The sequence below is a fragment of the Hyperolius riggenbachi genome, chromosome 8 (genome assembly GCF_040937935.1).
Source record: "Hyperolius riggenbachi isolate aHypRig1 chromosome 8, aHypRig1.pri, whole genome shotgun sequence".
Lineage (NCBI taxonomy): Eukaryota > Metazoa > Chordata > Amphibia > Anura > Hyperoliidae > Hyperolius > Hyperolius riggenbachi.
Genome location: NC_090653.1, coordinates 104,565,839 through 104,836,203, shown reverse-complemented (window position 1 = coordinate 104,836,203; position 270,365 = coordinate 104,565,839). Strand labels below are relative to the sequence as shown.

At 44.9% G+C, this 270,365-nt stretch overlaps 2 protein-coding genes, 1 long non-coding RNA gene and 3 other non-coding genes across 11 annotated transcripts in view; 5 read left to right on the top strand and 1 right to left on the bottom strand.

The window, feature by feature from the left end:
• The window catches only part of LOC137527386 (PPP2R1A-PPP2R2A-interacting phosphatase regulator 1-like), a 35,700-nt gene extending 19,870 nt beyond the window's left edge, over positions 1-15,830 (top strand). Inside the window, exons 5-9 of the mRNA XM_068247899.1 lie at positions 20-92; positions 2,173-2,261; positions 5,936-5,997; positions 10,797-10,890; positions 15,523-15,830. Of these exons, the coding sequence (XP_068104000.1) occupies positions 20-92; positions 2,173-2,261; positions 5,936-5,997; positions 10,797-10,890; positions 15,523-15,661 (457 nt within the window). The 3' untranslated portion in view covers positions 15,662-15,830. The remainder of the gene's footprint in view (positions 1-19; positions 93-2,172; positions 2,262-5,935; positions 5,998-10,796; positions 10,891-15,522) is intronic.
• LOC137529168 (small nucleolar RNA U109) lies at positions 6,063-6,203 on the top strand. Its single transcript, XR_011023604.1, has one exon. It is a non-coding gene; the product is annotated as a small nucleolar RNA U109 (small nucleolar RNA).
• An 18,188-nt stretch (positions 15,831-34,018) lies between the features above and the next one.
• On the top strand, positions 34,019-161,231 carry LOC137529058 (PABIR family member 2-like). Of its 5 annotated transcripts, none has more exons than XM_068250954.1 (12): positions 34,019-34,360; positions 38,680-38,758; positions 45,190-45,246; positions 47,140-47,183; positions 48,059-48,113; positions 49,142-49,243; positions 53,705-53,793; positions 54,747-54,811; positions 55,708-55,801; positions 58,063-58,200; positions 63,732-63,843; positions 160,835-161,231. In XM_068250954.1, the coding sequence occupies exons 1-11, from the start codon at positions 34,269-34,271 to the stop codon at positions 63,814-63,816; spliced, it is 900 nt and encodes a 299-aa protein (XP_068107055.1). In that variant the 5' UTR covers positions 34,019-34,268; the 3' UTR covers positions 63,817-63,843; positions 160,835-161,231. The 5 variants fall into 5 exon arrangements, with proteins under 5 accessions (XP_068107055.1, XP_068107054.1, XP_068107056.1 ...); XM_068250953.1 differs by lacking the exon at positions 160,835-161,231 and adding an exon at positions 64,651-65,212; XM_068250955.1 differs by lacking the exon at positions 160,835-161,231 and having other exon boundaries at positions 54,750-54,811; positions 63,732-65,212.
• LOC137529166 (small nucleolar RNA U109) lies at positions 48,763-48,893 on the top strand. The gene has a single exon (XR_011023602.1). It is a non-coding gene; the product is annotated as a small nucleolar RNA U109 (small nucleolar RNA).
• On the top strand, positions 52,248-52,378 carry LOC137529167 (small nucleolar RNA U109). Its single transcript, XR_011023603.1, has one exon. It is a non-coding gene; the product is annotated as a small nucleolar RNA U109 (small nucleolar RNA).
• A 99,852-nt stretch (positions 161,232-261,083) lies between the features above and the next one.
• On the bottom strand, positions 261,084-267,512 carry LOC137528283 (uncharacterized). Of its 2 annotated transcripts, none has more exons than XR_011023339.1 (3): positions 265,337-267,512; positions 264,656-264,757; positions 261,084-262,035 (listed from the first exon to the last, which is right to left on the bottom strand). It is a non-coding gene; the product is annotated as an uncharacterized lncRNA (long non-coding RNA). The 2 variants fall into 2 exon arrangements; XR_011023338.1 differs by having other exon boundaries at positions 264,656-266,030; positions 266,538-267,512.
• Between the last annotated feature and the right edge of the window lie 2,853 nt (positions 267,513-270,365).

Here is a 270,365-nt window from a genome sequence, read left to right as displayed (position 1 = left end):
GATTTTGACAAGCTGGATAAACCTTCATCCCAAAACGTGTTGACTTTGCTCCAGTGTCACCAGCTCCTTCGCCAACAAGGGGAATAGGAAAGGTAATATAACTGTAATTCTATGTTCTCTTATCACCACTGCCTTGCATGCTGGGATCTGGTTTTCATCATCTTCCTCCACCACCTCCTGCGAACAGACTTTCTCCATGTGCTATTACTAAACATAAAGATAAGGCGCTACCTGCATCCTATAGTAATAATTCAGTGCCTCTCAGAAGATCTCTGCACAGATCTCAGATACTGGCTTAGAATGTTCAAATTTGATGGAGTGGGTATACCTAACTAATATCAGATACATTAGAATGTTGGAAACTTGAAATAAAAAAGGGATTATGGATAAACATCTTTTTATGTAGTTGCAAGTTTTTGTGTGTAGATTCCATGCAGTGTGAGTGTTCTCTCTGCTACCCGACACCAAGTCTGTCTGTGCTGTTTTAGAAAAGAGCGATCAGTAAGGCAGGCGTACCATCGCCTCCAGAGATTGGCTCTTGATCTCTCCGACAACAGTTTTGAGTCAGGTGCTGCACTGAGGTGTTCTTGAAGGCTAGTGGTGCCTTCTGTTGCTACAGAGGATGAGTAGGTATGACAGTTCAGTGTATGACAGAGTGGCTTCTAGCTAGAGGGGTGAGGAGGATAATGCGCCCTCAACTACTTAACTGGGAACACAGATCTCATATAGACTCTAAAGCCTATATGCTATGCATTGCCTCTGCGCTGCCCCGCCTATCTGACTCTCCCACCGCCTATTCCCCACCTCTCAGAGCTGATTCTGGTGCGGCGTGACCCTGGAGTCGGATAGTATGCTTGTTAGTTTGGGTACAGACTTGGGTTCTCTTTAAAGTCGGCTGAGGCGGCTAACAATGCTTCAGCCGATTTGTACAGCAGCCCCCAACCGCCGCTCAACCAACAATATGCCAGGCAGATTGACTCAGCCAAATACATGTCTGTACAGTGTTGGCCCAGAGAAGCCGCCTGAGGCATCAATCCTGATCCACATTGGGCAACAGCAATCAAGAGTGTGTACAGGCCTTGATACTGTCAGCCACTATCATTGAGGACTTGCAGTGGACCTGAACTTTTGCACAAGACAGAAGGAAAACAGAAAGAAATGCACCCTGTATGTATTAGTGAGTTTAGCCTGTCTAATTCCCCTCATTTTTGTCTAATTACAAGTTCTAGTTTGATCTCTCCCCTGTGTCACCTGCCTGCCACGGCAGATAAATTCATTTGAAAGCAGAGGATGTAAAAAATGTCTGCTTCAATAAAAACCGGAAGTAGAAACAGTGCAAATTTATTGTAGGATTTGTATCAACTGTAACAAATATTTTTCTTTGAAGGTTATTATGATGTTGCTTATCTTTTAGAGCTGAGATGAAATTCTGAGTTAAGGTCCAATTTAAAGGAACACTATCAATAACCAAATGTTCCAAAATGACAATTCACAAAGGATGTCTCGCTGTGTAAACCTTTTCCTACTTTTCATATTAAATATCAGAAACCTTTAATTAGTTGTGTAGGTTGTAGCTGCATTGGAAGGATTCCAAGCGAGTCTGTGCTTTAATATTGCACAACCAGTGCTGTTCTTTGCATGTGAGACTACAGAGTTTTATGAAAAGCTGTGGTGTCAGGTTTTACACACAATTACAAATGTTTATGCTACAAAACAAGATACATTTCCTCTACTCTCAGTGCAGACAGCTCATTCAGAGACAAGAGCAGCTGCAGTTAATTTTCCCCCCTCTCATGATTTACTGGTCTGTCACCCTGGTCAACCTGTTCCCTCAGTAAATTGTACAAGGAATTTGATAACGGTAAACAAAGAGATGAGCATTGACATGCATACACCAGTAGTTAAGAGAACTTCCCAGACTCTTCACATCTCAATTTAAAAAAAGTTAATCGATGATGTTCCACTTCATTTATATGCACATATGCAATACAGTGCTTACAGAACAAGTGTGAACACTTGTACCTCCAGTGTAATGGGCGTACGTGTGCAGTAAAAGCAAACCGGTTATAAAAACTGTATAAGTAGGAACAGGTTTAACAGCCATTTGATTTGATTGTAAATAAAAGCACTTTTTTAGATTAAAGGACATAATTGTTACTTTGTCACCCACAGCAATGTTTCTCGCCTTCCCTACAAATGTGTTTGAGTAGCAATGGCTTGCCTCCAAGCCCAATCCCCAGCCCAACCAGACGCTTTACAACGTAAGTATTAAGGTTAGACACTGTATATTGTTCCTTTTTTATAGTGATGTATGAGTGTGTATATACTATATACCTATAGCAAGCAATCATATTCCTCTCCTACAGTAGCCAGTAATTTGGTTATCCCTGTGTCTTTGTAGAAAACCATTGTAAAAGTAATGGTTGCTCTATGTCTTTGTACACGTGTCCTAAAAAGTGCGTGACCATATCCACGACATGACCGATTGCACGACTTGCATTTTCCATGCATCAACCGATTTGCAAACTGTGCGCAAGAGCAGAAAGACTGACTGAATGATATATATTCGACACAAGTGCAAGTCATTCAAGCAACTTGTACACGTGGCCAATTGCATGACATCAGACAACATTTGTGTGAGTTGATCCGCTGGTTGGAACAGATAAACCGCCTATTAGTCGCTCATCTAACAGACCAAGTTTGGACGACAGTTGGGTGGAATAGCTGCACGTGTGTATGGGCCTTCAAGCAACCATTCCGCCACACTATCGTCCAAACTTGGTTTATATAATTTTAATTTTTTTTTTCTCTGAATGGGGAAGCAAATGCATGTTCTTTTTGGGACTGGCTCACACTGGGGGCGATTGCACTGAGCTTATCAATCTCTAGCATCTGAAAAGCGCTAGTGCAGTGTCACCCTATGAGGGTTTTCTCGCAGCAGCATTTTTGATTTTCAGAATCTTGCTGCATGTACTACTTTTTTTTTTTTTTTTTTCCCCCGGAGCAATTCAGTTTACAGGAATGTGCAAAAATGCACTTTTTTTTTATAGCTCTGAAAATCACTGTGCAAAATCATGGCTAGTAAGCAGAAAAATATTTTTTTAAAAAACATAGTACCGGCATCACCATTTTTACCTGACAACAGTCACATGATGTACGCCGCTCTCCGCCGGCACGATCAGCGTTTTTTTTTTTTTTAACTTTTCTGAGCTTCCGATCTCCTATCAAGATGGCCGGGACACCGCACTACTTCCGGGCATTGCAGCGTGACCAGCACATGTGTACTTTCCTCTGAAACCGTGCACGAGAGGACTCCAGCAATGGGCATGCTCAGTTTGTCCTCTTATGCACTCAGAAGTTTCAGCCTGCTCCTGCGCATTCAGGATCAGAGAGCCACCTCCTGCTCGTAGCCAGGCTCGCTCCGGTGACCAAGAGCGAGCACGGAGGGAGTGGAGAAAGGGGAAAGACGCAGAAGAAAGAGGTCAGACAGAAGAGCACAGCCTCTTCCTGTCTGTTCCCCTTCGACTTCTAAGTTGGTGGATTTAACGTGAGGAATTTGGGGACTGGGAGAGCCTGCATCAGTTAACCTACACAGCGCCGAGGTATGTAAGCCTTAAAGGCACATACCTACATTTACAGTTTATTGAGAAATAAAAACATGCTTCAGTTCCGCATTAAACTGCTCTCTTCAGTATGTTTCTAGAGATGGCAGCATGGTGGTGTAGGGGCTAGTGCTCTTACCATGCAGATTTCAGCCAGGGCACTCCAGTTTCTTTCTACATTCCAGAAACTTACAGATAAGTTAACTGCAATGGTATTTCCTGGGCAGAAGTGGTACCAAATCTTCTATCACAGGAGTTTCCTAAGAACAAATTTTGGCATCATCGCCGTAATGTCTGTTTTTTATGGCAGGAAGCAGCAGCAATATCTCTTAGTGCTGTAGCCTCTGTCAATACCACACACAGAGCCACCTGGCTAAGATCTTGGGAAGTAGACATTACCTCCAAAGGTAGGCTCTGCGCCATACCCCTTGATGATATACATATGTTCACAAAGGATCTAGATACCAGTTCTTACTAGCTTTTTTGAGAAGAACTGAAGAAGGGAAACCAAAGAAAAAAAACCCAAAAACCTGCCTATATGTGTGTGGTTTTTTCAGACCAGTGATGCAAGTCATTGGAAATGCGAATTTTCGCATTCCAAGTGTGAAAATTGGCATGTGAATGTAAAGTAGATTAGACACATTCATGTAAATTAACTTCATTGATATGCATGACAAACACGGAATGCAAAAATTTGCATCAAAACCACAAACAAAAAGAGAATCTGATGCGAAAAAAATCACAAAATGCAGAATGACAAATATGAAGAAGCAAGATAATAAAGCAGGGATAAGTGTGAAGGCACCCTTAGAGGAAAAAATCAAAATGGAAATTTCTTCTGTCAGAAACCTTCTCTGCCTCCAATTGTTTATGACCACTCAGGATCTTCAGGATGCACATCTGCCTGTATCTATACATCTAGATTATTAAAGGCTTCTGTGATTTGCAGTACAATTTGACAACACATTGTCAAATCATCTTTCAGTTCAGTGCAATTCTCCCTGTAGTGGTGGTTTTTCCCTGTGTATTTACACAAGTATTAGCAGAGGTGGCTTCTTCTCTTCATTTAATTTACGCCAATGGGAAGCGGAAAACCCCAGATACTTGCCTAAGGAGAGTAAAGGCTGTGGGTCCTATAGAGCCTTTCACGGCCCCATTCTTCCAGCGCTGTCATCCCCGGTACCTCTGCTGCCGCGGGAGGCTTCGGAAGTCTTCGGGACGAGCGGCTCCCTACTGCGCCTGTGTTAGCAAGCTTTCTTGCGTGCTCATGCATGTACAGTACAGAACCGCTGTCTTTGGGATCTCTCTGGCTCCCGAAGTCTTCCAAAGCCTCCCGCAGCGGGTGATTCAAATGGAGGAGACAGCGCAGGAAGAGTGGACCATGCGAGCAACTGTAAAGGTACATACACACATGCGACAACGATCGTTCGTTGTGAACGGTGAACAAACTTTTAATTGACAAAAGAACAACCTAAGTAAAGTTAGTTTTTAAAAGTAACGATCTGATCGTTAGAACGAACGTTTCATCACGTAAAGCAACTATTGCGCTTGCGCATAAAAATGAAAAGTTCCATGGAGAAATAGCGAAATGCGCATGTCAAGCCTAGTACGAACGACCGTTTCCAACGATGTACTACTTTTGCAAACGATCGGCGTTAGAAAAAATCCGCCAAGCTAGATCTTTCGTTTTTAACGATCTAGCTCGTCCGTCGTTAGACTTAATGGTCGTTGGCTGCTTTTTTTTTTAAAACGATCGTCGTTTGAAACGATTGGGGAACGATCGTTTCAAACTACTATAGTCGCATGTGTGTACGCACCTTTAGGCTCTATAGGACCCAGAGCCTATCCTCTCTTCAGTTGAGTATCTTCATTCCCCCCCCCCCACACACACACACACACACTTTCCATTAGTTGTAAGGAGCTTAAATATGACTAATGTAGCTACAGTATTGCGGAAGTTTTTTTTTTTTTGTTTGTTTTTTTTTTGTTTTTTTTTAAGAATGAAACTTTTTTTACCTAGCAGAAATTGTGGGGATAAAAAATACCATAGCAGCAGTTAAAGTAAAAAGGGCAGGGAGGGGGAAGTCCCTCCGTTATCCAGCCTTGGAAACCCCTGAACAGTGTGTCAATATTCAATATTTACCAATCTGCCTTCCTGCGCAGGAACAGTACAGGCTTCCTCTCGGTCTCCAGCGGAAATAGCCGAGCCCGATCAGGTCCTCTCTACTGTACAGCATATATTAGCCTCCTCTTAGATTGAATTAATAATTAAAGCTTGCAGTAGTGATCTCTCTCTTCCCTGCCAGTGAATCATTGCTCTTCTCGTTTAGCAGGAGGAGCCAGAGTCCCATCAATTGTATTCGTCCAAGTGCACTTGGTCCAATAAAGAGAAAAGGTATAGTATATGCATTTATTCATCTTGACTTGTGTGAGCAGTTTTCATTGTATATACCTACTTGTGTGCATGACAGATGTTATTGCGGTTCACCATTCTATGGTCTATCCGTGTATCTAGATCATGCTAGAAAAAGCACATCAGGAGTCATCAGGGCTACCAGTTGTGAAGTACAAACTGAGTAGTAGTATATTACTCCTACATATAAAATGTGTGTGGACTCTAGGGTCTCATGGGTCATTGCTTACACAGGAGGCTCAAAGGGCTGCTTCTTATCATTCCTACTCTATAACTTTTTTGCTTTGCTTTCCAACTTACATTCTACATTTATAAGTAGACCAACACCACTTTATGAGAAAATTAACTACCTTTGAAATACTATGCAGACTGCCAGAAGATGAGACATGCATTTTCATTATTATACAATCTCTTGGAGAGCTCTGCGACTCCAATCAAAGCCAATTTGTTTGACTATGATAATAAGTGCAATGCTGCAAATGGATTGATTGGAAGAAAATTTAAATGTATTCACATCGGGGGATCTGAAAATACCCTTATTAGCCTCCTTAGTGGTAACCCTGAGCTTGACTCTGGATAGCCCCCGGGAGGTATGTGCAGAGCATTGCACGCAGCAGAGGTTTGTAACTCGCCTCCCCAGGATCCAGACACTGGCAGCTATTCTTCTGGTCCTCAGAGGCTCTCGATCCCTCTGGTGAGACAGATGCAGACAGATGCTGGAATTGCAAAACTGGCTCTTGTCTCATACCCCCGTACAAGGACTCTTTAGATATGCGTTCCTGATTTTCTTATTTGATAGCCATGATTATATTGCTGCTGTAATGTAGGAAACATGGCTGTTTTGACTTAAAAGCACAGCTTGGCTCATATTGATTTTTTTTTTTAAATAAGACTTTAGCTGCTTATTTGCAAGTTAAGATTTACAAATACTGCCCATACATATATGCCATACAATCAGTATACACTAGATCTCACTAACAATAGCTCCCTGATGGAAATATTGATTGTTTGCTAGATAAAGTGTACTAACCTACACCAGTCGCTTCCTACTGATTACTGGCAAAAATCTAAATGTCAACTTTTTCCCCTTTAAATTTGTACTGATTGTTGGACAGGTGTTGTACAGATTTACTGCAGTATGCCATACTGCCAATATGCAACATACAAGTCTGAAACTAGCTCACACACAGAGAAGAATATGGAGGCTGATATTCAGCAGTTTCTGACATTGTCAGATCTGACAAGATCAGCTGCTTGCTTGTTTCAGGTGTTACTCAGACACTACTGCAGCCAAATACATCAGCAGGGCTGCCAGGCAACCAGTATTGTTTAAGAGGAAATAAATATGGCAGCTTCCATATACTTCTCGGTTCAGTTGTTCTTTAACTTAGATCTTTAACTTGTGCACCATTCTGCAATACTCCAGCTTGCTAATTCTAGTACATAATGTTTGCCACAAGAAGCCCACAGATTTGCTCGCCCAGTCAATGACTGCATCAAGCATAGGGATAAGGTGGCCATATATCTGTAGATCTGGCAGCCAATTGACCGTCTGAATAGATAATTATCAAATTGGATAAAAATCTGTGCTGCCAAAAACGTGCCCAATCGATGATACGACCAATTTCGGCATGTATTGATCGGACAGGCTGGAAAATCTCAGAAAGACTTGCTCGGTCTAGTCCGTAGTGGTAACGGCATACGATAATCACGAATGCAACGGAAACCCCCAGGCGCGTCCCCCAAATGTAGATAGACCTCCCCTGCATCAATACTTTACCTGTCTGGGGTCCACCGCTGTGTCCACATTCCTGTCCCGGATTTGCATCCACGTTGGGTACAGATACCGGACAGGTAAAGTATTAACCACCTTATGACCGCCTAACACCGATTGGCGGCCACAAGATGGCTTCCCCAGGACCGCCTACCGCTGATTGCCGTCAAGCTCTGGGGGAGGAGTTTGCAGGGAATCGCACGCGCAGATGTGCGCGCATCTCTGCTTGAGTGACGGACCATCAACAGTTCGTCAGCGGCGATCATCGCTGGCAGACTGAAAAAAATTTGGCTGTTTTGCTTGTACACAGCAGTGCGATCTACCGCAGCGCTGTACTGGGTACAGCCGTGTCACTTGGCTGTCCCCTGGAGTGGCCCACAGAGAGATCTCTCTCATAGGCTGATGTCTGAGAGACTATCGCGGGGATTGGCTGTCGGAGGGAGGGATGAGGAAGGGATTTTAAAAGGAAATAACTTTTTTTTTTTTTTTAAATAAAAATAATTAAATTTAAAAAAAAAATACTAATGGCAGCAGCAATCAGAGTCCAACTAGAGAAAACTGTTGGTGAGTAGAAAAGGGGGGAGATCCATTTGTGTGCAAAGCTGTATGGCTCTGCAGCGAGCTGTTAAAGCTGCAAGCACTGAATCGTAAAAAAAATAGCCTGGTCACTAGGGGGGTGTAAGCCTGTGGTCCTTAAGTGGTTAATGCAGGGGCACCAGGGATGTACATCTACATTTGGGGAGGTGGCATCTCGAGGCCGACTTCATGCTGAAATTGATTGCGGTTTATGGTTGCCAACAGCTCTCTCTCTGGTCATATTCAATTAGAGAGAGATCTGTCTTCGTCGATCGGCCGCCAAAATCGCTAGCTGTATGGGTACCTTAAAGAGGAACTCCCGCCTAAACAAACATACTGTCATTAAGGGCCCTTTTCCACTAGCGCGTTTGCGCTGGCTGAATCGGAAAGTCGCAAACCGCTAGCGATTTTACAATCGCTACGGTTTGCTTTTTAACATAGGAATCGCGGTAGGTCATTTCCAATAACGCGATTCGTTTTTTACAGGAACGCGAACGTGCGGCGGAACGATTATTGCCGCGATTTTGCTATGCAGTGCATAGCATAGCAAAATCGCGACCGTAAACGTCGGGAAATCGCCGCAAATTTTTGTACTTTTGCGATTCAGCATTAGCTAGCGATCGGCGCGAACGCTAGCGACTGCAAGTGGAAAAGGGCCCCAAGTTACATTAGTTATGTTAATTAAAATAGATAGGTAAGTTGCTAGGCAACGTGAATAATATAGGAAATCCCATCATGCTCTGCACAGCATCAGGGGAAAAAAAACACCTTGTTTAACAGATTTCATCTGCATATCTGACAATCATCTGCAGATCTGAAAATCCATCCTGGTGGATCTGATCTGCAGATGATTGTCCGTTAAACAAGGTGTGTATGAGGATATGCAGGTATCATAGACTATGAATGCATTTTGCCGGAATGGATCTTTTGCAGGAACAGATCTTTTGCAGATAATGATCTTTTGAATGTGTACGGGCATATTTGTGTGCATCTTGCAAAGATTTTATCTGATGGGGAGTGCAGCTCCATAGAATAGACTGTGTAGAGTATGGCTCTCATACTACATGTAAGGGGGTAAAATTGGTCTGATATCTTTCATTTATCTTTCGTTTCAAGGGTGTTTATTAAAGCAAAAACGCAAGAACTGGAACATTTCAAAGAAAATATTTCCCCACGCAGGAGGAATAGCTACATAGAATACGATGATAGAAAACAGTGGAATTAAACATTCCATAAAAATGTATGAACTAAACACAATTTTAGATTTATAGGAAAGGGGGGAAGGGAATGGGGGGGACAAGGGAGATATAAAGACTTGAATAAAAATGGGTGACCCATGGGTGCTATGCACAACATGCCGATGGGTCTCAATGGGGGAGGAGGGGAAGGAATGGAGTGGTAGGTGGTTTCCATATAGAGGATATGCACTGGTAGGTACACATTTCGAGTTACCAATTACAGAGTATCAAGGTCCCGGTTATTCCAGTCAGTCATAAATACCAATTATGTGTCAGAGGCTTCCTGTTGTTAAAATGAATGAAGAACGTAGTTTAATCCATTGTTATCCTGCCACTCTATCCAGTCATTCCAGGTCTTGAAGAAGTTAGGCAATCTATCCTGGATTTTTGCAATGATATGTTCTGAGAGCATAGTTGAATTAAGATCCTTGAAAACACAATCGGGAGATATAGTGGATTTCCATCTGGAGGCAAGGTGTCTTTTTCCCAGAGCGAAAGTACGCTGGAATAATCTATGAGTGGGATGATTAAAATTTGATGGTTTGTTTCCCAGCAAAACAACTGATGGGTCAGTAGAATTTGAGACTCGCGAGATGAGACACAACTTGGACCAGATGGAACTCGAGAAAGATTGGGCCACTGGACAGGCCCACCATTTGTGCCAAAGATCTCCCCTTTCTTGACATCCCCGGAAGCAAAGGGCTGAGACTGACCTGTCGAAGCCGTGGATCCTAGCAGGAGTCATATATTGTCTGTGGAGTAATTTAAGCGAGGATTCAATAGAGGAGTAATAAAGGCTGTTTTTCAGAAGAGAGGTACAACAATGAGACCATCTACTAGTAGATGTGCTGATATTCATATCATTTTCCCATTTAGACTGAAATGGAAACTTGGTATCAAGGGGGGTTTGAGTTAAGGTATCTTATATTTCAGCGATCAGCCCTCTCTCAAGTGCAGAGTCTTTACATCTAACCTCAAAAGCGAGATAAGTGGTAACAGAGTTAGGTTGAGTGATCTTAAAAAGTTGAACATTTTGTAAAACTCTGATTATTTCACTAGAGGGTGGATTTCATTTATCTTTCAAGTGTGTACACACCATAAGGCTAATTTTATACTGGGTTAATAAATGCTAATGAGATGCCATTTCAAACACGCATGAATCCTCTGAAAAGCTTTGTTTGTTTGTTTTTCAGTTGAAATGGAAATAGAAACCCAACCAAAGAGGCTGTTTCAAGGAACAACACATATGCTGTCTCCAGACATGAGCTACCTATCAGATTACAGTTGGTAAGACCACATTTTACTATTCATCATTTGAAGACCTTTTATCACCCCTCTTGCAATTTGGGATTGTGCTTCATTGCAGTCTCTCGGCACTGGTGTCAGTATTCCAGAATCCTTCTTTACGGTTTTGACTAAAACAGTGCTTCTGAGTTCTTGCTATCCGTATAAAAAAATTGTTACTTAGAGAACGGAATTACATACTTTTTATTTTCAGGGTTTAATCTTTAAGACTGAATACTAAACCACAACCATGACAGTCTAATATAAGATCTGCTTTGTTGAACTGCAAAACAAACAGAAGTACCAGTAATGACCCTTTGAATGTTTTTAGCATTAACACCATGGCAGCAGTGTTTTCTCAGCCAGATAAGTGTTTTGCCTTCTATTTACTTTTCAGGAAACTGACTGAATTCGACAAGCTGTTTGACAGGCTCATTTGCAAAGATAACAACTCTAGTTTAACACTTGCTGTACTGGAAAACAGAAAGGGACATCAGGCAATTTCTTAGTAGGACTAGTACTATATGTATCTATATTTATCTCATCATGTCACATCACTTCAGGTACGCTTTAAGAATTTGACAAATCTTGTTTTTTATTCTTTGCCCAACCACCAGGCACTTCTACCTAAATTTCAGCAGTGAACCTTGGGATTGGAGTGTGTTGGGTAGTATGATCAATACCACTCACGCAACGATTGGTTGCACTGCTATTTACAGATAATCTACATGCTTCTTTTTATCCCCTATTAGTAGTAGTAGTAGTAGTAGTAGTATTTAATGTATTTGTATAGCACTGCCTAAAACTTTCTTTTGGAACTGATCTCATAGGTCACAAGATTGCCTATATAACTGTGGGAACACACAATGTGGACAGGCTGATTTATAAACTGGTTAGCACTACTCCTTTTTTGCAGTCTTGATTATTGCTTCATATGTTCGATATGATTATATACTAAAAAGGGTGCTGTAGCGGTATATAAAAACAAACAGTGTCACTTACCTGGGGCTTCTAACGGCCCCCTGCAAATATCCTGTCCCGTGCCGTCACTCAAGAATCCTCCATTCCCCGCCGCGGGTCACCTTCCAATTATTCGTCTAACTAAACGAATGTCACTGTGGCTGCACGCATCCTCGCTCGCGTCTCCGGGAGCTTACTGCGCAGGCACAGTACAAGAAAACTTCATACTGCGCAGTAAGCTCCCGAAGACGGGAGCAAGGATGCACGCGGCCATGCAGCAGCAGTGACATTCCTCTAGTTAGACGAATAATTGGAAGGTGACCCGCGGCGGGGAATGGAGGATTCTTGAGTGACGGCGTGGGACAGAATATTTGCAGGGGGCCATTAGAAGCCCCAGGTAAGTGACACTTTTTTTTGTTTTCTATATACTGCTACAGAACCTCTCTAAAGGGGCACTATTTTGAAATAATTCATTAGCAGGTAAAGTAAGTAACATAACCTGGAAGTGGTAGAAGTGTGAAAGAAAAACAAATGAGGAAGAAAAAGTTAATTACTCACATTAATCAGTCTTGTGTATTATTACACACTTCTACCACTTCAATGTTGTGTTATTTACTTTACTTGCTAACGGTTTATTTAACAATAGTGCCCCCTTTTAAAGGACCACTGTAGCATGTGCAGCTGAATTGGAAGTTGCTGATGAAGACTGATTTTGTGCAGCGGGTATTTTTCTTGAATAAATATTAGTGTTTTTTTTTAAATATTTATGCAAAATTAAAAAAAAATCCTCCACCATGCCTGTTGTGAAAACAAATAGGTATGCTAAATTTAAAGTTATAATGCCCCAGAACATTGTTTAAGTAATAACACTCATCGGAATCCATTTTCAGCTAGGTTCTGGCACATACTGGTAGCTATGCCCTTCTGCAGAAAAAGGCCTCAGCCTTTTCTATATCCAATATTACTTGCCTTTTCCAGTAAGGGGCAGAGCTACATCCTGAACTCTGGGTCAAATGGAGCTCCAGTGAGTCTTCTGTGCTGTGCACAATGTGCCAGAGCATGCCACTTTTTTTTTTTTTTTTTTTTTTGTATCAAACACTATAGCTATATATTTCTGTATACTGGTAAATAGCCCTGCCCTCCCAATGGTGTTAAGCCTAGGCCATTGATCTGCAAACTTTGCTCTCCAGCTGCCAAATTCTCCTCTCAGAGCATTCCAAAAGACCAGGTGCTATTTCTGCTGGCTTCGGATTACACAGCAAACATACATTCCACAGTGATGAACCTACCAGCAGTAAAGATGTCATCACCTGTGATAATTTACAGAATGTAAATCTGGGTGAGAAAGGATTTTACAAAATAAACATTGTATTCATTACATTAATTTTAGTACAGTTCCCCTTAAACATTTTATTCTAATCCACATGATTGCTTCAAGAATTAGTCTTATATAGGTCATATGAGGGTTCTTCAAAAAGTTTCTGCACTTTTTTTTTTAAACTAAATTCTTGTTTAGAATTTTAAAAACCAACTCTGTGCGTGTTTAGTTTTCTCATGTACAGCTGAATTTGTGCTACCGACCACTACTGCCCACAAAAAGCATATGACAGAACGCTGTACCTCTTTGCTGCAATTTATACGTTTCACAGCTGTCTTCACCACAATGTGACGACTCTCATATCAAAGAAGGGGGGGGGGGGGTGAGTAAAAAGGTCAAGAAATGATTGATATTCACCATGTAATTTTTTCCTATTTTTTGATCCACATCAGCCTGCATGTAACCATCTTTACATCTTTTATAGATATACAAACTCCTCCAACCCTTACCAATCCAATAAAAGTGCAGAAACTTTTCGTATACAGTGGAGGAAATAATTATTTGACCCCTCACTGATTTTGTAAGTTTGTCCAATGACAAAGAAATGAAAAGTCTCAGAACAGTATCATTTCAATGGTAGGTTTATTTTAACAGTGGCAGATAGCACATCAAAAGGAAAATCTAAAAAATAACCTTAAATAAAAGATAGCAACTGATTTGCATTTTATTGAGGTGAAATAAGTTTTTGAACCCCTACCAACCATTAAGAGTTCTGGCTCCCACAGAGTGGTTAGACACTTCTACTCAATTAGTCACCCTAATTAAGGACACCTGTCTTAACTAGTCACCTGTATAAAAGAGACCTGTCCACAAAATCAATCAATCAAGCAGACTCCAAACTCTCCAACATGGGAAAGACCAAAGAGCTGTCCAAGGATGTCAGAGACAAAATTGTAGACCTGCACAAGGCTGGAATGGGCTACAAAACCATTAGCAAGAAGCTGGGAGAGAAGGTGACAACTGTTGGTGCGATTGTTCAAAAATGGAAGGGGCACAAAATGACCATCAATCGACCTCGCTCTGGGGCTCCACGCAAGATCTCACCTCGTGGGGTGTCAATGGTTCTGAGAGAGGTGAAAAAGCATCCTAGAACTACACGGGAGGAGTTAGTGAATGACCTCAAATTAGCAGGGACCACAGTCACCAAGAAAACCATTGGAAACACATTACACCGCAATGGATTAAAATTCTGCAGGGCTCACAAGGTCCCCCTGCTCAAGAAGGCACATGTGCAGGCCCGTCTGAAGTTTGCCAATGAACACCTGAATGATTCTGTGAGTGACTGGGAGAAGGTGCTGTGGTCTGATGAGACCAAAATAGAGCTCTTTGGCATTAACTCAACTCGCTGTGTTTGGAGGAAGAAAAATGCTGCCTATGACCCCCAAAACACCGTCCCCACCGTCAAGCCTGGGGGTGAAAACTTTTTGCTTTGGGGGTGTTTTTCTGCTAAGGGCACAGGACAACTTAATCGCATTAGCGGGAAAATGGACGGAGCCATGTATCGTGAAATCCTGAATGACAACCTCCTTCCCTCTGCCAGGAAACTGAAAATGGGTCGTGGATGGGTGTTCCAGCACGACAATGACCCAAAACATACAGCAAAGGCAACAAAGGAGTGGCTCAAGAAGAAGCACATTAAGGTCATGGAGTGGCCTAGTCAGTCTCCGGACCTTAATCCAATAGAAAACCTATGGAGGGAGCTCAAGCTCAGAGTTGCACAGAGACAGCCTCGAAACCTTAGGGATTTAGAGATGATCTGCAAAGAGGAGTGGACCAACATTCCTCCTAAAATGTGTGCAAACTTGGTCATCAATTACAAGAAACATTTGACCTCTGTGCTTGCAAACAAGGGTTTTTCCACTAAGTATTAAGTCTTTTATTGTTAGAGGGTTCAAAAACTTATTTCACTCAATGAAATGCAAATAAGTTGCTATCGTTTATTTAAGGTTATTTTTTCGATTTTCCTTTTGATGTGCTATCTGCCACTGTAAAAATAAACCTACCATTGAAATGATACTGTTCTGAGACTTCATTTCTTTGTCATTGGACAAACTTACAAAATCAGTGAGGGGTCAAATAATTATTTCCTCCACTGTATATTCTATATAAAATCAGCAAGTCGGGCTTTGGCCACTCTGATCGCACACTTCAGAGTCATGCACACCATGACTTGTATAAAGCAGGTGCGCTGAGGCAAGATGAGGATCAGCAAGTTTTGGCAGTGCTGCGTATGGAGATATAAGCAAGTTGTTTGTGATCTTTCCCTACCTTTCCACTTACATAATTTTTTTTTTCAGCCTTTCGTCAGACCTGGACAGCAGCAGCATTGGCTCCGCTGACTCCACTGCAAAGGAGGGGTGCGTGATGGACTCCCCCGCGGCTTGTTCCAACTCCAGCTCTTCATGCATATCACTGGATGACCTCTCTCCAAAGTGAAGGCGGCCAGGCCAAACCCTACCTTATTTAAAGACTGTACGGCAGAGTCAAGAGCACCTTGAGCCTCTGCCCTCCAGCCCCTGCCCCAATGTACTTAATTTTTATTTTTAAATATGTATATAATAAATGCCCTGTCCTGTGTGATGGACTGTTACAGAAATCCCTTAAACATGAAGCAGGGGCTGTGTATTTTATGTACAGATTAGTATGTACAGTGTCTGTGTACATATTGCCTGCATCTTTCAATCTTTCAGGTATTTATGCTACCCCCCGTTTTAGTGTTTTTTGTTATTTATTTAATTAAACTGATGCAAGGTCTAATCACAAGCTAAGAATGTAGTTTAATGTCGGCTTGTTGACAGATGTGGCCAACGTTGGCAGGTGGAATGAATTGTCAACTAACATAAGTTATTTGTCCTTTATTTTTATTATATATATATATATATATGTGTATATATGTCTCAAGGCTTGAGCTTGATGAGAACACTTGTTAATATGTACTTGAAGTGAATAAATAAGATTGGTGCTGTCAGGATGGCGTTCATTACCCCTAATGTGTTTTGCATGTTCTTGGCTTTTAAGCGTCATTAAGGCTGTGCACGCAGGCTCCTGAACAGCACCCATGCACCATCTAACCCCCCTGGGAATGAGGAAGTTCCTGGAATTTCCACCTGAAGTTTATGCTGCTGATTGATGGGTGTATGCACTGCGTCTGTTGGTGAGACCATTTCAGATTGTTGTCAAACTGTCGTACTTTGAGCATGATGTACTAATATTCATCAGTAATCATAGGACACTATGGGTTCAATTCACTAAGCATTTCCGCATGCAGTAAAGCAGAAAACGGCTGTTGTGTGACAAGATGTTTGGTAAACATGAATTCACTAAGGCTGTTACATGGGAAAGTTAAATGACTAATTAGCGAGGTACATATATTTTTCAGACCAGAAGACTCTCCTGACCATAAGACGCACCTAGATTTAGAGGCCAAAAACCAGAGAAAACAATTATACTAAACGTGGTGCATCCGTGGTGCAGGGGCACCTTGTGGAGAGAGGACAAGACAGCGAACATTTATATTGTGCTTTTCTCCTGGTGGACTCAGAGTGCCAGAGCTGAAGCCACTAGGGCACGCTCTACAGGCAGTTGCAGTGTTAAGGAGTCTTGCTCAAGGTCTCCTCACTAAATAGATGCAGGCTTACTGAACAGGAAGAGCCGAAATTCAAACCCTGGTTGCCTGTGTTAGAGGAAGGGCCCTTAAAGTGAATGTTTACCTCTTTAAAAATAAAAAAAGTCAGATACTCACCTAAGGAGAGGGAAGGCTCGGTCCTAATGAACCTTCCCTCTCCTCTCCCGGTGCCCGGTCCCGCGCAGGATCCCCCGTGGCAGTATTCGACCAGTTCGGTCAAATACTGCCACTTCCGCATGCCGAAGGGAGCACTCGGGCTGCCGAAGACGGGCCGCTCCATACTACGCATGCACGAGCGCCCTCTATGACGCACTCGCGCGTGCGTAGTATGGAGCGGCCCGTCTTCGGAAGCCCGAGTGCTTCCGAAGACCTCAGAAGTCCCTGCGGCGGCGGCGGACGCGAACGGGGGAGCCAGCGCAGCACCGAGGGCACCGGGAGAGGAGAGGGAAGGCTCATTAGGACCGAGCGTTCCCTCTCCTTAGGTGAGTATCTGACTTTTTTTTATTTTTAGATTGGTAACCACTGGCTTTAACCAATGCACTATCCAGCCACTACAGTGTACACTATGCAGAAATATAGGTCAGCACACCAGATATGAGAGCTCTCCTTGAGAATATGCCAAGGTGTGCAAAGAGCAGGGACCATCCCTCTCTGTTCAAAAAAACGCATCAAATGTGGTTTACCACTGGGTCACGTGTTCATCATCCCTATCACACATGATAAGACTTGTCCATTGCAGCAGCCAGTTGGCGTACAGCTTCCCATATCACTATGGGGACGCGCAGCCAAACTGCCCTGGCCGACGACACCTCTGCAGACGGGCCATAGATGGACGTCCTCAGCCAATCCCCAATCATTAAGGGGTCATCTGACAATCAGGTGCATTTTCATAGAAGTTTCCCTGTACCCCTTTAGATGTGCACAGGGAAAGACTGATATGCTGAGAGGGCATGCATGCAGATCTAAAGGGACACTGGGGATGCCTTTTATTGGTGTATGTTGTCACAAGCAGCAACTTGCAACGGAACGGCCCGTGTTTTAGGCAGGCTCCTTGTGCCAGAAGAACATCCCTGTAGCAGAACACAACTTGCTGCTCAGACCTGCTCCTTAGCTGGTTGCACTTCTACTTTTTACCAAACAAGTCTTGGTGAACTAAAGCCATGGTTTTCAGTAAATTACTGAACTATTACTGCATGTGTAAAAAACATAGTGAATTCGGGGGGAAAAAAGTCTATAATTTCTATTGCAGTATTTTACAGACCTATATATATATTTTTTTTTTTTTTAATTTTTACTGATTAGGTCTTAGTGAGCCCCAAAAGTAAACCTGCAAACTTGGCATAGTTTCCAGCAGCCCTTCCGTGGTCTAAGATGCCTTTGCAGCACTTCTAGTGGATCTGATGTCTGTAATTCACATTCCATTTATTCACGAAACCTTTCCCGTTACTCCAGTATTCCATCTCCACTGCTATGTACATTTAGGCCTTGCTCCCAGTGAGAATGGATGGTGCCATATCGATTTGCAAGTTTCCTGCAACTTTAGGCTTTTTAGTCAGTATTATGTAAATTAGGTTACCCCTCTGGTTGTGCAGATTCCATCTGTGGATTCAGAAAGTTTCAACAAATAAACTTTTATCCGACCTTGGCTGAATTTCTGTTGAGAAAATGGCCTTTTCGGGTTATGGTACGGTTACCTTTAAGATTTTTCCTATATTGATCACAGCTACATTGGAAAGTGCCCTGTGCTCCTTTGTTTTTACATTTTGTAATTTATATGTTTAGAAGTTGCTAGCTGCAAAAGTTGTAAAATTCCTTAGACTCTCTCTCTGTAGCCAGCTGTCCAAGTTCTGCTCTGTGAAGGATGAGATCAATAGTGAAACCAGCTGTTTGCTTAACAACTCCAGTAACAAAGGTGTTCGCTTTGAAGACCATAGATGTCTGGGTTCTGCTTTAAAAGAAACAGTTTTATCTTGAACACCTTCCTAGAGCTCATTTTCAATTCAAGCTATAAATCCTTTTTTCATCAATGTTTTCAAGCCAGTCCGGTGAGAATTTAGAATCTTAAAAAATGAGCTGCAATCACTGATATGACCACTGGAATACTTTTAATTTTAATGCATTTTACAGTTCTCTTTTGAAGTCGCTGAGACAGATGCAGATTTCTGTCAGTCAGCCACATTAATAGATGGGGTTGTCATAGCAACTTCTATGCACTTAATTGTTACACTGGAGCTGCAGAGGTGGATCCAACCTCGCATACAAGCTTCTTCTATTTAAACAAAGTTTTAGATGTGGTTGTACTAATTACTTCACAGATAAAGTGTCTCTATAATGCAGTATGATGTTGGTAATGGACACAAGTGTCATAGCACGTGTTAGCTTATAACGGTGCTTTGCTGTTCGGCTACCCAAACATCGCTGCATTGTGCAGCCATAACCCTGCCACTCTGACGCATGTGAGTTGGGAGGGGAGAAAAGAATGGATGCTGCCAACCATTAGATGGGAAGATGTGAGTGCACTGGTCATCTGAAGCCGTGTTTTTTTGTTTGCTTTTGTTTTAAATTTTAAAGAGAACACAAGGCGGCAAATTTTCATCAAAATAAATTTACTACCTGATCGGTGGGGCTTGGCTGGATCTGGTAGCCACAATCCCTAAAGCTCTCTGTCGCTCCTGCGGCTAGCAATCAATCACTTTCACACTCCAAGCTCTGCTCTGTGTCTTCCATTATAGAGTAGAGGGCAGGGAGTCAGAGCTGCCCTATTAGAACCTGGGAAGTGGCGTTAGGAATGCCCCCAGAGGGCTTTTTGCCAGGGGTGCCTCTGCTGGTAGAGACGCCCCTTCACCCTGCTAGCTGCCGACAAGCTCCTTGTTGCCAGTTTTGGGTGGGCACGGGAGGAGGGGGGATTGCACATAGGGGACACAGAAGCATGTCATGGATCAGGGAACATGCCTCTGTCCTATCTGCGACACCTTGAGTACACTTTAAGCACCTAAAAGCAGTTTCCCTGGCAGACATTGTTGGATTGCCTGATCTTTATCTAATGGCAGCTTTAATTTCATGCTTTAGCTAAATTAGGAAGCAACTGAAGGAGTCCTTCAAAGTACAAATAGATAATGGTGTGCACAAATGGTACCCAACCATTTAGTGTGCAGCAAACAGTAAATGTCTGTAGGAAACCAAATGAGTGCAGATCGCTCTGTAAAAGCGGCACCTAATAATAATGTCACAACTAGCTAGCACACCTTGTATGTGTGTGGCACCTTACTGAAGGTGTAAACCTTAAAAGCGCTTGATGGCAATGCGTGGGGTTTCTGACTAAATGAAACCTTCAATAAAAATCTCATGGCCTATCCAAGTGATTGGCCCTTTTTACACTGTAAACTGTATGGCGCTGTGATGTGAACTCAACTTTCACTATTTGCACCAAGCGTGTTCGCTGCCGTGATTCACGACCAGATTGCAGCAAGTTAAAAAACCAAATGGAGGAAAAATGCAGCATGGAGCACTTCACCGATTGTCACAAAATAGAAGCGCACCGGTTCAAAAAGAGTACCGTGATAGCCATATTGTAGTACCCTTGCGATCAATAAATTGCGACGATTTGAAAAATGCTATTGGAAATGGCCCCAAAAAAAGGTCACTAACAGTTCAACTGTTTGTAGCCAGTGTTTGATTTTATAAATCTTTGTCTACAATTTTTCAATCTGTTATCAATCAGGCCCTGTTCACATTAGCAAACGTGGACGGCCGTGTGTTCGGAACGCAGCACATACGAACGCACGCCATCCTCGTTTGTATGCGTTGCATGGCTAGTCCCATTCACTGAAGTGAATGGGTCAGTTGCGTGTTTATGGAAAAAATGCGTGCAGCATGCGTTCCCGGACCGCACTGATCCGGAACACATGCAGTGTGAACATCAGACAGTGCACGCTATGCACTGTCTGATGTCATGCGTGTCGGCCGCATGCATGCGTTCCCGAAACGCGGATGGAAACCTGTGCAGTGTGAACGGGGCCTTAATCTTTCTATTTGATCACGGGGATTGCACACAGGTTGTATGTATCACCTGCCTGTACAGCCTGCAATGTATAGGTTGCACAGATCATTATCATTGTGATCAAATCTGCCAGAGATTGATGCCCCATTCATGGTTGTCCAATCATAATTTTGATTGATTTCTGGCCGTAATCCGTTAAAATAATTGGTCCAGATGGAAAGTGTTGCTTGAAAGGTGGTGGGGTGTGGTGGTATTAATTCTGCATGCCCAGGTCCCTAGAGCTTGGTGGTCCAGTGAATTGGCCTGTTAGCCAATCGGCTAACAGGGCAATTCACTGGACCTCTAAGCTCTAGGGACCCGGGCATGCAGCATTAATACCACCACACCCCACCACCTTTCAAGCAACACTTTCCATCTGGACCGGCGATCAGCAAAGCGCCGAAAAATCGCCCAGTGTGAACTAGCCCTGACTGCTTTTTAGATCTTTCTGTGAAAAGGTCTATACTGTTTACAGGGATATCTGCACTACTTATTTAGCTACTAATAATGTAAACTTTAGGAATTGCGTGCAGTGTTTATTATTTTTTTTTTATTTATATAGTGCCAACATCTTCTGGAGCGCTATACATTGTACAAAACGAATAGGGTGGAGCATAGATACATGAGAGGGTAACACACTGTACAATCAGGACATCTAGCAATACAAATGCATACAAAGGTGATCTGTGGCTTGAGACTTCACCAATACTGGTGCATGTTCATATGATAATTTACAGCAATGCAAGAAACACTAGGAGGAGGTCCCTGCCCTTGTGAGCTTGCAATCTAGTGGGTTGGAGACATTAGGCCAGTTAGTGTGTGTATGAAGAGTGAATGGTGGGTTAGAGTACATTCTGTACTTTCTGGATTACTGTGCATATATGTATGTATGTCTGTAAACTGGTATGGAGTGAATCTGCATGTTCTCTGCAACCAGTCTCTACCATTGTTTGCTTTAGAGCAGTTTACAGACCACAAAATTCACAAGTGCCAAATATGAAGAAGGAAGCACTTTTTACAATCAAGCTATGACCAGCTTTTAAAAACGCTTAACAGCTGCCATGTTTTTTTTTGTTTTGTTTTCATATGCTGTATCTAGGATGATTATTTTGTCTTTTGTAGGATATCCGGCAATGCTAATCATGTCTGCCTGATGTGATATCTGTTTGGACCACGATACACATGCAATTCTGTTGAAGTGACCCATAGCTAGCAGGAGTGCATCGAACACTGTAGTGAATAGCATCTTGATTGATGTAATGGTTCTTATCTATCCATTGGAGCAGTCAATGTCACAATCACTTGAGAAGCTCTAATACTCAAATACACTGTATTCCTAGTGAAGGGAATGACCTATGTGGGTTTTCTTTTGGGCTGTGACACCCAGGCATACCTCCCAACTTTTGGAGATAAGAAAGATGGGCACTTTAAAATGTACCAAAGGCAACATGTGACATGAAATAAACATGTACAGTATGTACAGTACAAAACATATTAATAACCAGGCTGTTTTACTTGCATTATTTTGCTGCCTGGAAGAGTTAATTTCTAGGCATGGAAGTGACAGCTTCTGTCTTGTTGGTAGCTTGTCAGGAACCTAGTAAACATCACTGATAAGCAAAGTACAGCCATAAAAGTTTTCTTGGCAGAATAAAACTTCTGAAGACGGGAGACAGGACAAGGTCAATAGTATGCATTTTCACTCTGGGGCACTTAATAAACTGCTACTGATCAAAGACAGTAAAACATTCCACCTGCTTTGTGAATGCTTAAATGTAAAAGAAAACAATTGGATACTTAAACTATTATATATATATTCTACTACTCCTAAAAAGGACTTTATCTCATCAGTTTATTTTTACCTCAGGTTCATCCTAAGACATGCCCCCTACTACACCTCATCATGGCCCTGTTACGCCCCTAATCACACCCCTGCTACACCCCTAATCGTGCCCTTAACCTGCTGAGCGGTCTGGACGAGCTCAGCTCGTCCAGTACCGCCAGAGCCTGCCGCTCAGGCCCTGCTGGGCCGATTTGGCTCAAATAAAAAGCAGCACACGCAGCCGGCACTTTGCCAGCCGAGTGTGCTACCTGATCGCCGCTGCAGCGCGGCAGCGGCGAAAGAGGGTCCCCCCAGCCGCCTGAGCCCAGCGTAGCCGGAACAAAAAGTTCCGGCCAGCGCTAAGAGCTGGATCGGAGGCGGCTGACGTCCATGATGTCACTCCGCTCGTCGCCATGGCGACAAGGTAAGCGAAACTCGGAAGGCCGCTCATTGCGGCCTTCCGTGTTACTTCTGGCCGCCGGAGGCGATCGGAAGAACGCCTCCGGAGCGCCCTCTAGTGGGCTTTCATGCAGCCAACTTTCAGTTGGCTGCATGAAATAGTTTTTTTTTTATTAAAAAAAAACCCTCCCGCAGCCTCCCTGGCAATCTTAATAGAACGCCAGGGAGGTTAACACACCCCTAGTTACACTACAAACTATAAGCAAAAGACCTTCATAGCATGAAAGTAATACAGTATGTCAATTTAAAGAATGAGAGTAAAGTTTAGAGTCAATGAAGCACATTTTTCAGTAGAATACATATATTTATATAGATCTATACCTGGCATTCAGTTTCTGCTGGATTTCTGTGCAAAAAGTGGTTCAATTCATTTTCATAACATTCTTGCCTGTAACTTACCATGTGTCAATCAAGGGTCTAGTATACATTTTTGAGTATAAGTAGTGTCAAAAACAAACTGTCAAAATACTCTACTCTTCAGCTTTTTGGCAGAAAACGAGCAGTTTTTGTGCATTAAAATTCACGTGTGTGCCTGTTTTCACATGCAGGTTTCCAGAGCATGCAAACATGACTTTTAATGAAAAACTAAACTAAATCCTGCATTAGAACTGCTGGAGGAGCCTGACTCGTCCATACAATTTTCAACTATTTTTTTTTTACCTGGATAAGTCAGGCTCATCCATACCGATAGGGTGGTTAATATTTAGGCGTTAGAAAGCACTTGGATTTGGGTCTTATTTACAAAGCTGAAAGAGAAATCTGCCATTCACAGCAATCAAATTGCATCTTATGTTTTCTAGTAAGAAATTTGTCTGCCATATGCATTAATGCATTTTAGCACAGTGTTTTTTTTATTGAAAGGACAACTGTAACAAGAGGGATATGGTGGCTGCCATATTTAAGCATGCAGCAGATCAGATGTTTCTGACATAATAGTCATTGGCTGCATGCTTCTTTCTAGTGTGATTCAGACACTACTGCCGCCAAATAGACCAGCAAGGCTGCAGGGCAACTGGTATTGTTTAAAAGGAAATAAATATGGCAGCCTCCATATCGCTCTCGTTAGTTGTCCTTTAAAAAGGGGGAGTCTTACAAGTAACTCTGTCTAGAATTTTAAATCATTAAGGGCCCTTTTCCATGAGCAGTTAATAGGCAGTGAAAAGCCTCTCAAAGTCTCAACTCCTCACTGCTGCCTGGCAACTCCTCACTGCTGCCTGGTAACTGCTTGCTGAGTACACAGTTCAACTGCACGTGGAAATGGGCCCTAAATTGTCTGTTATGGAGCAGGTGACTCCGGAGGACTTAAACCTGCACAAAATGTAGCTTGGCAGGTTAAAGCAAGATGTCAGTGGATCTTTGTAATATGTCAGTGGTCAATTGACAGATGTGGAATAAAATCCTTTGATGCAACCTGAGATCTTGCATGCCATTCTGCCAGTAGCTTAGCAGCTTTTTAAAGGGTGCACACTTTTACCATGGTAATCCAGACTATTCCTTACAGTACTTCCCTGCTCTAAGGGCTTTTTTCCACTGCCATTGCCATGTGCAGATGGGAGAGGGCATTCCATTTCCCTCTGCAACTTGCTCTGCATTTTTCTGGTTCGAAAAGTCCCGTTCAATTGCACTGAATGGCAATCGTGACTAAAATGCTGCAGGCAGTGCGTTGGGATTTAGCTAGAATCACATGGCAACGCAAGCGCAAAAAGGAGCACTGTGATTTTGCCTGATAGTCAGCAAGTGTACTTGCGCTCCCAAACTCATATCGAAGCTCCCGCAATGAAAAAAGCCTGAAGACAGGCCACTCTTTGATGGTTGGTGTGACATTTGCTGTAAATCCATAACGATTTCAGTTACATTTTGGATAACTGAAACGTCTTGAATTCAGCATTGTTGTAATGCTAGGTACACATGACATGTTTTTGCGCTCGATAACTTTCAACATGTCCGACAGTAATTTTGATCGTTTTACCGCTCTATTTCTCATAGAAGTGAATGGAAATTGATAAGAGAATTGAACGGAAAAACAAATCGAAAAATTGAATGTAAAATCAACCGAAAAAATGCATTGTGTGAACCTAGCATAAGAGCTCCTGCATCTACTAATGTCAAGTGTTGACTTTTTTTTTTCATTTCAGTATGCCGTTAAAAATGAATTATTTTTGGTAATATTGTATATTTAAGATTGTAGCTTATTGTGTTTTTTGTTTTTAATTATTTTGACACTATCATCCAAATGGCTCATTACTTTGTTTAAACAGAGCTTTCCGTAGGCTAGCCATCTATTTTGTATAGATAAAGTTTTCACAAATCCCTATATTTGTAATGTTTTATTCTTGGAATAAATGTATTCTGTACGGTGAACATGAATGAATGTCATTTTTCTATGTTTGAAGCAGAGCTGGATATACCTATTTTTACTGGCAGCACAAGTGTGGGGTTTTTTTTTCTCCCCTCTTCAGAGTAATAGTTGTGGTTGAATGTAATCACATTGTATTTGCAGTTTTTGTGGGACATTTAGTGGTGTAACTAAAGGTGGCCATACACTTATCTGTTTCTTCCGTCGATATCTGGCCGATGCAATGAGTGGCTTGATCAATTGATCATTGAATCGATTTTTGGCCAAAATCTATTGAATAGATTGATTGGACCAGATGGAAAATCTGTAGATCAGCAGCGGGTCGAGAGCAGCAGCGGATTGACAGCCCATAGCATAAGTGTATGACCATCTTAAAGGAAACCGGAGACTGCATATACTTGCCTTTCTATATATACCTGGGGCTTCCTCCAACCCCATGGGCATGGAATGCTCTCACGCCTCTGTCCTCAGCTACTTGCAGCTCTGGTTCTGGATCCTACTACTTCAGCCAGTCGTGGCCAGTCTGAGGAACCTGGTGGAAGCCCCAAGTATGTATAAAAAGGTAAGTATCTGCGGTCTCTGGTACACTTTAAAGAGGAACTCCAGTGAACATTTTAGTGTTGGCAGGTGATGTAGCTGCTGCAAGGTTTTTAGCAGTTGGAAACAGCTGTAACGGCTACTTTCCACAATGCAACAAGGTTCACAGTGCCAAAAGTATGTACTTTTCTTGTGGGAGGGGTTTCACCACAATATCAGCCATACAGTGCCCCCTGATGGTCTGTTTGTGAAAAGGAATAGATTTCTCATGTAAAAGGGGTTATCAGCTACTGATTGGGATAAAGTTCATTTTTTGGTCAGAGTTTCTCTTTAAAGCAGTAGGAACAGCCATACTATCTCAAGAAAAAAAAACACATCTGAGTAGATAAATCCTTGTACTTCCATGTTGTACTATCCATGTTTTGATTTCAGTGAATTTTATATAGCAAATAAAGAGAAACTGTTCCAGGCATTTTCCATCTTAACTGCCTGTGACTGAAGCCAATCCTGATGTCATTTCATCCCTTACTCCCTTATTTTTCCTCCTGGAAACTGCACTGTCATATCTAGCTTGCTTTGTAAACACATGTGAGCACAGCATAGATCATATTTCAGCAGCTTCTGCAGAAGGCTGGGGTGTATTTCCCGTCTCAGCATCTTGTCACAGTGAACTGCCTTCAGCCAATCCGTGAGGAGCAGGAATGTGGGAGGGGAGATAACAAGCTTCCCTCTCCCCAGCAATATACCAGAATAAAGTCAGGCTGACTGAGATATTCATTACAGCAGACACATTTATGATTATATTGTTATGCTTGCCCCATGACTTTAATGTCACAGATTTGATCCATGACTGATTAGTTGCCTGAATTCTGTACCTTTTGGCTACAGGTTTCAGCACCTGCTACAGAGCTTGCTTACTGCTCTAATTGGGAAAACTGTGTTCACTTTACAATTGGCTGAGAAAAGGTTGGCATCACTACATATCAAGAGGCTTCCTTGCAAATCTTCTGTTGGGCCCACCTCTCAGACATATAATGGGTGTCCTCTCCCACCCCGGCAGAGCTCACTCCCTAGGACCACTTGCAGATGTGTGTGGTGTGACATAAGTGTAGTGTACTCAAGAAGTGGCTCCATATTGCCCAATAACAAGGGATGCTAGAACATGTTTAGCAATGCTGGTTTTTACCCAGTTACTTTTCAACCACCTAAGTGTTTAGCCACATTGCCATATGCTGCAGTGCCCTTATCTCCTCCCCTCTCCCCCCCCCCCCCCAATATTTATCATGGTGTCCTTTCTGCCCTGATACACAGAATAACAGAACTATGTATAATATCTTGCTTTTTTGTGCCAGGTTTAGTTTAATCGTAGTTCAGTGAACTCCCTGCCACACCCAATCAGGAGCTTGCAATCCCTGAAAGCATTTAATGTGAATCTGAATCATTAAGGGGGGGGGGGGGGGGGGACATGCCTAAGGAGAGGGAGGACTCTGGGTCCTATAGGAGTACAAGTGAAATAGCTGCCTAGAGACTTGGGTGCAGGATACAGCCAATATATATGGCTTGCCCTGCTCCTGCACAAGTCCCAGCTGTGTTAATTACTGTTCCCCCTGCAGGTCCACGTAGGTGGTAGGAAATGATGTAATTCGGTTGCCAGCTGTTGCTGGCGGCTGAATTACAGTGTTTTAAAAGTAACTTCAGCTTCGTCTTCTGTTGTCTCCGAAGTTTCTCACTTTGCGCCACTATAGCCGTAATTCCTATTACAGTCTATGGTGGTGCCGGCTGCACCCAAATATCCTGTGCTGGATCCAACTTGTTCGTCCTATAGAGCCTTCCTGTTCTCCTCACGGTCTCCTCGTTCCCCCTCAGGCTTGTCAGTTCAAATCTCTCACCATGGGAGTCTTTGGAAGCCTGAGTCCTCCCGAAGACAGGCAGCGCTGCGCATGCGCAGTGCGGAGTAGCCCATCTTTGGGAGCCCAAGTGCTCCTAAAGACTTCCGAAGCCCATCGAAGTGGAAGAGAGCAGTCTCCGACCGATTGGACGGAGACTGCTAAAGGGGGGACACAGTGGGCGAAAGCGGGGACCAGAAGGGGAGAGGGAAGGCTCTATAGGAACCAGAGCCTTCCCTCTCCTTAGGTAAGTACGTTTTTCTATTTGTTCCAGACTCTTTTTAAGTCCAAACTGAAAAGCCCCCCTGTTTAGTCTGCTATTTATGAACACCTGACTATTTCCTCGATTCACCGCTATTGTCCGCCCGTGGGTATCAAACGCAGAATAGATCCGGCGGGTGATCGGGCACGTCAGATTTTATCAATCGAGCCATCAGCGGCTCAATTACACGGTACAAAACACGGTACCGTGTATTCCTAGCATAACAGAAAATTGTATGGTGTATTCCCAGCATTAAGGAGAACTGTAGTGCGAGGTATATGGAGGCTGCCATATTTATTTGCTTTTAAGCAATACCAGTTGCCTGGCAGCTCTGCTGATCTATTTGGCTGAAGAAGTGTCTGAATCATGCCAGAAACAAGCATGCAGCTGATCGTGTCATGTCTGTCAAAATTGTCAGAAAAACCTGATCTGCTGCATGTTTGTTCAGGGTCTATGGCTGAAACTATTAGAGGCAGAGGATCAGCAGGACAGCCAGGCAACTGGTATTGCTTAAATAGAAATAAATATAGCAGCTTCTATACACCTCTCTCTACAGGTCTCCTTTAAGGGCCGAGGTCCTCGCACATTTTTGGTACATTTCAAATTAACTGATGGGACTGAATCCGGAAAGGTGTGGTTCATCAAGTAGAACACATTTATCCAGCCATCCTAAACACTGGCATGGATATGGCCCTTGAGGATTGGAGTTGGACACCTCTGCCCTACAGAGACTACTAAATTGCCACCAAATGGAACCCAACAGCGATGAGAAGGTAATTGCATACTTGTGCTTTGTAATGCAGCCTTTATGGAGGTAGGGCAGTTGACAGTCAGGCAAAAAGACCAGGATGAGGGTGGGAAGTCCACATTGGTCCCATGTTTGTGCCCATCCCACAAACATGGGACTAGTCAGCTGTCATCAATGAATCTCATTCCTGCATAGCCATTGGTGGCACAAAGCGTCCACTAGCTAGTAGGCAATCTTAAAGCAGCAGGGACAGCCATAATATACCAGGAAAAAAGACATATGTAAGTAAAACAAGTAGTTATCTACTTATATATGTATTATACCGTCTACGTTTTGATTTCAGTGAACTTTATACAGTATATAAACTGTTCCTGACATTTTCCATCTTAACTCCCTATGACTGAAGCCTATCCTGATGTCATTTCCTACCTTACTTTTTTTCCTCCTAGAAACTGCACTATCGTAGCTTGCTTTGTAAACACATGTGAGCACAGCATAGATCGTATAGCAGAAGCTCACTGAACTGCCCTCAGCCATTCAGTGAGGAGTAGGATTGTGGGAGGAGTGATGACAAGCTTTCTTCTCGTCTGCAATGTACCAAATAGAGCCAGGCTGACTGAGATAAGATTTGCTACAGCAGAAACATTTCTAAATAGATTGGAGTGTTTGCAATGCAGGGTAAGGTTGCAGGCTGTAGAATTAGCACAGAGCAGTGGGTAAATGGAATTAGACTGCCTCTGGGACGTGAGCTTCACGTCTGCAGCGGCAGCTGCTATAGCCACAAGGACGAAATAATCATGTCTCTGCAGTTTGGGGCCTTTGCGGGCTGAAGCTAGTGATCGCAATGGTTGCGGCGACAGGAGGGATTGATGGCAGGGGCCAAAAGTCCCCTGAGCCAATCCGTTCTTGTCCAGCGAGAATGATCACTGCTTTTGTTCAAAAACAGTGATCATTCTTAACTAGTGCCACCACGCTGCCTACTGCTTGCTCTCTCCAGCTGCCGTTTATTCATCTCCCTTCTAGGCCACCGTGATCGCAGGCCTGAATGGATGCTTGCGTCACTTCCGAAGTAGCACTGTAGCGCATTACTACCTATTTAGCATACTTATTGTACACTTATAGAAACTTATGCACGAGGACATCTTGTGGCCAATAGTAAAATTACACCTACATACAATAGGGAATAAAAAAAAAGTTAATATGCATGTCAAGAGAGTATATTATTATTAAATTATGGGCTTTTGATTAGTGATGGATGTAAAACTGAAAAAAATGCACCTTTATTTCTAAATTAAATATTGTCACCATACATACCGTACTAGGGTTATAATTTAAATGTTGCAATAACTGGGACAAATGGACAAAATGTGTGGCTTTCCTCCACAGTTTTACGTGTTATTTTAAAACTAATGGCCGAAAACTGAGAAATGCTTTTTTTTTTTTCCATTTTTTTCTGATTATTTCCATTGAAATGCATTTAGAATAAAATAATTCTTAGCATAATGTACCACCCAAAGAAAGCCTAAGTGGTGGAAAAAAACAAGATATAGATCATTTTGTTGTGATAAGTAGTGATAAGGTTATTAGGGAATGAATGGGAAGAGCACTGAAAGGTGACAATTCTTCTCGTCAATAAGGTGAAAACCTGCGGGCTGAAATGGTTAAATACTCAGTACATGAGACAAAGAATGTTGATTGCAACACTTGCATAACATGTATACAAACGAAAAGAATTGTGAACGATCTCACCATGTGTAGGCTTTGTCTCTGCTGTTTTGTCCCGATTGGTGTGCTCCAGCTGTGGAATTGAAGAAAGGCAGAACACGTGGTACATAGCAGAATGTGGGCAACATCCAATGTAAATTGTGGGTTATTTGTGGCAATCCAACAATTAATCCAGACAGACGTGTAGTTACCGGCAGGAAAATACACCAGAATTACTGTGAAGGGGCGTAACAATAATCCCTGCAATGGATGCAGCTGCAGGTGTGCCCAGAAGCCACAGGGGGCCCATGGGGGGGGAGACATTTCTTTTCCCTGTCCTGAAAGACTGACAACGTAGGGCACAGAGAGAAAAAACTTTCTGCTCTCTGCAAAACTGTTCTAATGAATGCAGCTGCTCAGCCACTGATAAGGAATCATACAAAGTTTTTCAGACAAAGATTTGTAGACCGTGCCTATTCAGTGGGAAGCAGGCTCTTTTGTACAGCGCCCAGTCCCCAACCTCTCCACCCCTCCCCAAGCACTGTGTACTGTAGTGATGCTGGAGAAGTCTGCAGAGCCAGTTCTGCTCTATCAGAGATGGACAGAGTGAGTGTAATAAGCTGAGACTGGGAGCACACTCATCTGTCGGTTTTCTGTATGCGTTTTCTGTATGCGTTTTCTGCACACCATGGCCTCAATTCACTAAGCTTTAACAAACACTTTATCAAACGTTTGATAAGTTACCTCATGAGTAAAATCTAATTTTGAATTCACTAAGGTGTTCTATATTTATGGAATGTTTTATCGATAAAACATTCAATAAATCTATAACACCTTAGTGAATTCAAAATTAGATTTTACCCATGAGTTAACTTATTAAACGTTTCACACGACCATGTGTGCCTGTATGTATGAAAACATGCACGTTTTATCACAGAAGCTCATGTAATTGATAGAGAAAATGCGTGCAGTGCTTCACTGTTGCCTGTTTTTATCTGCATGGGGAAAACACATTCAAGCACTAGCCAATTGAATAACATTGGTTCTCAGTTTACTCATGTGGAAAGCGAGGGGGGGAGGGGGCCCCATCCAAAATTTCACAGGGGGCCCAGTGATTTCTAGTTACGCACTTGGCACTGTGCCATACACATGGGTGCTGAGGTATTTGGGGCACTGAAATTACCTGCAACGCCTGTTTCGCATCTCAGTGAACGCTTGATCAAATTCAGATCTTAAAGGGAAGGTTCAGGGAAACCTGTAAAAAAATAAAAATCCCTATCCACTTACCTGGGGCTCCCTCCAGCCCGTGGCAGGCAGGAGGTGCCCTCGCCGCCGCTCCAGAGGCTTCCGGTCGTCTTCGGTGGCCGACCCGACCTGGCCGGCTGCCAGGTCGGGCTCTTCTGCGCTCCAAGGACGGGCTCTCCTGCGTCCCACGCGGGCGCGCTGACGTCATCGGACGTCCTCCGGGCTGTACTGCGCATGCGCAAATCGACCAGTGTATGGCTACCTTTCCTCACCTAAGGAGAGAGAATGCTCTTGGTCCTAGAGCCTTCCTATTCCCCCGCAGGTCTCCTCGTTCCCTCGCAGGTTCCCCAGTTTGAATCTTCTGCTGCTGGAGACTTTGGAAGTGCAGCTGTATACTGCGCACGCAATGGTTGTAAGACTGCAAACGGGGGAGCCTGCGGGGGAACGTGGGGAATGGGAGGAGAACGGGAAGGCTTTATAGGGCCCAGAGCCTTCCCTCTTCTTAGGTGAGTATCTGTTTTTTTTATTCTCATTTCAGACTCCCTGGAGGGCTAGTTCACGCTGGGTGATTTTTTTAGCGCTTTGCTGATAGTCAGCAATCAGAAAAGCGCTGCTACTAATGTATCCCTATGGATACATTAACACAGCACCGTTTGCGATTTCGATCAGTCGCAAACGCGCTGCATGCAGCGTTCTGGAGACGATTGCGCTGTGATTCTCATTCTATTGAATGTGAATCACAAGATTTTGCCCGCAAATCGTGATCGCGGGCAAACGACGCGCCAAGCGCCTAATGTTGACAGGCCCTGAGATGCTGGAGATTTGTGTACTGGCGATTAGAGATTGTCAATTAACCATTTCTACCGCCTGGACGTGATCCTCACGTCCAGGCGGCTGCTCTGCTGCAGTGGGGCGCTCTTACGCTGTCCCCCGGTAGCCCTGGGATCAGTGAACAGGAACATGGTTCCCGATCATCGATCCGTGTCCCCAGCAGAAAAAACGAAGAAGCTTCAGTCTTTCTGCAAAAAAAGTTTCCCTGTCCTCCTTGCGCTTCCGGTGATCGAGAAGCACAAGGAGAAAAAAAAAAACTCAAGGTGGCCAAATAGTAAAACTACATCTACATATTTTTTACATTACAATTTACACATATAATAACATTAAAAATTAACTGTTTATTTCCCACACCAAAATATTACCCAAATAAAATTTTTAATGGAAAAAAACTACAATTAAAAAAACAAAACATAAATAGTTACCTAAGGGTCTGAACTTTTTAAATATGCATTTGAAGGGGGTATACTACGAACATTTTTTAAATTATAAGCTTGTAAATAGTGATGGATGCAAAACTGAAAAAATGCACCTTTATTTCCAAATAAAATATTGGCGCCATACAGTGTGATAGGGACACAATTTAAATGGTGTCATAACTGAGACAAATGGGCAAATAAAATACATAGGTTTTAATTATGGTAGCGTGGATTATTTTAAAGCTATAATGGACGAAAACTGAGAAATAACACATTTTTTCAATGGTTTTCTTATTAATCCTGTTAAAATGCATTTATAAAAAAAATAATTCTTAGCAAAATGTACCACCCAAAGAAAGCCTAATTAGTGGTGGAAAAAAACAAGATATATATCAATAAATTGTGTTAAGTAGTGATAAAATTATTAGCGAATGAATGGGAGGTGAAAATTGCTCTGATGCATTAGGTGAAAAATCCCCGCGGGCTGAAATGGTTAAATGCTCTTCATTCAAGCTTGCATAAAAAAAAAATAAAGGGCTTGGAACTGGTCCAATCAAATGCACTTCCGGTTTCGGCTGAACTCTATGCCGCTTCCAAATTACATGTAGGTCAGACTGAATTAGCATTGAATTGACCACCTCTACTGAAGACACAAGTTGGAGGGAAAGGATGTTAGCTGGAGGGTGGTTTGAGCAGTGGAGGTAAATATTGGCATGGTGCAATATGGGGCTGGGATATGGACCGGTGAGATAAGATGCTAGCTGGGGGTTTGGGTAGTGAATGATTAATTGGAGAGGTGGGAGGTGCAGCATTGAGCAGCAGGCTCATTCAGGCAGACATCCCAGCTCTCTCGCTGCGCTCAGCACTGGCGGCAGGAGTGCGCATGCGTGTTGCTAATTTTCGGTCTAGCGAGAGAGGGCTGTACTACTGCTTGTTCTGGGCCTGAGCTGTCCCGGGGCCTCCTCGGCCTCACACAGTGCGGGGGGCTGCAGCCCAGCACCGATTGTCTTCCACCTCCCGATCATGGAGCCCTGAGCTCGCAGCGCTTCCACACGGGCCTGTATCGGGGAGGACAATGAGCCGCTGAGGGGGGAGAGCATCGCTATCATCATGGCTCAAGAGAAAATGGAGCTGGACGTGGAGATCCCAAGTGATGGCAGCCTGAGGAGGTCCAATAGTGCCCCCCATATAAATGGGCTCAGGTGAGACTCGGTGCAGCATTGAATGGGGGGAGCTAGGTCGCGGGGCCCTGTGCACTGCGGGGGGCTGGGTTGCTGGAGTGGGATCTCCCTTTATAGTGCTTCAGGGGAAACAAAAAACTGGAGAACTAATTTCAGGCAAAAGCTGTAATATACTCTGTAGTAGTCTGTGTATGAACTCTGTATTACTGCCAAAATGTTTTTGTTGTTGTCTTGACCGACCTTGTAATAAGTGGAGACTAAGAAACTGTTTTTCTCTTGATGTGCTCCTAAAACTTTACTTCCAACTTTAAAATAACGTTTGTGTGATGGGCATGTGGAGTGGTCAGAGTTCCAGATCTGAGGCATATCCATGAAATCTTGGGACAGGTGGCACCTATTGTGCTAAATATTAATAGTCCAGGTAGGTGCCTGTTGCTGAATGGCAGGTTCCATGTATGGGTAGTAATAAATAACTGGGTGTTACTGAAATTATGATGCTTATAGTAAATTTGGTATATGTCCATAATCTTGGTTTTCTACTGATGATAGTGTATCACCTCACACTACAACTGACCCAGCTGGTGCAGTGCTCGATCAGTATTGTATGGATATGCTGTACCAATCCAGGAATGTGCTGTTGTCCTTAGCAGTGTGTGTGTACCATTCATTGGATGAATGGCCACACAGACTGATGACTCAAAAAAATCATACTAGTCGGGTTTTTCTGATGCGCAAACTCAACAAACTCGGTGCAAACGGACAGATGTGAACTGGCACATAGACAATCATTGGCAACTTCACATCCATTTTGAATCCACTGCCTGTTTCATCAAAATGCAGAGCAGGGGACATAAGGTGAAGTGTCACAGTTTTGAGTTTTAATACAATGGGGTGTTAATGCATCATGTTTTCTTTCTGCCTTTTTTTAGGCTATGCAAATTTTAAAGGTGCCAATACGCTAAAAGTTTTCACACAGACAGATTTGATCACTGTGAGGGCAAGGGAAGAAGGTCCCTGTCCCCCCAGAATGGAAACCTGTATTGCTTAAATTATGCAAAAAGAGCTAATGGCTGGCATTTCCTGTACTATTATCTAGTTTGTTCCTAAACATGCTGTATATACTTGAGTATAAACCCAAACCCTAATATATTCGTAGGTAAACAGGCGCCAGCAGGATAAAAACTCACTAAAATTTTAAAAAATATATGCTGTGAGGCAGTGGTGGACTTACCTCCGAAAGCAGACTAGACAACTGCCTGGCATAAATAAATACTTTTTAAAAAATTTAGTGATTGTTTTTATTTTGCTGGCGCCTCTGTTTACCTACGAGTTTATAGCGTCCACCCTTGGTGGAAGGGGGACCCATCCCTATCTTTTTCCTATCTACAGAGAGCGACAGCTTAACCCTGAGTGAGGACAGGTCTAATTTCCTCACCTGCATTTACAGTGGTTGTCTTAGCGGTAACCCACGTTTGTGATTATACTCATCTCACTTTTCATTTCACCATTTACCTCCCGCATACTACATTATATTGGGCTCTCTGTGTGTCCTTTTTTTATAAACCCTAATATAAGCTTGGCTACCAACTTTTATCTAAGAAACCGGAAAAAAGTGACCTGCGTATGGGTGAGGGGGGATGCAGCAGGTAACCACCCTGCCCAGTATAGATAGCCAGGTGTGCACTCACTATTAGAGTATCAGACACTCTGGTCACATGAAAGGGAAGCCTGGACTGATAGTGGCAAGTGCAGAACTACAAGGACAGGGAGATGTGAAAATGGCTGCCAGGAAAAGGTAAATGTAGAGGCATGCTTCTAATACATGCACTCTTTATGGCATCCTGCGCATGTGATGCGAATATAAGCTGACCCCTTGCCAGCCCACATGCACTTATGTAAAAAAAAAATTTTTTTGTCCCAAAAATGTGGCTTATGTTAAAGTATACAGGTGAAACTTGAGAAAATTAGAATATCATGCAAAAGTCCATTTTATTTCAGTATTTCCACTTAAAAAGTGAAACTAATATATGAAATAGGAACCCTTTGCAGGTGTTTTTGTATTCATTAGCTGATTTGAGTCTAGAAAATTGAATATTTTCACAATACTCTAATGGTCTGAGATCTTGGGGTTTTCATAAGCTGTAAGCCATAATCATCAAAATTATAACATGCTTGAAATATCTCACTTTGCATGTAATGTCTATTTCAGGCTTTCCCAACCAGGGTTCCTTGAGTACTTTGCAGGGGTTCCCTGGCATTTTCCTCCATCGTGGGGGAAGTATGATAGCGCACATTAAAATAAGGGGATCCTGGGAAAAAAGCACTAAATTGGGAGTCTAATAATGAGCACATCAATAAAAAGCACTAGCATAAGGAGACTGTATAATGAGGGACACTGTAATAGGTGGTAGTGAAATAAACAGCCACACCTACTTTTAAAGTCCATGCCTCCTGCAAAATAAATGCAGCGGTTCCTTGCGATCCCCCAAAAATATTTTCAGGGGTTCCTCAATGTTAAAAATGGTTGAGAAAGGCTGGTCTATTTCATATATTTTTACTTTTTTACGTTAAATTACTGAAATAAATGGACTTTTGCACCAGGGCTGTGAAGTCGGTATAAAAATTATCTGACTCCGACTCCTCAAACCACCAACTCTGACTCTGTGTACCCAAAATTGCTCCTATTCCGACTCCTTAGTCTAATACTTACCAGGGCTGTGGAGTTAGTACTAAAATCATCCAACTCCTCGGTTTATGAAACCATTGACTCCAGCTTCCTAAAAATTGCTTCCGCTCCTCAGTCCTGTTTTGCACAATATTCTAATTATTTCAAGTTTTACCTCTATACGGTATGCCCATTACAGGTTATTTGAATTTAATATAGCACCAACATCTTCTGCAGCACTTTACGGAGTACATAGTCATGTCACTAACTGTCCCCACAGGAGCTCACAATCTAATGCCTACCATAGTCATATCCATCAAAGTCTAGGGCCAATGTTTAGGGGTAAGCCAGCTATCTTATCTGTACATTTTAGGGATGTGGGAGGGAACCTATGCAGGCACGGGGAGAACATACAAACTCCATGCAGCTAGTACCCTGGCTGGGATTCGAACTGGGGACCCAGCACTGCCTCCGTATTGCCCATAGAAGTATACAACCTCTTCCATGCCCGCAGTAAATATGCAACCTGTTCTATGTCCCATGTTAAATTTTTTTGCCTACTACATCTGTGGCCTATACTACCTACAGGCCCTAAAATAACTTCCCACAAAGTTTTGCCACCACACCTCCTACATTAACAGGTACTACCACCAAGTCTTCTGTCCCAATCACCTACTGCTCTAACTTTGTCACTGACCTAGTGCAGCAATCCTTTATCACGCTGCTAGTCTTGCTGTTTGAGTGCAGGCTTGCTCTGCTGATGATGTAAATCATTTCCTCACTCCCTCTAGAGCAATGAGGCCACCACAATCCCTCAGTTTCTCCAGAACTATGGCTGGTGATGAGGCCATGATTCCTCACCCCCTCCAGAACTATGGCTGGTGATGAGGCCATGATTCCTCACTCCCTCCAGAACTATGCCAGCTTGTGAGGCCACAATACCTCACTCCCTCCAGAACTATGCCAGCTTATGAGCAGGGCTGTGGATTTTGTACAAAAGTTATCCGACTCCAACTCCTCAGTCTATGAAACCACCGACTCCAGGTACCCAAAATTGCTCTGACTCCACAGCCCTGCTTATGAAGCCACGATTCCCCACTCCCTCCAGAACTATGCTGGCTTATGAGGCCACGATTCCTCACTGTCTCCAGAACTATGGCTGGTGATGAGGCCACCATGATTCCTCACTCCCTCCAGAACTATGCCGGGTGATGAGGCTATGATTCCTCACTCCCTCCAGGACTCGGGTGAGGCTAGTTACGCACTTCTGGGTCTTCATTTTAGCTCTGGGTCTTCATTTTAGCTCTTCTGCTAATGAACTGATAAGTAGACAGTCGTCGTGCCGTTGCTGAACTCCAAACGTGATCTGATGTTGTTCGTTCATCGCTAACCATTGAGGCTCGCTCGTTTTAGTATCCACCCTGGTCAGCTTGTGTACGGAACTTTAGAGAGGTGGGGTGCCAACTGATTGAGTGGGAAGGGGAGCAACTGTGACTAGTTATTATCCAGTGTGTATGAGAAGTTCAGTTCAGGCTGAGCACCTTTTGCCAGACTCCATATCCTTTGTCATTGCAAAGTGGTATTATTGGCACTTATAATAATGTTTTGAAATGACTATGGTATAAGCTGAAACTCTGCTTTACTGTAGACTTTAATATAGATCATTTGTTTATAGCGATCACTCTCCAGTGTTCCAGCCCTTTGGATGCAGAGCTCGTAGGAACAGCACTACTGTGGTGAATCGGCAAAGTCTGGTAAGATCTGAGGAATGAAATGGTGGGTTCCCAAAACTGGAGAGCAGAAACATGTCCTGTTGCCAGTAGCAACCAGACTAAAGGTTTTCTGTCTTCTTCCAACCTGCAATAAAAAATTGTTAAAGTTCTGTGGCATAAATCCTCTTTACTGGATGAGCGACTTTACACTGATATTGCTGAGTATTATTCTGGACCCATAGTTATATAGCCTGCCCACTTGGAGAGACAGGTAGGTCTATAAGATGGTAATAATGACTTCTATAGGCATGCTGTCTTTTGTACAATGAAACTGACTTACCAAGGTATACAGAAAGCAGCGGACTTAAGCCTCATGCACACGTACGAGCACTGCTACACGCAAGCTAGTAACGTATCTGCTATGCAGCAGGGAGGAGAGATGGTGCATGAAGGAGGGGCTTCCGATGGGCAAGGTGAGTAGGAAAACTTTGTTCAGTGTCCATTTGACCCCCAACGTGCTTGTGTGGTGGATCTATAGATATTATGGTACTACTGTATTCACACTATATTATTGCCCAAGATGGTCCTTAAGGGGGGAAAAAGGCAGATCTACTTACCTGGGGCTTCCTCCAGTCCCTGGCAGCTTATGTGTCCCTCGCCGCAGCTCCACTCCAAGCTGGTCTCCCGGAGTCCCCACCGTTGCAGCCGGCGAGGGAGCGATCTGCTCAGGGGCATACTTCTGCGCCTTCGCAGATTGCTCCCGGATACGTGAGGGTGACGGCCAGCGGCATGGCCAGGCGCGGAAGCCACCAACCTTGGTCAGAAGCTGCAACGGAGGGGAGACCGGATGTGAATGAAGCTGCGGCGAGGGAGACCCATAAGCTGCCAGGGGCTGGAGGAAGCCCCAGGTAAGTAGATCTGCTTATTCTCTAAAAAATAAATAAATAAATTTAAAAAAATGCTGGTTTCCTTTAAAGGGGCACTTTTACAAATTCAGTGTTTTTTTTTTTTTCTGTTAATCTGATAAATGAGTTGTGCAAAATGAGCAACTTTTTAATATCGTTAGATTGGCTGGTTAAAACGAATCTGTACACTTGGTGGATCTTAATGTATTGAAAAAGTAGCTCCAGTATCAGCATAATTGGGTCATGTGATAATACTTACCTGGGCCTCCTTGCAACGATGTTCTGATTTTCTCCGGCCAGCAGCGGCGACCCCCACAAAGCTGGCCTGTTGCTGACTACTGTGCATGCCACGGCCCAGGAACCGCCGCCGCCGGGAGTGTGATCCGGTGAGCGTGGCTCGGGGCCATGCATGCACAGTAGCCGGCGACGGCTAGCAGTTGTGCTGCTTTCTTTTGATTTTAGTTTTACTTTAAAGCAATGAAGAGGGAAGACCCTGGATCCCATTACACCTTCCTGGTCCTCTCTCCATGCCCTCATTCTACTGATATGTAGAAGCTTTCCAGAGGCGCCAATAGAATAAAAGTCACTTAAACGAGCTTAAAACCGATGGGGCAGTGGTGGGCCTATCCCATCCATGCAGACAAAGCAAACAAAGGAAGGACTGTGGCATCAACAGTCAAACAATTTATTTATACTCCACAGTAAAAATAGGCAACGCGTTTCACGGGCTCAATCCCGCTTCATCAGGCCAATCAAAAAGGAGCATACAGCTTAACAGCATCAAAACCACACTGAGCGCCTCATTCTACTGATGTTCTCCCCACCCCCCGCCGTTCAAGTTATTTGACCTGCAAGTCGAATATGCCTTTGACCTTTCTTAGGAAGTACTCATTTCCCTGAGTACTCACCCCTATCAGCTTTCGCAAATGTGCCTCTCTTCACCCGCGATGTGCACCATCACTCCTGCGGCTCCCTGGCTCTCTGCATCTGCTTAGTCGATTAGACCAGGATGATTAAGCGGCTCAGGATAGCTGGAGTGGAGAAGATGAGTGAGCATGTATTATTCTCTCTCATCTCTGTTCTGCTGCTCTTTAACTAGGAAGTGCTCTCTTGAGCACCTCTTAGTTTTTAGTAATGTGCAGGATTGCCACAAGGTCTGGAGTACAGGAGCTCTGTTCTTCTGATTCCCACCTGTGACAAGAAAGGGTCCTTTCTGGTAACAGAAAATTGGAACGAAGGGAGAGAAGGTGGGGGGAGAGAAATGGGGGGGGGGGGAGGATTAGAGCTAGAGAAAGGACCCAGTGTGGCAGCACCAAACAGTATAACACAAGAGTATAACCTGTTCACAAGGGTGTGTATGTGGCAAACACGGACAACTCCAAAACCTATGAAATAGATCCACTTTTTCAAAACCTCTCCAACATAGTGGAAAGGGGTTGAGTATTTAGTATAACTGGGAAAATGCCTGCTTAAAGCGGACCCAAACCAAACACTTTTTTTAATTCAAAATATTTAGTTGCACCACTCTGACACATACAAAAGATAAATAAACACTCCTTCAAGCCTATGAGCATTTCAGTGCATGCTTTTCACCCTTCTCTTTTCATAACTAGGGTTATACAGGTGGCAGCCATTAGCAATTCCTCCTTTGCTGGACACCTACTCCACCAGTTTGCCGGATTCTGTCCAGGCGATATGAAAGGAAGGGAGGGCTTCCTCCAATAAATGTAAAATATTTTATATTTGTCGTCATGCAGCTGAAAAAAGGCTGCTATTTATTATTATAATTTATAAAATAGATTTTTATTTCTGAAATCTTGTATTTTTATTTTGGGTTTACTTTAAGGCCTGGTACACGCCTTCAATTTTGACTGGCCAATGATTGGCCTATTTTGTAGTTTTGGCCACCTCCTTGTAGTATGAGGGTCAACAGATGTTGAATACTATGAGTGTAGGTATACTCTTATACTACATGGAGGTAGTAAAATTGGTCAGAAATTGTCCATTGAAAGTTGAAGGTGTGTACAAGGCTTAAGAGGGCATTTCCCCACTCTTAGCTCTTCAAATACAGAGAGATTCCTAGGCACACCTTTTTTTTTTTTATTTCCTTGTGACCTTAGGAAATTGGAATACGGTTCATTCATTTAGTGCATGAATTTTAAGTGAAATCCTGAATTGTGATATGGATTTCTAGCCACCATTCTGAAGGAGATAATGGGCTCTAATTCCAGGTCCGTTCTCCTGTAAGGCCTCCTTTCCACGAACTGTTGAGCAGTGTGCTTAGCAAGCAGTTACCAGGCAGAAGTAAGCAGTTACCAGGCAGCAGTGAGCAGTGTAGAGAGATTTTTAGAGGCATTTCACTGCCTATCAACAGTTCTTGGAAAGGAGGTCTTGGGGAAGCTATTGGCTCCCACCCCATCCGATGACTCGCTGCTTCTGAGTGTCCGCAGCAGTCTGTAACTCAACCCAAACCACCACACACACACAAACACACTTGCGCTATGCAAGTGTTCATAACATTAAATTAGTGGACAGCACTCAAGTGCATAAGTCTAATAAAACAGTAATTTACACTGACAGATCTGTAACTATTGCGGTAGCAATTGAGGTGACTCAGCAGGTAACCTCATAAACCAACGGCTGTTCTCTGCTTGTGGCAAATGCACTCATTTGGTAGTCCCCACTAATTTGTAAGAAATGGGGCACTCAGCAGGAAACACTATCCACGCCACCATCTGATAGTTTTAGTAAAGTTGTGTGAGAGATAACAATGTTTTCTTTGAAATTTTAAGCTTTTGCCTGTTTGCAGCCACCTATGATGTTCTGTATCTGGCAGGGAAAATAAATAAATAAATAACTTTCCTCCTTGCAACCATTGGGATGATGTTTCCTAACAGGTTATCCCTGCCCTGCTCTTGTTAAGGGCTTTAGTGCATTTCTGAAGTGTGCAGCAGAGCCTGTTGCTTTGAATGTTGCATCCTCAGCATTTTCCATTGATCTGCTGAACTGGGAGATTTGTCTTTGCTTCAGTTGTACATCTGTAGGGATTCCGGGGGTACATTGTTTCTGTAGGTTTGGCCATACTTTGAAGAGTGTTGAGCAGGGCTGTGCAGACGGTACAAAAATCTTCTGACTCCTCAGTTTTTGAAACCTTCAACTCCTGGTACCCAAAATGACTCCGGCTCCTTAGTCTAATTTTTACCAGGGCTGTGGATTTTGTACAAAAAGCATCCAACTCCTCGGTTTATAAAATCTCCGACTCCAGGTACCCAAAATTGCTCCGACTCCACAGCCCTGGAGTTGAGAAGGGTTTGTAAGTCTAATTGCAGCAGTCATGATTTAGTTTACAGGTGAGAGTCAAGCTAGAGTAATACCAAATGTGCCAAGCTATGGAACACCTTACAATTGTTTGACATTTTTAGAGTCGTACAGGTTGCTTGATGAGTGGTGCAGGCACTAGTTGGGAGTTTTACTGAGTTGGCTGTTGGTAAATGCTGCATGACATACAAATGGTGGTCTGCAATGATGTTTGCTTAAAGAGACTCTGTAACAACATTTTCAGCCTTAGTTCTTCTATCCTATAAGTTCTTTTGCCTGTTCTAATGTGCTCTGGCTTACTGCAGCCTTTCCTAATTGCACAGTGGCTGTGTTATCTCTGTTATATGATCTAATCTGTTTCCTTCTGTCGGCTCTGTCGGGCTAAGGCTTGAATGTGTGGAATGTGCAGGGCTGCTTGTGATTGGATAGAAGCGATACACACCCTCTGCAGGCCCCCTGCAGGCTCTGTATGACTCACACACTCTGCTTATGTGAGCCTATCACAAGCTGGTTAGTTTGTTTGTAAACACTGCCTAAACCTGTTAATTACAAGCCAGGATTGCAGCAGAGAGTGGCAGAAACAGCACAGAGGGGCCCAGGAGAACATAATGAATGGAATAGTATGCTTTTTGCTGTAAAAATTTTAGAGTACAGATTCTCTTTAAAAACAATCAGTGAGATGCCAATAATCCTGGCTTGAATGCAAATTTACTGCACACTGCATGCAGTTGGGAATCGGGCCAATCAGAAAGGGCAGAAAGTGTATGTGAATGGCCGGCTCCAAGCTGCATATCATTTGCACTGAATTTGCAAATTGACTGCGGCTCTAAATTCAGCCAATCAGGTGCGCTTCAAGCCTTTCTGATTGGCCCAATTCCAAGCTACAGAAAATGTGTATGCAAGCCAGATGAATTAGCGTATGATCTCTATTTTCTGCCAACAAAATTGAAGTTTTGCTTTAATCTTCTATGCAACGCTTCTGATGTCCATGCATTTACAATGTGGCAAAATAAAAATACAATATTTTTTTTTCTTGGAAATGTGGTCCTTTTTATGTTTTGGATTGCCTTTAATAATCATTGTCCCTTTTTTTTTTTTTTTTTTTTTTGTTTCTGTTTTTTTGTCCTTGTTGTAGCTCAAGAATGAGGTGATTAGTTCACTACTTCTGTTTGCTAATCTAAAACATTAGATGGAACTGCATTTTCTCCACAATGTTATGCACAGTATCTTGTTCAAATAAAATGTGATCTAATGGTAGGGTTGTTGCCTTTTGATGTAGTATTTGAGCCTTTGGCAAGGGTTCGAATTCTGGCTCAAGTTAGTACGCAAAACAGTAAATAGTCTTTGGGCAAGGCTTGCTAATGATCCTGGTTGCCAGTAGAGCACATCTTAAAGGACAACTGTAGTGAGAGGTATATGGAGGCTGCCATAATATATTTCATTTTAAGCAGTACCAGTTGCCTGGCTGCCCAGTTGATTTATTTGACTGCAGTAGTGTATGAATCGCACCTGAAATAAGGATGCAGCTAAACTTGTCAGATCTGACAATGTCAAAAACCCCTGATCAGGGTCTATAGCTAATTGTATTTAAGGCAGAGGATCATCCGGACAGCTTATAAGGAAATATATGGCAGCCTCCATATACCTCTCACTACAGTTATCCTTTAAAGAAAACCTGAATTGAAATTTAAAAGTTAAAATAAGCATACACAAGTCATACTTACCTTCCATGTAGTCTACTCCTCAGTGTCTTTCTCCTTTCCTGCATCCTGTTTGTTCACTGTGATCAAGGGAATTTTCCGTCCTCCATTTTGAAAATGGCCATTACCCATAACAGTTTTCTGGTCAGCACACAGTTGAACTGTAACATCGCCCACTTGAGCCATAGGGAAACATGGACATTACCTGGTACATCAGTTTTCCTCTCAGCTATAACTGACAGCAACTGATATTTTACTAACAGCAACTGATATATTTCAGATCTGACAAAATATTGTCAGAACTGGAAGGTATCATTGTCAGAAGAAAATGGTGAGCTTCTGAGAGGAACTGATGGCAAGGTAGCTATGTAATGTTCATTTGAAGTTACCTCGTGTTTATTTTAAATATTTTTACTCAGTACAGGTTCTCTTTAAGTGAATGCAGATCTGGTGCTTTGAGTCTGCCAGGAAAAAAGCATGATATAAATGTTGTGTCTTGTCTAAGTAATCATATTTAGTATTAACAATGTGTACTTTATTCATTCTGCAGATGCCGTCATCCTCTCCTATCCGAATTCCAAGCAGCCGCTTGTATCAGCTGAAAAGGGTAACATAAATGTTTTATAAAACTGTCTGGCAGTGGGCGTGTTCTCGCCTCTTCCTCTATACTCTGCCCTCCAATAGAAATCATGTATATCACAGAGCCCTGCATATCTGCACAGTAAGCATTCACTAATTCAAAATGGGTGCCACTTGCCTAATGTCTGTACCCAGCTTATGTTGCACAGCCAATGAAAGCTAGCCAGAATAAAAATGCAAGGTATAAAGCAGCCCATACACTCAGCCGATTTTCTGGCCGACCGATCGATCCCGTTTGATCGATCGATCGATTGCAAATCGGTTGGCCGATCGACGGCCGATTTCGATCGATTTCGATGGATTTCCATCGAACTTGCAGGGTGGAAAATTTAGGTCGATCTGATGAGATTGCTTATCAGTTTGCATTGGCCTTAATGGAAATCTGATGGCAAAAAAATGCCATCAGATCGAATTTCAATAGATTTCAAACTGAAATCTATTGGAATTCTATCCTGGTAAAAAATGTTCTAAAAACGCATCAGATCATCAGATGCATTTCTTATCTATCTGCTGCCAATCTGACGAGTGTATGAGCACCTTTAGGCTTGGTTCACAGTGGGAGCTGTAAAAACAGGGATACAATGAAAGGGAAAAATTACACTGGGCGTTATGTAACCGTAGCGTCACATACAATAAAACATACAGTCAATGAAAGTTATTTTTCACTGCCAATGTTAATGCACGTTAAGTGGTAACTGTGTTGGTATACTGTAGTCTGTTGGAACGCATCGCACTGGATAAACTCTGAAAGTCGCATAGGCTTACTAATGCAGTGCGACTTTCTGTGTTAAGATGCCTCCATAAAGTTACAGGGCCTAAATAGTTTTGGTCAATGTTATTTGATAGTTTATCACCTAAGAGATCTAGGTCTGTCCATTCGACAACAGTGCTTGGAGCCTTAACACACTGCTGCTTTGCTGATTCAGCTACGCATCTAGCATGTGATACGTAGGGAAATTAGGCAATGCATAGACTGCACTGTTTGATGGGTACACTGATACTGTGTAGCAGTTTTCACAACACCCCTCTGCATGCATTTTGAGTGTGATGCAAAGCTCCCCCGTCTAGCATAGTTGAATGGTGCAGTGCTGCAACACAAAAGGCATGCGTCTGGGTGTAGTGGCTGGATAGTGTAATGGTTAAGGGCTCTGCCTCTGACACAGGCGACCTGGGTTCGAATCTTGGCTCTGCCTGTTCAGTAATCCAGCACCTATTCAGTGCTGAAGCTTTGCATCAAACTCAAAACGCATGGAGAGGGGGGTTGTGAAAACTGCTACACAGTGTATTGGGCAAGTCTCCCTAACACTGCTGCTGCCGCCTATAGAGCACGTCCAAGTTGGCTGCAGCTCTGTCGCGTTGAGTCCGCCAGGAGAATAGTGCGATATAAATGTTGTCTGTGTCTGTAATGCATGGCCACCTACATTGTTAAAGCAGGTTTTGAGGCTAAGTTCACACTGAATTATGTTGTGCATCCAGCAAATTGCAATGTATTAAAAAATGGGCGCTTCTGGTAACTGGGATGTGGCAATACAGTCACCATTCATTTGTAACACAGGTGGTGTCCAGTAATGCACAGCTTGGCTGAGGCTATTGGAAGTGAATTCGATGCACAGCGGTGGCAATGCGCAGGTGTGAATGTGCCCTAAAATTGACACAGCTACAAAGGCTCTCATGTCTCCGCTGTAGTAGCTCTGCATTTTCTCCAGTGTTTTTGATTGTGAGAATGGGCAGCTGGATGATGGGGGAGGCAACTAACCATATATGTGGAGAATTGCCTCCCTTATTTATACTTTTTCATTGTAGTAAGTAAGATTGTTTTTGCTGGAACCTTTGTGATTTTCTGATCTTCCTTTTGATTTAGGAGGAAGGAGTAGACTTGGTGAATCGAGAAACGGCCCGTGAGCGGTGAGTGTTATTTCTAACTGAAGAAAAAAGGTTCCACTCCAATTCAGCAGAGGGCTTACCATCTTCTGTAGCTCCAGGTTTATCAGTATTAGGAGCAGATTTTGATACAAATCTTGCAGTAAAACAGTATTATGCAGCATGTTAAACGGCGTTTCATATTTAAAGCCTTGAGTCTTGGTAGCAGTTAAGCTGCTGCTGTTCTTTTTGAAACTTACAGCTGTATTCTTTTTATTATTTGACATATGTGAATTAAGCTATAAAATAGATTTGATGAAAGGAATGTTTAATCAGCAGATACACCATTGCAAAGGTTCCTCTGCATTGAAAATCTTTACTGTATGAAAGGCAGATACGCTGATCTTGCATGACTTTAAGGTCAAAGATCTAGCATCTCCATATAGTAAGGTTGAGTGGCTACTGCAGTGTTGTACCCAGGAGCAATGTTCTCTGATTAGTGTGGTCAGTGAGACTTAAGCTTTGTACATCGACTTAACCGCAGTCGTTGAAAGCAAACAACGGGTTAGCTGAGAATAGTTTGTCCCAATGAGCGTAAAAGACAACGATTATCATCCATGTAGAGCGATCTGTTCTGGCGGATTGGTTTGGACAATAATTGCTGTTAGTAGTTGGTCGCGAACGATGATAAACAATTGCTGGACAGACTTATACATGGGACAGTCAGAAGACCGAAAAGAGCAGTAACTCATTGGAGATTGGTGGATTAGGCATCCAGTTGGCTGCTGCACTTTGCACATTGTAGTTCTGTCTGATTTGCCCTGAAAGAGTTAATTCTAGGGGTGTCTGTGTAGCTGGCATGTATTGTTGATATTAATATTCATTCTTAGTTTTTTTTTTTTTTTTCCTGTTTCATTTAGTGAAATTCAGGCTGCAATGCAGATGAGCGTTTCCTGGGAAGAGAGCTTTAGCTTGGTAAGACACTGATGGCTTTCAACTGAACATTATTAAATAGTCTAGAATGCTTTGCCATTTTTTTTTCATAGTAAATCTGCAGTAATATCATATATACTCGACCATAAGTCTAGAAAGTTAGGTCTGACTGGTGGTGTGGGCCCAACTCGTTCTCAACCTTTACAGAGCCAGCCGAAGCGGTCCGCATGCTTTTTAACCCCCCCTCCCATTGTTGCCTTTTGATTGGAAAAGCATTAATTTGTATACCTTCCTTTTGATTATAAGAAGGTTTTAGAGGCATGCATTGCATGTGTGGGCATAAAAACCGATGAGTCAAAGACTAGCCGAGTGCTCCCGAACATGGGTGGGTCCGTGCTGTGCCTGCGTGAACGCACTTTCTCGTGCATTCACGCATGCGTAGTTTGGAGTCTCCCATCTTCAGGAGCACTCGGGATCCCAGGGACTTCTGAAGCCTCCTGCAGTGGGAGATTTGAACAGCAGTGAATGTGCTGGAATGAGTGGATTGTGAGAGGAATGGGAAGGCTCTATAGGACCCAGAGCCTTCCCTATATTATCTTGATCGATAATCTTACATGTCCGATTTGCTTTCCGATCAATTTCCTATTAGAGTTAACGGAAATCGGTCGTAAAAAGCCCGGAAATCATTGAAGTGCATGTTAAACTATGATGTGTCTTTCCCTCCATAGGACACATTTAATTACACATGCAATAAAATCAGGAGTTTTCAGGGCTGCCAGCCTTAAAGTACATGCTGAGTGGCAGTATAATACTCTTACACTGACAGAACACATCAGTACAACACTTTTTTCTGCTTGTTCCCTTACAACCATTTTGCACTACGTATATTACACACAGCTTTGTCATAATTGTGTACTGTATTTGAGGCGATTCCTTAACTGCGTCTGGACTGCGGTAATTGAAATCTCTGGTTTTAGTTTTGGTAGCTAGAAGTAATTTAATGTATATATCTTGCACACAGTAGGATGGTGGTGGTTATTTCATGTTTAAGTATTTGTTTCCCTTTATAGAGCGACAATGACTTTGACAAGATGGATAAATCTTCTTCTCCAAAGCGTATTGATTTTGCACCAGTGTCACCAGCTCCCTCTCCTACCAGAGGAATAGGAAAGGTAGTATTTTCCTCCCTTCCTACCTTCCTTGTCTTTACAGCTTTGTACATTCTCCTTTTTGATTTCCAGCAGAGCTTCTGAGGTCACAGATGCAATAGTTTCTGCATGTTCTCCTGTGGGCCATCCACAAGGGGGTGCTAGGCAAAGGAGCATTGAGTAGCCCCTCCATGAAAATACCCATATAATTTGCAGTGCAGATTGCAATGTAGGAATGAATACAGCAGACGTGTCACTGAGTCCATATGGTATCTGAGAAGAGCACACAGGGAAGAGTGCCCTGCCAAATAGGCTTCATTGTCAACCCAAACTCGGCCATGCTAGGGTGGTGAAAAGCTCTGTTATAGCGTGCTGTGGGATGGTAAAGGCACACAGCTGTCCCATGTTATAGCGGACCTGAACTCAGAACTTCCTCTCTGTTCTAAAAGATAAGCAATGGCATTATTTCAAGGTCCACGTTAACTGGGAAATTTTGTTTTTTTTGTTGTTGTTTTGTTTGTTTTTTAGGCGGGTTGATTTCTATAATGTCTTGGCAGATTGACACTGATCATTCATAGCCCTCAAAAGTGACATAGATTTAATACAATTCATCTGCCTGGCGATAACTTACTTAGACTCTCGTTATAGTAAACTGATGTATTAATCCTCTGGATATAGTAAACTCAGTCATCAGGTCTCAGCAAATGTGTATAAATATACAATGTATGGCCAATTCTGATATAGTAAACTTTTACTGGTCCTCTGGAGTTTAATATAAAGAGTTTCTACTGTATTGATATATAGCAAGGTTTGCTAAAAGATGACATAATTAGCTGTTGTGTTTTTGCTTGCAGCCATACTGAGCTGTTCTGTTAATAGTTTACAAAACAGGAAATCACTGCAGGTGTCTGCAGAGAATCCGCTTCACTTAGGCCTCTTTTCTATGGACTGTTGAACTGTGTGCACAGCAAGCAGTTGCCAGGCAGCAGTGAGCAGTTACCAGGCAGCAGTGAGCAGTTGTAAGAGTTTGAGAGGCATTTCACTGCCTATCAACAGTTCATGGAAAAGAGGCCTTAGGGCTGGAACCCACAGGAGCGCTTTTGGCAGCGTTTTGGCAGCACTGCGATACGCTAGCAGTTTGCCAAAACGCTGGGCTAATGTTAATGTTCTCAGAAACGCAAACGCAGGACATGCAGCATTTTGGGAGCGTTAGCGCTTCAATGTAAAGTATTGAAACGCTAGCAGAAACGCTCAGCAAAACCTAAACTGAGCGGTTTTGCTAGCGTTTTGCGGTTAAGCACACTGTAACAAAATGAAAAATAATTCACAGGACCAATCAGGATAAAAACGCAAAACGCTAGGCACCCGCTGGGGAAAAAAATACAATGTTGCAAAACACGACCAAAAACGCGCATGAATCCGCTTGCAAACCGCTCAGACAAAACGCTAGCGGTTGCGTTTTGCATTTGCGGGTTTCAGTGGGTTCCAGGCCTTACTGTGGCCTCTAGAGCTGGTAAATGAGAAGCAAATCATTTTGAGTTGATGCAGATTTTATGTCAAATTTATTCAGCTTGGATTGGACCAATGAGATGCAAATAATTCCAGCTTTCAGGCCTAGAACCCAATAGCAATTGTTTTGTAAGTCTTTTTTGAGCTCTTTGTGATTTGAAAAGCTCTTGCTAATGGAATGCTATGGGTGTGATTCTGCTTCAGGGATGTGATTTAAAAAAAAAAAAAAAAAAAAAAAAAAATCCCCCATAGCATTACATTAGCAAGAGCTTCTCAAATCACTAGTGCTTAGAAAGTGCTGCTAGTGGGTTCCAGCCCTTATGCAGATTGTATGCAGTAGGCATGCTCTCACAAGTAAATTCGAGTGCCTAAGTACTCGAATTCGTGATTTAACTGAGCATTAATTACTGCAGGTGTGTGGCGGGGACATGAGGGGTTATTTACCCATAAATCCGCATCCTCCCTGCGCTCCAAATGGCTTGCACGTGTCCTATTGGATACATTGCAAGCCTCACCAACCTGCACTTCCTCCAAGTTGGAAGGAGGAAGTGCGGGTTGGCTAGGCTTGCAACGCGTCCAATAGGATGCATGCAAGCTATTTGTAGCGCAGGGAAGATGCAGATTTATGTGTAAATAACTCCTTATGTCCCTGCCACACACCTGCAGTAATTAAAGGGACTCCGAGCTCAGCGAAAAAAGTAAAGTTGTACTCACCAGGGTCTTTCTCCAGCCCAGTGCTGGTCGGGAGGTCCCACGCCGGCGTCCTGGCTCCTCTCCTTCACCCCGCTCCGGTATGGCTGACAGGCCGCAGCCCGGGCGACACTCGGTGGAGTGTCGGGCTGCAGCTTCCGCGTATGACGCGGATTACGTCACACGCCGGCCGCCTCGCGTCATCACGGCGGCCGGCGTGAAAGTACTGCGCATGCGCGCTTTAATCGCGCATGCGCAGTACTTTCACGCCGTGATGACGCGAGGCGGCCGGCGTGTGACGTAATCCGCGTCATACGCGGAAGCTGCAGCCCGACACTCCACCGAGTGTCGCCCGGGCTGCGGCCTGTCAGCCATACCGGAGCGGGGTGAAGGAGAGGAGCCAGGACGCCGGCGTGGGACCTCCCGACCAGCACTGGGCTGGAGAAAGACCCTGGTGAGTACAACTTTACTTTTTTCGCTGAGCTCGGAGTCCCTTTAATGCTCATTTAAATCACGAATTTGAGTCCTTAGGCACTCTAATTTACTCGTGAGAGCAACCCTTAGTATGCAGGGTTACCACTCCAGACTGACAGGGAGGGTATTCATACAATTTGCATGCAAGTTAGAAATATGTGCTCTTCTCTGACCCTCCTAGATGTATACATTTGCATTAAATTTGCATGAACTCCAAATCCTCATCTTATTGTCCGCATCCAGTCCTCTCATATGGCCCAGTGGCAGATGTCACTTGATAAATGCAGCTCCGTCATTATTGGTCATGCTGGGTACTGTCAGAGCTGCATGGATTGTTGGCGATCTGATCATTGAAGTGCATGTTAAACTATGATGTGTCTTTCCCTCCATAGGACACATTTAATCACACATGCAATAAAATCAGGAGTTTTCAGGGCTGCCAGCCTTAAAGTACATGCTGAGTGGCAGTATAATACTCTTACACTGACCGAACACATCAGTGCAACACTTTTCTTCAATGCTTGTTCCCTTACAACCATTTTGCACTACATATATTACACACAGCTTTGTCATAATTGTGTACCGTATTTGAGGCGTAAGAGAACAGAGGCGCCAGCAGGATAAAAGGTAATAACAATTTTAAAATTTGCTGGGAGGCAGTGGTGGACTTACCTCCGGAAAGCAGACTCAAAATACTGTCTGAATTAAACAAATACATTTATTATTGGTACCCCAAAAAGATGCCACGCGTTTCGCAGGCACAGCACGCTTCATCAGGCAATAAGATAGGGGACAAACAGTAGCTCGTCAGTAGCACGAATAGCGCCTCTGTCTATGTATTTGAGGCGATTCCTTAACCGCGTCTGGACTGCGGTAATTGAAATCTACACCCTGTTTGTTGCTGTTTATTCCTGCTAGGGCGTAGATTTCAATTACCGTGCCAGGTGGACCCGACACTCCCACCAATCTCTCTCGCCGCAAGCCCCGTGCTCTGCCGTTGCTATGATTGCAGAGCTCTGTGAGCCGGTCATGAACCGCTTTCATTGGATCCTCACCCCGTGATCACATTGGCTCACAATGATGACAGGATCAGGAGCCAATGAAAGTGGCTTCTGACAGCTCACAGATTTATGCCATCATAGCAATGGCAGAGCGAGGGGCATGCGGCGATACGAGAGTGGCGGGTCCGTGCGGCAAAAACCGGGGGGAAGGCCCCGTTTTTGGGGGGGGGGGGGGGGTTGGGTACCAGCAGTCCCTCTGGTCTATAAGGGGCCAGAGACTGCTGGTACAGAAAGGGTTAGGATTTCACTACTGTGCTCAGTCAAGCTAAAAGTTGATCCTGGGCTGTAGGTATAGTTCTCAGCAGGCCACACTTAAAGTGTACCTGAAAGAAGTGAAATAGAAGAATACTTACCTGGGGCTTCCTCTAGCTCCATGTACTTGGTGTGCTCCCTCACTTTCCTCCGGGGTGGCTCTGTTCGTCTTCAATCTTCTCCGACAAAAAGTCTTCAGTCACGCCGGTTGGGGTGGACTGCGCGGTGTTGCACTTCCGTTGCCAAGCGTGTTCTGCGCCTTTGCAGTACTACCTGCGCAGTGCAGCCCAGCTGGCAAGACTGAAGCCTTCCTAACGGAGAGGATTGAGCTGCCCGGGAGTCCACGGAGTACATCAGGCTGTGGGAAGCCCCCCAGGTAAGTATATAAATTCTATTTAACTTTTCTTGGGTTTCTTTTTAACTCTACTAATTATCTTCATCTAGGTGGACTTCTTCATGCAGTGAAGTAACTGTAATTTAATTTATTTCATACCTACAGCAATGTTTCTCTCCATCTCTACAAATGTTTGTGAGCAGCAATGGCTTGCCTCCGAGTCCCATACCCAGCCCAACCAGGCGCTTCACAACGTAAGTATGACTTGCTTCTATGAAGAAACACTGTAGAAGGTGCACCACAGAAATGTTATCACATTTGGGAGGGCACCAGTAATTTGAATGGCCTTTCACCTGAGGAAGGGTATGTTCACATGTAGTGTGTGTGTGTGCAGTGCCTCCTTCTACAACTACCAAGCTTGTTTGCAGGAGTGGTGTACCTGCTGTTAGACATTACACTGGCATTGGAGTGGCAACCACTGATGGGTAAGCGGCCATTTGTAAATGTGAATGGCCTATTAGTTGATGGTTTTCAGATTCTTCATCAGGTTACTCCAGTAGGTAGAAGTTCAGAGCTTCAGTGTTGTATTTTTGGTGAAGTTGTAAAATTCCCGTAGTACACCTTTCTAGTCTAAAGTCCCGTACATACGCTCAATCAAACCGCCTGATTGTTGTAGGATTTTGGTCTGTCATCAGGTGTATACACGTGGCAGGCGACTAGACGAGCGACTGATGGGTGGAGGTTTATTTGGCAGATCGACTCAAACAACTGTTGGGCTGATGTTGTGCAGTTGGTAACGTCATGTATACAACGTAACTTGAACGATGCACTTGTTTTGTGTTTTTGTATGCGGCCATATCGTGCAGTCAGTTGTTTCCCTTGCGCACGCATGAAATGAGATGGTCGTTCAGTTGGTTGGTGTGGAAAAAAACAAGTTGTGTAAATGTGGTTTGTCGTGTGTTTGTTTGTGCACTTTGATATGTGTACCTCCCTTAACAAAAGTAGTTGGCCATGTCCCAAGAACAAGATCCAGTATTGTCCTTAGAGATGTGCAAAGAAAAGTGGTGTAGATGTTAAGCAGTTGACAAGTTATGGTCCTAGTTTCACTCAGGATATGCAACTGCTCCAATTTTTTATATTATCTTTAAACTGCTTTTTGCTTGTGTGTGCTGTTCATTTTGACTCAAACATACATCGTTTTTATTAGCAGGAGGAGTCAGAGTCCCATCAACTGCATTCGTCCAAGTGTACTCGGCCCTATAAAGAGAAAAGGTATGGTGTCAAACAGGCATGGGTAACTTTGCAGAGTGATTAAAATATACTATATATACATACAGGTAGCCTGTAGTCAGCAAGGCTATAACCTATCAAATGGAAACGTTTTGCCTAGCAATGGTGTTTTATGTGTTTTTAAAGGAAACCTGAGGTAAACCATTGCATCTATCCTACTCCTAACAATGGGGTTGATTCTCTAACGTAAATGGCGTGAGTAACCTCCTGTTACTCACGCAATTCAATCAGCGCGGCTTCATTTTAAGTCCCTGCACGCTAATGGTAGTGTGCGTAAATAAGCTGTCAGAGGAGCGCGCTCTCAGCGCACGCTATGCTGTGGTAGTGCAGCATAGCGAGCGCAGGTAACTTGCACCCCTTCCTTGCCAATAACGGGCGCTCCACTCATCCTGCCCTGAGCCCCTTCGGGTCCAGTGACTTTATAGGACGTGATCACCACACTTTGACCCAATAGGCTGCCTGTCACTTGACATGGAAGCTACCATGAAAGCAGGAAATGGACACGCTGCAGATTTATTCAGGATTTGTATCCGCTGTAACAACGTGTTTTTTGCAACCGCATGAGTTCAGGTTCGCTTTAAAGCAAAAAATATGAACTATTGACCTTTTTTATCTATCCCCTGCATTCAATAAGTTGTATGGCTGTTATTCTCATGAGTGAGGGCTACGCTCCAACTGGGTCACTTGCATACCTGATTAGTTCTTTAAAGCTAATCATAACCCTGAACTCACCTGCAGTGTTTACAGGTAGTGTTGGCAGTTCTCTGGTCCATTGACATTTCTGTTTACATTTCTGCTTGCGTTTGGTGAAATATAAAGAACTGTTTGCCTTGCTGATTAATCTAAATTTCCAAAACTAAATGTATTTACTTTTTCAGGTGAAATGGAAATAGAATCCCAACCAAAGAGGCTGTTTCAAGGAACAACAAACATGCTGTCCCCAGACATGACACACCTCTCAGATTACAGCTGGTGAGTTGTTGAAGCATCTAAACAGTTAACATGTTCATAAATTCGTCACTATCACCCTTTTTTTTTTCTGATGACTGCAACTGCTAGACTGATCCTGTCAAGGTGTTCAGCCTTTGTAATTGCATGGCTGCTTAAAGCGGACCTGAACTCAGAACTTCCTCTCTGCTCTAAAAGATGAGCAAGTTAAAGCAAAAAACATTCCTCTGTTACAGCTTGCAGAACTCCTGCAATAAATAGGCAGTGTGTCTTCCTGGTGTCTTGGAAGCAGACAGTGTTATCAGCCTGTCTTAACTTATTAGCTTTGCTGGATTTCTGTGCTGACACAGCTGAGAGATCAAATTACACCTGTGATTACTTACAGATGAGGGGAAATCGGACCTGTTTTTCTCTCTCTAAAAACACACGGTGCATTTCTCTCTGTTTGTCAAGCGTTCAAGTCCACTTTAAAGAGAGCTTCAGTTTTTAAAGAAGGTAATCGACTGCCTATTCATTTTAAAGATGTTCTTGTGGCTGTCCAGCCCCTATCTGCAATGTTCTGTCCTTCTGCACTGTATGATACTATTACTCAAAACGGAAAGTTAACCCTTTGGGGACTGGCCGCCTAACCCCCTCCCTTTCACCCCTCTTAAGGACCAGGCGTTTTTTATGCTACGGGGGGGGGGGGGGGGGCGTTTAGGGTGGGTCAGGCAGCCATACATCCAGTGGGGCTTGCTGGGCACAGTGTCCCCCCTGTAGCCAGGTGTGTTTCCACCCCCGCCTCTATGGCTGCCATTACTCACCTTCCAGGCTCCAGCAATGAGCCGCAGTGGACCCCTACGCTCTGGCCGGCATCTCCGCTCCTACTGCAGCTCAGTTCCGGGACCCGGCACTGACGTCAGAGAGCAGGGATGCCGGCCAGAGCGGTGGGGAGCGCCGATCGTTGTGGGAACAGCAGGGAGATGAGTGTATTCTCTTCTCTGACACATCTAACCCCCCCCCCCCCCCCCCCTCCACTGCCACAGCTGCCAATTGTGATCACTACAATCCACCAGCGATAGCAGTGATCAGCAGCCATGCGCGGTGGCTGCCGATCAGAGGAGATATGACGGCTTAATCTTCCCTCTCGGGTGCGCATGATCACAGTGGGCGGCGTAGATCCTACACTGCATCAGGCTAGAACAGCCACAAGTGCAGTGTAGGATCTAATGGAGGCGGTTAGGAAAAAGATCAATGTATGCCCTACTTCAGGACAGTTTCCTGTTAAGGATTTTAGAGTGGCAAACAGAGGCGTATTGCTGGATGCCTGGGGAGGCTAATAGTATCAGTCTCCTGAGAATAGCACATTCACTCTCATAACTGGCATGAATACATGCGAGGTTGCACCTATTTGTGCATGCAGCTGGACACGCTGAGTAGGCGTGGCACTGAGGCCAGTGATGAGTGTGCATGCCGTTCTCAGACCACTGGGAGCGCGGCTGCAGCATAATGTGTATTCAAAGAGCACATGCACACAGCGTAAACGGCCAAACTTTGCTTGCGCAAGGATTACTGGATCCGGGTCAAAGATCCTGACCCAGCAGGGGGGCAAGGCCTAGTCAAGCCAGATTTACTAGGAAAAGGTGGCATTCAGAGCAAACAAGAGGACACCGTACTTGTCAGGATGGCTGTATGGAGGAAAGTAGGTACAACAATGTATTACATCATGTCACCTCTGATATCCTTTAAAGTGCAGTCACCCTACAGGGCTTTAATTTTTAAGGAAACCATACAACTAGCGATTCTGATTCAATTGAGTAAGTGATCGACTTTACTGGGGAATAGACTTCAGTATGGTTGATCGAAAGACTATCAACTAGTGACCCACACACTATAAGCAATATCCTATGCAATTCACTGATCGATCTGATCGATGTTGTCTTCATGCTCTGAATGCAAAAATGAATTCAGTCGATCGAATGATCCCTAACCCATAACCGATTCCTGTGCGATCGACCGATATCTGGCATCCTGCTCGATCGGCTAAGCTGGTCAACATATCAGCCACTTTTCATCGATTGGGCATACTGGAGCACGCTTGATTCGATAAAATTAGTGAATCGCACGGTCAATTGTACAGCAAAATTGCTAGATGTATGGGCACCTTAAAGGATACCTTAGTGGAAAATAAAATGACGCGTAGCCTATTTTTCATTTTCCACTAAGGTATCCTTTAAGAACACTTGTATAATTGCAATACACTGAAGACATGACTTATAATTTCATTTTATTTATTTTTTTTGCAGCCTGTCATCAGATCTTGATAGTAGCAGCCTCGGATCCTCCTCCGACTCTACACCTAAAGACAGCTGTGTGACTGACTCGCCAGCAGCCTGCTCCAACTCCTGCTCTTCATTCATATCACTAGATGACCTGTCACCAAAGTGAGGACCATTGGCACAGGGATGCGGTCCTATACTCATACACAGACTGGGCGGCAGAGTCCTTCCCCTGCACTCTGGCTCATGCTATGCTTCCCTGTATGAGATGTATTTAGTTGCTCCCTCCTGTGTGAAGTGCTGCAGCAGGACCCCTGGGGGGGGAGTGTATTGTGTACAGTAGATGTGTACAGCGCTTGTTTACATTATGCCTGCTTTTCCGGGTATTTATGCAATACATTCTGAAATATATTTTTCCTATTTATTTATATATGTAAATCATGGATTTTGGATGTAATTTGATTTATTTTTGCTTTTGGCCAAGAGTGGCGATGAAGATCACACTGCTATTAAAGCATAGTCTGTGCTGCTGATGAATGAACTTATTTAGTTATTGTGAAAGGAAAGGCTTCTGGGTCAGAAGAGGAAAGCGGAGGGACAGGTGAAGCTTGCTTAGCCACTTGTGGACCGGCAGTCTCTAGCCCCTTAAGGACCAGAGGCTTAAAGAGGTGAGTTCTAACAATGCTAATAGCACCAGAAGCTGGGTCTGCATATACTGCCCAGCCTATGTTGCTATCCCAATCCCCCCCTAAGTTCCCCCTTCGCTCTGCTATGCCCCATAAATCATCAGCGGAGCTGTGCCGGCTGTTCACTTCTGTAAGTGTCAGTCTCGGCTGCTCCCCGCCTCCTCCATAGCTCCGGTCCCCGCCTGCGTCCCTTTCCTCCAATCAGCGGGGAGGGAAGGGATGCAGGCAGGGACCAGAGCTATGGAGGAGGCGGGGAGCAGCGAGACTGACACAGAGGTAAACAGCCGGCTGTGACACGCTGTGTCGACAGGCCGGCTGATTATTTATGGGGCATAGCAGAGCGAAGGGGGAACTTAGGGGGGATTGGAATAGCAATAGAGGCTGGGCAGTATATGCAGACCCAGCCTCTGTGCTGTTAGCATTGTTAGAACTCACCTCGGGTTTCTTTAAAAAAAAAAAGAAAAAACTGTACTCTGTGATTGGCTCACAAGGTCCTGACCAGGGCAAGAAGCTCCGCTGTGACCATGACACAGAACTAACGGAATACAGCGATAAGCGCAACGGGACTGTGTGAGAGTAGCTGAAATCTAAGCTCTCCCTCGCAGGCATAACCGGTCCTAAACAGGGCCTAGATTACGCCCTCATGAGGTTAAAGGGAACTTGAAAAGGGATTTGGAGGCTGACCTATTTTTCCTTTTTAAAGCGAACCTGAGGCAATTTTCTAAAGATAATAGGACACCGAGGCATGTTCTCTGCATAATGACATGCCTCTGTGTCCTAGTGTCGCTGCCAGTCCCCCCTGAAAAATAACGACAGGCTAGTGACAATCTGATTGCCGCTAGCCTGCTGTTAACCTGCAGCCAGCCAATCATCTGCCTCCCCGCCTCCTCCAGTGCCTAGCTCCCCCCACCTGCGTCACTTGGCTACCCGCCTCCGCTGGTTTCCTCAGTCGGAAGCTAAGAAGCGACCAAGGAAGTACTTCCGGGTTTCAGGAATCTTTGATTTAATCTGCCGGTGATCAGGCCTTACATCGGCTGTGGAGGACGAACGGGTCCACATCTCATCCGGGAGGCGGCATGGAGCAGGCAGTATGTTGTTGATGGATTTTTTTTTGGGGGGGTGGTTTAGCCACCTCGGGCTCTCTTTAAACACTGGTTGCCTGGCTGTACTGCTGATCTTCTTGCCTGAAATACTTTGTCATAGACCCTGAACAAGCATACAGAAAAGATTTATAACACAAAAAATCTGACAAGATTAGCAGCGTGCTTGTTTCAGGGGTGTGATTCAGACACTACTGCAGCCAATAGATCAGCATGACTGCCAGTCAACTTGTATTGTTTAAAAGGAACTCATTATAGCAGACTCCATATCCCTCTTGCTTCAATTTTCCTTCAAGCTAAGTGCACGTGTCTCTTGCCATTACGGTAGTAAAAAATGGGATTTTATAGATGTTCTTATTAAAACATTCTCTGCTTTAGAGCATGCTTAATTTCCAAAAGTACAACATTATACATGGCAGAAATCAGCAATATTTCAGTGTTCCCATTAATCCTATTTAGATTTGAAGCCATGCTTGAGAAATGCAGGTCTAAACACAGCATAAGCACCCATGCATAGTGGTTCATACAGAAGCACCTGCCCTCTAGTCACTTGTCTGGTGCAGGGGATGTGTGCTGATATTTGCTTCCTCTCTGATATCCATCCTTGACAATAGGTTGTTATAGTTACTTGCTTTTTAAAGTGAACCTGAAGATGGACTATATGAGATAATGAACTGTGTGTGTGTGTGTGTGTGTGTAGTATGGATGCTAAACAGAATATTAGTAGCAAAGAAGTCAAATTTTTATTTTCCGCTATATAGCTTTGTTTATAACATTGTATCAGCCTGTCGCAGTTTATAATCCAAACTCTGCCTTTTAAGCAGTTAAACAAGCAGAGCTAATGACCTTTTGAACGTTCCTGCAGTAAAACCTTATCCCAAGTTTTCTGACACTGGTTCTTGTCTGTTTAAACTTTTATTTGCTCTTGAGAAAACTGGACTGACGTCAACAAGCTCAGAGATGCATTTATAACAACTAAAGGTGTATTTTTTGAGACGAGCTGTCTCAAACTTTTTCTTGGCTGTTTAGGCTTTTCAGAAAACTAAATTTTAACAAGCTCAGAGAAGCTCTTCTGCATAGCTAACTCAGTAGTAATCCTTACTGCACTGGAAAACAGAAAGGGACTTCACATCATTTAATGAGGCTAGTATCCTATGTGTAGAGGTTTATCTCTTCATGTCACTTCAGGTTCATTTTAAAACCTAATCTCCAGTTTTATCATGCTGCATTTATAAAAGCACAATTTCCCTTTTTCTCCTGGTGATCAATGCATTGATCGCTGTAATGTAATGGGATATGCAGCCCATGACTTGAAAAGCGTAATGGATCACCAATCTCTGGAATAAGAACCGCAAACACCCTATGGACATGCATTGTGGCCTGCTGCTTCTGGACATGGCAGTCTGTACCACTACAACCCATAGCGAGCTCCACCTTAAGTGGCTGGATAGTGTAATGGTTAAGGGCTCTGCCTCTGACACAGGAGACCTGGGATCGAATCTCAGCTCTTTCTGTTCAGTAAGCCGGACACCTATTCAGTGAGACCTTGGGCAAGTCTCCCTAACACTGCTACTGCCTATAGAGTCGTCCCAGTGCCTGCAGCTCTGGCGCTTTCTCACCAGGATAAAAGTGTGTTATAAATGTTGTGTCTTTAAATGTGACGAATGCTGTTTGGTGACCACCAAACTAATTGCTGCTTTATAAATAAAGTGAGCAACTGGCTAACTGAACATGTACTAAACCCATGCGATTGAGAAGTTGCAGGGAAATGCCAAATTTGTGTGAGCAGCTATAGCCCCTGTTGCTTTACTGTTTATACAAAAACTCCTAGGAAATGTGAATACAAAGATTTGGGGACAATGTATAGCAGAACAGAAGTAGCCCCCAAAATATATGCATGCTGATGTATAATTCTGGAATTTCCTGCCATGAATGCATCACATAAACAGCTCAACCTATATGGACGTGACACATTTCCATGTGGTGAGGGACGCATTTGTTAGTTATAGCATTAGTAGACCCTGAAAAGAAAAGCAACAGTGACCCCTGCAGGTAACAATCTGACATCACACAGAGGTGGAAAGCACGCTAGAAAGTTTACTTTAAATTTTCACAGAATTTATGCTCCTTTTCTTCAGACTAACATCTATATGTTAACAGAATCACATCAACATGGTTTTATTTATATATACAATGCTGTAAAATAACCAAATTATTTCCATCGTAGTAATGGAAGCAGACATCCATGTATGCCACTTTTGAGTTTATATACATATTGTAAATACCAGTACCTAAAACCTTATTTAAGAATTGAATACAAATAGTCAAATTGTCTTGTGACTCATAGCTCCAACCAGAAGTCAGCTGGAAATATTTCTGTGTAGACAAAACTAATGAAAGCTCATTTGTGGTTAGTTGCTATGAGTTCTCATTCTTTGTAGTTCTTTAATAAAATTGTACTAATAGTTTACCAAAGTGCCATTTTAATGTATGTTTGTCCTCATTGTTACTCTTGGCAGTTACAATCCATGAAATTAAAAGAAAAAAAAATGCTATCCACAGTGGCGTAGCTAAGGAGCTGTGGGCCCCGATGCAAGTTTTACAATGGGCCCCCCCAAGCACTCTATACATAACAATTTATACGGCGCACCAAAATCTGCCAATGGCAACTACAGTGTCAGAGATGCAAGAAGGGGATGGGGAACAGTTTGTTAATGATTACCACTATTCAAAGTATCTACAGAAGTCATTATTATGAGCATAGGACCAATAGAGAGCTAATTCTGTAGATAAGGGAGGGCCCTTCGGGGCCCCTCTGGCCCAAGGGCCCCGATGCGGTCGCTACCTCTGCACCCCCTATTGCTACGCCCTTGGCTATCCACTAAGTAGTGTATGACAACAGGTACTCCTGATTTCCTCAGCTAATTCTGGGCAGGTGTATAGCTCCGCCTCTGAGCTGGCCATTGATGAGCCGTGTGAGGTCTGTTTCATGCACTCCGTATTCCTGTTCATCTGGCTGTAGTACATTGCTTAGCCGCACTGCTTCTGCAAGTTTCAGTTGCTTTGGTAACCCTGTATTATGCAGCTTGCCAGTTCCTGTTCTGTATCGTTTGTTGAATATTATTTGTGTTTATACTTGTTTTATATTTATAAGGCTATTATTTTATATGTATATAGTTGTACAGAATTGCACTAACCAAATCTTGCCGAATTTGGAACGGTGTAATGTATTTTCTTGTATTGCAAATATACTTATTTGTGGACTGTTTTTTGTTTTATTACTTTTTCTTTAAGTGTTACAAGAAAAATCTCCTTCACATAAATGATAATGGGGGCTGTGTCACATTCTTCTTCTGAAGCCTCTGTGTCTGGCCTGACAGGTAGAGGAACACCAGAAGTACTTTTATGAAGCTGGGCCTTCATATTGAGGCGAAAGGGGTGGAGCTCTTCAGTCCTTGTGCGATTGGTGACTTCATGTTTCCTGTAAGGGGTTTATTTTCAAAATTAGTCCTTAAAGCAGAACGGCAGTCACCGTATGATCCCCTGCATTCCCTGTAGCATAAAATATAGTACATTGCAAAAGTAAGTGTGGTGTTTTGTTTTTTTTTTTGTTTGAGTTAAAGCTAAATTAACTCAGAATGGGTCTATTTAGGTATGCACTGGGAGGAAGCACAAGATATCGTAATTCTGCAAAAAAAATTCTGATATGTTTTTGTATATTGAAAAAGCCATTTGGATGGACATTGACTGACTAGAAGGATGCTACGCAGATTCGATGTTGTTACTTTTATCCATAGGCCTCATTTGTTATACTGTCTGGTGGTTATTATTGTCTCTGACCATCTTTCTTCAATAAAAAATTGTTTGAACTAAAAAGCTTTGCTCTCAATTTACTGTGGTCCCCTTACAGGAAGCTGCTGACTCAGGTGCATGCTGGGAGGGAACTTTCTGAGGAACCCTGGATTTCTGAGTCAGTAACTTTTCTGCTGGCATAATCCATGTGACCACAGCCCAGGGTAAAAGTAAGTCGAATTACTTCTGCGTACTGTTTTTTAGACATATTTACATGGTCACTAAAGTTCTGCTTGATTGTTTTACCATACGTTTGTGTTTAAGCGCAAAAAAACCCTAAATTACTGTTAAAGTGAACCAGAGGTGAAAGGGATATGGAGGCTGCCATAATTTTCTTTTAAACAATACCAGTTGCCTGGCAGCCATGCTGATCTATTTGGCTGCAGTAGTTTCTAATTTAACCAGAAACAAGCATGCAGCTAATCTTGTCACTTCTGACAATCATGTCAGAAGCCCCTGATCTAAATTTGCTTATTCAGGGTGTATGGCTGAAAGTATAATGCTGGGAATACACTGTGCGTTTTCGCGGCTCGATTGAGCCATTTAGATGGCTCGATTCATAACTTCCGACATGTCAGCTCACCCGCCTGATCGATTCCGCACTTGATTCCGCATGGGGGACAATGTAAAAAGATAAGGAAAACGAGCAGAAGATAGAATCGCCCGTGGAGTCGAGCGGGGAATCGATTGGGCAGCATAATCGAGCCGCGGAAACGCACCGTGTATTCCCAGCATTAGAGGCAGAGGACAGCCAGGCAATTAGTATTGCTTAAAAGGAAATAAATATGGCAGCCGCCATATCGCTCTCACCTCAGATTCGCTCTAACCAAAAACCCAATATGAAATATCTTCAGTGGGCAATGTATTTTTGAAAGCAGAATAGTGGCACTTTGCTGTTGAAATGCTTATTACTTTACCACAGCAGGAGAACCCTCACATTTGAATGACTGATTATGTAATGTTTTCCATTTCCTTAGATTTACTACACTGCATTGAAACAAAACCTGCTTTGGACGTGCAGAGCTTGCCCATTCAAACCAGCAGGCAGAGCTGTGATAAGATTTTTAATTCAATTTTTTTTAATATATTAAATAGGTTTTGGTTTGGTATCCTGGGATTTTAACATGAGTTGGAGAATGACCACTGTTTAAAGATTAGTCCAGAACAGTGTTTCTCAACATATTATTGGTATGCCCTTTCTTTAGGGCTAGTTCAGTGCTCAGTTACGTTGCAGAGTAATTCTACATGCCATATGGCTGCCAATACAATTCTATGGGCCTCTTCACAGTACTGCATTGTAACTGATTGCGTTATTCTAACTCGCTGCATGCAGGCTTTGTATTTAAAGAAAATCTGTAATGAAAAAAACTCCCCTGGGGGGTACTTACCTCGGGTGGGGGAAGCCTCCGGATCCTATTGAGGCTTTCCTGTTGTCCTCAGTCCCATGACGGCAGAGAAAATCCTCCCGGAGTGGCGGCGATTTAAATATTTACCTTTTCGGGCTCCAGCAGGGGCGCTGTTGCGGCTCTTCTGACGGAGATGGGCGAAAATAGCCAATCTCCGTCGGGCCGATCTATTGCGCAGGCACAAGTCTGCTGCGCAGTAGAACGGACCCGACGGAGATCGGCTATTTTTGCCTATCTCTTTCAGAAGAGCCGCAACAGCGCCCCCACTGGAGCCCAAAAAGGTAAATCTTGCACAGGCTGTCAGATTTGTCGCCTGTGCGTTCCGGGGGCTGCAGAGAGACCGCCGTAGGACACAGGACGACGGGGGAAGCCTCAATAGGGCCAGAGGCTTCCTCCTACTGAGGTGAGTACCCCCCAGGGGAACTTTTTTTTCAGTACAGGTTTAATTAAAAGTCTCTGTCCATTCTCCATTGCCACTCACACTCATTATAGCTCACATTATACAATGGACCACTGTAAATTTAGCCTTAAACCCCTGTGCTCACAAAGTACCCCCTGTTATGGTTAAGATTATCTGAAATACCCCTTGATACAGATCTATTCAGCAGTAATGCACTGTAACGTAATTGTTTCTAAATTTCCAAGCGTTTACTATTGCTTTTAATTACCTAGAATACAAATCTAGTATTTTTATACAGGGCTTTTTCTAAAACTACATTTGTTATACCTAATTAACTATATTAATCCCGAGTACTCCCTGGACCCATCATAAGTACACCTGGAATATGCATGGCAAATGTTGAGAACTTAGAATCTAGAATCAGTGTTCCCCAACCCTTTCCTCAAGGCCCACCAACAGTGCATGTTTTGTGGAAATCCACAGAGGTAGTTAATCAGCTCTGCTGAGACACTAATTACCTCACCTGTGCATTTTTGTGGTTTTCTGCAAAATGTACTGTACTGAGGACAGGGTTGGGGAGCTCTGAAAGATCCAACATCTGTGTTTAATGCATCAGTGGTTAGATATTTGCAGAGTTTTGACATCCTTTGTAATTTCTTTAATTATTGTTCACATATGAAGAGATGTCGGCCAGTTCCATGTCCTTTTTTTTTGGGGGGGGGGGATATTTTGATCTTGAAAAGCGCAAAAAAAAAAGTGATACCCGATGTTGCGTCACTAATCCTTTGAGCTCCTGCAGAGGTGTATATATATATAATCTCTATCTATTCAGTGGTGCCTTATGTTTAATTTTGCATACTTCTGTTTGGAACTGGTAGGCACGATATGTCTCCAGGTGCGCAAACTATTCCTTGCCATGGTTGTGTTCTTTTGCTGCTTGTTAAACCTGTTGCCTGTTAACTTTCTGCTAGTAGTGCCAAAATTAAAACAAATGCGAGTTTTTATATACAGTACATTTTTTTGTTTTCACGTAACTGATGGTTGAAAATGAATTGTGCACAATTTTTGTATGATGATTTACTTTGTCATAATGGTTTGCACCTCTGTAAATAATTGCTTATTCTGTCCTTTTATCTCTGTTTTGCTGGTCCATGGGCGGTATGGATGTCAGTGATCTATTGTAAAGTATCTTCCTGGTAGTTGTATAAAATTTGTATAGTACTGTGTTGTTGAAATAATACAGCTTTAAGGCAGTGGTACTGCTTCAATAATAAAATCTCTGCATATTTGTCACATGTATTGCTTCTTTGTCTCATTTCTGTGAAGCTGCAGCAATGATGCATGCTTGAATATTTAGTTTGTATCTTAAGGCCTCTTTCACAGTGTGACGTTAAAGTCGCACGTTAGAACATTTTATAACGCAGACTAACGCACAGCAATACAAAGTCTGTGTAACATTCACAGTGCACACGTTGCGTTGTGTGTAACGTATAGCAATATTTAGAAAATGCTGCATGCTGTGCGTTTAGCAATACATTTGCTGCGTTGTGTGTTGCACATGCTCAGAAAGGTTTTCTTGTTGTATGTAAGATGTAACGCATGCGCAGTTTTCATTCCATCACTGTGCGACAAACGGTGCACCAAACGCAGGGCTAAAGAATGTACTATAACGTCCAAGTTATAGTATTTCTTGTTAAATCTGAGTTTAACATTTTTGAGAAAAATGAACAGAGTACAAGAATAAAGTACAGTTACATGAAACTTGTTACATAATGAAAGTTACATCACGGTGGTTGGAGTAATGAAATGTGTAACAATATGAAAGATTATCAAAAATGAGTCTCAGGTATACGCTAAGTAATAACCCAACTAGAATGAGGAATTCTACACTAAGTGACAACCTTTATAAGTAAAAATTAGTAACTGGAAGTCTGAATGACCATTTTAAAGAGTATAGATAGATGGAGAAGGGAGATAAGAAAAAGAAGAGACTTAGAAAGTGGGAGGTTGACGTGCAAGGGGCAGGAGGTCCCCCAACCCGGCAACCCTCCGATTGAAAGAGTAAGGGGGAAAGTGAGGGTAGGGTAGGAGGGGAATAGTGAAGGGATAAGATAAGGAAAGTAGGAAGAGAAGGAAGAGATTGGGGGGAGAAGGATAAAGAAGAGGGAAAAGTAGCAAAGTAAGATTAGAGAAGAAGTAAGAGGAGAGGAGTGGATACTAAACAGTGAGAAAGTAATATGAAGTAGAAGAAGAAGACAACATCACCACCTAGTAGTTACTGATTCAGAGAAACTCATAGATTGATCATTATTGTGACACATATCTGAAGTGAATGGTCTGATATGTTAGGGCTAGTTTAAGTGAAGACAGCTCTTTTGAATGAAACAGAGGATTTGTGGTCAATCCATAATGCCCATGTGGCCAGAAAGGACTGATTTAGACCCATGTCAGATGAGATTAAATCTTCCATATACATAATGTCATCTATTATTTCGACCCAGGAGATCAGAGACGGAGGGGAGGATTTTTTCCATCCTCTGGCAATTACTGTTTTGGCAACGGTGAGAAAGTGTCTGAAAAGACCTTTCTTAATAGAAGCTATATGACCAGGGATCATAGATAAGAGAGCAATTTCTGGAGATGGAGGTATAGATTTCCCACAGATATCGCTGTAGATCTTAAAGACTGAGTCCCAAAAGGAGGTGAGTAATGGGCAAGTCCACCAAATGTGTCTCTGATCTCTCTATCCACATACATCCAATCGATGATACGTGATGGGATGGAAGCTTTATGGTAGAGGCTCAAATCAGGGAGGCTCAGCCCTCCCCTGTCCTTGTGGCGAATCAATGAGGAATATGATAATCTGGGTTGTTTTGAACCCCAAATAAAACGGATGAACATGGATTTTAGTGATTTCCAGTAGGAGAGAGGTATTTGAATTGGAATTGTTTGGAACAAATAGAGAAATTTTGGTAAAATGTTGATTTTGCCAAACCAAGACAGAGGGAGGCTGGACCAATCCTGAAGGTCTTTCTCAGGGCCCGTTTCCACTATAGCGTTGCGGAATCGCTGGCGAATCACCGCAGGCAAATCGCATGCGGGTGAGATTCCGCATGCGGTTTTTGCCACGATTTCGCATGCGATTTCGCATAGGTAAGGCTGTATGCGAAATTAACCATGTCACTGCCTGTGTAAATTAACATTAATACCTATGCGAAATCGCGGCAAAAAACGCATGCGATTTCCCTATTAAATACATTGCGTGCGATTCGCCTGCATTCCACACGCAGGCGAATTCTGAGGGCCCTACCCTGCAGATTTTTCCTGCACAGAAAAACGTGCGGGGAAACGCACAAGTGGAAACAGTCCCATCCACTTGTACTGACTGTGCGAATCCGCATGCGGGCAACGCATGCGGATTCGCGATAGTGGAAACGGGCCCTCAGTCCTCTCTTGAATGGGTTGATAATTAAGTGAATAGAATAAAGGGAGATCTGCAGGTATTTGTATGCCTAGGTATGAGATCGAGGTAGGTTGCCATTTGAAGGAAAAAGAGGTTCTAATTGTGGATAAGGTCTGTTTAGGTATAGATATGTTGAGACCTTCCGAATTGGAGACATTGACCTTATAATTGCTGACTTCACCGTATAGAGAGCATTCAGCTAATATGTTGGGAAGAGAGATGTGGGGGTTAGTGATGTATAGGAGGAGGTCGTCAGCATATAAGGCTAGTTTGTGGGTCAAATTATTAATTGTAATACCATGTATGGATGGGTTTGTTCGTAGGGCAATGGCGAAATGTTCCATCACTATGGCATAAAGGAGAGGGGAAAGGGGGCAACCCTGTCGAGTTCCATTAGAGATTGAAAATGAATCAGAGAGACAGCTGTTTATCCTTATACGGGCAGAGGGAATTGTATATAAAGCCATTATTTTATTAATAAAGAGGGGGCCAAGGCCAATTTGTTGGAGAGAGGCTTTTAAGAAGGGCCACCCCACTCTGTCAAAGGCTTTTTCAGCGTCTAAGGAGAGTAGGCAGAGTGGGATGGCCTACCTCTTTGCTGCGTCAATGAGATTGATTGTTCTAGTCGTGTTGTCGGGCCTTCCTACCTGGGATAAACCCGACTTGATCTCCGTTAATTAAGGAAGGGAGAAGGGGTTGTAGCCTACAAGAAAGCATCTTGGCGTATAATTTAAGGTCAAGATTAATAAGTGATATGGGCCTATAACTACCACATTGAGTGGGGTCCTTTCCTTTCTTGTGTATAAGGGAAATATGTGCTTCTAAGGCTTGTCTTGGGAAGGGGGAAGTAGGAGATATATTATATATTTTAGTTAAAAAACGTACTAATTGTGTGAAGGTTTTAAAGAATCTATCTGAGTATCCATCTGGGCCCGGGCATTTGCCAGAGGGCAAATTTTTAATTGATGTTGATAATTCAGTCTCGGTGAAGGGGGATTCAAGGGTTTGTGTTTCCTCTTTCTTTATAGTCGGTAGGGGGGTGTCTTGTATATATTTATTAATATGGGTTAAAAGATGTTCCCTAGTGGAGCTGTTAGTATTTTCCTTAATATTGTACAGTCTGCAGTAAAATCTGACAAATTCATGAGCGATATCGGAAATACGGGATGATTGGTGTCCGCCGTGTTGGGTAATAGAATGTATGTGAGTTCTGTTGGTCCTAGGATGAATTTGCCTTGCCAGAAGTCTACCACATTTACTATCATATTGATAGTAAGTTTTCCTGATCTTGTCTCTATAAATTAAATATTTCTGATCTGAGATGTAATAATTCTTGCCTATTTTTAGAAAGTTCAAGGAAGATTGTGGCGGAGGAATTGGCTTTATGAGAGGCTTCAAGGGAGGTGATCTGGGTTAGTAGTTTATTAATGGTGTGAGATCTTTCTTTAAGCGAGATCCATGTTTAATGAATATTCCTCTGAGTACACATTTCAATGTTTCCCATTGTATGGGGAGAGAAGTTATGTCTACAGAATGAATTTCCAGGAACTCATCAATGGCCTTAGATATCTCAGATTTACACAAGGGATCTTTTAAGAGATTATTATTTAGCCTCCAGGTCCAACCTGGTTTAGGGGCATTAGGTAAGCTGCATGAGAATGTAACTGGTGCATGATCTGAGCCAAAGATGAGATCGATGGAAGCTTCTGGAGACATATCTAGAAATTTCTGGGAAACTAACAGGTAGTCAATCCTGGAATAAGATGTTCTAGGAAAGGAGTAATGACTGTAGTCTTGGGTGGTGGGATGAAGTAGGCGCCAAATGTCAGAGGTGTAGGTGCCAAAGCTGTTTTTTGAGAGCGGATAGGGCTGCTGAGGAAAGTGAGGACTTACCCGAGGAAGTATCCACAGTTGGATCAAGAGGGGTGTTGAGATCTCCTCCTAGTATTGTAAGTCCTGAAGCTAATTTCTCTAGACGTCTGAGAAGAGAGATAATATAAGAGATTTGACCTTGATTAGGAACATAACAGTTACAGATGGTAAAAAGTTGATTATGAATAGATATTTTAAGAAGTATAAATCTTCCTGTCGGGTCAATATCTTTTTCTAAGATTTGAACCGGAAGAGATTTATGAAATCCAATAGATACCCCCTTTGTTTTAGATTCAGGGTTGGTAGAGTGAACCCAGTTTTGGTAATATCTGTCTCTGATCTCAGGGGTCGAAGATGATTTGAAATGTGTTTCTTGTTATAATACAATTTGAGCCTTAAGTTTATGTAGGCGGTAAAGTGTCTTAGACCTTTTGGAAGGGACATTAACCACCCTGGCGTTCTATTAAGATCGCCAGGGCGGCTGCATGAGGGTTTTTTTTAAATAAAAAAAAAACTATTTCATGCAGCCAACTGAAAGTTGGCTGCATGAAAGCCCACTAGATGGCGCTCCGGAGGCGTTCTTCTGATCGCCTCCGGCAGCCAAAAGTAACACGGAAGGCCGCAATGAGCAGCCTTCCGTGTTTGGCTTCTCCTGTCGCCATGGCGACGAGCGGAGTGACGTCATGGACGTCAGCCGACGTCCTGACGTCAGCCGCCTCCGATCCAGCCCTTAGCGCTGGCCGGAACTATTTGTTCGGGCTGCGCAGGGCTCAGGCGGCTGGGGGGACCCTCTTTCGCCGCTGCCCGCGGCGGCGATCGGGCAGCACACGCGGCTGGCAAAGTGCCGGCTGCGTGTGCTGCTCTTTATTTCATCAAAATCGGCCCAGCAGGGCCTGAGCGGCACCCTCTGGCGGTAATGGACGAGCTGAGCTCGTCCATACCGCTAAGGTGGTTAAAGCCCTGAACATTAAAGGAACAGAATTTAAGTTTCTCCATGATCACTGTAGTGTAATAAGAGTTTATATAAATAAAGGGGTGATGTTGATGGTGAGCTAGAGCGGTTAGGATCCATGATATGGGGGGATTGAAAAGAAACCAAGCGGTTGGTGGGGCCTCCATGAAAACACGATAGGCACCATAGTGGTACAGAGGGGTAAGTAGAAGCCATGAACGGGTATGGCTCCGTCACTATTCCCATACTTATGAGTGTGTATACTGAAAAAGTGCATAGTTCTAAGTAATGCAAGTTATAGTATTTCAATGCGTTGCATTAGGGGCACGTTATGCGACCTTAATGTCGCATCAAACGCAACGTCCCACTGTGAAAGAAGCCTTAAAAGGGAACTGAAGAGAGAGGTATATGGAGGCTGCCATGTTTATTTCCTTTTTAGCAATACCAGTTGCCTGGCAGCCCTGCTGATCCTCTGCCTCTAATACTATTAGCCATAGCCCCTGAACAAGCATGCAGCAGGTCAGGTGTTTCAGACTTTAAAGTCAGATCTGACAAGACTAGCTGCATGCTTGTTTCTGGTGTTATTCAGATACTACTGCAGAGAAATAGACCAGCAGGGCTGCCAGGCAACTGGTATTGATTAAAAGGAAATAAATATGGCAGCCTCCGTATACCTCTTACTTCAGTTCCCCTTTAAGGATACATTTTGAGATTTAAAAAATAAAAAAAATTTACCTGCGGTGCAGTGCCGATTGGGCACTGGTCCTGTCATCCCAGCACACAGCAAGGTTATTAGCTTGTGTGCAGGGAAGACGGGGCAGGTGTCTGATCAGTACAGTAGCATGCCTTCAAACCCAGGAACAGCACAGTACAAAGGAACAGCAAATGTTCTGCTGAGACACTTCCTGATAGAAATAGGACATCCCCTAAAAATAAGCCCTAGCACATCTTTTGGAGCAAGAAATTAGTGTCTTATTTTCAGGGAAACACGGTAGACAGTTTTTCTCACCGGACTTTTACTGTAGCCACTCTGTCATACAGTAGCAGCTGTAGTTCTTTACAATTTTGATTCAAATTTCTGTCCACATGAAAATAAGTGCAGGCTTGGCTTAGGAATAGCACTCTAACTAGACAGTAGGATCACCTACTGCGACCACTAGGGATGGTCAATGAAATGCAAATAATTCTTCATGCAGCATTATGCAAATTTCACCACGGTGGGATTCTATTAAACCCTTTTTGAACTGCATAAATTTGCATACAACATGTGCTAAACCTGAATCCACTCTGAATTATTTGCATTCCATTTGATCATCCCTAGTGACCATTAGTTACTAGTCCCATACACTTGTTGAGATGGTATCCAGATATCGATCGTTTGCCTTATGAGATCTGATGAGGATATCAAATCTATTGAAAATAATTGACCAGTTTATGATGACTTTTACAGCTTTTGTTCTGCTTAACGTCACCTTAAAGTACTCCTGTACTTAAAGTTTTAGACCTGTAAAACCAAAAAAGCACCACCGCACAACTCTGCACGATCTTGATTGACGAGTAATATGTTGTCCAGATAATGGAAGATTCTCAGGCCTTTCTGAGAAGGTTTCCTGTTTATTGCACATCTCAAGTATTTTTGAAAACTGTCTGATTGTGATGTGTAGATAAGCATCTGATAGATCTAATGTTGTCATCCAATTGTTTTCCCTTACTACCTTTTATTATAGTTTGTAATGACTCCATTCTGAAGCGACGTATCTTTATGTAGTTGTTTAGAAACTTTAGCTCTAATACTGGTCGCCACCCTCCGGATGACTTTGGGACCAAGAACAAGGGAGAATAAACTCCGGCACACTCCTTTAGCTGTGGTACCGGAACTATTGCATTGTTTTGGGCGAGAGAGACCACTTAATCTAATAGGATCTGAGTCTTCTGTTTTTTCTGAGGCAAAAGTGTTGACCTTTATCTTGGAGGGGTTCTTTTGACATTCCATGAATGGCCCTTTTGCAGAGTTTTCTGGACCCAAGCATCTTCTATTGCTTCCACCCAGACCATCCAAAAGGAGCGCAATCTCGCCCCTACTGGAACAGCCTGGGCGGTCCCACCTTCTGAAAGACTTGGTTTTAATTTGCTCCGGTATTAGGCATGGACTTACCGAACTTGAGAAAGGACGACTGCGTCCCCTTCCAGTTCTTGTTATACTGCTTGCCTGGTCTATATGTACAAGCTTACTGAAACTTAGAAGAAAATTGTCTTTTGTTTGGTTGTTGACAGAATGTTCGGGATTTATCCTGAGGTAAAAGACCTGACTTGCCTCCGGTAACCTTGGCAATAGTAGTCCATTTCTGGTCCGAACAGATGTTTACCGTCAAAGTATCTTGCACCAGTTATTCCTGGAGGATTGATCCACTGACCAAGGTTTCAACCAGAGTGCTCTTTTTCCTGTTTCATTATGGAGCATTGCCCTAAAGGAAGATCTGATAGTATCTATAGCAGCTTCTCCTATGAAGTTGCTCGCCAGCTTCAGTCCATCCAAAGCTTTCACAATATCCTGCTTGTCTGTATCAGAATTGAGTGCAATTTCAATATTGTCCACCCATACCTTTATGGCCTTTGCAAGGGAAGTCAGAGCTACTGCCAGTTTACAAGCCGCTCCTGCAGCTAGAAAAGCCTTTTTAATGTCTGTATCCACTTTTCTATCTAACGGGTTGCTGAAAGAAACGGCATCATCCATTGGTAGAGTAACATGACGTGCAAGCCTTATAATTGATGCATCTATTATAGGTGCAGAATCCATCATTTTCAAATCTTCTTCACTTAAAGCAGGGGTAGGGAACCTTTTTGGCTGAGAGCCATAAACGCAACATATTTTAAAATGAAATTCTGTGAGAGCCATACAATATGTCACCAGTAAATGCACATAAGAGACAGCTTTTCACCAGTTAATGCACATAATGACAGACAGCGTTTCCCCAGTAAATGCATGTAATGAGACAGCGTTTCACCAGTTGATGCACATAATGACAGACAGCCAGTGTCCCCAGGTAGCCAGGTGTATAGATGTCCCCAGTATAGGTAGCCAGGAGTATAGCTGTCCCCAGTATAGGTAGTCAGGCTAGTGATGGTGAGCTGGGGGCCCCAGGGCACCTCAGGACCGGCTGGTGGTGGGCTGGAGGCCTCAGGCCTGGCTGGTGGTGGGCTGGGGGCTCCCCAGGGCAGCTCAGACCTGGTTGGCGGTGGTGGGCTGGGGGCTCTGGCCTGGCTGGTGGTGGTGGGCTGGGGGCCCCAGGGCACCTCAGGCCCGGCTGGTGGTGGGCTGGAGGTCTCAGGCCTGGCTGGTGGTGGTGGTGGGCTGGGGGCCCCCCAGGGCAGCTCAGGCCTGGTTGGTGGTGGTGAGCTGAAGGCCTCAGACCTGGCTGGTGGTGGTAGGCTGGGGCCCCAGGGCAGCTCAGACCTGGCTGGTGGTGGTAGGCTGGGGCCCCAGGGCAGCTCAGGCCTGGCTGGTGGTGGTGGGCTGGGGGCTGCAGCTTAGGCCTGGCTGGTGGTGGGAAGGCTTCAGGTCTGGCTGGTGGGCTGGGACCCCCCAGGGGGGCGCTCAGAGTCAGGCCTGGTGGTTGGTGGTGGTGCCGGGCTCAGCCTGGGTGGCTGGTGCAAAAAAAAAAAAAAAAAAAATTGGGGCAGTTGGCTGGCTGGACAGTGGACACCCACCCACCTTGAGCTGCCTTGAGTCTTCCTTCCTTGGAGTTCTGATTCCTGCTGCTGCTGAGCTCTGGCTAAGTGGCTCGGCTGAGTCTGCTCCAGTCCGACTCCCGAAGTGACTCGGAGCGTCGGATGTTTCCTGTGCTGTCCACCGTGGGTGCCTGGTGTGACTAAATGCTGGAGACTGGAGTGACGCAGTCTGTCTCTTCGGCCGTCGACTTGCTGAAACTACGCGGGAGGACAGCGCGCTGCACGTGTCACAAAATTATACGCCACCATGACCAACGTACCCTTGCGGGCTGCTCTGCGTGGCTGAGCCAGCATCTATGACCCGGGCTGGGCCGGTGACTGATCGCTGGTGGGTGGGTCATACTGACACAGTCTGCGCCAGGCCCTTCTCCCAGGCTCTGCTCCTTGTGTGAAGGTCGGAACTTGGCGGGGGGGGGGGGGGGGGGCTATTAAGTCGCCAGCTGGGGCTGAAGCCTGGGCAAGCCCCAGCATGGCACCACCACTGTCTCCATGTCCGCTCTGTCACAGATGTTTTAGGGAGCCATAGAGCCATATGCAGGGGTGAAAAGAGCCATATGTGGCTCGCGAGCCATAGGTTCCCGACCCCTGACTTAAAGGATACAGTTTTGAAAATCTGTTAGATAACGAGGTATTTTGCTCCACTTTCCTCCATTCCTTAAAGGGAAGGTCCAAGCAAAATAAAAAAATGAGTTTCACTTACCTGGGGTTTCTACCAGCCCCATGCAGCCATCCTGTGCCCTCATAGTCACTCACTGCTGCTCCAGTCCCCTGCTGGCAGCTTGCCGACCTCGGAGGTCGGCGGCCCGCATTGCGTACATTTTTACGCATTCCCGCTAGTGCAGGAACATTAACACATACATTTTTACGTATTGCTGGTTCAATGCGTAAAAATTTACGCATTAAACCAGTAACGCGTAAAAATGTATTTGTTAATATTCCTGCACTAGCGGGAATGCGTAAAGATGTACGCAATGCGGCCCGCCGACCTCCGAGGTCGGCAAGCTGCCAGTGGGGGACTGGAGCAGCAGTGAGTGACTACAAGGGCACAGGATGGCTGCATGGGGCTGGTAGAAACCCCAGGTAAGTGAAACTCATTTTTTTATTTTGCTTGAAACTTCCCTTTAAAGAATATATCCTTTATGACTTTCATAAGAGAAAAGTTGTTAGGTTGCTTGTCTAAATGAGGATAGTACTTATCTGGTTCCTGGGAAACTTCTTTTTCATCTTCGCAACCTATAGCTGCTTTAATTGCTATAACAAAAGCTGGTACAAGCGCAAAATCAAATCCCATACGTGGTAAACCTGGAGTAGATGCAGCTTCTTCTGACTGAGCTTGAAGTAGAGGGTAACGGCTGATTAGCTGCCATTTTCTCAAAGGTTTCCTGCATAGCTTGTTGAATAAAGACATGACTTACTGATTTTCAGAGTCTTTGTCCCTACCTAACTCCATGAAATACCCCTCACAAACCATTTTGTCCGGAAGGGCTGGCTGACCACAGGACCAACATAAGGTCTTATCTGGTTAGGCATATCTTTGAGACTCCCTAGGTATTGGCCTAGGAGATCTACTCCTACTGTAAGAAGCATAAGATAGTCTCCTTGTTCTATAGTCGTAATAGTCATAATCTGGTGAATATCTCCTTTGAGGAGATCTTCCTCTTCCCGATCTATGCCTATGCCTTGGAGAGTGACTCCTATAAGATCTATAATGTCCGCCAGAATAATGTGGCTACGGGGATCGCCTTCTACTGGCCGAATGTCCTTTAGAAAATCTTCTTTTAGGTGACTGCTTGTCATTCTTGCGGGATTTCCCGAAATGTTTACTAGCAGACTTCCTTTTCAATGAACTTGCATCGTAAGTGGATTGGTTCCTTCCTTGACGTAATTTTATAAAAATCACCCATAGCAAGAGCTTTTTCAAATCACTAACGATTAGCAATCGCTTGTAGTGGGTTTCTGGCCTTAGTCAGGGCTGGGTCAGACTACAGTGTGACCTCACTGATAAGAAATTACAACTATAAAACACTTTCCTAGCAGAAAATTGCTTCTGAGAGCTGGAAAAAGTTAATTGGCTTCCTCCTAAATTGGCCCTAAGCTACGATACATACTGTACACTACACAATACATACATCCACATATGACTATGGTAGGAATAAGATTGTGATCCCCTCTGAGGGACAGTTAAGTGACTATTATGGCCTCAATTCACTAAGATCATGCTGGAGATAAGGCCAGAGAAAACTTACCTCCACACAGTGAGAGAGTTATCTTATCTCTTCATTCCTTACGTTACCTCTTCTGTAGTTAATTTACCTCCTCTGTAGTTATTTTCACATGCAGTTAATGAACAGCCTGTCTTTAACTCTGGAGTTATTTTAAGGATTAAAGAGTTAACTTAAAGACAGAAGAGTTAACTTTAGGTTTGCCTGAGGTAAAATGTTTCCTGAATACTACATGCCTTATCACCATGGTAACAACTCTAGAAGAGTTATTAAAGACAGGAGATAAGCTTAGTGAATTAAGGCCAATATACTGTACTCTGTACAGCGCTGCGTAAGATTTCAACACTATATAAATACAAAATAATAGACAATTAGGAAGCAGTGCAGTTGTGGCAAACAGAACATACCTGTCCTGACATGCTCAGTTTTTCCAGACAAGCAGATGCGTTGCCCATAGCCACCCATGGTACTAATGCATCCGCCTCGGACGTGATCGCGATGAAAAATGCAGTGGACACTGGACTGGTTTGGTCCGAATGGGCTGAATCGCTGTGCTGCAAATGTGAACAGAGCCTTGACCTTTTCAGTAACTGTCTAGAAAATAATAGTTTGGTTACAGAAGTTCTTATGGCATGGCTAACCTATTGGAGCAGTGGGGATATTCTGACTATAGTTCCTCTTTGTGTAACAGAGCAGTTGCTTCTCTGGCACTGAATACAAAGGGGTATCTGTCTCACAACTAAAGCCAACTGTTCTGTTGCAACTATGTTTAAAGGGCCACTACAGCAAAAAAAAGAAAAAAAGTAAGCAGTTAAAATCAGAGGGCTGTTTCCACTAAAGCGAATTCGCATTCATTTTCTGCATGCTGATTTGCATGACACTAGTCAATGGGCCCGTTTCCACTACAAACAGAATCTGCGCACACGGCTGTACAGAAAAATTCTACCCAGCAGAGCCATCAAAATTTGCACACCGCACGCATAGTGTGCGATTCGCATGTAATGTAATTTATAGGAAATTCACCTGCTTTTTCGCCATACGTTTAGCGTAAATTTTTTTATAAAAATCACAAAGGCACTTACATGGTTAAAAACGCATATTCAGAAAAATACTTGTGTTAATATGCATACATATGTGTACGAATTCGCTTGCGAATTTGTTTACGTGTTTTTCTAAATAGCATCGCACTAGGGGAAACGTAGCCTGACAGAACTGACAGGTTTAGGACTAGTCCATCTCCTCATGGGGGATTCTAAGGGTTTTCATTGTTTTCAAAAGCATTCCCTGAACAGCAGTTGCTTAGTCCAACTGTCCAATGGCCCATTCACACTACAAAGTAGCAAAACCATTTTGCACAGGTGATTTGACCGCGACTAGCGCAGTAAAGTCACTGTACACTCCCAGGTTTCCAGACTTTCGTGATCAGCGCTTAAGCACTGTACCACGATTGCTTGAGAATTGTGGCAAAATGCTGCAGGTAACATGGTGTGCAATTGCCGTTAATGGCAAACGCACATGATTGGCAGTATGCGAGGCAGTGAGGTCACTTCCATAGCGTTATAATTGTGCTAGCGCTTCGGCGATTAGCAGGAATCGCCTGCTAATTTCAGTAGTGTGAATAGCCCCTTATAATAATGTGCAAGTGGCTGGCTGGTATTTAAGACCCTTAGACTCCCCATGAGGAAATGCACTAGTCCAAAACCTGTTGGTTCTGTCAGATTTTAACTGCGTACTTTTTTCGATGTAGTGGTATAATTTGTGTGAGATCAACCTGTAGATGTCATTGTGGAGCTAGACTCAGACTGCTCTAGCTGCTAATCCACCCTGGTAACATCATAGCAATCGTTCAGAGTGGATCAGATGTTTCACTTGTATTTGCTTCGTTTGCTGACTATAATGCTTAGCGCCCATGCTGATAACATTTTATTTTTGGGGGAGGGAATTAGAGAGTCTTAACAATAACGATCCCATTCCTCGTTTGGAAAAGTTAAAGGTTTATTTTTAGGGTTTGCTTATTGTAGAGCTTTTTGTTTTGCATGTCTGAGGAGCTTGTAAAACAGCTGTGATGTGAACTAGGACAATGACCAAGGCTAGGTTCACAGTGGGAGCTGCATTGTGTTTCCTGTAAAAACAGGAATGCAACAGAGGAGATAAGTCCCATCGGGCATGATGCTTGTATCGCATACAGCGAAACACACAGGCAATGAAATTGTGTTATGCTGAAACGCACTGCATGCTCCATGTTTGGGTACCGGAGTTTGTTGGATCACATCACACTGGATGCGTTGCATAGACTTACAATTGCAGTGCTTTACTGACTCTGTTAGGCCTTGTTTACATCAAAAATCGCAATTGCTGATGCCAGCGTTTTGCGATTTTTGTGCATGATTATTTTTAGCGCTTACCTGCGCGTTGCGGTATTTTTTTGTAAAGCGCTTTCACAGATCGATTTATTTTTTCACTTCCTGATGCAAGTTTCTTGTTTTGCTAGTCATGTCCTAGACTTCTTTCACACTGTATACTTTGCATTGTGCATCTTAAAAAATAGGATTTTAACAGTGATGTAAAGTCGCAGTGCAAACTATCAGTGCAACATGCAGTCTATAGATTTTATGCTTGCACCACGTGCGGTTCACCTGGTCATGAACTGCATGTTGTGCACTATTCCATCAGAAATCGTTGCGCAGCAAAAGATCCAGTGTGAAAGCCTCAATTGAAATATAATACAATCACATTGTGATACGATGATATTGGGATATGATATCGTTAAGGGATATGATATCCCTTGCACCGTGACACAATGGACATAGTGTGAAAGGAGCCTAAATCTTCGCAGACCATGACTTAATTTGACTAACTATAAAGCGATGTAGAAGCTACCACATTTATTTCCTTTAAAGGATATCAGAGCCCTACCGGCTCTGTTAAAAAAAAAAAAAAAAAAAATATTGTGCTGGTGGGAAGGGGTTCGTGGTCACTTACCACTCCCAATGTTTTTTGCTGCATGCCTCCCCCCCCCCCCCCCCCCTAGTAAGGGCCGTTCCACCGCGACTTCCAGTAACCTTTGACCTGGACATACTGTGCCACGCATGCGCAGTATGTCCGTTCTGATCCCGTGACTGCACTCCTTCTTACTTCCGCTAGACACGCTGACTTGCTCCCGTCTTGCTGGCGTCCCGGCATCCGCGCTCCTCAGCCCTCTGCAGTTCATACTGATGAGATGCGCTGGCTGGGTGCCAAAGGCTGCTGGAGGTTGGTTTGTTTTTTTTCACACTGTGTGACAGGCAAATATAGAGTAAGCTGGAACATTTTGCTAAGAATTATTTTTTTTTCTAAATGCATTTTAACAGGAATATTAAGAAAAAAATCATTTCTCAGTTTTCGGCCATTATAGCTTTAAAATAATACATGCTACAATAATAAAAACCCACGTATTTTATTTTCCCATTTGTCCCAGTTATTACACCATTTAAATTATGTTCCTATCACAATGTATGGCGCCAATATTTTATTTGGAAATAAAGGTGCATTTTTTCAGTTTTGCATCCATCATTATTTACAAGCTTATAATTTAAAAATAATAGTAATAAAGGTCTTTCTAATGGGGACTTCAATCAATGAATGGGAACTGTGTTCCCATTCATTGATCTCTGGGTTAACGAGCGGCAGCACGGGAGCACGCGCAGCCGCGTGCAACACAGCAGCAGCAGCCTTTTGGATGCAATAGCAACGTCCAAAAGGCCAGAGTAGTTAAAGGACACCCGAGGTGAAAATAAAATAATGAAATAAACAATTGTATCTATCCCCTTCTCCTAAAAATGACTTTTTAAGATATTCCACAGTCTTATTTTACATTTAAATATACTTTTTAAGTTTTTACAGTTTTGTTTTTGCTCAATGACACATTCATTGAAGTATGCCAGAGATAAAATCTATGAACTATTGACCCTTTTTATCTCTTTCCTGCTTTCAGGAGCCATTTTCTGCTAGGAAAGTGTTTTATAGTTGTAATTATCAGTGAGGGTCACACTTTAGTCTGGCCCAGTCCTGACTCAGACTGGAACTGCCACTTACATAACTGATGTTTAACTCTTTCAGAGTTAAGAAAGAAAAAAGAAAGGAACACAGCCTAGTTATTTGTATGCTTGGCACTGTAAATACACAAGTCTATCTCATCATGTCACTTTCCACCTTGGGTATCCTTTAACCACTTGAGGACCTAGGGCTTTACCCCCCTTAAGGACCGGCCACTTTTTTTCCATTCAGACCACTGCAGCTTTCACGGTTTATTGCTCGCTCATACAACCTACCACCTAAATGAATTTTGGCTCATTTTCTTGTCACTAATAAAGCTTTCTTTTGGTGCTATTTGATTGCTCCTGCGATTTTTACTTTTTAATATATTCATCAAAAAAGACATGAATTTTGGCAAAAAAATGATTTTTTTTAACTTTCTGTGCTGACATTTTTCAAATAAAGTAAAATTTCTGTATACATGCAGCGCGAAAAATGTGGACAAACATGTTTTTGATTAAAAAAAAACCATTCAGTGTATATTTATTGGTTTGGGTAAAAGTTATAGCGTTTACAAACTATGGTGCAAAAAGTGAATTTTCCCATTTTCAAGCATCTATGACTTTTCTGACCACCTGACATGTTTCATGAGGGGCTAGAATTCCAGGATAGTATAAATACCCCCCAAATTACCCCATTTTGGAAAGAAGACATCCCAAAGTATTCACTGAGAGGCATAGTGAGTTCATAGAAGATATTAATTTTTGTCACAAGCAAGCGGAAAATGACGCTTTGTGACAAAAAAAAAAAAGTTTCCATTTCTTCTAACTTGCGACAAAAAAAAAAATGAAATCTGCCACAGACTCACCATGCCCCTCTCTGAATACCTTGAAGTGTCTACTTTCCAAAATGGGGTGATTTGTGGGGTGTGTTTACTGTCCTCGCATTTTGGGGGGTGCTAATTTGTAAGCACCCCTGTAAAGCCTAAAGGTGCTCATTGGACTTTGGGCCCCTTAGCGCAGTTAGGCTGCAAAAAAGTGCCACACATGTGGTATTGCCGTACTCAGGAGAAGTAGTATAATGTGTTTTGGGCTGTATTTTTACACATACCGATGCTGGGTGGGAGAAATATCTCTGTAAATGACAATTTTTTAATTTTTTTTACACACAATTGTCCATTTACAGAGATCTTTCTCCCACTCAGCATGGGTATGTGTACAAATACACCCCAAAACACATTATACTACTTCTCCTGAGTACGGCGATACCACATGTGTGGCACTTTTTTGCACCCTAACTGCGCTAAGGGGCCCAAAGTCCAATGAGTACCTTTAGGATTTCACAGGTCATTTGAGAAATTTCGTTTCAAGACTACTCCTCACGGTTTAGGGCCCCTAAAATGCCAGGACAGTATAGGAACCCCACAAATGACCCCATTTTAGAAAGAAGACACCCCAAGGTATTCAGTTAGTAGTACGGTGAGTTCATAGAAGATTTTATTTTTTGTCACAAGTTAGCGGAAAATGACACTTTGTGAAAAAAACCAATAAAAATCAATTTCCACTAACTTGTGACAAAAATAAAATCTTCTATGAACTAACAGAATACCTTGGGGTGTCTTCTTTCTAAAATGGAGTCATTTGTGGGGTTCCTATACTGTCCTGGCATTTTAGGGGCCCTAAACCGTGAGGAGTAGTCTTGAAACAAAATTTCTCAAAATGACCTGTGAAATCCTAAAGGTACTCATTGGACTTTGGGCCCCTTTAGCGCAGTTAGGGTGCAAAAAAGTGCCACACATGTGGTATCGCCGTACTCGGGAGAAGTAGTACAATGTGTTTTGGGGTGTATTTCTACACATACCCATGCTGGGTGGGAGAAAACTCTGTAAATGGACAATTGTGTGTAAAAAAAAATCAAGATTGTCATTTACAGAGGTATTTCTCCCACCCAGCATGGGTATGTGTAAAAATACACCTCAAACCACATTGTACTACTTCTCCCGAGTACGGCGATACCACGTGTGGCACTTTTTTGCACCCTAACTGCACTAAGGGGCCCAAAGTCCAATGAGTACCTTTAGGATTTCACAGGTCATTTTTGTTTCAAGACTACTCCTCACAGTTTAGGGCCCTTAAAATGCCAGGGCTTTATAGGAACCCCACTAATGACCCCATTTTAGAAAGAAGACACCCCAAGGTATTCCGTTAGGAGTATGGTGAGTTCATAGAAGTTTTTATTTTTTTTTGTCACAAGTTAGCGGAAATTGATTTTAATTGTTTTTTTTTCACAAAGTGTCATTTTCCGCTAACTTGTGACAAAAAATAAAATCTTCTATGAACTCACCATACTCCGTACGGAATACCTTTGGATGTCTTCTTTCTAGAATGGGGTCATTTGTGGGGTTCCTATACTGCCCTGGCATTTTAGGGGCCCTAAACCGTGAGGAGTAGTCTTGAAACCAAATGTCGCAAAATGACCTGTGAAATCCTAAAGGTACTCATTGGACTTTGGGCCCCTTAGCATACTTAGGGTGTAAAAAAGTGCCACACATGTGGTACCGCCGTAGTATAATGTGTTTTGGGGTGTATTTTTACACATACCCATGCTAAGTGGGAGAAATATCTCTGTAAATGACAATTGTTTGATTTTTTTTTTACACACAATTGTCCATTTACATAGAAATTTCTCCCACCCAGCATGGGTATGTGTATAAATACACCCCAAAACACATTATACTACTTTTCCTGAGTACGGCGGTACCACATGTGTGACACTTCTTTGCAGCCTAGGTGCGCTAAGGGGCCCAACGTCCTATTCACAGGACATTTTGAGGCATTTGTTTTCTAGACTACTCCTCGCGGTTTTAGGGCCCCTAAAATGCCAGGGCAGTATAGGAACCCCATAAGTGACCCCATTTTAGAAAGAAGACACCCCAAGGTATTCCATTAGGTGTATGGCGAGTTCATAGAAGATTTTATTTTTTTTGTCACAAGTTAGTGAAAAATGACACTTTGGGGGGGCGGAGCTAGCGATGGCTGCGTGAAGACGCTTTCTGCATGGGCTCCCTTCCCAGCCTAGCAGCTCGTTAGACGGAGGTATTCTTTCCGTGACGATCCCAAATTATGCCAGGAAGATCAAAGAAAGCTCCTACCACAGATACCCCGCGAAAAAGGAACTCTTCTACACAGCCCAAGGTGTCACAATACCTAAGAAGAAACGAGGCCACTCAAACGCCTACTAAAATGGCGGATGTCTCGCCTCCCGCAAGCAAGGCCCAGAAGAGATCCGATGCGGATGATTCCACGGCTAAATCCCTGAGTGAAATTCGGGACTATCTATATAACCTACCTACCAAGGCGGACCTAGAGGAACTTGGCACTCGCATCACCAATGCCACTCGTGCAGAAATCCAGGACATACAGGACGACATCATAAGCCATGATGGACGCATAACAGCACTAGAGGAACAAGCAACTACCATGAAAGCTGAGATCCGGGCGTTAGTAGAGCAGAATGAAAAACAAAAAGCCGCTAATACGGTCCTTCGATCAGGCCTAGAAGACTTACAGAATAGAAGCCGGCGGTGTAACATCAGGATCAGGGGCCTACCAGAGTCGGTTGTGACGCAGCAGCTTACACCAGTGATGACATCCATCTTCGATGCTCTGCTAAAACAGCCAGACGACGCCATTTTAAAATTCGATCGCATACACAGGGCGTTGAGGTCACAGCCCTCCCCGGACGATCCTCCTAGGGATGTTATTTGCCGGTTGCACCACTATACCGCCAAAGACGCCATTATGCAGGCGGCGAGAAAAGCCGGCCAGATTGAGCATGATGGACACAAGCTGCTCCTATTCCAGGACCTGGCGCCGAGTACGCTGGCACAACGGAGGGCCCTACAACCGCTCTTAAAAGTTCTACAAGATGAAGAGATAGTATATAAATGGGGGTTTCCTTTCCAATTACATATTACTAAACAGGATAAATCCTTCACCCTGCGCTCCCCGACAGACCTTCCAGATCTCTTCCGGGAACTAGATATCCTCCCAGTCGAACTACCGGAGTGGAAGCCGGATCAAGTGGTAATGGGCCTACCTCAGCGACAACGTAAACAAAGGCAAGATAGGAGACAGCAGCCTCAGCAACAACCGGAATGATACAGCTAGTCTAAAGCTCCCAGACCGTCACACCAGATAAGTACTTAAGTGGTATTTTTGCCGTTAACTGTTTATATTTTCCCCCGGCAGCCCCCCTTTGGATGCAGCAGCCCCCCCCCCTTTTTTTTCTTTTTTTTTTTTTTCTTTTTACTGCGCTCTGGGACTATGTTCTCCATCAAGAACTTTAGCTAAAGCCCTGTGAATGCGATCTAATGGAAATGACACACAGGGGACTCCTTGTCCTTTTAAGGGTTCGCATAAACTGAGACTCGAGAAGGGGTGAGCAGGGCTAATGATGATCTAGGCCTCACAACTGTATCATAATTTCGTGTTTGAAGCTCCCCTCTCGTTTATTAGTCATCCATTTTGGACTGAAAAACTTGCATCTGAACGGAAATATGCTGTACTCTTCCGGAGCTGGGCGAGAGGGGATAGTGCTCTCTCCACACCCGGTAGCTGGCTATACTCTTTCTTAATGAGTGAACCCGATGAAAACCTAGTTCAAATGGTATTTTGACTGTAATATGCTCAAGGCTGGTGATATACATGCTGTCTTGCTATGATTGAGTTGATGTAAGAAAGGAGAAACCATTGAAGAGATGCTACTGTCACGGGGGAAATGAGATGATACGGGAGGCAGGGGGGAGGGGGGGTCACAACACATAGGACTTAAAATCTAAGAGGGGAGGATTTATTATAAAGTGATGCTATACGCATAAGCATTCCTCAATCTACATACAATTCCCATAGAAATAAGCTACCTTATGCAGAGAATACGGGACAAGTACCTGTAGGCTTGATTTCAGGGGACACTTGTCACATATACTCGAGTTCTCCATGGGGGCGCGCCTGACCTATACCCATACATAAGTGCTTCCCGTCACTCGGCACCGTTTTTTTAGGCTGTGTGGGCGCGTTACCATGGAGGCCTCTTAACTTCTTCCACTATGTGGGCAACCCCCTATTTACACCCTAAGGGTGAAAACCAATCTACCAGTTATATGGTATCTACCCCCGCTTAGTCAGTCAGTCACCCCCCTCCTCCCCACACAGTGACCGCATAAGGATCACAGGACCTACACATGGCCCATACACATGTATAACATCCCCACTTTCTCCGGCCTTAGCTATCGGTCCCGCAGACCGCATCACACTTTGGTCTCTCTAAATAACTTGAGGTCCCATCCTCATGCCTCTCCATTTAAAGGAGGCTGCTGCAGATACAAATTCTTATATGAATCAGTAAAGTCGATCTTTTATATTCCACGGCTTACATGGTGTTAGGTCTATGCTTCAGTAGGGAGCTCGGCTGCTAACTTAATGCTAATGATATGTACCTTTATGAGTGCTGTTGAGGGTTGATGTCCACCATTGGTAGGTGAGATACGAAAACCTCCTGTCTAGATAAGTTTAAATCTTTGATTCCAATTAGAATGAGGCTGGGAGAGGGAAGGGATTGCCCACTCATGCGGTGGACAATAGTTTCCTGTATCCCTCATAGGATAACCCTGCGCTTGCAGGATACAATAGTGGCTATAGCCTTTTTAGTTAAAGATCTTCGTTACATCGTTACAATGTTGTTCAACAATACAAAAATACATTTAGCATTTGCTTTACAAAATTTGAAGTGGTTTTTCCTTAAATTTATAGGGGTTCCTCTGGTCACCTCCTCCACCCTAATCTGCTTTGGTTCTTATTCACAATGGATCACATGAAAATTCTAACTATTAACGCCAAGGGCCTTAATATCCCCGAAAAAAGAAACATTCTCCTGAGGGATGCGTGGGCACAAAGAGCACAAATAGTATTCGTGCAAGAGACACACTTTAAGGGGGATACTCACCCAAAGTTGCGCAATAGCCGATTCCCAACCACCTTCTATTGTAACTCTCCAAATTCCAAAACCAAGGGCACTGCTATACTAATAAGCAATGATCTGCCCTTTTCCATCATTGACACAAAATATGACCCACAAGGAAGATTCCTTCTTCTGAAGTGCCTGATTAAAGATAAAAAATTTACTCTGGGTTCTGTTTACTCACCTAATATAGACCAAGAGAAATTCATACTGAAATTTCTAACCGAACTGGAGGTGTTTGCAGAGGGCAGCGTAATTTTGGGTGGAGATCTGAATGTCGCACTTAACCCTACCATAGATACCTCTCAAGGGAGAAGTAGCATCTCGCACGCCAAAATAAACAAGATAAAAAGAGCCCTACATGACAGGCAACTTGTTGACGTTTGGAGGGTGACACCAGTGGCGGACATACGGCCGTGCAGGCCGTGCCGCCGCACGAGGGCCCCTGAAGTTCCGCTGCTTCAGGGGCCCATTAAGTATTGCAGGGTTTTTTTTTTAATTTTACCTTTTATTTTTATTTTAACCTGGGGGGCCCCTACTCCTGTCCTCCCCCCTCACATCGGCCCCCCCCCCCCTCCCCCTCATGCGATGCGGCGGGAGAGCAGAAAATACAGGAAGTCTCCGCCGGGGCTGCAGCAGACACTAGAGGCTGCTGCCGCTTGGTCTCCCGTGTCTCCAACTTTGTACACTGCTCGCTACTTCCTGGTTTAGTAGCGAGCAGTGTACAAAGTTGGAGACACGGGAGACCAAGCGGCAGCAGCCTCTAGTGTCTGCTGCAGCCCCGGCGGAGACTTCCTGGATTTTCTGCTCTCCCGCCCGCCGCCGCCGCCGCGCATACCGGGAGGGGGGCCCCGAGGTGAGGGAGGATAGGAGTCGGGCCCCCCACCCGGATAGCTACACACCCATCCACCCGGCTACCTTACCCACCCGGCTACCCACACACTCACCCGGCTACCTACCCACCCGGATACCCACACACCCACCCGGCTACCTAACCACCCACCCAGCTACCTACCCGGCTACCTAACCACCCTGCTGGCTACCTACCCACCCGGCTACCTACCCACCCGGATACCCACACACCCACCCGGCTACCTACCCGGCTACCTAACCACCCACCCGGCTACCTAACCACCCTGCCGGCTGCCGACCCACCCACCCGGCTACCTACCCGGCTACCTAACCACCCTGCCGGCTACCTACCCACCCACCCGGCTACCTACCCACTCGGCTACCTAACCACCCACCCGGCTACCTACCCACCCGGCTACCTACCCGGCTACCTAACCACCCACCCGACTACCTACCCACCCGGCTACCCACCCACCCGGCTACCTAACCACCCACACATCTACGCACTCACCCGGCTACCTACCCACCCGGCTACCTAGCCACCCACCCGGCTACCTACCCACCCAGCTACCTAACCACCCTGCCGGCTACCTACCCACCCACCCGGATACCTACCCACCCACCTGGCTACCTACCCACCCAGCTACCTACCCGGCTACCTAACCACCCACCCGGCTACCCACCCGGCTACCTAACCACCCACACATCTACCCACCCGGCTACCTAACCACCCACCCGTCTACCTACCCACCCAGCTACCTAACCACCCTGCCGGCTACCTACCCACCCGGCTACCTACCCACCCGGCTACCTACCCACCCGGCTACCTACCCACCCGGCTACCCACCCACCCGGCTACCCAACCACTCACCCGGCTACCTAACCACCCACCCGGCTACCTACTCACCCACCCGGCTACCTACCCACCCACCAGGCTACCTACCTACCTACCCACCCGGCTACCTACCAACCCACCAGGCTACCTACCTAAAGACCCACCAGGCTACCTACCCACCCACCCAGCTACCTAACCACCCACCTACCCACCCACCAGGCTACCTACCCACCAGGCTACCCACCCACCCGGCTACCCAGCCACCCACCAGGCTACTTACCCACCCGGCTAAGGGCTGCCTACCTACCTACCCACCAGGCTACCTATCCACCCAACCACCCATGGGAGCTGCGCGCTGGATGGAGGCTGGGACAGGAGGTCTGCTGCTGCAGGTGAGTAAATGGTTTTTTTTATTATTTATTTTAGCAGGTGTATGTTCTGGGCAGGTCTGCCACATGATTGCGTGTATGTTCTGGGCAGGTCTGCCACATGATTGCATGTATGTTCTGGGCAAATTTGCTACATGATTGCATGTGTTTTCTGGGCAAATCTGCCGACATGATTGCACGTATTTTCTGGGCATATCTGCCGACATGATTGCACGTATTTTCTGGGCATATCTGCCGACATGATTGCACGTATTTTCTGGGCATATCTGCCGACATGATTGCACGTATTTTCTGGGCATATCTGCCGACATGATTGCACGTATTTTCTGGGCATATCTGCCGACATGATTGCACGTATTTTCTGGGCATATCTGCCGACATGATTGCACGTATTTTCTGGGCATATCTGCCGACATGATTGCACGTATTTTCTGGGCATATCTGCCGACATGATTGCACGTATTTTCTGGGCATATCTGCCGACATGATTGCACGTATTTTCTGGGCATATCTGCCGACATGATTGCACGTATTTTCTGGGCATATCTGCCGTCATGATTGCACGTATTTTCTGGGCATATCTGCCGACATGATTGCACGTATTTTCTGGGCATATCTGCCGACATGATTGCACGTATTTTCTGGGCATATCTGCTCACATTATGTGTATTTTCATGAGAAAACCTGCACAATTATGTGAATTTTCTGGGGAAAGGGTCACCAAAACCTGGGCCCACTGTCTTTGCGTTGCACTTTTCAAGGGAACCTGAGGTGAGAATAATATTGAGGCTGCCATATTTCTCTCCTTTTAAGCAATACCAGTTGCCTGGTTGCCGTTCTGGTCCTCTGCCTCTTATTCTTTCAACCATAGACCCTGAACAAGCATGCAGCAGGTCAGGGGTTTCTGACAATATTGTCAGAACTGAGAAGATTAAGCTGCATTCTTGTTGCTGGTGTAATTCAGTTTATTACTGCAGCCAAATAGATCAGCAGGGCCGCCAGGCAACTAGTATTGTTTAAAAGGAAATAAATATGGCAGCCTCCATATCACTCTCACCCCGGGATCACTTTAAATTACAGTTAGCTCCGCCCTTATCCGGTCATTGCCACGCCCATTTTTTGCCGCGGCGCTACGCGCCGCAGGTTCTATCCACACCCATTTTTTGCTGCGGCGTGCTTCGCGCGTCGTAGGTTATAGCCACGCCCATTTTTTGCCGTGGCGCGATTCGCGCGCCGCAGGTCAGGGGGGCCCACGATTGATATTTTGCACAGGGGCCCACTGCTGCCTGTGTCCGCCACTGGGTGACACATCCAACCACCAAAGATTACACCTTCTATTCCGCCATGCACGGGGTATACTCTAGGTTAGACTACATCTTGGTCTCTCATAACCTACTTTCGGATTTTATAACCTCAGACATAGGGGTGATCACATTTTCTGATCACGCCCCAGTTCACATGTCACTCAACTGCAAAGAGAAACGTGACACTCCGTTCACCTGGCGCCTCAACTCATCACTACTTCGTGAGGAGGGTGAAGTCGGTAAGATAGAGGGTAAACTGAAAGAATACTTTGAGATCAATGACGTGGGGGATGTGTCGCCCTCCATTCTATGGGAAACACACAAATGTGTCATGAGAGGCCTACTAATAGCACGCAGCACTAGACTAAAAAGGGAAAAAGGAGAGTTAATAAAGAAATTACTGGATGAAATACGTAGCCTAGAATACACACATAAGAGGCAGCCCAGTGACCCTCTGTTAATAAAGCTTCTAGAAACTAGACGACAGCTAAATAAAATTTTACAGGACCAAGCTAAACAGGCAGCGCAGAGATGCCAACATTTATACTTCTTACATGGTAATAAACCAGGCAAACTATTGTCCCGTGCTTTGAAACAGCAACAAAGAACATATGTCCCTCACATCATTGACCGTAGTGGTAAAAAACACATTAGGAGTGAGTCTATAGCCAATGCCTTCAAAGAATTTTACCATAAGCTATACAACCTGTCTCAGAATGCAGAGGGGAACGTTAAGACTCCAGATATTACAGATATAAGGAATTACATCACCCGCTCCAACATGCCAAAATTAACTGAGGATATGAAGGATAGCATGGAAGCCCCATTCACAGAATGCGAGATTAGAAAGACTATTTCGGGTCTCAAATCAGGAAAGGCTCCAGGGCCAGACGGATTCTCTGCCGAGTACTACAAAAAATTTAGAAATATACTCTCACCCTATTTATGCAAACTTTTTAATGGTCTAGCGGACCGGGAGACAAGAATATGTTTTCCAGCACAGTCTCTTGAATCACACATTTCGGTAATAGCCAAGCCAAATAAGGACCCAGCAGCCTGCGGAAGTTATAGGCCCATATCATTACTAAATGTTGATATAAAATTTTTTGCCAAGGCCCTCGCAAACAGGCTTGTAGAGCATATGGGTTTTCTTATACACTGGGACCAGGTAGGCTTTATACCACAGAGGGAAGCCAGGGACAACACAATCAGGGCCCTTGACCTCCTCCAGCTCACCCGTCAGGGCAAAAGCTCATGTATGCTCCTATCCACAGACGCGGAGAAAGCATTTGACAGGGTGGGCTGGGGGTGGATACACATGGTTATGCAGCAAGTTAACCTGGGTGAGAGAATGCGGTCCTGCATTAGTGCGCCATATACTAACCCTTCGGCCAAGGTCAAAGTTAATGGGATTTTATCGAATTCTCTACAGATTACAAACGGTACTCGGCAGGGGTGCCCTCTTTCGCCTTTAATCTTCGCTCTCGCCCTGGAGCCTTTCCTGTGCACAGTTAGGGAGAACCCAGATATTACGGGCATACAAGTAGGTCACACTAATCACAAGGTGGCGGCTTACGCGGATGACCTTCTGTTTTTTCTAACACATCCGACAATCACACTCCCCAACTTAATATCGGAATTCGACCATTTTAGCAGATTATCTTTCTTTCAAATCAACTTCGACAAATGCGAAGCATTTAATGCGGGCCTGCCCTATGCAGAAGTCGAACACATAAAATCAAACTTTCCTTTCAAATGGAACCCCAAAGCCATCCACTACCTAGGCACGTACATTTCAGATTCCCTCAAATCGGTTTATAAACTTAATTTTCCCACAATTCTTAACACAATCCTCAGTGATCTGAAACGATGGGACCTCCCGGGCCTATCCTGGTTTGGAAGGATTTCAGTAATAAAAATGAACATTATGCCTAGATTACTGTACTTATTCCAGACCTTACCTATTAAAATTCCCTTACAATTTTTTAAACAGGCACAAACAGCCTTTAATTCATATGTGTGGAAACGTAAACCCCCACGTCTTAAACGAGAAATCTTCTACAGCCCTAAACAGACGGGTGGTGTAGCTCTCCCTAGCGTACAACGATATTACATTGCTTCTATCCTTACCAGAGTGGTGGATTGGGGTAGACATCAGGAACACAAACAATGGGTAGAACTTGAAACCTCTTTATCCTCTTATCCTCTCTCCAGATTAGCCTGGACTGAGAATAAACCCAAAACCTCATGGTGCCTGCCACCTCTCTGTCGTTCTACTCTGACTACTTTTCACAGGGTAAATAAAAGTTTAAATTTGGCGCCCTGTCCATCGCCATTGCTTCCAATCTCGGATAACCCTGCTATAGGAGATAACTGTGCAGAATTTAGAAGAAACTTTCAACATCAATCAAGAAATGTGGGTTTCTCTGAGATGTGCAGTGGAGATGGATGGGCCTCTCTGGAAGACCTAAAGAGAAGGCAAAACACACCGTCAATAAAGTGGTGGGAATACTTTCAATACAGGCACTTTCTTACACAAAATAGGTTCCAGCCAGCCCAACTGAGGCGTAAAACTGAGTTCGAAGAACTCTGCTCGACAACAGGACCCATTAGGAAAACCCTATCCATCATATATAACATGTTGTCTTCCCTTGCCACCCCGACACTGACCTTCATACAGGGTTGGGAGCAGGAATTGGGCCAGACCATCTCTCCAGCCCAGAAGACTTTGATCTGCACATATGCTCATAGGTCCTCTAGGGCTGTTAGAATACAAGAAATAAACTATAAGGTGCTCACACGCTGGTATCTCACCCCTGTTAGGCTGCATGCAATCTACCCAGAAAGATCTGACCTCTGCTGGCGATGCCATAATGAAAGAGGTACTTTGCTGCATATTATGTGGTCCTGCCCAGTCTTACTGGATTTCTGGAAGAAAACTGACCGACTCATTAAATCAGTCACAGATAGGCCAGTTCCGTTCACTCCAGAATTCTACCTCTTACATCTTAACGATTGGAGAATGAAAAACTACAAGCAATCGGTTGTCAGGCACATTTTAAATGCAGCAAAGTGCCTCCTAGTAAGACATTGGAAACAAACAACCCCCCCAGGTATTGAAGAATTAGTCAAAGAATTAGATGCTGTAGAATTGATGGAAGATCTAACTGCAGTAGCCCTGAACACTGGAGAAGCTTATAAAAAAACGTGGTCCTTCTGGAACCACTTTAGAATTTCTGAGGAACTACGGCAGATACTAAATGACCAGTAATTAGAATACCAGTGGCCAACAGGCAAAACCATATGCTGACCCTTAGGCGTGAAAAGAAGAAGTTTACGATATGATTGTGATCCAAGCTGAAGCAGTGTTTAGCAGAGGGGGACGAAGGTGACCAGAGGATGGGGGTGGGTGGGGGGGGGGGGTTTGGGGATTATGTTAAAATACTTTACAGGGAAGTCCAGACTTTTGTGCACAGATGCTCCTAAACCTGCATATTTCTCAGGTATATCACATATGCTTATGTCTTTTTATACATCCTGATATTGTGCCGTTTGTTCCGTAAGTGATCGATGTACATATAGGCATCTGCGTTGGATTGAATTACTGAGAATGTTTTGGACTTTACAAATTTCATGACTAATGGCAGTTAATCTTTTGCTACCAATTATCGTACTTTAAATCAGATGTATATTATTATTGTGCTATAATTCACAATTGTACAATGTCTTTCCCTGTGAATTGAAAATAAAGAATATAAAAAAAAAGACACTTTGTGAAAAAAAACCCAATAAAAATCAATTTCTGCTAACTTTTGACAAAAAATAAAATCTTCTATGAACTCGTCATACACCTAACAGAATACCTTGGGGTGTCTTTTTTTCTAAAATGGGGTCACTTGTGGGGTTCCTATACCGCCCTGGCATTTTACGGGCCCAAAACCGTGAGTAGTCTGGAAACCAAATGTCTCAAAATGACTGTTCAGGGGTATAAGCATCTGCAAATTTTGATGACAGGTGGTCTATGAGGGGGCGAATTTTGTGGAACCGGTCATAAGCAGGGTGGCCTTTTAAATGACAGGTTGTATTGGGCCTGATCTGATGGATAGGAGTGCTAGGGGGGTGACAGGAGGTGATTGATGGGTGTCTCAGGGGGTGGTTAGAGGGGAAAATAGATGCAATCAATGCACTGGGGAGGTGATCGGAAGGGGGTCTGAGGGGGATCTGAGGGTTTGGCCGAGTGATCAGGAGCCCACACGGGGCAAATTAGGGCCTGATCTGATGGGTAGGTGTGCTAGGGGGTGACAGGAGGTGATTGATGGGTGTCTCAAGGTGTGATTAGAGGGGGGAATAGATGCAAGCAATGCACTGGCGAGGTGATCAGGGCTGGGGTCTGAGGGCATTCTGAGGGTGTGGGCGGGTGATTGAGTGTCCTAGGGGCAGATAGGGGTCTAATCTGATAGGTAGCAGTGACAGGGGGTGATTGATGGGTAATTAGTGGGTGTTTAGGGTAGAGAACAGATGTAAACACTGCACTTGGGAGGTGATCGGACGTCGGATCTGCGGGCGATCTATTGGCGTGGGTGGGTGATCAGATTGCCCTCAAGGGGCAGGTTAGGGGCTGATTGATGGGTGGCAGTGACAGCGGGTGATTGATGGGTGGCAGTGACAGGGGGTGATTGACAGGTGATCAGTGGGTTATTACAGGGAAGGACAGATGTAAATAATGCCCTGGCGAATTGATAAGGGGGGGTCTGAGGGCAATCTGAGCGTGTAGGCGGGTGATTGGGTGCCCGCAAGGGGCAGATTAGGGTCTGATCTGATGGGTAACAGTGACAGGTGGTGATTGGGTAGTATAAGACTGAACAGAGGCGCCAAAAGTATAAAAACAGTGTTTAAAAAGTTAAAAATTGCTTTGGAGGCAGTGGTGGACTTACCTCCCTCAAGTAGACACAAGAAGCTGTGTATTTCAACAAAAAAGTAAATTTATTGGTACACTCCAGGGTATTGCTTACAACAAAATTTACTTTTTGTTGAAATACACAGCTTCTTGTGTCTGCTTGAGGGAGGTAAGTCCACCACTGCCTCCAAAGCAATTTTTAACTTTTTAAACACTGTTTTTATACTTTTGGCGCCTCTGTTCAGTCTTATACTACATTATATATCCACCCTTGGTGGAGGGGGATACCCCAGTCTTCTTCTTCACGTCTACAGAGAGCGACTTCTTAGTCCTGAGTGAGGACAGGCCAGTCTCCTCACCTGCTTATACAGTGGTTGCCTGGAGGTAACCCTGGTTTGTGAGTATATACACATTACTCTTCACTATACCATTTGTCCTGACTTACTACACTATATTGGGCTCTCGGTTCTCCCTTTCATATAGGTGGTGATAGGGGGTGATTGATGGGTAATTAGTGGGTGTTTAGAGGAGAGAATAGATGTAAACACTGCGCTTGGGTGGTGATCTGATGTCGGATCTGCGGGCGATCTATTGGTGTGGGTGGGTGATCAGATTGCCCGCAAGGGGCAGGTTAGGGGCTGATTGATGGGTGGCAGTGACAGGGGGTGATTGATAGGTGATTGATGGGTGATTGACAGGTGATCAGGGGGGATAGATGCATACAGTACATGGGGGGGGGGGGGGGGTCTGGGGAGAATCTGAGGGGTGGGGGGGGGGTGATCAGGAGGGAGCAGGGGGGGGGGGGGGATAAAAAAAAATAGCGTTGACAGGGAGTGATTGATGGGTGATTAGGGGGGTGATTGGGTGTAAACAGGGGTCTGGGGTTGGGCAGGGGGGGTCTGATGGGTGCTGTGGGCAATCTGGGGCGGGGGGGGGAATCAGTGTGCTTGGTGCAGACTAGGGTGGCTGCAGCCTGCCCTGGTGGTCCCTCGGACACTGGGACCACCAGGGCAGGAGGCAGCCTGTATAATACACTTTGTAAACATTACAAAGTGTATTATACACTTTGTATGCGGCGATTGTCGGGTTAACATCCCGCCGGCGCTTCCGTATGGCCGGCGGGATGTTGCGGCGGGTGAGCGGCGCCAGGCGGAGGATCGCGTCACTGATGACGCGATCGCTCCGTCCATGCCCCTACAAGGACCGCCGCCATTTGTCTATACTTACCAAACACACAATTGGAGAAACTCACTCCCAAACAGTTCTCTGCTGCTTTATAAAGCCTGCAGGCTGCTTATAAGCCAATGAGAAGTGCACACATAATACACCTAGCTTGCAGTGATAATCAAGCAGAAGCTGAGCAAGTCAGCCAATTAGTAGGAGAGGGCTTCAGTTGCATATAGACAATGGCTATATGACCAGCAGGGGGCACCAGCGTGCAGGATATTCCCTCTCTTCTGCCCCCCTCCTAACTAAACTGCATGGGATACTACAATAATTAAAAACAATGGTGCATGAGCCAGCCTGGGGCCCCTGGGGCCATTTGTCTATACGGCGGTCCTTGCGGGGTCCACTTCCCGGCCGCCATTTGTCAATACGGCGGTCGGAAAGTGGTTAAGCAATGGTAGATTTTCAGCCAAGACTATCACAAACAATAGTCTTGGGCAATTAAAAATAATTGGGGGGGGGGGGGGGGGAGCTGCCTGTCCACCACCTGCACAAAGTGCTCGCAAGTGCCTGGCCTGTGAACGGGAGCAGCGGACAGGCGGTATATTTACCACCTTTAGCTTCCTGTGGAGCCTCAGTCAGTATGAGCTTGCGTTATTTCTTCATTTCTCACATCCAAAGCATCACAAAGTGCAAATTCTTTCATTTATGCAATATTTACTGTATATGCCTTTACCTAATTCTAGGCATTTCCATAGTTTTAGTGCATGTCCTACTCTTTCCCCAAGACCACTGCACCATTCCCTTATTAGTATTTCACCAGCTGCCCCTCTGTGCCAGCTAACTTCCACCTCCAACTGCTGCAATCTCTCTCTTTCATTGTAACTGTTAAACTAGATACACATGGATCAGTGTTGCCCTCAAAATATCTTAAAACAAAAATCTCTTTGTAATGGATAGCGGAGATGCCGCCGCATGGGCAAGCGGCATGGCGGCTATATCCGCGTCTCAGCCGGCGGCTGTTACCGCGCAGCAGCGTGGGGCTGTCTTGCCTGATCCTTCTAGTGCACACAGATGGAGAACTACGCGCGTGCGCGCCAGGCGACAGGACCTTTATGCTGCTAGACGGGGAGTCAGCTGATCATGCCGATCAGCTGACTCCAGCTATGCTCCAGATTGGCTGGGGCGGCGCTGTTAGTATAAATAAGACTTGCGTGTCATTTGCAAGTTGTCTGCTGTTGCGAACATTTACGTGTGAGCGCTCAGACCTGAGTCAGATCCCACAGTGTGTTAGAACCAGCCGGAGCTGGGAATTCACACTGAGTCACATTCTATTGATAGCTTTAAAGTACTATTGCTTGCTACTGTTTATCTGTTAGTCTAGTTCCCAGGTGTTGAGACCAAGGACCTCACACCTAAGTCTAGGAATTGTTATATTGTTACTATCATTTGTTAGTCTAGTTCCCAGGTGTTGAGACCAAGGACCTCACACCTAAGTCTAGGAATTGTTATATTGTTACTATCATCTGTTAGATTAGTTTCCAGGTGTTGAGACCAAGGACCTCACACCTAAGATTAGGATTGAGAGATATTATTGTTATCTGTTATGACTTTTGGCTTCCTGACTACTCTCCTGTCCTCTGATTCGGTACTTCCGCCCATCTGACTATCTGTTGCCAACCTTGCCTGTACCTGGATACCGAATCAGTCTTCCGCTTCTGTACTTTGTCCGTCTGTGTGTTGCCGACCTGGCTTGTCTGACCTTCCTGGCTATCACCTAGTCCTTGGGTGAACTGCCCTACTGTACTCCTGTGACACCTGCTTTTCAGGTGGTTACCAGCTGCTATATCAGGCCTATGGTCACCAGCTCCTCTGGAGACCATCGTGCAGCACAGCTAGTGGGTCTCTGCCTCTCTAAGGTCCACTGGCTGCAGTACAGTCTGATTCCCTGCCTCTCCGGGAATCCTTGGCTGCAGTACAGTCTGATTCCCTGCTCCTCAGGGAATCTCTAGCTGCAGTCCTATCCTCACTACATTACCCCAGTCAGTGGTCCCTGCTCCTCAGGTATCCTTGGCTGCAGTAGTGTCTGTATCTCCCGCTTCGCGGGAGATAACCTCTCCTATTACTGTTGCACCAAACACTATATCACATTGGGTGTCCTGTGTCTAGCTATACCAGTATTATTGGTGATTCTGCAGATCACCACATAATCAGGTATAGCGTCTGTATTATTGGTGATACTGCAGATCACCAATAATCAGAAAAATCTGTTGCTGACACCAATCGTTACACTCTTTCAATCCATTTTGGTGCATTATTGATCAAAACCGTAGCCTGGTCTGATGACTTGTGATTTCTGTGGAGGCAGTCAGATAGTAATGTAATCAATATTAATCCAATGACCCAACCAGCTTTGTGTGAGCAGCCCATTAGCTAGAAGTGATCTGGGATGTAGTAGAGTGTGAGATTCATATTATGATAAGTCTGCAGAGACTACATTATGCAATAAGTGGGACTAACAGTGGGAAAAAATCTCAAAGGACTATCTCTACCATTTTGTGGAATTCATGCAAAGAGATGGCACTGTTTAGCCAATGAAAGTGCTCAGTTAGTGTAACTTACAGAATACTTTTACTTGAAGTGTCATGGGGTCCTTCTTGAAGAACATAGATAGTTTCAGGGTCTTACCCAGCAGTGAAGCCAAGTTCACAGGATGAGTGCCAGGATCATCTCTGAACCATGTGTTTGTGGGTGGGTGTGTGCTCGCATGTGACATGTGACACTATGAGGTTACTCTGCCAACTTCTGCTTTGGAATCAGTGAAGGGTAAACATACAACTGTAGTCACACATGAAAAACAGACTGAAATGAAATTCCAGGTCCGCTGCAGTAAGCGAACACTTGTGGAAAGTTGGCCAAGCATTTCTATTGGCAAGTTGCACATAAATAGGAGCCACGATGTGTGGAATGTCTGCCAGAGCAATATTACACGGGACTTAGCTAAACAATGAACTCTGCCTCAACTGATATTTAATGAAACTGCTTCAATTTATAGATATCTTACAGATATACAGGCTACACTTACCCTGTGTTTTCAGCTGTGGACTTGTTCTGTGGCTGCTCCTGAAGCAACCTATCCCCATCTGCTCCAGACTGTCACCATACATCAGGCGACGTGGTGGCCGATTGACTCGATTCGATTATTATAATCGGAATCTGATGAAAATCGGTGCCGCCAAGTGCATGCATGATCGACAATGCAACCAATTTTGGCCCAAAACTGGTTCATTGAATGTTTGGACATGCTGCAAGATGTAGGGCTGACTTACTCGATTGGGTGCATAGCTGTAATGGCGAGCGATATCGGGACAAGTGACGAAACCCCAACGCTGTCCCCTCTAATTTGCAATGAGAAGTGGATTGCCAGACATTGTAGTTCTATGTTAATAGTATACCGTATGCAATTAATGAACTTGTAGCATACTGAATAATTGATACACTAACTTGGAACTGCATATTGCATAATTTTTTGCATTGAATTCTTTAGTATAATTTTGCAGTGATTTTTAAAAATGATATTCTTTTTGTAATGGTGTTTTAAATCATACAATGCCAACCACTTGCCAATTTATTTATTATGAGTTTATTTATCAAATAAACAACAATTTATCTGTATATAGCGCATTGTGGTTGAATAGATATTTGGAGCTTCAGCTGGGAGCCATCGTTTACAATGTAAACTTTACATAAACACTAGAGACTTCACAAACTAGCAACACCCTGTACAAAGACTGCACTTGTCCTGGAGTATTTCAAACCCCAACCAGGTAAATTTGCAATCCAGGACCCTGATCTGCGTACGTATCATCCGGTCGCCCGGTCAGTTGATCGCAGGGTGAGTGAATGGCAGCTCACCCTGCTGCCCCTGAAATTCTGGGCGGCGTTAAATGCTATTTCCTCTTTGAACCATGGCAACTCAGAGGGAGAAGTAATTTGAAGTTTGTCTAACACTGACTGTCACGAAAGAGCCGTGAGACCAGAAAACACAATCGGTTTCCTGCACTGACTGTCATTGCGTTGCCAGATCAAGATTTTATGTCTAGGGGGTAGCAGACTGTCGAGCCTGGGGTCTTCTTTTGGAAAACTAACATTTCAGTTGTTAGCAGAACTTTCTTTTCATGAGACAAGTGGCTCTCTTAGAAGACCTGGTTGTTTAATTAACTTCATCAAAAGAAGTTCCTTCATGGGCAGTGACAACCAAGTATGAACATGCCCTTTGAAAAGGATACCATTTGGTGAGCCCCAGCAAAGCGAGCTTCCCACACAGCAGGGGTCTAGACCAGCAGAGCCGTGGAACCAGCTTAGAAATAAATGCTGTGTATGATTTTTAGCCTGTTTAAGGAATACCGCTCATATGAGAGGTATGAAAGTTATCTCATTCTGCTGGTCCAGATCTGGTGAATATTTTAATATTAAATTGAGGCTACCGACATACGCAGAACCTGAGGTATTCCGCTACTTCGTAACCGGACATGCGACAGCAACCAAGTTTGATGTCATATGAACAGTCATATTCTGAGGAATATGAATACGTGACTGTTATGTGTGTACGGGAAGTGTAAGCTGAGATATGGAAAATGTCATATTTAGTGGGCACCAGGAACCCACCCAGGAGGTTAACCGCACCTTGTCCAGCCCCTGGGCTGAACCTGAGACCCCACCCAAAAAATGTGGATCATTCAAAAGTGCTTGCCAGGGACTCCTCCTTTATTCCTCCAAATTCCATCTTGTCTGAACTTTGGCTCCTGAACTGAAACAAAGAACTGCATGTGTTTTCCCAGAAAGGACATATTTCCACATGAACTTAACTATTTGCCATTCCTGGACGTGAAACTCACGTCCAGGAAGCCATGTGCGCTCCTGCGCGTCCACGCGGCCGATCGCGCGCGTGCACGCGCGCTCCCGGCCGGCGGTTTGTTAGCCAGTGAATCAGTGAATCGGGCAACGGTGCCCGATCACTGATTCCTCTCCCCCGCAGAAAAAGCGACAGCTTCTCTCGGAAGCTACGCTTTTTCTGCTTCCTATGTCGCTCTAAGCGTACGTGGTACGCTTAGAGTGACGTCACTGTAAACAACTCATGGCTGCCATCTTGTGGCCAAAAAGTAAACTACATCTAAATGTTAAATAAAAATAAAAATACACATATATTTACAAAAAAAATACAATTTCAATCCCACCCTCCCAAAAATACCCACATAAAATGTTTAATTAAAAAAAAAAAAAAACATTACAATAAAAAAAAAAAAAAAACACAAATATTTACCTAAGGGTCTAAACTTTTTAAATATCTATGTAAAGATGAAATATTTCTTTTTTTTTTTATTATAAGCTTGTAAATAGTGATGAATGCAAAACGGAAAAAATGCACTTTTATTTCCAAATAAAATATTGTCGCCATACATTGTGATAGGGACATAATTTAAATGGTGTAATAACCAGGAGAAATGGGCATATACAATACGTGGGTTTTAATTATGGAGGCATGTATTATTTTAAAACTATAATTGCCGAAAAGTGAGAAATAATGATTTGTTTCCGTTTTCTTCTTATTCTTCCTTTTAAAATGCATTTACAGTAAAGTGGCTCTTAGTAAAATGTACCCCCCAAAGAAAGCCTAATTGGTGGCGGAAAAAACAAGATATAGATCAGTTCATTGTGATAAGTAGTAATAAAGTTATAGGCTAATGAATGGGAGGTGAACATTGTTCGGATGCATGAAGCGAAAAACGACTGAATGCGAACTGGTTAAAGAGAACCTGTACTGAGTAAAAATATTTAAAATAAACACATGAGGTAACTTCAAATGAACATTACATAGTTACCTTGCCATCAGTTCCTCTCAGAAGCTCTCCATTTTCTTCTGACAATAATCCCTTCCAGTTCTGACAATATTTTGTCAGATCTGAAATATATCAGTTGCTGTCAGTAAAATATCAGTTGCTGTCAGTTATAGCTGAGAGGAAAACTGATGTACCAGGTCATGTCCATGTTTCCCTATGGCTCAAGTGGGCGATGTTACAGTTGAACTGTGTGCTGACCAGAAAGCTGTTATGGGTAATGGCCATTTTAAAAATGGAGGACGGAAAATTCCCTTGATCACAGTGAACAAACAGGATGCGGGACAGGAGAAAGACACCGAGGAGTAGACTACATGGAAGGTAAGTATTACTTGTGTATGCTTATTTTGACTTTTAATTTTCAGTTCAGGTTTTCTTTAAAGAGGAACTGAACTCTCAATATTAAAACATACCAACTGAATCCTTGTTAACAATCATAGTAAAAAAGTGTACAATATAGGATTAAAAACATGTAAATAAGATTTAGGAGATTCATCTTTTAACAAACCCCACCCCCCTGAGAGGTCGGAGACCGCAGAGGAGGGGGGAGAAAGAAGTAGTGACAAGGAGGAGAGAGGCAAAACCTTGTTGGAGGGAAGGGAGGAGTGAGGGCAGAGTAGACTGAGTAGAGGAGAGGAACGTCAGTCAGCTTTCTGCTTCTGAGCTTCCTGCAGCTTGCAGGTGAATATTTTCTGTATAGAAGTCACTCATGCCCTGATCTCTGCAACATATCAGTCTCCCCCCTCCTGGTGCTGCTGTCTTCCTAAACAAGCTGTTGTAAGGTTTGGCAGGGAGAGGGGGGTTGGGAGGCTCCTCTGCTCCAGGTGTCCTAATGAGAGGGAGAGAATCATTCTCAGGAGCTCCCTGTACATAGATAGAAACATGCAGAAGCTGCTGCTGCAGACCATCCAGATCCTCTTTCTTACTGCTTCCCCATAGGTATGCATAGTTACCTCACAATACTACTTTTCCGACCTCCGGTTCCGGCGCCTGTATGGAAGGAGGCTAAGGAAGGAGCTCCGCAGTGACAGCCCGATAAACCAGCCACATACCCAGCAAATACGCCATCTTCACCCTAAATCGGCAAGACAAAGTGGAGGGCAAGCCACAGAGTGCCCGACGGAGACAGAAACGCATGGATCGCTACTTTCTGCGATCCGAGCAGAAGCGAGGAGAAGGCCGCGCTGATTCCAAGATGGCCGCGGGAGGTAACAAGCGAGGAAGAAACTGCCTGGACTCTCCAGAAAAGGAATCTCAGCAGACACGTGAGTGGGACAGTGAGCATATGAGAGTGATTCTGAGGCCACAATAGGTGATACTGACATTAATATGAACAAATTAGCGGACGCTGTAGTAAGAAAGTTAGCTCCTGAATTGCAGAGCATGATACAAGAAGCAGTGACGTAGTCACTGAAAAAGCTGCAAAAAGAGATTAACACTCACACTACTCGTATAAAACATGCTGAGCAGCGCATTTCTTCTATAGAAGACGAAAGAGTACTTTCAAAAGCTAAAATCAGCAAACTAGAGAAGGAAAATATCGATATGCAAAACAAACTGCAGGATCTGGAAAATAGGTCCAGATGGAATACTATTCGTATTGTTGGCCTCCCTGAGTCCCATGCAGCAGACACGCTTTACCATCTCTGCTCTACTGCTATCCCACAGCTCTTAAATCTACATAATGTCTGCAAAGTTGAAAGGACCCATAGGGTAGGTCCTCCTCGAGGAGATACAGGTAAAGCGCTCCCAAGGATCATAATGGTGAAATATTTAGACTACTCTGAGAATTCATATTATGAGAGTATATTGCCAGCTGCAGCAACCTCTCGTTTACCAAGGAACTACTGTCAGGCTGTTTAACGACTATTCCGTCGAGGTCTCAAAATTACGCCAGCAATTTAACAAAGCATGCTCTCAATGTATTGAGAGAAAATGGCGCTTCTCCCTCCAATACAGAGCGATCCTGCGCTTAACCGATGAGGAAGGCAAACTGCATATATTTAAATCATCGGCTGAAGCTGAAAAGTTCCTTTCAAAACACCCAGCCACTACTAACAATCTAGCGGAGGATACAGGCGAAAACTCTACAGACTGAACAGCTAATACACACCTACCTTGCCGAGGATTATTAACCTGCTGAGCGGTCTGGACGAGCTCAGCTCGTCCAACACCGCCAGAGGCTGCCGCTCAGGCCCTGCTGGGCCGATTTTCACCAAATAAAGTGCAGCACACGCAGCCGGCACTTTGCCAGCCGCGTGTGCTGCCTGATCGCCGCTGCAGCGCGGCGATCCGCCGCGTGCAGCGGCGAAAGAGGGTCCCCCCAGCCGCCCGAGCCCAGCGTAGCCGGAACAAACAGTTCCGGCCAGCGCTAAGGGCTGGATCGGAGGCGGCAGACGTCAGGACGTCGGCTGACGTCCATGACGTCACTCCGCTCGTCGCCATGGCGACGAGGGAAGCGAAACACGGAGGGCCGCTCATTGCGGCCTTCCGTGTTATTTCTTGCCGCCGGAGGCGATCAGAAGATCGCCTCCGGAGCGCCCTCTAGTGGGCTTTCATGCAGCCAACTTTCAGTTGGCTGCATGAAATAGTTTTTTTTTAATTAAAAAAAAACCCTCCCGCAGCCACCCTGGCGATTTAATCAGAACGCCAGGGTGGTTAATATCTCTAATGAGCTCTTGGTCCCATTATTCTTTTTTAAGAGTGATCATTATCTCTGGTCCTATCTAGTGTTGGGCGAACAGTGTTCGCCACGGTTCGGGTTCTGCAGAACATCACCCTGTTCGGGTGATGTTCGAGTTCGGCCGAACTAAGAGCGCATGGCCGAACGTTACCCGAACGTTCGGCTAGCGCTGTGATTGGCCGAACGGGTCACGTGTAGTGTTGGGCGAACATCTAGATGTTCGGGTTCGGGCCGAACATGGCCGCGATGTTCGGGTGTTCGAGCCGAACTCCGAACATAATGGAAGTCAATAGGGACCCGAACTTTCGTGCTTTGTAAAGCCTCCTTATATGCTACATACCCCAAATTTACAGGGTATATGCACCTTGGGAGTGGGTACAAGAGGAAAAAAAATTTAGCAAAAAGAGCTTTTAGTTTTTGAGGAAATCGATTTTAAAGTTTCAAAGGGAAAACTGTCTTTTAAATGCGGGAAATGTCTGTTTTCTTTGCACAGGTAACATGCTTTTTGTCGGCATGCAGTCATAAATGTAATGCATATAAGAGGTTCCAGGAAAAGGGACCGGTAACGCTAACCCAGCAGCAGCACACGTGATGGAACAGGAGGAGGGTGGCGCAGGAGGAGAAGGCCACGCTTTGAGACACAACAACCCAGGCCTTGCATGAGGACAAGAAGCGTGCGGATAGCAATTTGCGTTTTGTCGCCATGCAGTCATAAATTTAATACAGATGAGAGGTTCAATAAACAGGGACCGGAAACGCTAACCCATCACAGATGTTCATTGTTCATGTTACTTGGTTGGGGTCCGGGAGTGTTGCGTAGTCGTTTCCAATCCAGGATTGATTCATTTTAATTTGAGTCAGACGGTCTGCATTTTCTGTGGAGAGGCAGATACGCCGATCTGCGACAATGCCTCCGGCAGCACTGAAACAGCGTTCCGACATAACGCTGGCTGCCGGCCAAGCCAGCACCTCTATTGCGTACATTGCCAGTTTGTGCCAGGTGTCTAGCTTCGATACCCAATAGTTGAAGGGTGCAGATGGATTGTTCAACACAGCTATGCCATCTGACATGTAGTCCTTGACCATCTTCTCCAGGCGATCGGTGTTGGAGGTGGATCTGCACGCTTGCTGTTCTGTGTGCTGCTGCATGGGTGTCAGAAAATTTTCCCACTCCAAGGACACTGCCGATACCATTCCCTTTTGGGCACTAGCTGCGGCTTGTGTTGTTTGCTGCCCTCCTGGTCGTCCTGGGTTTGCGGAAGTCAGTCTGTCGGCGAACAACTGGCTAGAGGGGGGGGGAGGATGTCAATCTCCTCTTTAAAGTCTCCACAAGGGCCTGCTGGTATTCTTCCATTTTGACCTGTCGGACTCTTTCTTCAAGCAGTTTTGGAACATTGTGTTTGTACCGTGGATCCAGAAGGGTATAAACCCAGTAATTGGTGTTGTCCAGAATGCGCACAATGCGTGGGTCGCGTTCAATGCAGTCCTAGGCCGAAGAGGTCATAGCCTAGGGTCACAAAAACCTGTTTATTTGGGCTATTTCAATGGTAGTGATGGTGACGTACATAAATCTCAGCCATGGCCGTTAGCAACGTCTGAATTTCACGAAATGTCTCATGCAGGTAGAAGACATATTGTTAGACTTGGATTCCAAAGATGGGGTCCCTACATCTCTGCAAACCAGAGTTACAGGGGTCCAAAATTGGTAAAATCCCCCATAGGCTTTCATTGGGTCTCCTATTTACAGTTCCAAAATCTCACATCTTTTTAAAGGGCAATTGATCAGCAGTGGCAAATTTTCTAGCATTGTAGGGACCCTTAGGGGGAACATGACTGGTGAGTTTCGGGCCCCTAGGCCGAAGAGGTCATAGCCTAGGGTCACAAAAACCTGTTTATTTGGGCTATTTCAATGGTAGTGATGGTGACGTACATAAATCTCAGCCATGGCCGTTAGCAACGTCTGAATTTCACGAAATGTCTCATGCAGGTAGAAGACATATTGTTAGACTTGGATTCCAAAGATGGGGTCCCTACATCTCTGCAAACCAGAGTTACAGGGGTCCAAAATTGGTAAAATCCCCCATAGACTTTCATTGCCTCCCTATTTCACTTTCCAAAATCTCACATCTTTTCAAAGGGCAATGGCTCAGCAGTACCAAATTTTCTAGCATTGTAGGGACCCTTAGGGGGATCATGACTGGTGAGTTTTGCCACTGCTGAGCCATTGCCCTTTGAAATGGTGTGAGATTTTGGAACGGTAAATAGTAGGCCCAATGAAAGCCTATGGGGGATTTTACCAATTTTGGACCCCTGTAACTCTGGTTTGCAGAGATGTAGGGACCCCATCTTTGGAATCCAAGTCTAACAATATGTCTTCTACCTGCATGAGACATTTCGTGAAATTCAGACGTTGCTAACGGCCATAGCTGAGATTTATGTACGTCACCATCACTACCATTGAAATAGCCCAAATAAACAGGTTTTTGTGACCCTAGGCTATGACCTCTTTGGCCTAGGGGCCCGAAACTCACCAGTCATGTTCCCCCTAAGGGTCCCTACAATGCTAGAAAATTTGGTACTGCTGAGCCATTGCCCTTTGAAAAGATGTGAGATTTTGGAAAGTGAAATAGGGAGGCAATGAAAGTCTATGGGGGATTTTACCAATTTTGGACCCCTGTAACTCTAGTTTGCAGAGATGTAGGGACCCCATCTTTGGAATCCAAGTCTAACAATATGTCTTCTACCTGCATGAGACATTTCGTGAAATTCAGACGTTGCTAACGGCCATAGCTGAGATTTATGTACGTCACCATCACTACCATTGAAATAGCCCAAATAAACAGGTTTTTGTGACCCTAGGCTATGACCTCTTTGGCCTAGGGGCCCGAAACTCACCAGTCATGTTCCCCCTAAGGGTCCCTACAATGCTAGAAAATTTGGTACTGCTGAGCCATTGCCCTTTGAAAAGATGTGAGATTTTGGAAAGTGAAATAGGGAGGCAATGAAAGTCTATGGGGGATTTTACCAATTTTGGACCCCTGTAACTCTAGTTTGCAGAGATGTAGGGACCCCATCTTTGGAATCCAAGTCTAACAATATGTCTTCTACCTGCATGAGACATTTCGTGAAATTCAGACGTTGCTAACGGCCATAGCTGAGATTTATGTACGTCACCATCACTACCATTGAAATAGCCCAAATAAACAGGTTTTTGTGACCCTAGGCTATGACCTCTTTGGCCTAGGGGCCCGAAACTCACCAGTCATGTTCCCCCTAAGGGTCCCTACAATGCTAGAAAATTTGGTACTGCTGATCAATTGCCCTTTGAAAAGATGTGAGATTTTGGAACTGTAAATAGGAGGCCGAATGAAAGCCTATGGGGGATTTTACCAATTTTGGACCCCTGTAACTCTGGTTTGCAGAGATGTAGGGACCCCATCTTTGGAATCCAAGTCTAACAATATGTCTTCTACCTGCATGAGACATTTCGTGAAATTCAGACGTTGCTAACGGCCATGGCTGAGATTTATGTACGTCACCATCACTACCATTGAAATAGCCCAAATAAACAGGTTTTTGTGACCCTAGGCTATGACCTCTTTGGCCTAGGGGCCCGAAACTCACCAGTCATGTTCCCCCTAAGGGTCCCTACAATGCTAGAAAATTTGGTACTGCTGAGCCATTGCCCTTTGAAAAGATGTGAGATTTTGGAAAGTGAAATAGGGAGGCAATGAAAGTCTATGGGGGATTTTACCAATTTTGGACCCCTGTAACTCTAGTTTGCAGAGATGTAGGGACCCCATCTTTGGAATCCAAGTCTAACAATATGTCTTCTACCTGCATGAGACATTTCGTGAAATTCAGACGTTGCTAACGGCCATAGCTGAGATTTATGTACGTCACCATCACTACCATTGAAATAGCCCAAATAAACAGGTTTTTGTGACCCTAGGCTATGACCTCTTTGGCCTAGGGGCCCGAAACTCACCAGTCATGTTCCCCCTAAGGGTCCCTACAATGCTAGAAAATTTGGTACTGCTGAGCCATTGCCCTTTGAAAAGATGTGAGATTTTGGAAAGTGAAATAGGGAGGCAATGAAAGTCTATGGGGGATTTTACCAATTTTGGACCCCTGTAACTCTAGTTTGCAGAGATGTAGGGACCCCATCTTTGGAATCCAAGTCTAACAATATGTCTTCTACCTGCATGAGACATTTCGTGAAATTCAGACGTTGCTAACGGCCATAGCTGAGATTTATGTACGTCACCATCACTACCATTGAAATAGCCCAAATAAACAGGTTTTTGTGACCCTAGGCTATGACCTCTTTGGCCTAGGGGCCCGAAACTCACCAGTCATGTTCCCCCTAAGGGTCCCTACAATGCTAGAAAATTTGGTACTGCTGATCAATTGCCCTTTGAAAAGATGTGAGATTTTGGAACTGTAAATAGGAGGCCGAATGAAAGCCTATGGGGGATTTTACCAATTTTGGACCCCTGTAACTCTGGTTTGCAGAGATGTAGGGACCCCATCTTTGGAATCCAAGTCTAACAATATGTCTTCTACCTGCATGAGACATTTCGTGAAAGTCAGACGTTGCTAACGGCCATGGCTGAGATTTATGTACGTCACCATCACTACCATTGAAATAGCCCAAATAAACAGGTTTTTGTGACCCTAGCTATGACCTCTTTGGCCTAGGGGCCCGAAACTCACCAGTCATGTTCCCCCTAAGGGTCCCTACAATGCTAGAAAATTTGGTACTGCTGAGCCATTGCCCTTTGAAAAGATGTGAGATTGAACGCGACCCACGCATTGTGCGCATTCTGGACAACACCAATTACTGGGTTTATACCCTTCTGAATCCACGGTACAAACACAATGTTCCAAAACTGCTTGAAGAAAGAGTCCGACAGGTCAAAATGGAAGAATACCAGCAGGCCCTTGTGGAGACTTTAAAGAGGAGATTGACATCCTCCCCCTCCTCTAGCCAGTTGTACGCCGACAGACTGACTTCCGCAAACCCAGGACGACCAGGAGGGCAGCAAACAACACAAGCCGCAGCTAGTGCCCAAAAGGGAATGGTATCGGCAGTGTCCTTGGAGTGGGAAAATTTTCTGACACCCATGCAGCAGCACACAGAACAGCAAGCGTGCAGATCCACCTCCAACACCGATCGCCTGGAGAAGATGGTCAAGGACTACATGTCAGATGGCATAGCTGTGTTGAACAATCCATCTGCACCCTTCAACTATTGGGTATCGAAGCTAGATACCTGGCACAAACTGGCAATGTACGCAATAGAGGTGCTGGCTTGCCCGGCAGCCAGCGTTATGTCGGAACGCTGTTTTAGTGCTGCCGGAGGCATCGTCACAGATCGGCGTATCCGCCTCTCCACAGAAAATGCAGACCGTCTGACTCAAATTAAAATGAATCAATCCTGGATTGGAAACGACTACGCAACACTCCCGGACCCCAACCAAGTAACATGAACAATGAACATCTGTGATGGGTTAGCGTTTCCGGTCCCTGTTTATTGAACCTCTCATCTGTATTAAATTTATGACTGCATGGCGACAAAACGCAAATTGCTATCCGCACGCTTCTTGTCCTCATGCAAGGCCTGGGTTGTTGTGTCTCAAAGCGTGGCCTTCTCCTCCTGCGCCACCCTCCTCCTGTTCCATCACGTGTGCTGCTGCTGGGTTAGCGTTACCGGTCCCTTTTCCTGGAACCTCTTATATGTATTACATTTATGACTGCATGCCGACAAAAAGCATGTTACCTGTGCAAAGAAAACAGACATTTCCCGCATTTAAAAGACAGTTTTCCCTTTGAAACTTTAAAATTGATTTTCTCAAAAACTATAAGCTCTTTTTGCTAATTTTTTTTTCCTCTTGTACCCACTCCCAAGGTGCACATACCCTGCAAATTTGGGGTATGTAGCATGTAAGGAAGCTTTACAAAGCACGAAAGTTCGGGTCCCCATTGACTTCCATTATGTTCGGAGTACGGGTCGAACACCCGAACATCGCGGCGATGTTCGGCGAACGTTCGCGAACCCGAACATCTAGGTGTTCGCCCAACACTAGTCCTATCTGACATTAATACTTTCTAAGTTGGTTATAGATGTTACTTTCAATAATCCCCTAGCACTGGCTGGTCGGGCTTAAACTGCCGCGGATGGCGCTGGGGAGTTCGGACTTGGACTGCTACTATGCAGGAAAAAAGTGAAGTCGCGTTATATGTAAAGTTATACGTTCCTTTTTACGTGTTAAAATCAGCAGTGTGCGGAACCACCTGCTCGAGTTAGAGAAGCTGGAAGACAGCATCAATTAGTTCCAACAGAAGAAAATAGGCGCAGTTGGGTAAAATCAAACGCAAAAGAAGATAAATGGTTTAAAATAAAAAGAAAAATTAGCCCTCTCATATAAAAATGTACAATTTCATAAATATGGTAACAAAATGAGTAAGATGTTAAGCAACTTGGCCAGAGGTTCGAGAGTCGAGACTACCACATTATCTCACTGTTAAAAGATCATACAGGATCACTTACTCACGACCCTCGTTCTATAAATAACATTTTCCAAAATTTGTACTCCTCCCTCTACTCCCAGACACATATAGATCAAGAAAAAGCCAAACTAATTATAAAATAAGCCAAGCTCCCATTCTTAAATGAAAAAGGTTTAGAACTACTGAACGCCCCCATATCTCAGGAAGAGATTATGGCCACAATTACAAATCTCCATAACGGTAAAGCTCCAGGACCAGATGGTCTAAGCGCAGAATTTTACAAATTATTAAAATCTGAGATAGCACCAAACCTAACTCTAGTTTTCAACTCAATTCTGCAAACAGGACTACTCCCTTAATCTTCCAATAATGCATATATTAAAGTTCTCCCCAAACAAGGAAAAGACCCTCTACTACCAGAATCATATAGACCTATATCATTAAGGAATCAGGACATTAAACTATTAACAAAAATTATGGCCGATAGACTAGCTAATATCCTACCCCACCTTATAGGCCCACACCAAATAGGTTTTATAAAGCGCAGATCAGCAGTGGCCAACATCAGGAAAGTACTAACTTTATTAGATTATGGCAAAGAAATGAACAGCGCTACTTAAAAACAGATAAGTGCCTACCTGCAAGAGAGTGCAAGCCCCACTTATGGAATAAAATACACACTGAGCATACACATGACCTGTCTACCACTGGAGGATGTTAGTTTCCTGTAACAGCTTGCATGCAACTTGTTAAGTACTCGTCCCTCCCACTGCAAAGAAGTCATCCTCACATGGGAGGCAACCTAACACTAACTAATTGTATTAGATTATGCAAAATTATACCCTAAAACATCTAAAGACTTTGCAATTCTATCACTTGACGCCGAAAAGGCTTTTGGCAATGTAAAATGGAGTTGGTTACGGTTGGTTCTGGCTCAAATGAAATTCTCAGGACCCTTTATAAATGTAATCTTATCTCTTCAAACCACCCCGACTGCCCAAATCTATACCCGGGGTTTTTTGTCTCCACGCTTCAATTTGTATAGAGGCGCACGACAAGGATGCTCACTTTCACCTCTTCTGTTCAACATAGCAATTGAACCCCTGGCCAAAATTTAGGAAAATAGAATTATAGGCATAAAAATAGGATCCACCACTCTCACCCAGGCCTTGTTTGCAGATGATCTTTTACTGTTTATGTCAAAACTCAACTTACAACTCCAATATGTGTTTAATATACTCGAGGAACTGGGAGAACTGAGTGGCTTTAAAGTCAACATGACAAAAAGTGAGCTACTGATGTTGTCTTCTAGACCCACAATTTCCCACCAAATTTTACAGACAGGAGTAAAAATAGCCTCAAAAATCAAATATTAATATATCCATAGACTCTTCAGCTATATACACATTGAATTACCCTCCGCTTTTACAAAAGTTGAAACAGCAATTGCTAAATTGGGAACATTTACCCATCAATCTTATGGGGAGAACAGCTCTGATTCGCTCAGTAACATTTGGAAAGCTGTTTTATCCTCTCCAGACAATTCCTTTACTCTTAAAGAACTCTGATGTTAAAGACTTGGAACAAGCTATAGCACAATTCTTATGGTCCGGAAAAAAAACACGCATCGCACTGCGAAAACTAAAATTATCACACACAATCGCGGGATTAAATATACCCAATGTCAGATTATACAATTTATCTTGCCTCTTCAGGCATGTTACATAGTTACATAGTTATTTTGGTTGAAAAAAGACATGCGTCCATCGAGTTCAACCAGTACAAAGTACAACTCCAGCCCGTCCCCCACATACCCCTGTTGATCCAGAGGAAGGCGAAAAAACCCCCACCAGGCATGGTCCAATTAGCCCCAAATGGGAAAAATTCCTTCCTGACTCCAGATGGCAATCAGATAAAATCCCTGGATCAACATCATTAGGCATAACCTAGTAATTTTAGCCATGGATGTCTTTCAACGCAAGGAAAGCATCTAAGCCCCCTTTAAATGCAGGTATAGAGTTTGCCATAACGACTTCCTGTGGCAATGCATTCCACATCTTAACCACTCTTACTGTAAAGAACCCTTTCCTAAATAAATGGCTAAAACGTTTTTCCTCCATGCGCAGCTCATGTCCTCTAGTCCTTTGAGAAGGCCTAGGGACAAAAAGCTCATCCGCCAAGCTATTATATTGCCCTCTAATGTATTTATACATGTTAATTAGATCTCCTCTAAGGCGTCTTTTCTCTAGACTAAATAAACCCAGTTTATCTAACCTTTCTTGGTAAGCGAGACCTTCCATCCCACGTATCAATTTTGTAGCTCGTCTCTGCACCTGCTCTAAAACTGCAATATCTTTTTTGTAAGATTGGATCTGTGGATCACAGCAGTTTTCCAATACTCCGCTAGAACAATCATTCACAGATCCTTGGTCACTCCCAGCATTATTGCATACAGCCTATAAATCACTACCAAGTAAACTTAAAGTCAGTGGAATTTTTCGAGACACATGGGTGGCATGGAAGGAAATACGCAAATTATTTGGTCTGTCTACCCAAATTTCAAAATACATGCCCTTCTGGGGACACCCAGGGTTTTCGGCTAGTTTATCCCACAAAGGTTTTGGGGTCTGGGAAGACAAGGGCCTTATAAAATTAGGTCAATTATTTAATTTGTCCAATTGTAGATGGAAATCCTTTGAAGAGATCCGAAACGAGTACAATTTGCCTAGACATAATTATCTCTACTATGCACAAGTCCATTCATTTGTAACTACCACCTTAAAGGATTTATCTAGTGAACTCTCAATAAATTAGTTTGATTCCTTCCTAGCTCCAAACATGCATAGACTTCCCTTGTCCACCATACAAAGTAGGCTTTTGACCACGACCAGTGAAAAAGCATCGTTAGGAATATTCTCACTATGGCAAAAAGATATTACTGATGACCAAATCTCTAAAAAAAATCATTGATGGTTATCTCTTCTATAGACAACATATCAAAAATGCAAATTGGAGAGAATCTCACTACAAAACTATACATAGAGCAAAATATGCTTTCAATCTAAAATACAAGACTCCTCCTGCAAAATTATACCCTTTATTGCCCAAAGTGCAAATACCCAAGTGCTGGTCTGTTTCACTGCTTGTGGTCCTGTCCTGTTATTGCTCTCTATTGGTCAAGTTTAGTCTTTCATTAAAACCATTACAGGCAAAGATATTCCACTAGTTCCTCAAACTTTACTGTTTCATTATGTGGGCCCTCCGGAACAACAGGAATCTACAACTGACACCCTTAAAGACCACCTGTCCGCTTTTTGCCATATTACCCTAGAGGCAGCAAAAAAAGTTTTGTACAACAAGTGGATCTAGTTCAACAAGAATTTGTACATCTTTTTACTCTGGACAGGATGGACACTATGAAACATAAAGAAAAACATGCTAATTCTTTTTTTAGAAAATGGAAAGGCTTTATTGTACACACTTACAACCAAACGGAGATCAGAGAAATAATGGAACCATTTCGCTATACCACCTGGTACGCGACTAATGATCTCTCAGGTTCACTGGGTAAACTAAAATGTTGGTAATATTTGTTTTTCGCTCTTGGGCTATTACAAGTATGCAGTGGGGAGGGGCCTCTGTAGAGGGTGGGAAAAGGGGGAAAGGTTTCCTTATAGGGGGGAAAAAACAAGTTACTTGTCATGTTGTTATTACTCAGGGAAATGAGAGGACTGTCTTTGCAGTCCACCCTGAAACATGTATATGTTATATATCTCTGCTTATGACTGGTAATGATTTCAATAAAACATTATATATAAAAAAAAACAATACTACTTTTCCATACTTCCTCCTCTGCACATGGACTTTTCTTTATTTGTGGACAGCAGTGTTGTCCCGGTAAGTTTGTGTATCCATGATTTCTGTAAGCGCAGTCCTGCGCCTCAGTTGAGTCTCACTGCAGTGCCAGGCTAGGATTTGTCCCTTCCACTCCCTATCCCTTTTTTTCCCGGCGGCTGCGTCTCTAACCTCTTTTCTACCCGCCGCAGCTTGGGAGTGGATGTACAGGAGACTGCACCTGCGGTTGCAAAATCTGAGTGAAAGAAGGTGCGCATGCTCAGTTATTCAGTGCTCATGTGCTATACGGCAAGTTACAAAATGTTATAGGTGGCAATATTTTTCATCACACCACCATGCACTCACTACCCCCTTTTACTGGGAATGCTGACCAGGGAAATCACTGTTCCAAGGTGGCAACTGCGAGCTGCATGTGCATCTACTCCAGAGTCCGGGGCCGGTCTGCCTGTGTGCTGGGAGTACCATCTCTGTCTGGCTGTCAGATCCACAGGCAGCAGCGTTCTCTATAATGGCACATGAAACACGGGCTGCTCAGTGCTTACACTACAGAGCTTTGGGGGATTTGCAGCAGAAGTTGAACAATCTTACAGCCCCTGGGCTGTAAAGCTGAATACCCACCACAAGATTTTGGAAGATGGATCAGGGAAAACACAGTGACAAAAGATTTGAGGAATGATTGTTCCCTGATCCATCTTCTGCAATTCAGGAATGACGGGTGCGAACATGACTTTAAATTATTGCGGTAATTATCGTGGGGGTCGATGGGCATTGGAATAATCATCCACGATGGGATCTGTCATGATGGTTGTTCAGAATGAATAATAATCACGGGTAATCTGCCATCGTTGAACATCGTTTAAGAACTTTCTTTAAATTATGTTACATAATATTGTGCAAATGGTCGTTTGTCGATAAAGGTTTCATTGCGAAAATCTTCTGTTGGGTATGAGCCTTTAGATTGTTCAACCTCTGCTGCAAATTCTGCAAATCTGTGTAGTGTGAGCCATGAGCAGCCTGTGCTTCATGTGCTATTATAGAGAACGCTGCTGCCTGTGGATCTGATAGCCAGACTGAGGCATTTCTGTCATCAGGGAGACTGAGATTTCCCCTGTTGGTGCATGGATTGTACTCCCAGCACTTAGGCAGACTGGCCCCAGACTCTGGATGCACACACAGCTCGCCACCTCACCGAGACTCTCCACACCTCATACTGAGTTGAATTAGCTGTTTTTGTGACAGTGGTCAGACGGGTGTGGGGGGAGCAGGAGAACGCATACAAAACGCAACACATTGCGTTACCATTGACTGTCATTATGTGTGTTATTGACGCATTTTTGAAAATTATGCAACAAAACCAGCATTTTTAAAAACACGTTTCAAAACGCATATGCGTTTTTTATATATGCGTTTTTTATGCAGCCCATTGACTTGCATTAGCGGCAATAATGCTGCGTTTTCCGCAACACCAGTGTTTCTGCTAAGCGTGTTCCAAGCCTCAAAGTCTTATGTGCCACAAACCTTAAAGTACGCCTAAAGTGAGAGGAATATGGAGGATTTCCTTTTTTAAAAATACCATTTGCCTGGCTATCCTACTGATCTCTCTGGCTGCAGTAGTGTCTGAATCAGACATCTGCATCTCAAACAACCAAACATCTAATCCAGTCAGAAGACTCAGAAACGCCGGATCTGCAAGCTTGTGTAGAGTCTATGGAAGAGTATTAGAAATAGAGGCTGACCAGGACAGAAATCTCTGCAAAGAGTTACCATAACCGTTTTGATATTACTATTGTTAGTTTTGCTATCTCTAGACAGGTTGTGAATTAACCCTTCTTTCTACAGGATTTAGCTAGAGTTAGCATATTTGCACGCTTAATTGCAGATTGGTGGTAGCGACCTGGTCTCTATATCACAGATTGTATCGATTGTACCTACAATCAAAATTGGACTGTGTGGACTCACCAACCAATCCAAAAGGTTACTTTGCCTGCAGTGCTGACTGCCTTCAGGATTCCCTCAGGGTCTGAGGCTGAATGGTAAACTGCAGCAAAGGGAACAGGAATTGGAGGATGATTGCGCGTATGTCACAATTGTCGGCAGCAGTGCGACCAATCTTTAACCTCCTGGGCGATACAATAACATCGCAAAGGGGGGCGGGGCAGCACTTTTTTAAATTTTTATTTAATCAAGTAGCTAGCCTAGCGCTAGCTACATGATAGCCGCTGTGCATCGGCATCCCCCCACCCCTTCTGATCGCCTCCGGCGATCAGAGCAAACAGGAAATCCCGTTCAGAACGGGATTTTCTGTTTGGCTTCCCCATCGCCATGGCGACGATCGCGATGACATCATCGACATCGTGATGTCAAAGGGAGTCCCGATCCACCCTTCAGCGCTGCCTGCCACTGATTGGCCAGGCTGCGCACGGGGTCTCGGCAGGGGGGCCCTATAGCGCGGCAGGTAGAGGCAGATCGGCAGCGGTGAGCGGATGTTACATGCAGCTAGCAAAGTGGTAGCTGCGTGTAACAAAAAAAAAAAAATGCAAATCGGCCCAGCAGGGCCTGAGAAATCCTCCGCGGCGGTATAGCCCGAGCTGAGCTCGGGATTATCGCCCAGGAGGTTAACGTCAGTCTGCTCACCGTATTTCAAGCCATCGGATGCGACTATTATCGGATGGTAACGGTGCCAGATTAGACAGGTCTTTTAACGTCAGCTCGCTCACGGTCTTACAAGCCATCGATTATTCCCCGATGGTACTGGAGTAAGTTAGACGGGAACGCGGTTCTGGATTTCACAGTAAGCACAGAAAATATCATCAAAAGTAAGCATGAAGCTGATTCCTGCCTCCTGCTATTTTGAGCTTTCTGTGGAACAGCATGGCTGTTGATAAGGGAAGATAATTAGGAGAGAGACTTGTTCCCCACCTTTCAGCTGTTCAACTATTAGTAATTGTCTTTGTGGTGTGTACGCTACTTAGCATAAGTGGGTTTATGTCTGTGTTTTGCGTCTAATGGTAACCATACACCTAGCAATGTATGGGCAGATTCGACCAAGAGACAAATCTCTCTCTTATCGAATCTGATAAGAGATAGATCTTTCAGCTGCCCATACAATACTATACACTACCACCATAAATCACACTGACAGCAGAGCATACACAAAAGCTGAAAATGACAGGCTGGAAAACACAGGCAGACATTACATACACAAGCGCAGCCAGATGACATCACTGTAACTTTACACTATCACAAACTAATTTGCATACTGCACAATGATTGGAGAAAGGAGCTGCTTGAGGAAGGAGGGATGGAGGAAGTAGAAATCAGCTGGATGGCACTGTAAACTTGCCAACCAACATATGGCTGCACACTGCAGTGTGAATGCAGTAACAGAAATAAGGCCATCTGACAGGTATATTACAGCAAACGTACATTTTTATTTATTAAAGCAGTATTAAGCAACACATGATATATTTTTATAGTATCAAATTTTAAGGTCAGTTCCACTTTAAGTATTCATATTTTCTTCCCTTTTTATTTTTTATACTGCGCTACTAATGTCTCTATAATTGTTGATTTTAATGATTTTCTGTATATATTAATTATTTATATTGCATTTATAATAAAGACTTCTAAAAAGTCATTTATTTGTTCATCTACCCCTGCTATTCAGCCACACAAACTGAATTCTAGCTTCTGAAGAGTCGCTACTACTGTTGATAGCTAGATAAAATAGAGTGTGTTTTAACCGTTTTTATTTGCAGGTATTAGTTAGGTCTCCTACTCTTCTGTAGGAGTGGTGGCAGTTATACCCTAAAATAGTGTAATTTGTATTACCGTAACTCACAAGCTCCCTACTAGTCAGTCTGCTGCCAAAATCCCAGCGGTTTCTGCGCACCGATTGCGACCACAGATTGCATGGTCTGTGTGTTGAAACCGATTGGAAGGCATTGTGCGGTCTGGCCTCTAGGGGGCATGTGACACTGACATCCAAATTACATTTAAAGTACTGCTGTGCCACATCAACGTTTTTTCTGGGGGCCCCATGATTAGTTACGTTCCTGTTTGGGTTATCTGACTCAGAATCAGTGACAGTCAGTGTGCAAAGCCTTATAAAACACACAAATCAATTACTATCTGATGATTATAAGGCCTGGTACCCACTAGGAGCGCTTTTCTGAGCGCTAGGGGCGTAACAAGAAATCACTGGGACCATTGCAAAACTTTGGGTGGGGCCCCCTCCCCCTGCACACTGAATAGGGACTGTCTAAAAATCATTGTCTACAAAACTTTGTATGATTCATTATTAGTGGCTGAGCAGAGGCAGTCATTAGAACAATTGTGCACAGAGCAGAATTTTTTTTTCTCTACTTGCTCTTAGTTGGCAATCTCTCAGGACAGGGCCCCCTGTGGCTTCTGGGCCCCCCTGCAGCTACATCCCTTGCAGGGTCTATTGTTATGCCCCTGCTGAGCGCTTTGTGATTTGAAAAGCTCTTGCTAATGTAATGCTATGGGTGTGATCCCACTGGAGCGATGTGATTTTATAAAAATCCCCCATTAACAGTGGCGTAGCTAAGGAGCTGTGGGCCCCGATGCAAGTTTTACAATGGGGCCCCCCAAGCACTCTATACATAACAATTTATACGGCGCACCAAAACCTGCCAATGGCAACTACAGTGTCAGAGGTGCAAGAAGGGCATGGGGAACAGTTTGTTAATGATTACCACTATTCAAAGTATCTACAGAAGTCATTATTATGAGCATAGGACCAATAGAGAGCTAATTCTGTAGTTAAGGGAGGGCCCTTCGGGGCCCCTCTGGCCCACAGGCCCCGATGCGGTCGCTACCTCTGCACCCCCTATTGCTACGCCCCTGCCCCCATAGCATTGCATTAGCAAGAGCTTTTGTCAAATCACTAGCGCTCAGAAAAGGCTTCTGGTAGGTTTCAGCCCTAAAGGCATGTGCAAGCTTCCCACAGATGCATTGTCTCATGAATGGTGGCATCACTGATTGTCTTGCTTCACAGTCCAAATAGGTCAGGAAACGGTCGGGGCTGCTAGACAGGCCACATAGTTTTACTTTTTTTAGCTGAGATATTATCTTTCACACAATAACGATCAATCAGCATGTTGGGCAGGAGACAGTGTCTATTACAGTTTCTGAACATGTCTGACTCATCCAGGACAAGGCCTTGTGGAAGTTACTGGAAGTGGAAGCAATAACACAAAATGGTCCTTGTGATAACATGAACTACTTTATAGGGGTTTTTCATAGCACACATGGAATTTCAGCCAGTGGTTTGCTTTTTGGATGTCAAAAATGGCATTCCGACAGAACACCCATTACACAGACATTCCATTCTGTTTTAGGATGTGGGAAGTGTCTGTATATAAATTCCACATTCTTCACATCATTCCAGCTGCAAATATGTACATCATGTAAGTGATATCATCAAGCCCATCACTTCCATTCAAGAACCTTCCAAGGAATGCTGAAACAGTGACATCATGACTGTCTATTCACACTGCATACCATGACTTTCTAGACATAGTACTAGTCAACACACTGAAACATCGGCTTCAAGCTGGGGGAAGATATTTATAGAGCAGATGTGTCTGCGGTCTTTTTCATTCACTCTTCGTGAATAACAGGAAGTGGAGAAACTTTCCCATGTTTCACTCTATTGTTACGCTGATGTGCAATCCCGCTGATGTCCTATAGGGCAAAAGCAAATGAACAAAGGAGGGGACAACTTTTTTTTTTTGTTTTTCTCAGAAGTCTTATTTAACTCTAAGTGCTGGGACCCACTAGTGTGATTTTGGCATTGTTTTTGGATCGCTGACCATCGCCGGCGATTCGAAAAGAAAAATCTTGCCAATGTATTTAAATGGTGGGGAACCCACTAGTGCGAATGCAATTAGGGTTAATTGCAATCGCAGGACATGTAGCATTTTGGACAGGTTTACGCTCAATGCTATGTATAGAAGCGCTACAAAATCGATTTTCAAAGCAATTTTGTAGCGATTTGGGGGCCGAGCATTTTGATTTTTAAATAAGGTTAATTATACTTACGGTTGGCTTTCGCCCTTAGCCCTGCCCCCTAGCAGAGGACATCACAGTTGCTTGAGAGGGGTACGGACAGAAGCTAAACATTGGGACACCTGGTAAGTATAATGAGATTTAAAAAAAAAAAAAAAGAAGCTTAAAATCGGAGGGAAACGCAATCATAATCAGCTTAGGAATCGCCACACACCGCGCTTGCATGCTCTAAAAGCGCTGCAGCGATTCCTAGTGGGTTCTAGCCAAGGCATGGGCAAACTTGGCCCTCCAGCTGTTAAGGAACTACAAGTCCCACAATGCATTGCAGGAGTCTTGCAGCCACAGTCATGACTCAAAGGCAAATGCATGGTGGGACTTGTAGTTCCTTAACAGCCGGAGGGCCAAGTTTGCCCATGCCTGTTCTAGCCCCAACTTGCATTTTTTTAGTCTAGGTAAAACATGGTGCTGCAATTCATAAAATTAAAGAAACAAACAACTAATTTTTAGATGAAGTTGTATGTTTAAAACTGTAAATAACAAACATTAGCTTGGAGGCTAGCCATGCATGTAGTCCCATGATACATTTATCACGTCCCAACACAAAGGGACTAAAGGTGCCCATACATACGTCCAATCTTGATTGGACAATTTTAGCACTTCCATGTAGTATGAGGGTCAACAGATTTTAAATACTTTGAACAGATTGCGTAGGCAAGCTTTCATACTACATGTAAATGGTAAAATTGGCCAATGAAGATTGGATGTGTGTATGTACCTTTAGGGGCCTTTCACACAGGTGCGGTGCAATGGGTCATTTTAGCGCACCTTACCGCTATGCCAGTGAAAGCCTATGGGTGCTTTCATACAGCAAGGTGTGCGGTGTTCCGGAAGTCACCAATCTACCGCAAGCACATACCTACGGTGCTGCGTGACCTCTGTAGCGACGTGTGGCAGACCGGAAGTCATGTAAGTCTATGGCGATGCAGAGATTTTAAAAAATGATGGCGTGGCGGTGCAGTGCGCATGATGTGGTTGCAACTGCTTGCTGAGCACACAGTTCAACTGTTTGTGGAAAAGAGGCGTTAGAACTCTTTTCCATGGGCAGTTGAACTGTGTGCTCGTCAAGCAGTTGCCAGTCAGCACTGAGCAGTTACCAGGCAGCAGTGAGAGTTTGAGAGGCAATTCATTGCTACTCGTGGAAAAGAGGCCTGAGTCTGCCAGGAGAAAAGGTTAATATTCTGCGTCTTGTCTATAGAAGGGGGAAGGAGAAAGAAGTAGAGTGTTCCAACAATGTAGTGGCATTGCAATAGGGGATGCAGAGGTCGCGAACACACTGGGGCACCTTGAGTAGAGGAGCTGACTAGGGGCCTTTCTTAAACCATCTTATTAGCTTTTCATTGGTGCTATGTTGGTAATGAACACCTCTATATATGTATTGCATAGTGTTAATCCTTAACCTGCCTGGCGTTCTATTAAGATCGCCAGGGAGGCTGCGGGAGGGTTTTTTTTTAATAAAAAAAAAACTATTTCATGCAGCCAACTGAAAGTTGGCTGCATGAAAGCCCACTAGAGGGCGCTCCGGAGGCGTTCTTCCGATCGCCTCCGGCGCCCAGAATAAACAAGGAAGGCCGCAATGAGCAGCCTTCCTTGTTTCGCTTACCTCGTCGCCATAGCGACGAGCGGAGTGACGTCATGGACGTCAGCCGACGTCCTGACGTCAGCCGCCTCCGATCCAGCCCTTAGCGCTGGCCGGAACTTTTTGTTCCGGCTACGCTGGGCTCAGGCGGCTGGGGGGACCCTCTTTCGCCGCTGCTCGCGGCGGATCGCCGCAGAGCGGCGGCGATCAGGCAGCACACGCAGCTGGCAAAGTGCCGGCTGCGTGTGCTGCTCTTTATTTGAGCCAAATCGGCCCAGCAGGGCCTGAGCGGCAGGCTCCGGCGGTACTGGACGAGCTGAGCTCGTCCAGACCGCCCAGCAGGTTAACAGACTGTTTTCTTACTCTAAATCAGGGGTCTCAAACTCGCGGCCCGCGGGCCATTTGCGGCCCTCGACACAATATTTTGTGGCCCTCGCTGGCAAAAGCTTCCTTATAGTTCGCTTCAGTGCTCCCAAGTAATCCGCCGCATCCCCACCGCTAAACGAGGGCTGCAGAGCCCCCAAATCGCCCGGGGGCAATCCGCCGGCATTTCCTGGAAGGGGCAGAGCTTTGAGCTTCAGCTCTGCCCCTCCTGACGTCAATCGCCGCCTCCCCCCGCCCCTCTCTGTAAAGGAAGAGTGAGAGGGGCGGGCAGAGGCGGCGATGCGCCGCGATTGTGAAATTCCTTATGCGGCCCAGCCTCATCCTGACTTTGCCTCCTGCGGCCCCCAGGTAAATTGAGTTTGAGACCCCTGGTCTAAATACACTTTTCCGACACTGCAGCTGTCATTGGTAGGTTTTGGGGATCCACATCAATAGAGTGCTTGGGGCCCTACTTAAAACTCGCCACTACAATAAGGTCTTATGTAACACACACACACACAATTATTGTAAGGATTGCCATGCAGGCATCAATGTATGCAATCAATTTTCAGCCAGATAGTTATCTATCACCCCAACATTGATAAATAAACAATTATCCCAGCTGCTGCAAAAGTTTGACATATTGGACTAGCAAAATTAGGCCTCTTTTCCACGAACTGTTTCTAGGCAGTGAAATGCCTCTCAAACTCTCACAACTGCTCACTGCTGCCTGGTAACTGCTTGTCACTGCCTGGTAACTGCTTGCTGAGCACACAGCTCAACAGTTCATGGAAAAGAGGCCTTTTAGGCTATCATTCATGAACAGGCTGTCGGTAAACAGAATCAGTGCGGGAAAACACCGCTGGCGGATTTTTAGACTTCTGGGTGGGCATTCATAAAGATGTATCCATGTGCGGAAGCAGTGCGGAGATTCCCCGAACTAAGCTGGCGATAGGCAGGCGGTAGGCTTGCGGAGACACGGAAGCTGCCAAATTGATACATTTCTCCATTTTCCGCTCTGCTGCAGCTGCCTGGGAGGTCTGTGTGTCTCCATTCACTTACATTGTTATCACCACATCCGAGGGAGCGGAACTTCCCGACCTCACACCGCTTGCGGTGATCTTCATGAATGAACATTTTGCTACATTTGTACCGATAATCACCGCACAAGGCGGTGATTTATCACTCTGCTCGGTAGTGTCATTTTTCCATGCGGAAAGAGGCTTTATGAATGCTGACTTTGCCGAGTGGTCGGTAAAGTCAGCTGTTTTAAGCATTTCCGCATGCGGAAATGATTTATGAATGATAGCCATAGTGTGAATACTACCTAGTTTCATGTGCACAAATACAAAGTAATAAAGCCTTTTATCACTATATATTGTCCCATCATACCTAATCAATTTGCTTCCAGATGCTTTGGGTAGATAATTAATACATCTGATTGGACATGTTGGAAAGTCTGTAAGGCCTCTTTTCCACAAACTGTTTCTAGGCAGTGAAATGCCTCTCAAACTCTCACAACTGCTCGCTGCTGCCTGGTAACTGCTTGCTTTGCACACAGTTCAACAGTTCGTGGAAAACAGGCCTAAATGGGGGGGGGGGGGGGGGGGGACAAGAGTAGCGGAGGGGTCAATGGACACAGAGTACACTGCATTGTGCAGTGCAACACTTGCAGTGCAATTAATGCTTTATAGACTTCTGCTGAAATCAATATAAAAAATGGAGAATATGGGGCTCTATTCACAAAGCTTTTTCACCTGTTTTCACCTTATCTATGTTACTTTTTTAAGCTTCCAAAGAGCAAAAACAATATAATTAAGGTAAGAAAAGTAATATTGAAATGAAGTTAATCAGAAACAAATTACTTTGAGTGATTATTTTGCTTGTAAATGTGCTGAAAAGTTATTTTTATCAAATAGGTGATAAATAGGTCATGCTTGAGAAGTTTTGTGAATACAGCTCGTTGGCTATCATTCATGAAGGAGTTGTCAGTAAGGAGAATCAATGCGGGAAAGCTGAAAATTGTATACTTACCTGCCGGTAATTTTCCTTTCCAGATGTGTCCATGGCAGCACGGTTGGGTAAAGTCCCCGCCCACTTGACCCCCATAGAACCCTACCTATAAATTTCTCCCTAGACTCCCCCCCTTCAGTCTTTAAACTTGGACTCGGAATCACCGAATCTACGGGAGGGAGCCCCGTGCTGCCATGGGCACATCTGGAAAGGAAAATTACCGGCAGGTAAGTATACAATTTTCAGCTTTCCATATGTTTCCATGGCAGCACGGTTGGGAGCTAACTAGGAATGACAACAGGGAGGGATGAGGTGCAATGCTGAACAAAAATTTTATGTTACTTCACATTCAATACAGAAACACCAAAATTGAGGGATGAATTTGCAGCTGGGTCAACCTTGTAATGTTTCATAAAAGTATGTATTGTTGACCAGTTGGCCGCCTGACAAATTTTGTCCGCCGGCACTTTATTATAGGCAGCCCAAGATGCTGCTAGTCCTCTAGTCGAGTGTGCCATAATCTGTTGAGGAGGTTCGAGCCCTTTCCCCTTGTATGCACACTGAATGGTTTTAACCAGCCATTGCGCAATAGTTCTTGTAGTGGCTGGCTGACCAGACCTATAACCGGCAGGGATTATAAATAGTCTGTCAGTTTTACTTAGATCTGCTGTTTTTATCAGGTAAGTTTTAAGTGCCATTCCCACATCTAATGGATGTGGATTCTGGTTGTTCTCGTCATGAAAAGTCGGTAACGTCCACTGTTGGTTGAAGTGGTACTCAGAGGATACTTTCGGGATGAAGTGCTGCATTGGGCGTACTACCACTCTGTCCGGATAAAAGGTTAGACTTGGTTCTCCACAGCCTATTGCCTGAAGTTCCGATACTCTTCTCGCCGATGACATGGCGACTAAGAATATCGTCTTATATGTTAGCTGGAGGAGTGTACATTCGTTGGTTGGTACATAAGGAGGTTCTGACAGCATATTCAGTACCAACGGCAAGTCCCACTGAGGAAAGAATGATTTTATTGGTGGTTTCTTCTTCATCACACCTCTCAAAAACTGTACGACAAGAGGATGCAGGGCCCATCTTTGATCCGACAAAGCTGATAACGCTGAGATTTGTGTTTTCAGTGTATAGTAACTTAGGTCTTTGTCCAACCCAGACTGCAGGAACTTCAGAACGTGGATCACTGATGGTTTGGTTGGATCGAGTTTGTTTATGTCTGCGAAATCCTGTAATTTTGACCACACCCTCTGATATGCTGCCTTTGTTGATGGTTTCCTTGCGGTCATTATTGTGCTTATTACTTCCGATGAACAACCTATCTTCTCCTGTTTCCTCCTTTCAATTTCCAAGATGTGAGGTTTAACTTGCCTGGATTGGGATGAACAATTGGCCCCTGCGTCAATAAGTTCGGAACTACCGGAAGGCGTAATGGATCCTGGACTTTCAGATCCCATAGCAGGGGAAACCAGGGTCTCCTGGGCCAGAAGGGTATGACAGCTTTGAGTGTCACATCCTCCTGACACAATCTTAGCAGTAATCGGTGTATTAATGGTATTGGCGGAAAGACATACGCTATTTTGAAATTCTAGGGTGTCATCAGGGCATCCGTGGCAATTGCTGATGATGACTGGTATCTGGAGATATACCTGAGACACTTGCGGTTGATTCGCGTTGCCATCAGATCCACCTGTGGAGTCCCTAATTGCTGGCAGATTTTCTGAAATATTACTGTGTCCAGTTCCCACTCGTTGTTGTCGAGAGTTGTTCTGCTTAAGTAGTCTGCTGTCACATTGTTCTTGCCCGGTATGTAAACCGCTGAAAGACTGTTGAGGCTCCTTTCTGCTAATTGGAATATTGGGGATACCTCTTTCAACAATGTTCTCGACCGAGTGCCCCCCTGTTTCTTTACATAAGCTACGGCCGTACGATTGTCCATCTGTAATATGACATCCTTGCCTACTAAGTGATCGTGGAAGGCTGTTAATGCTTGGAATGCTGCTCTGATCTCCAACTGGTTGGCTGGTATTGATCCCTTCTGGTGTTTCCACCGACCTTGTACATGTTGTTTTTGCAGGTACGCTCCCTAGCCCTTCTGGCTGGCATCTGTGGTAACCATGATCCCTAAGGGCTTCTGGATATTTAGAGGAGTAGCTAGATTTCTTGCCCTTGTCCACCAGAGTAGGCTGTCCCTTATTTGTTGAGTGATTGAGATTGGTTGTCTCATGTTCTTCCCGTGCCACTGCGATAGGAAGCCTGTCTGCCACTGTCTGGAGTGCCACTGCGCCCACTTGACCATGGGAATGACTGAGGTCAGAGTCCCCAGGAGGCTTAGACATTGTCTGGCCGTGATTACTGGAGAGCACATCGTGTTCCTTGTTAGTTGCATTATCCTTTGTGCCTTCTCCTCTGGTAGGCTGACAGTGTTGATGCAGGTCTGGAGACGTGCCCCTAGATACACAAAGTCTCTTGAGGGTTCTAAGTGACTTTTTTTCATGTTTATCTTCCAACCAAATGCTTGTAGTTGTTCTGTTAGTAGCTGTCTGTGCGTCAAGATCTGACCCTTGTCTTGGTGCAGCAACAGCAGATCGTCCAGATAGTGGTAGAGTCTGAGGCCTCTGAGCCTCAAGAACTCTACCAGTGCCAGCACTATTTTTGTAAAAGTTCTGGGTGATGTGCAGATTCCAAAGGGGAGGGCACAAAACTGTAGGTGTAGGTCTCCAATTGCGAACCTGAGATATTTTTGATACTTCGGGTTTATTGGGATATGAAGATATGCGTCTTCCAGATCTATCGTGATGGCCCAATCTCCCTGTCTCACTACCTGTAGGATAGTCTGTAAAGTCTCCATTTTGAAACGTTGTAAATGGATGAATGAGTTCAGTCTCCTGAGATCCATGACTGGCCTCAGATCGCCGGTCTTCTTTTGGACAAAAAAGAGGGGTGAATACACCCCTAACCTCTTCTCTGTCTCCGAAACTTGGCATACTGCCTCTTTCAGAATTAATTCCTGAACATACTTTATAAGTATTTCCCTTTTCTCTTTGTTGACCGGAATGTTCGTCGTTTTGAAAATGTTCGGTGGTTGTGCTCTGAATTTCCACCGGTGACCGCAGGTGACTGTGTCTACCACCCAATGGTTCAGAATGTTCTCCGTCCAGACTTGTCCGAATTTCTGTAATCTTCCTCCCACCGGGCAGATCTGGACGGGCTGCGCATCAAAAAGACTTAGTCTGTGACGAGGGCTGAGACGTCTTCTTCTGCCTATTCATCTTTGACAATGTCGATTGTGAACTTTGCCAGTTTTTCTTAAAGTTTCTGAAGGGACGATTGGTGACTTTATTTCTATATCTATCCTGAAAATTACTTCTCTGATAGGGAGGTCTTCTAGCCGCACGGTCTTGCGGAATTATTCCCGACTTCCCTCCGGTCACCCGTTTTATTGCGGCGTCCATCTCTTCTCCGAATAGACTCTTACCATCAAACGGTATCTTACACCAATCCTGCTTAGAGGTGGCATCAGCTGACCAGTTCTTCAGCCATGAGGCCCTCTTGGCCACCACTGCATGCAGCATCGCTCTTGCTGAGGATCTGATTATGTCAACTGCTGCCTCACCCATAAAATCAGCCGTGAGCTTAATATCGTCAAGGGCTGAGATTATGGTTTCCTTATCAGCGTCCGTACTTAATGCTTGTTCTATATTGTCTATCCACACTCTTAGGGCTTCTGCTATCGATGTCAGCGCTATTGCCGGTTTGCAGGCTCCACCTGCTGATGTATAAGTTTTTTTAAATTCAGCATCAATTCTACGGTCCAGAGGATCCTTGAATGAAACTGCGTCATCTCTCGGTAATGTAACGTGTTTTGCTAAGCCTACCACTGAAGCGTCCACTTTAGGAGGTTCATCCAGAGCTGACAGTTTCTTCTCTTCCATTGGGTAAAGCTTACCCAGGCGATTAGTCAGAACTGTTTTTTTATCCATTTTCTTCCATTCGTCCTGAATGACCTGATGGATTGCTGCTATAAGTGGGAACGGTTTTGATGATTTTTTCAAATATACATAGTACTCCTTTTGATTACTGGATGTGGACTCCTGAGGTTCTTCATCCTGCCACTCTATCGCTTCACGTACTGCTGCAATAAATGGCTGGACCAGGCTAAAATTGAATCCTACGTCTGGATGCTCATTCTCTTCTGCCTGCACCTGATCCGTCTCCACAACCGGGTCCTCTGGTGTTGATGCGCGAGGAAGTGATAGTGTTGCTATGTATTGATCCATGGATTCTTTAACTGCTTCTTTAATCATTATAGCCACATCCTTGGGTTGCTCAACATCTTTAGACATGGCTTTGAAACATTCCTGGCAAACCCGCTTGCCGGGTAATACTCTTTCTCCACAGGCCCAGCATCCCTTATGTGAGGGTCGGTGATAGGAACGTTCTCTACTAGATGATCTGCTGCGTCGTCTTCTTTTTCTTGAAGACCGCCTGCGAGACCGTGATCTGCTTCTTGACCGATTCCTGGACTTTCTGCGTGATCTGCTTCTTGATCGATTCTTGGATTTTCTACGTGAGTGAGATCTCGAACTAGACCTTCCTCTAGCCGAGCCCGGTCTCTCGACTGGCATTATCCATGATGGACCGGGCTGCTCAGTCAGTAGATCTTCTGGCAGGCTGAAACATATAAAAATGTTCAGTCAGCCAACCTCTTTTTAGCTATGAAAAAGAAATACTCACCTATTTATTCACTTCCTACCTTATCACCTGTAGCTGGTCAATGTGCTGTTGCAGTTCCTGCTCCATAATACAACGCCTGCTGCAAGAAAAAGAAACCGGTTGAAGGACCCCACGTAAGAGTAATCAACCCCCCCCCCATATAGACACTAACTAGAGGGGAGGACGTGCAGGCACCCATAAATCAAAGCCAAAGCAATCATCACATATCTATAAATCAGCTGTATCAGTAAAGGACCCAGATAACAGAGACAGCTGCCACACTCCTGATTACAACCCCCAGCCAGGAGCTAGGAACACAGACCTCAAAGTTAAGGCAAACAACATTAAAGCAGTACTCTGCAATGCCAGGTCCATAAACAACAAAACAGCAGTTATTCATGATCTAATAGAGGCTTCAGATCTAGCTTTAATTACAGAGACATGGTTGGATCAGAACTCAGGACCCACTCTCGCAGCTGCGGTACCAGACAATTACTCTTTTACACTGTGAAAGGCAAAACCGCAAGGGCGGAGGATTAGCTCTGTGCTTCAAATCCAGTTTGAATATTAAACCCCTTGCTGTAGCCCCCACCCACTCTTTTGAATGTCTAGCAGCCCAGCTCTCAGCTGGAAAAAAAATAAACATACTGCTTGTCTACCGACCCCCTGACGCTGGCTCAGCTTTTCTCAAGGAAATAGCAGAACTTGTATCTTGCATAACACTGAAACACCCTAGGTGGATAATTCTTGGAGACTTTAACGCACGGGTCGATACACACTTCCCAATTTGGAACTAAGCTACTTCTCTCCATGAATGAACTGGGCTTCTCTCAAGCCGTCAACCTCCCTACCCACAAAAAAGGACACACTTTGGACCTTATTTTCCATTCAGAACTCCTAATATCCAATGTGGAAATTGATCCAGTAGTTTGGTCAGACCACCACACTGTCCACTTCTCCTTTACAGCACCGGCTACAAAACACCAAGTGAAAGAACTAATAAAATATCGTTCCTTGAAAGGTTTGACACCCCAACACCTTCAGAACAGCCTCAATCTAGGTGGACTGACAGATCACAACTTCGGCCTTGAATCCATGGTCCTTAAAGGGAAGGTCCAAGCAAAAAAAAAAAAATGAGTTTCACTTACCTGGGGCTTCTACCAGCCCTATGCAGCCATCCTGTGCCCTCATAGTCACTCACTGCTGCTCCAGTCCCCCGCTGGCAGCTTTCTGACCTCGGAGGTCAGGGCCAAATTGCGTACATTTTTACACATTCCCGCTAGTGCAGGAACATTAACACATATATTTTTACGCATTAGTGGTGAAACGCGTAAATTTTTGTTCCTGCACTAGCTGGAATGCGTAAAAATGTATGTAATGTGGCCCTGACCTCCGAGGTCAGAAAGCTGCCAGCGGGGAACTGGAGCAGCAGTGAGTGACTACAAGGGCACAGGATGGCTACATGGGGCTGGTAGAAGCCCCAGGTAAGTGAATCTCATTTTTTTTTTTTTGCTTGAACCTTCCCTTTAAATATAACCACGATGTCTCAGCCGCTTTTGACGCCATAGCTCCCTTAAAGATTAAACGTTCCGCACCATTACATCATGCTCGCTGGTTTGACAACTCTATAAAGGAACTAAAGAAACAGGGACGCAGACTGGAACGAAGGTGGCGCAAACATCAGTCTCCTGATGACAAACTTTCCCTAATTGCTCACCTGAAAAAATATCAAACGATGATTAACAAAAAGAAGTCCTTATTCCTGTCTCACGAAATTGCAAATGCAGCCAACAGACCTGCCCAACTCTTCTGCACGGTTGACAGTCTCTGCAATCCATCTTGCAGGAAATCCAGCATCAGACCTTCACAGGAACTGTGCGAGAAATTTGCCCACTTCTTCTCAGACAAAGTCTCCTCCATACGATCTGCCATTCAATTCACAGCCCCAGAAACCCATGCAGAGCCATATAACAGGTGCAAAAATAGCCTACCACCATGGTCTGATTTTAAGGTAATCACTGAAAAAGACATCTTGGATATCCTCTCAAACCTTCGCCAGACTACCTGCGATCTGGACCCTGGCCCCACTAAGTTCATGTTGAAATGCCTTGAACTATTTACACCGGCATTCCACAAAATAGTCAACGGCTCCTTACAAGAAGGGTGGTTTCCCTCTACTCTGAAAGAAGCAATCGTCAGGCCTCTACTCAAGAAACCATCCTTAGACCCAGATGCTCTAAACAGCTACAGATCTGTCTCAAACCTCCCCTTTCTGGGAAAAGTTATTGAAAAGGCTGTCTACCTCCAACTTGAAGCCAGGCTCTCCAGAAACAACATCCTTGACCCTCTTCAATCTGGTTTCAGGAAATATCACAGCTGTGAAACAGCCCTCACCCAGATTTGCAATGATCTGCTCATTGCAAGAGACAAGGGTCAATGTTCCATCCTGATTTTGCTCGACCTCTCAGCGGCTTTTGACACAGTCGATCATGAAATCTTACTCAACAGGCTACAAGAGTACTGTGGCATAGATGGCATTGTTCTCCAGTGGTTCAACTCTTCCTGGCTGGCAGAACACAAAGGGTGGCCTTAGGGCCCTTCCTCTCCAACCCTGTACCACTAAAATACGGTGTACCTCAGGGCGCAATATTATCCCCTTTACTGTTCACCGTATATGGTGCCACTTGGAGAAATCATACAAAAACATGGCCTGACATATCATTGCTATGCTGATGACACCCAGCTATATTTGTCATTCAAACCTGACGTCACAGACCCTACTCCACAAATAAACGCATGCTTAGCTGAGCTTCAGGAGTGGATGAATAGTAATTGGCTAAAACTTAATGCTGACAAAACTGAGGTTCTTGTTATCGAGGGCCAGGGCTCAACAGCAAAGCAGCTCCAGTCTCAACCAACACCGCTAAGGATAGGGAGCTCAGACCTGAACAACTCAGACTGTGTGCGCAGCCTGGGAGTACTGATTGATGGGAAATTAAGCTTCAGGAATCAAATCTCAGCTGTTGTGAAACATTCCTTCTTTCACCTAAGGAATATTGCAAGGATTAAACACCTAATTCCTTCAGAGGATCTTCCAACCCTAGTTCATGCCTTCGTCACATCAAGGTTAGACTACTGCAACGTCCTCTACACAGGCCTGCATAAGAAAGACTTACGCCGCCTGCAATTAGTACAGAATGCCGCCGCAAGGCTGTTAACGAGCCAACCCCGCCATTGCCACATAACACCAACCCTGAGCTCACTCCACTGGCTACCGATAAAATGGAGAATTCTGTTTAAGATTGGCTTACTGACATTCAAATCCTTGCACAATCTGGGCCCTGGATACCTAAAGGACTTGTTGCAACTACATCACACCCCCCACAATCTTAGATCAAAAGGACATAACACCTTGGTCACCCCCAGAGTCCACCTCAAAACCTTTGGAGACAGAGCCTTTTGTCATGCTGCCCCTACACTTTGGAACTCCCTGCCACACCCAATCAGGACAGCCCCATCCCTGGAAACCTTTAAGTCTAAACTGAAAACCTACCTTTTCAGTCTGGCAGTCATGAACATCTGACTATCTCCTCTGTAACACAACCCAACCTGAAACCCTGTATTAATCTGAGACACAGCTATGCGCTTTGAGTCCTATGGGAGAAAAGCGCTTTACAAATGTTATTGTATTATTATTAACTTACTTAATGTTATATGTATGTGTCCTAACTGAGGTCAGTATCCCTTTAAAGGGTCGAGCGATCCTCCAGCCTGACGTCCTCTCCTCCGCACGGCTAGGAGACTCTGCCGCCATAGAGAACCAGAGAGAGAGACTTAAATATCCCTCCCTCTGTCTACTGACCAATCAGCAAGTAGGGCAGGGCTCCCTTACGACCAGCCAATCGCAGAGGGAAGGAGTATGTGCAGACCGGAAGTAGCTCGCCGGAAGTTGCGTCATTTGGAACGCACGCAATGCGTACGCCCCCAACAGCCCCGGCCGGCGAGCAGAGGGTATCTAGCGGTGGAGCGCACGCCAGCGTTTCCACCCACCGCATGCTTATGAAGGAGCAGGCTGCATAAGCGGACATACCGCCACCCCAGAAAGAAACTGCTACTTGGTAGCAAGGATATTCGGAGGGTTTACCTCACTATATCCGGGGTCCATGGCCAGAAATGGAGCTGCCCACCCTGAGTCGTTTAGACCTTACCGGGGCCCATTTACAGGAGAGGATGAACCTGTAAGCACGGTAGGAAGCCTTTCCTTTCTTCTTTCATCTTGTTCGAATTGCACTGGTATGGGTCCAGAGTCGAGTGATTCAGAGGACAAAAAAAAGACTGAAGACTGAAGGGGGGGAGTCTAGGGAGAAATTTATAGGTAGGGTCCTATGGGGGTCAAGTGGGCGGGGACTTTACCCAACTGTGCTGCCATGGAAACATATGGAAAACACCGCTGCCGGTATTTTAGACTTCTGGGTGGGCATTCATAAAAATGTATCCAGGTGCGATAGCAGTGTGGAGATTCCCCGAACTAGGCTGGAGGTAGGCAGGCGGAGACACAGGAAGCAGCCGAGTTGATACATTTCTCTGTGTTCCGTTCTACTGCAGCTGCCTGGGAGGTCTGTGTCTCCATTAACTTTACATTAGTATCGCCACATGAGAGGGAGCGGTATTTCCCGTCCACATACCGCTTGCGTAATTCTTTATGAATTACCATTTTGTTACATTTGTTCCGATAATCACCGCACAAGGAGATGATTTATCACTCTGCTCGGTACTGTCAGCTTTTCATGCGGAAAGATGCTTTATGAATGCTGAACTTGCCGAGTGATCGGTAAAGTCAGCTGTTTTAAGCATTTCCGGATGCGGAAATGCTTTATGAATGATAGCCAATGGGCTCTATTCACAAAGACGACAAAACACTGAAAAATTATACCGAAAAATTTCCGCCAGCGGTAAACTCCGCATTTTTTCCACATTCACTAATATTTTCCGCATGTTTTCCTCATGCGGGAAAAAAGATGCGGTAATAGCCATTATTCATGCGGAAATCATGCGGTAAAAAGGTCACATGAAAAAGTGTTTGAAAAAAAGGTTAAAGTCCAGCAAGCACAGCCCATAAACCTCCAGACTTCATTAAAGTCAATAGGATGCGGAATATATCACCTACTACTTGTAGGTGATAAAAAAAAAAATCGGTAAATAATGACGAAATGATGCGCCTGAACAGTTTTGAGAATTGATTTTTTTTTCCAGAAAATACCGACTTTTGCGGAAATTTTTCCGCATGAATCCTCACTTTTTCCGCATGCAGAGAAAACATGCGGAAACCTTTGTGAATGTGAACTTGCCGATATTTTGGTCGCAAACTTCCCGCATGTACTTTACCGCATGCGGGAAGTCATTGAGCATAGAGCCCATTGTGTAGGAATCAAGAAGGGATGGTCAATGGATGCAAATAATTTCAAGTTGATGCAGAATTATGCAAATTATGCATTTTGAACATGAACCAATCAAATCCTGCGTAGGTAAAATTCGATTGGCCCGTTTTCAATCTGCATACATTTGCATATAATTTTTTTATAATCCTGCATCAGCTCAAAATTATTTGCATCTCATTGACCATCCCTACAATCAATCACTATCCAATCAAATTTTAATTAGATAGATTTCAGCAATAACCATAAGATTAATTATGGTTAGTGCGAATTTGTGAAAATGTATCACAATAGGTTTCTTAGAATTTTTCACTTACAATTTTTTTGCGTTTTTACTTAGATTTTTTGCATTCATGTTTCTTGAGCATGTTCAGTAGACATTTTGGTACTTATCCGTTATCCGGGCGCATCCGGCAGGTGGCGACAAAACTCCACCAGAGTTACATCTTTCCCTACTATCCATGTCGGCCTGGAGGGGGAATAGTAATTAGCGCCACCTGCCGGATGCGCCTGGCTAACGGATAAGTACCGTACCAACATTTTTCACTATTACACTAAAACGTGTACATTACATGCAGGGGTACAACTAGAGGGGAGCAGCAGAGGGCCCAAAGGTGTGTGTGGGGGGGGGGGGCAGCTACTAACTTTCCCTTCCTGTGATATTCCATATCAGATGTTTTGTGATCATGATGGCCATACTTGTTTTATGACCCTTGTATGATGGACCCCCATGTTGTGAGGGTCACCCAGGTGAGATAAGGGGTGGGCTGTGAACAGAAAGGGAGCCACATCAACATTTTGCTGGGAGGCCCTCTGATTTGTAGTTACGTCCCTGATTACACAGAAGTCATTTACCATATCTTTTCGTAAATTTCAACCAAAAATTGCAAAATTCCACATTGTGCAAAATCTGTGTGCGCATCCCTATTACTGAAGTAAAAATAAGAAATATTGCATCTGAGCAAGGAAATCTGACCTTTAAATAGTACAAGATTCACATAGGGTTTAGTTTTCCTATTTTTAGCAAACCTGTAAGCCTGAGCTATTGTGCCATACATTATATGCAGTTTATTGTTCTCTCATAGCCAGCTCCACATTTCCTGACTTTTATCCCATGAAAGCTTTTCTTGGAGACAACAACACATTTTGTTATTGAAGCATTCTGGGGCACAGGATTTGGCAATGGACTGAGAACACCATTCTGCTGGATGATCAGTAAGGCCTGGGGCACACTGAGCGGATTTGGATGCGATCCGCCGGCCGCATCCGCCTGCAGATCCGCTTGGCTAATGTATTTCAATGGGCTAGTGCACACCGGCGGTTTGAGGTTTTTAGCAAACCGCAAACGTGCCTCCTGCTGCACGTTTGCGGTTTGCTAAAAACCTCAAACCACTGGTGTGCACCACACATTGAAATACAATAGTCAAGCGTTTTCACTGGCTGATGCGGCCAGCGGATAGCATACAAAATCCACTCGGTGTGCACCCGGCCAAATATCGGCTCTCTGCTCCAAAAACCGCTAGCGTTTTGACGATCTGCTAGCGGGATTGGTGTGCACTGGGCCTAAAATGCTGTAAGCAGCTCAGCCACCCAGACAGACCAATTTTTATCTATTGACCAGTAAACATTGACAAAATAAATGACTATGCTGTCGCAGGCTATGTTTCCGTCCATGTGTCCGTTAGCGTTGGCCGGTTTTTGAAGCGTTTTTTTTTTTTCGATTTCTCTGTGTTGGACAGTTCTCTTAGCTTTTCTAAGTGCTTTTAAAGAGCGATTTCATTTTTTCACTTCCTGACATCATTTTCTTGATCTGGAAAATAATAAATACAATGTATTTATTCTTAAAAACGCGAACGCAATACAAAGCGATTTTTTCTTTTTAGCATTTCACGTTTTCCTATACCTTCCATTAAGACGGAATGGCCTCAGAAATGGCCCAAGCACCGCTTATCTGAGCGGATCGGAAACGAACCACTCAGATGTGAACTCTCTCATAGGGAATCATGGCACAAGCACTTTCAGGGCGATTTTAAAAAACACCACGCTTAAAAATTGTCAAAAACGCCCTTTCACATGAGCAGTTGATAGGCAGTGAAAAGCCTGCTGAACGCTCACAACTGCTTGCTGCTGCTTGGTAAATGCTCGCTGCTGTCTGATTACTGCTTTTTTGAACTGTGTGCTCAGCAAGCAGTTGCCATGCTGCAGTAAGCAGTTACCAGGCAGCAGCAAGCAGTTGCCATGCTGCAGTAAGCAGTTACCAGGCAGCAGCAAGCAGTTGAGAGTTTGAAAGGCATTTCACTACCTATCAACAGTCCATGGAGAAGAGGCCTAAAGGCTCATACACACATCAGACTATAGTCTTTGGAAAATGAAAGATCACAGACCAATCTTACCACCCTTCATGTAGTATGAGAGCCATACCTTCACAGTCTTTTATATGGAGCTGAACTCCCCATCAGAAAAAAATCTTTGCAAGATACTGCACACACAGATGCTGTACACATGCAACAGATCAGTATCTGCAAAAGATCTGTTCCTGCAAATTGCATTCATGGTCTATGAGATCTGCAGATTATCATACACACCTTGTTTAACTGACATTCATCTGCAGATCAGACAATCATCTGCAGATCTGAAAATCCATCCTGGTGGATCTGATCTGCAGATGAATGTCTGTTAAACAAGGTGTGTATGATGATCTGCAGATATCATAGACTATGAATGCATTTTGCAGGAACGGATCTTTTGTAGGAACGGATCTTTTGCAGATACTGATCTTTTGAATGTCTACAGCATCTTTGTGTGCAGCATCTTGCAAAGATTTCTGTCTATTGGGGAGTTCAGCTCCATAGACTAGACTGTGTAGGTATGGCTCTCATACTACATGGAAGGGGGTAAAATTGGTCCATGATCTTTCATTTTCCAAAGACTATGGTCTGATGTGTGTATGTGGCCTTAGGGCCTGTTTCCACTAGCCGACTCTGCATGCAGATTCGCATAGCCAATAATAGTAAATGGGCCTGTTTCCATTTGTCAGGAAATCTGTGCGATGGACTGTTCAGAAAAAATCTGCATAGCAGATTTGCATGTAATGTGTTAAATAGGAAATTCGTTATGCAAATTTTCTATGCAAATTCGCATACGTTTTCGTGTAAAATTAATGTAAAAGCATACAGGCACTGACATGGTTAAAACCGCATACTTACAAAAATACACGCGTTAAGATTTGCATACAAAGGTGTACAAATTTCCATCTGCATGCAAATTTGTTCACACGTTTTCTGCAACGGAATCGCACTGCACTAGTGGAAACTAATGGTGTGTACACACTTGAAAGATAAATGAAAGATATCAGACCAATTTTACCCCCTTCATGTAGTATGAGAGCCATACCTACATAGTCTATTCTATAGAGCTGAACTCCCCATCAGATAAAAATCTTTTCAAGATGCTGCACACAAAGATGCTGTACACATTCAAAAGATCATTATCTGCAAAAGATCTGTTCCTGCAAAAGATCTGTTCCTGCAAAAGATCCATTCCTGCAAAATGCATTCATAGTCTATGATATGTGCAGATCCTCATACACACCTTGTTTAACAGACTTCATCTGCAGATCTGAAAATCCATCCTGGTGGATCTGAAAATCCATCCTGGTGGATCTGATCTGCAGATGATCTGCAGATGAATGTTAAACAAGGTGTGTATGAGGATCTGCAGATATCATAGACTATGAATGCATTTTGCAGGAACTGATCTTTTGCAGGAACAGATCTTTTGCAGATAATCTATTGAATGTGTACAGCATCTTTGTGCACAGCATCTTGCAAAGATTTTCATCTGATGGGGAATTCAGCACAATAGAATAGACTGTGTAGAGTATGGCTCTCATACTACATGGAAGGGGGTAAAATTGGTCTTATATCTTTCATTTATCTTTCAAGTGTGTATGTAGCATTAAGCTGTTGTGCTATAGTTAGGCCTCTTTTCCACAAGCAGTTGATAGGCAGTGAAAAGCCTCTCACAACTGATTGCTGCTGCCTGGTAACTGCTTGCTGAGCACACATTACCACTGCCCATGGAAATGAGCCCTTATGGTTTCTGAGCATATGCACTCTAACCCTGGGAATACACTGTTAGTTTTTTAGCTGATTAGATGGTTCAATAGATAATTTCTGACATGTCCGATCTCCCTTTCGATGCTTTTGCTGCTCGATTTCTGATAGAAGTGAATGGAAAAAGATTTAAAAAAATGAGCGGAAGATAAGAGTATCGACTGCAGAATCGAGCGGCAAAAACGACCAAGAGCAGAAACGCACGGCAGAAATGAACCGTGTATTCCCAGCATTAGGCCTCTTTTCCACGGACTGTTGACAGGCAGTGAAATGCCTCTCAAACTCTCAAAACTGCTCACTGCTGCCTGGTAACTGCCTGCTGAGCTCACAGCTCAACGGTCCGTTGAAAAGAGGCCTAAAGCTTGGAATACCAATCCAATTTTGATTGGCCAATAATTGGCCAACTTTAACATTTCTATGCAGATTGAGAACTTACCTACACAATCTGTTCATAGTATTCAAAGTTTATTGGCCTTCATACTACAGGGTGATGGTGAAAATAGTCAGCGATTGGTTAACCTCCTTGCCGGTTAACCCGAGCTCAGCTCGGGGTAACCTGCGCAGGAGGATTTCTCAGGCCACGCTGGGCCGATTTGCATAATTTTTTTTATTGCACGCAGCTAGCACTTTGCTAGCTGCGTGCATACTACGATCGCCGCCGCTCGCCGCCGATTCGCCGCTACCCGCCACGCCGCCCCCCCCCTCCAGACCCCTTGCGCAGCCTGGCCAATCAGTGCCAGGCAGCGCTGAGGGGTGGATCAGGATTCCCTCTGATGTCCCGACGTCAGTGACGTCATCCCGCCCCATCGCCATGGCGACCGGGGAAGCCCAGCAGGAAATCCCGTTCTGAACGGGATTTCCTGCTTACTCTGATCGCCGGAGGCGATCGGAGTGGGTGGGGGGATGCCGCTGCTCAGCGGCTATCATGTAGCGAGCCCTGGGGAATTGGAACGGCAAGAGGGTTAATCAAAATTGCACCCTAAAGTAAACCTGAGACATTAACATAGTACCCAACTAGCTCTCACAGGCACTTTACCAGAGCTGACAGCAGCAGAACAGATGGGACCGAACATACACAGAGGGAGCCCATGGACTGCAGAGGGCTGAAAGAAGCCCCAGGTAAGTATAAATCCTTTTGATATCAGTGTCTCAGGTACACTTTAAGCCATTTCCTAGGACACCACATGATGGAGAGGTTACCATGCAACCTCACAGTGTCTACATTTTAGGGACACACAATATAAGTTCTAAACATCGCTGGTTACACTCAGGGGCGCTCCTAGTGTGAGGCAAACCAGGCAACGGCTTGGAGCGGCAAGATGGGGGGGAAGCGCCACCGCGGGGGGCAAGATTCGCCGCTAGTACAACACACACACTGTCTCTCTGTGTGTGTGTGTGACATGGAGCCCGTGGTTTGTTTATATGCTGCAGCCTGAACCACGAGCTCCGCCGCTGTGCCGCCTCTATGCTCTCCCCCAGCCAATTGGCATGACGCTAGCCAGCTCTGGTCCCACCCCCTGTCCTCCACCTCTAGCCTGGACAGCCCCCTCTTCATTGCAGCAGCTGCACAGGTTCTCTGATTCCCTTGTGCGCGGCGCCACCTTTAATTCCGCCCCCCGCAAGCGTGACTCGCCGCCGGATTGCCCTCCTGCTGAGCCCCCTGGCGCTTCTTGTCTGCGAAGTGCGCAGCATCCTCCTTGGTTCCCCTGCTGCCCTGGCCCCTCAAACACCTGTGACCCACCCACCCAGAGGCCCAGGATTCAGGCAAGCAAGCAGCCTAGTCTAGCGAGGCTGCTGTGAGAGGTAAGCCGCAATCCTTGCTAGCCATAGCCTGGCCAGACTCACTGATGGATGGCTGTCTTGGGAAGTTGCAGCTCGCCTCAGGCTCAAATCATCCTCTCTCCTGTTGCTGTCTGCTCTAAATACAAAAAGCAGCATCACAGCATAAACACTAGTTCCAGCAGGTGTGTGTGTGTGTGTGTGCGTGCGTGCGTGCGTGCGTGCGTGCGTGCGTGCGTGCGTGCGTGCGTGTGTGTGTGTGTACACGTGGTGGGGGGCAGGGATGAGGTTGGGGGCACCACGGGGTGGGGGGCTTGGGGGGCGCCACAGGTTTTCTTGCCTGGAGTGACAAAATAGCTAGAGGCGCCCCTGGTTACACTGTTCATTGAGGGCTCTTTCACACCAGGACGTTACAGGTGCACGTTAGTGCAGCCTGTAACGCAGCCCACCGCACAGCACTACAAAGTCAATGAGGCTGTTCACACTGCCCACGTTGCGTTACACAGTAACGCTGCACATTCGGGCAAAGTGCAGCGTACTGTGCGTTCTGAGCGGCTTAAGCCGCGTTAGACTGTTTGCACATGCTCAGTGGGGGGCGAGAGGAGGCGGGGAGATGCCGCTACAGTAGCCACGCACATGGCTACTTAAGATGCACTGCACTGGCGGCTACTGATTGGCCGGCGGGACCACGTGATGCGGAGTGTCTTACTCCGCATCACAAGGTTCCGCCGGCCAATCAGCGCCACTCTGGTAGACCTTATGCGGATAGAGCCGCCTAACGCGGCTCACTCTAATGTCCTCTCCCGCACCACCATGCATTGCGTTAGGGGCACGTTATGCGACCTTAACGTCCCCTCTAACGCAACGTCCTGGTGTGTAAGTAGCCTGAATATGCAGAGCTATCTGTTATAGCCCTAGTCCAGCGTTCCATTTTCAAAGAGAGACTGAAGCGAACAAAAATTGCTATTTTTACCTTCTAGTTCGCTTTAGTACTCTCATTAGATGTAAACCGCCGTATCCCTGCCGCAAAACGAGGGCTTTAGACCCCCCAAATCCCCGGGGGGCAATACGGCCGGTGTTTCCTGAAAGAGGCAGAGCTTTCCGCTGCAGCTCTGCCTCTACTGATGTCAATCGCCGCGAATTGCCACCTCTCCCTGCCCCCCTCAGTCTTCCTTTACAGAGAGGAACGGGGAGAGGCGGAGATCCGTGCGGCGATTGACATCAGGAGAGGCAGAGCTACAGCAGAAAGCTCTGCCTCTCAAGGCAGCACAATCCACGACCAAGATGGTCGTGGATGTTTGCCCTGGGATTTGGGGGGTCTAAAGCCCTCGTTTTGTGACGGGGATGCGGCGGTTTACATCTAACGAGACTACTGAAGCGAACTAGCAGGTAAAAACTGTTCCCAGCATGTCAAGCATTGAAGAATGGCATCTGATAATGCTGATGTGTGCAGCCCTGTTAGAGGGCTGGTGCACACCGGAGCGGTTGTGGAGCATTTTTGAAAATACTTGCAGGGGGAAAAACGCTAGGCTAATAAAAGTGAATGGGCTGGTGCACACCAGAGCGGTTCGTTTTTCCCCCAAATACAAACTCCTGTCCTGCAGCATTTTTTAGATTTCTGAGTCGTTTCTGCCTCAATGTTAAAGTATAGGAAAGTGGAAAGCCGCTCTGAAAAACACTAGATCAGAGCGGTTTTCCAGGCGTTTTTGTTACAGAAGCTGTTCAGTAACGGCTTTACTGTAACAATATTTGAAATGTGCTACACAAAAACGCTCCAAAAAACGCTAGGCATGTTAAGAAAACATGCCCAGAATGGATTCATCCGAAAATGGCGCCTGAGAATAATGGCGCATGGTGTTGCCGCTAATCCGTTTGCCGCTTATCGCTATTTAACGTTAAAGCCTTATTGTTATTTAGCATTAACACACAGAACCCTCTCTGTACCTATCCCTAACCCCTAAACCCCCCTGGTGGTGCCTAACCCTAAGACCCGCCTGGTGGTGCCTAACCCTAAGATCCCCCTGGTGGTGCCTAACCCTAAGACCCCCCCTGGTGGTGCCTAACCCTAAGACCCCCCCCCGGTTGGTGCATAACCCTAAGACCCCCCTGGTGGTGCCTAACCCTAACCACCCCCCTGGTGGTGCCTAATCCTAACCAACCCCTGGTGGTGCCTAACCCAAACCTTGACAGTGCTACATTAAATCCATTCACCGTTTTGCAGGTAAATAACGTCTGCAGTTTGGCTTTTGAAGGGCGCTATTGATAAATAACGTTACTGTGGGCAATAACGTCTGCTGTTTGGCAAATGAACAGCACTATTGATAAATAACGTTAGTGTGTGCCACTATTGATAAATAACGTTAGTGTGTGCCGTTTTTCATCTTTTTTCCCTGTGCGCCATTATTATGCAGTACTAACGATAAATAGCGATAAGCGTATCTTTTTAATGCGGTGCCATTGTTATGCATAGACGCTGTGCGCCATTATTCACTGATCTGCCTAGAATAGCTCTGAAATCTGCTTCAAAAACCTCTAGCGTTTTGCAGATCTGCTAGAGGTTTTTGGTGTGCACTGGCCCAGAGAGGTGGTTCGAGTCTGTCCTCCAAATAAAAGACAGTCTGTAGCCAATGCCACCAATGTCGTACAAGGTGTTGATAACTACAGTTTGGTGTTTGATCCAAAAATAGAAGAGTCACCAGCTGGGATGTTACTAAAAGGAAAAATAAAGACCTTAAATTTGTCTTTGCATCTTTGATGAAAACTCTTCTCATTTGCAGGTTTTTGAGCAACCTACTAAGATTGTGCTTGACGGCATCTTAATCAGATACATCCAGGCCTTACTACAGATTTGCTGTATAACGCCTACTTTTCATGCTTGCCTGTTCCCAAATGGGCATATATTTTTTTATATATATTTTATTTTTTTTCCCCTATCTTAATTTCAGAGTACCTACACATAATACCTAAAACCTTTTATGTTCCCAGCATTTCAAGTATTGAAGAATGGAATCTGGTAATGCTGATGTGTGCAGCCCTGTTAGAGTGGTAGTTCGAGTCTGTCCTCCGAATAAAAGAGAGTCCGTAGCCAATGCCACCAATGTCATACAAGTTGTCAATAACTACACTTTGCAATTATTTTGCAAAAAGACAATAAAGGAATTATATATGAGGTCCATTGTTTTACATCTAAGTCTGTCTTTGTTATTCGTCTATTTAGTCTTTCTCTGTTTACAATTTAATACCTGGATTAAGGCAAAATACTTGCCCGGTAAACTGAGCTGTGCTTGCTGAAGCCTTGTCCCGGCAAAATTTGCAGGGATCCAGCCAGCTAATACCCAGGGCAGGATCATCCACCAGGCAACCAGTTGTGTAGCTAAAGAGTTGTGGGCCCCGATGCAAGTTTTACAATGGGGCCCCCTAAGCATTCTATACATAGCAATTGATACGGCGCACCAAAACCTGCCAATGGCAACTACAGTGTCAGAGGTGCAAGAAGGGGATGGGGAACAGTGTGCTAATGATTACTACTATTCAAAGTATCTATAGAAGTGATTATTATGAGCACAGGACCAAAAGAGAGCTAATACTATAGTTGAGGGAGGGCCCTTCGGGGCCCCTCTGGCCCAAGGACCCCGATGCAGTGGCTACCTCTGCAACCCCTATTGCTACGCCCCTGCAGGCAACCTAAGTGCTTGAGGCCTAGTGGGTGTCAAGGGGCCCACCTGCCACCTTCTTTGTCCTCTTTTCACTTCAGCTTACCAGGAGGACCACAAGGAGACCACAAATCTACTACCTTGCCTAGAGCTCCATTACATCTTAATCCATCTCTGCTGGTACTGGATGCGAGGTTGAGGGTAAAGGAGCGCCCAGATTTGGAAGCTCATTTGCAATGCATAACCTCTTATAAGTCTCAATCGTCTTTGAAAAGATCGGCTGGTTATAATAAAACGGCTGGAGCTCTTTCTGCCAGGAACTTAAAGAGGAACTTTAACCTTGAATTGAATTTCATCCCAATCAGTAGCTGATAACCCCTTTCCCATGAGAAATCTTTTCCTTTTCTCAAATAGATCATCAGGCGGGTCTGTGTGGCTGATATTGTGGTGAAACCCCATTCCAGTAATGACATGTTGATGCATTCAGGTTCACATTGGTCAATTGCTTCTTTGCTTGACTTACAGCACATGCTGCCTCAAATGTTATTTTTAGGTTGCGTTACATGCACCTTACAACACAACGTAATGCAACACTCCAGTGTTAAACCAGCCTTAAAGCGGAACTACCCTTAACTGATGCACAGCATAGGTGAAGGAATTTTACTTGTGTCCCTAAGGCCCCTTTCACACTTGAAACATTCCGTTGCAGTGAGATTGTTCTCCCAAAAGGTCGCACCGCATGTTACCGCTGTGGTGCGACCAAACAGTAAGTAATACTTTATATTGAAAGAATGCTTCACTTCCGAGTTAAACAGAATTCTCTCCCGCAGCCTGTCCGTCATGCTCCAAGCGTGGAAATCTTGGAAAGTGTACTCTCAAAACGCATTTTTTCAGACAAGCTTATAGTTTGCTATAGGTAGAATTGGAGATTCACTACCTCATCTGTTAACCCCTGTGTCTCCTTCCCTATTGTTTCCTCCCCACTACCCTCTAGATTGTAAACTCGCAAGGGCAGGGAACACCTCCTATTTTGTTTCTTATATTGCTGTAATGTGCCATATGAACGTGTAGCAGTTTTAGTGATATCTCAGACAACACTATGTTTGTACTTTGTACTTGTTTTGCTGGATGTCACGACAGTACAGTGTTTTGAACGTCTCATGTATATACAGTATGTTCCCCAATATTTGTTTTGTACTATGTACAGCGCTATGGAAGATTATGGCGCTATATAAATAAAAAATAATAATAATAAAAGTGCAGTAGTGAGAAGTAGAAGTATAAATCTGGCCTCTTCCATATAATACATACTGTATAATACAACATACCTCCCAACTTTTTAAGATAAGAAAGAAGGGCACTTAGGCCATACCCCTGTCACATCCTTAACCACGCCCCTGACACACCCCTAGTCACGCATTCCAAAAAAATGTAATAGGAAAAATGTGTTGTTTTATCATTCAAACCACACTGGTCCTTTCTATCCTGGTTCATTTTCCTCCATATTAACATTTGAAAATAAGAAATATATCAATTTAAAGGATGGAAACAACATTTAGAGTGAATGAAACACATTTTCTCAGTAGAAAAATACATATATTTACACAGATCGGTACATCAGTCCTGAAAGCGGGACAAATCAGAAAGAAAGAGGGACATGGTTCCCAAAGAGGGACTGTCCCTCCAAAACAGGGACAGTTGGGAGCTATGAATACACTTAGAAGTGGTAACTGTCATCTCAAGTCTATGGAACTATTCGGGGGTTTATTTAATGGTGCAATAAGCACCACAGACAGCCAGGATTATTTTAGGGAACAGACTGTTGGGAAATATACTTTCTACCACTGACTGACTGACTTGTGTGTGTAACAGGTGCAGGAAGCTGAGTAAGCACTGGCATCTACACATGTGTGCTGTACTCTCGTTAGGAGTGTGACCTCACATCAGTAATGCCAAACAGACCCAACAACAGCTTTTATTGCTGTCAGGGAATCAGTTTGGCACATCTGCACATCTCAGTGCAGACAGTGAAATGTGAACCGCCACACACCTGTCTGCACAAACTATCCTTTCTCCTGTGTTTGCTTTGGCTAACCTTTGTCCAGGCACTTATTTAGGGAGAAGCTCAGAGGGATTCTGCGTCACATACAAGGGCGTCTGTTGACAGACTACATCAGGAAATTCCTTCAGGAAACACATATGTCTCTGTTTGCAAGTCATGCTTGCTGGAAAACAACAATGACTGTAAAATGAAGCATATACTTTAGTAGTATAGTGACTATGGACTTGTATTATTATTTATATGTAAGATATTGGTCAGATGTGTCATAATTTCAGAAATCCCTTATTTCTTTTAGAGAAAAAAAAGGCTGACATAGTAAGCTTGTATCCCTATAACTGAAAGGCCTCCACCTTCTATACTAGGGCTATTACCAGACACTTTGGAACTCCCTGCCACACCCAATCAGGATATTTCCATCCCTGGGAGCATTTAAAGAGGAACTGTGACCAGGGATTGAACTTCATCCAAATCAGTAACTGATAACCCCTTTTCCATGAGAAATCTTTATCTTTTTTTGAATAGAATCATCGGGGATGTCTGTATGGCTGATATTGTGGTGAAACCCCTCCCACAGTGTTATGTCAGGATCTAGGTCCTGACATCACACTATGGGAGCCTTGTTGCATTGTGGGAAATAATGGCCATTTCCAACTGCCAAGTAACCAGTATCTCCCTATGTGCAATTCACTTTTTCTCCTGAGTTTTTTCCTAGGAGATCATTTTTCAGCTTCAACTTTTCATCGCTTAGATATGGAAAAAGTACCAAAAAGTAGGTGAAAAAGTGCTATCAACACTATTTTGAGAAATTGTTTTTCTTGCTGGTGGCTTAAAATGCATTTTATTGATTACTTTAACAATATCACCTAGGAGAAAAAAGTTAATTGCATATGGGCCCAGATGTAAAAAAAAACCTAATATGCAGTGGGTAGGGGAGAAAGAGCTAATACTTACCGCTCCTTCCGTTCTGCTCAGTCAGCCGCTGTTCTCCTGTAATCCTTCCCGGTCTTCTCCGCAAGTCACCACAAGTCAGCCGACTCTCTTGACTTGTATTCCGGACATACTGCGCCACGCAAGCGCATTATGTTCTTTCTGCTCCCCGGTGGCCACGCATAATGAAGTAGCAGCCTGCTACATTATTATGCAGGGCCACGGGGGAGCAGAATGGACATACTGCGCATGAGCGGCACAATATGTCCAGATTACAAGTCAAGAGAGTCGGCTGACTTGTGGTGATTTGCAGAGAAGACCGGGAAGGATTACAGGAGAACGGCGGCTGACTGAGCAGAACGGAAGGAGCGGTAAGTATTAGCTCATACTACCCTACCCACTGCATATTATTTATTTATTTTTACACCTTTAATCCTTAAAGTCCAAATTAAAAAGCCACCAGTTTAGTCTGGCATTTATGAACACCTGACTATTTCCTCTGGATCAGGGGCGGCGCCAGGGGGGTGCAAGGGGGTGCTCGAGCACCCCCTAGAATTGTCCAAGCACCCCCAAAGCACCCCCTGGAGTGAACTGACTTCAGGCGTCTAAAAGACGGCAAGTCAGTTCACACAGCTGCAGCACGGAGCAGCAGGCAGGGCTACGGTAAGATGGCCGCCCGGAGCCCTGCTCTGCAGACTTCGAGTCTGCAGTGCATGGCTTCGGGCGGCCATTTTCCCGTAGCCCTGCTCTCTGCATGAAGGCAGGAAGTCTCGTCGTGACGTCGGGAAGGAAGAGGATCGTGGGCGCGCGGGCGCTGCGCGCCACAAGGAGGTCGGGACTCGGGACAGGAGGTCGGGAAAGAAGGTCTTCTGGCTGTAGGTGAGTAAATGGGTTTTTCTTTTCTTTTTCAGGTGATGCTGATTGTGCATATTGGGGTCATATCTGCTACGGATTGTGCATATTGGGGTCATTTCTGCTACGGATTGTGCATATTGGGGTCATATCTGCTACGGATTGTGCATATTGGGGTCATATCTGCTACGGATTGTGCATATTGGGGTCATATCTGCTACGGATTGTGCATATTGGGGTCATATCTGCTACGGATTGTGCATATTGGGGTCATATCTGCTACGGATTGTGCATATTGGGGTCATATCTGCTACGGATTGTGCATATTGGGGTCATATCTGCTACGGATTGTGCATATTGGGGTCATATCTGCTACGGATTGTGCATATTGGGGTCATATCTGCTACGGATTGTGCATATTGGGGTCATATCTGCTACGGATTGTGCATATTGGGGTCATATCTGCTACGGATTGTGCATATTGGGGTCATATCTGCTACGGATTGTGCATATTGGGGTCATTTCTGCTACCGATTGTGCATATTGGGGTCATATCTGCTACCGATTGTGCATATTGGGGTCATATCTGCTACCGATTGTGCATATTGGGGTCATATCTGCTACCGATTGTGCATATTGGGGTCATATCTGCTACCGATTGTGCATATTGGGGTCATATCTGCTACCGATTGTGCATATTGGGGTCATATCTGCTACCGATTGTGCATATTGGGGCCATATCTGATAACGATTGTGCATATTGGGACCATATCTGCCACCGATTGTGCATATTGGGACCATATCTGCCACCGATTGTGCATATTGGGACCATATCTGCCACCGATTGTGCATATTGGGACCATATCTGCCACCGATTGTGCATATTGGGACCATATCTGCCACCGATTGTGCATATTGGGACCATATCTGCCACCGATTGTGCATATTGGGACCATATCTGCCACCGATTGTGCATATTGGGACCATATCTGCCACCGATTGTGCATATTGGGACCATATCTGCTACCGATTGTGCATATTGGGACCATATCTGCTACCGATTGTGCATATTGGGACCATATCTGCTACCGATTGTGCATATTGGGGCCATATCTGCTACCGATTGTGCATATTGGGGCCATATCTGATAGCGATTGTGCATATTGGGGCCATATCTGATAGCGATTGTGCATATTGGGGTCATATCTGCTACCGATTGTGCATATTGGGGTCATATCTGCTACCGATTGTGCATATTGGGGTCATATCTGCTACCGATTGTGCATATTGGGGTCATATCTGCTACCGATTGTGCATATTGGGGTCATATCTGCTACCGATTGTGCATATTGGGGTCATATCTGCTACCGATTGTGCATATTGGAGCCATATCTGATAACGATTGTGCATATTGGGGTCATTGGACGTGTTTTTTGTTAAAATCTGCTCACATTACGTGTATTTTCTTGAGAAAACCTGCACAATTATGTGAATTTTCTGGGAAAAGGGTCACCAAAACTTGGGCCCTCTGTCTTTGCGTTGCACTTTTAAAGGGAACCCGAGGTGAGAATAATATTGAGGCTGCCATATTTATCTCCCTTTAAGCAATACCAGTTGCCTGGCTGCCGTGCTGGTCCTCTGCCTCTTATTCTTTCAACCATAGACCCTGAACAAGCATGCAGCAGGTCAGGGGTTTCTGACAATATTGTCAGAACTGACAAGATTAGCTGCATGGCTTGTTTCTGGTGTAATTCAGTTCACTACTACAGCCAAATAGATCAGCAGGGCTGCCAGGCAACTAGTATTGTTTAAAAGGAAATAAATATGGCAGCCACCATATCACTCTCACCCTGGGTTCACTTTAAATTACAGTTAGCCCCGCCCTCATCCGGTCATGACCACGCCCATTTTTTCGCCGCGCAGGTCGTCAGCTCCCCCGGAAATTGGTCCAGCACCTGCATAGCACCCCCTAAAAAAAATTCCTGGAGCCGCCACTGCTCTGGATCATTCCCACTCTGCCGGACTCAACCATTTCCAGCTCTGGTTCCGGGTCCCCTAACTTCGGCCAGGCAAGGCCATTCTCCGGCGGAAAATAATACGGCACAGGTGCAGTAGCTCCCAGCCGCTGGAGAGAGCACACTGCGCATGTTCAGACTGGCCGCGGCTGGCCAAAGTTACGGGACCCGGTACCAGAGCTGGAGAAGGCTGAGGACGGCAACGTGGGAGTGATCCGTGTAGATGGTGCTGGAGGAAGCCCCAGGTATGTATAAAACTTTTACTTTTAATCCTCTCTGGTTAACTTTAAGATGTTCTGCACGGAATACCTCAAACCTCCAGCAATACATACTGTAGCTAAATGAAGTGTTTCTGATGCTGAAACCAGAATATTTAATGTACAGGTGGGTTTCCGAATAATTAACTGCATTCTACTATGTTATAACGGCTCATCTTTAAAATTTCCTTTAGCCCATAATGGTATTCCTCTCTGCCTTCTCATCTCTCCAAGCCTATGCAGGGGTAAGACAGGAAGTATACCTCACATATTACTCATCAGGCTATAATCATGGTAACCACCGACACAGAGCTGCGTAAAATAAAGCTGAACATCTCATAAATTATGCAGTTATGTTGTGCATCTGGTTTTTGTGTAAACAGGCTGGAATTTCCCAACCATATTTATTAGCATGTCCTCTCCTCCCCACACAATGCTACCTGTGTAGAGGTACAGAGCTGACAGTGGGCCAATCTCATCCAGGTTGGTTTAAGTAAGGAAGAAAGGTCAGGCCAGTGAATATTGGAGAGGTCACTTCAAGCATATCAGATATTATGCGCTGCCATTTCTTCAGAAGCCAGCATAATTATTACATAAATCAAGCACATAAGTGGTTATTATAATCTAGCTTCTTAGTGTGCAGCAGTGTAGAATGCAGAAGAAACAGATATTAAAGGAAATCAGTAACATTGAACACCTGACCGTGCTGTAAAATAACATTTGTTTAGTGTTATTATTACTTTCCTCCCCTTTTAGCCCCCCCCCCCCCCCCCGTTCTGCTCAGCCGAAATCTCCTAATTGGGCAGAACGTCGAGAATGGGGCGGGGAGGAAGTGTCAGTACTTCCTCCTCTTTGCCTGTCATCAGTAACGCCCCCCTTGCACTCACCGCTATTAGTTCTTATGTGCACAGCGTGCTGCAGAGCTACGCTGTGTGTGGTCTTGAGGTAATTTACCTCAGAACGATAGTGTACTAATAGCTGCATTAGTACACTATCGTTCTGAGGTAAATTACCCTAAGACAGCACACAGAGCAGCTCCGCAGTGCGCTGTGCACAAAAGAACTAATAGTGGCGAGTGGAGGGGGCTTACCTGATGATGGGCAGGAAGGAGGAAGTACTGGCACTTCCTCCCAGCCCATCCTCGAGCGGCTGAGCTAAAGGGGAAGGTTTGTGCTGTGATCCTTGTGTCACAGCACAGATTAAAAATACATTGATTTCAATGTTTGTTTGTTTTTTAGGAGGTCAGGCGTACTTTAAAATAAAAATCAGATACTTACCTCGGGAGCGGGAGGGGGAAGCCTCAGGATTCTAATGAGGCTTCCCTCACCCTCCTCAGCCAGCCTGGCACCCCCAACAGTTCAATAACTATTAAAATACTAGCAGACCCAAGCCCGTTTAAAAATGGGCTCTAGGTCTGTGTTTACTCGCCACCGCCCGCTGTCTGTTACTGCGCATGCGCGCGCACTCGGCTGCCCGCTCACACGCCCGCCTAGCTCCCTGGCCCCGTTCTCCTGTCTCTGTGAGGCTGAGTCTGTGCTGCGCACATGCGCAGTAGCAAAAAGCGCGGACTGAGCTGCACAGAGACAGTGTGACGCAGGGACACAGGGGTTTTATTATAGAGGACTAGTCACCGGTGCATGCAGGAACAGCAGCGGCTTTCCCCTCAAGCACCAGTGTAAATAGTCAAGCCCGATCGGGTCCACTCTACTGCGCAGGCCACGCACCTGTGGGTCCCACCAATAGATTGCCTCTGCTGAGGAGGATAGGGAAGCCTCTTTAGGATCCAGAAGTTTCTTACTCCAGAGGTAACTACCCCTTTGGGGCACTTTTTTTCACTTCAGGTTCACTTTAAAGAGTACTTAAAGTCAAACTGAGTCTGTAATCTGTAGTGAGTCTGTAATGACAGGCTCTGTTTGAATGTGGGGGGGCACGCGGTTCAATACTCGACTGTCCTGACGTCTTCTCTTCAGACAAGTGATTGCTCCACTTCCCTTTCAGAATGGGCCCTGGCGATTTTCTTTCAAATCGCTTCCAGAGCTCTGCCCACGCCCACTTGGCTCTAGCTCGTCTCCAGTTCGGTAGCAACAGCCTGATTAGTGGCTGCCAAGCTGAGGGCAGGCCACAGACACAGAGGCGGAGGTTTTCGAAAGACTTTGGCAGTCTTCAGAAACATGACCAATGCACTGCCATGGAGGAGGGTGGAGCGTCATCTGTGCTGTGAAGATGTCAGTACAGGTACATACTAACCTCACAATCCCCCCATCAGATCTCAGTCAGATAGAGCCGGTCATTACAGGCTCTATCAATTTTAACCTCAAGTACTCTTTAATAACCATGGAAATGGCTCTCTTGGCTGTTACATCACCAAGAATACAACAACTTTATTGACAACTTACACTGCAGACACAGGATATAGAAAAACCTCTGCTACTAAAATACACACTGCACACCCTGTGGTTATAGCTGGCAATGCATCTTATTCGCATAATAGCCTGTTGTTGCTGAATACACATTTCAACAATTGGAAATCTGAATTGAACTTTAAACAGATTTGAGCATATGGGACTCCGTTATTAAGAGCATAACTAAAAACATCTGTCATCACATCTGTGGATGCTGGATTGTCTGTTGTGTCATATGTACTGAATTCTGCTTCAAGGGGTTATCGCACCAAGCATACAATTTTTATTTGAAACATTAACACACTATGGGCTGAATCTACTCAAGTTCTCCAAGACGGGAGATCATTGGAGATTGGAGAACATAAATGATTATGCAAACGTGCTTTTGATTTATAAACGAAGAATATCTTAGTTATATCAGAGTTTGAAGTTAATTTTTTAACTTCCATTTTTTCTATGTACAATTGCTGTTTCTGCCCATGAAATGTTTGTTTATTTAAAACTAGCTGCTGTTTATAGAGCACCAACATATTCCATAGCGCTGTACAACGTGCAAAATATCCAACAATGAGAAGCATAGATACATGAGCAGTTACAACATAATGTACAGTCAGGACAACCAGTGACACGAGTACACATAACACTTGATTGCCCAAAGGTGCATACACACCTTTGATGGATGTTGCTCGTCTGGAATCAGTACCTGTACCCCTTGGGCAACATCGCTGGGCCAGGCTGCACACATGTCAGCTGTGTAGCTGATGATGCGCTGTGTTTCTGAGCTATGCGCGGGGTGGGACAACGACGGAGGGCCGACGAGCTAAGGACGAAGATATACAAATACTTTTGAATTTATTCAAATGTATGTACATTTTTTTTCAAATATATGCAGTTTGAAAATGGACCAATCAAGTCCCACCCAGGTTTAAATTGATTGGTCCATCTTCAAGCTGCATATATTTGCATACAAATTTACATAAATTTGCACAAAATTGAAAGTATTTGCATCTCATTGATCATCCCTAGTGATGTCACATGGTGGGCGGCAGAGCGGCGTGAACAATGGGATCACCGTCGCTGGTGGTAGATTCGCTCTAGGTGACCGCTCTCCCAATTGCCACTTCGAGATCCCCACACTTCCTGGCTGGACCGATCATATGTTGACGCTGGTTTTTCCTATGTGTTTCATCAGCAAGTCTGAATCATCAGGGGCTGACGCCAACACGCATGAATGGTATTCATATACTCGACACACTGTGAACACAACCACGGTCCTGGAACCCCTTCAGGGAAACAAATCCTTGAACTGCCGGTGCTACGCCTCACCCAGGTCACCCACCTGAGGATAAAGTCATGCAAACAGTGAAGAGGCGGCACACAAACGGCTTTGCTATTTAAAGCGTATATTGGTGGTGGAGCAACACTACATGTTACGAACCATCGCGGTTCTTCATCAGGTGTAAAATGAAACCAAATGTAATCCACATATTTATACAAGTTCAAAGCCACACCCCTTAGCCCGGGGGCGTGGTGATCTTAACTAGACAAAGACCACACCTAGCTATCACAATTACACTCCAACTCCTCATTTCACCACTTATCAGATAGAACAATCAATCAAAAAATGTTTACAAAAAATTCACATTATTACACATTAGCATCTCTGTAATTCTACACACAGTAACACATTAGGGGAACTCCAAAATATGGCTACCCATTACACAAATATTATAACTGACCGTGATCCCAGGGCACTCCACTAGGGCTACCCGTGAACTCCGACCTAAAAAAAGAAAGGCAAAAGGCTGTAACTATAGTCACTACCACTAAAATCCATCATACATTGCACCACTAGCTTAGCTTGGTCTAATTACAAATAGCAGTAAAAAGCACCTAAGTTGCTATAAATGCTATACAAAATGCTGTAAAAATGCTGAAAAAATGCTGAAAAAAGCACCTTAGCTGCTATAAAAATGCTGAAAAAATGCTGAAAAAAGCTGAAAAAAAAAAGCTGAAAAAAAGCACTGCTGAAAAAATGCTGAAAAAAGCACCTTAGCTGCTATAAAAATGCTGAAAAAATGCTGAAAAAAGCTGAAAAAAGCACTGCTGAAAAAATGCTGAAAAAAGCACCCTAGCTGCTATAAGTGCTATACAAAATGCAGGAAAAAGGCTGGAAAAATGCTGAAAAAATGCCGCCATAATGCCATGAAACAGCTGAAAAATGCTGCAAAAATGCTGCAAAAATGCTGCAAAAATGCCGCCATAATGCCATAAAACAGCTGAAAAATGCTGTAAAAATGCTGCAAACATGCTGCCATACTGCTACTAAAAGCTGCTATATAAAGCATTTCCACTGCATATGTTCATTCATCCCTCTTGGGGACATCACATCAAGGTAGCTAATCCATCGTGCCTCTTTCTGAAGTAGGAGCTTTTCTCTGTCTCCCCCACACCGTTCTAAATCTAGGGAATCAAGCACCATCCATCTTAATTGTGAGGCCCTGTGTCTCGCTTCACAAAAATGCCTGGACACAGAGGTTTCATATATTCCTTTGCCTTCCAAGAACCCACTGATAAATCGCTTGTGTTCCTGGATTCGTACCCGCACAGCCCGTGTGGTCATGCCAACATACATCATACCACACGGGCATTTTAAACCATATACCACATGGGTACTGGCACAGGTGTATCTACCTCGGATCTGCACTTGCCTACCCGTGTGAGGGTGGGAAATGGAGTTGCCTCCCACAATTGCTGAGCACACATTACAACTGCAACAGGCAAAGGTACCATTCCTCTGTTTGTTCAACTTTTTAGTAATGGTGGCCGTGTCCACCTTCCTTACTGTATTCTGGATCGTTCTCCCTCTTTTTAGGGCAAACAACGGTTCCTCTCGGAAGAGATCTCCTACCCCCTGATCGCTACTCAAAACCGGCCAAAACTTCCTGACTACCTTTTTAACTAGGGGTGTGTTTTTCCCAAACTGCATTACAAATGGTATGCGTTTACCTCCACCCACTGTTTTCTTACTACCTCGCAGCAAATCTTCTCTCTTTAATACCCCAACTTCTTCTTGTATTCTAACTACTTGCTCCCTAGGGTATCCCTTTGTGACAAATTTATCAACCAGGTCCTGCCCAGCCAGAGCATAATCCTCTGGTGTAGAGCAGATCCTTTTAGCCCTTAAAAATTGGCCCCTGGGTATAGCTTTAGTGGTGTGGGGGTGGTGATAGCTGTCTTTCCTTAGTAGATTGTTGCGATCAGTGGGTTTTTTAAAAAGTTTAGTGCTCAAACTGTTCTCATGCTTGGAGATGGTGACGTCAAGGAAATTAACCATCTCACTTGACGTCTCCATAGTGAACCTGATGGTGCTGTGGCCTAAGTTGGCCTCATTTACCATCTCCTCCAAAAGCTCCCTAGAACCATTCCAAAGGATGAGCACGTCATCAACAAATCTAAAATATCGATAGACGTGCTCACTGTATTTAGGATTCTCAAAAAAGAATTTCCTCTCAAGGGACTGCACAAATATATTAGCCACCGAAGGGGCAACCAGACGAGTCGGGCCGTCATTGGTGCCAGCACTGACCCCACGGAGACACTGCCACCGCGAGAGGGCTACAACACGCGAAACCGGCCGAAGGTGAGCAATGTGATTAACATTTCAAACTATGCCTTATCTCCAGCTGAGGTGTCAGTGCTGGAAAAGGGACTAGGCTTTGTTCCTGTATATAGTGATCAGTTATTTGAGTGGGAAGTGGCTTTCTATAAGTTTATACGCACGTTGAAGCTGAAAGTGCACTTTAAAGACCAGCCACTAAGTACTGAACACAAGCATATGAACGTTACAAAGTATTTGAATAGATCAGATTGGATGCCGGATGTCTGTTGTCCAGCTATTGATGCGTTCGATAAGGCAGTGAAAAACGAGGTTAAAGCAAAGTGGGACAGTAAGAAGGCACACAGCAATCTTTCCATGGCAGAAAAGCAGGCACTCTGCACAATCCGAGATAATGACAGTATCATTATACTTAAAGCTGATAAGGGGGGTGCAACAGTTGTACAAGACAAGGACAGCTATGTACAGGAAGGATTGAGGCAAGTGGGTATCGATGAGCATTACGAGTTATGTGATGATGATCCAACCATCAAGGTTAAATCCAAGGTGGACTTCCTATTAACATGTGCAGTTGAAGATGGGACAATCTCACAACAAACAGCAAGGGGCCTGACCACTGACCATCCTTGTGTCCCGTTGCTATACCTTCTCCCCAAGATCCATAAGGGGTTAAAGGACCCTCCTGGCCGCCCGATTGTGGCTAGCCGGGGGAGTGTCCTGTACCCATTAGCGGGGTATTTAGATGGTTACCTGCAGGAGATAGTAAGATCTTTCACTCATTGCCTAAAGGACACTACAGATTTATTATGCAGATTGGAGTCCTTGGAGGAGGTCCCAGAGGAATTGATTTTCTGTAGTCTTGATATACAAAGCCTGTTCACTGCAATTCCACAGGATGAGGCTATTAGCTGTGTAGAAAGTAATTTGTTAGATATGAATTTGACCAATGCTGAAGTGTACTTTCTTGTGGATGTGTTGGAGTTAATCCTCAAATGCAATTATTTTAAATTCCATGGCAGGTTCTATTTCCAGAGACAGGGGGCCAGCATGGGTTCACCAGCTGCCCCTTCGGTGGCTAATATATTTGTGCAGTCCCTTGAGAGGAAATTCTTTTTTGAGAATCCTAAATACAGTGAGCACGTCTATCGATATTTTAGATTTGTTGATGACGTGCTCATCCTTTGGAATGGTTCTAGGGAGCTTTTGGAGGAGATGGTAAATGAGGCCAACTTAGGCCACAGCACCATCAGGTTCACTATGGAGACGTCAAGTGAGATGGTTAATTTCCTTGACGTCACCATCTCCAAGCATGAGAACAGTTTGAGCACTAAACTTTTTAAAAAACCCACTGATCGCAACAATCTACTAAGGAAAGACAGCTATCACCACCCCCACACCACTAAAGCTATACCCAGGGGCCAATTTTTAAGGGCTAAAAGGATCTGCTCTACACCAGAGGATTATGCTCTGGCTGGGCAGGACCTGGTTGATAAATTTGTCACAAAGGGAGGGAGCAAGTAGTTAGAATTCAAGAAGAAGTTGGGGTATTAAAGAGAGAAGATTTGCTGCGAGGTAGTAAGAAAACAGTGGGTGGAGGTAAACGCATACCATTTGTAATGCAGTTTGGGAAAAACACACCCCTAGTTAAAAAGGTAGTCAGGAAGTTTTGGCCGGTTTTGAGTAGCGATCAGGGGGTAGGAGATCTCTTCCGAGAGGAACCGTTGTTTGCCCTAAAAAGAGGGAGAACGATCCAGAATACAGTAAGGAAGGTGGACACGGCCACCATTACTAAAAAGTTGAACAAACAGAGGAATGGTACCTTTGCCTGTTGCAGTTGTAATGTGTGCTCAGCAATTGTGGGAGGCAACTCCATTTCCCACCCTCACACGGGTAGGCAAGTGCAGATCCGAGGTAGATACACCTGTGCCAGTACCCATGTGGTATATGGTTTAAAATGCCCGTGTGGTATGATGTATGTTGGCATGACCACACGGGCTGTGCGGGTACGAATCCAGGAACACAAGCGATTTATCAGTGGGTTCTTGGAAGGCAAAGGAATATATGAAACCTCTGTGTCCAGGCATTTTTGTGAAGCGAGACACAGGGCCTCACAATTAAGATGGATGGTGCTTGATTCCCTAGATTTAGAACGGTGTGGGGGAGACAGAGAAAAGCTCCTACTTCAGAAAGAGGCACGATGGATTAGCTACCTTGATGTGATGTCCCCAAGAGGGATGAATGAACATATGCAGTGGAAATGCTTTATATAGCAGCTTTTAGTAGCAGTATGGCAGCATGTTTGCAGCATTTTTACAGCATTTTTCAGCTGTTTTATGGCATTATGGCGGCATTTTTGCAGCATTTTTGCAGCATTTTTCAGCTGTTTCATGGCATTATGGCGGCATTTTTTCAGCATTTTTCCAGCCTTTTTCCTGCATTTTGTATAGCACTTATAGCAGCTAGGGTGCTTTTTTCAGCATTTTTTCAGCAGTGCTTTTTTCAGCTTTTTTCAGCATTTTTTCAGCATTTTTATAGCAGCTAAGGTGCTTTTTTCAGCATTTTTTCAGCAGTGCTTTTTTTCAGCTTTTTTTTTCAGCTTTTTTCAGCATTTTTTCAGCATTTTTATAGCAGCTAAGGTGCTTTTTTCAGCATTTTTTCAGCATTTTTACAGCATTTTGTATAGCATTTATAGCAACTTAGGTGCTTTTTACTGCTATTTGTAATTAGACCAAGCTAAGCTAGTGGTGCAATGTATGATGGATTTTAGTGGTAGTGACTATAGTTACAGCCTTTTGCCTTTCTTTTTTTAGGTCGGAGTTCACGGGTAGCCCTAGTGGAGTGCCCTGGGATCACGGTCAGTTATAATATTTGTGTAATGGGTAGCCATATTTTGGAGTTCCCCTAATGTGTTACTGTGTGTAGAATTACAGAGATGCTAATGTGTAATAATGTGAATTTTTTGTAAACATTTTTTGATTGATTGTTCTATCTGATAAGTGGTGAAATGAGGAGTTGGAGTGTAATTGTGATAGCTAGGTGTGGTCTTTGTCTAGTTAAGATCACCACGCCCCCGGGCTAAGGGGTGTGGCTTTGAACTTGTATAAATATGTGGATTACATTTGGTTTCATTTTACACCTGATGAAGAACCGCGATGGTTCGTAACATGTAGTGTTGCTCCACCACCAATATACGCTTTAAATAGCAAAGCCGTTTGTGTGCCGCCTCTTCACTGTTTGCATGACTTTATCCTCAGGTGGGTGACCTGGGTGAGGCGTAGCACCGGCAGTTCAAGGATTTGTTTCCCTGAAGGGGTTCCAGGACCGTGGTTGTGTTCACAGTGTGTCGTGTCAAAATCACCCAGCATGGCTTCTGGAACCAGTGGAGCAGATGAAACCAACATCCACACTACCACAGATAACATCAAACAACAAGCTTGTACCTTTGCCTATGACGACCAGGATATCCAGAGAATCCTAAGTGAGGTGCCTGAGATGATCGTGGAGACTGGGGGAAACGTCAAACAGGCTAAGGAGCTGTTATATGACCTAAAGAGAAAAGAGTTAAGATACAATTTGCACCGCATGTTTTTGGCCGATTATGTGAAGAATAGGAGGATACCAAGGGGATATCGTATTGGATTGAGATCCACATTGCTTAACAACGATCCTATTTTTGTACAAAGATTTTTTGAAATATTGAACAAAAGCAGCATAGATGTCATGGCACTGACTATAGAAAGATTATCAGTGCATCTGAACAAATTGAAGATTGACATTACTACTGCAGTTAACGTCTTAGAAAGCTGCACGAAGGATTGTGAATATATTGATATTATGGAAGAGCTGGACAACAGCATAGAGGATGAAAAACTGGCCATTTCTGATAAGAAAAAGAAAAAGATACAAAGAGACCTTGAGGACTATACTTTAGATCGAGTGTATACCTGGAAAAATGACAGACGCCAGATGAGAAGCCGTTTTCCCCGCTCTGAAGCTTCTGATGAGGAACTGTTACACCAGGGTCGCGTCACGTCCGGAGCGAGTGAGCGACCCGGAAGCACTAGGGAGGAGTTTCCACAGAGACGCCGCTTTGCTCAGCGGCAGGGCGGAAGAATCAGGATGGAGAGAGGCAGAGGAGGAGGCCGTGGCCAGCAGAGACACCGCGTACGCCGTGGACATGGCGGCGCGAGGGGCGCAACATACAGACAAACGGCCTCCTCAGACTCCATGACAGATGACTCTGGTGCTGAATACGAAAGAGTCACCCTAGGGAGCCAGACGAGTCGGGCCGTCATTGGTGCCAGCACTGACCCCACGGAGACACTGCCACCGCGAGAGGGCTACAACACGCGAAACCGGCCGAAGGTGAGCAATGTGATTAACATTTCAAACTATGCCTTATCTCCAGCTGAGGTGTCAGTGCTGGAAAAGGGACTAGGCTTTGTTCCTGTATATAGTGATCAGTTATTTGAGTGGGAAGTGGCTTTCTATAAGTTTATACGCACGTTGAAGCTGAAAGTGCACTTTAAAGACCAGCCACTAAGTACTGAACACAAGCATATGAACGTTACAAAGTATTTGAATAGATCAGATTGGATGCCGGATGTCTGTTGTCCAGCTATTGATGCGTTCGATAAGGCAGTGAAAAACGAGGTTAAAGCAAAGTGGGACAGTAAGAAGGCACACAGCAATCTTTCCATGGCAGAAAAGCAGGCACTCTGCACAATCCGAGATAATGACAGTATCATTATACTTAAAGCTGATAAGGGGGATGCAACAGTTGTACAAGACAAGGACAGCTATGTACAGGAAGGATTGAGGCAAGTGGGTATCGATGAGCATTACGAGTTATGTGATGATGATCCAACCATCAAGGTTAAATCCAAGGTGGACTTCCTATTAACATGTGCAGTTGAAGATGGGACAATCTCACAACAAACAGCAAGGGGCCTGACCACTGACCATCCTTGTGTCCCGTTGCTATACCTTCTCCCCAAGATCCATAAGGGGTTAAAGGACCCTCCTGGCCGCCCGATTGTGGCTAGCCGGGGGAGTGTCCTGTACCCATTAGCGGGGTATTTAGATGGTTACCTGCAGGAGATAGTAAGATCTTTCACTCATTGCCTAAAGGACACTACAGATTTATTATGCAGATTGGAGTCCTTGGAGGAGGTCCCAGAGGAATTGATTTTCTGTAGTCTTGATATACAAAGCCTGTTCACTGCAATTCCACAGGATGAGGCTATTAGCTGTGTAGAAAGTAATTTGTTAGATATGAATTTGACCAATGCTGAAGTGTACTTTCTTGTGGATGTGTTGGAGTTAATCCTCAAATGCAATTATTTTAAATTCCATGGCAGGTTCTATTTCCAGAGACAGGGGGCCAGCATGGGTTCACCAGCTGCCCCTTCGGTGGCTAATATATTTGTGCAGTCCCTTGAGAGGAAATTCTTTTTTGAGAATCCTAAATACAGTGAGCACGTCTATCGATATTTTAGATTTGTTGATGACGTGCTCATCCTTTGGAATGGTTCTAGGGAGCTTTTGGAGGAGATGGTAAATGAGGCCAACTTAGGCCACAGCACCATCAGGTTCACTATGGAGACGTCAAGTGAGATGGTTAATTTCCTTGACGTCACCATCTCCAAGCATGAGAACAGTTTGAGCACTAAACTTTTTAAAAAACCCACTGATCGCAACAATCTACTAAGGAAAGACAGCTATCACCACCCCCACACCACTAAAGCTATACCCAGGGGCCAATTTTTAAGGGCTAAAAGGATCTGCTCTACACCAGAGGATTATGCTCTGGCTGGGCAGGACTAGTGTTGGGCGAACATCTAGATGTTCGGGTTCGGGCCGAACAGGCCGAACATGGCCGCGATGTTCGGGTGTTCGACCCGAACTCCGAACATAATGGAAGTCAATGGGGACCCGAACTTTTGTGGTTTGTAAAGCCTCCTTACATGCTACATACCCCAAATTTGCAGGGTATGTGCACCTTGGGAGTGGGTACAAGAGGAAAAAAAAATTAGCAAAAAGAGCTTATAGTTTTTGAGAAAATCGATTTTAAAGTTTCAAAGGGAAAACTGTCTTTTAAATGCGGGAAATGTCTGTTTTCTTTGCACAGGTAACATGTTTTTTGTCGGCATGCAGTCATAAATGTAATACATATAAGAGGTTCCAGGAAAAGGGACCGGTAACGCTAACCCAGCAGCAGCACACGTGATGGAACAGGAGGAGGGTGGCGCAGGAGGAGAAGAAGGCCACGCTTTGTGAGACACAACAACCCCGGCCTTGCATGAGGGCAAGAAGCGTGCGGATAGCAGGCTTTGTACCGCCATGCAGTCATAAATGTAATAAAGATAAGTGGTTCAATAAACAGGGACCACGCGGCAACGCTAACCCAGCAGCAGCAGACGTGATGGAACAGGAGCAGGCGCAGGAGGAGAAGGCCACGCTTTGTGAGACACAACAACCCAGGCCTTGCATGAGGGCAAGAAGCGTGCGGATAGCAGGCTTTGTACGGCCATGCAGTCATAAATGTAATAAAGATAAGTGGTTCAATAAACAGGGACCACGCGGCAACGCTAACCCAGCAGCAGCAGACGTGATGGAACAGGAGGAGGCGCAGGAGGAGAAGGCCACGCTTTGTGAGACACAACAACCCAGGCCTTGCATGAGGGCAAGAAGCGTGCGGATAGCATGCTTTGTACCGCCATGCAGTCATAAATGTAATAAAGATAAGTGGTTCAATAAACAGGGACCACGCGGCAACGCTAACCCAGCAGCAGCAGACGTGATGGAACAGGAGCAGGCGCAGGAGGAGAAGGCCACGCTTTGTGAGACACAACAACCCAGGCCTTGCATGTGGACAAAAAGCGTGCGGATATAGCAGCAATGCTTTTTGCCGCCATGCAGTCATAAATGTAATACAGATGAGAGGTTCAATAAACAGGGCCCGGAAACGCAACACCATCCCAGATGTTCATTGGTCATGTTACTTGGTTGGGGTCCTGGAGTGTTGCGTAGTCATTTCCAATCCAGGATTGATTCATTTTAATTTGAGTCAGACGGTCTGCATTGTCTGTAGAGAGGCGGATACGCCGATCTGTGACGATGCCTCCGGCAGCACTGAAACAGCGTTCCGACATAACGCTGGCTGCCGGGCAAGCCAGCACCTCTATTGCGTACATTGCCAGTTCGTGCCAGGTGTCTAGCTTCGATACCCAATAGTTGAAGGGTGCAGATGGATGGTTCGACACAGCTACGCCATCTGACATGTAGTCCTTGACCATCTTCTCCAGGCGATCGGTGTTGGAGGTGGATCTGCACGCTTGCTGTTCAGTGGGCTGCGGCTGCATGGGTGTCAGAAAATTTTCCCACTCCAAGGACACTGCCGATACCATTCCCTTTTGGGTACTAGCTGCGGCTTGCGTTGTTTGCTGCCCTCCTGGTCGTCCTGGGTTTGCGGAAGTCAGTCTGTCTGCGTACAACTGGCTAGAGGAGGGGGAGGATGTCAATCTCCTCTCTAAAGTCTCCACAAGGGCCTGCTGGTATTCTTCCATTTTGACCTGTCTGACTCTTTCTTCAAGCAGTTTTGGAACATTGTGTTTGTACCGTGGATCCAGAAGGGTATAAACCCAGTAATTGGTGTTGTCCAGAATGCGCACAATGCGTGGGTCACGTTCAATGCAGTCTAGCATGAATTGAGCCATGTGTGCCAGAGTCCTACCAGAATCCTCATCATCCTCTTGTGAGCGTTGTGATAGTTGTTGTGATGCATCATAGTCGTCACCTTCCTCCTGGTCTGCTTCTGCTGACCATTCGCGTTGAATTGTGGAAGTCCAACGTGCACCGCTCTGGCCCTCGTCAGTGGTGGCATGAAATTCCTGCTCCAACTCCAGCTGTTCCTCCTCCTCTTCTTCGTCATAGCTGCTGGGGCCAGCGTTCCCTGAGGCGGATGGCCTGATGTTGGTACCATCACGCTGATCGTTTTCTCCTTCAGATTCCCCCAGTTGCATCATGACAGCTGTTTCCTTGATTTTTAACATCGACCTCTTCAGTAAACACAGCAGTGGTATGGTAATGCTGACTGAAGAGTTGTCACTGCTCACAAGCAACGTGGATTGCTCAAAATTTTGGAGGACTTGGCAGAGGTCCAACATGTTGGCCCAATCGGATCCACAGAAGCTTGGCAGCTGGCCGGATGCGCCTCGGTACTGCGCCGTCATGTACTGGACCACTGCACTCTTCTGCTCGCAAAAGCGGGCTAGCATGTGCAGCGTAGAATTCCAGCGCGTAGGGACATCACACAGCAAGCGATGGTGGGGGAGATTGAAGCGCTCCTGCATCTTGGCGAGTGCCCCCGAAGCAGTACTGGAATTTCTACAATGTTTGGACACTCGACGCACCTTCAACAGCAGATCGGGCACGCCTGGGTATGTCCTCAGGAACCGCTGAACTACTAGGTTCATCACGTGCGCCAGGCAAGGGATGTGTGTCAGCTTAGCCAACCTTAAAGCGCGAATGAGATTACTCCCATTATCACACACAACCATGCCCGGTTTCAGGTCCAGCGGTGCCAGCCACAAATCCGTCTGTTCCTTTATTCCCCTCCAAATTTCCTCCCCTGTGTGCTGCTTATCCCCAAGGCAGATTAGCTTCAGCAACGCTTGCTGACGCATGCCAACAGCTGTGCTGCACTGCTTCCACGATCCTACTGCTGCTGGGTTAGCGTTTCCGGATGAGGTACAGCTTTGAGATGCGTTGGAGGAGAAGGAGTCAGAGAGGTAGGTGCTGCTGTTATCCAGTGGGAGGGACGGCGGTGCAGCTGTTTGTGGCGTGGGCAACACCCGTGCCGTAGCAGGTGAGGAATCGCTGCCAGGCTCCACAAGGTTCACCCAGTGCGCGGTAAGGGAGATGTATCTACCCTGGCCGAACGCACTCGTCCAGGTGTCAGTGGTGAGGTGAACCTTGCAGGCAACGGCATTCTTCAAGCTTCGGGTTATTTTGCTGACCACGTGCTCATGCAACTCAGGCACTGCAGAGCGTGCAAAGTGGTAGCGGCTGGGAACCACGTAACGTGGGATGGCCACTGACATCATGCCCTTGAAGCTGTTTGTCTCCACCAATCGATATGGCAGCATTTCGCAGGCCAGAAGCTTGGCTATGCTGGCTGTTACTGCCACGGCCCGGGGGTCATTTGCTGGCAATTTCCTCTTGCGCTCAAACATCTCCGACACAGACAACTGAACCGTAGCGCTGCACACGGAAGGGCTGTTGGTTGTTGTGTTTGATGAACACTGGGAGACCTCAAGAGCACTACTCCGGAAAGTGACAGTGTCAGCGTCGTCTGATGTTTGTGAATGTTGTGAACCACGCAATGGCTGGGCTACTGCTGCTGCTGAGGCGGGTCTGGTGAACCCAAGGGAGGCAGTGTTGTTTCTGGTACCCTGTCCTGACGCGTTTGCCCAAAGAGTGGGATGTTTGGATAGCATGTGACGGCTCATGCTGGTGGTGGAGAGGTTGTTAATATTTTTCCCCCTGCTCAGGCGGGTCTTGCACACCTTGCAAATCGCCATGGTAACATCCTCAGTGCAGTCTTCAAAGAAAGCCCAGACTTTGGAGCACCTGCCTCCTTGCTGGCGATTTCTGTTTGCTCCTCTTTTGCCTCTCACTTGAACTTCCACGCTTGTGGTGCCTGAAATTGCGCGCCGCCTACCTTGTGGCACAAGGCGAACTCGTGCAGCAGTGTGTTCTTCAACAGACTCATCTGTGCTGCTGCTACGACGGCGATGTTCTCGTTCACAAACAAAATCTGGGTCTCTGTCCACATTGTCCATACCCTCCTCTTCCATCTCCTCAAACTCGTCATATGTCATTGTGGGCCACCGCCGTGGAGTAGAGCTCCCCACAACAACCTCTGCGCAGCACACTCCAACGTCGTCTTCCAGATCTTGTCGGCCGACCTCCTGCAATTGCAACCCCTCCTGCCCAAATTGCTCTGGGATTTGGGTTTCCGAGTCCTCTTCGGACTCGCCTCGTATTTCAGTGCGCGGTACATTTCCCACAGTTAACGGTTGTGAATCCAGGCACAACATTTCTGGCTGTTCCTCCATTGACCTTTGAAAGGTGGAAGTTTGTTGGGCTGGGAATAGCTCCTGCGAATACCCCATTGTGTCCTGAGGTAATTCATCGGACTGGTTATCTGGCAGTTGTGTGCGTGGTGTCGCTGCCGGTTGTGTCAGCTTTGTGCCCACTGGCTCCTTGTAACTGGCTGAGGACTCGGACCTCGTGCGTGATGTGCTGGTGCTGCTTAACCCACTGCTGGACGCTTGAGAGGTCATCCAAGTAATTATCTGGTCCTGTTCTTTTGGATTTGTGAGGGTTGTTGTCCTGGACAACATGGGTGGTATTGAGTGGGTTTTCTTGGGTGCTCCCCTGTGGCCTGTACGTGAACCGTCAGGGGAAACACCTCTTCCCTTGCCCCTCCCTCTTTCACCGGATTTCTTCCTCATTTCACTTATCCTTACAGTACACGCTGACTGGCAGCAGTACAGTGGCAGTACAGAAATGCTATACAGTACCACTATTCCCAGCAGCGACACAGAGCACAATGCTATACAGTGACGGGTGAGCGGTGTACCACTATTCCCAGCAGACACAGAACAGTGAACAGAATGCTATATAGTGTGGCTGAGCGAGCGGTGTACCACTATTCCCAGCAGACACAGAACAGTGAACAGAATGCTATATAGTGTGGCTGAACGAGCGGTGTACTACTGTTCCCAGCAGACACAGAACAGTACACAGAATGCTATATAGTGTGGCTGAGCGAGCGGTGTACCACTATTCCCAGCAGACACAGAACAGTGAACAGAATGCTATATAGTGTGGCTGAACGAGCGGTGTACTACTGTTCCCAGCAGACACAGAACAGTACACAGAATGCTATATAGTGTGGCTGAACGAGCGGTGTACTACTGTTCCCAGCAGACACAGAACAGTGAACAGAATGCTATATAGTGTGGCTGAGCGAGCGGTGTACCACTATTCCCAGCAGACACAGAACAGTGAACAGAATGCTATATAGTGTGGCTGAACGAGCGGTGTACTACTGTTCCCAGCAGACACAGAACAGTACACAGAATGCTATATAGTGTGGCTGAACGAGCGGTGTACTACTGTTCCCAGCAGACACAGAACAGTACACAGAATGCTATATAGTGTGGCTGAACGAGCGGTGTACCACTGTTCCCAGCAGACACAGAACAGTGAACAGAATGCTATATAGTGTGGCTGAGCGAGCGGTGTACCACTATTCCCAGCAGACACAGAACAGTGAACAGAATGCTATATAGTGTGGCTGAGCGAGCGGTGTACCACTATTCCCAGCAGACACAGAACAGTGAACAGAATGCTATATAGTGTGGATGAGCGAGCGGTGTACCACTATTCCCAGCAGACACAGAACAGTAAACAGAATGCTATATAGTGTGGCTGAGCGAGCGGTGTACCACTATTCCCAGCAGACACAGAACAGTGAACAGAATGCTATATAGTGTGGCTGAGCGAGCGGTGTACCACTATTCCCAGCAGACACAGAACAGTGAACAGAATGCTATATAGTGTGGCTGAGCGAGCGGTGTACCACTATTCCCAGCAGACACAGAACAGTGAACAGAATGCTATATAGTGTGGCTGAGCGAGCGGTGTACCACTATTCCCAGCAGACACAGAACAGTGAACAGAATGCTATATAGTGTGGCTGAGCGAGCGGTGTACCACTATTCCCAGCAGACACAGAACAGTGAACAGAATGCTATATAGTGTGGATGAGCGAGCGGTGTACCACTATTCCCAGCAGACACAGAACAGTAAACAGAATGCTATATAGTGTGGCTGAGCGAGCGGTGTACCACTATTCCCAGCAGACACAGAACAGTGAACAGAATGCTATATAGTGTGGCTGAGCGAGCGGTGTACCACTATTCCCAGCAGACACAGAACAGTGAACAGAATGCTATATAGTGTGGCTGAGCGAGCGGTGTACTACTGTTCCCAGCAGACACAGAACAGTACACAGAATGCTATATAGTGTGGCTGAACGAGCGGTGTACTACTGTTCCCAGCAGACACAGAACAGTACACAGAATGCTATATAGTGTGGCTGAACGAGCGGTGTACCACTATTCCAAGCAGACACAGAACAGTGAACAGAATGCTATATAGTGTGGCTGAGCGAGCGGTGTACCACTATTCCCAGCAGACACAGAGTGGCAGTAAACAGAATGCTATATAGTGTGGCTGAGCGAGGTACACAGAGTGGCAGTAAACAGAATGCTATATAGTGTGGCTGTGCAAGCGGTGTACTACTATTCCCAGCAGACACAGAGTGGCAGTAAACAGAATGCTATATAGTGTGGCTGAGCGAGGTACACAGAGTGGCAGTAAACAGAATGCTGAGCGAGCGGTGTACTACTATTCCCAGCAGCGACACACAATGACTGGGGGGGACCCTGGCTAGCGTGGCTGGAGCGCGAACTACCCTGCCTGCCTACCCAAAGCTAAACCCACAGACAAATGGCGGAGATATGACGTGGTTCGGGTATTTATTTACCCGAACCACGTGACAGTTCGGCCAATCAGAGCGCGTTCGGGTCCGAACCACGTGACCCGTTCGGCCAATCACAGCGCTAGCCGAACGTTCGGGGAACGTTCGGCCATGCGCTCTTAGTTCGGCCATATGGCCGAACGGTTTGGCCGAGCACCGTCAGGTGTTCGGCCGAACTCGAACATCACCCGAACAGGGTGATGTTCTGCAGAACCCGAACAGTGGCGAACACTGTTCGCCCAACACTAGGCAGGACCTGGTTGATAAATTTGTCACAAAGGGATACCCTAGGGAGCAAGTAGTTAGAATTCAAGAAGAAGTTGGGGTATTAAAGAGAGAAGATTTGCTGCGAGGTAGTAAGAAAACAGTGGGTGGAGGTAAACGCATACCATTTGTAATGCAGTTTGGGAAAAACACACCCCTAGTTAAAAAGGTAGTCAGGAAGTTTTGGCCGGTTTTGAGTAGCGATCAGGGGGTAGGAGATCTCTTCCGAGAGGAACCGTTGTTTGCCCTAAAAAGAGGGAGAACGATCCAGAATACAGTAAGGAAGGTGGACACGGCCACCATTACTAAAAAGTTGAACAAACAGAGGAATGGTACCTTTGCCTGTTGCAGTTGTAATGTGTGCTCAGCAATTGTGGGAGGCAACTCCATTTCCCACCCTCACACGGGTAGGCAAGTGCAGATCCGAGGTAGATACACCTGTGCCAGTACCCATGTGGTATATGGTTTAAAATGCCCGTGTGGTATGATGTATGTTGGCATGACCACACGGGCTGTGCGGGTACGAATCCAGGAACACAAGCGATTTATCAGTGGGTTCTTGGAAGGCAAAGGAATATATGAAACCTCTGTGTCCAGGCATTTTTGTGAAGCGAGACACAGGGCCTCACAATTAAGATGGATGGTGCTTGATTCCCTAGATTTAGAACGGTGTGGGGGAGACAGAGAAAAGCTCCTACTTCAGAAAGAGGCACGATGGATTAGCTACCTTGATGTGATGTCCCCAAGAGGGATGAATGAACATATGCAGTGGAAATGCTTTATATAGCAGCTTTTAGTAGCAGTATGGCAGCATGTTTGCAGCATTTTTACAGCATTTTTCAGCTGTTTTATGGCATTATGGCGGCATTTTTGCAGCATTTTTGCAGCATTTTTCAGCTGTTTCATGGCATTATGGCGGCATTTTTTCAGCATTTTTCCAGCCTTTTTCCTGCATTTTGTATAGCACTTATAGCAGCTAGGGTGCTTTTTTCAGCATTTTTTCAGCAGTGCTTTTTTCAGCTTTTTTCAGCATTTTTTCAGCATTTTTATAGCAGCTAAGGTGCTTTTTTCAGCATTTTTTCAGCAGTGCTTTTTTTCAGCTTTTTTTTTCAGCTTTTTTCAGCATTTTTTCAGCATTTTTATAGCAGCTAAGGTGCTTTTTTCAGCATTTTTTCAGCATTTTTACAGCATTTTGTATAGCATTTATAGCAACTTAGGTGCTTTTTACTGCTATTTGTAATTAGACCAAGCTAAGCTAGTGGTGCAATGTATGATGGATTTTAGTGGTAGTGACTATAGTTACAGCCTTTTGCCTTTCTTTTTTTAGGTCGGAGTTCACGGGTAGCCCTAGTGGAGTGCCCTGGGATCACGGTCAGTTATAATATTTGTGTAATGGGTAGCCATATTTTGGAGTTCCCCTAATGTGTTACTGTGTGTAGAATTACAGAGATGCTAATGTGTAATAATGTGAATTTTTTGTAAACATTTTTTGATTGATTGTTCTATCTGATAAGTGGTGAAATGAGGAGTTGGAGTGTAATTGTGATAGCTAGGTGTGGTCTTTGTCTAGTTAAGATCACCACGCCCCCGGGCTAAGGGGTGTGGCTTTGAACTTGTATAAATATGTGGATTACATTTGGTTTCATTTTACACCTGATGAAGAACCGCGATGGTTCGTAACATGTAGTGTTGCTCCACCACCAATATACGCTTTAAATAGCAAAGCCGTTTGTGTGCCGCCTCTTCACTGTTTGGTATTCATATACTCATACCCAACCTCCAGACCCCACCCCTTACAGCCGCGTCATAGTGCTAAGCTGCATAACAATACTTTTCATGTACACCTTAATTCATGGCCACCTCTAAGGCTCATTTTTAGCCTATATGCTCTGTATATTACTGCAGATTCTCTGTCAGCTAATATACTGAGTGGTAATATATATATATATATATATATATATATAAGCTAACATGCTTTTATAATTTCAACCTGCAAAAATAAGCTCTCAGTGTTAATGATAGAAAATGATTATATTATTATATATAAAACATTTTAGGGCTACGACCTGTTTTGACAAGTTTAGCTTCTTTTTTTCTCCACTAACCAAGAACTACAAGTCCTAATGTAACTGGAAGAAAAGGCCAGTGTTGAGGCTGCAAGAGTTGGCAGGCCTGTTTATTTGACCACGATCCCAGCATAATTAGAATCCCTATGCAGAGAATATGAGACGTTGCTGGCTGGATACACAAGCTGTTCTTTGCACTTGTTAAGTGTTGTGTCTTGTGGCTTCAACTAGTCTCTCTTTAGTGAATTGCAGCATGTTTGCACAGGTGGTGCGCTAGAATCTGTACGTCAGCTTGTCAGTGTTATTTTACTACTACAGTTCTATTAATAACGTACCAAACATAGACTGGAGAGTAAAAATCTACTTTGAGGACTAAACCTGGAAAACACACAAAATAGCATATTATAGTTTATGCTAAAATAAAGAAAGACAACTCACCACAGAGATAAATGTGGTAAATCTGAATAGTCTTACTTGTTAAAATATTAATTTTGTCTTACTTGTTCTGCAAGATAGGCAGCCTAAAAACAGACACTTGCCAACCTATTCTCTGATCTTTGATTTGCAGCATGGAAGAGCAAAGCATTAATGAAGCCCCGCCTCCAGCCCACTGACAGGACAGGATAAATCATCAAACAAAGCTAGGTACCCACGTTAAAGGGATTCTGAAGTCTGGTTAAAAAAAAGCGCCAGTTCTACTTACCTGGGGCTTCAATCGGACCTCTGCAGATGTCCTGTGCCCGCACTGGTACTCTACAATCCTCCGGTCCCCCACACGGTTCAGTTTCGTTTTTGCCACTGCGCCTGTGCGGCCTTGCCCACTTGCATACTCGTTTGCGCTTCCATCACTGGGAGCTTCCTGGGCAGGCACAGTGTCGAGGATACGTGCGGCCAGGGCCTTGCAGGTGCAATGGTTGGCAACATGCTCAGTCAGCGAAAACGAAACTAAGCCGCTTCGGGGGAACAAAGTACAGGGGGCCGGTAGAAGTCCCAGGTAACTAAAACTGGCTTTTTTTTTTTACTAGACTTCAGTATCCCTTTAAGATGGATCGGGGAAACTGTGGCAATGAACGCCGTCGAACGATCAGTTCCCAATCCATCCTTCGCAATTGCGCAACCTACCTAATACTGGGGCAACACCTGGCTATCTACACTGGGGAGGGGGATCATTCAACTGGGGACACACCTGGCTACCTATACTGGGGAGAAAGCTCATTGGGAACCTGAACTGGGAAATAAGACTAGCATTGCATTTGGCTTTTTTTGGGGGGGGGGCGGGGGCGCATCGGCTACTTACACTGGTAACTTGTACACTTACACTCTGGCCCATCTGTCAAATTTAAGAACCCTTTGAGTCAAAAGGTTTTCCCACCCCTGATCTAGGCAATAAAAGATGCCGCAACACTAAAATGTCCACTAGTTAAAGAATTAATACTTTCAGATATACTGCCACAGTGCCACTTTAACGAGAAATTTGGAATGCTGTCTAACACACTCAGCAGCACCACTAAAGCCATGTTCCTAGAGAGGAGGGCGGATTCAGAGAATCCAAGGCCCGAGAAAACATAAAGGAGGAAACACAGAAGCCAATAGTGTGATATTAAGGAGTAGGGATGATCAATGATATGCAAATACTTCAGTTTATGCAAATGTATGCACATTTTGGCACAAATATATGCAGTTTGAAAATGGACTAAGCAATTTAAACTTGGGAGGGACTTGATTGGTCCATTTTCAAGCTGCCTATATTTGCATATAAATGTACTTACATTTGCATAAACTCAGAAGTATTTACATATCATTGATAATCCCCATTCAGGAGACAGAGTATCGAGAGATAGTTAGAGTAAAGAAGTTAGTCACACTTTCCTGGTTGCAATAGAAATGTAACCACTAATAAGGCATGAGGAGGAATTCCCCCCACTGTTTGGGTTTGTAGTCACGTTCTTGGTTCTTTGATAGACCCCCAAGGGAACTAAGCTAAAAAAAAAAAACAACCTTCTTAACAGAGGTGTGGACACTGGACAATAATACTGAAGGAACCCAAAAATATAAAGCAATTAAAACTAGTTTAAAAAGTAGAGGCTTATGGTTGGCTTATCTCTCCTGAAGAAAAGTAGCCAACAGGACTTTAAAGTCGTTTGAACATTTTATTGCAAAGAAATAGGGTTAGGCTACGACAATGCATTTGCGTGCTTTACCTGCCTCCTCAGGTCAATAACACCTTTAAAAAATTGGCATGCAGCTTCTAGCAAAACTTCCCTCAGAGGCACTTGTATTGTTTCACTAGAAGCCACATGATACTTTTCTTGTGGGTGTTACTGACCTGAGGAATGCTTTGTCAAACTGTATCACTGTCCAGTAAAAATTTTGAACCACTTTAAAGTCGTATTGGCTACAATTCTTCAACAGAGGTAAGCCAATTACTGCCTCTCCTCTTCAAACTGGTTTTCATTATTTTATATATTTGGTCACCTCCACCTTTAGTATTACTAAAGCCATGTACACAAACAAGATAAAAAAATCTTCAGAAGATGAACGCTCAACATTCGACCTGCAAATAATCATAAAATAGTTTGTAAAAGACCTCCAAAGATAGAGAGAAAATATATTTGTCTCTCAATCTCTCAAATTCATGCAGGCATCCAAGCACGTTCTGCTGACAATCGTCCTTTCCACAAGACGTGTATGAGCTTGGCAGATATTTATTGGATTTCGTGTGAACAGTGCAAACACAGAGCAGAGGGGTGTCAATGGCCTACAATAGTACTTCTTGAGTCTTTTGCATGACCTGATCAGTTGCATGTGTACAACATCGTTAGGACGATTCGTCGTTGAAACCTTCCTGCCAAACAGTGGCGTAGCTACGGAGCTATGGGCTCCAATGCAAGTTTTACATTGGAGCCCCCCAAGCACTCTGTACATAACAATTGATACCGTTCACCAAAACCTGCCAATGGCAACTACAGTGTCAGAGGTTCAAGAAGGGAATGGGGAGCAGTTTGTTAATGATTACCTCTATTCAAAGTATCTATAGAAGTGATTATTATGAGCACAGGACCAATAGAGAGCTAATATTGTGGTTGATGGAGGGCCCCTTGCTACTCCACTGCTGCCAAACCTATGCAGCCGATTGACCCCTCATTTTCCAAGCCCAACTATCAAAGTTAACTAAATATCTAAATGGCATGTCGATTTCCAGTAATTACTAGGAAATAGCAATACAAAGGCTTTTTTCATCTTCATGTTTTATGTAAAAAAAAATGACATTTATGGAGAATAGTTTTCACTGTGGGCATTACTTGGAGGACTGTGTTCAGCACATCCAGCATACAGAAACAATCTTTACTGGCTGTAATACTGTGAGTAAAATATGTTCGGAATGATAGAAATATAGCTTAAAATGTGTGTAAATAGTCATCAGCTGCAGCTCTGTGTGTTCCCCTCTCTCTCTCTCTGCCTCGCAGTGTAAGGTAAACAGTTTACAGCCTGGTTACAGTTCAGCTCTACCCCCCTCCCCCCGATGCCGACACAAATTGTTACAAACAGCTGGTAAACAAGGCCTTTTTTTCACACAGGATGTGATTAGAGACCTTTGAAAAGCTTTCTGGTGTTGCTGGCTAAAAGCTCTATAGGTATGTGAGGTTTACAGAAGAACAGTTTCTTTGAAAGTTGTTCTTTGAAGATAAACTTTAGCGAAAAGGGGAAAAAAGAAATGAATACATTGCAAAGTGAGATGTTAAAAGATAGAAGAGAGATCAAGAATTTATTGATATTCGCCATGCAATTTGTTCATATTGTTTGATCCACAATCAGCCTGCACATAATCATCTTTACTACTGGCAGACATGAAAAAAACCGACAGCACCAACTGCCATTATCTATAACCACACCCCCTAACAATTCGATAGGCTGAAAGGTTGTTTTTTTTTTATAGATATAAATATACACATAGGGAGATAGTGGTTGCTTGGCAGTTGGAAACAGCAATGTAACAAGACTCCCACAGTGTGATGTCAGGACCTAGATGGGAGGGATTTCACCAGAATATCAGCCATACAGATGTGCCGAATGATCTATTCAAGAAAAAGTAAAAATTTCTCCCAGGACAGGGGGTGTCAGCTACTGATTGGGATGAAGTTCAATCCTTACCGTTCCTCTTTAAGAAACAATACATTTTTGTAGCTATAACCCTTCCCGTAACGTTCCAAGAAAGCACTGGAGGTTAATGGGCTCACCCACGCCACTGGAATAATATTTAAATGCTGCATCAGGTTGAACTTTGTAATCAGAAATATTTGAGTACAAAAATAGAAGAGCCTGTTTTCCTTGGCAAGCATCAACACGCTTTCCTCTTTTTTCTCTTCACCACATCAGATGACCGAATTGTTCTGTTTTAATCAATATGGCTAGCCTCAGATGACTAACCCTAGAGGAGGGGACCAGACTTGCTTAACATGTCTTTTCAAGCCCCAGTGAAGTTGTTATCTTTGGCCGTCTTAGCATCAAGCTGGTCAATCATTAGACACTAAGGATTCCTTGCGGAGCTCAGGCAGGCATGAAAAAGAGTTTAATAAATGAATAGGACTGGTGTTATTTTTATCCCCTCAGATGCAAGCAGTGTATAGCCTTCAGCCTGGTTAAAATAGCATGTAAACAAAGCTACTGAGTAGGTATGAGCCAGCAGTAAACATTACACAATGAGCAGTTCCCATGAACTGTCTATGATATACACAAGTTACTGGCCAAAATTATAATCTCACATTTATTTGTACAGACTTTCCTGATGTGAACCCTGATGTATTCCATACTGAACACTTACTACACACAGCAAAGAGGATGGATAAGTTGCCAGCTCATGGAGGCAGGACTATCGGCAAGGCCGGCTTTATACTTTTGGTGCCCCTAGGTCAGGGGTGTCAAACTCAAATACAAACTGGGCCGAAATTGAATACTGGGAACTAGTCGCGGGCCAACCTCTATGTCTACTGACCACCTTCCTCCCTTATAAAGTTCCTTCGTGTCTAATGGCTCCCCCCCCCAACCCCTATACAGTTCTCCCATGTCTAGTGGTCCTCCTCCCTCCCCTATACAGTTCCCTGGTGTCTAGTGGTCTCCCCCCCCTATACAGGTCTCTGGTGTCTAGTGATCTCCCCTTCCCTAAACAGTTCCCTGGTGTCTAGTGCTTTTCCCCTACCTGCCCCATATGGCTTCCCTGGTGTTGTAGGTCTTCACCTCCAGTATAGCTTCCCCGGTGGTCTAGAGTGAGCCAAACCTAATTCAAAGTGGGGAAACCACTTGGGGGCCAAATTTAATGGCTTTGAGGGCCAGATTTGGCCCCCAGGCCAGAGTTTGACATGTATGCCCTAGACAAAGTGTGTTGCCTCTCCCATTTAATGTGCAGCCACGCACCCCCATTCCGTGTGCAGCCCCTCTTCCATGTGTATTATCCATGTACTGCAGCCCCTCTCTTTCATAAACAGCTCCCTTGGGCATCAGTTTCACTTTTTCATAAGTTGCTCTTCATTTATAGCCTCCTCTTTCATATGTAGCAACCGCCCAAGGCACGGGCCTTTGTGGCCTTTCCAGAAATCCGGCCCTGGCTCTCAGCTCACTCTGTTCTTTATGTATGGTCAGCTGGATAGCGTACTGGTAATGCTGTTGCCTTTGATGTGGGATTTGAGCCTTCAACCAGGGTTTAATTCATTAAGGAGTCTTTGGGCAAGGCTTCCTAATAATTCTAATCGCCCATGTAGTGTGCCCTTCGTGGCTGCAGCCCTGAATCGCTTTGAGTCCACCAGGAGTAAAGTGCGATATAAATGTTCTGTGTCTTGTCTTTTATAGAATTTTTAAAAAAGAACTATAAAATGTATTTTTACTACAACCTAAAACAAATGAAAAAAAAAACATATTTAAAAAATGATATGACGTCACATTAAAGCAAATCTGATCATATACTTATCACTACTACTCACTGCATTTATATGTATTTCACCAAGCATTTTACTTAGTTCTCCAGAGAGTATAATCAACAGTGCACAAAACTTATCCCTTGTATACAGGCTCATTGAATGTCACTCTAAACTACATCACCCAACAGGCTACTTTACCCTTCCCACCAAGAGCCCTTTTCACAAATTGGGCTTTTTGTGGATGATAGTTGTTTTTAGTAATTACTTCATTTTCTAGGCATTTTAAAGTTAAAACAAGGAAAAAAATAAAAAATACACTATTTTTCCAATTCTATCCCTATAGTTTTAAAATAAACAATGCTACCGTATATAAAACATTTTATTTGCCCCTTTTGTCCTGTTACCGACCACCCTTTGCCTTCAAAACAGCATCAATTCTTCTAAGTACACTTGCACACAGTTTTAAAATGAACTCGGCTGGTAGCTTGTTCCAAACATATTGGATAATTAAAGTGAGTGTTTACCATTTCAAAAATAAAAAAGTCGGATACTCACCTAAGGAGAGGAAAGGCTCGGTCCTAATGAGCCTTCCCTCTCCTTTCCCGGTGCCCAGTCCCGCGCAGGATCCCCCGTGGCAGTATTCGACCAGTTCAGTCAAATACTGCCACTTCCGCATGCCGAAGGGAGCGTTCGGAAGCCTTCGGGAGCACTCGGGCTCCCGAAGACGGGCCCCTCTATACTACGCATGCGCGAGCGCCCTCTATGATGCACTCGCGCGTGCGTAGTATGGAGCGGCCCGTCTTCGAAAGCCCGAGTGCTCCCGAAAACCTCCGAAGTCCCTGCGGCGGCGGACGCGAATGGGGGAGCCAGCGCAGCACCAAGGGCACTGGGAGAGGAGAGGGAAGGCTCATTAGGACCGAGCCTTCCCTCTCCTTAGGTGAGTCACGGCCTTTTTATTTTTAGATTGGTACCCATTGGCTTTAACCACATATCTTGTAGGCTTCCTCACATCCTTCTGTCTCTTCCTGTAATCCCAGACACACTTGATAATGTTGAGATCAGGGCTCTGTGGGGACCATACCATCACTTCCAGAACTTCTTCTACTTTACGCTGAAGATAGTCCTTAATGGCTTTGGCTGTATGTTTGGGGTCGTTGTCCTGCTGCAGAAAAAAATTTGGGGCCAATTTCTCAGCATTGAGAACACCATTAATCCTGACCAAATCTCCAACTCCATTTGCAGAAATTCAGCTCCAAACGTTCAAGCAATCTTCACCATGCTTCATTGTTGCCTGCAGACACTCATCAACCTCCTTGGCGGTATGGACGATCATGCCCCGCTGGGCCGATTTTCATTTTTTTTTTTAAAACATGCAGCAAGCACTTTGCTCGCTGCGTGTTGGGGCAGATCGCTGCCGCTCCCCACCACATAACAGCCCTCCCCCCCCCCCCCCCCCCGAGACCCCTGCGCAGCCTGGCCAATCAGTGCCAGTGTATTGCAAAAAGGGTGTGTGCATCAAACACCAAGTGAACCCTTATATACCCGGCTTTGCAGATAAGGCCTAATTAGCTTATTCATTAAACGCTGCTGAAGCAAATCTGCATTCGCTTTCGCATGCCAGGATGTGCAGGGTTTTGCCAACTAACTCACCGCAAAATTTTTGCCCTGCGGGGGATTAGTTTGCGCAGCATTTAGCACTTATCCAGGATCGCCACGTGGAGGTCCCCCCAGGATCCCAGGAAAAGGGGGTCCAACGGGGCACTCCAAGCACTCTCACTGCTCAGAGACTCTGTAGCCGCCCCCCTGGGGGGAGGTTAAGAAGTGCGGGGCGCCCCCCAAAGCGCTGCCACCGCCAGGGAGTGCCGCCCACACCCACCTCCCAAAGGATAGGACCTACCTTATTTCGTATTGCGTCCAAGTGCATTATTATGCCAGGCCAAATGTGCACGACTTGGGAGCACTACGACAGGGGGGGAGTGAAGCATAGGTCACCCCAAGCCTAGTAAAGCTCAAGGGTGACTCTACAGCTCCACACCCCAATGGGGAAACAGGCTTCAGACAGCCCATGTAAAGAGGGTCATCCACCACCTGCCTCCAGAAGAAAGGAACTGAAAACGTATTGCAAAAAGGGTGTGTGCATCAAACACCAAGTGAACCCTTATATACGAAATAAGGTAGGTCCTATGCTTTGGGAGGTGGGTGCGGGCGGCCCTCCCTGTTAGTTGGCAAAACCCTGCATATCCTGGCATGCGAAAGCGAATGCAGATTTGCTTGAGCAGTGTCTCATGAATAAGCTAATTAGGCTTTATCTGCAAAGCTGGGTATATAAGGGTTCACTTGGTGTTTGATGCACACACTCTTTTTGCAATACCAATTTAGAGCGAGGCAGCGCTGAGGGGTGGATTGGGACTCCGTCTGACGTCACGACGTCGATGACGTCATCGCGATCATTGTCATGGCGATGGTGGAAGCCATAAAGGAAATCCCGTTCAGAATGGGATTTCTTTACAAGCGTACGGGCCGGCAGCGATCGTAAGGTACGGGCAAACGCCGCAGGGAGGGGGGCATCATGTAGCTAGCGCTAGGCTAGCTACATGATTTTAAAAAAAAGTATTTAAAAAAAACTGCTTGGCCGCCACCCTGGCGCATTTAATAGAACGCCTGGGTGGTTAATGTACTCCAGTCCTTCAATGCACAAATTGCCTTCTGCTACAGCCAAATATTTCAAATTGTGCCCCCTGCACAGCTGTCTCTGTTTCAGTTAATGACTGTGTTTCAACTTACGTGTGACAACCTACAATTATCATTAGCACCTGTTTGGTATGATTGGTTTTTCATACACCTTACTATAATTCTACAAAATCCCTGACTGTGCAAGTTTACCTATAAGAGTCGATGTTGGTTTGAGGGCAAACGGTAGTGATACCACATATTGATTTGATTTAGATTTTACTTTTGTTTCCTTCCTTCCTTTGCATCTTGTAAATTGATAACAGTAAACAATCACTATTTGTATTTCTGAAAGCATTCTTTGCTTACAGCCTTTCTTTCACAGCTGCCTAAAACTTCTGCACAGTACTGTACATATTGAAAAACCGGTAATGATTTCTGTATTTTGTTTTTTAATGCGGTTACTTTATTTTTTGTTTGTTTTATTGTTTTTAAGTGTTTTATTTTGGTAACTATGCTGGTGGGGGTTAGAAAGGGTTGATAGTTATAGTCAATTCATTTTAAATGTATATTTATTTTAATTTTTGGCCACAAGATAGTGCACCACATTACCCTGGGTTACCAGGAAGTGTTTGATCATTTTTTACACTACCTTTTACTTTTATGAATGAACATGGCTCCTGATTGGAGTCATGTTCATTCATTCCCAGGCACTTTGATTGGCTCAGAGAACACATGTTTACCAATCCCCACCATGTAAGTTGCAGGACTTACATGTCAGGGATTTGTGAATGGCAACATGTGAACTACTGTGAGCAAGCGCACCCGCCACTAATTCACAGGATGTACCGGTACATCCTGATTGTGTTAAAGAGACTCAAACTGGATGCGTATGTATGTCCACTTTGAGTTAAGTAGTTAAAGGACACCTGAACTGAGAAGAATATGGACACTGTAATATTTATTTACTTTTAACCACTTGAGGACCACAGTCTTTCTACCCCTTAAGGACCGGCCACTTTTTTTTCCATTCAGACCACTGCAGCTTTCACGGTTTATTGCTCGCTCATACAACCTACCACCTAAATGAATTTTGGCTCCTTTTCTTGTCACTAATAAAGCTTTCTTTTGGTGCTATTTGATTGCTCCTGCGATTTTTACTTTTTATTATATTCATCAAAAAAGACATGAATTTTGGCAAAAAAATGATTTTTTTAACTTTCTGTGCTGACATTTTTCAAATAAAGTAAAATTTCTGTATACATGCAGCGCGAAAAATGTGGACAAACATGTTTTTGATTAAAAAAAACCCCATTCAGTGTATATTTATTGGTTTGGGTAAAAGTTATAGCGTTTACAAACTATGGTGCAAAAAGTGAATTTTCCCATTTTCAAGCATCTCTGACTTTTCTGACCCCCTGTCATGTTTCATGAGGGGCTAGAATTCCAGGATAGTATAAATACCCCCCAAATGACCCCATTTTGGAAAGAAGACATCCCAAAGTATTCACTGAGAGGCATAGTGAGTTCATAGAAGATATTATTTTTTGTCACAAGTAAGCGGAAAATGACACTTTGTGAGGAAAAAAAAAAAAAAAAAAGTTTCCATTTCTTCTAACTTGCGACAAAAAAAAATGAAATCTGCCACAGACTCACCATGCCCCTCTCTGAATACCTTGAAGGGTCTACTTTCCAAAATGGGGTCATTTGTGGGGTGTGTTTACTGTCCTGACATTTTGGGGGGTGCTAAATTGTAAGCACCCCTGTAAAGCCTAAAGGTGCTCATTGGACTTTGGACCCCTTAGCGCAGTTAGGCTGCAAAAAAGTGCCACACATGTGGTATTGCCGTACTCAGGAGAAGTAGTATAATGTGTTTTGGGGTGTATTTTTACACATACCCATGCTGGGTGGGAGAAATATCTCTGTAAATGACAATTTGTTAATTTTTTTACACACAATTGTCCATTTACAGAGATCTTTCTCCCACTCAGCATGGGTATGTGTAAAAATACACCACAAAACACATTATACTACTTCTCCTGAGTACGGCGATACCATATGTGTGGCACTTTTTTGCACCCTAACTGCGCTAAAGGGCCCAAAGTCCAATGAGTACCTTTAGGATTTCACAGGTCATTTTGAGAAATTTCGTTTCAAGACTACTCCTCACGGTTTAGGGCCCCTAAAATGCCAGGGCAGTATAGGAACCCCACAAATGACCCCATTTTAGAAAGAAGACACCCCAAGGTATTCCGTTAGGAGTATGGTGAGTTCATAGAAGATTTTATTTTTTGTCAAAAGTTAGCGGAAAATGACACTTTGTGAAAAAACACAATTAAAATCAATTTCCGCTAACTTGTGACAAAAAATAAAATCTTCTATGAACTCGCCATACTACTAACGGAATACCTTGGGGTGTCTTCTTTCTAAAATGGGGTCATTTGTGGGGTTCCTATACTGCCCTGGCATTTAAGGGGCCCTAAACCGTGAGGAGTAGTCTTGAAACGAAATTTCTCAAAATGACCTGTGAAATCCTAAAGGTACTCATTGGACTTTGGGCCCTTTAGCGCAGTTAGGGTGCAAAAAAGTGCCACACATGTGGTACCGCCGTACTCGGGAGAAGTAGTACAATGTGTTTTGGGGTGTATTTTTACACATACCCATGCTGGGTGGGAGAAATAACTCTGTAAATGGACAATTGTGTGTAGAAAAATCAAAAGATTGTCATTTACAGAGGTATTTCTCCCACCCAGCATGGGTATGTGTAAAAATACACCCCAAAACACATTATACTACTTCTCCCGAGTACGGCAATACCACATGTGTGGCACTTTTTTGCACCCTAACTGCGCTAAAGGGCCCAAAGTCCAATGAGTACCTTTAGGATTTCACAGGTCATTTTTGTTTCAAGACTACTCCTCACGGTTTAGGGCCCCTAAAATGCCAGGGCAGTATAGGAACCCCACTAATGACCCCATTTTACAAAGAAGACACCCCAAGGTATTCCGTTAGGAGTATGGTGAGTTCATAGAAGATTTTATTTTTTGCCACAAGTTAGCGGAAATTGATTTGAATTGTTTTTCTTCACAAAGTGTCATATTCCGCTAACTTGTGACAAAAAATAAAATCTTCTATGAACTCGCCTTACTACTAACGGAATACCTTGGGGTGTCTTCTTTCTAAAATGGGGTCATTTGTGGGGTTCCTATACTGCCCTGGCATTTAAGGGGCCCTAAACCGTGAGGAGTAGTCTTGAAACGAAATTTCTCAAAATGACCTGTGAAATCCTAAAGGTACTCATTGGACTTTGGGCCCTTTAGCGCAGTTAGGGTGTAAAAAAGTGCCACACATGTGGTACCGCCGTACTCAGGAGAAGTAGTATAATGTGTTTTGTGGTGTATTTTTACACATACCCATGCTGGGTGGTAGAAATATCTCTGTACATGACAATTGTTTGATTTTTTTTACACACAATTGTCCATTTACAGAGAGATTTCTCCCACCCAGCATGGGTATGTGCAAAAATACACCCCAAAACACATTATACTACTTCTCCTGAGTACGGCGATACCACATGTGTGACACTTTTTTTGCAGCCTAGGTGCGCTAAGGGGCCCAACGTCCTATTCACAGGTCATTTTGAGGCATTTGTTTTCTAGACTACTCCTCACGGTTTAGGGCCCCTAAAATGCCAGGGCAGTATAGGAACCCCACAAGTGACCCCATTTTAGAAAGAAGACACCCCAAGGTATTCCATTAGGTGTATGGCGAGGTCATCGAAGATTTTATTTTTAGTCACAAGTTAGTGAAAAATGACACTTTGTGAAAAAAACCCAATAAAAATCAATTTCCGCTAACTTTTGACAAAAAATAAAATCTTCTATGAACTCGTAATACACCTAACAGAATACCTTGGGGTGTCTTTTTTCTAAAATGGGGTCACTTGTGGGGTTCCTATACCGCCCTGGCATTTTACGGGCCCAAAACCGTGAGTAGTCTGGAAACCAAATGTCTCAAAATGACTGTTCAGGGGTATAAGCATCTGCAAATTTTGATGACAGGTGGTCTATGAGGGGCCGAATTTTGTGGAACCGGTAATAAGCAGGGTGGCCTTTTAGATGACAGGTTGTATTGGGCCTGATCTGATGGATAGGAGTAGTGTTGGGCGAACAGTGTTCGCCACTGTTCGGGTTCTGCAGAACATCACCCTGTTCGGGTGATGTTCGGGTTCGGCCGAACACCTGATGGTGTTCGGCCAAACTGTTCGGCCATATGGCCGAACTAAGAGCGCATGGCCGAACGTTACCCGAACGTTCGGCTAGCGCTGTGATTGGCCGAACGGGTCACGTGTAGTGTTGGGCGAACATCTAGATGTTCGGGTTCGGGCCGAATATGGCCGAACTCCGAACAAAATGGAAGTCAATGGGGACCCGAACTTTCGTGCTTTGTAAAGCCTCCTTATATGCTACATACCCCAAATTTACAGGGTATGTGCACCTTGGGAGTGGGTACAAGAGGAAAAAAAAATTAGCAAAAAGAGCTTATAGTTTTTGAGAAAATCGATTTTAAAGTTTCAAAGGGAAAACTGTCTTTTAAATGCGGGAAATGTCTGTTTTCTTTGCACAGGTAACATGCTTTTTGTCGGCATGCAGTCATAAATGTAATACATATAAGAGGTTCCAGGAAAAGGGACCGGTAACGCTAACCCAGCAGCAGCACACGTGATGGAACAGGAGGAGGGTGGCGCAGGAGGAGAAGGCCACGCTTTGAGACACAACAACCCAGGCCTTGCATGAGGACAAGAAGCGTGCGGATAGCAATTTGCATTTTGTCGCCATGCAGTCATAAATGTAATACAGATGGTTCAATAAACAGGGACCGGAAACGCTAACCCATCACAGATGTTCATTGTTCATGTTACTTGGTTGGGGTCCGGGAGTGTTGCGTAGTCGTTTCCAATCCAGGATTGATTCATTTTAATTTGAGTCAGACGGTCTGCATTTTCTGTGGAGAGGCGGATACGCCGCCGATCTGTGACGATGCCTCCGGCAGCACTGAAACAGCGTTCCGACATAACGCTGGCTGCCGGGCAAGCCAGCACCTCTATTGCGTACATTGCCAGTTTGTGCCAGGTGTCTAGCTTCGATACCCAATAGTTGAAGGGTGCAGATGGATTGTTCAACACAGCTACGCCATCTGACATGTAGTCCTTGACCATCTTCTCCAGGCGATCGGTGTTGGAGGTGGATCTGCACGCTTGCTGTTCTGTGTGCTGCTGCATGGGTGTCAGAAAATTTTCCCACTCCAAGGACACTGCCGATACCATTCCCTTTTGGGCACTAGCTGCGGCTTGTGTTGTTTGCTGCCCTCCTGGTCGTCCTGGGTTTGCGGAAGTCAGTCTGTCGGCGTACAACTGGCTAGAGGAGGGGGAGGATGTCAATCTCCTCTCTAAAGTCTCCACAAGGGCCTGCTGGTATTCTTCCATTTTGACCTGTCTGGCTCTTTCTTCAAGCAGTTTTGGAACATTGTGTTTGTACCGTGGATCCAGAAGGGTATAAACCCAGTAATTGGTGTTGTCCAGAATGCGCACAATGCATGGGTCGCGTTCAATGCAGTCCTAGGCCGAAGAGGTCATAGCCTAGGGTCACAAAACCTGTTTATTGGGCAATTTCAATGGTGGCGAGTCTGACGTACATAAATCGCAGCAATGGCCGTTAGCAACGTCTGAATCTCACGAAATGTCTCATGCAGGTAGAAGACATATTGTTAGACTTGGGCTCCAAAGATGGGTTCCCTACATCTCTGCAAACCAGAGTTACAGGGTCTCAAATTTGGTAAAATCCCCCATAGGCTTTCATTGGGCCTCCTATTTACAGTTCCAAAATCTCACATCTTTTCAAAGGGCAATTACTCAGCAGTGGCAAATTTTCTAGCATTGTAGGGACCCTTAGGGGGAACATGACTGGTGAGTTTCGGGCCCCTAGGCCAAAGAGGTCATAGCCTAGGGTCACAAAAACCTGTTTATTTGGGCTATTTCAATGGTAGTGATGGTGACGTACATAAATCGCAGCAATGGCCGTTAGCAAAGTCTGAATCTCACGAAATGTCTCATGCAGGTAGAAGACATATTGTTAGACTTGGATTCCAAAGATGGGGTCCCTACATCTCTGCAAACCAGAGTTACAGGGGTCCAAAATTGGTAAAATCCCCCATAGGATTTCATTGCCTCCCTATTTCACTTTCCAAAATCTCACATCTTTTCAAAGGGCAATGGCTCAGCAGTACCAAATTTTCTAGCATTGTAGGGACCCTTAGGGGGAACATGACTGGTGAGTTTCGGGCCCCTAGGCCGAAGAGGTCATAGCCTATGGTCACAAAAACCTGTTTATTTGGGCTATTTCAATGGTAGTGATGGTGGCGTACATAAATCTCAGCAATGGCCGTTAGCAAAGTCTGAATCTCACGAAATGTCTCATGCAGGTAGAAGACATATTGTTAGACTTGGATTCCAAAGATGGGGTCCCTACATCTCTGCAAACCAGAGTTACAGGGGTCCAAAATTGGTAAAATTCCCCATAGGATTTCATTGCCTCCCTATTTCACTTTCCAAAATCTCACATCTTTTCAAAGGGCAATGGCTCAGCAGTACCAAATTTTCTAGCATTGTAGGGACCCTTAGGGGGATCATGACTGGTGAGTTTTGCCACTGCTGAGCCATTGCCCTTTGAAATGGTGTGAGATTTTGGAACGGTAAATAGGAGGCCCAATGAAAGCCTATGGGGGATTTTACCAATTTTGGAGCCCTGTAACTCTGGTTTGCAGAGATGTAGGGACCCCATCTTTGGAATCCGAGTCTAACAATATGTCTTCTACCTGCATGAGACATTTCGTGAGATTCAGACGTTGCTAACGGCCATGGCTGCGATTTATGTACGCCACCATCACTACCATTGAAATAGCCCAAATAAACAGGTTTTTGTGACCCTAGGCTATGACCTCTTCGGCCTAGGGGCCCGAAACTCACCAGTCATGTTCCCCCTAAGGGTCCCTACAATGCTAGAAAATTTGGTACTGCTGAGCCATTGCCCTTTGAAAAGATGTGAGATTTTGGAAAGTGAAATAGGGAGTCAATGAAATCCTATGGGGGATTTTACCAATTTGGGACCCCTGTAACTCTGGTTTGCAGAGATGTAGGGACCCCATCTTTGAAATCCAAGTCTAACAATATGTCTTCTACCTGCATGAGACATTTCGTGAGATTCAGACGTTGCTAACGGCCATGGCTGAGATTTATGTACGCCACCATCACTACCATTGAAATAGCCCAAATAAACAGGTTTTTGTGACCCTAGGCTATGACCTCTTTGGCCTAGGGGCCCGAAACTCACCAGTCATGTTCCCCCTAAGGGTCCCTACAATGCTAGAAAATTTGCCACTGCTGAGTAATTGCCCTTTGAAAAGATGTGAGATTTTGGAACTGTAAATAGGAGGCCCAATGAAAGCCTATGGGGGATTTTAACAAATTTGGAGCCCTGTAACTCTGGTTTGCAGAGATGTAGGGAACCCATCTTTGGAGCCCAAGTCTAACAATATGTCTTCTACCTGCATGAGACATTTCGTGAGATTCAGACGTTGCTAACGGCCATTGCTGCGATTTATGTACGTCAGACTCGCCACCATTGAAATTGCCCAATAAACAGGTTTTGTGACCCTAGGCTATGACCTCTTCGGCCTAGGACTGCATTGAACGCGACCCATGCATTGTGCGCATTCTGGACAACACCAATTACTGGGTTTATACCCTTCTGGATCCACGGTACAAACACAATGTTCCAAAACTGCTTGAAGAAAGAGCCAGACAGGTCAAAATGGAAGAATACCAGCAGGCCCTTGTGGAGACTTTAGAGAGGAGATTGACATCCTCCCCCTCCTCTAGCCAGTTGTACGCCGACAGACTGACTTCCGCAAACCCAGGACGACCAGGAGGGCAGCAAACAACACAAGCCGCAGCTAGTGCCCAAAAGGGAATGGTATCGGCAGTGTCCTTGGAGTGGGAAAATTTTCTGACACCCATGCAGCAGCACACAGAACAGCAAGCGTGCAGATCCACCTCCAACACCGATCGCCTGGAGAAGATGGTCAAGGACTACATGTCAGATGGCGTAGCTGTGTTGAACAATCCATCTGCACCCTTCAACTATTGGGTATCAAAGCTAGACACCTGGCACAAACTGGCAATGTACGCAATAGAGGTGCTGGCTTGCCCGGCAGCCAGCGTTATGTCGGAACGCTGTTTCAGTGCTGCCGGAGGCATCGTCACAGATCGGCGGCGTATCCGCCTCTCCACAGAAAATGCAGACCGTCTGACTCAAATTAAAATGAATCAATCCTGGATTGGAAACTACTTCGCAACACTCCCGGACCCCAACCAAGTAACATGAACAATGAACATCAGTGATGGGTTAGCGTTTCCGGTCCCTGTTTATTGAACCTCTCATCTGTATTACATTTATGACTGCATGGCGACAAAATGCAAATTGCTATCCGCACGCTTCTTGTCCTCATGCAAGGCCTGGGTTGTTGTGTCTCAAAGCGTGGCCTTCTCCTCCTGCGCCACCCTCCTCCTGTTCCATCACGTGTGCTGCTGCTGGGTTAGCGTTACCGGTCCCTTTTCCTGGAACCTCTTATATGTATTACATTTATGACTGCATGCCGACAAAAAGCATGTTACCTGTGCAAAGAAAACAGACATTTCCCGCATTTAAAAGACAGTTTTCCCTTTGAAACTTTAAAATCGATTTTCTCAAAAACTATAAGCTCTTTTTGCTAAAAAAATTTTTCCTCTTGTACCCACTCCCAAGGTGCACATACCCTGTAAATTTGGGGTATGTAGCATGTAAGGAGGCTTTACAAAGCACAAAAGTTCGGGTCCCCATTGACTTCCATTATGTTCGGAGTTCGGGTCGAACACCCGAACATCGCGGCCATGTTCGGCCTGTTCGGCCCGAACCCGAACATCTAGATGTTCGCCCAACACTAGATAGGAGTGCTAGGGGGGTGACAGGAGGTGATTGATGGGTGTCTCAGGGGGTGATTAGAGGGGAAAATAGATGCACTCAATGCACTGGGGAGGTGATCAGAAGGGGGTCTAAGGGGGATCTGAGGGTTTGGCCGAGTGATCAGGAGCCCACACGGGGCAAATTAGGGCCTGATCTGATGGGTAGGTGTGCTAGGGGGTGACAGGTAGTGACAGGAGGTGATTGATGGGTGTCTCAAGGTGTGATTAGTGGGGGGAATAGATGCAAGTAATGCAATGGCGAGGTGATCAGGGCTGGGGTCTGAGGGTGTGGGCGGGTGATTGGGTGCCCTAGGGGCAGATGGGGGTCTAATCTGATGGGTAGCAGTGACAGGGGGTGATTGATGGGTAATTAGTGGGTGTTTAGAGGAGAGAACAGATGCAATGCACTTGGGAGGTGATCTGACTGCGGGTCTGCAGGCGATCGGATGGTGTGGGTGGGTGATCAGATTGCCCGCAAGGGGCAGGTTAGGGGCTGATTGATGGGTGGCAGTGACAGGGGGTGACAGGGGGTGATTGATGGGTGATAGGTGATTGGCAGGTGATTGACAGGTGATCAGTGGGTTATTACAGGGAAGAACAGATGTAATTAATGCACTGGCGAATTGATAAGGGGGGGTCAGAGGGCAATCTGAGCGTGTTGGCGGGTGATTGGGTGCCCGCAAGGGGCAGATTAGGGTCTGATCTGATAGGTAAAAGTGACAGGTGGTGATAGGGGGTGATTGATGGGTAATTAGTGGGTGTTTAGAGGAGAGAATAGATGTAAACAATGGATTTGGGAGGTGATCTGATGTCGGATCTGCGGGCGATCTATTGGTGTGGGTGGGTGATCAAATTGCCCGCAAGGGGCAGGTTAGGGGCTGATTGATGGGTGGCAGTGACAGGGGGTGATTGATGGGTGATAGATGATTAGCAGGTGATTGACAGGTGATCAGTGGGTTATTACAGGGAAGAACAGATGTAATTAATGCACTGGCAAATTGATAAGGGGGGGTCAGAGGGCAATCTGAGCGTGTTGGCGGGTGATTGGGTGCCCGCAAGGGGCAGATTAGGGTCTGATCTGATAGGTAACAGTGACAGGTGGTGATAGGGGGTGATTGATGGGTAATTAGTGGGTGTTTAGAGGAGAGAATAGATGTAAACAATGGATTTGGGAGGTGATCTGATGTCGGATCTGCGGGCGATCTATTGGTGTGGGTGGGTGATCAGATTGCCCGCAAGGGGCAGGTTAGGGGCTGATTGATGGGTGGCAGTGACAGGGGGTGACGGGGTGATTGATGGGTGATAAGTGATTGGCAGGTGATTGACAGGTGATCAGTGGGTTATTACAGGGAAGAACAGATGTAATTAATGCACTGGCGAATTGATAAGGGGGGGTCAGAGGGCAATCTGAGCGTGTTGGCGGGTGATTGGGTGCCCACAAGGGGCAGATTAGGGTCTGATCTGATAGGTAAAAGTGACAGGTGGTGATAGGGGGTGATTGATGGGTGATTGATGGGTAATTAGTGGGTGTTTAGAGGAGAGAATAGATGTAAACAATGGATTTGGGAGGTGATCTGATGTCGGATCTGCGGGCGATCTATTGGTGTGGGTGGGTGATCAGATTGCCCGCAAGGGGCAGGTTAGGGGCTGATTGTTGGGTGGCAGTGACAGGGGGTGATTGATGGGTGATTGATGGGTGATTGACAGGTGATTGACAGGTTATCAGGGGGGATAGATGCATACAGTACACAGGGGGGGGGGGTCCTGGGGAGAATCTGAGGGGTGGGGGGGTGATCAGGAGGGGGCAGGGGGCAGGGAGGGAGATAAAAAAAAAATAGCGTTGATAGATAGTGACAGGGAGTGATTGATGGGTTATTAGGGGGGTGATTGGGTGCAAACAGGGGTCTGGGGGGTGGGCAGGGGGGGGGTCTGAGGGGTGCTGTGGGCGATCAGTGGGCGGGGGGGGGGCAGATCAGTGTGTTTGGGTGCAGACTAGGGTGGCTGCAGCCTGCCCTGGTGGTCCCTCCGACACTGGGACCACCAGGGCAGGAGGCAGCCTGTATAATACACTTTGTATACATTACAAAGTGTATTATACACTTTGTAGCGGCGATCGCGGGGTTAACATCCCGCCGGCGCTTCCGTATGGCCGGCGGGATGTTACGGCGGGTGGGCGGAGCCAGTTGCCGGGGGAAGCGCGCGTCATCAATGACGCGATCGCTCCCCCGGCATAGGAAAAGGACGCAACACCCTAAGGCGTATTGCGGTCCTTAAGGCATCCACTTTGCCGCCGCCCATGGGCTGTGGGCGGTCGGCAAGTGGTTAAACAATGCAAGTTGCCTGCCTGTCCTGCTGATCCTCTGCCTCTAATACTTTTAGCTGTAGACCCTGAACAAGCATGCAGATCAGATGCCTCTGACCCAAGTCCACCTTAATGTAGTGTTTGGTCCAGATACTATAAACCACAGGACCCACAAGTACAAGTTTGATGACACTCCTCCCCCCCCCCCCCCCAGCTTACATTCCAATATACCCCCCCTCCCCATATTGACCCAGTTTTATTAAACAAGTGAAGCCATCATAATCCCTAATAACAAGTGAGACCTTAATCCTCTACTTTCGCCATAACACGTGATGCCACCAGTTCCCGCAATGACAGCCAAAACATCACACAGTTGCGGAAATATAAGGGCTTACATTTTCTTTATCTGGGAGGCATTTTCACACTGTGCCCAAAGGCCCTCCACGTACATAATAAAAGGGCAACTGGAAAGCCTATAGTAAAATATAAGTCAATTTACAGATATTCCACTATTAAAGTGTAAAGAAGGATCATAAAACAACAATATTAAAACTGATATTTTAATATAGCTAAACCTAACTCTTCTCTCACACAGGACCCTCTCCTCGACGTTTAACCCTAACAGTTTCCCCCACACATACACTCTAACTTATGCCTAACTCCAACCCCCCCCCCCCCCCCCTGCACAAACACCATACCTGATGCCTAACCCCCTCCCCCCCCCCACGCCTAACCTTAACCACCCACCTCCCATGCTTAACCTTATCCAGGTTCTCTTGTTTTACTACTGCATTATCACTGGTGATTGTTTAAAGCTGATCCAATATGAAAAACTAACTATAACAAGTAACTTGTCTATATATCTTATCTAAAGTTTAGATAGTTTACAAAGTAAATCTAGCTGCAAACAGCTTCATCAGAATATGATTATTTATTCCAGTGATACAATGAGAGCAGCCATATTCTGCTTGTCATCATTACACACAGGCAAACTGCTCTACATCTCCACCCCTCAGCCTGTGAAAACTCCACTCCTCTCTCCTCCCCTCTCTGCCCTCTTACCCCTGAATGTCTCTAACTAATTATTGAACCTTAAATTGGCTTGCTAAGCTCAATAACCCCTGACCTACATACACAGGTGAATCCAATTATAAGAAAGGGTATTTAAGGGGGTCAATTGTAAAATTCCCTCCTCTTTTAAATTTCTCTAAAGAGTATCAACATGGGGGTCTCAAAACAACTCTCAAATGACCGGAAGACAAAGATTGTTCACCATCATGGTTTAGGGGAAGGATACTCAGATACTCAGAGATTTCAGCTGTTTCCACAGGAGCATATTGAGGAAATGGAAGACCACAGGCTCAGTTCAAGTTAGGCTCAAAGTGGCAGACCAAGAAAAATCTCAGATAGAAAGAAGCGATGAATGGTGAAAACAGTCAGAGTCAACCCACAGATCAGCACCAAAGACCTACAACATCATCTTGCTGCAGATGGAGTCACTGTGCATTGTTCAACCATTTTGTGCACTTTACACAAGGAGATGCTGTATGCAGAGGAAGCCTTTTCTCCTCCAACAGCACAAACAGAGCCGCTTGAGGTATGCTAAAGCACATTTGGACAAGCCAGCTTAATTTTGGAATAAGGTGCTGTGGACTGCTGAAACTAAAATTGAATTATTTGGGCATAACAAGGGGCGTTATGCATGGAGGAAAAACAACACAGCATTTCAAGAAAAAAACCTGCTACCTACAATAAAATATGGTGCTGGTTCCATCATGCTGTGGGGCTGTGTGGACAGTGCAGGGACTGGGAATCTTGTCAAAGTTGAGGGACGCATGGATTCCACTCAGTATCAGCAGATTCTGGAGACCAATGTCCAGGAATCAGTGACAAAGCTGAAGCTGTGCCGGGGCTGGATCTTTTAACAAGACAACAACCCTAAACACTGCTCAGAATCCACTAAGGCATTCATGCAGAGGAACAAGTACAACGTTCTGGAATGGCCATCTCAGTCCTCAGACCTGAATATAATTGAAAATCTGTGGTGTGAGTTAGAGAGCTGTCCATGCTTGGAAGCCATCAAACCTGAATGAACTAGAGAAGTTTTGTAAAGAGGAATGGTCCAAAATACCTTCAACCAGAATCCAGACTCTTATTGGAACCTACAGGGAGCGTTTAGAGGCTGTAATTTCTGCAAAGGAGGATCTACTAAATATTGATTACATTTCTTTTTTGTGGTGCCTAAATTTATGCACCTGCCTAATTTTGTTTAAACAATTATTGCACACTTTCTGTAAATCCAATAAACTTAATTTCACTTCTCAAATATCACTGCGTGTGTCTCCTATATGATATATTTAACTGACATTTTTTATCATAACAAACAACGATTTATACAGGAAAATCATGATGATTAACAAAGTTGCCCAAACTTTCACATCCCACTGTATATGTAAGGGGCACAATTATGCAATGAATAAAAGTTTATCTTGGATCCACTTTAAGGCTGAAGTGTGACTGAAGCCATGCTCATCATATACATAGCACAGCAACATAGAAAAGCTCTACTGTTCTCCATGCAAATACACATAACCTATTCCCACAAACTGATTGCCATACAGTACACAAATGGCAGAAAGACCTGAAGCTCATCTCACTGCATTTTTTTCTCATGTTTTTGAGATCTGTGTGTACAGCAGATTGTGCGTCCAGCTATTGCGTACCAGCTAACGCTTTCCCGAAACAATAGTTTTAGCGATGGGAGTGGAGATGGAGGGAAACATGTGGCAAGAAAACCTTAATTAAAGTCCAACTTAGGGAAGTTTCTGGCAATATTGATGCTCCAGGTAAAACATTCATTGTCACCCCCACCCCCGTCTAACAATTGGTGTCATGTCCATGGAAAAAAACATCAGCTAAATGTGTTTAAACACAAACTTCTACATGTTAAATTACTTATTTGTCATAAAGCGAGTGAGCAGGGGTAGAAAAGTTCAGTAGCTGTTTTTTTTTAGACTGTTTACAGAATATTACACAACTCCGCTTTGCTGAATATTGTCCTACGAATCCACAATAGATAATAAACCAAGAGAAAATCTAAAATTCTGGCAAACAGACAGTGATAGCATATCAATAACACCAGCCCTGGCATTATTACACCAATCATAATGCAATTTGAAATGCTAATCAGGGGTAGCCATTTAGGTACTAAAGGTGCCCATACATTAATTGATTTGCAACATCGATGTCTGGCAGATCGATGCAGCTACGTGGCCACCCAATCCTACTTTCAACCAATTTCTGTCCAAAATGGTTCAAAATGATCAATCTGGAATGCTGGAAAGATCTTGCTTGAAACAGCTGTCGCATGCATGGTGGTAGCGGCGTTCAGTTCCCCGATGAATGACAGACCCCAGGCCGGTGTCCCTTCATGTGTAATGTCATGTGTAATGTGTAGCCCCCGGTAATGTACTGTGTACCCTCCAGGCTCACCTATCAGCCGGCGTGTCTCCTCGAGTGTCCCGAGTTTTCGCTACATCACCGCCAGGCGCATGTACCGTGTGACCTGACATCATAGTCAGTCACGCACTTACCACTGGGTCACGGGGTACAGGTTCCCCTGATGGCGACAGAGAGAAGATTTGGGGTACTGGAGAAGATGTACTTGCGGATAGGTACATGTTAAATTACCGGGAGGTGCAAATTACACGGGGGGAGACCTGGCAGTCGTATCATGCTAGTATGGGCAATTTCCAATAGATTTCATGCTGAAATCTACTGGAAATCTGTGTGCAGTGTGTGGGCAGGCAATAGACCAAAGAAGAAAAAGACTTGGTCTCGACCTGGATTTTAGGCCAATTGGTCAATTTTATTTGCAGGTTTATTTGTGGTTTCTGAAAATAAAATTGGCCAATTGGCCTAAAATCCAGGTCGAGACCCAGTCTTTTTCTTCTTTAGACTGTTGTTACACCCTTGGTGGATACGGGTGTGGACTGGTTGACTCCCTGGTGCTGTATAAAACTTGGGGTTGCAACATTAAGGATTTATCTATACCTTGGGCAGGCAATAGATCCCACTCTGGTCTGGTGGCATACACTACTAGATGTAAAAGACTGATATCTACATGGTCTCAGCAGAGGTCTGATCTTGTATTGCCCTCACCACCTATATATTAACTTGAAAAAGCGGAGACTGTTTCTCTGTGAAACACGTTGTTTTAATAAATTTATACCTTATAGTTACCTTTTATATATCCCCACAGGGATCCACTACCTAATACGCTGTGCAGGACGCTTGGTTTGAAGTGTCCCGGCGTCTCCAGGCAACGAACACAGGAGTTTCCTGAGAAAGTGACGTCACTTCCGCCCCGCGATCATGGAGAGCTCAGTCCCCGGCTCAGCTAAGTGGGACAAGGCGCACCGAGGCTGTGTGTACGCTGTTCCAGCCCCATTACACCCAGGTGAGACCTGTACTTAGGGGACTTTATTTGGTGGATTACGGAAGGCTCTGAGCGCCATTCCTTTTTTCCTTGTCTTGCAGTGATCTTTTGGGAGCAGCCGAGCACACGAGTGTGGTGGCCTGATCACACCGGGGGGAACTCACTTCCCCCATTTTCTCTTTGGACTTCATTTTCAATAGAGTTTTGTTAGATTCTGTGTTTTTATAATCCATTGAAGAAATCTAATAACGTATGCCTGCCTTTAAAGGACACACATCTGGAGACTGTTCTGTCCTGGAGTCCTCAATCTCAGACCTCAGCTCCCAGGGTAGCCCCATCAAGGCTGTCCTCTGTAACGTCAGATCGATAAACAACAAAACCGCAATCATACATGATCTAATAAAGTCTTCTGATCTGGCCTGCCTGACTGAAACCTGGCTTTCTGAACCAGTTGGCCCCACCCTGGAGGTCGCTGTGCCAACAAACTATTCTGTGATATACTGCAACAGGAAATAATGCAGGGGTGGAGGGGTTGCACTTTGCTTTAGATCAGCTTTGAAAATCAGACCACTTACTGTAGGACCTACCAACTCGTTTGAATGCTCGGGGGTGCAACTTTCGGCTGAGAAAAACATTAACATATTGCTGATCTACCGCCCACCAGAAAAGGACGCGGACTTCCTTGAGGAACTTGTAGATCTCCTATGCAACCTAACACTGGAACACCCCAGATGGATTGTTCTTGGAGATTTCAATACATGGGTGGATGACTCCTCTTCACAATTTGGAATAGAGCTAACTCGTGCCTTACATGAACTGGGCTTCCTCCAATCAATCAGCTCTGCTACTCACAGGAGAGGTCACACTCTGGACCTTATATTCCATACTGGACTGTCAATAGCCAGTGTGGAAATTAATCCTGTTGCCTGGTCAGACCATCACACTATCCACTTCTCCCTCTCAATACCAGCTGTCAAACACCAATTCAAGAATCAAATAAAATATCGCTGGCTGGTTAGTGTACTGGTTAAGGGCTCTGCCTTTGACATGGGAGACCAGGGTTCGAATACTGGCTATGTCAAGTACCTATTCAGTAAGGAGTTCAAGGCAAGACTCCCTAACACTGCTGGGTGGCCTCTTGAGCGTGTCCCAGTGGCTGCAGCTCTTGAGCGCTTTGAGTCCAACAGGAGAAAAGCGCTATACAAATGTTCGGATTATTATTATTATCGTGCTTAAAAGGGCTAACACCTCAACATATTCAAGATAACCTTAGCTTTGATGAATTGACTGACTCCAGCTTGGACCCTGATACTCTGGTATTTAAATACAACAAATGTGTGTCCTCCACCTCTGAGACCATTGCTCCTCTGTGCACCAAATATCTTACTTCACACCATCATGCAAAGTGGTTTGATAACTGTATTAAAGAGCTGAAAAGACAAGGCCGAAAACTTGAAAGACTGTGGCGCAAATCTCAGTCGCCAGAAGACAAACATGCCTTAATCCTCCACTTGAAGAATTACCAAAAGGTAGTCACGGGTAAAAATTAATCCTTTCTATCACAAGAGATTACAAATGCAGTTAACAAAACAGCCCAACTGTTCCGCACAGTGGAAAAACTCTGCAACCCGGCATGTCAAAAACTTAATATCAGTCTTTAAAGGACCTCTGTGACCAATTTGCCCATTTCTTCACAGACAAAGTCTCCGCTATAAGGGCCGTCATCCAACTTACAGCATCTAAACCTAATATAGCGCTGAAGACCATTAGCAAAGACAACGTAACACCTTGGTCAAACTTCACAGAAATTGATGAAGAAGATACATCAAGCATCCTCCTTCACCTCCACCTAACTACCTGTGACCTGGATCCTGGCCCAACACAGTTCATGTTGAACTGCCCCGACCTGTTTGTACCGGTATTCCTCAAAATTGTTAACTGTTCCTTACAATCAGGGATATTTCCTGCTTTACTGAAGGAAGCAATCATCAGGCCTCTCCTCAAAAAACCCTCCCTGGACCCTGATGCAATGACCAGCTACAGACCTGTCTTTAACCTTCCCTTTCTGGGTAATTAATAGAAAAAAGCTGTATACCTCCAGCTAGAATCCAAAATCCTACAAAACAACAGCTATGACCCATACCAGTCTGGCTTCAGGAAACACCACAGCACTGAAACTGCCCTCGTCCAAATATGCAACCACCTGATCATGGCAAGAGACAGAGGAGAGTGTTCCATCCTCATACTGCTAGACCTCTCTGCAGCCTTTGACACAATTGACCATGACATCTTGATAAACAGGCTACAGGAATACTGCGGCATTGATGGCATAGTTCTTCAGTGGTTCCAATCCTTCTTGAGTGGCAGAACCCAAAAAGTGTCTATGGGGACCTTCCTGTCCACCCCTATACCACTTAAGTATAGAGTGGCCCAGGGCTCAATTCTCTCTCCCCTGCTTTTCACAATTTACATGTTACCGCTTGGAAAACTAATCCAAAAACATGGCCTGACATTCCACTGCTATGCGGACGACACCCAACTATATCTTTCCTTCAAGCCTGATGTGACAGACCCAACTCCAACTATAAACACCTGCTTACGTGAACTACAGCAATGGATGAATGACAACTGGCTGAAACTAAATGCAGACAAAACTGAAGTCCTTCTGATCGGAGGGCAGCGCATGACAACAAAACAACTTAGTTTGCAGTCTTCACCACTGGGAATAGGAGGCACGGATCTATGCAGCTCTAATCATGTGTGTAGGCTGGGAGTTCTAATTGATGGGGATTTAAACTTCAGAACTCACATCTCTGCTGTGGTGAAATCATCCTATTTTCACCTTAAGAACATCGCAAAAATCAAGCACCTCATCCCCCCAGAAGATCTACCAACTTTAGTTCATGCCTTCATTACCTCCCGACTGGACTACTGCAATGCTCTCTACACTGGCCTTCCAAAAAAGGACTTGTACCGCCTACAGCTGATTATTTATTTATTTATTTATTTATTGTATTTATAAAGCACCGACATATTACGCAGCGCTGGACAATAAATAGGGATACGTACAATATTTAGGGGTGACATACAGCAATGACAATACAGGAATACAAGAAAGACCAGATCACACAGCACAGTATGAGTACAAGGTAATGTTTAGTCACTGGAGGGGAGCATGGAGATTAGGCAAGTTAGGTTCACTCAGATGCATAGCATGGGTTCAACTTCTCAGTAATGGAGGTGCATGATCAGGTAGGACACAAAAGGAGGAGGACCCTGCCCAAAGGCTTACAATCTAGAGGGAGAGGTAAGGACACGGAAGGTAGGGGACCAGAGTTCAGCTGTGGGTTTAGAGCACTTGTGAGGGGTAGTAGGCCAGAGTGAAAAGGTGAGTTTTGAGGGCTTTCTTGAAGATGTTGAAGGAGGGGGCTGCCCTAATGGGTGGAGGTAGGGAGTTCCATAGTGTTGGAGCAGCTCTTGAGAAGTCCTGGAGGCTTGCATGGGACTGGGTGATGCGGGGGGCGGTTAGGCGAAGTTCATTGGAAGAGCGGAGTGAGCGGCTAGGTGTGTACCTCTGAGTAAGATCGGAAATGTAGGTTGGACAGGTTTTGTGGACAGATTTGTAGGTTAGACACAGTATCTTGAATCTGATTCTGGACTGGATAGGAAACCAGTGGAGGGATTCAAGGAGGGGATCCACCGTGGTGGAGCGATGGGAGCAGTGGATAATTCTGGCTGCCGCATTCATGATGGACAGCAGTGGGGCTGTTCGGGTCATAGGGAGACCAGACAGCAGGGCATTGCAGTAGTCAAGGCGGGAAATTATGAGGAATGGATGAGAAGTTTGGTGGTGGCAGAGGTCAGGAAAGGGCGAATGTTACAGATGTTACGAAGGTGGAAGTTGCAGGACTTTCTGAGGTTTTGGATGTGGGGAGTGAACGAGAGTGCTGAGTCCAGGGTGACACCCAGACAGCGGGCTTGAGAGGTAGGGTGAATGGTAGTGTGGTTACCAGTGACATGCACATCTGGGAGGTTTATGGATGTCCGGGGTGGGAAGATCATAAATTCCGTTTTGTCTAGGTTTAGTTTCAGGAACCTAGCGGACATCCAGGAGGAGATGGCTGATAGACAGGAGGAGACCTTGTCCATGGTAGTGGTGGATATGTCAGGGGTGTGGAGGTAGATCTGGGTGTCATCTGCATACAGATGATAGTTAAAACCCATGGAGGAGATAACCTTGCCAATGGAGGATGTGTATAGGGTGAACAGTAGGGGGCCAAGGACTGAACCTTGGGGGACTCCCACCGAGAGGTGGTTGGGGGTGGACGAGGACTCATTGAAGGCGGTTGTGAAGGAGCGGTTGGAGAGGTAGGATGAAAGCCAGGACAGGGCAAGATTGTGAATGCCCATGGACTGGAGGGACTGGAGGAGTAGGGGATGATCTACTGTGTCAAACGCTACTGAAAGGTCAAGAAGGAGGAGAATGGAGTATTTACCTTCAGCTTTAGCTAAGGCAAGGTCATTGACCACTTTGGTGAGAGCAGTTTCGGTTGAGTGAGCAGGCCGAAATCCAGATTGCAGTGGGTCTAGCAGTGAGTTGGCATTGAGGAACTGTGTTAGGCATTTGTGAACCAGACGCTCAAGGAGTTTTGAGGCAAAGGGGAGGAGGGAGATAGGATGGTAGTTGGACGGTAGCGAGGGGTCGAGGGAGGGTTTCTTAAGCAGGGGTAGTACAGTGGCCTGCTTGAAGTCTGAGGGGAAGGTGCCTGTGGATAGGGAGAGGTTGAACAGGGTAGTGAGGACTGGGGCCAATTCCGTGAAGTGAGGCTGGAGAAAATCAGAAGGGATGGGGTCAAGGGGGGAAGTAGTGGTATGGGAAGTCTGCATTAGGTGGATGACCTCCTCGGTGGTAGTAGGAGTGAAGGATGTGAGGGGAGGATAGGGTGGAGGAGGAGCTGGTTGGGAGGGGGTGGGAGGTGAAGATTTGAAATTAGATATTTCCTGGCGGATGGAGACAATTTTGTTGGTGAAGTGGGTGGCTAAATCTGTGGCAGAGAGGGAGGAAACGGAGGGTGGGGTGGGGGGTTAAGCAGGGAGTTGAAAGTGGCAAAAAGACGCCGGGGGTTGGAAGCTTGTGCTCCGATGAGCTTGGTAAAGTATTCCTGCTTCGCATGAGCAAGGGCAGTGTGGAACTGCAGCAGGATGGTCTTGTACTGTAGGAAATCCTGGTTAAGTCTAGTTTTCCTCCATTTCCGTTCAGTGGCGCGTGTTTTCCTCTGGAGGTTGCGAGTATGGGTAGTGCGCCAGGGCTGGGGCTTAGGGGGTCGGTTGCGGCAAAATATTGGTGGAGAAGCTTTCTCTAAGGCTGATGAGAGAGTTTGGCGATACTGAGCTGCAGCAAGATTAGGACAGGTTAGGGTAGGGAGAGTGGAGGAGAGAGCATGGAGGGGGTCAGCAAGGACGCTAGGGTTGAGCTTGCGTAGGTCTCGCTGCCATCGACCAGGTGGGTGGGCGGGTAGTTTGGAGGTGCCTTCCATGAGGAGGTTGAAGGTGAGAAGGTGATGGTCTGAGGGTGGAAAGGGTGCGATGTCAAGGTCTGCAATGGTGGTGGATTTAGTGAATATAAGGTCGAGAGTGTGAGTGGGGGTGTTGGTGTGTTGTACTAGTCCAAGTGAGTTGGCAATGGTGAGTTGCGGGTCACAGCGGAGTTCTGGGCTGATACAGAACACTGCTGCCAGACTGCTAACCAACCAACCCCGTCACTGCCACATAACTCCAGTCCTGCACTCCCTTCACTGGCTACCTATAGAATGGAGGGTCCTATTCAAGATCGGCCTACTGATATTTAAATTACTGAATAATCTCGGCCCTGTATACATGAAAGAAATTGTACAAAGGAGAGAATAGAGAGGCGTCTGGCACTGTAGCTTTAATTTCAACACAGCAAGTGTACAGTGATGTGGCAGTGAACAATGCAGAGTGTAAAGTTCAAATGATGCCAAAACTGGTACTTATCGTGCTTCTGCTGGGGGTGGGGAGGCAACTGTGGGCGCCAGAGGGTGCACGGCCTTACAGCCGTTTCACATTGGGGTGAGCCTTGCTTCTTCGGAGGCTATTCGTGCACACTGTGTTGGATGGAAGCGGCCATTATATCGCCAGCTTCCGTGTAAAGTCCCGCCTATCTGTGGAGAATGACGAAGGACCCATTGGCCAGAGCGTGCGCGTCATCACAGGCGGCGCGCACGCGCACCCCAAGACTAGGGGGCGGGCGCGTCACAGGTCTGGACGCAATGCACGCAAAGAGCTTCACAACGTTGCCAAGGCAACCCCGGCCGTCTCCAGCCCCCTAGCGCGAACGGCGGCAGGCGCCACCAATCAGGCAGGGGGCAGGGGGCGGGTGCTAGAGCACAGTTCGAGGCCGCTAGGCAACGACAATGGAAAGTGGAGCTCTATTCTACCCACATAGAAAAGGGATAGATTATCCCAGTTCAAAAGCTTCATTAGCTTATACATGTGGAGAGGACAATGTGGTGTAAATATACACCACATATACAGGCCGTATAAGATGGTCCCAAGCCAAAAAAGGGGGAGAAAAGGGGAGCAAGAAAAGAGAAGAAAAGCAGAAAGTGTGAGTGAAAAGGGTGAAAAAGAGAAAGTGCAGTGTGGCGGGGCACAAACCCTAGATAAAGAGGTCCCTGGGAGAAGGGAGGGAGGAGAGGTGAGGGAAGATATATGGACCAGAACACCACTCAGATCAGATAAAGATCCAGAATGGTGTAAAGACACCTGTTCGCCACATGGACCTACCAAGAAAAGCATATTGGGGGAAGAAAGGAAATATAAATATTTTATTATAAAAAATCTTAGTAATTAAAAGATTATTAAACGGTCATCACGTGGCGAACTAAAGAGGAGAGGGAAAGGAGAAAAAGGTCTCAAGCACCAGGAGGGAGGAGACAGGAGCCCGCATGCAGAGAGGACAGCTCAAGGGTCAAGGAAGCAGGCTAAATCCAAGTGGTCATTCATACCAAGAGGGCCCATAGCATCTGTCCTGAGAATCCACTTTGATTCAAGTTTAAGGAGCAGCTTTTTCCTATTACCGCCCCTACGCGGGAGAACGCAATGATCCACGCAGGCGAAGGATAAAAGGTTGGGGTCTGAGCCGTGGGCCGTAGTCATGTGCTCCACCACTCTATGGCAACCCTTCCCTTTGGGCAGAAGTCGGATATGCTCCAGAATCCTGTCCTTTACCATTCTAGTGGTCATGCCCACATAGAACCGCTGACACGGGCACCACAGGGCATAGACCACATACGAGGTCCTGCAGGTGGCGAAGAAGGGGACTTCGAGTTGTATTGGGCCGAGCTTATAGGACTTGCCTGTCCTCATATGTCGGCATGCCTTACATGCCCCACAACGATGATTGCCTACTGTAGCCACTTTGTCAAGCCAGGTATGACGTGGATTCTCACGGAAGTCACTATGGACCAGGAAGTCCCCTATAGTGGGTGCTCTTTTAAAGGCTACCAAGGGTTTGGGGGGTAAGCACTCTTTCAGGATTGGGTCTTGCAACAAAATAGACCAATTCTTCGCAACTACTCTTTTGATCTCTCCCTCCATTGGGGAGAAGTCAAAGGTAAAGACCCCTGAGCTTTTCGTAGAATGACCAGGGATGAAAGCTTTCCTCTTAATGAGGTCAGATCTATCCTTTCTCAAGGCCTCGTTAAAGGCTAGCTCAAGCCCATTGGCATCATAGCCTCTTGAGAGCAAACGTGCTTTCAAATCTGTTGCCTGTTCCACGAAGTCTTCCAGACTGGCGTTATTTCTGCGTAACCGCAGAAATTGGCCATATGGGAGAGACTTCGTGGTGTGGCGAGGATGATAACTGTCAGAGTGCAAAATGGTATTAGAGGCCGTCGATTTCCGATAGCCTTTAGTCCGAATGGTGCCCTCATCAACCATTATTTCAAGATCTAAAAAGTACACTCTAGTTGGTGAACATTCCATCGTAAACAACATATTCATATCGTTAGCATTTAAATAGTCAAGAAAGCCAAACAAGGATGTAATATCACCCGACCAGAAGGCCAAGACATCATCCACGTACCTGGACCACATCCCCAGATGTGATCTGAAAGGATTGTCCACGGCGTGGATGAACCTCTCCTCCCAGGCCCCGAGGAAAAGATTCGCATACGTACAAGCGACAGGAGTCCCCATCGCGGTGCCGGAGACCTGCTGGTACCATGTATCGCCAAACAGAAACGCATTATGTGTAAGAATAAAAGCCAAGCAGTCACAAATGTATTCATTGTAAAGGGGGTCTTTATCACCCCTATCGAGAAACATCCTGACAGCCTTCAAGCCGTCCAGATGGGGGATCCTGCTATACAGGCTTGTGACGTCAATGGTAACCAACAGGTCTCCTTCGCACCACGAGGTGGACTCCAAACCCTCCAACACATCGAGGGTGTCGCTGAGATGGTAAGGGACATGGGATAGGAGGGGTCTGAGGATGTGGTCCAGGTACCTGGAGAGTCTCTCCGTGACCGACCCCAGGCCCGACACAATGGGTCGGCCCGGCGGGTCGGTCAGGGACTTGTGGATCTTAGGTAAGTAGTACCAGACCGGTCTAACCGGAAAATCAGGCAGCATATCTTTAGCCAATCTGGGGGTGAGAAACCCTAGCTCCACTCCCTGTCGCAACAAAGATCTCAAAGCATTCAAATATCCTACTGTGGGATCGCTCTTGAGGGGTCTATATGTAGAGGCATCAGAAAGCTGCCGCAATGCCTCTTTTTTATAGGCTGCAGTGGTTAAGACAACCACTGCACCCCCTTTGTCTGCTTTCCTGATCGTAAGATCAGGCCGGTTCTTAAGCCAATTTAAAGCTCTAAGTTCGATCGGAGTGAGATTAGGTTGCGACTTGGGGTACAGCAGGGCCTTCACCTCTCTGTCCACTTGTTGTTCAAAAATGTCAATAGCAGACCCAGCCTGTGTGGGAAAAGGCATTGTAGATCTACAGGGTTGAAACCTCTTGGAGTCATGTGGCGGCACCTCAGCCGGAACTGACTCACTGAGTAACTCGTTCAAGATAGAGATCGTTTCCAAGTCTCTATCGTCCCAGCTTTTTGACACGCTGAAACCCAGGACTCCTATAGTAGGCTTTCCTGCCAATTGGGTATTACTATCCGTGATCGAGTCCTCAAGTCTCTTTTTCTCAAAGTGATGTTTTATATTCAACTTCCTGACTCCTCTATAGAGGTCTGCTTTGAAGCTGGGATAATCAAACTGTGTGGACAAGGAGAAATTTAAGCCTTTATTCAGGAGATCCTCCACTCCATCTGGCAACAGTTCAGAGGTCAGATTGACCAAATTCGTTTTTACATTGGTGGGCATTTTTATTGTCTGGTTTTCCTCTTCTTGCTTCCTCTCTTCTTGTCCTCCCAAGAAACCTGTTTTCCTTCTGCTTCCACCTCTTCCTCGCCGGACTCGTTTCCTAAAGGGACCTGTTGTACTTCAGTCGGGGATTTTTTAGATTTCATTGGCCTCAATTCACTAAGATTTATCAAACACTTTATCAAACGTTTGATAATTTACCTCATGCGTAAAATCTAATTTTGAATTCACTAAAGTGTTAAATATTTATCAAATGTTTTATTGATAAAACGTTCAATAAATATATAACATAATATAACACCTTAGTGAATTAAAAATTCGTTTTTACCCATGAGGTAAATTATCAAATGTTTGATAAAGTGTTTGATAAAGCTTAGTGAATTGAGGCCTGTGGCTTAGGGGGTTTCTGAGGCTTGCGTGGTTTAGATCTTGGCGTCACATTGGGGAGATCCTCTCCACTGGACTCGGATTCTGTTGTCCAGTATCCTTTGGGTCTCTTAGGAGGGCGGGGTTTGCCTCTTGCCCCTGGGTTCACAAAGGTCCCCCAGGTAAAGATTCTGCCAAATTTATAGTCCTCCCTGTCACGCAAATACTTCTTCAGCTTACGTCCCTTAATGTTGTCCTGTAAAGGTACTAATTTCTTGTCAATTTTATCTAATGTTGCCTTGAAGGTACTTTCGGACACTAATTTCTTGTACTCTAACTTGCTTTCAGATATGGCAGATGTAATGAGACTCAGCTCCACTTTACTCCTGTCAAGTACTATGCTTTGCAGGCGTGCAGAGTGCTCTAGGAATTCCTGCTTCCAAGTTTCCAGGAACTGAAGGTCCTGTCTGTACTCAGACGGCTCCTGATATCTCCTAAAACCTCTGGCTACCAGATCCTCTCCCTTATACTTCTCAAGGGTGGTCACTGTCCAAAACACCCCCACCTCTCTCTCACAAAGCCTCTCTAGGTTTTGCTCCAACACCTTGGCGCCCACAGTAGAATTAGAACAATTGGGACCACTGGTGTATGTGAAGAAACCAGATAGGTCTGACCTTCCCGCGGTGACGTTCTCACCTTGCACTGTTTCAGCTTCATCTGCTGTATCTGAATCGGCTGGAGACAGATCTTCGTCTATATTAGACATGCTGGTGCTCAATACCAAAGGAAAAAAACAGTTCAACAGGCAAACTCGAGAGGGGTAGGTAGGCACTCAGTACAATGCAGATGAAGATTATTACGCTGAATATAGTGCAGGAGACCTCAGCAGCAGCTACGTGCTCAAGATGCGGATAGTTGAAACATGATAACCAATTGTACAAAGGAGAGAATAGAGAGGCGTCTGGCACTGTAGCTTTAATTTCAACACAGCAAGTGTACAGTGATGTGGCAGTGAACAATGCAGAGTGTAAAGTTCAAATGATGCCAAAACTGGTACTTATCGTGCTTCTGCTGGAGGTGGGGAGGCAACTGTGGGCGCCAGAGGGTGCACGGCCTTACAGCCGTTTCACATTGGGGTGAGCCTTGCTTCTTCGGAGGCTATTCGTGCACACTGTGTTGGATGGAAGCGGCCATTATATCGCCAGCTTCCGTGTAAAGTCCCGCCTATCTGTGGAGAATGACGAAGGACCCATTGGCCAGAGCGTGCGCGTCATCACAGGCGGCGCGCACGCGCACCCCAAGACTAGGGGGCGGGCGCGTCACAGGTCTGGACGCAATGCACGCAAAGAGCTTCACAACGTTGCCAAGGCAACCCCGGCCGTCTCCAGCCCCCTAGCGCGAACGGCGGCAGGCGCCACCAATCAGGCAGGGGGCAGGGGGCGGGTGCTAGAGCACAGTTCGAGGCCGCTAGGCAACGACAATGGAAAGTGGAGCTCTATTCTACCCACATAGAAAAGGGATAGATTATCCCAGTTCAAAAGCTTCATTAGCTTATACATGTGGAGAGGACAATGTGGTGTAAATATACACCACATATACAGGCCGTATAAGATGGTCCCAAGCCAAAAAAGGGGGAGAAAAGGGGAGCAAGAAAAGTGTGCACGAATAGCCTCCGAAGAAGCAAGGCTCACCCCAATGTGAAACGGCTGTAAGGCCGTGCACCCTCTGGCGCCCACAGTTGCCTCCCCACCTCCAGCAGAAGCACGATAAGTACCAGTTTTGGCATCATTTGAACTTTACACTCTGCATTGTTCACTGCCACATCACTGTACACTTGCTGTGTTGAAATTAAAGCTACAGTGCCAGACGCCTCTCTATTCTCTCCTTTGTACAATTGGTTATCATGTTTCAACTATCCGCATCTTGAGCACGTAGCTGCTGCTGAGGTCTCCTGCACTATATTCAGCGTAATTATCTTCATCTGCATTGTACTGAGTGCCTACCTACCCCTCTCGAGTTTGCCTGTTGAACTGTTTTTTTCCTTTGGTATTGAGCACCAGCATGTCTAATATAGACGAAGATCTGTCTCCAGCCGATTCAGATACAGCAGATGAAGCTGAAACAGTGCAAGGTGAGAACGTCACCGCGGGAAGGTCAGACCTATCTGGTTTCTTCACATACACCAGTGGTCCCAATTGTTCTAATTCTACTGTGGGCGCCAAGGTGTTGGAGCAAAACCTAGAGAGGCTTTGTGAGAGAGAGGTGGGGGTGTTTTGGACAGTGACCACCCTTGAGAAGTATAAGGGAGAGGATCTGGTAGCCAGAGGTTTTAGGAGATATCAGGAGCCGTCTGAGTACAGACAGGACCTTCAGTTCCTGGAAACTTGGAAGCAGGAATTCCTAGAGCACTCTGCACGCCTGCAAAGCATAGTACTTGACAGGAGTAAAGTGGAGCTGAGTCTCATTACATCTGCCATATCTGAAAGCAAGTTAGAGTACAAGAAATTAGTGTCCGAAAGTACCTTCAAGGCAACATTAGATAAAATTGACAAGAAATTAGTACCTTTACAGGACAACATTAAGGGACGTAAGCTGAAGAAGTATTTGCGTGACAGGGAGGACTATAAATTTGGCAGAATCTTTACCTGGGGGACCTTTGTGAACCCAGGGGCAAGAGGCAAACCCCGCCCTCCTAAGAGACCCAAAGGATACTGGACAACAGAATCCGAGTCCAGTGGAGAGGATCTCCCCAATGTGACGCCAAGATCTAAACCACGCAAGCCTCAGAAACCCCCTAAGCCACAGAAATCTAAAAAATCCCCGACTGAAGTACAACAGGTCCCTTTAGGAAACGAGTCCGGCGAGGAAGAGGTGGAAGCAGAAGGAAAACAGGTTTCTTGGGAGGACAAGAAGAGAGGAAGCAAGAAGAGGAAAACCAGACAATAAAAATGCCCACCAATGTAAAAACGAATTTGGTCAATCTGACCTCTGAACTGTTGCCAGATGGAGTGGAGGATCTCCTGAATAAAGGCTTAAATTTCTCCTTGTCCACACAGTTTGATTATCCCAGCTTCAAAGCAGACCTCTATAGAGGAGTCAGGAAGTTGAATATAAAACATCACTTTGAGAAAAAGAGACTTGAGGACTCGATCACGGATAGTAATACCCAATTGGCAGGAAAGCCTACTATAGGAGTCCTGGGTTTCAGCGTGTCAAAAAGCTGGGACGATAGAGACTTGGAAACGATCTCTATCTTGAACGAGTTACTCAGTGAGTCAGTTCCGGCTGAGGTGCCGCCACATGACTCCAAGAGGTTTCAACCCTGTAGATCTACAATGCCTTTTCCCACACAGGCTGGGTCTGCTATTGACATTTTTGAACAACAAGTGGACAGAGAGGTGAAGGCCCTGCTGTACCCCAAGTCGCAACCTAATCTCACTCCGATCGAACTTAGAGCTTTAAATTGGCTTAAGAACCGGCCTGATCTTACGATCAGGAAAGCAGACAAAGGGGGTGCAGTGGTTGTCTTAACCACTGCAGCCTATAAAAAAGAGGCATTGCGGCAGCTTTCTGATGCCTCTACATATAGACCCCTCAAGAGCGATCCCACAGTAGGATATTTGAATGCTTTGAGATCTTTGTTGCGACAGGGAGTGGAGCTAGGGTTTCTCACCCCCAGATTGGCTAAAGATATGCTGCCTGATTTTCCGGTTAGACCGGTCTGGTACTACTTACCTAAGATCCACAAGTCCCTGACCGACCCGCCGGGCCGACCCATTGTGTCGGGCCTGGGGTCGGTCACGGAGAGACTCTCCAGGTACCTGGACCACATCCTCAGACCCCTCCTATCCCATGTCCCTTACCATCTCAGCGACACCCTCGATGTGTTGGAGGGTTTGGAGTCCACCTCGTGGTGCGAAGGAGACCTGTTGGTTACCATTGACGTCACAAGCCTGTATAGCAGGATCCCCCATCTGGACGGCTTGAAGGCTGTCAGGATGTTTCTCGATAGGGGTGATAAAGACCCCCTTTACAATGAATACATTTGTGACTGCTTGGCTTTTATTCTTACACATAATGCGTTTCTGTTTGGCGATACATGGTACCAGCAGGTCTCCGGCACCGCGATGGGGACTCCTGTCGCTTGTACGTATGCGAATCTTTTCCTCGGGGCCTGGGAGGAGAGGTTCATCCACGCCGTGGACAATCCTTTCAGATCACATCTGGGGATGTGGTCCAGGTACGTGGATGATGTCTTGGCCTTCTGGTCGGGTGATATTACATCCTTGTTTGGCTTTCTTGACTATTTAAATGCTAACGATATGAATATGTTGTTTACGATGGAATGTTCACCAACTAGAGTGTACTTTTTAGATCTTGAAATAATGGTTGATGAGGGCACCATTCGGACTAAAGGCTATCGGAAATCGACGGCCTCTAATACCATTTTGCACTCTGACAGTTATCATCCTCGCCACACCACGAAGTCTCTCCCATATGGCCAATTTCTGCGGTTACGCAGAAATAACGCCAGTCTGGAAGACTTCGTGGAACAGGCAACAGATTTGAAAGCACGTTTGCTCTCAAGAGGCTATGATGCCAATGGGCTTGAGCTAGCCTTTAACGAGGCCTTGAGAAAGGATAGATCTGACCTCATTAAGAGGAAAGCTTTCATCCCTGGTCATTCTACGAAAAGCTCAGGGGTCTTTACCTTTGACTTCTCCCCAATGGAGGGAGAGATCAAAAGAGTAGTTGCGAAGAATTGGTCTATTTTGTTGCAAGACCCAATCCTGAAAGAGTGCTTACCCCCCAAACCCTTGGTAGCCTTTAAAAGAGCACCCACTATAGGGGACTTCCTGGTCCATAGTGACTTCCGTGAGAATCCACGTCATACCTGGCTTGACAAAGTGGCTACAGTAGGCAATCATCGTTGTGGGGCATGTAAGGCATGCCGACATATGAGGACAGGCAAGTCCTATAAGCTCGGCCCAATACAACTCGAAGTCCCCTTCTTCGCCACCTGCAGGACCTCGTATGTGGTCTATGCCCTGTGGTGCCCGTGTCAGCGGTTCTATGTGGGCATGACCACTAGAATGGTAAAGGACAGGATTCTGGAGCATATCCGACTTCTGCCCAAAGGGAAGGGTTGCCCTAGAGTGGTGGAGCACATGACTACGGCCCACGGCTCAGACCCCAACCTTTTATCCTTCGCCTGCGTGGATCATTGCGTTCTCCCGCGTAGGGGCGGTAATAGGAAAAAGCTGCTCCTTAAACTTGAATCAAAGTGGATTCTCAGGACAGATGCTATGGGCCCTCTTGGTATGAATGACCACTTGGATTTAGCCTGCTTCCTTGACCCTTGAGCTGTCCTCTCTGCATGCGGGCTCCTGTCTCCTCCCTCCTGGTGCTTGAGACCTTTTTCTCCTTTCCCTCTCCTCTTTAGTTCGCCACGTGATGACCGTTTAATAATCTTTTAATTACTAAGATTTTTTATAATAAAATATTTATATTTCCTTTCTTCCCCCAATATGCTTTTCTTGGTAGGTCCATGTGGCGAACAGGTGTCTTTACACCATTCTGGATCTTTATCTGATCTGAGTGGTGTTCTGGTCCATATATCTTCCCTCACCTCTCCTCCCTCCCTTCTCCCAGGGACCTCTTTATCTAGGGTTTGTGCCCCGCCACACTGCACTTTCTCTTTTTCACCCTTTTCACTCACACTTTCTGCTTTTCTTCTCTTTTCTTGCTCCCCTTTTCTCCCCCTTTTTTGGCTTGGGACCATCTTATACGGCCTGTATATGTGGTGTATATTTACACCACATTGTCCTCTCCACATGTATAAGCTAATAAAGCTTTTGAACTGGGATAATCTATCCCTTTTCTATGTGGGTAGAATAGAGCTCCACTTTCCATTGTCGTTGCCTAGCGGCCTCGAACTGTGCTCTAGCACCCGCCCCCTGCCCCCTGCCTGATTGGTGGCGCCTGCCGCCGTTCGCGCTAGGGGGCTGGAGACGGCCGGGGTTGCCTTGGCAACGTTGTGAAGCTCTTTGCGTGCATTGCGTCCAGACCTGTGACGCGCCCGCCCCCTAGTCTTGGGGTGCGCGTGCGCGCCGCCTGTGATGACGCGCACGCTCTGGCCAATGGGTCCTTCGTCATTCTCCACAGATAGGCGGGACTTTACACGGAAGCTGGCGATATAATGGCCGCTTCCATCCAACACAGTGTGCACGAATAGCCTCCGAAGAAGCAAGGCTCACCCCAATGTGAAACGGCTGTAAGGCCGTGCACCCTCTGGCGCCCACAGTTGCCTCCCCACCTCCAGCAGAAGCACGATAAGTACCAGTTTTGGCATCATTTGAACTTTACACTCTGCATTGTTCACTGCCACATCACTGTACACTTGCTGTGTTGAAATTAAAGCTACAGTGCCAGACGCCTCTCTATTCTCTCCTTTGTACAATTGGTTATCATGTTTCAACTATCCGCATCTTGAGCACGTAGCTGCTGCTGAGGTCTCCTGCACTATATTCAGCGTAATAATCTTCATCTGCATTGTACTGAGTGCCTACCTACCCCTCTCGAGTATACATGAAAGAAATGTTGCAGCTGCGTAGCAATCCCTGCATTCACAGATCCACAGGTTCTAATAATCTAGTCATACCCAGAGTCCACTTGGAAACTTTTGGTCCCAGAGCCTTCTGTCATGCTGCCCCTACGTTTTGGAACTTTTTACCTCAACAGATCAGGACAGCTCCTAGAGGTGTTTAAATCTAGGTTGAAAACCCACCTGTTCAGTTTGGCATTTGCAGAAGTATAACTTTTGTTGTGTGAATACTTCATCCTACTACGAATTTCTGAATCTGAGAGAGCCTAAGCGCTTTGAGTCCTATTGGAGAAAAACGCTATAGAAATGTTATTGTATTGTATTGTATTGTATATTGTATAACTGAACCGAGAGGGTTGTCGAGGCTGCCATATGTATTTACTTTTCTGCAATACCAGTTGCCTGGCTGTCCTGCTGATCCTCTTTATCTAAACCTTTTAGCCATAGACCCAGAATGAGTATATGCAGATCAGGCGTTTCTGACATTATTGTCAAATCTGACAACATTAGCTGCATGCTTGTTTCCGGTGTTATTCAGACACTACTGCAGCCAACTAAATCAGCAGGCCTGCCAGGCAACTGGTATTATTCTAAAGGAAATAAATATGGCAGCCTCCACATTCTTCCCACTTTTTACTTTAACAAACTACTGGACTGGCTACAACTACACACACCCCACACCTTCTTCAGCAAATGATGCCATAGGCAATTGCATATGCCTACAAGCTGCGATACCACAACAAATGCTAATGCCTCTTTCTTTTTTTTTCTCTATGGATTAGGTAGAAAAAGACAGCATATTAGTTATGTTATGTTTTACCGCTATACCGTATATAGGGCAAATTTGTCACAACAGATTCAAAGATACTAGAAAAAAAGTGGAATAGCTGCCCAAAGCAACCATTTCAAATCCTTAGTTCATTCAGCCGAGGCAGGCAAAAAGGATGCAGGACATTTTGGCGCTGCTGGGCACTGCCGTAGGCTGTAATGTGTATTATGGCTATAGTGGCGCTCAGAGGGTAATTTGGGTGCTAGCAAAAGGCGGAGTTTAAATTACGAAAAAAAAAGTGCAATTTGGCCGGATTGCGTCTTTCTCCCGAGTCCATGGCGGTCTGGAAAGGGGGATAGAAAAATTACCTCCACCAGGATTTTTGCAGGAGCAGGATGAGCTGTTTTTTTTTTGTTTCACCCTGCACCCAAATTTCCCGGAACCATTTTTAGATGTATGCCAATATGCCATTCAGCAGCTGAAATCTGATTGGTTGCTATGGGCAGCTACTCTACTTTTGTTCCAATTTTCTGTGCACCAGTTGATCAATCAGGCTCCATACAGTCTGTGTGTAGATTTAACCTTATTGCTTGTGGTATCACTGGATACTGGAAGTGAAAGAATGTAACAAGAATACAGAATTCTCTGACTTCCTGTGATGTCACTAGAGACAGGAAGTGAGAGAAGACTCTGTGGTGAGGATACAACGGCAATAAAAATATGAATAGCTCTATGTTCCATGTTGCTGAAAAGTAAAAAGTAATAAGGCTAGCAGTGACCCTGTTCGGTAGAATTTTCTTTTCTTTTATTAAGTAAAATTTTTTTTTATTTTATTCAGTAAAATTTTATTTTCTATTCAGTAGAATTTTTCCTCAGAACTTCTTTATATCTCTTCAACAGAGGCAGGAGTGGGGATAAGGTAGAAACTTTGCCACATTGCTGTTCCTCATTCCCTTTCTTGGTGACATCCTACACTTATGCTAGAGCCACAGTAGGATTCATGGTGCTACTAGGCAGAATACAGAGATGGATTAAGATGTCATGAGGCCCTAGGCAAGGTAGCAGATTTGGGGCCCTGCTATGGTCTTTTTGTTAAGCTCAAGTGGAGAGACGTCAGAGAAGGTGGCTGTTGGGCCCCATTGACACTCACTTGGCCCAAGGCACCTGCCTTGACTGGTGGATAATCCTGCTAAGGAAGTAAGGTGAATTTTCCCCACTGGTAACATAGACAGCAGTAACAGCCTCTAGCAACTCAACCTAAATTCTATTCAAAATACTTGAAAAAATTACTGGAGTTGGACTTTAACTTGGTCATTTTTCTGGGAATGGGTAAAATCTTGTAATCTGGAACCAGAATTGCCCGTAACAAGCATAAATGATACATTCTGCTATACATATCTTTGTATGTTTTTCAGGACTGTATTATGATTGGCTGTACAATGCTGCCATCTACATTGGCACTTTATGAGTAAAGTATAATAATGATTCTTGTTCTCACTGAACAAGTGTAGGATTGAGAAATGGCAAGTGTGTGCTGCCTCTATTCACATTAGGTCAGTCTTGTACACAACAAGTCACTGTTGCTGTCCCATGTGGCCAGTCTAGACTGACTCTTGAGCTTGTGAGGCCCAGTGCTAAAAAAAGAGACGCATACAAGTTGTGACTGTTGTTTTCTAGATCTGATCCATGAAAATATTCTCCTCACTATGAGCCATGTTCACAAAGCAGTATTATGCCATGGATCTGCCTGCTCCCAGGCAACATATTGTGGCCTATTCAGGCCTATGGCATGTTTGTTGTGATATGCTAATATTTTGTAAATATGACAATATATCTCAGTTACCCCAATGCTGAACAACAGATCAGATATTACTAAACATTCAGCATGGGGTATCCTGTTACAAATAAAAGTAGGAATTGAAAAGACACAGCCAGCTATTCAAAGTTTATTTTTGGTGGGGGGTTAATGAATAATGGAAGAAGCATTGGGCTGATTTTTGAAAAACAGGTACAAAGTAAATTGCAGCAAAAGACAGGGAAGGTAACTGCATTTCTTCTAGTTTTCTTTTGTGTCAATCTTGAGAAATCAGCCCAGCTGTCTCCTAGAATTGGTTCACGCTACGCCAGACTTATGGTGGCCACTAATGATCCAATCTTTTTCATCCAATCTTACCATTTCTATGTAATATAAGGTAACTGCCTGAATTATCCATTCAATATATTCAGTCACTTTACCTGTATACTAGATAGATTTGGTAAAATTGGATGAAAAAGATTGGATCATTAGTGGCCATCTTTAGCCAGAGTGGTACTGTATTTGATTGCAATGCTGTACCACCTAAAACAAGACAAAAGTAGTCTGGCACACAGCAGGAGGTGAACTGTAATGAACAGAGGGAAGCAGACTATAAAGGCTCGTACACACGTTTGACTAAAGTTGGCTGAGGCAGCCGATAATCAAGCATCTTTACGGTGCATCTACTTACCCCCAGTGACGGACGAATCTTTTGTCCACACCACTACCCTGTCCCCGGGAGACATCACGTACGTGCCACTCCAACATCCCTCTGCCCCTCCACATAGCAACAGAGCGTATCATCAGCTTCACAGCTGACACACGTATGTGCAGCCTGGCCCAGCGATGCTGCCCAAGGGAATCGAGTCCTGATCCCCGATGGGCGACATCCATCAAATGTGTGTACGGACCTTAAAGAGGAACTTCAGCCTAAAGTTCATACTGTCATTAAGTTACATTAGTTATGTTAAAGCAGATCGGAGATGAAAAACAATAACAAGTAACTTGTCTATATATCTTATCTAAAGTTTACATAGTTTGCACAGCAAATCTAGCTGCAAACAGCTTTAATAAAATAAGAATAGTTCTTCCTGTGATACAATGACAGCGGCCATGTTGTTTGTAAACATTACACAGAAGCATGCTTATCTGCATCTTGAGCAAAAAAACCTAATCCACCCTCCTCCTCCCTCCTCCCCTCTGCCTCTGAAATCTCTGGCTAGTAATACCTCCCCCTCCTCCTGCCCAGACTGAGCTCCCATGAGCCCTTGCTACTGTCTGAAAGTGCCTTGGCTCTCTGAAAACCTGTGGGCGTGGCTTATTTAGTTTATAGGGAATTAGAGCATTAAAACAAAAACAAAAAAGTATTTGACTTGAGGAATGCCCTATAAACAATAGGAAAGGAACACAATTATGCAATGAGTAAAAGTTCATCTTGGATCCACTTTAATTAAAATAGATAGGTAGTATAATTTCTTACCCACCCTTATTTAAAAGAACAGGCAAATGTTTGTGATTTGATGGGGCAGCCATCTTTTTGGTTGAAAGGAGGTGACAGGGAGCATGAGACACAGTTCCAATTGACCTTTGTCCTGATCACCCCTCCCAGCTGTGCTCGCTAGGCTTCAAATCTCAAATTCAAATTTAGAAAAACAAATTTGCGCCAAAACAGCAGAACGAGAACAACAACATCAGAAATCCACAAAAAAAACAATGACAAATAACGACAGTCTTCAGGAAAAACAATCCAACAGGTTGGAAAGTTTCTGAAAGCTGAGTACAACTGTTCATTTATACAGAGAATGCGCCAGAAAATCTGACTAGTTGCTCTAATGCACCCGTGTCATTAGTCAATGCATAATGTATTACTAGGCCTGGGGTATTGTTGTGCATCCGTCAAATAAAGGCGGTTGGAAATTTGGGATGCCCACTGAAGGCCGATAATAAAATATCGGTATTAAATACCAATATTTTACTATGTCCAAAACTAACCCTACTCTCACACAGAACCCTTCCCCCAATGCCTAACCCTTGAACCTCCCACCACCCTTTCTGCTGAGGCTGAGAATCTGCTTAAATAACAGTAGAATAAGGGGCACTGGATCTTACTATAAAACTCCTTTAGGCCTGGAACCCAATAGCAGCGCTTTTCTAAGCGCTTATAATTTGAAAAAAAACCTCTTGGAAATGTAATGCTATGGGTTATTTAAAAAAAAAGAAAGCATCCCTCAAGTGGGATCTTACCCATAGTATTACATTAGCGAGAGAAAAGCACTGTTAGTGGGTTCCAGGCCTAAGGCAATATGTGGAGCCAGTATGGCAAAGGAAAGCTTAAGGATGCTGAGAAGAGTACTATATCCATTTCATGTCATGTTTCATAGCTTGTATAAGCTCATGTTTGTTGCTTCCATCATGATACTATCAAGTTATCTCAATCTTTGTCATCCCCACCTGCTTTTGCCCTCAATCTCAATCTTTCCCAGCATCAGGGTTTTCTCCAATGAGTCCTGCCTTCTCATTATGTGCCCATAGTATTTCAGCTTCAGCTACACCATTGCTTCTTCCAATGAACAGGCAGGGTTAATTTATTTAAAGATTGACTGATTGGATCTTCTTGCAGTGTAAGGGATTCTCCAAAGTAATTTCCAGCACCACAACTCGAAGGTGTGGATTGTTCTGCACTCAACCTTCCTTATGGTTCAGCTCTCACAACTATACATTGCTAATGTAAAACCATGGCTTTGACCATACAAGCCTTTGTTGTCAAGATGACATCTCAGTTTTTTTGTTACATTGTCCAGGTTTGTCACTACTTTCTTCCAAGGAATAAAAACGTATTTTAATTTCAAGGCTGAAGTCACCATCTGCAGTTATCTTTGAGACGCAGAACACAAAGTCTGATACTGCTTCTATTTCTCCCCCATATGCCAGGAGAGGATGGGTCCTGATGCCATGGTCTTATTTTTAATAATGTTGAGCCTTGGGCCAACCTTTACACTCTCCTCTTTCATCTTCATCAAGAGGCGTCTTAATTCTTCTTCACTTTCTGTCATAATAGTCATATCATCTGCATATCTGAGGATGTTGATATTTCTTCCAGCAATCTTAATTCAACTTTAGCTTCACCCAGTCCAGCATTTTGCATGATACACTATGCATATAAGTTAAATAAATATGATGAAAAAATACAGTCTTTTCGCACTCCTTTTACTATATTAAACCAATCAGTTGTTCCATGTTCATTTCTCACAGTTGCTTCTTCTGGACAGTGGACAGAAGAAAAAGGTAAATTCCTATAAATATGTGACAAGTAGGACATGAAACTTTTATCATAGTCATATATTTACTTGAAGAGACTATTAAAAACAGGAGAATTAACTTCCAGTTCTTCCTTCCTATAACTAGTCCGTTTTTCTTTCTGTTATCACCATTAGATGTGGCTTGGCTGAGTTATCATACCTGTTCTTAGTTACTGTTATTTTTCTGTTGGATCTTTTGATATAAGAAGTTTATCTGTAATAAGAAAGATATACCATATAGGATGTAGACTTTGTTTATCTAAATTTGATATTCTTACTTGAGGTTAAACAACAGTAACTCTCTAGTCCACCCTACATGCTAGACCTTCAAACAAAGTGATTGGTTGGCCTCCTGCCGCAGCTCCAATCACACTTCTCTACTAGAAGTACCAGTCCCATTCAGTCGACCCGAGGGGTTTGCCTGGCTGTTGTGGGGATGGATCGTCTAGCTTTGGACTGGTCCAGTTACTCACCCAAGGTATTCTTTTATGAATATAGTTTTACTTCAATAATATCAAAGCTCAGTCTGGTTTTATCATTCTCGTACTAAGTATAATATATGAGACTCTATAACTGTTCACTTGTAACTCAATTGATGGTATGTGTTTGATGTTCAATATCTTTTCTAAAATTTAATAAAAATTATTGTTGAAAAAACAAACAAATAAAAAAAAAAAAACAGAACCATTTATCCTAGTTAAGGTTCACAAACTGTCTTGATTTTAAGGTTTAGCCCTTCTACTTGTGGATATGTAGTACCAACAATCTTCATGGCAGTGGCAGATTTAACATATAACCCTAGCACCAACAGAGATGAGGATGCACTAGATCTGAGGTGGCCACTGGGGTAGTGGCTGCCATGGACAGACTGCCCATACCATGTGTTATAAACTTATTGGTCTCCTGGTCTTGTGAATGCAAATTTAATTTGATTTTATTTGAATAAAGACAGTTTTCACTATCTTAAAGAGAACCAGAGATGAAGCACCCTCATGTATTTTACCTTATAAATCAGTGGGAACATGACAGTAAACACCTAATCTGCTCTTTGTTACATTGTTCTCTGTTTAATTTGCCTGTTATCACCTCTAAGATAAGAATCCCGACTAAGCAGTCGGCTGGCTTTGCTACAGAAAGATTATAGCTGAGACTGTGTTCTTTTGTGTCTTTTCAAGTCCAAGCCTGCCCCCTGCTGGCTTTGCTCAGAAATCATTATAGCTGAGTCATTATAGCAAAGCCAGACTCAATGCACAGTCCGGGATTCTTATCTCAGCTAGATAACAGACACTTTTAGCAGTGAGGATGAAACAGAGGGCAGGGTAGGTGTTTTCTCTAATGTTCCCACTGATTTCTATGGTAAAATACATGAGGGTGCTTCGTCTCTGGTTCACTTTAAGGTCTCTGGAGGTTTAGCTTGAGTAAACCAATCTAAAGTAGAGAATGACCGTCCAAGACTGGGGTTGATCCAAGAGTACTTAATCCTACCTCCAAATACAAGGGGACGCCAGTGTGAGTGCAGGTACTGTGGGAGGAGTGACCTGGCACAGTTGATGTGTGACAACCACGGTGAAGGCATTAAGATTACACACTTTAGGTGTGGTGTATGAAATTCATATACATATTATATATATATATATATACTTTCTCCTCCATGTGAGGTATTAGTCAATAGCCATTGAGGGCAGTAGAAGGTGACAGCAGACGCGATCCTTGGATAAGAGATTGACTGTTAATCCTGAGTAATATCACCACTAGTTACAAACGCTAGACCTGGAGCGCAGTTGGTGTACTTTGTTTACCGGTGCTTGAAGTATAAGAAGATGCACTACATGCTGATGTTATAAGATGATGCACTATGCGCTCATGTTATAAGACACAGAACACACTGATGTTAGGCCAGGAATAGGTAAGCAAAGGTGGAAGGGAAACATTTTTTGTGGGCATCAGCGTTCCCCCAGGTCACTACAATGCTGTTCACACACATTAGACAAACACACACCCATATAGGAGGTGCAAGAAGTGGGTGAAGTACTATATATACTCACTATGCCTTTCTCTGCCCTCTCTCCTGTTAAGCTACATGCACACTTTCAACTACTGTCACTAGCAGGGATCGGACTCAATCCCCCAGATGAAAGTTTGGAGCTAACTTCTGTACAGATGCACCACAAACTTAGAGGGACAATGTGTAGTGCATAATGGAGCGGCTTCTGGTTAGGTTGAGTGGAAGAAAATTGCACTCTTTGGTCTCTCGGGTGTCAGACATCTCTAAAGATCCAGTATGCAGGACCTTTTAAGTGATGTGGGGGTCTCCTGTACACACGCTGGATTCTTGGTCTGCAGTCTTTATTAGCTGCACTGGCCAAGTTTAATCCAGTGTATGTGTATGGCTTTAAACTTCTGGCTGCACTGGTACTGGCGCAAGTTGAGAAGGTGCAAATCCCAGCCATTACCGAGTCTGTGGGACAATATAATTTGTGAAATTGTTTTCCCACCAGGGCTTGGCTTCTATGCCTTGTTTGCCTTTCTTTCTGCATGGCCCTGCTCAATGTATGATTATTACAGCAAGGAACAGACAAGAAGAGGGAAGAAACGTTCTTAGGGTGAGTGTTAATTATAATTAGAGACAGGTACATTTTCAAAAAGGTCCCCTTCTTTTTTATGTGGTAGTGCTCTAAACACATCCTGTGAAACTTAACACATCTCAAGAAATCTGTTCATATTTTAAAGTGGACCTGAACTCTTGCTCAAGACAGAAGGAAAACATTGAGCAATGCACCCTGTATAGACTTTAGCCTGTCTAATTCCTCCATCATCTGTGACAAATCACCACTGTAATTTGATCTCTCAGTTGTGTCAGCTCAGGAATCTTCTCTGCCACCACAGAGCAGCTAATTTGTAAACACAGGATGTTAACAATATGCCTGCTTCCATGAAAGCATGAAGTTGAACTACTCTAGATTTATTGAGGATTTATATCAGCTGTAACAAAGAAATGTTTTTTCTTTAAAAGTTATTATGCTGTTGTTTACCCTTTAGAGCTGAGAGGAAGTTTAGTGTTCAGTTCCGCTTTAAATAACATAACTGCACCAGTTGATACCTGCCAGGGAATTCTCTAAATTTTCACTCCTGCAGTACACTTACTTTAAACCATCTAAGGGAGTAGCAGCACATATTTACCATCTCTCCTGCAGAGTCCTAGCAAATAACTGAAAAACATTGGCAACAATAACTTTTTTTAAACCAGCTCTGTTGATGTCTCACTTAACTCAGCTGTTTTCAGTCTGTGATGCAGTCAGTGTGTAATGACTTGAATCCTCCTCCTTACTTTGTGGTTTGCGATACCTGACTGACAAAATAAAACCTGCACGAGAGTTATAGCAGAAAAGAGAAACAACTTTGTTTACTATTGTTAGGTGAGCAGAACAAACAATGGTCGGTATTCAGCTTATGGTTTCACTTCAGTTTGCACAGACACATCTTTTGGAATTAGCTTCATAATTGTCTCGCAATTTAAGCTGTGTTTACCATTACCAGAGCTTTTAGAAACTTGGCTGTGACTTTATTTCCCATTTGTTGAAAATATATTAAAAAGACCCTGACTTTACTGAGGCCTGGTGCACACCGAGCGGTTTTTGTAGCGTTTTCCAAACCGCTTCAACCTGTGAAATCGCTTGTGTCACGGACGATTGCGGGGACGCAGGCGCGTCCTGGAACCGCCCGTAAAGAAAAAAACGATCGCACTCGATTCCTGCATCGATTGCGCCTCAGATCAATAAAACCAAGATCTGATGTGCAGTATCCCTCTGCTTAGGAACAGCTGGGAAATCTGTCTTAGCTGAAATGACAGCCTGGGGGGAAGGTGTTAATTAGCTTGGACATATTCCCTGTGGAAGGCACAATTTCCCTTTTGGCTCTGGGAACCAGGTGACACTTAGCTGATCTCATGGAGATGTTAATTAACCAAAGGATGCCTAGGTGCAGCCAAGCAGGCTACGAATCCACGGGAGGTCTGGACACTCTGTTCTCTGCTAAAGATCAAAGGAAAGTCAGCTGTTAGCAGCTAGAACACAACCTCAGTCTCATGGCATAATTCATAACTTCCCAGATCTGTCATATTTCTGGGGTTCCTGAGATGGCAGCTTCACCAAACATGGGGGAAGTGTAGCATGAGCCCCGGTGCTGGTTCTGAGGAAGTTTCAGAACCTTCGGAGGTAAGGACTGCCAGCTAGGCAGTTTCAAAGTGCCCTGATGATACCACAGGGGTCCCACCCCTCATGTCTGGTATCAGGGCGCTGGGTAAATCGAGACAGACCTGAAAATGTTAATAAATCTGCCCTGACCTGTACGGTTCTGTGAGTTAGAGCCCATATATGGGTAGATATGATTTCTAGCCCCAGGATAAGGGGAGGGCTCATCTCATCTTTGAAGGGGGTGTATGGCTCCCCGCCCTCACTCCCTCCTACTGAAGCAGGGGCATAAGAATGGCTGAGGACCCAAACTCAGTGTCCTCCACACTGAACCATCTTGCACTCATCAGATGCCAGCTTGAGGATATGCTGGCATCCACCTGGTCTGAACTCTGAACTCTGGACTTTGAAACCAAGAACTTTATGATTCTTCCCACAATAAGGACATCTTTCCAGGAACTAAGTATTTTTCTCCCTTCTTTTATTTTTCATACTGGCTATTACTGTTTTAATAGTTGTTGATTTTCATAATTGTCTGTATATATTAATTATTTATATTGCGTGAATAAACGACTTTCCCCAAGTCATTCACTGTTTCGCTACCCTGCTTATCAGCACACACAGAAATGATCCCGGGTCTCTGAAGATACGCTACTGTTTGTTTGTTGTTGGCTAGACAGAATATCGTGTGTTTAACCGTTTTATTCGCAGGATTAGCCAGTCAGTTAGTGGGCCCCACGGTCCCATAGTAACCGCGGTGGTGGCAGTTTACTCAAAACCAGTAGGTGACGTTGTAATTACCCGTGTCTCACAGGCTCCCTTCTGAGTTGTCTGCGGCTAATTCTTAACGGTTCCTGCGCATTGACTGCGACCAGAGTTCGCACGATCTGTGCGCTGGCACCGTTTAGAAGGCTAAGTGCGGTCAGCCACTGAGGGCTCCTGTGACAGTGTTAGGCAGCGGTTGGGACCTGTGTTGTGCTGAAAGTATCTACGATAGCGCTAGCGCTATCGAGAAACGAACTAATTCGTTGGTGTAGCTGGAAGGCAATATATTTTTTATATATACAGAGAGACTGTGTAGCCAGTACCCCTCCCCAAAAGTTTTATTTTATTTGGCATGGAAATGTCCAGGGACTACAAGAAAATGGGCCTGGCGGACCTGCAAAATCTTTGCCAAGAGAGAGGCATTGAGGTCGGCCGCAAGAAACAACAGGACCTGGTAACGGAATTGTTTCAATGGGATACCCAGCAACTGCGGGAGCCGGGAGTGTCCGCTGAAGTGGATACCAGCCCATCTGACAATCGAGGGGAACCAGAGACTGAGACTCCTGACCGTACAGAGGTTGTGCATCCTGAGGGCCCTGCATCAACAGTTACGCCGGAGAATGTCAGTGTGGACCCCAATCCCAGAGTTTCTGAAAGTACTCGCCTGGAACCGGCCGGTACTGGACTGTCCGTTTGTACTGATCCGCTAATGCAGCAGGCGTTACAAAAGCTGATGGACACTGACCTGGACAAGTACCTGCAGTACATGCGTGAAGAGCGCCAAATGCGGGAGGAACGGGAGCGGCAAGCTGCTGCTGCTGCTGAACGCCACGCGGAGAGGGATGCCGCTGAGCGGGAACGCCAACGACAGCATGAGCTAAACATGGCAAAAGTGCAACAGGCCAGCCGGAGTGCACCGCCCAGTCTCCCTGCTGAAGGAGCTGCAGCACCCGTAAGTGCAAAATTTAAATTTGCTAATATTGAAAAAGACACAGACATTGACTTGTTTTTGCGGTCTTTTGAAAAAGCATGCCGTCAGTATCGTCTGTCCCAAGACCAGTGGGCCAGACATCTGACACCTTTGCTGCGCTACAAAGCGCTTGATGCCTTCGCAGAATTGCCTGCGGAGGAGGATAATGATTATGCTGCTATAAAAGACGCTATCATTACTAAGTACCAGCTGACGCCAGAAGCCTATCGGAAAAAGTTCAGAGCCTGGCAGAAAAAGTCTTCTGATTCGTACCGAGATGTGGCCAGCAGCTTGCTCACCACACTCCGCCAGTGGACACTAGGCCTCACCAAAGGGTCTTATGATGTCCTGGAGGACTTGATAGTCCTCGAACAATTTCTGAACATTTGCCCTGCTGATGTACGACAGTTTGTGTTAGAACGCAGGCCGGCTTCAGCCACTGTCGCTGCAGACCTAGCTGAGACTTTTGCAACTACCCGGGTGGCTGATACCCGCAGAACTGTCCCATCCAGCTGGAGAGGAGGTCAGCCCCATACCTCGGCAGACCCTCCTGCCCCTGTGAGCCGTCCGCCACAGAGGCCACCCAGCGCAGCTGCTGCACCCAGGCCTGCAGCGCCTGGAGAGGTCACCTGTCACTACTGCCGCCAGCCCGGACACATGAAATTCGACTGTCCGGAGCGGAGACAGACACCACCAGCACCTGGATCACCTGCACCTCACCCACAGCAGAGGCAACCCGCCAGCGAACCACAGCCTGGATCATCAGATTTTGTCCTGTTTGCACGCGGACAGTAAATCCGCGACCGAACCGACCAGCAGCAACTTGTGAGAGTGAACGGCAAAGTTGTCACCGGATTTCGAGACACCGGAGCTGACATCACGTTAGTTCACTCACATCTTGTGCCAAAGGAGAGCATCAGCTCCAGCCGATCCCTTGCCCTTACTGGAGTAGAGGGCACCCTTTTCCACATAGCCCACGCAAGAGTGAAGCTGGATTGGGGAGTGGGAGGGGTCCACGAAAGGGTTGTTGGGGTTATGAAGGATCTCCCAGTCCCTGTGTTGCTGGGGACTGATTTGGGCAAGCTTGTGTCCTACTATGAACCTGCCACGACCGCCTTGTCGCTCACGGAAGGAGACGGACTCTCCACCCACCACCAGGTACTTTATACACTTTTGGGAGCACCAGGGGGAGGTGGGTTGAATGTGCCCAGTTCAAGGGTACCAGGTTCAATAGTGCCTGCTTCAAAGGCACCTGAGTTTGATGTACAGGCTGTCTGTTGTGATGATGCTGTAACTGTACCTGAGTTTCTTGTACAACCTGTCTGTAATGAAAAAATGTCTATACCTGTCAATGTCATTACTGCATGCAATGATGATTTGAGTAATGCCCGTCTGTGCCATTCTGACAGTGTACCTGTGCTAGCAGTACCGCGCAGCTGCACTGCTCAGAACCCGAGCTCAGAACAGGTGGAGGGGGTTCCGGCCTCCTCCCCCTCCTCTGACCGCAGGGATGAGACCTTTCAGCCGCTGGCCTCGTGTGACATGAGCCAGTTGGCTGAAACTGACAGCGCCATATTCTCAGCCGCACTACAAAGTGACCCAAGCCTGGAGGTGCTCAGGCAGCAAGCCGCTGAGCCCCTCGCAGACGGGGCCGCTTTCAAGGTGTACTGGGAAGGTGGGAGACTGTACAGTGAGTCTGTACAGCCCCCTACAGGTAGATCCCACGCGGATACCAAGTGGCTTGTGGTCCCGAGTGCGTTCAGGGGACATGTGCTGAAATCCGCACATGGTAATCCTCTGACAGGGCACTCGGGTGTCCGCAAGACACTCGCCGGTATTCGGAAACAGTTTTATTGGCCCCGGATGAACAGGGATGTAGCACACTACTGCAGGGCATGTGCCGTCTGTCAGGAGCTGGGAAGGTCCAGGGATTCCCGCGGGGTTCCCTTAGGTCCACAGCCACTCAGCAGGGGAACCCTGCGTGGGCTGGCTGTTGACCTAACCAACCCACTGCCCGTTGTCAGCAGTCCCGGCAGACACCACGTCCGACTGCAGTGGCGCAAACGCCCTGTCCAGAACGGTCCATGTTGGGTCAACCCTGAGGGTAGCAGACCGCGACCGGTCCAGGGGAACCGAGCCACAGGCTCCAATAGGTTTTCCCGCCGTACCGGCAACTCGAGGCCCGTCAGCCAGGTTAGCGGCGCCGCCACACATCTTGCGGATGAGTGGCTAAGCCACGGACAAGGGGGAGGGCTGTCACGGACGATTGCGGGGACGCAGGCGCGTCCTGGAACCGCCCGTGAAGAAAAGAACGATCGCACTCGATTCCTGCATCGATTGCGCCTCAGATCAATAAAACCAAGATCTGATGTGCAGTATCCCTCTGCTTAGGAACAGCTGGGAAATCTGTCTTAGCTGAAATGACAGCCTGGGGGGAAGGTGTTAATTAGCTTGGACATATTCCCTGTGGAAGGCACAATTTCCCTTTTGGCTCTGGGAACCAGGTGACACTTAGCTGATCTCATGGAGATGTTAATTAACCAAAGGATGCCTAGGTGCAGCCAAGCAGGCTACGAATCCACGGGAGGTCTGGACACTCTGTTCTCTGCTAAAGATCAAAGGAAAGTCAGCTGTTAGCAGCTAGAACACAACCTCAGTCTCATGGCATAATCCATAACTTCCCAGATCTGTCATATTTCTGGGGTTCCTGAGATGGCAGCTTCACCAAACATGGGGGAAGTGTAGCATGAGCCCCGGTGCTGGTTCTGAGGAAGTTTCAGAACCTTCGGAGGTAAGGACTGCCAGCTAGGCAGTTTCAAAGTGCCCTGATGATACCACAGGGGTCCCACCCCTCATGTCTGGTATCAGGGCGCTGGGTAAATCGAGACAGACCTGAAAATGTTAATAAATCTGCCCTGACCTGTACGGTTCTGTGAGTTAGAGCCCATATATGGGTAGATATGATTTCTAGCCCCAGGATAAGGCGAGGGCTCATCTCATCTTTGAAGGGGGTGTATGGCTCCCCGCCCTCACTCCCTCCTACTGAAGCAGGGGCATAAGAATGGCTGAGGACCCAAACTCAGTGTCATCCACACTGAACCATCTTGCACTCATCAGATGCCAGCTTGAGGATATGCTGGCATCCACCTGGTCTGAACTCTGAACTCTGGACTTTGAAACCAAGAACTTTATGATTCTTCCCACAATAAGGACATCTTTCCAGGAACTAAGTATTTTTCTCCCTTCTTTTATTTTTCATACTGGCTATTACTGTTTTAATAGTTGTTGATTTTCATAATTGTCTGTATATATTAATTATTTATATTGCGTGAATAAACGACTTTCCCCAAGTCATTCACTGTTTCGCTACCCTGCTTATCAGCACACACAGAAATGATCCCGGGTCTCTGAAGATACGCTACTGTTTGTTTGTTGTTGGCTAGACAGAATATCGTGTGTTTAACCGTTTTATTCGCAGGATTAGCCAGTCAGTTAGTGGGCCCCACGGTCCCATAGTAACCGCGGTGGTGGCAGTTTACTCTGAACCAGTAGGTGACGTTGTAATTACCCGTGTCTCACAGGCTCCCTTCTGAGTTGTCTGCGGCTAATTCTTAACGGTTCCTGCGCATTGACTGCGACCAGAGTTCGCACGATCTGTGCGCTGGCACCGTTTAGAAGGCTAAGTGCGGTCAGCCACTAGGGTTCCTGTGACAGCTTGGCTAATGTATTTCAATGGGATGGTGCACACCAGCGGTTTGAGGTTTTTAGCAAACCGCAAATGTGGGTCCTGCAGCACTTTTGCGGTTTGCAGAAGCGTTTCTGGCTCAATGTATAGGAAAAGCTCAAACCGCTCTGGAAAACGCTAGATGAGAGCGGTTTTCCAGGCGTTTTTGTTACAGAAGCTGTTCAGTAACAGCTTTTACTGTAACAATATTTGTAATCTGCTACACAAAAACGCTCCCAAAAATGCCAGGCATGTGTAGAAAACGTCTCTAAACATGCATAAAATCGCTCTGAAATCTGCTCCAAAAACCTCTAGCGTTTTGAGGATCTGCTAGCGGTTTTGGTGTGCACTGGGCCTTACTCATTTTTGGTCTTATCTGATCACAGTCCTTTCTCCCAAGCCTTCTTTGAATCATTTATTCAATGACAAACTTCAGCTGGGCATTTACAGTACATGCGCCTTCTTTAAAGCGTACCTGAACTCTGAACTTCCTCTCTGCAATAAAATATACGCAACAGCATAATAACCTTTAAAGAAAAAACATGTCTTTGTTACAGTTGATAAAAATTCTGCAATAAATTTGCACTGTTTCTACTTCCTGTTTCATGGAAGCAGACATACTGTTAACATCCTGTGCTTTTTAAGGAGCAAACAAGTCAGAAAGTAAGTATTCTAGTCCCAGCAGCCATCACAGATTTTGGGAAGCAAAAAACACAGCATGCTTGCTTTTACTACATAGCCCACAGCCTGCTACCCGCAACCCAGTTAGAATCAATATGGCCATCCAAACCCAACCAGCATTTCAGGTAATGGCCCGTACACACTCTCAATCAATGTCTACTGATGGGGATCGGGAACCAACATTGAAGCTGTGCAGACATGTTTCTCAGCAAGTGTTCTGCTCTAGGTTGGGGGGGGGGGGGGGGTGGAACAGTGCAGGAGGGACATTGTGCAGCGGGCGGAGTAGGTGAAGAGATCTTTATCTCCCATTGTTTGACCAAAGTGATCTGCCTGGATGGATCGCTAGCTGGCATCAAGGCCTGCCGTACACATGCTGGATTCTCGGCAGAGGGGGTTGTTATCAGCAGATTGGCCGGGTTTCATCTGGTATGTGTATGGGCATTAACCCATGGATACCCGATGCAGACCTCTACTTTAGCTCATCTAAGGCTGTAATTATTGTTTTCTGGTCTGAGCCCCTGCAAACTGCATTTTCCACTTTATCGATCCAAACTCTCAATGCTTTTAATACTGATGTTAGTGCTGCTGTAAGGGATGCTTCCCCTGTAGCTAAATTGGTTATTTTATATCTAGATCCACTTGTCTGTCCATCAAGCTCTTAAATTGAACTGAATCTGTCAGTGCTACAATCATTTTACAGACTATTTTTATTAACATTTCTTCAACCACAGGGTACGACTGGAAAATGACATTATCTGCCCCTGACAAAAGGCTATAGCTTCTGAAGCAAGCTCTTTAACAAAGGTCTTTAACAGTTTATTTTCCATTCTTCCAGTACTATATCTGTAATCGTTTCCATTAGAGAAAGGATTCATGACGTGTGTGTTTATAATAATTTTTTTCTTCTTCGGAGCCTTAGGCTCTGGCTCCCATTCAATAGCTTCCTTGAATCGCAAGACAAATGCCGGAACTAATGTAAAATCAAATCCACATTAAAGATATTTTAAAGACTATGAATCACCCACCTTTGTGGGTCTCAGAATGTATAAGACTTAAAGAGACTCTGAAACCTAGAAAAAAACAGGCTTTTACTTAAAAACCTGTTTAACATAATTGCCCTACCTGAAACGCCGCATCCTCACGACTGAAAACTCCATAAATCACCCCAAACTCCCTGGGCAAAAATCCACGACTTTCTTGGTCATGGATTTTGCTGACTCCAGTAGAGTCAGCACCATTGTTGTATTTAAAGCTCTTTATTGTATCAAAATATCATGACAGTGACCGCAGCTTTAAATACAACAATGGTGCTGACTCTACTGGAGGAAATCTGAAGTGGTGTTTGAGGTACGGATACACCAAAAGTCAGAGCACGTTGGTGTTAGGAAGCGCGGAAGAGCCGCCGCCGCGAGTCAGGAGGCGGCTCTTTCCGCGCACAGTGTGACGGAGCACGGGGAGGCAGCCGCCTCCACTCAGTCTGAGGCGGCTGTCCCCGTGCAGGGCATGGCGGTGGATAGCGCGCATGGCCCCTTGGCAGAGGCACCGCAGAGTGGTGCTGGTGTGGCTGGGACACATAGTCCCTCTAGGTTTAGAGTGACGCGCGCGCACTCAGGCAGGGAATATATGACGGCAAGAAGTGAGTCAGCTGACCAGGCTGATCAGCTGACTCTGGCTCCACTCCTCATTGGTCCAGCACTTGGGGAGGTGCTGGAGAGGTACCTGTGTATATATACTACTGACTGTTCAGTTGCTGATTGTCTGGCGTCGCGAACACTTACGTGGGAGCACTCAGACCTGTAGTCAGATCCTTAAGTGTGCCGGGACCAACTGGAGCTGTAATCCTACACTTAGCTAGATTCTGTTGACAGCTAAAGTACTAGTTTGATTGTGATTATCTGTTATGACTTTTTGCCTGCCTATCCACCTGAACTCTGATCTTGTACCTTGATATTTCTGATTCTCTGTTGCCGAACCCCGGCTCAAGTTTAGACTCTGCTTCTGCCTCCTGATCTTGTACCTCGATATTTCTGATACCCTGTTGCCGAACCCTGCCTGTACATTATAGTCCGCCTCCGCTTTCTGTATTTGTACCTTATCTGTCCGTGTGTTACGACCTGGCTTGTCCGACCTCGAGAACCGACCTTACGATTGGAGGCGGTTCCCCATCCTGTTAGTGACACTTCCTCCAGAGTGTCACTTTCAGACAATCCTTCCTACTGTCAGCCTGATTCCTCCCGTCTTGGAGGGTTCAGGTCTTCGGAAGGAATCCGTGCAGCACTCCTTACTGCACTGAGGCCTAGTCCTCTAAGTGTTACTGTTACACCCAAACACTACACTTTACTCAGGTGAACAGAGGTTAGCTGGTTTATCGGATTATCGGTGATACTGCAGATCACTTATAATCTGGTATACATCTGTATTCCCCGTGATACTGCAGATCACTGGTATTCAGATCCTCTCTGTGCTTCACCGATCGTTACAGTTGGCTTTTCCTCCCTGGGTGCTTGTCTCATACTGTTTGGAGTGGATTTTGCTGCCCGCAGTGCCCGGGGGAGGCAGAGCTTTGGGATGTAGCTCTGCCTCCATGCACGTCAATCCGAGTATCTCCACCTCTCCCCCGCCCCTCTCAGTGAAGGAAGACCGAGAGGGGTGGGTGGAGGCGGCAAACAGTGCCGATTGACGGGAGTAGAGGCAGAGCTACAGCCCAAAGCTCTGCCTCTACAAGGAAGGAGCCCTGCAATGTGCCCCAGGGAGTTCGGGGTGATTTATGGAGTTTTCAGCCGCAGAGATGCAGCGTTTCAGGTAGGGCAATTATGTTGAACAGGTGTATAAAGTAAAAACCTGTTTTTTTCTAGGCTTCAGAGTCTCTTTAAGGTAGCCATAAATCTAACGGTGATGGGCAGTTTCAACCAAAAGACAAATCTTTCTCAAATCAAATCTGATTAGAGAGAGATCTGTCGGCTGCCCATACACCGCAGGCCGATTCCCAATTTTCATCCAATTCTGATGCAAAATTGAAACAAATGGTTGATCGGCTACCAAGTTGCCTGATGTATGGACACCTTTACTAGCTGAAAGTACTTGCCTAGGTGAACATCTGTAACCAGATAATTCAGGGACCATATATTTGATTAGTACCACTTAATTTGCTATATCAGAATATAACTACTAGCTACTTGGTGTAGCTTATATGCCACAGATCCAGTACTAAATATCTTGTGGCTTGTGAGAATTAGAGGGTGTTGAATTCTGTTCCCCAGAGCTGTGCGGCCTGATGACATACAGAGAGTCTTGGTCGGATTCTGTGTAAGTCCTCTGTTGATAATGAGGTGGTGAGCAGAAGACTCTGGATTTTCTTCTTTAGTGAGTCTGAAGAAGACTGGGATCAAGCGAGTCCCTGTACTGGTTCTCTTCAACATGGAGAATAAGCATCACTGGGGCTCTCCTACTGTTGTTGAACTGTATCTGAAGTAGATTTTGAGAATACAATCCCCAAATAAGCAAAGCAAATAAAAAATAAAGGCATTAGCCTTATAGAGCCAGGAAAGTCAGAATACCTACATTCCCTATTTAACTGGTAAACTTTGCTCTTTGATTTCCCCACATACAGGCACATCTAATTAACTGTAGAAAGGCAGTGGTAGCATAAATCGTTTGGCCCTAGAGTACACCAGAAGACCCCATTCCTCATTGGGGAATTAAGCAAGAATAGAAGTGGGCCTAAACCAGGAGAGACTGGACTTGGCTGGAGCCAGCAAAAACCTGTAGGGGTAAGGGAAAAAAAGAGGAGCTAATTCAGGGAATCCTGTCAGTGGTGAGGACGCAAAAATAATGGGAAGAGTGGAGCATATAACACCATTAATGATGGAGCATTACCCAGGGGATGGAGCATTACCCATTAGTATGGTGCCATAGAGCCAACATGGAAACTAGCTTGTCAACTACTGCTCCCCTAGACCTGCTTTTGACAGCCATCTGTTACTGTCTATGACAGATGGTTAACAACACTTCTGACACCTTTACCAAAACCTGGCAGCCTTGGCTATCAGCCTCTGACCTCTTGGGACTTCGGTCTTGTGTCCTCTCAGTTTGAAAGTGTGAATTGATTTTGCCTAATGTATACCAGGATCCTCATGGATTATGTCTTCCAATCATTCCTTTCTGTGAAGTGCTGTATGTTACTATCTTTTTATAGATGTTCTGGACCTGTCCCTCTGGGACAACTATTCGCTGTTATGTTTTATTACTCAAAACTTGATAAAATGTTTGAAACTTAAAATAAAAAAACGTTTGAGGTGGCTTACCTCAATGATGACATGTTCAAATCATTTGTAACATACTTTTTATGTGCACTTGGCAACACGTTTCGTGGGTCTCAGCCCAATTCCTCAGGCCGAACACAGAGCCAAAAGAAAACCAAGCCAGTGTTTGAGGTGCCTCAAATGTGTCATCATTGAGGTAAGTCACCTCAAACTTTTTTCACTTTGGTTGCTTTTAACATTGTTTTATCATACCCTGGGCTCCTCTTTCTCCCCCTTTACCAACCTTCGGGAGGGGTATTCTATTTGGCCAAGTGGCCTAACACCACCTTTGCAACTATCTAGAACTTTTTGTACACGAGAGTGACCACATCCAGCCTGGCTGGTCACCTAAGTGGAGTCGGGTTTGTGTATCTCTGCCTGCCTACAGTGGTTAGTTGCCCGTCTGCAACCTTCCTTTGTGAGTACATTTCATTGGCTTTACAACACTTTCTTATTGTTGTGACCTACTGCACCATTGGTGCTCCCGGTATCTCTGTGTGTTTTTTGTTTTTATCCAGGGTGTTCCCCCCTTTTCTCACCCTACCTATGCATTCTATTGAGTGTGGCCATGTGACATTCAAAATAGCGAGAACAATAGGTAACAGACTGCATTACCTAACATCCTTGCATTAGAGTAGAAAAAAAATCCTCAACGGGAAGATTTGCATTTCGAAGGTAGGTAGGAGTTAAGCAATAAGCAATTGTGAGAGCAAAATCTGCTCACAGCACTAGAAGTCCTATGTGTGGATTGAGAAGTGCTTAACTGCAGACAGGCACAGCTGTGAAGCAGATTTTTAAACTTCATTTCCACATGTTCCAATCACAGCATAATTTACACAGCATGATTGTTTTTGAGAATTGTCAAGATAAGGTTGAGTTTAACTTGACTTTAAACTTTTGTTTAAAGTAAACCTTTGAACTTTTCCACCAAAAAGTGAGACATACATGGAGTATACTTACTACATGTGCTGAGTGTGCTTGTTATTTCAAATTCAACAGCCAATTCTCAGACATTTGTAAATGAGTTTTCTGTTCATCATGTGAATTATGAAAATTATTAACAAATTAGCTTCTACCTTCCAAGGCAAACTCCTTCCTGACTCCGCTAAACTGATCATGTGAGTTGATTTAGTATATTTCCTTTTAGGCTAATTGCACACATGGATTGGTGCGATTGTCCGGCGTTAGGGGAGCCCACCACTGAGTGCACCGACAAGGTAATTTGTTGAGCTCCACCTCCCACTCAGTAACATGCTAACGTCATTGGATTTTGAACGATCAGTGTATGCGTGCTGCATCACTAACGCAACAATCTAAATAAACTGTTAGGGTGCAATTGACCCCAATACAATCGTATGCTGAGTGGTACCACTCATACTGCTTGGCAACACACCGCAGAGTCTGCATCACCTCTGCATTGTCAGAAGCATTTTCGTCTCATTGCATTCCAGCGGATCACACGTCTAGAAGTTCTGGTTCACCATGAGCTTTCTAGGTACTCTGTACCTCTGGGTGTTTCAAGTTCTATTCCATAGAGCCACATTAATCCATGCCATGCACTGATGAGGATCAATGAGTCCGAAACAGTCTGTATGCATGTTGGATTATTGTGGCTCTGTAATATTAATAAGCTGTCACATCATTGCATTCCGGTGGATCTGGAGGTGTGGCTAGCTCACAGGGACGACAATGGATAATTTGCATATTTCAGCAGTGATGCACTGGGAGAGATCTCGGAGCTCACTCCAAACTGAATTATCACAAATTATTTTTGTTTTAAGAAAGCAGTCTTTTGTTTTCCATAGCACTTTAGTAAGAGAGTTTTTTTTGTCCATTGTAGCCCTGTACATACCCCTAGGAGTTCTGGTTCCCCATGTGCCTGCTAGGTACCCTGTAGCCCTAAAATAAGCAAGCTATAAAACAATGACAAAGAACATACTTGGTTATGCATGCACATGTAAAAATTGGGCCAATCTCAACATTATTACCACATGTACCCCTTTATGGAAAATGGTATGTGCTGAGTACCCCCTTGTTGTGAATACAAAATCAAGAACTCCTTGACAAATATACATTTGTTCAAAGTACTTTTTCTTCTGATGCTAGTGTTTCAGGTGGGCCAACAATAGTTTTGGTGATTGCCATCCTCAGATGCGACATGAGACTTTTTTTTTACCACCAAGTAGTGCCACTGTCTGTGTAATGTGACATGCATGGTTGTTATCAAATGCTGCCATTTGGCAGACCCTGCATATTACAGGGTCTGTGGGTCCATAATAAACTAGAGAGGGATGTACTAAGACTATTCCCAAATCTACTCATCTAATATTCCCTTTAGTTGCTTCATTTTTCTTATTTATAGCTTCTTCACATTTGTGATTGTACAATTTGGCTCTCAACTGGGCCTTGTTGTCCCTATAACCTGTGCAGCAACTAAGGCAACATACACAGAAAAGAAGAAGTGAAATGGATTTTAAAATGGCTACCTGGAACATTAGAACCATGGTCATGCCTGGTAAAATGCAGGGAGTAGTGATGGAAATCTCCAAATACAAATTTGACCTAGTTGTACTGCAGAAAATGAGATGGATTAACTAAAATGTATAACTACTGGAACAAATGCTTCACGTTCACTAACAGCGAGTTGCAGTCATAGGAAGAGGGGGAAAAACTTCTCCTAGCCTCATTTTGCTTGCCACAGGAAAAGGAGCTTTGCCGAAGACAGAAATATGTGCAAGCTTCCTCATTTCAGTTACGTGTGTCCATATCTGTCAGTCCAATGATGGAGGATGAGGAGGAGGAAGACAAGGGGATTGTAGGCCAATAAGAAGTGAAGAAAGTGGAGAACACCACTCAAGAAGCTTTCCATTCATCACTAACACCCGCCATTGTCTGTGGATGGGAGGACCAGGCAAAACTCGAATTTCCATGGGCGCTTGACCCTCAGGAATCTGGGTTCTGGTCATGGTCAGCAATGGGAACTTTAAGAAATGAGTGCATTCGTGGTGGAACACTTACAGAAGGACCCAAACACAGAGCAAATCAAAAGTAATGATGACTACCACACAGCTGAATTAATGCTACAAGACCAAGATGAGACTGGATTTAGGGGGTCCAAGACTGAACAATGGTCAGAGCTTTCTGAGCATGCTCTACAGTTGATTGTGTGCCCTGTTGCAACCAATACTATCATTTAGATCTGCCTATATATTGCCATCTTAATGTATAAGTGCAGAAGCTGATGAGGGGCATTTATAACTAACAAATGATCACTGCTCAATAAATGTTTGTATGAACTGATCTAGCCTGTCATTATGACTCAGTACACTTAACTATGGCTGTTGTTTGGCATACTGTTATTTTCTTATATGAGTTACCGGTTATGCTAAACTGGTTTCACAGGCTCTTCCAGTTTCATGTCTGTGCTTTCATTCTGCATGTTGAGTTTAAAAACATGTTTTGTTATTTGGGGAAGCATCTGATGTGGTTAGATATGCTCTACACCATTTGCTATTGTGTTACAATGTCAGAAGATGAAAAAAAACATTCTACCTGTGAATGTTGCTAGTGGCTTTAACAACCACCTCAATAACCCCATTTCACAGCTGCTACAGTTTTATGCCAGCTGAGCACCATGGTGCTAGTGTATTGTCTTTGGACAATAAAAATGTGCCTGAAATACACTTATCCATAAGCGAAAACAAATATGAAACACACTCATTTCTTTCCAACTTTTTAAAAACACAATAAGAGCAGTGATGATTATTTTAATGACATCAGTTGTTCCCATAAACTGATCAGCCACAACATTCAAACCACTGACACATAAATTAACACTGATTATCTTGTAATACAGGTACCTGTCAAGGGAGGGAAATATTAGGCAGCAAACTGAACTATCAGTTCTTGAAGGTGACGTGTTGAAGGCAGACAAATAGATAGACTTAAAGTGTACCTGAGACGAAACCTAGAAGAAAAAATAGATACTTAGCTAGGTGGCTTTGTGCATTGCCACGAGGGGACCACCAAAAGAAATCCAACAAGGGCTTCTCTGCATGCATGGGTGCTGCCATACTGCAACTGCACGAGCACGGCCATGCCTGTGCAGTAAGCCGTAGCTGCTCATGCAGTTTGTGCTTGTGTGGGTACAGCATGGCTGCACTCGTTCCTTATAGTGGAGCAAAGCCCAGATCTTCCAGAGGGTTCTGGCAAGTGGAGGTAGGGACTAGGAGCATATGAGAAGCCTCTGGAGGATCTAGGCTATCATCTACCTAGGTTAGTATTTCAGCTCAGGTTCTCCTAAGGATCTGAGTGACTTTGTGATGACTAGATTACTGGGTATCAGCATCTCCAAATGGACAGCTCTTGTGGGGTGGTAAAATATGCAGTGGTTAGTACCTACAATAAAGGTAGCTCAAAGAAGGACAACTGATGCTGTGTGACAGGGTCATTGAGGGTATTCCAAGACTCACAGATGCTTGTAAGGAGAAAAGAGTAGCCTGTCTGGTCTGATTCTACAAAAGAACGATTGTAGTATAAATTCCTGAAAACTTGATGTTGGTCAGGAGAGAAAGGTGTCGGAACTAGAGATGTAGCGAACGGTTCACCGGCGAACGGTTCCAGGCGAACTTTGGGGGTTCGTGTTCGCCTGGACCAAGCGAACTTTTGCGGAAGTTCGATTCGCCCCATAATGCACTATGAGGGTCAACTTTGACCCAGCAGGCACATTGTAGCCATTCAGGCTACACTAAGCCCTGGAGCCCCTCCCCCCCTTATATAAGGCAGGTTTGCCGGCCATTACACCCACTCGTGTGCCTGCTAGAGACAGACTAGGCACAGCTGCTGCAGACTTGTTCTCCTAGGGAAAGATTAGTTAGGCTCTTGGCTTGCTCCTGGCTGATTGTTATTGCTAAAATAGCACCCCTCAACAGCTCTTTTGAGAGCTCTAATGTTTTCCTGATGTTTTTTTTTTTGTGTGTGTTGCTCACTGAATTATACAGCCCTATCTGTTGCAGCTGGACCTTGGTAATTGTTATTACTGTGCCAGCCAGGCCCTGCCTAACTATCTATACTGGGACACCTACCTATGCCTACCTAACTACTGGGGCACCTACTTACCTATACGGGGACACCTACCTACCTACCTATACTAGGGGACCTACCTATGCCTACCTACCTATACTGGGTCTCCTACCTATGCCTAGCTAACTACTGAGTCTCCTACCTATGTCTAGCTAACTACTGAGGCACCTACCTATGCCTACCTACCTATACTGGGACTTCTACCTATGCCTACCTACCTATACTAGGACTCCTACCTATGCCTAGCTAACTACTGGGACACCTACCTATGCCTAGCTAACTACTGGGACACCTACCTATGCCTACCTACCAATACTGGGTATCCTACCTATGCCTATCTAACTACTGGGACACCTACCTATGCCTACCTACCTATACTGGGTCTCCTACCTATGCCTAGCTAACTACTGGGACACCTACCCATGCCTACCTACCTATACTGGGTCTCCTACCTATGCCTAGCTAACTACTGGGACACCTACCTATGCCTACCTACCTATACTGGGACTCCTACCTATGCCTACCTACCTATACTGGGACTTCTACCTATGCCTAGCTAACTACTGGGACACCTACCTATGCCTACCTACATACAAGAAGATAATAAGGTCATTGCTTCATTGTGGACAGACCAAATTTGATCAGCTGGACAGTCACTGTTGTTCTATCATTGAGCTACCACAGCCCGGCGACCATATGGGCTTGAAAACCGCCACGGCCTACACTCTCGCCATGGTGCGCACCAGTCCAGCATGGCCGTCACTACGCAAACAGCTGTTTGCGGTGCATTACACAGTGAGTTTGGTGCATCAGTGTGAAGCAGAACTCTAATTACACTCCCTGATTGATGTATACACATGCAAGATGTTTTTATGCACTTTAGGCCTGCAATTTAGCATTCAATGTCATTTCTGCCCTTAAAACGCTGCTTTGCGTCACATCCAGATTTTTCCCCGGGATTTTGGGTATGTATCCCATTCCGCCATGCCCCCCTCCAGGTGTTAGACCCCTTGAAACATCTTTTCCATCACTTTTGTGGCCAGCATAATTTTTTCTATTTTTCAAAGTTCGCATCCCCATTGAAGTCTATTGCGGTTCGCGAACTTTTCGGCGAACCGAACCTTCCGCGAACCGAACCTTCCGCGAATCGAAAATCGGAGGTTTGCGACATCTCTAGTCGGAACAAACAGTGCATTGTAAACACCACAAATCTGTCAGGGTATCCACGCTGACTCCAGTCCGTCACCTAAAGCACATTGCGTGGGAACGTGAGCGTTAAACTTGGACTATGGAGCAATAGAAAAGGAAGCCTGCTCTGATAAATAACATTTTCCCTAACTTTCAAATTCCCCAGACATCAATCCAATCCAGCAGCTGTTGAATAGACTAGAAAAACAAGTGCAGTTCATGGATGCCCCACCTTCCAACTTCAAAAGTTTAAAGCCGCATCTACACACGTAGATGCGGCCGCGACTCTCCTTATCAATCGAGCCGCTGATGCGGCTCGATTGATAAGATCCGACAGGACGGATCTTGCTTCCGCCGATTCCCTGCTCGCTCCCCGCGAGGGGACAATGGCAGGGAATCGAGCGGAAGATAAGCGGCGCCGGCGGGGACGAGCGGGGAATCGAATGCGGCGCACGCGCGGCGAGCGGGGATGCGGCTGGGAACGCGCGGGGACACGCAAGAGGCCGCCGATCGCCACAACATCTCCCCAACATCTCCCCGTGTAGACGGGGCTTTAGTGTCAGAAACCACAAGACACCTTCAGAGATCCTGTGCTGTCCATGCCACAAGGGGTCAGAGCAATATTAGACAGGTGGTTTTAATGTTTTAAATGATAGGCCAGCTTAAATATTCAGTGTTGCGTAATCATTCAAAATTGCCTGCATGAGAGGCTTTTTTGATAAAAATTAGGCCTCACAAGAAAAAACTCAACACCAACATTTAAACACCGTAATATAAAACATTTAAGGGCTAGAAAAACAGGAAAAAAAACCTAACCACACAATTACCTCTCTATTACTAAAATATACGTTGGAACTAAGAACTTTAGTTACAAGTCAGGTATAAAGCAGTCCTAAAAAAATCATACAAATATCATATTTGATCGGGACTGGATATCTGAAAAAGGCCACGTGATCAAAAAAACAGATGGGATGATGGGATATTCACGTTCATCGTTCACATTTTCTTATATTTGATTATTTTTCTTTAATACTGTAACTTATACTGGAAAAAAAAACAATGTGAAAACATATTATCCAAAATTAAAATGAAACCTGGAACTGAATTTTAAATGCAGATAAGCCACTGACTGAATCAAATGAACCACTCGGACATACGCAATTTATAAGAAGTCTGTAAGGTGTATTACGAATGCTATACAAGATTATACTAAAAATGTTATCCAAGCTTGCTTTTCTTTTTATCTGTATGGAGGTGTAAACTGTTTTCCTAAAATGAAAGCATAACTAACATTTTATAGCCTGCTGAATTAGCAAGAGCACCAACAGAGGGAGACAAAAGCATTAGCTCATATTAAAAGTTCAACTTTATAACAATCTGAAGTAAGGTCATCTTTTCAGCCAAGCCCTTTTTTCTCTTGAAAAACAAAGACAAAGAGGAACTGTAGTGAAAATAACGTCATGCATAAAATTGCTTTGTTTTTTTTTACGAAAACAGTGCATCTGTCTATCTATACTGGGGGGTGGCAAACACAGGGGACACATTTGGCTATACTGGCTACTGGGGGCCCATATTGGGAACACATCTGGCTATACTGGGGGGGAGGGGGGGTACATTTGTGGTTATACTGGGGTAACATAGAATTTGTGGCATGGTTTCTGTATACTGTAGCACTTTTTATTTTTAAACTAGAATTGGTAAAAACTGAGAAATAATGCATTTTTTCATTTTTTTCTTCTTTTTTTTCCAGTAAAATGCATAGAAATAATCCAACATTACCCATTACATGGGGCAGTTCTTTGCTGGTTGATCGGGGTTGGGGCGAGTATCTATGTGGAGGTCCTGGAGCTACTCTCCCCAAAACACAATTAGTCAGAATTCCACCCCTCCCCCCAAAAAACAAACAAGCAAACAAACACATAATTAGGCAGTGTTCCCCCCCCCCCCAAAAAAAAAACATAATTAGGCAGAATTTCACCCCCAAAATTTCAGTTACCCTTTAAAAGAAGAGTAGCGGCCCCCTTCCCCCCAGTTAGTGGCCTCTGAGGTGTCAGTGGTGGCACCTGTAAAAAATAAATAATTTACTCACCTGTCAGGTGACTCTAACATCTTCCAGTGTTCCTCCTCAGCCTTTTTTGCAGCAGCTTTGGCTGGAAACCTCCTATGCTGTGCTGAAGAGTAATATAGTTCCAGGTGATGCGGTTGGAGTGTGTATCACTCCGCATCACCTGGGCTGTCATTCAGTGATCGAGTCCTGCGTGAACGCGGGTGGACGAAGTCCACCTCCTTTTTTTAGAGGGTAGAGGTCGTCCACCTTAGCATGTGGAGCGGAGGCAGTGCAGTGAAGGGGGAGCAGCGGGCACAGCGGCGGGGAAGGGGGGCCGTCTCCCCCTTCTCTCACCTTGGGGCTCCCTCTTGCTCGCTCCCCCCTCCAGAATTAAACTTTGTGCGGGGCAGGCAGCAGGCCTACTGCCACTCTGCTTTCGGGAACCTTGGAGGGGGATTTGAAGGAGGAATCCCAAGGCTCGGGTGGATAGGCCATAAGAAGAACTCTGGTGGGCCAGGTGCAGCTGGCTGCCTGCCAGTTAGATAGCACTGCCACAAGGAATAGTGAGCCTGGCTTGGTTACCTCCGTCAATCATTAGCCGCTAGATCAATGAATGAGAACACAGTTCCCATCCATTGTTCTAAGTCCCTGTGTGAAACACCGCAACCATCTATGAGATGGCTCCACCATTCACAAAGATCGTCCATGCATGAGTTCCTCTATGCGTACTAATACTACGCATGAGAAAGTGAGCGGCGAGGACATGTTGTTGCCAAAAAGTAAAATTACATCTACATTTTGTTTTTCAATAAAGGACATATTTTTACCATATTTTTACATTTAAAATTAACCCCTGACCTCTGACACTCCCCATTAGCTACAAATTTTTCTTTTTTATTTTACAAATAAAAAAAAAAAAAACATAGTTACCTTAGGGATGGCACTTTTTTAATATGTATGTAAAGAGGGTATATTACTGTTACTTTATAAATTATGGGCTTGTAATTAGGGATGGACGCAAAACTGAAAAAATGCAAAATGTTAAATGTTGCAATAACCGGGACAAATGGGCAAATAAAATGTGTAGGTTTTAATAATGGTAGTTATGTATTATTAATGTATTATTTTAAAACTATAATGGCTGAAAACTGAGAAATAATAATTTTTTTCCAATTTTTTTTTCTTATTATACCCATTAAAACGCAGTTAGAATAAAATAATTCCTACAAAAATTGCCCCCAAAGAAAGCCTAATTGGTGGTGAAAAAAACAATATACTGGTATAGATTGTTTCGTTGTGATAAGTAGTAATAAAGTTATAGGTGAATGAATGGAAGGAGCACTGACAGGTGAAGGTGAAGTGATTAAAGCACTTTCCAGCAGTGGGTTATGTTGGATATTCTTTAGTTAGCCTATGCCTAAAAATTGCCCTGGATATGCTACTAGTAACTATAGTACGCCTTCCTAATTTACACACACAGGCGTTTGTTTTCCTTATGCTGCATCCAGATAATTTCAAAGTTCACAGTAATGGGTGAAATACGAAATGAAGAAATTCTTAATGATGTCATATTCCCATCACATGTCAGCTAAGCTTCTGCATTTTGTATCTGACATTTTAGCAGCTGTTGTAAAATGTGCATTGAAAACAGGAAGGTCATACTAATAAAGAAACTTTCTGGTTAAAAAAAAATTAAATAGTGTACATTTTTGTAAACTGCAGTTATTTGCTGCAACATATAGAAAGTCACAGTTGTGCCATGCACTTTTAGTACCACATGACTTAAAATAGCTGACTTCTGTAAGCTACTGTAAACAACATTTACAACACTAGGAGCTTCTGAATACCACAAAAGAAGGCCATACTTAAAGTAAACTTGCCAAAATAAAGAATTATGAAATTCAGAGTATGCTTACTACATACTGTGGACGTGCTTCTTCCAGTTCCCACTTGTACAGATGTTATCAGTCAGTTATATCATTTCAAATGTTGGTAAAAATGAAGGATATTCATTTATGAAACAAAATATATACAGTTAGGTCCATAAATATTTGGGCAGAGACAACTTTTTTAAATTTTTGGTTCAGTATATTACCACAATTAATTTTTAATGAAACAACTCAGATGCAGTTGAAGTGCAGACTTTCAGCTTTAATTCAGTGAGGTGAACAAAATGACTGCATAAAGATGTGAGGCAACTAAAACATTTTTTAACACAAGCCCTTCATTTCAGGGGCTCAAAAGTAATTGCACAATTGACTCAAAGGCATGAACCGGTGTGGGCACGTCTGTTGTTATGTCATTAACAATTAAGCAGATAAAAGGTCTAGAGTTGATTTGAGGTGTGGTGCTTGCATGTGGAATATTTTGCTGTGAATGACAACATGCGGTCAAAGGAACTTCCATGCAGGTGAAAGAAGCCATCCTTAAAGCGGATCCAAGATGAAAAACTGACCAAAACAAGTAACTTGTCTATATATCTTATCTAAAGTTTAGATAGTTTACTTGTGCGCTTGTGATCATTGTCCTGTTCTATGACCCTATTTTGTCAAGATGGCCTAGTATCGCTAAATGCAGATATTTTACTGCAACTAAACCTAACCCTATTCTCACACAGAACCCTCCCTCTACCTATGCCTTACCTTAACCACACCCCTGCTGATGCCTAAACCCTTAACCGACCCCTCCCCCACACACTCATACACACACCCATCAACACACACACTCACCCACACACACTCACCTACACACACACTCACCTACACACACACACACACACAAACATCTACCTAACCTTAAATTCCCCTCCCCCCATGCCTAACCTTGAAAACTCCCTCTGCCTAACATTACCCAACCCCGGTGCCTAACCCTAAAACCTTTTCTATGGATGCCTACCCTTAACACGTCCCCTCCCCCATTCCCCAGCTGCAATTCCACTGCAAAAAAAATGTTGAATTTTGGCCGCAGCATGATTGCGCTCGCGATTGCGCTTCCCATTGGATTACTAATAGAACTTAGCCGGTGGGGGGTGGAGGCCTTAAATCACATCATCAGTCACAGCTCAACACACACCATACAATCTTGGTTGTACAGATTTACCAAATCTATGTAGTATAAGGGCCAACAGATTGAAAATACCTAGTATGATTGATTGGATAAGCTCTTATACTACATGAAAGTGGTAAGATTGAACAACCAAGATTGTATGGTGTGTGTTGAGCTTTAGAGAGATGAGGACCCAGTGCTGGTAATTGAGCTACGAACAGGCAAAGCCAAATGTAAAGCTGCACTGCTTTATCGCAATCGTGAATGTATTGTCACTTGCGCATTTCTGATCTCTTGCACACTTGTTCGTATGTGTTGGAAAAGGAGCTTAGTCAACAGCAAAACAATCCTTTTCAATGTTTTTAAAGCTTGTTCACACTAAACACTATTTTCAGTATAACACGCAATGCATTTTCAGGTGATATTTATAAGCATTGGTGCGTAGCAGATTTGCACTGTGTTTGTGCATGATGTGTTTGCAAATGCATTTGCTTTTTCTGTTTCCACCTGTAGATAAAATGCATCTAGATTTTGTTTGTGTGCATTTTTAAGCGTTTTTACATGTTTCCTGCGCTTCTAGTGGCTATAATGAAAGGACAAAATGCTGCATACCATACGTTCCAATATTAACAAAAAAAACAAATAAGTGGGAACACTGCAATGGACTTCTACGGGCCCTTGCAAAAAACAAAAAGCAGAAGTGCGTAAAAAACACACACATTAACTGTGAATGAGCCTGTCGATTTATCGGATCCAAAGCTTTTTGCATGCTGGTAGACACAGGAAAATAAGCAGAGTGTAAAAGGGGCCTGTTTATTATGAAAAAAGGGTGGATGAATACAGAGGTAGCAATACATTTTTTTCCCAGGCAGACACAAACTAGTACATCACAAAAGACATTAGACAGGTGCCCAATCTGACCACATAGCGTATTCCTTCAATATCCATATCTTTGTAGTTCCATATTGCATTTGAGATATGACAGTGTGTTCGCTGCACCTATGAGCTGCTTAGCTGAACACATTTTCATGAAAACCTTCCCTCTAGATCTGCACATTTGTACTCCAGTTCACCGCCCCTTCTCCTTGCTTACCCGTGTAAAACTGCTCAGCACATAACCACAAGCTAAATATAGTAAGAACAAAGTGGAATTTCAGAACTGACTCTCGTTACTTCCCTTTTCTTGACTAGTTATCCTACAACCATTAATGCAAGTAAAGGCTTGTTCTCACTGTAGATTTGCTTTTACGGTATAAAAAAACACAATGAATTTGCATGCACTTTTTTGCATACCTTGGACCACAACCACACTGCCTTTGTGTGCGGTCATACATAATTGTAATCACATTTTAATTTATGATTTTTTTTCTTTTTAATAAGAGTGCCTCTACACTTATCCCTGTGATTTGCAGCCATGTTTTTCTATGCTTTTTCATATTTGTGATTTTGTTTGTGCTTTTTTTCTTTGTTCAGGTTTTTATGTAAATTTTCGCATTTCGATGCGTACCATTGAAGATAATTTACATGAGATTGGGCTCTATTCACAAAACTTCTCATTCCAGCATATAAGACGACTGGGCGTATAAGACGACCCCCAACTATTCCAGTTAAAATATATATTTTGGTATATACCTAGCCCCATAAGACTAACCCTCTTGACTGTTGGAAATTTGTAGACTGTACTGTATTTACTGGTGCTATACAGTATAAACAGGTATAGATGCTGTTGCTGTACTGTATGTGGTACCCAGTATACAACAACTAGCCAATCATGGCAAGCAATGTACCTTACCAGGGATTGGCTAGTTGTTGTATACAAAGCCTGCTTGGATTGGTCACCTATCCCTGTCTCCAAGACTATCAGAGTGGTAGCACAAACATGCCTCTTTCACTCGTCTGGCCTGCCCTTGTATACTATTACCTCCTCTCCTATCAGATCTTGCACATCCTGCGCCGCATCACTGCAGTCCTCAGGAGTGAGATCCGAGAGGTAGAGAAGGGAGGATACAAGGGCAGGCCAGACGGGTGCAAGAGGTGTGTTTTTCTGGGCACATGGCCGCTCTATCTCTTTTTTCCTACCCCGGACGTCCTGGATACCTCCAGCTTGCTCCACCCTTCACTTACACCTTCCCAGTGAGGTGCCCCCTCACCTTGTCATCGGGACTGCGTTAAGTCACTTCTTTCCATGAATCCTGGTGAGTGGATTTTCTTCTACCATACTTGTATAGCAACGCCCTTGCTGCTTTCATACGGTCGCAGGCATTTTTGAACTCCCCCCACCATATTCAGCAACCGCAGATTCTCTGGTCCGGCTTGGAAGTTTCAGCACCCGCCCTACAAAACGACACCTGGCAGATAAGACGACCCCCGACTTTTGAGAAGATTTTTTTGGGGTTAATCAGTATTCTTATACACCAGAAAATACAGGAATTAACCTCACATTAACATGTAAATTTTCTAATTTGGAATGTGAAAGTTTGCATTTCAATTAAACTTGCATCATATGCAATCTGCATGTTCGTTGTGTAGACAAGCATACATGGTATTTTTTCCACAGTAATTTGCACTACAACACATGAAATGTGTGGCATACGTAAATTTGCAAAAACGCAATTTGCACACAAATTGTATCATGTGTGAAAGGTGCCTAAAGGGCAAGACAATATATAATCTGTACAGCGCTGCAGTAGATGTTGGAGCTATATAAATAATAATAATAATAATAAAAAGGGCACCAAGAAATTTAGGCGCAGGGTGAAGCTAAAAAGGCTCACCCTGCTCCTGCAAAAGTCCCTGCAGCATTAATTACTATTCCCCCTCCAGGCCACCGTGAACACAGAGAAAATATGTAATTCGGCTGCCAGCTATTGCTGGTGGACAAATTATGTTGCTCTGAGCGGCGCTATAGCTGTAATTCACATTATGGCCAATGGTGGCGCATGGCGTGCCCAAATTTCCAGCTCCATTTTGCGCTGTTACGGCCTAAAGGAGATATCAAAAAACAATAAACAGAGGGAGCATTTCTAAACATTTTAATAATTTTCTATGATCTAAATGCATACAAAGTGCAGCATACCATGTGTTCACACATTTGCAAAAATTAAGTGGACACACTACAGTAGGCTCCAATGCTAAAACATTTTACCCAAGATGCTAAAAAATGGTCTACTGGGAAGGAGCCCTCACAAGTTATACTAAAAAAAGCAACTCCACTGGGAATAGCACATGAACCCTCACGAATTGAAAGGGATTTATGCAAGGGGCTGATAGACCAAATATGATCTCCCAATTATACACGATACTATGGTATGATACCTTACCAGCTCTTACCCCCCCCCCCCCCCCTATGGAAAAATGGAGTAACGCCTTAGCCCTGGAAAACCCTGAAGATTGGACATCAATATTTGACAACATGTCCAAAACATCGGCTAACATAGTACTAAAGGAAAAAGTGTAACGAATGTGGAATCGTCTCCGTGGTCAGCGCACCAGACGTGCGCTGACACGGCGGATTTCCTCCACAAGCGTATAATTGCAGGCACCCAGCAAAAGGTGCTACGCACCCGTAGAGGGAAATTCCTGTCGGCAGATGGCGCTGGGGAGTGCAGAGGAACCAATCCTCTGTACCTCCACAAATGCCAGACAGGAATTGTACGAAGCGCAGAACGCAATCGCAAGAGAGGCGATTGCGAATGAGAACGAGCAAAGGGACAGGTTGTATGTGTGTGCGCCAACCTAGTCGCCACCCCGCGACAGTGCACACACAACAGCAGATATGAAATAGGAACGCGATCGCGAGAGGTGCGATCGCCAGACGTGACACAAGGCAGATCAGAACAGAATACGAGGATAGCAAAGGCACAGCAAATCATACAATGAGGAGATGCGGAAAATATCAAACGCTAGCTAACCGCGAACACCGCACTCATTCGCAACAGTGCATGCGGTTATGCGTGGTCTCCACGTGATAAGCACAATAGAGACAAGCACGCCTAACTAACCATCGACAGACAAACATGAAACAGAGGACGCGAACGCTTGCTTAACGGTTACCTTACCGAGCCTCCAGCAAGCGGTCGTAGCAGACAAGACAGACACACGAAAACAGGGACAAGCGAGAGATAGGATCCACAGCACTAGCGAAAAGTGGCTAGCGCGATCCAGGAAGACAGAACAGAAGGATCCACAGCACTAGCGGAAAGTGGCCAGCGCGATCCAAGGAGACAGAACAGAAGGATCCACAGCGCTAGCGCAAAGTGGCTAGCGCGATCCAAGGAGACAGAACAGAAGGATCCACAGCGCTAGCGCAAAGTGGCTAGCGCGATCCAAGGAGACAGAACAGAAGGATCCACAGCGCTAGCGCAAAGTGGCTAGCGCGATCCAAGGAGACAGAACAGAAGAGATAGCTAGTAGCAACCGCTGCACCAGCTATACTCCAAGAACAGAGATCAGAACGATTTCCTGTCGACCACCATTGGGACAGGACAATCGCAACAGACAAACAAAACAGATAAACAATCCTAACTGCACTAGGGAACCTGCCTAGCACAGTTTCCAGGAATTACTCTAAGCTGATCTTCAAACAAAGAGCATGGCTGACACTCTCCAGATTGTTTCACAGGAAGACTCCTTATGACCAGCCAAGTATTGTGGGAAAGACATAGTACTTATAGTACACGCCTCCAATGAATGTGGCCAGGCAATTTGCATGACAACGTATGCAAATTCCTCTGCAAGCACAAGCTGCAAAACTGACAGAAGCTCTTCTTTCCAGAGTCCTGCAGCATGCAAACCTAAACAATGGTCAAAAAACTGCCTGCCTGCACAGGCAGCCGAGCAGATCATCACAAAAAGCCTATAAAATATTATCCTCCCCGGCGTTCTATTGAGATCGCCAGGGAGGCTGCGGGAGGGTTTTTTTTTGATAAAAAAAAAACTATTTCATGCAGCCAACTGAAAGTTGGCTGCATGAAAGCCCACTAGAGGGCGCTCCGGAGGCGTTCTTCCGATCGCCTCCGGCGCCCAGAATAAACAAGGAAGGCCGCAATGAGCGACCTTCCTTGTTTTGCTTAGATCGTCGCCATAGCGACGAGCGGAGTGACGTCATGGACGTCAGCCGACGTCCTGACGTCAGCCGCCTTCGATCCAGCCCTTAGCGCTGGCCGGAACTTTTTGTTCCGGCTACGCTGGGCTCAGGCGGCTGGGGGGACCCTCTTTCGCCGCTGCTCGCGGCGGATCGCCGCAGAGCGGCGGCGATCAGGCAGCACACGTGGCTGGCAAAGTGCCGGCTGCGTGTGCTGCACTTTATTTGAAGAAAATCGGCCCAGCAGGGCCTGAGCGGCAGCCTCCGGCGGTGATGGACGAGCTGAGCTCGTCCATACCGCTCAGGAGGTTAAACCATTGGTACTTTACCCCCCAGAAATTGGCTAAAATCAAAGCTATACCAAACCCTCAATGCTTTCACTGTACTGAGAACAATGCGGATATGATACACTGTTGGTGGAGCTGTCCTACTGTCTCTAAAACTTGGCATGAATGTTTTTTACCAAATTACTCTGACACTGGGCTTCCCTGTGCCTAAAAATATTGGCACAGCACTATTTAGCACTATTGGACCAAAAGCTAAGACAACTTGAATCAAGATGGATATATAGAATGGGCACCCTCAGTCCAGAGGGTTTGAATGAAGGTTTTACCTTCTCTCCTTTTTTGTGATAAATCTGCTTGCTTGGTCTCCTCTAGCCTGCATTCAGGACTTGCACTCATATACTTTCCCTCTAATATGTGGGCTATACGCATATGTATGTTAATTTCTACTAAGGAGTTTCCATCTGTGTATGGACATATACCTATAGTGGATGGTAACATCTGTGCACCTACTTAAGGTGCCGTTATTTAGTGCTCCGTCCCTTGTGTTTGCCCAGTTTTTGCTCCCCCCCCTCCTCCCTTCTGTACTATATACCCTCCCCTTCCTTCTCCCTATATATGGTCCCCCTCCTTCTCCCCTTCTATGGTTTCCTCTACATTTAGAGGGGTGATGCATTGGTTGCCCACTTGTTTATATACAATGTAGCATGTTTTGTGGGGTGGGGTATATATGCAGTAGCTTCACCCCGGCTGCAATTGTAATCTTGTGCCGTTCTTATAAATGAAACGGCTGTCCTTAGTGCACGGAGTGGCGATCTCATTTTAGTGCTGTGACTGAGTCTGTGTTTACTATGTTGCCATCGCAACCACCTCTCGTCAGCGCCACCTACTATTGGAGCCTATGCACGGAAGAGAGGGAGGCGTGATGACATGTGCGTTCCATCTAACGTAATGCGGAAGAGCGGTGGTATCTGTTCTCGTCCGTGCGTGCTGCTGATTGGTCGAGGTATTCCCAGCGCTACTATGCCGGCTGACCAATCGGCATGCACCTTGCGCGGACACCACACATTTCTCCGCACACTGGTTTAGGTATGAGGAGGTCAATACCAATAGTTCGCAGACACCTTGAGTGTATCACGGCTGGCCTGTATATGTATTTTCAGAGTCTGTGATGGGGGAAAAGGGTGATATTTTCTACCAATGGAGGGGTATGCCATCCTAATACCATTGGTGGTCCCAGTGATTGACATGGCTGGGCACCAATGGTGATCTGGACCTATGATAGGATGGACTGGGGATGAAAAACGAGGGGAGTGGTATAGAGCTCCACCCCATAGGGAAGTATAAAAGGAGAAGGAAACTGCCACTTCGTTTGGCTGCTACTATGTTATAAGCCGACAGGCTATATCTGTATACTTGTTTTTAAGAATGTTATCTTTGCACCTTATCACTACTAGCACTCTTTAAGCACTTTTCCCTTGAAAAAGCCTCGTTAAGAGGTGAAACATGTCGGGTTATTTGGTGGGGGTTGTGTAATTTAACCTTTTTCTGATATTGCGATAGGACCAGAGCTGGCAGTAAAGCCATCTCTCTAATGTTCACTGACAGAGTCGGTCCAGCAATATCTTGCAAGTTTAGTTAGATATTTTCAGCCAGACTAATTTTAAATATAATCAATAAACGTTAAGTTTTATTAATGTGATTCAGCATAGAGGGACATTTTGTGTTATTTGACAGCACTATTTAGCAAAGATTGCCCAGATCTCAACTCACATCAGAATAAACTTGTATCTCTAACCTGCGTAGCTAACAGATGTCTTATCGCTAAATATTGGACAGGACCTATCCCTCGCTCATCTTGGCTGCTCCATAAAATTTGGTGGATATACCGTATGGAGCAGATCACACATACGCTTAAATCTGCCGTACACATCTTTGATAAAATTTGGGATCCCTGGATGCTAAGGTTTCCATTAGGTCAAACACCACCGAATTGACTTGCATTCTTCCTATCTAGATCACACCACGTGCCTTATTCTTCTACTTTTATTTGAATACAGTTATGTAAAATACCATGCCAGATCTTTCTTTGTTCTTCTTGTTTTTTGCTCTCTCTTACCCTGCAGACGCCAACTTTTGAAGTGATTTGTTTATCTCTTAATTGTGATACTCTGTTAGCATTTCAAGTTCCTTGTTTTACTGCAATTGACTGTATGTATCGCAAACATTTTTGAATAAAAATGATAGTAAAAAAAAAGAAAAAAAAGCAACTCCAGACTTTTGTATACATGAAGATGCAGTGTATGAAGCTACAATGTTCACAAACTGGCACTAAGGGCCCGTTTACACTACACGCGTTTCCAGCCGCATTTTGGAAATGCGTGCGGGTGGCCCGACATGCACGACATCAGACAGTGCATAGAGTGCACTGTCTGATGTTCACACTGCATGCGTTTTGGACCTGTGCGGTCCGGGAACGCATGCTGCACGCAAATTTAGCAGGGCCCGTTCACACTACACGCGTTTCCAGCCGCGTTTTGGAAACGCGTGCGGGTGGCCCGACACGCACGACATCAGACAGTGCATAGAGTGCACTGTCTGATGTTCACACTGCATGCGTTCCGGACCTGTGCGGTCCGGCAACGCATGCTGCACGCAGATTTAGCAAAAACGCGCGGCTGTCCCATTCACTTTTCAGTGATGGGATCAGCCACGCAACGCATACAAACGCGGATGGCGTGCGTTCGTACGCGTTGCGTTCCGCATGCGTGGCCATCCGCGTTTGTAATGTGAACCGGCCCTAATTCTGCTGTGAAGATATTGGCAACGCATTCTAAACAATGTTGCACTTTTCTAAAGTTATACAGCCACAGTTCAGCCACTCCACCCACCTACCCATTCAGTTTAAGGTGGCCCCAGGCGATACAATAAAAAGATCTAATTTTACAATTCAATCAAAATAATCAGTTGTACAGAAAAACAGCAAGCATTTTTTTTAATTCAAGCAAAAAATCTGATTGCATTTCCCTTTTTTTAAAAAAAATAAATAAAAAAAATAAACTTAGTTTAGGAGTAGCAGAAATTTCTAAACTATTTTCAGAAGATTAAATCATGTAGGACATATTGTCAATTTTGTAGATTTGTAGGCCCAAGCAAATTTTTCAGAATTTTCAATCTTTTTTTTTTATAATTGGGGAAAAATTTAACACATGTGAGTGATACATAGGTCAGATTTTTTTTTTTTTAATTTTTTAAATGTTACACTCAATCAGAAAAATAAATTGTACTTCTTGAACTCAAATAAAATATTAAATATGAAGTATATCGATTAATAAGAATATGGCCTTTTTGGATATGTTCCAGATGGTCTCCGGTTCTGCATATATTGTAGAAAATAAGAATCGTCCAGCTGCAATCTTTCCTGAACATTACAACTGTAATCAAATGGATCTAGAATTTCCACAAAGCAAATGTGATGCAGGTTCTATTTAGAGATAACGGGGAACCCAAGCCCAGGGGCAACGCCGAGATTACCCAGGACAGGCTGTAGAATAGAGACAAGAGTAAACTGAGTGATCTTTTGTTTTAATGTGTACCATAAGAGCAAGTTTGTGATAACTGAAGAAAATACTTTAACTTGGTGCGGAGTGTCCTTTTTTTGTATTCCAAAGAGCAGAGCTAGGGTGTCATGGCGTAAATTGAAAAAACTCCATTTGGGCCCAAGCAGCATGTGCGTATTTGGATATCCAAGCCACCATTTGACTAAGTTGACAATATACATAGTAATTATATATATTGGAGACCTAAAGCATAACTTCTCTGGCACCTCAATGCAATCCTAGCAATCCTTGGGGGTCCATGGTGCCAAATAAACTGAAATAACCTCTTTGCAGGGCAGAAATAAAGATTTTGGTATCCATAAAGGAATGACCGCCCAATTTCGAAAGAGAATTCATCTTATATGTTGCTATGCGGCGTATCCAAGAAATAGGATAATCATCCCATGTCATCAGGTCTGCGCTAATTCTAGATATCAATGGCTGGATATTATATTGTACAGTCTTAGCTGGTATCCTAGAGATAAAGATACCCAAATATTTTAACTTTTAGGTTGCAGTCAAACAGAATAACTGTCCAGGATGGAGGTCAACTGAGAATCAGGGCCAAAAAAAGCGACATAACCTCTGATTTGGAATCGTTAACCCTGTACTTAGAAACCGTTCTATATACTGTAAGTTCTTTTTTAAGATTATCTAAAGAAATTAAAAACCGAGATAGGGAGACCAGGACTTTATCTGCAAACAGTGATAGTTTTTATTCCTGGCCACCTATTTTAGTTCCTCTTAAGTCAGGGTTGCCCCATTTCCTAGCTGCCAATTGCACCATAGAAAGTTCAAAAAGCAGAGGGGAGAGGGGACAACCCTGACGTGTCCCATTAGAAACTAAGAGATAGTCATGAGGGTTAGTATAGGGGATTTTTGTCTTATTCCCATTATTTCCTTAACATCCGTAGCAATTTTGGTGACAATAACTTGTATGGGGCTTTGCTATTAACTACTAGCTGGCACGAAATTACACAAAGATGAAGCAAAATTGCAAAATTACGGTTGCTAATTACTCTTACATACAAAAATAATTACGATTTTTCCTGAAATTTCTCATTACGATTTTGCATCGTAATTGTGAAATATGATGCAAAAATTACGATTATGGCGAAATTCCTGCTCATCACTAGTGTAAACTTTATTAAAAAAAGGGTTAAATGACTACTGCAGGGGGGTAGGGGGAAAAGAGTTGAACTTACCCGGGGCTTCTAATAGTCCCTCTGGAGACGTCCTGTGCCCACGCAGCCACTCACCGATCCTCTGGTCCCCGCCTCCGGTTCACTTCTGGAATTTCCGGAAAACCACTGCGCCTGCACGGCCATGTCCTCACTCCTAGTGACGTCACCAGGAGCGTACTGCACAGCCGCAGACCATACTGGGCCTGTGCAATACAATGCTGGTGACATCAGCGGAAGCGAGGACGCGGCCGCGCAGGCGCAGCGGTTTTCCGACTTTAAAGTTGGAAATTCCAGAAGTGAACCGGAGGCGGCTCAAACCCCTTTGACAGTTGGCACCTCCGTTAATCCAGACTATTTAAAATTTCTAGGAGAATGAGCACACTCAGGGCCCTTTCACTCTGGGACAGTGCGGTGCAGCATTTTTTCGCACCCCATCGCAGGGCAATGTTACTCTATGGGGCCTTTCACATCGAAGAGGTGCGGCGTAATGCAATGGAAGTGATGTTTTCGCTGCACCCCCGACACGAAGGCAAACCGTGCAGCTCTGCGGCAATGTGCGGCGGACTTGAAGTCATGTAAGTTTAAGGCAACGTGTTTTTTTAAAATGCCCGCCACAAGTTTTACATGTCACGCATTTGCAGAAGCATATTTTAGCAATACACTCTACGCACATGATCGCTTCAGCCACAGGAAGTGAGAGTCACTTCCTGCTTGGCCGACTGCCAATCAGGGATTACCCCATTCTAACGTGTGGGTCTGAAATCAGCCTCAGTCTCCCATGTCAGTGCCAGAGTCAGAGCCCTTAAAGTAAATGGGAACCGTAGTAAAAAAGAAAAAAGCCAAATACTTACCTAAGGAGAGGAAAGGTTCTAGGTCCTATAGAGCAGAGGTCCCCAACCTGGGGGCCGCGGCCCCCCTGGTGGTCCGTGGGCAAATTTCTGGGGGGCCGCGGCGGATCTGGCCTTTCTCCCCCCCCCCCCCCCCCGCCGCTCCTGTTACCTTATGAGGGGCGGCCGCTTCCTCCCTTATATTCCCCAATCGCATAGCGCCTCTCCTCTTTGCAGCATTTATTACAGCAGCGCCTCCTGTGCGGCTGCTGTAAGGAGAGAAGGAGGCGGGGCAGCGGTTCCCATGGTAACGGCGATCGCCGCTACAGGAAGCCGCTGCCCTGCTTCCTTCTCTTCCTTACAGCAGCCGCGCGGGAAGCGCTGCTGTATTACGAGATGCTGCAATCGAGGACAGGAGCTATGGAGAATATAAGGAAGAAAGCGACTGCCCGCTCCTAAGGTAACAGGAGCGGCGGCCGTGGGGGAGAGGGCACCTCTCCTAACTACACTATATACTGGGGTAACTACTGGCTACACCGGGCTAACTGTACTAGCTATACTGGGCTAACTGTACTAGCTATACTGGGGGTAGGGCTTTGCAATTTGAAGCAACATTTTTTTGGTATTTTGCCAAACTACTACTGCATGTGAGGAAATCTTAGTGAATTTGGTAAAAAAAAAGTCCAAAATACAGAATGTGCTATTTTATTGACCTAATTTATATTACTTAACAGCCCTTCGTAAATTGAGGCCTAGGTGTGGTGTACCTCTAGTCGATCCTACCAAACAAATAATTAGACAGCATTTCACCCCAAACAGCATAATTCAGCAGCACATTCATCACAAAACATAATTAGAAGTAGGGAGCATATCCCCTTAAACACATAAACAGGTAAAGTGTTCAGGAAAGAGAATTAGGCAGTATTCTCCCCAAACAGAATTAGCAAGCATTTTCCAAAATATAATTATGCTGTGTGTATGCCAAACCATAGTTTGTAAGTGTGCCACTACAGCATAATTACTGCAGATAGGATGCCCCCAAATCATTGTTTGTCCTTTTATTTTTTTTATTTTATATTTCTTGTGTAATAATAATTCTCTTTAATTCTTGGGCTGGTATCATCCTGATTTAAAACGTATTGTTTCGACCATATAGTATAATAGTACCATGTTTCTATATGCGTCCTAGCTAGAGGAGCAATACTGAGATCTGTATTCTTCCCAATATAAAAGTCAAAGAGCAGTGATGGATTATAAAACAGAATGATCTTGGCAGGAGCCTGGGTCCCAGGTTTTAACATATGTAATTAGTGCACCAGCAATAGCATTCATAACATGAAATATGTTTTTGGTGTTGAGGCTTGGAATACACAGCAGTGCACTAAACCTTTGAAGATGCTCTGATTTTCTTGTTGTAGTATCTGTATATTTTTACACTAATATATAACATGAAATGCATGGCTTGAGTGTTTACAAGGATGCCAAGATGTATTAGTCCATGTCCTGACTTTATAAGTTATTGCATTGTTTTAATTTTGGATGGCTGAATGTAAGCAGTAATAAATGTAAGTAATGAAAGTAGACAGGGTGAATTCAGCAAACACTTTACACAGAATTCATATTTAATTTATTTCTAAACAAACAAAATATCTGTGCTCATCCTACACAGGCCATAATTGACAGGCAGAGCAATGTAAATGGACTGACGGGATTACCGGACTGAATTACTGAGGATCCAGGAGGCAGAGAAGGACGGCAAGGGACTGAGCAGCCTGAAGGGAGCTGGAGGAAGCCCCAGGTTTCTATAAAATGTTTATTTCCTTTCATCTCAGATTTACTTTAAAGGGAACCAGAGACGTTGGGGGGACGCTTTTATACATACCTGGGGCTTCCTCCAGCCCCATACGCACGGATCGCTCCCACGCCGCCATCCTCTGCTGCCTGGATTCGCCGGTACCGGGTCCCGTCATTACCGCGAGTCTGCCAGTCGGCCGGCAGACGCGGCCAAATGTCCGCATCACACGGGGCTCCCTCCATATACATACGCATGAGGCTGCCTTCTGCGCAGCCTCATGCGTACGGGTATGGAGGGAGTCCCTGTGATGCGGACAATTGGCCGCGTCCGCCCGAAGTGACGGGACCCGGTACCGCCGATACAGGAAGCGGAGGATGGCGGCGTGGGAGCGATCCAGGCTTATTGGGCTGGAAAAAGCCCCAGGTATGTATAAAAGCTTGCTCTATTTTTTTTAGTAACGTTCCTCTCTGGTTCTCTTTAAAAGGCCAGAGACTACTGGTACTGAAGTGGTTAAGCAGTTGGTTTGTAAATAGAAGTAAATGTTCATCAAAATACTGACCTGTGTAAAATATATGGGGGATCATGCAAATACAGCATAGGGTAGGTGTCATCATGGAAACCACATTTAGGTTGGGGAAGGGAGAAGGGAGGAGGCAGAAGAGTGCCATCTAAGCCAACCATACATCCCCCTTCAGCATCTTAGTCCATTGACACACATACATGAAATAACAGCACATATGTCGTTAGCTGGATGACACTTGTACAAAGCAAGTGACGCATATGAATTGCAGAAGTGGATGGAGCGTGTAACCATGGGAGTAAGCCACACTATGGCAAAGTTGTTATCCTTCACCTTATAGTATGTTGCGCAATCCCAAGGGAGCCTACAGGTGAGCTTTTATGGTAATGGATCATTAAGATTACCATTCTAGGATGTTAAAAACTCAATACTCAAAGTTTCGGAATTCCCAGTAAGGCCCGGTGCACATTAGCGTTCGCTGTCCGGATTCGCCTGATCGGATCCGGACCGTATACTGTACAAACGGAACGTACGTTCCGCATAGCAATGTGAAGTCTATGCGGACGTACACACGCGTACGGAACGGAGCTGGATCGGATCCGGACACTTTTCCAACATGCGCTATTTTTTGGGTCCGGATCATCCGGCCCACGCACCCGGACCGGAGCCTGACTGCACCATGCGCTCATAGAAACCAATGGGAAACGGAAAGCACAGAACACACTGGCTATAAAAACTACTTCCTATGCTGTATTCTATGCTTCCTATTCTACCCCACTTCCTATGCGTTCTCTATGGTACTGGCGGCCATTTTGGATGTGGACACATGGGCCCAGCATTTCTGGAGTGGAGCAGCAGTGACTTTTTGCTGGAGCCGTTTGACAGTATGTCGGAGGTGGAGTTGAGGCCCTATACAGCGGAGGACCTGATTCTACAGGTGCAGCAGATACCTGCGAGGAGAACGCCAGGTGCAGCAGATACCTGCCCTGTGGGACAAAGACCACAGCAATGTGAGGCTTTGCAGAAGGCTGTGGCAGAATATAGCAAGATTGTATGTGGAGGGTTTCGAAAACCTGAACCGCAAACGGCAGAGGGTATGTTGACTACAAGTGTTGTTTTGGGGGGTTTGTGGCTTTTCATATGTGTTTTGTTTGATTGTGATGTATTCCACTTTTGCTATTGATTTGTGTCACCCACCCACGTGTTGGCCACCCACCTTTTGCCCTGCCACCTGTATCCCACCTGTGCCGTGTCCCACCCACCTGTGCCGTGGGCCTACCCACCTGTGCCGTGGCCTACCCACCTGTGCCGTGGCCTACCCACCTGTGTCCCACCCACCTGTGCCGTGGCCTACCCACCTGTGTCCCACCCACCTGTGCAGTGGCCTACCCACCTGTGTCCCACCCACCTGTTCCGTGGCCTACCAACCTGTGTCCCACCCACCTGTGCCATTGCCTACCAACCTGTGTCCCACCCACCTGTGCCATTGCCTACCCACCTGTGTCCCACCCACCTGTGCCATTGCCTACCCACCTGTGTCCCACCCACCTGTGCCGTGGCCTACCCACCTGTGTCCCACACACCTGTGCGGTGGCCTACCCACCTGTGTTCCACCCACCTGTGCCGTGGCCTACCCACCTGTGCAGTGGCCTACCCACCTGTGTCCCACCCACCTGTGTCCTACCCACTTGTGTCCCACCCACCTGTGCCGTGGCCTACCCACCTGTGCTGTGGTCTACCCACCTGTGTCCCACCCACCTGTGCAGTGGCCTACCCACCTGTGCCGTGGCCTACCCACCTGTGTCCCACCCACTTGTGTCCCACCCACCTGTGCCGTGGCCTACCCACCTGTGTCCCACCCACCTGTGCAGTGGCCTACCCACCTGTGTCCCACCCACCTGTGCAGTGGCCTACCCACCTGTGTCCCACCCACCTGTGTCCTACCCACTTGTGTCCCACCCACCTGTGCCGTGGCCTACCCACCTGTGTCCCACCCACCTGTGCAGTGGCCTACCCACCTGTGTCCCACCTGTGCCGTGGCCTAGCCACCTGTGTCCTACCCACCTGTTGTCCTGCCAACTGTGTCCCACCCACACCCTTGTAGCATGCGTGTCTGGGCCGCAAGTGCAATCCTGTGGCCTAGACACGCATGCTCTGTGCGCAAACAACATGCAGATGGACCAATGAAAAATGTAAACCACATTTTTATTGCACATTTTAAAAAATTTAAAAATATTAAAGTAAAAACTGTTAAAAAGTAACAAATGTTAACAAATGGTAAAAACTAACAAACTACAGTAAAAACAAAACAGTATTCAGGGTCGTCCTGGCGGGGTATAGAAATAGTTTTTCAGTAGGTCCCTGTTGCAGAGGGACACTGCCCTTGGCCTGGTGGCATACCTCCTCAATGGCAGTAGTGGCAGTAGCACATTTGGGGGTTCCGGAGTGTCATTTTCCTCCTGGCGCACAAAGTTGTGGAGGATGCACGCTGCCTTCACCACGTCGACTGCGTTGGCTGGCTTCAACAGCATCGGCGTGTGGAACACCCTCCACTTTGACACCAGGATCCCAAATGTGCATTCCACCATTCTCCGAGCTCGGCTCAAACGAGCGTTGAAGTGTAGCTGCCTGGCATCAAGGCCCCTGTCTGGGTACGCCGCATCACATGGTTGGACAAGGCGAAGGCCTCGTCCCCCACAAACACATAGGGGTAGGCCGGTGCCCTTGTCCCAGGCCAGGGTCTGTCACCAGGGAGATGCAGTCTGCCTTGCTCCATCCGCTGGCAAAGGGCCGTACGCTGGAAGATTCCAGAGTCATTGGAACTTCCGTACGACCCCACATTCACATAGACAAAGTTGTAGTCCGCATCGGCCACTGCCATTAGCACAATGCTAAAGTATTTTTTATAATTAAAATAATGGCTGCCACTCCCCACGGGTTTCTGAATCTGAATGTGTTTTCCGTCCACAACAATTTGGAAACTTGCACTGGGTCCAGAAGCGCTGGGCGATCTCCTGCCATTTCTGGGTGTCTGGCACTGGCATATATGTGGACCTCAGTCTTCGCCAAATGATCCTTGAGGTCCTCAGAACGATGCCTGACACCGTGCTCTTCCCAATCCGAAAAGTGACATGTAGCGATGCATAAGTTTGTCCAGTTGAGATGTACCTACAAGAGAAATAATCAAAATCAATGTTTTATGTCTTTGCAGGTGAAAAGTACAAGACACACTGGCGCAGTATTCGGGACGTCAAGTTTCCGCGCCGCAAAGCCGAGGAAGAAAGAAGTGGCAGTGGGGCCTCCAAAAAAAAAAAAAGATTACCAATTCTCCCAACAATTGACGTTCCTAAATGCAAGCATGGAACCGAGAGAGTAAGTACCACTATTGTGACCATGAACTGAGAAGGCATTGTATATGACGTTGACAGACAACTACCATGACTTTGATTATGTATTGACAAAACAGGCCTCAATTCACAGGGCTTTATCATACATTTATCGAACACTTTCTCAAAACGTTTGCTAATTTACCTAATGTCATTTGATAAAGTGTTTGATAAATGTATGACAAGCTCTGTGAATTTAGGCCACATTGTATGTGATGTTGTTTGGCAAACCAATATATCGTTTTTATCATCAACAGGACTCAAGACAATTTTGAGGAACAAGAGGAGGCAGAGGCACAGTACACCAGTGAGGACTATGATGATGAGACGAGGGATGTCACATTTGTCCCAGAGAGAAGGAGGAGGAGGCGGCAGTCAGTAAGTTATGTGGAAGACGTGGACCCGACTGACCCGGAGTTGGGTGAAGACATGGTAATGAGGTGGCAGGAGCTAGTGCCCCAGCTCCTAGTGATGAAGCTCCTCAAGCTCCTACGACCCAAGAAGAAGAAGAACAACAAACGGCAGAGGACATTCGGGCACAACCGCCACGCAGGGCAACCCCTACGCAAGGCAGAGGCCGGGGTGATGAAGCTACCCCCCCACTAAGGGGTCGATTAGGCCCCTGTCCAGCCTCCAACCAGAAGGGAGACCGAAGCTGAGATCCGGTGCTGTCTCAGGACTTCTCGGCATTCTACAGAGCCACGAGGCACTAATCACCAGGCAGCCGACACATCGATTCACTTCAAAGTGAGTTACAGTCGGTGCATGGACACTACCGGGAAGAAATAAAATTGATGCACGAGGTGCACCGGGCACAGTTTGACCAGCCGCGTGCGGAACATCACCAAGCGCGTGCGGAACATCAACAAGCGGTGGCACAGCTGCAGCAGATGCATCAGCAAAGTAGTGAACTCTTGAAACTGCAGGCACACCCGGCATTCCACACAGTCATGTCTCTCCTGCTGTTCTTAAAAAAGGTGCCAAGCAACAACATGATGGCATGCCATTCAAGTATGCTCGATGCTATAAAACAATACATGGAGACGCCATTGATACTACCGCCAACATTTAGACATTCTCAACCTGCATTGGTGCCCCCCTGGCAATCTTCATCCCAGTCGTACACTGGCTCCAGAGGCAGTCAATACACACCGCTGCTGTTAGGGTCCAGCACCTCCACGACCAGCACCCAAGACAGTCCCGAGTTCCAGGCAGCACCTCCCATGTTCCCAACAAGTGCTGTAGACCCTAACATTTGACCAAATTTCCTCTTGTTCCTGGACATGGTCCTCTGAATCCCTCTGAACTTTGGAGGAAGGAGACCAGCACAGGGCTTTTGCCAAAACTTTTCCCTGCCCCGTCTCCATCAACCAAGGTTCAGAGGGGTTCCGATGACCATGTCCAAGTACTTAGGTTTTTAAAGTGCTTTAAACTTAGGGCCTGGTGTCCCCGAAAGACACCTCGGGCAGCTATGCCCTGCACCTCTGCACAAGCTATGCCCTGCACCTCTGCCATTTGTTGTTGTTCCGCACTCTCTAGTTGTTCCTCACCCTTGCACGTGACCCTTGGAACCTTGGACGAAGGAGACCTGGACAGGGAAGAGGCAAGCCTTTTCCGGCCCTGTCTCCTTCATCCAAGGTTCAGAGGACCGCATGCAAGTGGTTAGGTTTTTTAAAGTACTTAAATTTAGAGCCTGGTGTCCCCCAAAGACACTATACCTGGGTCACAAGAGTGCCTTTAGGGCAGCTATGCCCTGCACCTCTGCACAAGCTATGCCCTGCACCTCTGCCGTTTGTTGTTCTTGTTTCTCACTCTCTAGTTGTTCCACACCCTTGCACGCGACCCTTGGACGAAGGAGACCTGGACAGGGAAGAGGCAAACCTTTTCCGACCCTGTCTCCTTCATCCAAGGTTCAGACGACCGTGTGCAAGTAGTTATGTTTTTAAAGTAGTTATGCCCTGCACCTCTGCACAAGTTAGGTCCTGCACCTCTGCACAAGTTAGGTCCTGCACCTTTGCACAAGTTAGGTCCTGCACCTCTGCACAAGTTTTTAGGATCTGCACCTCTGCACAAGTTTTTAGGACCTGCACCTCCGTCGTTTGTTGTTGTTGTTCCTCACCCTTGCACGTGACCCTTGGAACCTTGGACGAAGGAGACCTGGACTTGGAAAAGCCTGCCCTGCCCTTTTCCTGCCCTGTCTCCTTCATCCAAGGTTCAGAGGACCGCGTGCAAGTGGTTAAATTACTTACATTAGGGCCTGGTGTTCCCTAAAGACACTATACCTGGGTCACAAGAGTGTAAATGTCATGCAAATGTTATTTATATTTTGTCTTCCATGTTGGAAGAATGTTTCCATGTTGAAAAGTTGTTTTTCAAATAAAAAAAAATTGTTTTTTACATACCTCAGCGTGATCAGTAGTTGTTCTTGTGGTGTGACTGCTCTCCTGAACGTGGTATCCTTCTTCCGTAGATCATCCTTCACCATCTACAAGAGGGTATCAAAGCTGACAGGAGATGGAAAGGAAGAAGCTGTAAAGTTTGCTGTGGGACAAGATGTTGGGTGGAGGATGGGGGAGGTGTGTTTAAAAACCCGCCAAAGAAAAAATACACCTTTATTTCCAAATTATATATTGTCACCATACGTTGTACTAGGGACATAATTAAAATCTTGTGATAACCAGGAAAACTAGGCATATAAAATGTGTGGGTTTTATGTACAGTAGCAGTGTTTATGTTAAAACCATAGGGGATGAAATTGGAGAAACAGTGAATTTTTTCATTTTTTCCTTGTATTTCCCTTTAAAATGCATAGAAAATAAAGTCATTACTAAAAAAAAATATCAACCCCAAAAAGCCCAATTGGTGGTGACAAAAACAAGATATAGATCATTTCATTGTGATTAGTAGCGATTCAGCTATTGGCAAATGAAAGGGATGAGCACTGAAAGGTGAAAATCGCTCTTGTCCGTTAGAGTAAAAACCGTCTTGGGGTGAAGTGGTTAAATATGTTTTTTTTTTTTACTAAAAAAAATGTTTAAATACTTTAAAGTATTCCCCTACATTAAAAATATTTTTCAGATTACCGTAATAAGCATCTTTACTGCAGGCCCTTGGTTGTACAGGCCTCCACAAGACTCTCCTCGACCTATTGCCAGGGAAAATTTCCACTATTAGCATTTAGGTTAATATTGCATGCCGTTACTACCGCACATCCTGATCGCCCACGATGGGCTGAGATTCTCCAGCTTGCTCGATCTACACATTCGACAGATTTTAGTCCAGAAATCAGTCAAATTGTTGATTGGACATACTTGCTGCAATGCCAATTTTCAAAGTCGATAAAGCCGCAATATTGCTAGATACATGGCCAGCTTTAGTGTAAAACAGCCTGTGTACACTTTATTTGGCTCTGCACCTAGTTGCATGCAAAGCGGCAACATTTGCATTTTATTGATCATATCTACATACTTTGCTGCAATGCAGGAAGAAGGAAGCTGGAGCTGAACATGTAAATATGGGTGGGGTCTGAGGGGGTGACCGATTCAGTCCTTGTTTGTGGAGTTTTACGTTGCTGCTAGTTTGTCACAGCAAGAACTGTGCTATGGGTTTAAAATTCTGAATCTTCTGCTGCATTTATAAACTTGAACTAGATAAGAATCAGCAGCACACTGCATGTCACTCCTCACTAATGGAAGCTGAGACAGTTATGAAGTACATCCAGTGGAGAAGCTACAGGCCTTTACCCCTAGCACAAATGTTTTCCTACTTCACAAGGGCCTCGATTCATAAAGCATTCCCGCATGCGGGAATGCAGAAAACGGCACACTTTACCGACCACACAGCAAGATCTGTATTCATAAAGGCTTTTCCGCATGAAAAGCCGACATTCGCGAGCAGAGTGATAAATCACCGCCTTGCGCGGTGATTATCACAGCAAAAGTAACAAGTGGTCAATTCATAAAAATTAGAGGTAGCGGTATGCGGACGGGTATTACCGCTACCTCTGATGTGGCGAGAAGCGTGCGGAATCCGTTGCAGTGAATGGGACAGACCTCCCAAGCAGCTGCAGAGAGAACACCGCACGGAGGGACTCCGCCTGCTTCTCCGGCTTCCGCATGTCTCCCGACAGCCTAACGCCTGCCTACAGCGGAGTATCTCCGCACGCCTGTCACAACAGGCAACATTTTTATGAATTACCACCCTGAAGGCGGAAATACCGACAGCGGTGTTTCCCCGCTCGACTTTCCCCGCTCGCAGGCACTTTTATGAATCGAGGCCATAGACTGCCACAGAGGAGGCCTGAGCACAAAGAGAGAATGTTTGTTACCAGTGGTAATTTACTATTATATAAAATACAAACATAGAGGTATTACTATAGAAGAGCCATAAAGTGGCTGATGAGGTGCGAAGCAGGAAATTTGGTAGCCCACTATCAGAACTTGGGCCATAAGCGTCATTATAAATTGCAGCTATAGTGTGAAATTTGTGTGTCCTGGGCACCCATATTTCACACTATAGCCGCAATTTATAATTGTGCCTATGGCGGTGCTCCAACATTATCGTAATTGCAGTGGATTGGCAGTGGTGGTCGGTTAAGGTTAGGGGTCAGTAAGGGAGGGTTCTGTGTGAGAACAATGTTAGATTAAGTTGTAGTAAAATATCGGTTTTATTTACCAATATTTTACTACGGTAATTTACACTTCTAAAACATAGAATGTCTGTAAATTTTGCTGATATTCTACTAGCCAAAATTGGCTGCAAAAATTCCCTCGTGCCCCTTTTACAGGCAGTCAATGAGACGGACTCCATGGTACCAACCCAGATACAGTTGCAACTTGTGTACCCCTTTTCTTTCACTAGGTTTTCATTGCAAAATATACAAAACATTACGAACATTTTTGCATGTAATAAGCAGAACCAGCATAACATAACTAACAATAGTAAGAAAGAAATCGCCTATACAAGTTAACACATGAATTGGCATAGCAAAAGTAGAAACGAACATATAAAAAGTAACAGTGACACAACCACCTCGATTAGGAATGAAAGTCAAGCATATGGCTAGTGACATAGACCTTTCCCTGCACTAATGAGACTACAATCATGTAGCAGACCCTATATTAGTTCTGCCCCATTCCAGCTGATATGTGTACCTCTTTTCTTATACCACTGAGTACCATGCCAGTTTCTCGGGACGGGCAGAGCAGTGAGCGCTTGCAGAGTGAAAGCGGAATGGATGCGTCACTCACCTCTTCAAGATCCACACAAGCCGCCCGCATCTCCTTCCGGCAACCTCGACTTTGTGTCTCACTATGTAACAACAGGACCACAGGGGGCACTGTTACACAGTGAGACATGGAAACCGAGAAGCAGGAAGGAGATGCGGATGGCGTTTGTGTATCTCAGGTGAGTTATGCTCCTGCTGCAAGCACCCCCAGCTGTTCTCTGGCTACCTAAATGAGGGGTGGGCTCTTTTTAGCTAAATGGGGTGCTCTAGCTTAACAGTGGGCTCTCTCTGACTACTGGGGGGTACTCTGACTAACTGTGTAGGACTCTCTGAATACATGTGGGGCTCATTGGCCTCGATTCATAAAGCACAGTACGGTAAATGTAAAGTGCTTGGTAATTCACCGCATTCTGTATTTTAGACTTTTGTGTGCTAATTCATAAAAATGTTCGGTAATTTACCGGCTTCGATAGACAAAAAACTCCGTGCAGTGAGGGCATTACAATTAGGGCCGGGCCAAGGCAGAGGCTGGAGAGGCTCCAGCCTCAGGGCGCAGTGTAGGAGGGGGCGCACAATTCATTCAGCTGTCATTCCCAATTGTGTTTGAAGCAGAAAGAAATAAGAAAAGGGGATACATGACAGTGACTGCAAGCCAGAGAACTAGAGATTAAGGTGTTGGAGAGGTTGGGGGCCCTGTGGCACCTATTAGTTTAATAGAATCAGTGTGTGACGGCTGGGGTGGGACGGATGGAGGGGCGCACTTTGGTGTCTCAGCCTTGGGTGCTGAAGGACCTTGTCCCGCCTCTGATTACAATAAAGTGACTTTAGTCACTTTCTGTTCCCCTATAGTCCTTTGATATAGTCACGGACACCATCGGTCGCGTCTAGCTACACCGTGCCTCCCATCCTGGACCCCTCGCTGAGGTCACGTGCCCGCTGCTGACTGGAGAGCCCAGTTCCCGGCTGCCATCTAAGAGGGACACAAGCTGACTCAGGCTGATCCTTTTTGACAGCCACTACATTCCAAGTGAGTCCTGTCCTAGATAGGACATTGGGTTCTATTCACAATCATTTTCCGCATGCGGAAATGCGCTTGCGGTAAATTCCCCACTGAAAAGAGACCATCTTGACAATCACACATTTTTATGCATGATTATTTACCGCATGCCTAAAATTGTAAGCATTGTTTACTGTATGCGTAAAAAATACGGTAAAAGTCTGCAAAAGTTGGTAATTCCTGCAAAAAAAGGAAAAAATATCACTGGCAGTAATATAGCGGTAAAAAAATCTCTTACCGCATGTGTGATTGTGAACAGAGCCTATTGTGATTGCAACCTTCTGCCAGTCTGAGGCCTGGAACCCACTAGAGCGTTTTTTTGAGCGTTTAGGGAGCGTTTGAAATCACTAGCGTATTCCGCGAATGCTCTGCCAATGTAAATTAATGTAGTGATTGCGATTAAATTAATCAGTAGTGATTGCGATTAGCAAAATCGCAAGCGCAGGACATGCAACATTTTGAGAGCGTTTGCGCTTCCATGTAAAGTATTGAAGTGCTGGCAAATTGCTCATGAATTGCTACACATAGCAATTTGTGTGCAATTTTAACCACTTAAGCCTATCTGGACGAATATGTTTGTCCAGATAGACTGTGCTGCTGCAGCTGAATGAGGCGCGCTCTCCCGCCACCTGCCGTTAGCCCCCCGGTCAATGAATGGGAATATACTTCCCATTCATCGATCTAAGTTCCCCGCAGAAAAACCGACGGCCTCTTATCAGAGGCTGCGGTCTTTCTGCTTAAAAAAAGTTCCCTGTTCTCATTCTAGTTCCTGGAAGCGTGATCATTTGCTTCCAGGACTTTTTGACCGTGGCCAAAGAGTAAACTGCACCCACATACATTTTTTAATAAATAATTACATTATAATACATTTAAAATTAGCTGTTTACCTCCCACACCAAAAATTACAAAAATAAAATTTTTAATTAAAAAAAAAAATTACAATTAAAAAAGACAACAACAACATAAATAGTTACCTAAGGGTCTGAACTTTTTAAATATGCATGTCAAAAGAGAATGTTAATATAATTTTTTTTTTTTATAGGCTTGTAAATAGTGATGGACGCAAATTGAAAACATGCACCTTTATTTCCAAATAAAATATCGGTGCCATAAATTGTGATAGGGACATAATTTAAATGGTGTAATAACCGGGACAAATGGGCTAATAAAATACATGGGTTTTAATTATGGTAGCATGTATTAATTTCAAACTATGATGGCCAAAAACTGAGAAATTTTGATTTTTTTCCATTTCTTTCTTAATGTTCCTGTTAAAATGGATTTAGAATGAAATAATTCTTAACAAAACGTACCACCCAAAGAAAGCCTAAATGGTGGTGTAAAAAACAAGATATAGATCATTTCAGTGTGATAAGTAGTGATTAAGTTATTGGCAAATGAATGGGAGGTGAAAGTTGCTCGGATGCATAAAGTGAACAACACTGTGGGCTGGTGGGTAAATTACTGCAAACTGTAACAAAAATTAAAATAATTAGAAAGGACCAATCAGAATTGAAAACGCTAATCGCATATCACTATTACAATTGCTGGCAAAAAGCTTACACTTTTTAAAATCGCTACCAAAACCGCTGGAAAAGGCTCATGAAATCGCATACAAAACGCTAATCAAAAACGCTAGATTCCGCTAGCAATTTGTAGTGGGTTCCAGGTCCCAGAGAGCTCTTTTTGTTTGTTTTTAGCCATTACAATAGTAATAGGTATCCGGCATCCATTTAGATGTACATGTTTTGCTATACTGCCTCTGCTCGCTCTGAATCTGTCTATTAGTCTATCTTAACATTCTATTTATTTGCCACAGCTTAGAATA

What these genes read in the sequence shown, in the direction of transcription:
- LOC137529058 (XM_068250954.1), top strand. Translation starts at nt 34,269, where the DNA reads ATGGCTCAAGAGAAAATGGAGCTGGACGTGGAGATCCCAAGTGATGGC. An exon ending in CCCCATATAAATGGGCTCAG is followed by an intron (nt 34,361 to 38,679) that starts GTGAGACTCGGT and finishes ATTTGTTTATAG; the next exon opens with CGATCACTCTCCAGTGTTCC. An exon ending in CGGCCCTATAAAGAGAAAAG is followed by an intron (nt 54,812 to 55,707) that starts GTATGGTGTCAA and finishes TTACTTTTTCAG; the next exon opens with GTGAAATGGAAATAGAATCC.